At 37.9% G+C, this 241,498-nt stretch overlaps 5 protein-coding genes across 16 annotated transcripts; 2 read left to right on the top strand and 3 right to left on the bottom strand.

Annotated features, from left to right (window-relative positions):
* Window positions 1-5,107: 5,107 nt before the first annotated feature.
* Window positions 5,108-35,384, bottom strand: si:dkey-34e4.1 (carboxyl-terminal PDZ ligand of neuronal nitric oxide synthase protein). Of its 5 annotated transcripts, none has more exons than XM_056746296.1 (11): window positions 34,727-35,377; window positions 33,086-33,157; window positions 22,724-22,816; window positions 22,511-22,569; window positions 22,076-22,184; window positions 21,408-21,561; window positions 21,170-21,303; window positions 18,405-18,560; window positions 16,424-16,589; window positions 15,124-15,415; window positions 5,108-9,540 (listed from the first exon to the last, which is right to left on the bottom strand). In XM_056746296.1, exons 1-11 carry the CDS (start codon window positions 34,835-34,837, stop codon window positions 9,024-9,026), a joined length of 1,863 nt encoding a protein of 620 aa, XP_056602274.1. In that variant the 5' UTR covers window positions 34,838-35,377; the 3' UTR covers window positions 5,108-9,023. The 5 variants fall into 5 exon arrangements, with proteins under 5 accessions (XP_056602274.1, XP_056602273.1, XP_056602276.1 ...); XM_056746295.1 differs by having other exon boundaries at window positions 5,108-9,555; XM_056746300.1 differs by having other exon boundaries at window positions 9,415-12,094; window positions 34,727-35,384.
* A 2,558-nt stretch (window positions 35,385-37,942) lies between these two features.
* On the top strand, window positions 37,943-54,730 carry ttll11 (tubulin tyrosine ligase-like family, member 11). Of its 2 annotated transcripts, none has more exons than XM_056746672.1 (9): window positions 37,943-39,507; window positions 43,495-43,594; window positions 44,515-44,651; window positions 46,569-47,144; window positions 47,877-47,972; window positions 48,197-48,312; window positions 49,580-49,816; window positions 51,450-51,556; window positions 53,709-54,730. In XM_056746672.1, exons 1-9 carry the CDS (start codon window positions 38,980-38,982, stop codon window positions 54,002-54,004), a joined length of 2,193 nt encoding a protein of 730 aa, XP_056602650.1. In that variant the 5' UTR covers window positions 37,943-38,979; the 3' UTR covers window positions 54,005-54,730. The 2 variants fall into 2 exon arrangements, with proteins under 2 accessions (XP_056602650.1, XP_056602651.1); XM_056746673.1 differs by having other exon boundaries at window positions 37,945-39,507; window positions 44,518-44,651.
* A 1,674-nt stretch (window positions 54,731-56,404) lies between these two features.
* Window positions 56,405-175,819, bottom strand: LOC130419054 (disabled homolog 2-interacting protein-like). Of its 7 annotated transcripts, XM_056745447.1 has the most exons (19): window positions 175,697-175,819; window positions 174,142-174,347; window positions 155,834-155,955; window positions 154,162-154,288; window positions 112,830-112,945; window positions 109,264-109,382; window positions 88,799-88,952; window positions 86,695-86,793; window positions 84,044-84,598; window positions 71,656-71,800; window positions 67,843-67,987; window positions 67,337-67,573; window positions 66,508-66,709; window positions 64,975-65,153; window positions 62,962-63,823; window positions 61,687-61,809; window positions 60,371-60,573; window positions 59,321-59,408; window positions 56,405-57,501 (listed from the first exon to the last, which is right to left on the bottom strand). In XM_056745447.1, exons 2-19 carry the CDS (start codon window positions 174,221-174,223, stop codon window positions 57,331-57,333), a joined length of 3,729 nt encoding a protein of 1,242 aa, XP_056601425.1. In that variant the 5' UTR covers window positions 174,224-174,347; window positions 175,697-175,819; the 3' UTR covers window positions 56,405-57,330. The 7 variants fall into 7 exon arrangements, with proteins under 7 accessions (XP_056601425.1, XP_056601429.1, XP_056601430.1 ...); XM_056745451.1 differs by lacking the exons at window positions 154,162-154,288; window positions 155,834-155,955; window positions 174,142-174,347; window positions 175,697-175,819 and adding an exon at window positions 152,599-152,667; XM_056745452.1 differs by lacking the exons at window positions 154,162-154,288; window positions 155,834-155,955; window positions 174,142-174,347; window positions 175,697-175,819 and adding an exon at window positions 140,996-141,159.
* A 2,913-nt stretch (window positions 175,820-178,732) lies between these two features.
* Window positions 178,733-188,308, bottom strand: zgc:63972 (protein CutA homolog). The gene is made up of 6 exons (XM_056744890.1): window positions 188,035-188,308; window positions 186,800-186,948; window positions 182,851-182,910; window positions 182,616-182,661; window positions 182,414-182,463; window positions 178,733-181,109 (listed from the first exon to the last, which is right to left on the bottom strand). The coding sequence occupies exons 1-6, from the start codon at window positions 188,104-188,106 to the stop codon at window positions 181,007-181,009; spliced, it is 480 nt and encodes a 159-aa protein (XP_056600868.1). The 5' UTR covers window positions 188,107-188,308; the 3' UTR covers window positions 178,733-181,006.
* Window positions 188,309-190,172: 1,864 nt separating this feature from the next.
* LOC130418746 (uncharacterized) lies at window positions 190,173-195,697 on the top strand. Its single transcript, XM_056744828.1, has 5 exons — window positions 190,173-190,200; window positions 193,722-194,138; window positions 194,660-194,788; window positions 194,935-195,002; window positions 195,404-195,697. Exons 1-5 carry the CDS (start codon window positions 190,173-190,175, stop codon window positions 195,527-195,529), a joined length of 768 nt encoding a protein of 255 aa, XP_056600806.1. The 3' UTR covers window positions 195,530-195,697.
* The last annotated feature ends 45,801 nt before the right edge of the window (window positions 195,698-241,498 follow it).

The raw sequence follows: 241,498 nt of genomic DNA on the forward strand, positions 1-241,498 counted from the left end.
CTTTAATTTGTTCAAAGAAATGCATGAAATCATTAATTTTGTTAATGTATTTACACGTTCTTCAATGAGTGTATTCATTCTTAGATTGCCATGACATCTGCCATTCATCTTTGCAGTTCTTAGTAATAAATGCAGTACGAGATACTTTCTCTAAATAATTTTGGCTGCATGCACCCATCATCTCAAAATGCAGTTGTTTACCTCCAGCAAAACGAAAGCAGGCATGAAGTCCTTCGGATGAGACATTAAACCGAGGTTCTGACCATTAAAGATCCCTTGGCACTTCTCGCAAAGAGTAGCGGTGTAACCCTGGTGTCCAGGCCAGATTCCCTCCAATGGCCCTTGTCAATTCATGTCCTTCTAATATGCCCCACCCTCTGAATTGACTCTTTCTATCTCTCTCTCTCTCTCTCTCTCTCTCCTCTCCACTGATAGGTGGTGTGTGTTGAGCGCACCGGCGGCGTTGTAGTGTGGCTGCCGTTGCATCATCCAAGTGGATGCTTCACACTGGTGGTGGGTGAGGAGAGACCCCCCTCACATGATTGTTAAGCACTTTGGGTGTACAGCAATACACAATAAAGCACTATTTAAATGCCTCATTCATTTATTCATTCATTATGATGATATTTTCTTTTTTAATTTAAATAACTCTGGATGTGGCATCAGATAAACATGCAGTAATGCACATAAAGTATATGACAGTGCATGTGTCAGAATAAATGGCAGGGAAAATATCAAGTTGTTTCCTTCTACTTAATAATGACCCGATAGTGGAGAATAATATACTTTATATGGAAATAATCTCCGTACCGAAAAAAAAGCACATTGTGTTAATGATTAAATGCATCTCTTTAAACAATAAACTATAAGAACATTATGTCACATTCAAGTGCTTTGAAAATTAGCCAATATGCACAAAAATAAAATACAGATACTAACAGTAAATCATGGCTCCATGTCCCCTTGCAACATGTGTGATGGCATCTAATTGTGTTCTCAGTGAGCTCAGTACTGTTTATTCAGATAGTTTTTTACTTTTTCATATTTTGTGTACTTTGTTATAGGTTTGTGTGACATGCCGTTGCATGTTTTTTAAATTTAAAAATATTTTAAAAAATTGTGTAGGATCTCATGTGATGCATAATATTTCTGATGAACAAGTACATATCTCAGTAGACAATACAATGTCTGCTAGTATATTGAGACAATTATGAGTTATTAACTATTAACTATAACTAACTCCTCCTTAACCTGTTATTCCTGTATTTTTTACCTGCTATTTAGAAAAGTACACATCTTTTTAACACTCTTGATAGTTTATATTCCCTCACTGGCAATATTTTTTTGGTATGCAAAGCATTTACATTGCATGAAAGGAAGAACTTTAATAGACACTTCCTGTAAAATCGTTTTCACGCTCACACATGCAGAGATAAACCATAACAGCTGACCGGCAAAATCAACAAATCTTATTTTAGGTAAAAAAACATTATTTTATGCATAAAAGATATTCAGAAATGTATTTTTAAGTTAAACCTCAATGTGTTCATTTTTAAGATTTATTTTTTCTTGATTATTAAAATTAATCACACCAACAAATGCTTTTCAAACTCAGGACTAATTAACCCTGAGTGAGATGGTGTGTATCGCAGAATCTTTAATGTTTATATAGATTTTTGGGTTTGATATAATTATATAATATAATACGTTTTCATCATTTTAGAACAAGCACATGTATATAATTCTCTACTCTATCTGTTTCTTGCTCAAGATTACCAGGAACATTTAATGAGATATATTTTCTTAATGACATGCTTCAGGTGAAATCCAAAACCTAGAATGTCCAGCCAGGTCATCTCAACTGACAATGCTACAGTTTTTATTCAGATAAATCCACAGGTGGTTGAAGACAGTACTGAAAGAGAAGAAAAGCAAGGACCGTATAACAATGAGGTTCTCAAAGGTTTTCTTAAAGGACAACCAAAGGCATTGGGGGTACTGTATTTTTTTAGCACACTGTACGGTAACATTTTACAGTTTACGGTCACTTGACTGAAATCATGAACGTTTTTATTCAAGGATGTGTAAATATTGTCTGAAAATATTTATTTAAAGATTTCTTTAATTTGCTTGACTTTTGGACCGAATAGTGAAGAAAAAGCAACATAGCCCAAAATATATGCAAGGTCTTTTAATACTGTTTAAAAAGCATCTCAGGATGATACACCTTAGCGGGTGAATAAAATGCAAAGACAACATTTTTACAAATTCTAGACAAAGAGTGACAACATGGCTAATATTTTTTACCAGTAACATTTTCATTGGGTAAAACATAACATTCATATTTACATTTGAGTAATTCCAATTTCTATAAGATTACTATTATTCTAAAATGTTTAAAGACATATTTAAACAGAATGAACAGGTGACCCTAAACTTCGAGAATGATATTGTGTATAAACTATAATAGTTCAATAACTAGTCATATGACCCCGTTCTGGTACCCTGTGATGGATGTTTTAATGTACCCTTGTGATAAAATCCATATGTGTCCTCTAAAGACTGTGCAGATTATTATTGGAGTGGTGATCTTCTTTATTGGCATTATGCTTGGTGACTACCGACGACACCATTTTGATATAGTTGTCGACAGTGGCATAACCTACTGGGGATCCGTCATTGTGAGTTTCATTTCCTTGTTTTGCTGTATTGCTTTTGTCCGTAACACTCGTTATATTTTTCAATTTATAATGTTTATCATTTCCTCTTGTTTTCTTCTCAGTACATCACCGCTGGATCTCTGTCTGTTGCTGCAGAAAATAAGCTACGTTCCTGTGTGGTGTGTAATTTTAAACCAATAATGAACTCCCTTTAGTGTATTCATACCGTATTATTCACCCCCCGTTTATGTTTTGACTTTTAATCATTTTTAAACCGTTTAATACCTGACAAAAAAAGAAGTATGTACTACTTTGAAGTTTAAAATCATAAGTAACCACAATATATTCCATGGTAAAATACTTGACCTCAGTGGTCTGAAACCAGCGCACATGTTGAACATCAGTATTTTCAATCAGTACTTTGCTCTACTTTGAGTGTTTTGCAAAAGCTGCAGTTAGTACCACAATTAAATTTGTTTATTTGTCACATGCATGCACAGGATTACACATGCAGTGAAATTTAGACCAGCAATTAAGATAATAAATAAAACATTATAAATTGTATAAACATAATAGAAAACGAGCATATAGCAGACAAAATAACAATAATACAAGCGTTGATAAAATTAGAATCTAGTACAGTAGCTCCTCACTGCAGAACGCAACATCGAGGGGGCAAGGTTGGATCCAGATCCAGTGTCCTCTCTTTGCATTGTGATTGGTCGACACTGGATCTAGTCTGTTTCACTGTGTTTTGGACAGTTTTGCCACAACCATAGGACCACAACACATACTCGTGGATCTGACGGCACACCCTGGATCTTGTGTTCTGCAGTTAGGACCATCACATCTAGTATGCAGGCCTGCCTGATTCTTTCCCTAAACCAGTTAAGTGCAAACCACGCCCCCGAAGCCATGACTCACATATCTATTTCATCAACTCTGTTAATACTGTGTATTAATGAAAATATAGAAAAGCTTCAAGGGGTTTAAATTTTATCTGCATATTTAAAAAAGTAATCTGAACCATATTTTTTTGTTGTTGTTTTCTTTATTTTCTTTGGATGTTTTTTGAATGTATTATTTCGATTATAAATTCTTGGTACTGGTGGCATTTATGTCCAATTTTATATTTCTTGTATTTTTATGTATGTTCATATGCAATGAATAAATGTAAAAAACTAAAGACCGTTTGGTGGATACACCAGTAAATCACTAACGCTGTCTATCGGTTTCTGATTAGATTATAAAAAATGACATGTGCAAAATGATGTACTCCAGTGGCACAGAGGGTAAAGCTTGTGTTGACTGCTTTGAGATGTCAGACCCGGGTTTGAGACTGCCTCATGCCAAATACTTTTTATTTGAAAAGTGACTAACATGTGTTTAATAATAAAGTTTAGGGTAAGGTTAGAATTTATTATTATTATAAAAACTTGGCTCTTGCGGACTTTCATTGTAGCTGCATTATTTTAGTAAATGTTTTGTGTTTAAATGTTGGATCATCTCAGAAAAAATCTGGACAAACTATACACAAAACATGGACAAACTCTGTCAGAGTTAAGTAGCGCTATAATTACTTTGTACTTTTAAGGTATTATTTCTGCATATATCGTTAATGCAAGGCTAATCAAACCCAGTGCTATAATTTAGCTGACCAATGAAATCGAGTCAGAGACTTTGCAAGGTGGGGTTTTCGTGTAAGAGGCAGGGTTTGCGCTTAACTAGTTTGGGGCCTTATCACTCCAGCCTGTTTGCCTCAGGCAATAAGTCCTGTGGACAAGGAATGGAACAATCCAAAGGGCTGTGAATGGTGATGATAAGTTTCACTAAGTAAAAATGTAACTAAAAGACATTAAAGGTTAATATTTAAAACTTTACCACAGACAAATCAAGACATCTAACTCATTTTATGTACTTTTAAAATTCTGTCAGTGTACATCTTTATTTTCTTGCAAGTCTCTCGAATGCATTTCTCTCTGTAGGTGAAAGCCTTGCTTGTAATGAATGGCATCAGTGCCAGAACTTCATTATCAGCCACTGTGATGTCCCTTGTTCAGGTTCGCATGCTTAACACCTGACAATTTTATTTTTTATTTTCAGGGTATATGCAAAGAAAGTCGAATCCAGCCAAAATAACATGCATTTAATTGTTTTACCATTTAGTTCATAGAATGTTTGAAAGTTTAAAAAAATGTATCAATCATTATCAATACAAGACATCTCATTATAAATACTTTATTAGACGACACCCTTGAATTATCTTTTAAGGTTGGCCGATTTATTTTGATATCACTATTTGATTGCAAGGATTTATTCAAACAAACTATTTTAATTGCAAAAATACTAGACAAAAAGGAGGTAATGAAAGGACTTGCATTCATTGTTTGCATAAAAGATAAATGCTTTGATATCTGATCTAATTTAATGGCAGACAGTTTAAGAACTGATGTTTAGAAACTCATTTAATAGAATCTGATATAATTTATGAAATACTTTCATGTATGACAATGCTGACTCTTTTGTAGCTTTCTTTTTGGAGTGTCCATGGAATCGTCTTGATGTTATCCATCCTTCAGTGCATCATTTCTATCTGGATCTCATTTTTTGCCTACAAAGTCACTTATGACACCAAAGTCGCCAGCTTTCCATTAAATCAGGTAAATAATGTAATAGTAGTCATGTAATGTCAAAAGTACTGTATATCCATAGTGGCAGGCAGTTTAATCCAAACAAGGAAACGATTTTAAAACCTGAACATTTTTTGTTTTTTTAAAGTCAAGGGTTTCAGAAGAAGCAATCTCTCCGCTAAATGAACCCTAAGTGCTATAGAGAAAACAGCAGAATGGAAAAGGAATGCTTAAGGTGATATAAAGTTGTAAAGTGACTTTTATGGACTTAAATGGAAAAGGTATTAAAAGTGCTAATGTTGTTGTTGTAATAAATGTAACCACATGACTGTCACTCCGCAGTGCCCCTGACTCACAGTGATGGAATTCTGGCAAATGCAAGCATTTCATTTAAATTGTCTTGGTGTTGTAGGAGATTCTCTGTGATATAGAGACAATGAAATAAAGTGCAAAACATTTGTGCAAATAGGTTGTTATTAAAAAGCAAAAAACTGACAGGTGTACAGTAAATGTTTAATGGTAAAAGTTATGCTAACATTGTATCTTTGTTCATCCAACTTGAGCCACATTCAATGTTTTGACATGTATTTCCCCTTTTCTCTGTAAGATATGAATCTCTAATGACACAGCTGTAATGGTCAACCTGAAGACAAAAAAAACAATGTTTATTTCCACATTTATTTAAGATGTTTAAGATGTTATGCTTGTTTTCACGTTAGCTGCTTTTGCACATGCATTACCGGTTAATTATCGCTACCAGATCACATGTGGAGGGGACCTATTCAAAAATCCAGAAAATCAGTACTGGTAATTTACTAGTAAAAGTTGTTTTCAGTAAAGGTTACCAGTATGAGGCTATGTTTGAATGTATATGATGAACTTTGCATTGGCCAGTCATTCTGTCATAGATAATGTGTGCATCTGCACTGTGTACAGACTCAATGATTCACCTGAGTAGTGATTACATTGACAGTGACTGAGGTCATGTTGGGTAAAACATGTCAAATTTACTTCAAACGCACTTGATGCGAATTGTGTTGTGCATTTGACATTATTTGCCCTCATTTGAGAAACTGCTTATACCGTTAAAGTGATAGTTCACCCAAACATAAAAATGATGTAATTATTTACTCAAACTCTTGTCATTTAAAACCTTTATTACTTTTTTATCTGCAAAACACAAAAGAAGCTTTTTGAAGAATGTTGGTAAGCGAACAACAACAGTAACCATTGAGTTTATTGTATAAACACAGGTTTTAAATGACAGGAGGGTGTGTAAATGATCATTTGGGACACAATAATTGTTTTAGCAAAGTTAAACAGTGGAAATTTGAGGCTTTGTGGTTAGTGAGGTCACTGGGATATAAAATGAATACAGAAGAGATAAATCGAGGGTAAGATCAGGGTTATGATTTGGTTCTTGTATTCTCGCCCCTATAAGCCACACTTGATGTAGTTACTCTGCAATATCATCTTGCAATTTAACAAAAACCACAATTCTTTATTTTGAGGAAAAAACTGTACCCTGAAATAGTTTTTTTATTGCCATAGTTTTATTTCAACAATACAATTGCAAACAATTTCTTTTTCTCTCTCATTTCTTTTTTCTATCTGCCTCCCTTCTTCAGGTGTCATGACATCCCATCAGCAAAAAGCACCTGCTTACACCCACTTCTTTTATTAGCCAGGAATTCCTCCCTTTTCCTCCTTCTGTCCAATGCTCATTAAATGTGCTTCTTTTTTCTTTGTTCACATCAAGATACATTTCTTTGCTATGTTTCTGTTGCCTCATTGGGAAATAATGAAAAATACTTATATTCAACTGGCACACATTTCATAGTTTAATGCCAAAGAGGTTACTCTGTTTGAAATATTCCAGTATAGAGATTCAAAATAGAGCTGGTCCTCTACATACTCTTAGAAAAAAGCACAAAAGTGTCCTTTTCAAAGTGAACATTTTCCCCAAAATAAAAAATTTAAATTCCGAAAGAATTCGCTTTTTTGGGTGGACTTAGTATGCACGTTTCAGGGTACAGTTAAAATGTAGCACAGTACATTTTTATGAGTGTAAACTTTCTTAGCTAAGGCGGTTTGAAGGTCAGTGAGAGATGACTAAAGAAGACAGTGACACTAGTTTTCTAAAAAAGTCTTTTCACCTGTAAAATAATCTTGTTTCATTTTACCCTGATTGCTGAAGCCATGGAATCAGAGATGTTCTGCTTATCAAGATGTCTACACACAATCATGTCCCTTAAAGAATTTGTTTTTTCCTTCCTTAATCATCTACCCACTCAAGCTGCCTTTATAACTTATCCACTCTCACATGTCACATAATAAAACCAATTGCCTGCCAGTGTGAGAAAAGAATATGATTTTCACCTAAATGTGCACCTGTTCTAATCATATTTCTATTTTTGTCCAGGGCTGAAATGAGGGGAACACCTCAAAATGTAACAGATTTCCATCTTTTATCCAAAACAGGGCCTCCAATCACTAAGCAAGTTTTTATACATAAATATATTAGAATTTTCTGCATCTGTGGTTTAATCGTATAAAATATGTTCCAGCTAGAGTCCCCCCCAGCGAACCTCAGCCATTTCGAGCACTGTGACTATCCTTTCAGTTTTTAAAGGAATAATTCACCCAAAAATGAAAATTCTGTCATCATTTACTCACCTTCAAGTTGTTCAAAATCTGTATAAATGTATTGGTTCTGATGACATAGAGAAAGACATTTGAAAAAATGCTTATAATCAGACAGATTTTGCCCCCATTGACTCCCATAGTAGGAACAATTACTTTATAAATTGTTTGTTCTGTTGAACACAAAAGAAGACATGTTGGAGAATGTAGGACAGCAAACAGTTCTGTGGCACTTTTTACTACCATTGTATTTTTTTCCTACTATGGTAATCAATGGGGGGCAAAATCTGTCTGGATATATTCATTCTTCCAAAAATCTTTCTCTGTGTTTCCTGTAGCTCAATGGTAATATAACTAATGTATAGGATAATGCAATGTAAGTTGCTTTGGATAAAAGCATCTGCCAAATGCATAAATGTAAATGTGTTCATCGGAACAAAGACATTATACAGATATTTTTTGGGTGAAGTATCCTTTTAAGGCCTGTCCTCATGCTAACATTGCCTTTATCCATTCTGCTTTTTCATTGCTACATAACTGTTCAACAACATTCAAGGAACATTACAGAACAATATATAATTCCATCATTACAGCAAACATAAGTAGAAAAACGAGACCTGAAATAATATGGAAACACAACACATCAACATCTTCAAGACAAACACACAGCTATCAGCAGCACTAACTACAGCAGGTAATCTGTCAAGCGTGTCAATTCACTCTATTCATTGCTTATTTGAAAAGTAAAAAATAACAATACAATTTTAATCTACAAAAATACACTATGCATATGTTAATAGTACTCTATTTTGCATTATACTAAATCATCTTTAAACAAATTTTAGAGATAACATCATATAAGGACATTGCAGATAAAGGAAGATGATAAGAACAAAGATCTTATTACAAAAGACCAGTCAGGGGTCATCGGCCTAGGAGTCAATGATTCAATATGCTAAACAACAGTGTTAGGGTATTGAATTATACCTTGCGTTTCTATAACAAAACTTGGAGTTCTCCAACACTGGAATTATTATTTCATAACGTTCTAATAAAACGCTAGGCAGATTTGTCCCACTTGCTTAGAATCCTAACGCCTGCATGGGGTGGCATCCTCCAAAAGCTCATCTTCACTCAGGCTAATATGAAGGCATGTGTCATTCATGGGCGAAGAAAATGGAATTGTTTGCTCATAGCCGACGGGGGTGGCAGAATTTGGTGGAGTCACACCATCTACAGGTGGATGATCCTCGGGCAAGCTGCTGCATGTACTGGATGTAGAGATTAGAACGGAGCTCTGGTCATCAGACGGATCTTCTCTGGACTGAGGGGAAATTAGGGATTTATCACCCGAGCGTACGCCAGAATCTTCGCTAACCGAACAGGATGCACTGTCTCCACCGGTGAGAGAGTAAAAATCTCCAGGTGAAACAGAACGAATTGTTATGTCAGGAAATGAGGCACTACTGCTCATATTAGGAAGTACGTTCCCGTTTACGGTTGGGGACTTTGACTCCGCCTCTACACCCGGAGAGAGAGTCCTGTTCGAGCGTTTGCGGTTGAGTGGCTGCGGTGGGGGATCCAATTTAGGGATGATTTGTTTAAACCTGCAGACACAAAAGCTAAGCACATTTTGGGGGTTAATAGATTTGTCGTGGTGTATTGTGTATAAACACTGAAACTTCAAAAGACAGAAATGGTGAGAAAAGCAGCGTGGATGTGATCAGACGCTAGACGTGTTCGACGAGTGTCTTGTGTAGTGCTGAGTGTTGAATAAACAAAAGAAGCACTTAATGTACAATTATTCTTTGTGCAGTGCACTTATCTCTGTCCCACAGCTCTCCTGCTGGGTGAATTATGTGCAAAAAGGGGGTAATAGAGAGAGAGCGAGAGAAAGAAAATGGAAGACAGAGCAGCAGGTTCTTGTATTGATGGGCCTACTAAAAATAACTGCAATGCAGTCACTCAGCATGGGACGGAGAAAGCCCGGCGTAAGTGTCTCTCTGTCTTTCCCACTCGCACACATTTAACACATGTAAACAAAACACATGAAAAGACCTATATATATATATAAAATCATAAACAAATAAAATAAAGCATTAAAAAATATTGTAAAACAAACAATTATCAGAAGTAGATATTACTGAAATGTTCTGGATCTGGCCAAACCCCAAATCTCTATATATATTCTGGTCTCTAGATTTGACTTGCATTTGAAGACAAGCAATTTCAGATATCATTTTTGTCCATAACACAAATGACGTTCTATGAACATGCAGAATGTGTTTAAATCATATTTAAATATCTTATTCCGATAAAAAGGTAACATATAATAGGGGTAAATTGTCATATAATTCAGCATCACTGTGGCATAACATTCAAGGGCTCCGGACATTTACTCATGGCCTTTTAGCTGTTGCAGGATTCAAATCTTTTTGGTTTCCTTCCACGTTTTCTTTTCCTACCGATTAACATAAGATGACATCAGCAGTCCTCTCTGCCTTCGACCAAATGCTGTCACATCTCCTCCTACACATCTCTCTAAAGATCCCATTGAGAGCTCAAAGGAACTCACATGGTCTCCTTATCCAGTGGGTGTTGTAAGCCTCAGTAATTCAATTCTCTGTGGATTTTTGATAAACAATACCCGTCTCTGAGATTGCATGTACTGTAACAATAAATGATAATAGCAGAAATACTGTAGATTTTGTGAATTCTACAGTTGTTTTGCCTGCGTGGTGAAATAGTGCAGTAACCATTTAATACGTTTAATATTAAAACTTAATCAAGTCATATGTAAAATGCTTTGATTATACTCAAAATGTACTCATCATATTGTAAGATATTTAATATTGCACTGGTTAGGCTGTGTCATGACAGGCTGTGGAGCTGTGGATGGGGATACTAGTGACAATATTGAGTTCCTCCGATGAAAAATAAAAAAATTCCCTGAGGGAGAACATCAGACTCGTTCCATGTTGTTGTAATAAGTGTCTGTGTGTTGTGTGTGTAGATAGATATTTTATTGATCCATGAAGGGAAATTTAGAATGTGTGCTCTCAACATAGCAAAAGGAATCGACACACGCGCGCACACATTTGTTTTCCTATTACTGAGGTCATACAGATTTCTATAGATTTAACATCAGACTGATATTTTCTATGCTCTAAACCTAACCCTCGCAGAAACACTTGCACATCAATTTGAGCCTTTTATCTAGTGAAGACCAATAAAATGATTCAAGTTGGTTGTCATTATATTTCACTTTGTTAGAGAGGACATTTGGCCTGCACACACACATGCACACCAAACTTTATATCATGAATCCACCAATTCATTGCTTTAATAATGAGTGTGTTCATGTTGTACAAGAAACAGTCTACCATATACCCCACAGTGCTCACACAAACCGTTTTGCATATTTCATAAGGACATTATTGAGCATGTTTAGTAAGCCATCTTCCTCATGGGCACCACAAGCTAATGCCACAGTACCAGGTTACGATATCTGGAGGAAAAACTCGACCCACGCATACAGTAAATGAACACTGTTCTCTTCATCTTTGCACACGCACCACTGCACTGAACATTTATGTCTGTATAGCATGCTAATGTAATTAAAGAACAGCACAATTACAGTTATACTCACAGGAGGTTGGTAAAGCGGAGAGGAGACGAAAGGATAAGAGATGGTGAGAGCAGAGGAGATAGGAGAGAAGAAACAGTAATAGAGAACTACAGAGATGAAGCATTTTTGTAGGCCATCCCGAAAGTTAACACAATTATGATATGTCTATCAAGATAATCCAATGGTGCATTATTTGTGAGATTAGACAACATTAAAAATGAAGTTTAAAAAAAATGAGCGGGATATAACTGGTGTGTTTTATGTCAAAGATTAAAACTTGACAATATTTAGAGGTTTTGTTACCACAGACCTTAAGCTCATTCAAAGACCCCATAGACTTTGGAGTGATGGAACCGGACGTGCTGATACAAAAATATGTAAAAAAATCTCTGCGGTACTCTAGAAGGGATTTCAGAGATAGGAAGAAGGGCCGGGAAAAACCATGAGATGGAGAAATTGTATTAGAGAGAGAGAGAGGAGGCTGTTACAGGAGGAAGTGGATAAGCAGAAGGGGATGCTCCTCACACGTGCACCTGAGCAGAGAAAAACAAAATAAATCTCTCTCTCTTTTTCACACTCACAAACACAAAACAAACCTTCTCACCCAAACATTTGAGTACATTTCATCCCACAATGTGTTACATCCCACTGACTTCCACTGCAACATTGTAAATAGTAACGTCGAGTGCGTTTACACGCAGTACAGTACATGGAAGTTTGAGACTTGCCAGGTGTATCGCGTGCATTGATGTCACCATCGATAGTCTGTTTAGTTATTAAAAATGCTGCGGGAAATCTGTCAGAAGCTTTATTGATATACCTCTTCTTCTGTCTGCAGAACCCACATATGCAACAATAGTTTTTTATTTTGTTGATTCTACATCAACCGCATGATTGGAGAGCGGACTTTTATGTTACTTTTACTGTTACTTCCTTTTGGGACTTTTACTATTGCGCTGTCGGACATGGGCAAATAAACAAAACTGAGAGAAAAACTGGTCAAGGAGTTTACATACAGTGCAAAATCGGAGTAATGGGCAAAAATCTACCTCTGCCGAGCGGATTTGCTTACGTCGTTTATGAGCTTTCCCCCCAAAAAATAAAAAAACGTTTTACACGTTTACATAATCCTGTCCAATGTACCGCAACCCCAACCCATATGTCTTTTCACTATGTTAGTGAATCTCATAAACTTCCATTTATTTTGAATTAGAATAATTATATTTTGTACCTTTAATCAAAATTTTAATTTTGTGATGTTCGTATTTGGAAGCTATTGCTTTGAACCCACATCAATATACCTCTGTACACTTGTACTGTAACTTTAGTATGTTTTTATTGTTAAGAATGTCCCAAAATGTCCTTGAAGGGCAGTTTTGTCACCCTTATTAAGAACAATTTAGTGTTCAAAGAAAAGCTAATATAACACGTGCACACACACACACACACGCCTCAACAACAGTAATTAAGGAATGAATGGACACTACAAGAAATCAATAGAACCGTACAGTCTAATCCGTGTCATTAACACCTTCAATGTAATGTATTCACCTCCCTTACATTAACACAAATAAACTCAAGACACACAAACAAGCTCATGATAACTTGGTTTTGCAGTCCATACACACACAGGAAAGTGATGGTCATTGAGCAACAGTTTAATATGAATCCGATACATTAACAGAGACAGCAGAACAGAAGAGCGCAAGATACGAGGAGAGGTATAAAGAAAGCAAAAGGTTTGATGGTGTTGACTGTCACAAGAGAGACAGAGAACAACCACAACCAGCAGAAAAGTTCTCATTGATATTAACGTGGAGTGACAGAATAATGAATAAATGATGGACAGGTGCTTTAAACCACAGTCCAGGTGATGAGACACTGCTGGACACACACGGAGCACTATCACAAATGCTGGACTACAACTGACAAACAATACTCTGACTAAAGTCAAGTGAGTGGTGAGAGGTCTTGCTTTAGCTTTTCTTTCCATTATTCTTTGTTCTTTTACACCATCTACCGGATCTTCAATGTCACAAAAAAACTCATTCGGACTCTGACATACTGTAGATATACAAAGGAATAGACTGCGCTTATATTTTTTACAATACAAAGCAAGTGTGTGAGCGTGAGTGTGTTCCTATGAGTGTGTTTATTAGTGCATATTTTTGAGTAATTTCCCAGATCTGTGGGTTTGTGTCGTTTGTGTATATAAACAAATATGCGAGTGTGTGTGAGAAAGAGAGGTATTCAGCAGAATCTAAATAGCTTTAATAAAGTGCAGAAATGTATGTTTTTTTTGTGTGCAAGCTACCCACAGACACCCTTATATGTAAAAATAAATAGCTTTTGTACACACACAAAGCAAGCAAGCTTATACAAGCACGATGCACAGACACCAAAACATCTTTACACACACTCTCATTTACTTTCTTCCGTCACATCAAAAAAATACAAATAAACCCATCTGAGAAAAACAACAAATCAAGAAAGCTAATCAAAACAATGAGACACCTCCATCTAGAAGGAGAAGTGCAATAAACTGAATACCGTTGGGAGTGTTCAGTGCGTGCTGCAAATCTCAAGAACAGTGTAACGTTTGCTTTTAGCACACACAGACACACAGAAGTGATTGTGCAGTGCCCAATAAAGGTCAAACATTTCCATTACTATACAAGGAAACCTATGAGCCAAAAGTCGAGCAGTGTGGAAAGATTGTTCTCTCCTTTCTAATACACTTTCATTCAATTTGTTTACATTGCCTTGAAGCAATATCCATTCCATCAGTCTGCTGTCTGTGTATGGAGAGAGGCGGCTAAAGGGCGGAGTCAGAGAGGAGGCGGAACTATTTTTAGAAAAATCAAACACCAGCCAAATGTAGTGAAATCCTTCTGCTCAAACGTTTACCTTTCTTTATTAATGTTACAGAAGGTTACAGACCCGTAATCCACACAATTATATTGCTTTCTTTGCTTTTCTATTTGTGGATTTTGTTTTGGTGAAGATCCCCTCTTCTCTGTTCAGCACATTGACACGCTGTGCGATTATTCGGACCAGATGTTTCAGATCACATTTCAGATCTTACCAAAATGCAAGCTATTATTACGAACCCCATCAGGAGGTGGTAAACATTGCGTGCACACACTGTGGAAAGCAAACCTATAAACAGATTTTTAGAGATGTCTATAATGACTGCAAAGATTGCATATCCCTCCACAAAATATGGAAATATATGCAAATGTTTGAGAGCATAATTTACGTTTAATTTTGTCTCAAATCATGCTGCGGGCAGATCGAGGAACAGGAAACATGCGTCTGGATTATTGTACTTCCTGTTCTTTTTAGACTAATTTTCTCAATTCTTGAATCGTGATCTCACCAGCATTTATCACAAAATCACAACCTTTTTTCTATTCTTCTCAGAAAATGATTTCTTGTTATTAACACGTCTTTTTTCGCAGAATCATTGGGTATTAAACTGCAGCTTTATCAAGTGCGGCCTTACACACGTTTCTATACCTTTCTATATAAAATGTGGTGCTATTCATTTGGATGTCGTTACCTCTCATCGAGTGCTGTTGAATTCCGAGTGTCTAGCTTTGCAACTTCATTTCTTGATGCATCCAATCGCTCTTCGCTTCTTGTATTCTCTGGCTTCCCATTGGTTGTGATGGCGGCTACGCCATGCAGGTTAAGCAGATTGAGGTAGGACTCAGCGTAGGTGGATGCAGGACGGTTCACTGACTGCCCGGCTGGAGTGGAGGTGATGGGTTGGTCTGAGCAAGGTGTGTAGAGGTTCTTGAGGTTGAGAGAGAGAGAACGTGTGCCCACGCTCCTCCATGGCGATTCTTCATCTGCAGTAAGACATTTAAGATCAGTGGGTAAGGTTTGATGTTCAGTCGCAGATTTGTCAGTCCCAGATTTGTCTCTTTAGCACCAAGGGTTACACTGTTTACTGGCTTCCTGACAAAATTAGAGAGTACTTTTTAAAATCTAAAAGCTTTAATTTACTGTAACTGGGTGGCTGATACGCAATTTACAGTTGGCAGACTGGTAGTGGTCTACTCCAAAGCTATAGTTCCTTTAAAGCGATAGTCCATCCAAAAATAAAGATTCTGTCATCATTTATTTCAATCCTGTATGAGTTTCTTTTTTTCTGCAGAACACAAAATAAGATTTATTTCAAAGAATGTTGGACACCAAACAATTGGAGTACCCATTGACTTGCATTGGTTTTGCGTCAATAGAAGTGAACGGTTGTTCAGTTTCCAACATTCTTCAAAATATCTTCTATTGTCTTCTGCAGAAGAAAGAAAGTCAAACAGATTTGAATTGACAAGAGCGTGAGTAAATGATGACAGAATTTTCCTTTTGGGTGCACTATCCCTTTAAGCAAGCCTTTGGAAACACAGCACATCAGCATCCCATGCTGGGGACCACCATCCAAAACTCAACATATGCTTGAAGCCAGCTTTTTGCCTTGCTCAAGGTCACAAGAAGCTCACTCTAGCGTGCCAACACAGATCTTTAGTACAGTAACATCCCACCAAGCACAAACTTATGAATAAACCCACACGCATTACAGTCAGAGTGAAACCAGGCACAGAGCCCAGTGCTGATGAATCAAACCCAATAAACTCCTACGCTAAACTTTGAAATAGATTAGTGTACAGCAACTACCTCAATAACATTGCCGCCTGCCAAAAAAATAATGTGTTTGTGTCTACGACTGTTCAGTCGCTCTCTCTCTTGCCATCCCAGTGATGGCCACCTTAATGCAATAAGATCCGCTTCAATGAACAGTGAGCGCAGATTTCACTAAAAGCTTTTAGTTTTCAGGTGGATTATGGGGCGTGTCTTACTCTGTGTTGTTCCGTTGACTCTGACCTCTAGCTGGCTGAGGTGTTTGACCAGCAGGGCCGTGTGTTGCAGTAAGTCACGGTTCTGCAACAGCAGCTGGTGAGTCCTGGCCTGCGCCTCCATGCGGGCGGCTGTTTCTGCTGCCAGCTGATCCTTCAGGAGTTGCACCTAAAGCAATAATACAGTCATTTAATACTAGAGATCAATGTTGAATTTAATTGATCAATGCCAACACTTAATGAGCCTAATATTACAGTCTGACAAATCCTAGATTAGGTAAAAGGTGCAAATGGATCTGTATTGTACACATCTGATTCTTGGAAGAAATAATGAGTGGTGCTTGTTCAAGTCAAACTTGATGCTATGCTATAGGGTGTTTGAAGTGGTCAGGACATTGCTAAGGCCTTTATTAGTTGATGTTGGCACGTTGCTATGGTTGATAGGGGTTTTGAGTGGTTAGGGTATTGTTATGCAGTTACTAAGGTGTTTTGAGTGGATGTCAGTGTGTTGCTATGGTGTTCTGGTTGATTGTAAAAGTAACTCTAGGTGGTTGCTATGATGATCTGGGTGGTTGCAAGGGTATTATAACATTGTTACAGGGTTACTTAGGTGCTCTGGATTGTGTCTAGGGTATTATTGGAGTGTTTTGGATGTTTACTATGGAGTTACTTACTAGCCAATGTAAAACATGTGATTTTCTGGACCCTAGATATGGACCAGATTTATCTTTAAGTGTAAAGGGCGTTTCATGGTCGTGCGTTTGACCTACGCCATAGGCTGTGCACAGCTCTGTGTAGCCTGATGTGCACCTCTGCAATAACGTGTCAACTCAACCCGGACATTATGCTAACCGCAGGCGCTGTGATTGGTCTGTTTGAACCCCTCCCCAAGGTCAAAAACTCTATGATAGCGTTCACTCAAACGCATTTCTGAATGACTTACATAAGTAAATGATTTGTTCTTCTGTGTTTAACATTTCAAAAGTGACTGTTTACTTGCCGCTATCACTGCTAATGCTTCTCAGACAGCCTACACAACAAGCTTCCTTTTCTTCGGCTCTTGTCTTGGATACACAAGCAACAGGCACGTGGACACAGACGCCTAGTGGCCATTGCCTGTCGACGTGGACACTGACGCACAAGTAAAAATAAAAAAACTGTTGCGTCGCCTCACGTGTAGGTCCTACACGTGACCACAACTTACCCTTAAGTGTATTGGACATTTTCACACATTTTGTCGTCCAACAAAAAGGTCTCACCCACATAGATTGTTTTTATCCAGACAGTTTAAACATTAAATAAAGAGACCCCCTAATTTTTGTTTTATATGAAATCTTTGTGTGAATGACGACAGTTGTGTTATTTCTATTTTAAGTTCTGTTGAGAAATTACAAGAGCAACATCCTAAACAAAGTTTATAGTTGATATAAGACATAAATGAAAACTCATGAGTCATGAGGGGGCTTGTCTGCAAGTGTTCATCTCATTTTCTTCATATTGCTATGCAATATCCCAAGCGTGTCAGCTTTTTCTCATTCTTTCATTCAATGTTATACTCAATCTTAATCTATATTCAAAAACAGAACAAATGTCATGTAATGGAGACAGAAATTACAGAGTGAACAAAGATGTCCCGATCGACTTTACGTTCTGTTTCCTTCCCAGTGTTTGTCTTTGCTTTGTCATGGTTGTGGAGATTGATTTAGGGTTTGAGGTATGTAAGTGCTTTTCAACAAAATAACTTTGTTAGTAAATAAAGTACAGGGTTGTGCAGAATGTGTGCTTCTGGAATTGCTGGGGTAGGTGAATACATCTGTACTCCGAAAAGAACCTTGTGTGAAACTGCCTGTATATGTATATATATATATATATATATATATATATACGGTGTTTTTCATGGAGCCTTAGCTCCTCCCAGTGTTAAGAAATGGAATTTTTCAATGTAATTCATGATAAGTATGTGAATGAGTGTACGGCATCTTACCTGTGCTACAACAACATGTGTTTGTTGTTGCTGCTGAAGCAGCTGCTTTTGGAGGAACTGCAGGTGGTGTTGGGTAGCCAAAGGTGTGAGAGAAGGAGAGCAAGGGCTGCTGGGAGCTAACGTGTAGAGAGAGACACCCTCCAGATTTGGTAAAGACTGTAAGATAGAGAGAGATAGAGAGAGAGAGAGAGAGAGAGAGAGAGAGATTTAAGTCGATCATGCTGATGTACTGAAGATTCGCACAGCTGTGAATACTGTTCAGCAGATTTATTATTTTTCTACAGAATATGGCATTTATTTTGAGCTGAAAAATTGAAGTAGCGCCTTAAGAAGCATAATTTTAAAAAGTGGAGTGATACAATGAAACTTGCCAAAACCGTTCTGCAAAATATCAGCAGTCACTTTTGAAACCTCTTTTTCCGTTTACATGAAGGTTACTGGTTTTAAGAGTGTTTTGGTTAGTGTGTTCTTCAGTCACAAAGGGCACATAAAGTGCTTTTATAATTCAAAGGAACATGTACACATACACACACCCGCGCACATGCACACACATTTTCTCTAAGTAGCTTTAGTCAGCCATAAAAGGTATTGAGACAGAGACAAGACTATAGGGATCTAAACACTAAAATGCTGCTCTGCTTTCATAACAACCAATTAACATGTTTTTAGCTATCATACATTCTATTGATTTATGTACAGATTTAATTATGTTTAATGCTAACCTGTTTTCATAAAACATTTTTAATAATAGCCAAAATTGCATCTACTTTTCTTTAATGCCAAAATGTATCAGGATATTAAGTAAAAAGCATCTTCCATGAAAATATTTTGTACGTTTTCTACCTCAAAATATAAAAAAAACTTTATTTTTGTGAATGGATGCAGCAAAATCGCTAACAAAAATTGTGGGAAACATGCCTACAAACTTCGCTTGCTGATGTCTGCTCTTTGAGAATTACCCACTAAAGTTTAGTATCTATGTAAAGTTTAGAATTTCTGCTTTTGAGTTCATCTACTCTCCACAACGTCAATACAGTGGTAAGCCATTAGAGAGTTTCTTCTTAGCAACAGCTAACTGCAACTGCTACAGTATCTCTGATTAATACTTTAAAATTTTCTCAATATTTTGATATTTTTGCACCCTCAGATTCCTCCGTTTTAAATGGTTGTACTTGGCCAGATATTGACAACCATACGTCAATGGAAAGCTTATTTATTCAGCTTTTTTAAATTAAGATATTGTAAAAATCTTCCAAATTCCAATGTTTTTCCAAATGAGTAATGTCTCCAGTTGTCTCAAATGGGAGGTCAGATTAAACCAATATGCTAAGAAAATGTATTCCATAACTAATGTTAAGTAAACCCCACAAACATACAATACTATAATAGTGAGGTTTAAAGTGGCAAGACCACAGTAGCCGAATGTATCTACATAAGTTAAAACAATGTACAATAACGCCATGTGATAATGTACATTATATAATATGTACACAGACTCTTTTAGTTTCTATGTAAAAGCTGAAATGAAACAGTGTTTAGAACAAAGCACATTACTATGCATCTTGGTAAAAATATAACCATTTTAAATAGCTGTGATAAAGGAAACGAAACAATTATTCGTTCAGTGCAATAACCCACTTTTAGCACTAGGTGAAGCTGGAGGTTTAAAATGCAAAGCATACAAACAGGTACAAACAGAGGCTAGAGATAGCAGGACAGTTCTCCAAAAGCAGGTAAAAACTGCATAAATGAAACTGGCTGTAAAAGCTGTCAACATGTTATTCTTTTACTTTTTGCCCATTATCGCGATGTACACAAAGTGCATGGAGTGTCTCTCTGAAGGTGGATGACAAAAGCTAATAGTTAATCTACGTTCTTCTAGAAAAAATTGCAACAGTGGATGTTCTCATTCTGTCTTCATTTCCACTCATCCTCCAGTGAAGGCATTTGTTAGGAATGTCAACTACAAAGCTAATGGAACGCCAATGGATCTTTGATGTTTCCCGGAGAAGGAACACACGAATGCATTATGAATGTGTTGAGGCAAAATGAATACATGTAAATATAACATGAAGGAATGCATTATCATCTCTGTTTCCGAGCAGGAGGCCTTTTGTTTGAGCTTGAGATTACATTTTTCTTATGGCTCAGCATCCTGAGACCCAATGGCCAGATGTTCAGGTTTCTACAGTATCTGTTAAATACGGAATTTGTTTAATTTTAAAGAAAATCGCAAAACAGATGCATTTCCCTCATATCCATTTTTTTGCTTTTGTTATAAGGTTAAAGTGTGGAATGTCTGTGTTTCCAAAAGAAGAAAACCTAAATTAAGATTTCAGATGAGATTTTTCACTTTTAATTTGTATGGTTCTGTGATATACAATGTTTACTTTCTAAGTGGGTTTTCAACTGTTTAAGCAAGAGGATGATGTGTATCATTTCTAAAACTGCCTATTTTCCACCAAAACATCAAATCACTTGTGCTCTGAGAGAGTATTCTCAAATCTGACACACTGACGTGATTAAAGTCAGGGAAGGATTTAAAAAATGCTTTGAGCAGCACTGAACTGTGCAGAGAGTGCAGCCCTGAGGCATTAAAACAGCATCACAGAGGAAGACGAAGAGACAAAGATGTAAAATAGGGAAGATAGAGAAGCTGAAAGATATGACTTTATTAGAACAGCAATATTTTTGGTTGATCAGAGACACTACACGGACGTATGGGAGACAAAATGATGCAAAAAAAAAAAAAAAAACCCACTCACCTGCAGGGTTTGTCCAGTTTTCACCACGTTGAGCTCAGACAGGCTCTGAAGAATGTCATCCATAGCTTGCTCGCTGAGCTTCTTCGACTGCGAATCTGTTTCATCATCATGTTCAACTCCTGTCAGGTGTCGACCTGTGATCAACAATTTTAAACATCACATGTTATGTCAGAGGAATTGTGTTCAACAGTGATGACTTGCTTAGCATTCATGCTATGATGGGATGGCAGAGTGTCACCTTCAGGGCTTGGCTCTTCTCCAGACTGATCGCTCTGGCCGTCTGCAGGGCCGTCTGGCTGCTCAGCTGCATTCTGCTCAGCGTGCTGCAAACTCATCTTATGACACACCTCAAACGCCTGGCCGACTGTCCGCACTATTCGCATGGCCTGACTCTTGACAGACAAATGAGAGATTGAACCATACAAAACAGACACATTTTTAACTGTAGACAAATGACTGTTATTTTATAAACTTGTTTTATATACTTTAGGTTTAATATAATTTCTTATATACAACACTTGTGCAATATAAAACATTCATTACAAATTATTTTATCAGCAGGTCAAATAGAAGTCTTTGTACTTTTTATGACCCAATACAATATATATAAATACTGTATATATGTGGTCATTGTACTGTATCACTGTACGATATGAGATCTTTTCTTCTGCATTATTGTTCATACTGAGGATGTTAAGGATGCTGCAGTTATGTGGGCCATGTTACTAGAAGAATTAACAGCTAAGACAAAGAGGTGAACAGTTTAAAAGTTAATGCCTTGTATAAAGGTTACTTGTTGTAAAAATAGATAATAGACAGAGTCTGGCAAAAAAACATACAGAGACAAGAGAAAGAGAGTGATAAAACCTGGGATCATATTTTTGCACTTCAAGTAATCTGCTATACCTTCTTTTTGGACTTGAACACATTACATCTGAATGAGTTGCTGGATCCATCGCGTACAATATAGCTGAAAATCTTCAGATCCTGAGAATCATGGGATACATAGAAGATCCTGGTAGGAAAGGGAAGAGAAGAAAAGAGGAATAGGAGAAGATTGTTTAAAGTCATTGTAACCATCAAAGATAAATGAAATTATGAAAATAATGAAATTAATGAATAATTAATAATATAATAATAATAAATTATAATATTAATAATAAATTAAATGACGATTATGTAGTTCAACATTGATCTGTAAGATAAATTCTCTGAAATTGTATTATATTACACAATTTAGTTTCTCAGTTCATATTTTAAATATATTTATGCCGAACAAAGCAAAACCAAACTACTGTATTCTTTTTACTGATGTTAAGCAGTGGAACAGCTCTGTATCACCTGTAAATGGGGTCTTGCATAACCAGCATCTTACTTTCGTCCCAAGTCCACTCCTTCCTCTAGAGATCAAAAGAGGACAAGTCAGAGGACTTCAGAAACTCAAATGCAGATTCTGATTGTGCAATTGAAGAGACAATTATACTCTAACATGTTGCAGTATATTAAAAGTAACAGCATAAGTACAGTATAATGAAGTCATGAGGTCACACATGCCTTGGGCTTTTTGCGCAGCATCACTTTGACTCCATCTACTGACACCAACAGGCTTACTTTCTTCTTTTTGACACTCTTGGCCTTAAACTCGTACTGTAAGCAAAAAACAAAGCAATTTAAAACCATTGCAAAACTTTTTCAAAGATCCATCACAAAGCAAAAAACATACTCCCAATGAGATTTCAATGAAAAGATATATTATAGTAAAGTATTGTTTAACAGAAAGGTTTTAAGGAACATGTGACTGGCTTCTTAACTTATCTCAGTTTCATTTAAACTGGACTAGAGGAGCGGAAAGCATTTATAAAACTTGGACATAAGCCAACTGTTCTACCTTGACCTTCACTTCCGCATGACTCACTCTCTCCCTCTAACTCACCTTTTGTTTTTTAATCCCTTTTACTACAGATTTACTTGGAGATATTTGAATTTACTTCCTTTCCAGAAATTTACATTCATTTGTACACATAAAAAATCCATTATGTAAGGAGACTAGAGCCCTGTCAAAAAAAACGTGAGCTGACTACCAAGACTACAGTAGATTTAAAGACATCAAGCTTCTAATTTAAGACATAATGTCTGAAAAGTAATCCAAAAAGTCAAGTAGGAAAATTATGCTGTTTTCTAGGATACCTTCATATTATGAATAAGAGAATTCCATAATGCACTGCAATAAGCAAAGTTAGAAAAATTTCAGGACTAAGACTGAGCACAGAGTTCAGAAAAAGACTAATTATATCTACATTGTGTTTAATCCTGAAATGAACGAACGTCTTGACTACATTTCTCTGTGCCCTGTGCATTTTGGTGGTTTCAACAGGGGTTGTGCAGTTCTACAAAATTCATTCTTACAACTTGTTTCTCAAATATTTTCACTTTAAATGATTCACATAAGGGTTGTACGAATAGAAAATGCCATTGTTGTCCATTGCCGATGGCTGCAAATCGAGTTGTAAACAAATACGTACAAACCTCACCCTACAGATCAGAGTAGCCTTACTTTATAACTGTGGAGCTCCCGTAGTATAAAGAGGATGCGCAGTTTGCGCAGAACCCATCTGACTTTATAAATGTATAAAGAAGACCTGCGTTGACTCAATCTCTACGAGTCTTCAGGTTCTTTAAAAGTTGAGGTAGTTATGAATCATTTCTGTTGAAAAACATTCATAATTAAAGTCAAATCCTTAAAGGAGACAGCGCTACACTCATTCGTCTGCACATTACGCAGATCTGTCCATCTCTTGCAGGCTGGAGGAAAACAAGGGTACAGTGGTGAAAACATAATACTTTATGGTAAGTACAGGGGAAAAAGGACATGCCAGATCTATTCATGTGTACAGATGACAACCCTTATTGTGTTTGCAAACCAAATGTTGCTTTAACTTCAAAATATCTTGACAGTGTTAAATATTAGTATCAAGGCTTTCTATTAAAACTGAACTGAAACACTTTAGGACAAAATGCTCATCAATTTGTTAGGTCTGTTTAAACGTGTAGACATAAATGTGTGGTTTGCACCAGTGCTCACAAAGCACCATACTGAGGTACGTCTATAGAATCTATTTTAATTTTCTAAATAATAGTGTTAGGCCTGCTTTATTTTGGGGGGTTTTGTAAACATTTTGAGTCTTTTTCTTAAAAAAAATAAAGTCAAATAGTGATCGCAATGACATCATCATATTATAATGGCTCCCAATTGGCCTATATAATTATCACTTTTAATTTATGTCAGAATTTTTTGTAGTTTTATTGCTCTCAGCAATGCACGAAATACAAGAATTACACATTTTCCACATACATTTCAAAAGATATTGTCAGATGTTTTTAAACACTAGTAATATATGATAAAAGTCAGACATTAGCTGTTAGGTTATAGGTTGGAAGAAAGTGTGTGATTATGGATTGCATTTCTAATGCACCCATATGCTAATTTCTAGCTAAAAAAAAAAATCTCTCTTACGTAACTTCTCTGGATCGGTTCCACATTTAATGGAATATCTTATTTTTAACACATTATAAGTAAAATTACTGAAATTATTTAAGCACGTCGCATAATAAACTTATTTTGAGCGTTGGAGTTAACTTCTTGATTTTTTTAACTTCAGTTTAACATTTATTAATACTGTTGCATGCAAAGCATGCTATGAACTCTTAAATTCACTGCTCAGCTAGTGAAATTAACAAAAAAATTAAACAAGTCCCACCACAAAATAATTAATAAAAGATTCCTTATACAAGTTTTCGTCGGTTGAACAGGGCTGTAACTTTTGTATCAAAGGCCAAAAAGCTGTCATTAATGCATTTAAGGCTACAGACTCTGTAAACAAAACCAAAACTTTATACCTCGGAAGAGCTTTTTAAAAAGCTAAGAAGTCATTATCAAACAAAAAGGAGCAAAAGGCAATCTGTAACTTTGTTCAAGAATTAAATTTTGATCTATTATTGCTCAAGTGCAAAGTGCATTGAAATATTTAAGATCTACTGGATGACCTTTCTTTACTGTGCATAAACTTTTTGACTTGAAAGACAGGAAAAAACTGGGATGGTGTTTTAGCTTCATTCAGAATTGTGAGCTGAATCCAATAATCTGCAGCATCTGCATTGTGGGTTTAAACTTTACATTTCTCTTTAAACCTCTCTTTATATCTCCCTCAGCTCTAAAAATAAATTAAGTTTTCACTGGGGAAATTACTCTTTTATCATCATTTTAGACATTTTCAAAGACAAAATATGTTTCTTAATAAATCCGGTAAAACATGTATGTGATAGACAAACAACCCTGCCCTGCATTATAAATAGTATGAAATAGCAGTATATAGTAATATAGTAAAGTAGTAAAGTATAATAAATTACCCAGTATTTTAAAGTGAATGAACTGTGTTCTGATCATGTGCAATTCATCTACCTTAAATTATATCACATAAGTGAAGTGTACACAATAACAAAGCAAATTATTATTACATCTATATGAATGCTTGACTACCACTAGATGCCCTCATTACATTACATGTTTACATCCGGTTCTTGGTGAGCGGATGACGTGATGAGTGCATCCACTGGTAGAATAATCTTAATATTCTCTTGTAGTTTGTGAGAGTTTTAAATCTTTTAGTATGAGCATGTTTAAGATTTTAAATATGAGAATCTGTTAAGATTCTCCTTATGTGTGTGCTGCAACCAGATTTCTTAATCAGTCAGGATTTTTTAAATCTTGTAGTCTGCGGCCAGCTTAAGTCGGTCAGTTTCACAAACCGTCAAAGATGTGCAAAAAAGAAGAGTCAAGGAAGGACTCTCCAGCATTTCGTTTTCATAAGACTTCCTGTGGATTTTATTGGTCTCTAAAAAACGACGTTATGATGATGGATAGATTCGGTCTGAAACATTCACTACACTGCTGTGTCAGCTCTCAGTTTCAGTTTCACTTTGAGTTTTAGTAGTGTCTGAAACTGCAGAGTGTGATTTAGTGGAGGAGGAGATCATTTGCATATTCATGTCTTAACATATACTTAATGAAGTTGGGGTGAAGAGTTACATTTCAGCTATTTTAAGGCAAGAAATAAAATTCACAAGAAAAAAACATAAAAATATGTAGTATTGTAGTTTTAAGAGATAGAATTATTGACCACAGGGAGACTTTAAAGTCTCAGTGAAATATTCATATTTACACTGTCTGGATCATCCCATATCACCCAACCAGCGCACTGTGCGTCATTCACCATGTTGGACATAATAAATGTGCGAACAAGTGGGTGATATGAGGTGCCGCCTCCACAGCTCTCATAGTGAAGGGGGCTGGACTCTTCCGACAGATCTGTACTTTTAGGGACCATGGGCATAGAGAACCTGTCTAGGCTTTATCTCTGCGGAATTTCACCCTTGGCACTAGGGATGTGCCAACAACTTCCATTAGATGTTGCCATTGGAAACAACCTTGACATTGCGTGTTATGCTGAGAGCGAGTTCATGTCTCAAGCTTGTCCGCTTGATTGGGATTTACGCTTGACTTCAGACCAACGGAGAGCGTGCCTCATTTTAACAAAGTGTGTAGTTGAGGAACTGAGTGAGTGTGTGAGAGAAAGGAGGGCGAGAGAACATTTCTTTGGAAGCTGAGTCTGCAAAGTGACTACTGCGAGTGGGACATTTGCCAAACAGTTTTCCTCGCACCACCTCATGGGCAGGATATTAAAAACTTGTGGAAAAAAGGGACATGATTGGCCAAACTCTATTTTGCTTCAAATCTTCTGATGCCCACAGGTTTATGTAAGGGTAAGCAATAGTGTTCTCAGTAATGCATGTCTAAGAAGTTTTAAAATTTAAACAACAAGACAGCGAGCAAAGAATATGCAGAGACCCCCTAATACAAGCACACATGCTGCTCTGATGCTGAGGCTGATAAAGGCGTGTGCTTGACTGAGTAGATGACAAGACTTGTGCACTGACAGGAACTCCCAACGGTACCCATGTAACTACAACAACCTTAGCCATTAGTGAAAGAACAGAAACAAGAAAGAAAAGAAAGACTTTCTGACTCTCTCTCATTCAAGGTTTTAAGTGATTAGATTGTGTTTTCGTCTCTGGTCATTCAGAATTATAGAGTTTACAAATCAAGCCAAATGGTTTTTGCAGCGAAATTATGCCAATTCAGGCCACTGTTGCACAGTGGTGCAACGAAATTAAGATAAGAACCCTTGGCCAAATATAAATAAAGGGCTAACCAAACTAACCCCTAACCGAATAGTACACCAGAATGAACTGTAAATATTAGGCTGGGAGCAGATTGCAATTGTATTGTGCTGAATTGTCTTACAACAGTCGATTAAACGAAAAATGACACAAATTTTTAATAATTTAAATGACTTTCATTTAATGCTTCATTAAAATTATTTAAATAACATGCAACGATTTTTTTTATACAAAAGTGTATCAGGAAGGAAATGTTTTAATTTAAGGTCAAATCTAACATCCCTTTCCTTTGTGCCAATTGCAGCACGCACAGAAATGACCACTTAAAAGATGAGTTGTGGAGGCGTTTTAAAGGAGGAAAATTGGTAGGTTTAACGCAAACTGTATCATATCAAAGTGGGGTAATAATAATTTCACTGGAGCCATGTATTGTTCTTAGTGCCGCAATGCGGAAAACACGGCTGAAGCGAGGAATGCAGGCATCACACGAAAAAGTTGATAATGATCTAGAGCTACAAAGCTACTTCTAGATTCATAGAACTTTGAAATGTTTGATTATAATGATTATCACAAAAAAATGCAGAATAAACATGATCGTTTAGCAATGTTGTCTGTGTGCCTGCACAGGGACGGACTGGCCAACTGATGTACCGGGCGTATTCCCGGTGGGCCGCTAACGTATGGGGCCGGAACGGACGCTTTGGCCGCTCAGACAGACGTATTATAAAAGCAAATGCACGCACAGCGAATACAAAAAACACAGTACACAGCACCGGACATCACGTAGCATGCGCAGCCCCCCCGGTCAACATGTATCGTGTGCACCACCCACCCATTATAATTAAATAACTAAAATTTTATTAAACTTTTAGAGTCCGAAAAACAAATTTAAAGGAGGACATGGATTTCATAAGGTCGTATATTACATATTTTAAGCCCAGGCACAGACCAGCCTAAGCAAACAAATGCTCATGGCGTCACCTCTTGCAGCCGCTAAAACGATCCAGTCAGGGTTGGCGCATCAGCAAATACAGAAATATTAATGGTCATAAAGTAAGGAAAGTTGAACACATAGGGTTAGTTAGCCTATTTTAGTTAAATATATATATTAAATATTGGAAATGAACACTTTGATCAATAGCTTACAATCTTTAGTCTTTAACATGTATTACATCGGTCCTCCGCAAAGCTTTTAGACTGCTTTTTGGGCCATTCTTCCTTTTAGACTGGTCGACCACACAGTTGCAAAGCTTTTGTTAAAAATACTGTCAAATCAGCAATACCGCACATCCCTAACTAAAACCTATAGGAAGAAAATGGTGCATTAGAAATCTATGTAAAAACTAAATTCTTAAGAAACGATGCATCTTCTTGAACAATGATCTTCAAAAATCGATATATTTACTCACCAATTTGTGAATTACCAAAAGCATGTGTGTATAAACGGCCCAATAACAGGAGTGCACAGCTCAAAATTGTTCTGTCTGTTTATTTAGTTGGTTATTTGGGTGTGTGTTCTTCAAGGGCATGTGTTCACACAGAAGGCCAACTCAAAAAACAGGGCCAGTAAGAGGGCACCATCTGTCCCATGTGAGGGACAAACAGAAGTGTGTTTGAACAACAATGTCAACGCTTCCACGTCCATGTCATGTCTGAGTTCATGGTTTATTTGAGTTAGAGATTAAAAATAAAGGATTACGGGTTTATGGATTAAGGGCAGATCTTTGTTAAACATAATGGTAAAATGTTAGTAATATTTGTAAATAGCACAACTCACACTATATGGCAAATAATTATTGTCGACACACTAGTATTGTATATATATATTATACATTTTATGCCATTTATGATGTTAATATTTTCTTAAGTAAATGCATCCATTTTTCCACAGGAGCTTTACTTTTCCATCGTTGTAGTTGTATGAATTAAGCATAATATTTAATGAAATATCCCGTCTATAAACTGGAAGTTTTGGATTTATCCCTAATACATTTACATTTAGTCATTTATCAGACGCTTTCATCCAAAGCAATTTACAAGTTGGGTAAACAATGGAAGCAATTGGGTCAAACATTAGGACAACCAAATGCATAAGAACAATAAAAACATGTCTCACAAAGCCTACTACAGTGTACAGAATAGATGTCAGTCTTCCCCTGGTGCCCAGGTTGTTTTCTGCAGCAGTTTCAGAATGAGGGATTGTGACTTGGTGGTTGTAGACATTGTGATGCTTTAGGTCCTGTCATTGTTGTTCATGCTGGCTCTGTGGCAAAGTCTCCAGCAGTGTCTTGTTTTGTCAGTTCATTGTTAAACCAAGCTTTGCCAATCAGGACTCATGGCAGTTTATGGCAACCAAAAAGGAAAGCTATGCTTCCTTTGCCCTTGCTCTACTACCCAATTGTGTATATACCATCCACTAGAGCACCCTAGCACCTCTGGTGGTCGGTAGTAGTAATAGAACTCAATAAGAAAGAGCATGGCAACAGGACTGAGCCGGTTACCTCTGAGGGCGTGCCAGTGAGCTCAGGTGAAACTAGACTGTGTGTGCCACTACCAAGAGGTTGTGTGGGTGGAGTTTGGCCAAATGGTGCAAACATGCTCGGAGGTTGAGGACTCGGGACATGTTTCAGCAGAATGGGGAGGTTGCCATGGCGACATAGGGGTACTGGTCTTTCGTAACTGGTTAACGCAGACAGAAATAGTCCTGAGAAGTGAAAGAGCGTGTGAGAGAAAAGAGCGAATAGGAGAAAGAAAGGGTGCAGAAGAGGGAAGAGCCCTGCTGTGTGACCGACTGAGCACCGAGAGAAAGTCTCACAAGATTTCCTTCCTTTACATACACAAATGGATGGATGCTATTGTATTTGTATAATTAAATAGCAGAAAAGACGTAAAGATAAACATGACTTTTTATGTATATTAATTTGGAAGCTTCAGGGGAATAAAAAGCTAATGTCTGTGCATTTAAATGTGTAAAATGTACACACATCTAAATAATATCAAATGTGATTTAAATATGAATTGTATAAAACCTGTAACGGTACAAGAGATAGAGATAAAAGGTTATGAATACTGGACCATGTAGCCCATTAAGTTGCATCTGTCCTTGGGCCATCACACAACAATGAAACCTTTCATTCTCTCCACAAACCCATATCAACTACTCCCCCCCCCATTCCCACACACCAGCTCCCCCCCACCCCAACCACCTCCTCTCCCTGTCCCCTTTCCGTCTTCTGACTCAATCACATTCTATGTGACTGATTTTGTGAGACTGCGGTTATCATCAGTGTTACACTGATTTAATATGTGATTTAACACAAAGATTTAATATCTTGCAGTGGCACAATATGTGGAGGTAACAGTAAAAACGATGTCTGTGCTAAAATTTTTGTGTGTAATTTTTTAGTGTGTTCACTTAGCACACAAAAACTTTCTTATGGGACTTTGATAAAAATTCATCTTTGTTATGACAAAAAAAAATTTTTATTGCAGGGTGAGTGTAAGTCTGTAGTCATGGTATTAATCTTCATATGTAAATAATGGAAGTCTACAGTTGGTTCATATTAGAAACCCAAGTACATGAGTGTGTGTACATGCAAGGTTTTGAAGCGTGAAGGGGGGGCACCAGGCATTGCTGTTGCTAAGGTCTCATAATGCATGTGACAAATCAATATGCATGACAGAGCAAAATAATAATAGCCTACCAGCCTTTCCTTTACATTACATACTGTGTTTGCTTTTCCCATTCTTTTTACAATCACAGCCGTAAAACACAGACTAATGCTTCACCCAGGAAGTTATATAACTTCCACACAGCAAAATAATGGAGTCCTCATTATATAAACTACAGAATAGATTTTTTTACACAATGGACAGTTTACATAGGTGCCATTGCTATAGGCCAGGCCATAATAGCATTTTCCAATATTCTTTCAAAAAACTCACAGACACACACATACTGCCCAATGGACTATTAATAGCATAGTTCTATGAATAAGTCAAAACAAACAAAACAATTAAAATCTCAATGATGTTTGGCTACAGTATTCCCCTTTTGAACGGTGTTTCCCAAATGAAGGCGTCTGAATCCCAACAGAACAATGGAGTAAAAAGAAAGGGGGTAAACAAAAAGCGACATGTCTAAACTGACTAAAACACACATGCATATGCAATGCAAATATCAGGAGACATTTATGTTGTTTCCTTCATTTGAAGCGGACCGTTTACCATTTAATTTGAGCTCTGATAGCACAAGGCCTAAGGAGCTGTCTATCAAACATCGCCATTACTAGGAGCTAATCTGCGATAGAACTATTCAGCCAGGACTTGATTTAGGTATGATTTGGTCCAATTAGTTTTTAATGTGGGCTAGGCGACAGTGCAGGACACCACAGAAATAAAAACAAGCAACAGACAAAATGTAGAGTCTATCGTGGTCAACAAAACTGAAGCTGTAACAACTGTTCAATCAGACATGCTTATGTGCATCATGGAAAGTTTTTCTATTTGAGAAACTATTTTAATCTAGTATAAAGTATTGCTATTTTAAACTACTACATGGTTTCAGATACACACACACTGTAGCAGGACTCAAATTTCAGGGTTGATTTGTGAAAGATCATTTACTCACAAATACAAAGAGAGAAACAGTAAGAGAGATAGAGGATCATATACTCCTTCAGTTGTCTTGTTTCCTCCAGGAGAATAAGATAAAAGGACATACATTTTAGGCTTGTCTCGGAGGGAACTTAGTAACCAAGAAAATATAAGCAGTAAAAAACAAAACAACTTTTTCACAAATATGATGTTTTGACAGGCAGTTTGCAAAAGTCGCATGAGGTATTGCTGACAACCAGGGCCATAGCTGTCATGTTCATGTACCTCAACCGCTAGCACCTGGTGCCAAGGTTGTAAAATAAATTCCTGTGGGAATGATATATGCATTTATATTCATAATGTAAGTTTAAAAAGTATGCCATATATAGAGGTTGGAAAAGCAGAGATTCAAGGAAAGGCAGAAAAGACACCAATACAGCCACAAAGGGCAGCCAGAAAGGTTTAGGAAAATCTTTCAGCTGAAACGCTTTGATCTTCTGGCAGGCCTGTCAGAAGCTCTAAAGGTAACAAGCCGCACAACAGACCCACAAACCTGCTCCATGTCATCAAGTGACAAATCCAACTTCAGTTGGCTCTGAAATGGCCTGAAGTGCAAGAGGCTGTGCCTGTGCCGAAACACGCCAAATACATATAGAATCCTAACAGACAAGCTGCCCATAACACGCACACAAACAGACCAATCAACCAAAGTAAAGGCAGTCATCTCAGATTTCTGTTTGCTGAAAGTCTCGCAGAGATCACTCATAGGAAATAACAAGGCTTTCTGTGCCCCGTTGTTAACCCACCCAGTCCATGTGTGTGGTTTGAAATTTCAGGTGCAAAAATACCATCAGGGTACACGTCCTAAACAAAGCACACACACGCACACTATCGACTCTGCAGAACGTGTGATAAATATAGAGGCACAGGCTGTGGTTCTTAACCAGTATATCCCAGCTAATGAGTCTCTCTTACACTGCAAAAGGCGTCTGAGGAAACAGCTGCTTTGTGCCAATCAGCAGTGATTACTCAGCAGTACTCAGTGTCTGTCTGTGTGTATGGGAAAGCGTCTGAGGGACTCACCCTGATTCTTCTCATAGCAGCCACAATCTCCATTCGACTATTGGGTCTCGGGACGTCCAGGCTGCCCACATACTGCAGAATGAAACATGAATAAAACGTTTTGGTTTAAAATGGGAGGAATCAACCGGTCTCATTAAATGAGGGATTCATTTGTGCAAAGGCACACAGAAAAGTATTTTCTAGGTCGACAAGTGCAACAGTACATTTGCATTAGCAGGACATTGGTAGCTTAATTTAAAATTGTGCTATTTTAGCTAAAAAGCAGCACATGGCTGGCTCTCATTCAGTAGCTTCTCTTATGAACATAGGCAGTGTTTCTTACTGACATGTTTGAATGTTTCACTTAATAATATTGTAAAACCCAACATCATAGTATAGTTTTTAAATGTAAACCGCGTAGACGGGCACTGCAACAGTCATATTAATTTGCTCTCCAGTGTATAAGCTTGTTGTCACACAATATGCACTTCCATACATGTGACCACCCATTGATAAACTCTGTTAAGATATTGCCTTTACATACATCTCCAGTTTCCACAATCCAAATCCTTCTCTATCATATAGGAGAACAACTGTAAATCTGGCAATAGATCAGCACAAACAATGAGATTTAAAAAAATTATATTATAATATAATAAAAATTAGTTAAATAATATTAATTATAAAATTAAATTATATGGCAAGACTCTAGTTAGAATGTGCGTCTGTATAGTTTTGGGTCCTGGCTTCTCATCTTTAGCCAATAAAAATCCCGAAAAATAATCTTGCATCACAAATCGGGGCTCAATTTTCTCTGCAGAAGGATTCCGAGTGACTTCGAATACAAAGCTTTAGGTTTCCTTAGGCATTTGGCTGTCTTAAAAAGGCACACACATTAGCTTTCTGGGAAACACCAGTATTTTTGACACAACTTGCTGTAATGTGAAGGAAATATGCAAGTGTGGGAACAGGTCTGTCACCAGGAAACTACACTGATAGCAGATTTATTTTTAAATTATGTTCTGGATTTCTTGTATTGGGCACAAATTTAAGATCTGTCATGAGCATGCAGGACAGAAATGTTTTAAGTAGCTTATGCTAAACAGGGCGCTGTAAGCAATGTAAGCAAAGCACATCAGTCATTACATCAGGGTTAAATCTAATTTTCCTGCAAATGTATTTCATATAAAATTAATGAAACTTCATGGTTTTGAAAGTAGTTATGTATGGCAGGTGCTAGACTTCTACAAAGCCTGATCAAATCAAAAGATATATGTAAACAAAGTGGATGCATTTTATTATGTCTATGATGATAAAATGCTCTTTAACAGAAGTGTTTTGACATCTTTTGAATGTGTTTAATAAATGTTAAGGATACAGAGTCAACATAAAAAACAAACAGACGTCTTGAATCTCGTAAACTAGCAAAAGAACAGCCATCCAGACATGGGGAAAGTGTAACTAGACACCTAAAAACGTTAAACTCTTTGCATACATCTATCCGGAGGCATTTGAATATGTTTTCCCGCAGCCTGGTGGGTGATGTCATCGCAGCGATTCAAAGCACAATCATGACAACCTGACGTGTAATAAACTCGGGTATGATTAAATAAAGTAGCCTACGGAGACGTAATACGTGCACAGTAAGGTGGTGTGTTTTACCTTGGCTTGAAAGTGTATGCCGTGTTGATACGCTTCTTCGTTATGAAGCGGGACACGGGAATCTGCCACATCGTCCACCAGGTTGTACCTGTTTCTCCCGTGCATTTTCATTGGGACCCGTTCGGATGCTCGGCGAGATTTTCTCTGCCAAACCCAAGTTTCCAAACTACTGACAACGGAAAAGGATCCCTGCTTTAACCAGCCGAAAACAAGTCACGGGTACAGGAGAGATACGAAGCGAGGGAGCCCATTATAGTATGCGTGTAACAGCCCGGGAAAATCTCAATGAAATCACAAGGCGCTTCACAGCACAAAAGAATTGGGTTGGGCGCCTCTTCCCCCTCTCGGAGATCAGCTTCGTTTGTTATACAAATCTGGCTTCAAGTTGTTCAAGTGCCTCGGCTCGCACTCGCAGTGGATAAGCTTATTGGAGATCACGCTGTGGGTGGATTCTGCACGTCTCTACGGCGACTTTTAAATCCAGCGCTAATGACGTGGTTTGTTTGCGTTGCACTCCTCAACTCTACAATCCATTGAAATGGATCAAAGTTCCGCCTGCTTTAGAAACCACCTTCAAATCTCCAATGCTTTCAGCATAATAAAGAGTGAGAGGACACCCCTATAGTTCATAACTGAATTACAACAGAACAAGTAGGGCATCACATTCTTCAAAACTAAGATTCGATAGTAGGAAACATATAATTAGAGACGAGATTGATCATGCACATGTTTTTATCTTAGATTCTATGGCTTACAAAACACAACAGGTTTCAATAGGTTTAGAATTGGTGTTTGAAATAAAGTCTCAGAAAATTGTTTCGTTAAAGTTTTTGTCGGCAAATTGCATTGTGCACACTCTAATGTAATAACACCATCTGTCGTTGAATACGAGTATATCGTTGACAAAGACAAACCTAGTGATAGTATCAGTGATATATTAATCAGCTAAAAAAAAACACAATTTATAATTGTTACATGGTGTTTCCTTGCGGAGGTACAGCATCAGTTACCAGTGTTGGGTAAGTTACTCTGAAAAAGTAATTAATTACTAGTTACTCATTACATATTCAATTGTGTAATTAGATTACTGTCCAAATTACTCTGTCCAAAAAGTATTTAGTTACTCATTACTAATTACTTTCTATATCCTACATCAACCTTGATTAGTTAAGTGATTCAAGAATATACATAATGGCTTATTGAATTATTTAAAATTATTAACTGACCAAAGTATTACAAATGTGAGAATTATACATTAAAGCACAGATTTTAAAGTAAGACTTTGAATTTTGAAGTCAATTAGGCTATTGCACACACATATATTTAACAAAGTATTAGTTTAATTACATCAAAAGTAACTGTATTTAAATTACAGAAAACATACGAGTAATCCCTTACTTTACTTTTTCCAAGAGAAAAGTAATTAAATTACAGTAACTAATTACTTAGTAACTAGTTACACCCAACACTGTCAGTTACTGATTAAATACATAGCAAAATTTGAAGTAAGTAACGTAATCCTTTGGATTACATTTACATTACATTTACATGTAGGCATTTGGCAGACGCTTTTATCCAAAGCGACTTACATTGCTTTATCCTATACATTTTACATTGGTATTTGCAATCCCCTAGGATCGAACCCACAACCTTGCTCTTACCACTGAGCTACAGGAAAGCTTGTGACGTTCTTGTAACGTAATGTGACTACTTTTTGAGATTACATTTGTTTACAAGTGTCTGTTTTATCTTTACCTGTGTCTGTGTCCACAACACTTTTGTTTATTTGAAAACATGATAATTATATTAGATTAAATTATAAAAGTACATAAATAATTAGAAGTTATTAAAATGCCTGTATACTGAATGATTGCAATTCAACAACACATGTAGTTACAATAAAAACCTTAAATCATAGAAAAAAGGCCTTACAGTGTAGATATCAAGTGTAGATACCAAATCGATGTAAAAGGGTGTAATATTCTTGCAGTGATAGGCAAGACAATCAAAGTATTCAGAAGTCAATCTGACAATAGGTTATAATCTAAACTATAAGATTTTGTCTACATAATTTTTAAATACCTGCATATATTATAGCCACATTAATGACGGTTTGCTAAAAGCAAATTTAAATGTCTCAACAAAAAGACTGGATTACAAATGACAGGTACACACAGTCGCAAACAACAAATTCAGGTTGTGAAAGATTACGTTTATCACCCGCCTTTGCTTGTGATTATTTTATACAAAACCCAATTTAAACAAAAGATAATATATCAATATTTTTCACATGTATAACCTTTGTGAACAAAAAAATAAAATAGATATTGTGAATGCTGTGCACGGACAATTCAGCAGCACAAATCTATTTGGATTTATGACTAATGCAGTTTTGAGATGAATGTTGTGATGTGTCCTAATCTCGTAAATCATAGTATAATTGTTGCTAGATTGTTCTTGAACAACATATCGAACAAAAAATGCTTGTAAACAAAAATACGCCAGACTCGCCATCGTGGGTTGTGAACAAAATGCTTGTAAACAAAAACACGTCAGACTCCCAATCAAGGATTGGCTGGTTGGCTTAACAGTTAAAGTGGTAGGCTTTCAAAAAAATATACGTAATGTAACAATAAAATAGTAATGGTACTTTGATAAGAAGTATTTTAAAATGTAAAATAATTGAACTGCAAATTCTTGATTTTTGGAATCTGATTACGTAATCCGACTACAAGTAATCAGTTACTACCCAGTTCTGCTAGATTGTATTGTGCCCCCGTCTGGATTGGTTGGGATAAATACCCTTCTCAGTATGCATCAGATTTATTATTCTATCCCATTAGGCCATGGGAGCTGAGGAACCGCTAACTAAAAAAGTTAGTTATTTAAAAAGCCCTAATATGAAGGCTTATTATATCTATTATTATTTTACCAGTCATGCTATTCTCTATCATTTACATCTGTTGATTTAGCAGATGCTTTTACCAAAGTGACTTTTGGTGTGAATAAATGAGAGAGAGCAATTTTGTCTAAAGAGTCAGCAATAAGCGTAGTATAAACTATGTTTATTTTATGTATAAGTAAGATCAGCATAAGAGGTTTATAAGAAGGAACGACATAGATTCTGTCTAATTCAACAGATACGTGTGTGTGAGGGTTTAGCTTTAGGATATATTGATTGTAAAAGTCTAGCTTGGTATAAAACAATGAAAGACTAGGGATTCTCTAATGAAACAAACATGTATCATGAGATCAAGTTAGAACATATTTTTCAATAATGACACAAGTGCTCCCTCTGCTGCAATATAGAAGCAAGTTACATTAAGGATGATAAAATAAAAAATGTACTTTTTACCGGGCATGGTAGAATAAAACATGTACTGCAAAGTTACCGTTACGAATTTTACTTAAATTGGCAAGCCAATAATATAATTTGTGATGTTCACTGATTTTTTTGTTTTGCTTCGCGTAATACCGTTTGTCCGAAGCAATATGTTTCTGCCATGTACCTAGACGGCTTCCGTCCGTTGCGTTGTAAACAGCACCAAAACACCAGCAGGGCAGCATCAGCAGCGACAGCATACGGGAGTCACTTTTCTCTGTGCGCTACCAGTTCGTTCACATTTTATCGAATATATCCATGCCGAATGCACGTCATATGCTCATGTTTTCATTTGACTGAACGGAGTAACGTACGTTTGAAAGGAGTGCTTGTGACAGCCCTGTCTCCAGATTGGATGCTTCCTCACCGGCACTATAAAACTGAGCGAAACTGACTGAGGGAATTCGGTGATGAGTCCCGTCATTTGTGCCGTCAGTTGAGTTAACTTATGTATATATAGAGGATGGGATGAGTTTAAGGGTTATTCAGTGTTGTAAACATTTAGTCATGACATCTTTCATAGTTAATGCGCGAGGCAGCATGTTCTAGGAGACTGGGCATCTTTTATTCCAAGAGCCACTCCTGTCCCGTAAGATTAGACAGAATCACTCATCGTAGTGATGTGCTATTCGTCAACCACAAGGCTCTTGAGGATGTTCAGGTTGTGATCATGGAGAAGATACCTGCGTGTCTTCTCACACCAGCATCATGGCTATCCATTTTATAGGCTGGTTTTCTGTTCGGAATGCTTTAGTCTGGACAGCATCACTTGGTCCTTGTTAGCTCCTCATGCTAGTTGGTTACTTTATATAATTTCAATCTAGATGACATATCAAACCTCCCACGCGGTAATGTTAGAGATTATCTCACTATGAGCGATTATTTTGAGAAAGTGAAGATTGAGCTTCAGCAAATGAAGGCGCCCGGAGAGGCTGCGGAGACCGAGGCCGCGGGCGAGGAGCAGCAGCCGTCACCGGCTTCAGACTCTTCGGTTCAAGCTGACGTCTCCCTCACTTCTCGGAGGGACGTTTCCAGGAGTAGCATTAACGAAAGAAGTCGGAGTAAAAGCAGGAGCAAAGCGGATGGTCATGCGAGACAGGTGAATAGCAGGCAGGTTTCGGATCTGACGGCGCTTAGGTCCGTGGCAGGTATATACCGTGTCAGCAACGAGCAAAACCTTCAAGTTAAAGGGACGGGGAAGATTTTCAAGGCTAAATCGGCGGCAAATGGTCATGTTGAGTCATGCCAGAGACAAACGGAGGAGAAATGTGAGCATCGTGTCAAAGAGGATGGTAACAAAGTTGGCAAAAAGAGAAGACCAGTGACAGTGGACTCGTCTAAAGCGAAGACATCGCTCGAAGCGCTTAAACTCAGCATCCGGCAACTCAAGTGGAAAGAGGTATGATCATATTTTACTTATCACACCTGTCCTTTAAATTGGAAGAGTTCACATTTCCCCCAATAATTGGTTACATTGGCTTTTTATAGAAAGTAATTCATTTTTAATAGTTTCATAACGATGGTCATGAATTTTAAAGTTATGTTTCCATGACTGGAAAAGCAAGAAGGTAAATGACAACCCATTAAACACTTTTCAATAATATTTTTTATACTGTATACGCTTTGCTTCAACATCCATCCATCCATCCATCTTCTTCCGCTTATCCGGGGCCGGGTCGCGGGGGCAGCAGTCTAAGCAGGGATGCCCAGACTTCCCTCTCCCTAGACACTTCCTCCAGCTCTTCCGGGGGGACACCGAGGCGTTCCCAGGCCAGCCGGGAGACATAGTCCCTCCAGCGTGTCCTAGGTCTTCCCCGGGGTCTTCTCCCGGTGGGACATGCCCTGAACACCTTCCCGGGAAGGCGTCCAGGGGGCATCCGGAAAAGATGCCCGAGCCACCTCAGCTGGCCCCTCTCGATCTCGACATATTTTTTCCATCACAGGCTTGCAGTATTCGACCAATCACTACGCACTGGTTAACTGGCCAATCATAACTTTTCAGAGCAATGAGCTTTGTTAATAATCCGCGTGTTTCAGAGAAGTGGGGCAAATAGGAAATTTAATAATAAATGAACGGAATATTTGTTGAATATTAACTATAAAGTGTAACTGTACAAGTTCAGCTGACACAATACAAATACCCTTGGAATTTTCAATTACATGTATAATGTCAAAATAACGTTTTTCAATGCACGGCTCGTTGAAATGCTTGATCCTGATTGGCCAGTCGGGACAGTTGCATGTTAATAATGTAATGCTGAGTTCACATTGCCCGATTTTCAAAGTCGTTGCATTACTGTTCTTTTCACACTGCATGACTGGGGTATCATTCATTTGCTGCAGTGTTCAAATTGTACGATGGATTGGCAACGAGAGATTACACACTGCATGAGTTTACAATAGTTCAAAATCGCCGAAAACCCAGAGTTCTCGCGCGACATTGGAAGCATCCTTGCTGATGTTGTGGTCTCCTCCCTGAAACCTAATTTTGTCTTTTATCTTGCCTTCGCATTGGCTGTAGGTCACCGCCAATGTTTTTTTCAGTCAGAACTCATTTCACAAAGCAGGATTTTGAGTCGCTGAAAGGTGCAAAGCCGTTTACTTTCGGTATTAAGATAGGAAACGACGTTCAAATGTCACGATCAGGCTGCATCCGGAGTACCGTGTGTTATTAGTTTTGAGAGGTTGTAATCTGGGATTTATGCATGTTACACATGTGCACATGTCCATATTATTTTAACCATGAGGGATTTTAATTGGAGTCAATTGCAATGTCATTTTATTAATGAGTAATCAATAATCTGGTTACAGCAATAAAAGCAAACGCATACCATGCCTTTAGGTTAAATATTTCAACAGACATTGACAGCCCTTAACCTTGTCCTTCAACACAATTTGAACAACACTCACATATATGGTTACACTTGACCGTCCATCTAATGTGGACGTTAAAACGTAACACTCATAAATACATTGATACACTGTCAAACTATACCATGCACATCTACTGTGTGGTGCATGACATCTGGCAGGCCAGACAAAGTAGACAGCCTGTTGAATGAATGTCTTCACCCCTTTCTTCTCATCGCCACTGAAATATTATGAGCCTATGTAATACAAAGCTGCCTTGTTGAAGGTTGGTTTCAAGTTTAAGTGTATCCATATCACCATTTATCCAGTCGGGCACACCAAAGGCTTTTTAAAAGCGGTAGGCGTTCCCACATATGGGTTTAAAATGTTTTGAAGACGGCCAGTCTTTCAGTTTTATTATTATTTGACATGTCTTCTTCCGAAGCAGTTCCAAGTAACTTCATTTAGGTTACGCTAAATGTGATTGGATTGAAAAGGCATGTCCTCACGTCAGTATCCTCTCATGGCAACTCTTAGTAAAGGGTGGAGATCCCATTCATTTTTAATGGAATGCCACTAAATTGCTAAACTATCAACTCAATGCAAGAAATAAAAACGTTTCACATCAATGCAAAAAAAAAAAAAAAACGTTTAACTGTGGAAAACAATGTAGGAAATAAAAAACAATAATAAACAAGATACAATGCATTTGAAGAAGAACAAGACAAAGCAACATGACTTCCACTTTCCAAGTTTAGTGCAGTGATTTATGAAAGTCACATGAGGGTTAGTTCTGGTCAAAATTATTATACTTCAAATTAAAGTAACAAGAAATTTCTCGCTGCTAGTTCTGATTTTTCAAGTGACGTTCATGTTTCTTTTTAAAAACACACACAGGTAGGAACTCCTAATCTGGCCATATATCGGCTTCTTCTATGTGCCAGGTGCTTAATATAGAAACACTGCCTCACTTTCCATTAGCCTGTTAAAGTGTGACATAATCCAGCTCAGCTATGTAGCCTAACTGTACTCCACATAGTGCTTGCTACATTAGTGCCCTTTATAACCTTCATCACACTCAACCCACTTTGAAGTCTTCATGGACTTTTATCTGCCCCTGAGAAAATCAAAGCAAACGTATATATTTATGTATAGTATACTTACACTGTCCTCTCCCACGGGTTGTGAAGAACCTAAGAACAGATACAGATTTTATACTGGGGGTTTCCCACACACGGTTAATATCTAGTCCAAGATTAATTGTAATGTTAGAGGTGTCTTGATCGAAAATAACTTGCACTTATGTATCTTAAAATATATCAGTGTGACTGTTTTATCTCAAAATTCACACCAGTAATGTTTTTTTCCTAATTTAACCAAGGCCTAGTTCTAGATCAAACATATCCCTGTCCGGGAAACCGCCCCTTTGTGTTGTAAAAGTGCATCAGTGTCACCAAGAATGCAACCCTAAGTCGGGATATACATATAGAAGTGGGAAGCAGAAACATTTTCTCAAAATAGGTTTTATAGAGCGTTCCCAACAAACGCGACTTGCGCAAATAAAGCACGCCATATGTGCGAGGTTGGGCGGTTGAACATTTTGAGTTTACTCGGCTTTACTCGAGGGGCTTCTGCCAGGCGGCTCCAGTCTCCTGTATATATATATATATATATACTGTGTATATATATATATATAGCTCAAATTGAGTAATGAGCGTGTTTTATAACTTACCAGATTGTCCGACCTCCTCACTCACTTTCTTCCAAGAAAGATCCTTTTTATTCCTTTTTCTATTAACGTAAGATGTATCGTACAGCTCCAGGTATCCACATATAGCAACTATGACTTTGTCCTCCATTTTGTTTCTGATTTCTGCCTCCGCTCGCTATGTCATAACCACGTCACTACTAGAGCAAGCTCCTGATTGGTTAACGCGGTGCAAATTTTCGCCAAAGTTCAGATTTTTCAACTCGCTTTGAATGCTTTTTTGCGCTGTAGGATGTCCTATCGCGTCTTTGCATTGACATGTAAACATGTAATCACTTGCGCTTAACGCTTCATTCACGCTTGGTGGGAGCACAACATAAGAGTCACAAGCCCTGCGTCCGAAATCGCCTACTTCTATAGTCAAAAATGAGTACGAGTCACAAGAGTGTCTGAAACCTCAGTATGAAAAAAACAGTGGGCGAGAAATAGTCCAGAATCGATATTGACCGCTTTTTGTTATATGGTCACATGACCATAAAACATGGCGGACACAGTATGTCCGAAATGTTTTCATACTACTCCCATTCATTCTATATAGAACATACTGTTTAACGGTTGACATGTACTTATTCAATTTCAGTACTTACTGTCACAGTATGTGATTTCGGACGCAACCGTGGAGTTGATTTTGTGATTCTGGTACAGTTAGTCATAAATGCGTTGGTTGTTACAACCTTTTCAAAACCCCGACATGTTTATTGTGTTGAGTGATAGCTCTCTTCTGTTTCTTTGACTTAAGTCTCATTCTTATTCCTTCTGATTCGGCAGTTTCCGATAGGTAGGCGGACAGCCTGTGATATCTACTGGCATGGCGTCTCCTTTCATGACAACGAGAACATCGTTTCAGGGCAAGTCAACAAGTTCCCAGGTGAACCTGACAAAAACACTTTCCATAGTAATACAATTCACAAGTTACTCAGAACCCAACATGAACAAAGTTAATAATACTGCAAATAACACAACAGTTTACAGCAAGAATAAAGGATGGCCTTTTTTCATTTAACCATTCTTGTATAATAGAATACAAATGGCAGGGTTATGACAACCTTTAATACTTTTATTAAAATAACTTTTTTATTTTTGTTCCATGGCTAAGAATTGAGACCTAAAAATTCTGTTATCATTTACTCACCCTCGAGTTCTAAATCTGTATAAATGTCTTTGTTCTGATGAACACAGAGACATATATTTGGAAGAATACTTGTAACCAAACAGTTCTTGGACCCCATTGACTACCATAGGAAAAAAATACAATGGTAATAAAAAGTGCCCAGGAACAATTTGCTTTCTTACATTCTTCAAAATATATTCTTTTGTTTCCATCAGAACTAAGACATTTATACAGATTTGGAACAACTTGAGGGTGAGAAATATCTTATTATTAAATTAATTTTTGTAATCCGAGTTCTAGTAATTTTCAGTCTGTTCTATTTTCTTGACCTTTAAAGGGAAGGCTATTAATCATTTAAACTGTATCTTTCTCTGTTCAGTAAAGTCATAAAAGAGTCTAAAGTGCTGACTTATGGGTTGGATGTACATCTGTTTTAATAGCTATATTGACTGTTGCTTTCATACAGACAGCCTGTCCAATCAGTGCATGTGTGTGTGTTGTGCGATATAAAGCTATTGGGTTCCATTAGGCCCTGCATTGATACTTTTTATTGAAATGGCTGTGGATAGACTTCTTAGATCTAATAGATTCAATACGAAGAGAACAATATACAATAAAGGTAAATTGTCTATGCCTGGCGCTTGTGTAATATCTCATTGATTTCTCATGTTGGTCAGCAGGAATGATAGAGATGCTGAGAAAGATCAACTTGAGCCGTGCGGTTCGTACTATGCAGGAACTGTTCCCAGAGGAGTATAACTTCTATCCGCGCTCTTGGATACTGCCCGAGGAATACCAGCTCTTCTCCACACAGGTACCTGTATAAAGGAGTCCTCACTAGAGTATTAAACTCAACTTAGAACAGACTATATGCTTTCCAAACTTAAAGAGATAGTTCATCCAAAAAAGAAAAATCTGTCATCATTTACTTTGATTAATTCAAAACTGTATAAATTTCTTTGTTACAATGAACACAGAGAAAGATATTTGGAAGAATGTTAGCAATTTTCAGTTCTGGGACACTACACTACCATAGTAGGAAAAAAATATAGTTTTTTTGTTCTGTTGAACACATATTGAGATATTGTAAAGAATTTAGGAAAACAAAGAGTTCTAGCGCACCTTTGACTATCATTTAATACTTTCCTACTATGGTAGTCAATGATGTCCCCTGACTGAAAATTACTAACATTATGTTCATCGGGTCAAAGCAGTTTATCCAGTTATGAAATTTCATAAGGGTGAGTAAATGTTGACAGAATTTTCATTTTTGGGTGAACTATCCCTTTAAAGAAATATGGACATTAATTTTGAAAGCACAGTTCACACACAAATAAAAATTCTATCATCATTTATTTACCCTAAATCTGTATCTGACTCTTTCTTCTGCACTACACAAAAGGCGATTTTGACAGATGTCTGTGTGGTTTTATGTCCATACAGTTGAAGTTAATGGTGGCCAATGTTTTTAGGTTTTTACAGAATATTTTCTTTTGTGTTTACAGGGGAACTATACCCTACCCAAATTAGAAAATAGACAAAGTTATCTCCACTAACAAAACATTTGTTAAAAACCATGGTAAAAAATCATGATACTATGGTGTTCTTTATCGTTTCTAAAGTAAAGAACGTTAAATACAAGTTTGGTCATTTAGTGCCACGGTAAAGCATATATCTAAGTGATTTAGACATAAATGACTTCTGTTGCATATGTAAACATTTTCCTGGCACATCAGCGGCTCACTTTTTCCTCAGCCACACTCGTATTCACAGTGGTGTCATGTAGACATTTGATAAGCTTGTCATTCCATTTGATAAGATTGCCGTTCCTGGAGAATGATTAACAGCCCACATACAGAGAGTCTGTAAAGTAACTTAAAATGAAAGCTGGAAAAAAGATGAGGACTCATTCTTGTGGATATCTATTAAACAGAACAGATGCCATATATGCAGCAGCGGGTCATTTTTGTGGATTTACTATTTATAGGAATGTATCAATGTATTTTGTTTTATTCTGTACACTGTTTACAATATTTCTGCCAAATTTCAAATAAAAATATAGTTTATACTTGCATTTATTCGCAAAAAAAGAAAACTGGAGAAATGAGATGCTCTGTATTTTTCAGACCTCAAATACTGTAAAGAAAACAAGTTTATATTCACTTTAATAAACACCTGAGGTTTGACTTTGTAGATATTCAACAGACACTGGAATGGCCACAATACATAAGCAGTTTAGTGGCCAGCGTCAACTGATTGACAAAGACAAGTTTGTTACAAGATCCTATAGTTACAGGATTTGCATATGTAAGCCCCCTCCACATGTCCAAGAAGGAATTCTTACAGAAGATTTAATCTTAAACTGGTGAAGAGATTAAATCACTTGGTTAAATCGACTATTTTCACTATTTTTCCTCTTCATTTACAAAGACTTGTCTGTATTTGTGTTTACTGTACATTTAACCTTTTTGTGTTAGTCGGCAAATACTTTTTAAAAGAAGCCCGCAGAGGGCAGCAGAGACCTGCTGGAGATTCCACACATTTGACTAGATTTAAGCATGTACATTTGTTATGGATTTTCTTCAATTAACCTTTGCATCAGTTGAAAACATGGTTAATATGATCTTATTTTGTTGGTAATGTTTGTATGTTTTGTGTATCATTTAGAGAACTGTATCACAAGTAAGACATAACAAATAAATCTGTTTACTAATAAATCCCTTTTGTTAAGGTTCGTCTCCTGAAAGATAATGATTCCACCCTGAAGCCGACTTTCATTGTGAAACCGGACAACGGTTCCCAGGGCGACGGCATCTACCTCATCCGGGACCCTGCTGACCTTCGGGTTATCTCAGGTTCTCAGGTCAAACAAGCAGTTGTTCAAGAATACATCCAAAAACCCCTCCTGATCGATAAACTGAAGTTTGATATCCGCTTGTATGTTCTGGTCCGTTCGTTGGAGCCTTTAGAAATGTACATCGCTAAAGAGGGTCTGACCAGGTTCTGCACGGAACCCTACCAGGAGCCCAGTCAGAAGAACCTCAGTCATGTTTTTATGCACCTTACCAACTATTCCCTTAATGTGCACAGTGGAAACTTTGTCCATTCGGACAGCTGCAACACAGGCAGTAAACGCACGTTCTCTAGCGTTCTGTATCGTCTGGGATCTAAAGGAGTGGACATCAAGAAGGTTTGGTCGGACATTATTGCGTTGGTTATCAAGACAGTAATTGCACTTGTGCCTGAACTGAAAGTTCATTATCAAGCTGATATACCACCAGGCAAACCAGGACCTACATGTTTTCAGGTATATTTGCATATGAATTCTTATTGTTTTGTGTGTATGTACAGGTGTAGCCTCCATTGTGCATAATATTCAGGTAGATTGTAAGTACCAGCCAGTATTAAAACAAAAGTTAGGCAATAGAAAATACATTTAGGTCAGTTTAAAAACAATTCTCTGGTATGTCCTCACGAGGATAATAAAACAAATAGATATTTGTGGCCCCATTAAATTGTTTGACAAGTTTCTTTCCTGTAGTGATGAATTTCCTATTGAATATGTTTTGGTGGGTTATGTTGAAGCACTTGTTCCCCTGTTAAGTAGCCTTTAGGCTTTTGTCTAGTCACAGCTTTGAATAATGATTTGCTCCTTTCTGTTTGGTTGTGATAGTGATAGTAGGAGGTACATTTCCTCCTTTTTATTTGAATCCTCCTAAGACGTTACATACTCAAATTGATAAAAAACTCAAAGGATTGTTTACACAGCACATGGAGTTTCTGTGACTGTACACAGCTTGTGAAATGAGGTTAGCGCTGTTCATTTTTGATTGGGTGTCCGTTGCTAAGCGTCTGGTTATATCATCCTGCAGAAGCGGTGCTAACCCTGCTTCAAAATTACAAGTGTGAAAAGTTCGTTAACCCGGGATTAAAAGAGGGGTTTAGAATGAAGATAACCTGGGGATAAGCGCAGTGTAAAAAAGCAACTATTAGTTGATTTCAAACATTGCAAATAACAGTAAAATGATCTCTACTGTAGATCCTGGGCTTTGACATCCTGCTGATGAAAAATTTGAAGCCTATTTTACTAGAGGTCAATTCTAATCCCAGCATGAGGATCGAACATGAACAGGAGGTGAGGCTGCTCATCTTTCTTCATACAATGTAGTTTGATTCAAATAAACAGCCACCGACATGAGAACCGTCATGCGCAGGTCAGAGTTCATCATGTTCAGTTTTGAGTTACTTTGTGAAGTCAATTTCTCCCGGCAGCTACTGATGCTCAAATCTTGTCATTATATTTAACAATGACTGCACTTGTGTTTAACAGAGGTATAAGCATCAGTCTGTTTGTTGCAGGTGTCACCTGGTGTGTTTGAATATGTTCCGAGTGTTGTCGATGAAGAGGTGAAAGTGGGAGTGATCAGAGACACACTGCGGCTCATGGACCCCGCTCAGAGGAAACAGTACGGAGTGTGAGTCACTGAGACTGGTGCAATGTGTGTTTTCGTGTGTGTGTCTTAGTGAAACAATGGCGTCATAAACCGGAAAAATGAAACTCCGTTGGAATTTCACTCTTGTGTCAGTCTACCTCTTTCTGTTTCAGTCATGGAGACGTAGATGGCCCCATGACCTGTAAGCGAGTGTGTGTGTCATGCTGTTTATCTTGAACGGTCACTTTTTAGTAGTTTGGTGTACGTACACAGTTTATTTAAGACACATGCTGTGTGCACTTAAACTTTATTAAGTGTATAGGCCTGGGGGGAAATAAAGGTATGGCAACTATTGTTTAATGGAAAGAGTGGAGTCAGCTAAAAGTGTAATGGAGACATACAGTTTGTTAGTTTGAGTCCATAGAGTACAAAAGACTCAGTGTGCACATTCTTCTTAAGGACAGTTATGTGTTTTAGTTATTCTGACACAAAACTGGAAATTGGCAAAAGTGTGAATTTCTCTGAATTCACGCCTGTCAGTTATTTTGTGAGTGCGTGAAGTTGTGAGACTAGTAAATTGCATTCTATGTATAAGTTTACGTATAAATTACATTTTGTTTTTAATTAGTATTGACTTAACTAACTAGCTATTTGACAATGCATATTGACATCCTGTATGGTTGAGGAGACAAACCGATGACATCACATAACCTAAACAAATAGTTTGTGTGAATTTCCGTTCTTTTTTTTGTATGCAGTATTCTAATAAAAATAATTTATACGGATTCTTCTTTTTATTCTTTCAGATTTTTTAAATGGTATATGGTAAACTAGTACAAAAGCAAAAATGAGTTCAAATTAGGATAAAAATCTGAATAAAAGAATGAGTAAATCCAAAGGTAGTCTTTTTATCTCATGTCTTTCTTTGACTCAAACTAAAATACCAAACCTTCTGTTTGACTGAAAACACTGTTTTTCAGTATATTATTCAAAGCAGTGCTGTCCTGAGAGTTACAAATTCAAAGACACATCTCACCTTTATCCATGTATGAAATTGGAGTTTTTGGCTACTCCCATATCCAGACCTTTTAAAGGAATAGCTTTGAATTTCATAGTGTACAGGGACAGTTTAGAAAGCACTGTGAAAGTCTTCGGAAGCCATACAATTGTTGTGTTAGAAACTGACAAACACAGACCATTGTATGGACCTCTTATATGTGCTTTAATGGTGTTCTGTTTGAAGTTTGACAGCAAAACAAGTCTTTATTTGTGTGTGTATCTGTCAATCAATCTGTCTCTATGCCAACAGCACAAATTTGGGTGTCGGTTCTCCTGAGGATGCTATTGTCATGGATGCAGAAAGGGATGAGAAGGAAGGCCTGGCAGATTCTCTTCCATCGCTGTGTTTAAAGCAAGTCTTCCCTAAATACACCAAGCAGTTTAATTATCTGCGGGTTGTTGAACGCATTGCCACCATTTTCCTGCGCTTCCTTGGAGTCAAAGGAACAATGAGATTGGGTCCGACCGGTTTTCGCACCTTCATACGGTAAGTCATCAGCTCAACTTGTAATATGTGGCAGTATGTCATGGGGTTGGTTTCTAGACGAACTGATAAAATGTGTCTTCAATGCAGTGTAAGTTGCTTTGTTGGAAAAGTCAGCAAAAAAAACATATGCACATGAATATCATTTTTACTACATACATGCATAAGTGTATAATAGAATTACAAACAGGATTGTAAATGCACTGTAGAGTATAGCAGTAATGAACACATGGAACTGTGCATTTTCAGTTTGAATCATAAAATGAAACTACAAAAATGTATTTCCCAAACATTATTTGTCTTCAAACGCCTCAAACTCTGCAAAAACTTTTTCTAAAAAAAGTGAATGATAAAATTAATGATTATATTATGTTATTTAAAGCAACACTTTGTAGTTTTTAGACCTTAAAATTATTTAATTGGTAGAACAACTCTAAACGGGATATATTTACTTTATTCACCCTCAAGGCATCCTAAACGAATATGACATTCTTCTGGAAGAACAATTAACTTTGTTAATATAACTTTTACTCCCAAGCGGTAGAATAGGTCGGATGGTAGTTGACTCTTTGAAGATCCAAAAAGTTCCTCCGTCGATCATAGAACTGCTCGACACGGCTCTGTGTTCTTAACAAAGGTCTTATGAAGCGAATCGATGCTCGGGCTGTGCTCGCACTGATGCTTGCTTTTTGGCAAATGATAGTAACAAAAGCTTTCGCCTAAAGGAGCGACATCCTATTGGCTCAAAACGAAAAATGCCGCATTCGTCACCGGAACTTACGAAAGCAAGCATTAGTGCGCGCGCAGCCCGAGGGATAACGGAAGCTAGACACTAACATTAATAGCACTGTCACCACGGATATCTCCTTTAAACAAACGCATCTTTTCGCTTCACAAGACATTTGTTAAGACCACAGAGCCGTGTCGAGCAGTTCTTTGATCGATAGAGGCACTTACGGACCTTCAAAAAGTCAACAACCATCCACTCCCATTCTACCGTTTGGAAGTAAAAAACTTCGGATTATAACAAAGACTTTTATTGTTCTTCCAGAAAAAAATCATATTCATTTAGGATGCCTTGAGGATGAGTAAGACGGGGAAATTATGATTCATGGGGAAAATATCCCTTTAACTGTATGAATTCATAGCAGCTACAACCACACCCTGTAAACTCTGTGTTCGGGTAGGTACACAAAGCTCCGCCCATTCCCTGCCTGTGGAAGAGTGCGACAAGGTTTCCAATCAACTTTTCTGCATTCGCCGGTTTCATACGTTTAGTCAACAAATTCACATGGTGTAAAGTTCCCACGGGGAAGCTTATATGGTGACTGTATTTGTGACACAGGTAAAATACAATTGCGCTTATCAACCACATGGGGGAGCCGTGAGCAAAAGTTCAATAGTGTGGCTTTAATCAGTGACATGTTATCAATGATATCCTGCACTTGGATCCTTATTTATTACAGACTGGAATCACTTTTTGGTTTGAGGCTTAAATTTGATTTGCACATATTGTTATGGCTCATTTCAGTTACAGACTTCCTTCGGATTGCCTCTTAGTTCAGGTGTCTACATTTTCAATATTCAGGTGCTCACTTAATTTGTAACATACTCCACTAAACGCGAGTCTTTTCAGGAACTGCAAGCTGAGCAACAGCAGCTTCTCCATGGCTTCAGCAGACATCCTTTACATCGACATCACTCGTCGCTGCGCTGGAACACTCCCTGACTCCAGAGAAGCAGGCAAGCGCCCACCAATCATGACAGTTTAGAGAACATCTTCACGCCCGGGGGCCAGCGTACCATCGAAACGCTGTTAAACATCCATTGAAACACACATTTGCAACTATTCATCACGCATTTTCCACAACATGTGAAGATAATTGACAAACACATTCAATTCTAGATTCATTTGCACAGTACTTGTAAATTGGAAAATGGATGACCAATCAACTAATGCCAGATAACCACAAATCTAACGCTCCGCTCAGACTTTGAAATGACACTTGTAAGTGAAGACATTTTTCTGTGTGTGGCAAAGCTAATGTGCCCAGAAGAATTTTTTGATTTGAAATGAGCACTGATGGTGCATTAGGTTGAGGTCACGCTAGCATCATTTTCTCGGGAGAACGTAAGAAATGAATAATGTATGCCGTGTCTTGCTTCTGCTAATCAAAAAATGAAAATGAATATATACTCGAGTCTCTATCCTCCTAAATGGCCGCAGCGGAATGATGTGGGTTGAATTCCATAACGTTTTGCAAGGTTGCGTCGAACGTAGTCATTAGTTTTTTGCACACATAGATACGCACACACATAGATGTGAAGGATTATAGCACATGGTGAGAGAAAGGTAATAAGATTTATATTTATAAATTATAGAAGTGGGTGTCTAAAAGGGGATTGAACCGTTTTTGCCTGATAAGGAAAGAGAGTGCTTTGCTGTGATCTGTATTAAAGAGAAAGTTCACCCAAAAAGGAAAATTCTTACATCAATTTCTGTATGCATGCATTTATATATTCTTTCTATTATGGTAGTCAATGGTGCCCCAGAACTGTCAGATGCTAACATTCATTTAAATATCTTTCTTTGTTGTCAACCAAACATAAATTTATACATGTTTGGAGTAAATCATTTCTGGGTGAACTGTCCCTTCAATGCATTAACTAAATGAGAAATGCTGATAACTTTTGAAGCTATTTTATTTATTTGTCTATAGTTGTCCATTATATGTCAGACATTGTATTCAGTCTGCTTCATTGATTTAATATTTCATCAGTCATCTTAAACCTTAAAGAGATCTCCCCAAAATCATAATTAACTCACCCTTAGGTTATTCCAAACCTGTATGACTTTCTTTCTTCTGCAGAACACAAAGAAGATATTTGGAAGAATGTTGGAAACCAAACAAAATTGGACCCCATTGACTTCCATTGTGTGTACATAACACCACTTGTGTGTCCATACATGTCTTCTTCTTCTTTTTGTTTTGCAGGAGAAAGAATCATATACAGGTTTTATACAACATGAGGGTGAATAAAGGATTTTTTTGTCTTGGTTAACGATGCCTGAAACTTGTATTCTGGTCAACATTCCTTATTGCTTATGCCATCCACTCGATCACTATTAAAACTGTACAAACGTGCACCTACGCGGCCATATTTCTGACCAGCGCAGCATGCCACCTCAATTTTAATGTTGTTTTTCTCAGCAAGGGCTCATTAACGGTCGGTGTATGTATTGGGCGAGTGATCTGTGACCACATTCAGGTCTTAACACCCCAGGCCTCTGAAATCCTTTGTATAAGTTCAAGTATCTTCCACTAAAATTTTCTCTTTAGTCTCAACTTTGCTGTATGTGCTTCTCTCCGTCATCACTCAGACGCAGAAATGACCTTGAGAAATCTCTGGTGGCGATCTAAGCTTGTGGATTAAGTTTTTAGCGGGAAAATTAATATGCTGTATACAGTAATAAAGTTTTTATCACCGTTGAGATACGGTTGAAACTGTGTATTAAATAATACATCACTGAAGGTCCATTAATTAAACAAACTGAACTGGTGGAAGTGTACTTCTGATTTATCGCTAAACCCTCCAGTTTACAGCTCTGAAATATCATTAGTTGTGTTTCAAATGTGTCATCCTCTGGTGAGCATAGTGTTTAAATGTCAATATCATATATCTGAACTGAAGTGAGGTTGGGTTTGTTTTTTTAGTTTATTGTTAGTAAAAGTATTTGTTTGCATTAGCTTTGTCCATGCTTTTAAACCCATAACCATAAGTATCAAACTCCATTGTGTAACTAGTCATACACTTCAATTCCCATTCAAACTGACAGGGATTGCAATTTTAAAAAGGTAAAATAACGCTCTCTCTCCGTCTTTCTTCCTTTCAGGGATGGGTCTTCAGGCATTTATTGAGGCCTTTTTTTACCTGGCAGCACGCAGGTTCAAAGCTTTACCCCTTCGAGAGCAGGTTGTTTCATTGCTGGAGGTGTGCGAGTCGTCCATCGATGGGCAGGGCCATGCAGAGAAACCACGCCCTCACAGATCACACACAAACGCTAACCCCGCCTCTGATCACTGTTCAGCTCCACCCACTCTTAACTCTCCTTCTGTGACGTGCCGACATCAATCCCATCGAAGGCATCAGCCATTGCAACCTTCTGCTAAGGGAAACACAGACAACTGACAATCATAACTTGAATCGAGTGTTTGTAAGCTGTTATGAGGAATATGTGGTAAAGTATTGAAGTAAACGAGAAATAAACGGATTATTTTAAATGACAGAATGCCGGATATGGATATCTCATTGACTCTCAGCTTTGTGCAATAGTTAAAGAAGTTTATACATGGGTCAGATCACTACTTTAGATAAAACACTTTAGTGCTAAATGATTGGACAATTTGCATGAGCATGTGACTTGGGTTGCATTGCTCATATACACTCAACCTTACGGTACTGTGAGATGCTTTTGTTGAAATGAATCACTGCAGGGATAACAGAGCATCCCATGAATACATCAGGAATGGCAAGATAAGGTGTTTCTTAAAGGGACAGCATATTGTTCAAATACTACTTAACTTCAGAAAAGCAGCTAATTATCTACTGAAATGGCCACCTGACACTGACTGAGCAAAACAACAGGGAGCCTTTTGATAGGGAATGGTGTTGATACCAGAATATAACGCAAAGTGCACTAAACAGTTACGAAAGTTGCATTTGTACCCATTATTTTGTTTATGAAACATTTTGAGAGATATTTCACTGTATGGAAAAGTAATATAAGGTATAAAATCTAAAAAGAATATCAAGCAGATATTTTAGATGATAATCATGTATTAATTCCTTATTAAACCATTTTAATTTTACATTAATTTTAAACTGCAGGCATCTACATAAAACTTGTACTTGATGGACATGTTAAATAAAGATTTCATTTAAAAATAAATCTTTTGTGTTGTTTTTATACTTTTATGCAATAAATGTCAAACTTGTCACACATACTATACATAAGTATTGCAAAACAACGTTTGCAACGGTAAAAATGATTATTTTTTATTTTGAGTTTTTAGTCCATAAAAGAATTACGGTAGTGATCGTAGAATTGACAGGTGTGTCAATTCGTTAATGAACCAAAGTTGGTGGTTTTATATGACAATGAAACAGTATCAACTCCCAGATATAGTGATATAGTAATAAAGACAAGACAGCAGGCATTTGAAATAACTAAATAAAACTTTAATTATTCTAGTTTCAAATGTACATTAATTGCACAGCCACAATTGTATAGTTTTTAACAGGGACAAGTTTCTCTGTACAGTATTGTTCTGTTCTTATATTGCCCTACAACAACGTTCAGCCAATACTTTAAACATACTTACAAAAATCTTTTCTACAAGGATTATAAAACATACAACATAGTGTGTATTCCTTTATAGCTTTGTATATCTTTTTATCTTTATATTGTTTATTTCACACAGCTACTGTTTCACATTGACTGCTGAAAAACAGATATTTTACTTGGACGTTTTTAAACTGAACAGAAGCCGGATAAAGACACATCAGATGAAAAGAACCGCAACGACAGCTAAATCTTTTTCATTCGATACCGTTCTATTTTTTGGACTTGTGAAGTGTAGACAGATATAATGATTCTGCAAGGCATCAGACCTCATTAAAAACAGACCAAATGGAGTTACAGCCTTATCTGTGGGGAAACATAAAAAATAAATATTGGTTCCTTTTGTGCAACCACACATTATTCCCAAGATACGTTTAATAGTTGATCAAATGAATTTGAAAGGATGTTAGATACTGATTGCTTTTTTAACAGTGTTGAAGAACTGAGTACATGCAAAACTATTAGGACATAAATAAGGGCACTGCATGTGCACATTTGTTTGTACAGTATATAACGTTTGGCTACACGTCATTCTGGCCACAATTATGAATAAAAAAAATTGGGCTAGATTTTACTGGCTTAACTAGCACCTCAAATTTGCTACTGGTTTATGGAGTGAAGTAACCTGAAGTGGACACAAAAGAGGACTTCAGTCGGGGAAAAAGTGCATAGTCCTCAGAATCTATTCAGAAACGGTTTGTGCTTGTACATCCTGCAGACATCTCATGGTATATTGGTGCCGTCTAACACCACATTTCAGATATAAATCAGATACAAATTATTTTTACAATTTCACCAATTATATATTTAAATTATATAGTCTAATACTCTCCCACAGAGGTCTCCTTAAAATATCAGAATAAAAATAAAATTTCTATCTTACACGTCCAAGCTTACATATCTGTATATCTTTTCAAACAAAAATATGACTTTGCATGTATCTGTCTTCCGCAAAGACAAACAAAAATAAAAACTTCTGGGTAAAATTGCAGCTACTCGCTGAACCTTGGTGCTGAGCATAATAAATGCAATGTTCTCATGTTTGGTAAAATTATAAAAATATATTCAAAATCTAAATGCTGAAATGGTAAGTGTGCAGCAAAATGGAGTGATGAGGCAATGCATACACATACCAAAAAATGTACAAATGACTTGAAGAACTCTTTAAAAAAAAATGTGATGCAAAGTGAAATCAACGAGCTTTATGGGGGGAAATCCACCGCAAAACTGTCTCCCAAACATTGTAGGATAGGATAAAAACATGAAAAAAACAACAAGATCTACTCTATTGTTCACTTAAAACATTCAGTCTGCTCGGTAAGAGCATTTTGTGCTAATTCGAGGTCTTGGCATAATTTAAATGGACCCGGATTGACATAGTATATACCTGTACATTACAGAGTGAAATAATTGCCATTAAAAATCTTTGTCTATGTGAAAAAGCAAACAACTGAGGTAAAACGTTCTCAAATGAATAAAAACTTGTAGATGGAGAACCTAAAATATATTCTTTGTAAAATCTATGTACATTATAATCATTCACAGACGTTCATCTTTTTTTAAGGCTTCTCATGATGGAGATACAAAGTGCACTATGTAGGGACAACCTGGAAAAAACAAAAACAGAGAGTGACCTAATAATATGGCATGTAGAAGAGAGTTGCTAGTTCTTTAGTTTCAGCTGTTTCCAAAGGTTTCCAGGAAAGAGATGGTTATAAATAAATATAACACACAAAATCTATGGTTTTCAGCGGTTGTACAGAAAACACCTATATTGTAGCAAGTGAATTAACTTGAAAGGGAAACTGCAGGCTAGACGGTCCTAGTATCAACCTTTATTTTACAGTTAGCTGCTATGATTCCAAAACTTATGTTAAGTGGTGCGTCCTAAATTGAAGTACTTGAACAGTAGTATCATCTGCCGGTGTCTCAAGTGAACTCCATGGTACAAACAGTCAGTTTACCAGATCAAAGATGTTCAGCATCCTTTCAAGAGTAAAGTCTCACCTGCATCGCTTCCCTTTTAGTATTCACGTACAAAATATCGACACACTTGCCCATATCCTCTAACTTCATTGCTTTATCATTATCTGTGGATTACTGTACGCTCCATTCAGCAGTTGGAGCTGTTGCTCCGAAACTCTCCATTCTCGGTGATCTGCAGCTTGGTGGGGTTGGTGGGAGAGATTCCATTGCGCGTCTGCATGCTGTAGCGCTCCTTCAGCTGTGACAGGGCACTCATTAGCCTAGCGTTAGCCGCGTCCAGTGATGCTATCCGTTTTTCCTGAAGAGAGAGATAGAGAAGAGCTTAGAAATGTTGGCCTTAGACAAATTACCATTTCAATATCAGCATTCTAAAAACATTGCAAAGATTATTAAAGGGACACTTCATCCCAAAATATTAAATCTGTCATGATTTACTACCCTCGAGTTATTCCAAATCTGTATAAAGAATGTTAGTAACCAGCTGTTGGACCCCATTGACTACCTTAGGAAAAATTACAATAGTTGTCAAAAGTGCCCCAGAACTGTTCACTTTCCTACATTCTTCAAAATATCTTTGGCAATGTCTCCTACTATGGTATTCAGTGGTGGCCAAGAACTGTTTGGTAACAAAAATTCTTTCAAATATCTTTCTCTGTGTTTCTCAGAAAAAAAAGACATTTATACAGATTTGACAAAACTTGAAGGTAAGTAAATAAAGACATCATTTTAATATTTTTATGTGCCCTTTTTGATTGTTTTTACTTGTTGAAATCATTAATACAAACAGAAGTTGGTGTTTGACTACAAATAAAAACATGATGTCGTCTTGTGCCTGCGACCAAATCACACCAATGATGTTATTCCCAGAAACGCTCATTTTAAATTTAATTGCTTTATTATCTACTTCATGAAAGGTAAAGAAACTGTAGTTACCTTGGAAACCAAGATGTAAACAGCAGTTACTAAGAAACAATGTTAGTCTAAGGGGCGATTTACATTTTGCGTCTTTTGCGTGCGCATATCCGTAATTTTAAATGTAGACGTGTGACAAGCGTGCTCAAATAGGCAGCGACGCGGTGGAGCCTACCGTTTTGAATCAGAATGTCGCGTGTGACATAAACAAAGCAATTGGCAATATAGACAAGTTCACTGAAGATGGAGACACAGATGATCACAGCATAAATAAATCTAGTAACGGAGTTATTGCATGGTATTTTCAGTGCATTTAATCCATATATATTTTGTTTGTACCTCCTCAAAGTCCATTGTGGCCCAAGGTTGTTTAAAGACGACAGACGCTAGGAGAGCGCAAACTCCTTGGCGCGTTGGAAAATAGGAGAAAGCAGTGCGGCTCGCGTTTTTAGACGCGAAATGTGAATCGCCCCCAAGCCACATATGACAGTAAATACAAACAACAGCTCATACGAGTACCCCACAGAGTTGAATTCACTGTCGCACAGCTGTGTCTCAATTACTATGTATGTGAATCCTGAATTCACACTGTGTTGTCAAGCAAAGTATTATAAAGTCTATTTTGTTGCTCAGGGAATAAATATTAGCAAGGATTTGACATAAGAGCTGGATTGGCTGGTGTAAGTTTAATCACAAAAACAGATTTCAACAGTTTTGTTGTGTTGAACACTGAAAATTAAACCAGCAACCCGCATAATCAAATCCCCAAATTGAATGAACGCTATTTTTTTGTGGCTCTATAACACAAGAAAAACCCAAGAATGGATTTTCTTTTGAAGTAAGAAACAGCTTTCACAGTGGAACATTGAATTTTAGCAGTGATAATGAATAATGATCTAGTTTTAAAGCTAATCTCACATTTACTTAATAAAGCATTCGTTTCATAACTAATACAGTAGGAATTTGTAAAAGCTTTATGTGATATTGTTTAAATGCTGTAATGTCCATCAAGTTTATTATTAAAATAAAAAACAACATTACCCACATGATAAACGTATGGCTAATGTATGAATATAATATAAAAAAAGATGTCTAATACCATAACATGCAGCATGCTTTGAACACATGAAGACACATTTATTGAAAGGATAACCACTTGAAATCTGAAGATTTCACCTGTTCATATGATCTAAACACACTCGTACCTGAGCATCGATGATCTTCTGTTTGGAGTCAACCACTGCCTGCATGTCAGAATGATCTTTCTTCAGCTCTTCCTCCACAGACATCAACCTGCATCAACACAAGGTCAACACATACTCAATCCAACCTTTTATATCCTCCTGATCTGCCTTTGATCTAGTGCTCAAGGTCATAAATAAATGCCCCATAACATCAGTTTTGAGGAAACTGTTTTCACTAAATTCTGCCTTGAGGAAAGCCAAGTCTTGAAGAGATCTCTATTGCCACTGATACACTAGTAGCTGAGGGCAGATGTACACTCTTATTTATGAACTGCGTGTGGCATTTCAGTGCAAGAACTGATTCACTATCTAAAATGTACTTTTATAAGGTTTTTAGGCAAGTTTCTATGTAAATGAGGCACTAAATTTCATGCACTGGACTATATATATATATATATTTATATATATATATCATGTAGTTATGTAGTACAGTCAAAAGAAAATCTAATCACAGCAGTTTGCAGAATCCTCCACAACCAGACATTCAGATCCTACATGCAAGATTGCAAACATAAGTCCTTCAATGAACCAGCCGTTAAAACAACATAGAAGACGCATGCAATAAACAGCATTTTCAGCACAAGCTCAGTAATAAATGACATTTATTTACATTTCAATTCTTTCTATCCTGCTTCTTTATTTTATCTTCCAAGTTTATTCAGTTACAGGTCCAGTGCATGAAATGTATTGATAATTATAGTGGTGAGGTTACCAATTGAAAACAACGTCTCACTCCCGTCAAGTTTTCTCTTCTTTGCCAAAGGAGATAACGTATTAACGAAACGTGCTCTGTAGAGCAGTTCGTCCATTTGGGGCTTTTGTAGAAACAAAGGGAACCAGTGGTGTATGTAGATGGGAAAAGCTCATTCTGAGGTAATAAAATCATAACGCTTCATTATGTCAGGTCTTTATACACCTTAATACACAGTTACGTATATTATATTGCATTTCTGTCAATAGATCCTCCAAAAATATCAGAAACCCATTCCTTTACAACCATAACTTTCCCACCTGCTGATGATGCTCTTCATCTGCAGGTCTTTGTCATCCTGTTGCCTCCTCAGTCTCTCCTCAGACTCCTCCAGTCGGGCCTGGTACTCCAGCAGCATCTTCTGAGCCTGGTCCTCCTGATTCCTTAACCGGGCCTCATATTCCTCCAGCCTCTGAACCGACAACCGCAGTCTGTCCTGCAGCACGCTGATCTCTGTCTGATACTGACACAAATACACAAAGACATTTAAAACGATAACAAATTGTTACATTCATATTGCGCTCGAGTAAGAAAATTTGATATCTCTTTAACCATCACCAATGTGCCGCATGCACCTGGCTGCCAGTGTGACACAACACACCCATTATATTCCAATGGAGATGAGACACTGGGAGATTTATGTACAGTAGCCAACAGGAGGACAATTTGAAAGCCATGACTGTTGCCAGTAGGCAAACTATTCTCCTTTTTAAATAACGTACTGGGACACATAATGAGCACAGTGAGTCACTGCATTGGTTTAATATCTGAGCCAAAGTGTGGTCTCTTATATGCTATACAGGGGCAATATGAACCCACACAGACCCCCTGATTCAGTGCAGACATGAGCTGCAGGGTGACAGCAAACTAGAACCATGCTGAATAATTAGCACGTACTGTTTTTATATGCAGTTTGTACAGATTATTAAAAGTGAAGTTTGTTAGAGCGCCATTAGTGGCACCAAATGGAACTGCAAACAAGATACCAGACACTCATACCAACCCCACTCCAAACTAACAACATTGCCCGAAACTAAAGTTGACATGTCGGACCACCCAAACAAACAGTAAAATGTTGAAAATGTCCTACAAATGGAGGAAGTATCTTTGCGTTTAAAACAAATGGACGCCACCGTTGACTACCATAGTAGGACGAATGACAATGGTAGTCAAAAATGCCCCAGAACGGTTTGCTTTCCAAAATTCTTCAAAATATCTTCTTTTGATATTTAGAAAGCCAATATTTCCTACTACTCTAGTCAATGGGGTCCAATAACTGTTTGGTTGTAAGCATTCTTCCAAATATCATTCTCTGTGTTAATCAGAACATAACATTTTTACAGATTTGGAACACATTGGGTAAATGAAGACAGGATTCAGTTTGATTGAACTGTTCCTTTAAATCCGCATGCAGGAACACCAGACTCAGTTTGAGATGAATGTTAGTGCACTGAGAGAATCCTTTCTGTGTTCAATAACAGCATGATTATGATGATTCGCTTCCCATCCAGTCTTGTATGAGCCTGATTTTCGGCTATTGTTTATGTGGAGGTGTGTATGTGGGGGGGTTAGTTACCTTCTCAGCTTGTGTGTGCTCATCTCTGCCCAGCTCTGTCTCAGACTCCTGCTCTATATATGGCACATTCATCAACCAGGCAGCCGTACGGTCCAATGCACTGGGGTTCACGGGGGACGGCGCCTGTGGGACACAAACGCACAAACAAACAGGCACTCGTATGAATAAACTGGAGATAAAACAAGATACACATACACACTGATTGTGTAATATCAGGGGCGCCATACACAAAAATTTGAAAACGGAAACTACGACGTAAGATTATGTAAATATTTATGATACTGTATTTGAGCATAATAACAAAATCAGCTATGATGCGTGAGCAGAGTGAGGTCAAGATTGGCCCTTTCATATGGAATTTAGTGCATAATAATTATATATTATAAAAATGCCACCATAGCACTCTACACCACTAAATAACTACATTTTTTTTGTCCTGTTTCCCAGAAGAATACCAAAGAAAATACATGACTTAACGTATAGTTCACCTAAAAATGAAAATTCTGTTATAAATGACTATATATATATATATTATTATAGCTTCAAAACTTGAGTCTTAATATGAAAGCATTGATTAATAACTGCCCAAATCTGCTGGCTATTATATCTTTTATATTCATTTTATAATTATATTTTATAGGTATTTTGTGGTTGAAATATGTTTGTAGTATTTTCATTACATTGTTTCTTCTACAGATATTGACTTTCAAAAATAATCCCAAACTTAAATATCCTAAATTGAAGTAACAAGTGTGACTGGTCCTGGTCTCCCCTCACTTTTTTTTCAGGAAATATTCCAGTTCAGTGAGCTGTGTTAGTTAAGTCTGTCCGAAGATTTTGTCTATGTAAAAATAACATTACTCCAAAACTTAATATTCACCAAAATCATAAACAAATGATTTTCACTGACAGAGAAACAACTGGAAGGAGAATGTTGATGTAATAAGTGTGTGTGCTGTTGCCACAGCCGATTGGCTGCCTCAGGCTTTTCATCAATCACTTAAAGCAATCAATCAATTCCCAGGAGAGAGAGAGGAATGCATTGCGGATATGGGAAATGCCCTTACTGTCCGCCTCACTGTCAATGACTGCCACAGGCAACAGTCAATAGCTGGGGGTTGATGATTGCTAGCATGTTACGACCACCGATTCTAATACAAGACATATTAGCATATTACCTACCACATTACGTTTTGATAAACACACACTGTATTTATTTCCTTTTTAACTTTAGGATGTATTTTGATGTGCTGGTTAACATGAAAAAGCACACACTTGTTTATGCTGGGCACGATGCTTTGTTTCCGGACTGTCGCCCTTGGAGGACGAACTCTGCTGTCGAAGCCGCGCGCCACTTCCGGGCCAATCAGGCGACGATGTCATCATAGTATTATTAGTAGGACGTGGATAGGGGGTGGAGTTCAACAGAGTGGGCGGAGTTCGGCCTCTCGGAGCAGTCTGTATTGGAGGTGGTGGTTGGTCGATCCGCCGCTGAGGACCAGCGCTGCCCTGTCTTGGTGGCGTGGGCTGGTTACCGTCGTTCAGCGATAGCTGTCTCCTGGAGAAATCTCCAGAACGTCTCACAAACTCGTCCCCCATCCCGCCCGGCTGGGTGAGGAAGGTATGCTTGGTTCCGCCAAACCCCTCCTCGTTGTTGCTATGGGAACTGACGGAGCTGTGACATTCTGACCCAGAATCGCCGCTCGCCGTCCCTCTGGGTGATACGGGCAACCCTGCTGCCATCTGGTACACTGGATTCTGAAAAGACAGAGGGGCCAAAAGCTGAGTGGGCCTGCCGGGGGCCCCTTCTGCTCCTGGGATGGAAGGAGTCTGTCCTGGCCGGTGAAGTGTGGGACCACCCGTAGCGTTTCCTTGAGTGCTCCGTGCATTCCAAGGAACCATGGTACCCTCGCCTAAACGTTCTGAGATGGCGATGGGTTCTAACGCCCTGGCCGTTTCCTGGAGGTCTACCATGGAGAGACTCTTGCCACCGTTGGCCAAGCCCAGTTCGGGTTCATTGGTCTCGGAGTAACTGGAGCTGCGGGCAGGGGAGCCTTGAAGGCCAGAGGAGCGTGTGAGGAAGAAAAGGTCTTTATTTTCAGGGGTGGGTGAAGGGAGACGTGTGAAGTCCCCCGGGCTAGTAAAATAAAGAAACATGGAAGAGATAGCATGAATGCACACTGATATAGTATAGTATAGTTTAAGAAAGCAAGTCAATTTTAAGTTGGATTGTCCCAGTGTCCTTGGTATGCATTGCATTCTGTGATTGTCCCTTATGCAATAATACAATTATACATGTAGATGGTTTAATTCTTATTAAAAAGCCCTTTTAAGAATGAGACACTTTAAATAAACTCATCTTTCTGAAACAAACACAATTCTCAAGCTAGACACTTCCAGACAGGTATAAAGCATCAAATCAACGAAGCTGAACGGATGCAGAACCATCTTCCAGCCAGACTGTGTTTATGTCTGAATAGCAGCGAGAAAAAACCTGCTAATTTATTTCATCATAATCTCAGCCCAGACATCCCTCATCCACCAGTGCAATCTGCTTTCTCCTCTTGGCCTCTCTCACTTGTAAATCCCCTGTATATATATATATCCTCCCTATTCTCTGACTGTGTGTGTGTGTGAGGCAAAATTAAAGGCCTCTCATTCTCTCTGGCTATCATAAATGTCAGGAGGGAATTAGCAGTGAGCCAGACAGATAAAGATGAGTCTTTGTCTTTAGAGAAGCAGTCTGCTGGATAAAATGAGGGCGCACTCTTAAGAGCAAAGACTCTGGCCGAGAAATGCAGTACTAGCTTGATGGCTGAAAGTGACCGATAACATTGAGTACTTTCAGAATATAATCATGTAACTGTACTTTAATATTGCAATGGGTTAGATACGCAGAAGTGTAGAGCTTGGAGCTGATTGGATGATTTGTAAGCCTGCTTACTCATGATTGGCTGATGCTTATAGCACTGTGGGAACAGTGACCTATACCATATAGTTTTTTTATCTGTTTTTAAATCTTAAAGTGATATTTCACCCAAAAGTGAAAAATTCTGTTCTCATTTACTCACCACCTTGTAAAGTTATTTACAAGGGGGTAAATATAAAGAAGATATTTTCAAGAAAGTTGGTAACCCAACAGCCTTGGTTAACAACACTCTTCAAAATCTCTTCTTATGTGTTCTGCGGAAGGAATAAAGTAAATGATGACAGAATTTTTGGGGAACTATCACTTTAAGAAAACAAGACAACAGTTATAAAGAAAGTAATTGGAAAAGAAAGGTTTACCCTGGTAGGTCAGTGTCAATGGCCATCTTTTGTAATCCAGAGGAGATGCTGCATCCTGGTTCTGGAGGGGATGGAACGCGATCAGGAGGAGCACTCGTCTGTACGTTCTGTGGATTTGTTAACGCTGCATGAACGTCCCTCAGTATTCTGGGTAATGGGCCAAGCTTGGAGGCGGCACTCTGGGAATAAATATAGAAGATCCCATTGAACATTAAACCACATTACCCACTAAAATCCCTTTTTATATTTTGGATACCCCAGTTACCCCTGGGCAGATAGTCAACATAATGTGATAAAGTGAAGTGAATGATTACTGAAGGAAATAGATTGTCCATCACAACAACAACAAAAATCTGACCTACAGTAAATGATGCACACGGTGTCATGTAAGTGATGCATATGATGTCATTATGCGACGAAAATTTAGAGATGCCTGTGAGACACAGTGTATACACTCTTTCTGCATAAAAGCTGTTCTTGCATTTAATAATGAAAAAGAGTTGCATAAAAATGAGATTCACATTTTTAATTTAGTGGTACTGATAAAGACAAAGATGAGCACTTTACATGAAATGGAACATGGGTATAGTAGTTTGGTAAAGCACATTTTGCCTTACTTTCCGTGTGGAAAGAGCTTTATTTAGTTGTTGAGAGAAACAGGGTTAGAGGATTGTTTCTTGTGTACATAAAGATATAAATAAACACATGGTGAACTCATCTCACAAGGTTTGAAAAACATTGAAAGCAGCCAACTGGGGGATTATAAAAGACTAAATATTGAAGCCTGGGGGCAATTTCTCATATCCGTCCACCCACTCAAAAATCGTAAGCAGAAAATTGGTGCATTACTTTATTCATACTGTTGCGTTAACTTCCTTGTCACGAGGTTGTCCTAAACTGACTCAAAATATAATCAGGTTCTGTGGAGGTTCCTTATAGAACCAAGATCATTTTAGGACACTATTAAAAGTTTAGGGTCATTGATGCATGCTTTGTTAATATTTCTGAGAACAAAAGTAAACCTATCAAAAAAACATGCAAAATCACAAATGGTACTAAAAAAAACATCACAGAAAAAAAACGAAATAGATCGTAAGCGTACTATATTTTAGCATGTTTAAAACTGCCACCCCTTACCTAGAATTAGCAAAAAACTGCCATTTTGAGCCTTTACTGGTCAGGACAAAGTGTAGCGAGGAAAGGAAATAACAGGGTGGAGTGATGGGTTTAGGACAGGCAAAACACCTTGAGACGCAAATCGAACTCACCACCTGGGAATTGGTTCCAAACCCCCAAAACATGTTATAACTTTTGTTTTATTATTGGAAGAAATTGTATGTTGGAACATATATTTCTTCTCCACATAACTAATTTCATTCAGACATATGCCTTTATTAGTTTCTTATTTTATCATTAGTTTATAAGTGTCGTTTCTCTCAGTATGAAGTGATTAGCACCTAAAATGCAGTCCAGCAGAAAACTGTTTCTGTATCTTACTGTAAATTCAAAGAGCTCAGATGTACTATGACTTACCTGGTCCATTTGGGAAACCACTTCAGCTAGAAGTGAGTGCAGTGTGGAGAGCTCACGGCCCAGGTCGATATACCCCTCAAAGCCTGCCGTGTTAGAGATGGTCTCCGGGTTGGAGATCTCTAGCAAGAAGCGTTGCATGTTAGTCCACTCCTGCTCCAGGAACTGATTCATGAAGGACATGTACTCCTCCTTATTACCAAATCTGACAGAAGGAGAGAACAAGACTGGTTACCGAGTTTTAAAATCACTTAACCACTTTTAACTACACTACCGGTCAAATCTTAGAAAAACGTGAAAAAATCTTTTGTACACAAAGTCACTTTTGTACACAAAAATATAGACCGCAAGAAGCTGGATGATCAAATGCGCAGTGAATGATTCTAGTCAATGGGTGGATACTTTAAAGATGCTCAAATATAACAGAGTTAATTCATTTTTGATTCTTTTAGTCACAACATAGTTTGCCCACATTTGTGTTATTTCATGGTTTTGATGGGTTTAATATTATTCTAATCTGTGGAAAAATATGAATAAAGTGTGATCCTAAACTTTCGACCAGTGGTGTATATCATACAATAACTATATAATTACATTTATAAATAAATAATAAATATTATATTTCATAATAAGTATTTGCATATTTTTCTTAGTTAAAGGAGTTAACAATTTTTTGTTTTTGTAACAATTAGGGTCAGCAAACCGTGTGGTTAAAACTCACACAGTAAGTGTCAGCAATACGCACATGAAATGCAAACATGTGAAGGCAAATTTGCTATAATTCAACTTTATTCACACTTTCTTCAGTAAATTAAGTAAATGAAATCCTCACTTAGTGAAGTTTGCAAGGTTCTGCGTAACCTTGGCGATAAGAGTGAGCGTGCGTGCCGTGCGGTCATCTGGGTACTCCTGTGTCAAGTTGAACAGAGAAGGCGACATGATGGCCGGACAGAGAAAACGCAAAAACAAAGAAGCGCTGATAAGCCGCTCACTGATGTCCGGTCGCCCCCGGTTACCACATTCCTGCCTCCAAGATGCAAATACCTCCTTAAGTTCCCGTGGAAACACACTGTTGGGGCCAACAGAGAGAGTTTAAATGGAGCAAATAAAAGCTGTATAAGACTCTAGCTGAGGTAGTAACATTGGAACAGCTAATATATGAACTTCTCAAAGAACCAGAAATCATAGAGACTTTGTTTAATTCTGCAATCGATGTTTTCAAACATTTCTCATTAAATGTATATTCACCATTATCTCATTTGTTTCGATTTCTACTGCATCATTTTAAAATATCCTCAGATTTATTGTACATTGTAGTTATAGATACATTGGATTTACCGGTATGATTCGATGATCTTGCAGAAGGCCAGCTCACAACACATTCTGAGGTTGCTCTGATGTTCAGATAGATCACTAGATGAACATTTCGATGGGTCCACCTCACAGTTCTCATCAGACTCATATAGAGCCTTTATAAACTCCCCTATAACATACAGAAAACACATTGATATTCTGTGCTAAAAACAATCATTTTTAATTCAATCAATTGATTCATGTCAGCACAATGGTAAGCCCTTAGTTTGTTTGCCCTCCGAAATGTCATTTCTCAGCAAGACAGTGCAGGGACTTACAACCTGCTTACAAACTTTCATACAAATGAACAGAGACACTGTTATTAGCAGTAATGAACATCAGCAAGCCCAAAGGTCCTTCCCTTTCTGAGCCCTTTTAATCCCTTTCCATTATAAAGTGACCGCTGATTGCAAGTTTCCTAGTTATCTATCCAAGAACTAATAAGAGAACTCGAGCTGGGAAAAGAGAACAAACTTTTGGCAGATTCAAACAAACAGCACAGTCAGATCTCCCTCCACAGAGACTACACAGAGAAGGTACCGGTCGATCCCCTCATCCCGTCCTGTTGTGCATGAAAGATTCGGGGGGAAATCAAACAGGGGTAGTGTACACTGTGTGGACATCCTACTTGTATATGAAGTGTACTTCTCTTTCCTTGTAGTACTCTTGGAGAGTTAGACTACCAACTTTAGTGCTGCATGCACGATGAGATAAAAAAAGTAATTATTGTGGCAATAGATTAATTTACACAACAAATAGTTTTGGTCCTTTCAAGGGATATTTCAGCTGAGAAACAAAATTACGCCATGTTTTACTCACCCTCAAGGCATCCTGACTTAATATGAAGTTTTCTTGAAAGATAATGCACCGTTTTTTATACGTTATGCCACGTATCTTTTTACTTACAAGCGTTATAATGGGAGTGAATGGGGGAGATTTTTTAAAGCTCCAAAAAGTGCATCCATTGATCAACGAACGCCTCGACACGGTTTGTTTAAAAGAAATATCCATATTGACAAGTACGCTATTAACGATAATGTCTAACTTGTGTTATCCCTCGGCTACACGCGAACATGAGGATTGTTTTTGCGGCAAATGACGCATTAAGTTTCAGTGACAAACGCGGCATTTCTTGTTTTGTTCCAATAGGATACAATCTACTCGAGAATGCTCAGTCCTGAAAAGGACTTTTTAGAAAAAATCTCCAACACCTCCGGAACCGCCGATACGCCCAGGGGAGTAGGGTACAGCTACAATGAACAAGCACAGGACAATGAACACAAGGGTGTTTTAAAGGGGAGACAAACAAAGGATAATGAACAAGGAACAGGTGCTGTGGATTAAGCACTAATGGGAAGGTTAACAAGGATAGAGATGGCGGGAAACACTGACAAGACACGAGAAAGAGCATGACACGTCAATATATAAACCAAGCCATGACTTTCTCACACAAAACCCTAAGGCTATGCCTTGACTCCGCTCCAAGAACAAGAATAAACATGACATGATAGCGGAATCATGCAGCTTTGTTCAGATATTTTTTTTAAACCTTTGCTTGTGATCAGGCTTGCTCAGGATATCAGCAGTGCTAACGTAAGTCACATCTATTTGATTTGATCTCTTAAATGCTTTGAGTATTTCTGGGACTGCTAATAATTAAATTGATGGTATTAGTAATGATGAAATTCTTATATAGGAAATCCCAAGAGTTCCAGAGAAAGATGAAGGTGGTGTTGATGTACCTTTTGCCAAAGCAGGAAAATAAAAAACTTCAAAAATCAGAAGTACATACTGTAATGAACTTGTAATAATTAAATAGAATTTTTTCACACATAAACACTGAAATGACACTGGTTTTCCGACAAACGCACTTGTTAAAAGTGCAGAGATGAACAAAAATTACATGGGTAGAAATCTGCCTCCTCATTTTTTAAGTCCACCGCAGAACACTGCCTTGGAGCCATGTCGAGCGGTTTGATGGGCGATGGACGCACTTTTTAGAGCTTCCAAAATTTTCGTTCTAACGCTTAGAAGTGGTATTATAACTCCGCCTTCATTGTTCTTCAAGAACAAAGTCATATTGAGTTAGGATGCCTTGAGGGTGAGTAAAAGATGGGGAAACGGTGTTTCTTGGCTGAAGTATTCCTTTAATTTGACAGGACAAGTGGTTTTCCAAACGGGCTAATATTTAACAGAATGCTTTACTCATGGTTTCACTCTGGATCTTGGAGAAGTAACTGGCCATACCGTGTCCATGATACAAGTTACCTGATATTCATTTTCTGTTCATGGGACTCTTGTGACTGTGATATTGCTCACATAATACACACAAATACAAGATCAAGTGGTTTACCTTAAAGAATGTTATTGCGTTTCTGTCATTAAATCTCTCATTAATAATGACTACTAAGTAATCTATTTATGCATAAATTGCACGTTAGTCATACTGTTTAAAGGAATGGAAAATCCAGCACACTTATTTGCTACGATTGCTGATTTACCCTCGGATGTAAAGTAAAAGAATATTAACACGTAAATAAATTACCTAGCTATTTGTTATGAGCAATTTAACAAAGGGTTGTGTTGCTATACTACTAGGGACATTCCTTAGACTTCCATTGATTTTATATCAGGTTTATGATATATTCTATCCCCTGACCCTACCCCAACACCTAAACCTTATAATCACACAAACATGTGCAAGACATAAGATTGTAAGAAAACACTATTTGACCAAATTATGAGCCTTTTTATTTAGTGAGGACCAGTAAAATTTCCTAACAAGTCGGTTGTTAAGATAATTCACTGTATTGATTGTGATGTTAATAAATTGTGACATTTGGTTCTCACAAATATAGCTAAACCTGTACACACACACTCAAGTGCACACATATTTGGTTGTGACAGCACTAATGGCCTCATTTGTGATTTTTGTGTTGGTTTACGGCACTATTTCCAGCCGTACCTTATGGTCTGATTCGTCAGACAGCGTTTGAACTATTTTTAACTTCAAATACAGCACTTGTGTCACGAAATGTTGAAAAAAATACAATGTCACCAAAGACATTCATCTGGGGGTACATAGCCCAAAACCCACTTGAGTATCTGTCAAGTACTTGAGTAGAGAGACTCATATATGCTGTTTATGTAACCAAGTTGATTCATTCTCTCTCTTTTCTCTCTCTTCCTTTCACATATTTTCTCATAAAGATTTTTTAGGAGCGAGCAGATTAATAATTCAACAGTGTTTCAAAAGTCACATTCATCTTAAAAAAAAAACAATTATATATTATTCAGAACCACCGAATGGGTTCTTAATGCAAATCTAAAGAGAGCGATATACACTTCTCTTGTGTATTCACAGGCAGAGTCACACGTACAGTTATTAGGTTCCAATATTTATATGCGGCGTGAAATTTTTATTGGTTCTGTTTTTTTCCTGCAGACAGACCAGAGACACTAACACGTTTCTAAAATGGCAATATATTTTTAAACACAGGCCTTATCTGACTTGCAGAGAGCCAAGAGCAAATGAGTGCGGATGTGTTTGTTTATATGTGTATCCCATGTGTTTTCGCATGGCTGTTTAATCTTATCTTTAGGAATACAGGGAATTAAGCACCACGTAAACATTATTTTTTGACTGTTGTTTCCAAGCATTCATGCATGATGGAAAGTTTCGGCAGATTAAAGTTTGGCGTATCCTCCTCTTGTGGTCTTGTCACTCAGTAAAATAAACAAATCCAGACCAAACAGGTAATACTGATTTTGTCCGCATGCACACATATTGCATCTTACCCAGCGCATCCTGCAGGTACTTCTGCCCGACCAGTTTGAGGTACTCCTCGATGGCTTTAGTGCCCAGCGTGTTCTCTCTGAATATAAGGTGTTCATTCTCACCGCACCGATCCACCTCTGACATCATCAGGTCCGTCAGAAAGTCCTGCACCAAGCGAACAGAAAAGAACATGTTTTTGTTTGAATGCGAAGCCTATAAAAAAGTGTTTAAAAGAGCAGAACGGATGGAGGGACTGCGTGGAGCGTTCTGTCATTGTAATCGAAGCTGTTTTGTTGACGATGTCTGTCAGGACATGAAAGGAAAGAGAAAGAGAAGGAGAAAGAGATGGCAGCGTGCAAGTAAAAAGCTGCTCCGATCAAAGCTGACTGGCAGGAAGCCTATCACGACAACCAAATGGGAGGAAGGCACACAAAATCCAAAGTCTACTGGCTTTTGATGCATGCACGCATACAGACAAACATACACACCACACAGTTTAACGCAGCTTCCCGAATAAGATTCTGTTGGTGTGTTTATGCGTGTTGTGTTTCTCAAACTCTGTTTACAGAGATGATTCAAGTTTGGGTCCATGCAGACAGTGGCTGAAAGTCTATTTATGCTATTTAAAGTCTGTTATGCTTATTATAATTCACAAAAACGGTAAATCCTCAAAAGATTTGTTTAATAAATGACATATTGTCTTTCACACAAACTTTCGCTCCTCAAATATTTTTCAATACTTACAATGTCGATTCAATGCTACCCTATGCTTTCTGTTTCGGTTATTATAGGTAACTTGATGATAAACTCATGGCAAAAAAAACAGACATTTTCAAAGAAATCATTAATTATTTATGCAATTCCTATTTAGAGTGCAACAACAGTTTGGAAAGAGAGATTGTGTTTAGGGATGCACGATAAATTATCGGCCATATCGGTATCGGCTGACATTTGGTCAGTTTAAAAGAAGAAATGAAGAATTAAAGAATCTTTAATTCGTGTTAAGAAGCAATGGCACATGATTTTCAGAAAATGTTATATTATTTTGATATGGTAAATCGGTCAATTCGTCGGTTTTCAACATCCAATGTTCAAGGATTATCGGTTATTATTATCGGCCAAAATTTACATATCGGTATATCCCCAATTGTGTTCAAGTTGTGTTGAAACAGTATATATCCATTTTAAAATAAATGCAAAATATTATTTCCAGCATCTTGCTGGTAAGATTGAGTTTAGGTCAGGTAGCAGACATCCAGACAAGAAACATCTGTTCTTGGTCAATCTGGACAAATGTTTTGGCAACCAATATGTTAGGCATTGTCACCATTTGGTATTTCTTCAAGCGTCACTGAAAAGAGAGCAAGAATTTTTCAGATTGCAAAAAGCCAAAGAAAGTGTTGACTCTAGATAATGTGAGAGTCCAAATTAAATCATGTGTTTGGGATTCAGAGAAAAGGGAGTGTGGGTAGTGTGAATATGCTGTGACCTCAGAGCTCAAACCTCTCATGAGCTCAGATGCAGGGAATGGTTCCCACATTAATTCTAAACAAGTCACGTTCCCATCATGCTTTAATTGTCTACATACACGGAATCCACAAACTCAAACTACAAAAAAATGTATTTTTTGTGTTAAAGATATAGTTCACCCAAAAAATGAAAATTCTGTTTAATTATTTACTCACCTTCTCGTCATTAACAACCTGTGTGACTTTCTTTCTTACTCAGAATACAACAGAAGATATTATGAAGAACATTGATAACTGAACAGTGACTGTCCCAATCACTTCTAACGCATGGATACACAGCCAATGCAAATGAATGGGTGCTGCTGTTGTTTGGTTCTCACAACATTCTATAAAATATCTTCTTTTGTGTTAAGCAGAACAAAGTCATGCAGGTTTGAAATGACAAGAGGTAAATAATGACAGAATTTTCATTTTTGGGTGAAGTATCACTTTAAGAAAACACTTAAAGTTGTATATCTTTTCATGAATAAGTTCAATCTGTTTCAGTGAATTATTTTATTTATTACATTTTTAAATCGATTTTTTAAATAAACATTTGGAATATTTTCTTCATAGTAGCTTTTTGTTAAAAGGATGGTTTCCCCTCTTAAGTTTAAGCTGTTAAAGAGAACATAGACAAATATTGAGAAACATAGCGTTTAAAAAATGTGCTAAAAGGCAGAAAAATATTGAGATAATTTGTTCGGCTCTATTGCATAGCCCACGATCTAGATCAGAACTAAGATGTTTGATAGTAAAAAACCCTCAGGACTACAAAGATACAAGATCACCCACATGGAGGGAAATCTCATAAGCCTTGAGTTACTCCCCTCTCTCTTACACACACAGAGTCTAAGTACTATTAAGAAAAAGCCAAGAAAATTCTCCATTACTGTCGAAGTTGATCAGTGAGACCATTCCTCACCCTTAATCAGAATGAGAGAGAGAGAGAGAGAGAGAGACAGAGAGAGAGAGAGAGAGAGAGAGAGATAACGGAAGTGAGATGACACAGAGACAGAAAGACCAAGGAAGGCTTAAAATATATTAAGCACAGCAAGACATAAATATATAAACCAAAAATAAAAAAGCAGAAAAGTAATAATAAAGCAGGTGAGTAAAAATAGGTGGTGAACTCAAGCAGAAAAAGAAAAAAAGCAGCGCACATGAGAAATAAATGGATGGAGGGATTAAAAAAAGATAAAATCCCCCCGGTCTCTATGCATTCCCTGGAAGCAAAAACTAATAAAGAAGGAACCATCTGACCGAGACAGCACTAGTGTATGCTCTACTGAGACAAACTGTGTGTGTGTACTTAGGATACACTGTAGCGTGGGCCCTTTTAAAGCTCATTCTTTGTGCATGACATCTATGGGCAGTGAAAGCGTGTGTGTGTCGAGACAGCTGAATGCTACCCACTATCAAAGAACCTTAAATAAAACTAAAGGTTACTAAGCAGACCACAGTATGAATAATGCACACGCACACGACCTCATTCATTTAAAGAGTAAGATGATGACTCATTCAGTTCTGTAAAGATATTCTGGGGGTGAGGGACAGTGTAAGAGTAAAAAATATAGATAGAGCAGCAGAAGAGGGAAAAAAGGAGATTATAGATACTTTAGGACTGATCTATATAGCAGCAATCCCACACCTTTATACCAATGAATTCAATGCCTTTTCCAGCTGTCAGTGATTTACATAAAAAAAAAATTGGGGCTCTAAAGAAGCTGGACCCAATTTTCTTGTCCTTCCAAAATTCTTCTAATTATTATTATTATGTAATTGTATGAGAGTTCTTTCACATACTCTTCCTAGATAATAAGAGCATATACTGTGATGTATTATTGATTTGATTGTAATTCAACCCTTTCTAAGGGTGTATTCACAGCAATGTTGATTTTTTTGTTTGGTATGGTTTGTTTTCACACTGCCCTTTTTGCAAGTGAACCAAAATTATAAACAAAACCACATGTGTGCTAAGTTCATCCATTCATTGGACAGAAATGGTGAGGCAGGGAAAAGTACAAAAATAGGCTTATCGTGGAGCTCTTTCGTAGTGCAGTTTTAATTTAATCAGCTAATTATGCAGAAACTTTAATAGCATCCCATGATACAATGCCTCGGTTTCACAGACAATGCTTAAGACTAGACCAAGACTAAAATGTATTTTGAGCTCTCTCAAATGAAAATAACTTGCCCTGACATATCTTAAAATATGCTGCCGCCATCTTGGGAGGCTGCTAGTGCGTTCAATGTAGTGTTTTGTTTTTCAAGTTTATTAGGAAATATAACTATGGTAAGTAATGCAGAATCGTTCAGGAAAAGCCAATGGTTTTTTCACTTACTCCATATATCAAACAAAACAAGTAACGGTACATATCAAAACAATAATAGCAGTGGAGTATCTTCCTCCCAAGATGGCGGCGCCACAGCAAGATTGTGCATGACGTCAGCTTTACATTATCTCTATACAATGCATTCAGTAGGATTTTGAAAAGATTTGCTGCAAAACCAGGGATGGGTATCACAGATTTTAATGGCATTACCGCTTATCGATGGCTTTTCAGTTCTTTTTAATATTTTTATGCAAATAAGGAAACCAAAATAAATGAACTAAAAGTTATATTTACAATGATTTCTTCTTTTAAATGTAAAATAAATTGTATTTAGCTTGGACCTTTAAAAGAAATTTGTTGGTTCAACATAGCTGCTACTTTGACAAAAGTTCTAAATTTTAAATGGGATGGACTGATATATGTATGTTTATTTGATTAGAATACAAATCTGGATTACCTAAATTCTCAATTTACTAAAATATTGTATATTTGGCTGCTTTATTTGTAATAAGTAAGTATTTCGGATTTTATAAGCGGTTAGAAAATGAATGAAATGTTATTTAATTCAAATGAAATGAGCAAACCAGTTAAACAGATTGTTTATTTAAATTAAGTTAATAAAGACCTTTAACGTAAACATTTATTCACAGTTTCACAGTAAGCTTAGAATATTCATAGAAATATTCATAACTCACAAATATTATATCCTATATATGTGGTTTTTTTTAAGTTAAAAAGATTATTAACGTTGAAAAAAGAAAATGAAAAACTAGAAAAATAGGGCCTACATATAAACCCACGATAAGCAAACGCATACAAACAGAACATACAAAAAACAAAGGCTGCAAAACAGAATGTAAATTGACAATCAGTGTTATATGCACTGCTATATGCACTATATGTGCTATTTCCTGTAGCTCAGTGGTAAGAGCATTGCGTTAACAACGCAAGGTTGTGGGTTCGATCCCATGATTGACAATGCCTATGTAAAATGTATAGGATAAAGCAATGTAAGTCGCTTTAAGCCTAAATGCAAATGCAAATGCTATGTGGTTATATTGTTTAGTTAGGTTTTTTTTAGTGAAGTTTTTTGAGCATGTTTTTAATTTTCAAGTAATTAATGCAGATCTTAAATTTGACTAGTCGTGCTCACACCTACAGCACGTCTGAATCAAGTTTAAACAGGTTGTCCTTTAAGGATTTTTAGGAGACACGTAGATCAGTGCGGAGCAAGGCGCATGTAAAAAGCATTAACAGACAAAGGCTGCCCGTGCTGCCTGCTCAGGTGCCAGCTTAATGCCGGGTTCAGTAACCATTCCTATGATAGTTCTGGTGGAAAGAGCATTGTCTTATGTGTGCCTATGGCATGCTGACAGTGGAACTGCACAAAAGACGGATTTCTGCAATCCTGTCAGATCGAGGATGGGCCATGTTCACACCTTAAACGAACAGTACCAGAGTCCGTTTGGAACAGGGTGGATAACACCTCCTCAGCTGGGTCTCGGTACGGTTGTTTGGTTCGCACCTGAGTGTGATTGCTGAATTCACACCTGCCCAAAAGATCTGCACCAAAGACGGAATGAACTTGAGTTTGATTCTATCGAACCAAACAAGACAGGTGTGAATACAACCTAATTGATGCTTTCATGAAAATTACAAGTCTCTATCACAATTGCAACAAAACCCCAACTATGGCTACTAAAGTATCATTGTTTGTGACAATAACAAATAAAAAACACAAATACACAGTCAAAAAATCCAACACTGGTCCTATGAGACAACTGATGGTTAAGGGCAGTGGTTCTAAAAAAAATAGTTGTAAGGCCCCTTTTTGTAGACTAAAATACACAAAATATACAGCCCTGGAGCCATCTTGGGGCCTCCCATCAAGAATCTCCAAGAATTCATTGATAATTTGTGATTCATACTATGTATATATACATATATATATATATATATATATATATATATATTATGTTTAGGAACACTTGAAATTTTTCTCATTATCTGAAAAAGGTTTCCGTCTGAAATTTTTTTTGTAGGCAAAAATATAATTGCGCATATATAAACTTAATTTTCATTAATAATTAAAATTGTATTTGATAAAATTGTCAGGGAAATAAGAGCACAGAGATATGCCAATGTTACTACATTCACAAACACATGCACGCACGTACACTCGAAAACAGAATTCAACACTGTCAGATACACAATAATACATATCATTATTTGTGTTTATACTGTATGTGTGTGTGTGTGTGTGTGTGTGTTTCTCATTTCAAACACATCTCTCCTTTTATCTATAGCCAAGCTGTAAACTGAACCATTTGTTGTTATCTGGCTACTTCTTTCAGAAAAAATAGAGGTTAGAGAAGGTCAGGTGCTAGTCAGCAGACAGACACCAGGAGGGTCAGGAAAGACAGGCAATATATTGTACCGTATGTGTAAGAGAGGATAAGTCTAGTATGACACAAGCGTTGAATTCACTCTTCACCAGCTCTATCTACCCACACTCTATAACCTTGAGTTTTCTTTTCCATTGCACTTATGCAAATACACATGTTCGACTCTGTCAACCGCAGCTGCGTGAATTTATGTGTGCACTCTCTCCACCCAGTGAAATGTAGAAATTCTCAGTTAATGAAATGCTGGGCTGCATGGCGGCTTTATTCAGTATGCATTCGCAGATGAGACTGATTGTTGTGCTGTACGACTAAAGTGGGTCAAACAGACATTGCTCTAAGCATCACTCAACAATATACAATACATCCTCAAAATGTACTTATGCTTGCCCAACAGTCTATATTTTATCAACACACCTGAAGAGCTGGTTTGGGGTTTGACTCCTCTGTATCAGTACTTCTCATGCAGGGGCTGGAGATGTGATCCATTTTGTTCAATACTCGTGATCATTGCAGACACGACATCCCATTTGATCACATCACAGACCAGATTAATATCTTGTCTAACCTCAGAGAGCTCGAGATACAGGAAAAGTGTTCAAGTGTGTACGTGGAGAGATCTGAACTGGATGTCAGATCTAAAGACTTCTGTAATAGCTGTCAGGACAATGTGCTGCTTCAGTCCAGAAATGACATCCTTTCAGAGCTAGCCTGCCTTAAAGCGCAGCCAAGCGAGATAGAGAGGGAGAATGGCAGAGCACAAGTCTAAGACAAGATAAGGATATACAGCCATGATGGAGAGAGGAAGAGATGGAGGATGGGAAAGAGACGAGAAACTAGAAAGTGTGACGGATGAGAAGTGGAACGATACGTGAGCTGAAGGAAAATGGCAGGTAATGACTGTCTCCTCGTGTTCGTAATAGGAAGTTAATGATGGAAGAGAGCGGTTTAGTTTGATCTAAAAAGCTTTTTTGTTGCTTCACAACAAACAAACATGTAAATCAATTTGCAGAGCAATAAGGAACATAGCTCAGGATGCATAATAATGTGTTCTGTCTATCTGTGTGTACTCAAGACAGGGTTTCGCTGTAATACATTTTTGAGTGGTAAAAATGTACAATAATTATTTTATGGCAATTGCTTAGGCACAATTCAATTTGTCTGAATTCCTCGGTTTTAACTCTTTAAATTGATTATCATTTTTGGTAGACATTCATTCATTTTTGTTCATTGAAAAAAATAAAGGTAAAATTTAAATGTTGCCTCAAAAATAAACTGAAATAAGTTTATAGCACAAACATTATAATAAAAATGTTAATTAATTTAATTATAGCAACATAAAAATAAACAAATAGATTATAAAATGACAAAAGCATATACCAAAATTGATTAAACATAAAAAATAAAAAGCTAAAAATAAAAGATAATTAAAATTAATTACAAAAATAAAACTCAAATATATATAAATAAAAAAAAACTTTGTTTTAAGTTTCATGAATATTTTTAATTTTTTTAGTTTTATATTAATTTTAGCTACATTTTTATCCGTTTTGTTAATTGCTTTTACCATTTTATTATTTGTTTGTTTATTTTGTATGTTGCTATATAAGATTAATTTAGTTTAGTTTAGTTGTAACAAGTTTTTAGATAATATTAAAAATATTTGATTTGATTTCAATAAACAGAAATGTTTTCCAAGTCTTTATTTTAGTAAATGATAATAACCTTGTTTCCAAGATACTGCTATGACAAAATTTCCATGATTTCCCAGATTTTCTTTACATTATTCTTCCTGATTTTCTATGGTCGTGGGAAAGGGGAACCTGTAACGTTTCATACAAAACTGCATTGTGTTTCATCTTTCACGAACAAATTTTAGAAGTGAAGAAATGGACAAAATGATATACCGTATACTGTAAAAATCACACTGGCATCAAACTCAAGCAGGTGATAAATGACTGTTATATGTCCTCTCGGGTTTGTGTTCCCCAGTGGGACAACTTTTCTCTTTATTTCACATCAAGAGCATGCTGGACTCCAGATCACAGTGCAATAAAAATAAGCCATGGGAATAGACCAACTAGATCTCGCTACTTCCCTAAAATCCCTGCATGACAAATAAAACAATACCTTAAGAAAGCAAGAAACACCTTGGTGATGAGATTCCTGTGGATAATCCATCTAGTGAACCAGCCACACCAAGCTTTGTTTGGCAGCTGAACTAACCATGTGCAGACTTTTAGAAAGAACACAAACAGACAGGCTTTATTTTACACAAAGACGAGAGTGCGTCATCTTCATTTGAACCTAATTTAGTCCAATTTGATTTTGGTCTGTCAAAGACAGACAACAAACCCACTGAAGCACAACAAAGAACTCCTATTTATCTTATAGAGGCCTCATAACATGACTAAATTGAGTGATTTAATCACAGAGGGTATATACTTAAGGGAAAGAGACGTGCTGTTAGAAAACTGAAGCGTTAAATTGAGTCTTCATTCCTCAGATACAACACTCATTGGAGTCAGAAATATAATCTGCTCAGGAAAACCGACAGCATGAAATATTTCACTAAAAGAATGTGATAATCTGAAAATCTGTGAATGCAGTTATACTCTTTAAATATTCTATGGACTACTTTGGGTCGATAATTATGTTTTTTAGAATTCATTTCACTTATTGAAAGAATGACATTTTGAGAACCAATTGACAAAAGAATTGTAATGCAGTGATTCAATGTTTTCTCTTACCTCTATAATTTAAGGCTTGACAGAAATAAATAATAAACTGATATACATCACACCAATAGGAAGGGCAACATGTGTGAAGACACACTCTCAATACACGGAAGGTGGATATTACACCTTATGTCCTCTTAACAAATAACCTTGAACAGCTTGGATGATTTCATCACTGTTACGGTTTTAATAGCCTATTTCCCTCAGGGCTTCTTTGAAAAGAACAGTAATCAACAGTAGACTGCCAGGTATAGTGGACTAGAGAGAATATGAGAGGTACAGTTGCCCATTTATGATGACCCTGGTTTAGTAATAGAAGATCCCAATAAAAGAGGTGAAGTGTATTGACTAGCAAAGAGACTAATAGTTGTGTCAACTTAAAATAATAAATAATAAAGCTCTATCACAAGCACGTTTTTGAGTGAACTCAACAAACAGTGACTAGAGTCCACCCAACTTAAAAATGATGTTTAAGTTATTGTCACAACATCTTTAAGTGTACCTAATGAACAACAGCAACACACAACTAACAGTAACAATGCTATTAAAGCATAAATTAATCAAGCAATAACTAAAACCCTAATATTTAAAAGATAATCAAATAAGAAACACATAATTGAACATGTTTCAATGCATCTCTGGAACTTTCAAACTCTTGCAATATTGTTTGTTCAGAACACTCTCTTTTGTAAGTTGTGTAAACTTTCTGACGCATTTTGGACAAAAATGTAAGAATCTAAGTCCAGTCAACAAAATAATCTTTTAAAAGTGTTTAGACTCATTTTGTTTGGTATACAGTATGCAAAACAATCATTTGACTCCTTTAACTAAAAATTATATGTTCAAATGATTTATTAATCTTTTTGGGGAGAACATTTTGGATTTTTAACAGTGTGCTATTTATGACACACATAGCAGACCCCCATAGATTCTCAAATGATGCAGATTAGCTAGTCATTTGTGAACTAGTGGTTTTAATAACTCTATAGTTCTTAAGTCTGTTCAAAGCCTGTTTACGGAAGTCATGCCACTCAGCAGCCATGTTTGCAACTCCAGGCAGCTATTTACGTCATAAAATAACTCCAACAAAAATGACCTCCACTAAAGCTGAATACTTATGAAACAATTAATCTCAGATTCACACTGACAACAAAACAGCCATAGGGAAGACCACCCTCATAGTAAAAACCTGTTTCACGCTTCATTTAACGGATTCTTCACAGCCGAGGCAAATGGTAGGAGATCTATTTGATGGGTGACTCCAAACCATTGGATTACATTAAAACCTGCATTTAGTCATTGAAATGACCCTTGCACTAAAAGACACATTTGTAAATTGAACTCGTAAATTCACTCACTGCCAATTTGTTCCATGCTTAGTTTCTCGAATTATTCTACACATATACTGTAGGATGTGATAATGAGAACATTAAGAAAGAAAAGGGATATGCTTTATTTCTATAAAAGTATTCAGCAACCGTGCCTTTAGTCTGTCCTGTTTTTTCTGGAAGAGGAAAATGACCGGGACGTTAGTGCAGTCTAAACACGCTCCTCACCAAATGCCGTTCATGTTCCAGAGGCTTATCCACCTCCATCTAAGGTCATTTTGCTCATGTGTTTATATTATCTTGTGAGTAACTGTAAGCAGACAATTTACAGCACACCAGGATCTGCCAATCAGAGCCAGACAGAAACTAAAGCAGCCAATAGAAATAATGAGAGTGAGTTTAATCCCTCCCTTATAATATAGAGGGAGATTTTGCTCTTTGGAGCATTTGGTAGGCTGTGAGAACCAGAGGAAATAATCCTTCTAAAATCCCTCTCAGCATGAGAATCTGACACGCAAAACAGAGATTCATAGATAGCCAATACAAAATAAAAACAATCTCTCTTTAATGTAGTTTTTAGTAGTTATTATCTGGCCAGCAAAGAAATAACAGCAGGGAAGCAACAAGAGAGATGACTGAAGTTCAAAAGGAAGATCTCTGAAATTCTTTATCCTAAACACTGATTCATTTGAATATTTACTAAATGCAAATGTATACTCAATTGGGGGATGAGCAAGGTTTTAGCTGTTTTATACTATTATATTGATCTCTGGTTGAAAATATGATACACATTTTCATCCACTAAAACGTCCACTGAGGTTTTTCATGTTTATAGTTAATCAATACCGTAATATATTGTGATCTTGTTTCTCTCTTTCAGTTGCACTGGACTTATATTTTTAGCTTAGTCTGAAATTGGATTTTAGTCGAATAGAAATAATAACTGTACACTCCATTGACCTACTCATGTATGTTTGCCTTCTTAAACGTTCACTGTGTGTGGTGGTCAATGCCCTTCATGTACAAAAAATGTTCATGCAAAAAATATTGATTCCTTTCATGAGAACATCAGTACAGTATTTATCATGAAAAAAATATAGATTTTCTTACACTCCTAATAAGCACCCACATAAATGATAAAACTTAATTGATCCAGTATAAATAAAAAATAACTTTTTCTGAACAACAAAAAGCCATTCTTTTTAAGGATAAAACAATAAGATCATTCAAACTCAAAGTAATAGGTCACTCTTTTTACAGGAAGTAGCAAGATCAATGCAGCTGCAATAATAATGAGTCACACCGACACAAAGTCTCGGTAGGCGTTCATGAGTCATGGGAGATCTATTTGTGTGTCAGTGTTTTCCAGACAAATACACACACACTTGTTCAAAATAACATCACAGCGGACAGAAGTATGAACGTGTGCAGTCGATCAGGTCTACCTTGTGGGTGGTAGAAATCTGGATATATAACCTACCGGATGCAGAACTAATCCCGCAAGGTGTGATCCATAAACTTGAACAAGGCAAACACAGAGCCTGTGAGTCTGTGTACATAATTGTTTTGCACTCATAAACTTTTATCGAAACCCCCCTTAAAAATGACTTCTCCTGTCATGAGTTATGGTATGAGGGCGGGGCATCCTTTCAGCAACGATGTAGCTGAAAATATTTAAATCTTCCAAGAGCAGACTTGTGTCTTTAATCATGTTAAAAGTTTATCTCAGTCGGTCTGTTTTGATGCAGCTGCATGCAATGCAAAATCTGTTCCATTGGAGGGAAGGGAGTTGATGCGACTCTCTCAACGGCTCTGAATCCACCTTCATTTTGTTATCGACGGCCAACGATACAATTAATTCCCGATGAACCAAATTAACTTTTTTTTCATTTCAGAAGCCGTCTCATATGAATACACATCACAATATGGAAAAATGGCAATTGCAACTTCCGTTTCATGCCAACTCATTGTTTTCAGTGATTTATTTGAACATCCCTAATATAATGCAAATCATAATTTCCGTTTAAATAATTGGGTTAAATAGTTGTTGTAACTCACTGTAGTAAATAACAAAAACAAGCAGACTTGTAAATTACCTTAGCTTTCCCGGTGCTTTGCAGGATGTGCACGAGGGCACAGGCCATTTCTTCTTTGTTCTTGACGCTGATGGCTGGCTCCAGCACAGAGCACAGCAGCATGTAGTTGTTGGTGGTGTATTCAGCAAATTCTTTATAGAGCTCCATGGGCAGGATGTTCATACTCTGGTACCGGGCTTTGATGCGGATCATGGGGCCCGCCGTTTTCCCTTTACCCGGATTGGGTTGGCTAACCGGGTACCATTTCTCAACCAGCTGTCTACTTGTGACGCTCACGACTGGAATGCTCACCAGTCCCACATAGTTATTTTTGTCCTTTTTCTTTTTTTTGTCCGAATCCCTGTAGAGGTGGACGGTGATGTTTTGTATGGCAGGGAGGTTATTGAACTCAAAGTGTTCGCCCCAGAATACATTATCTGTCTTGAGTTTGCAGGTCGTGCGGGCGTATAGGGCGTCATCCAGGCAGAGTTCGCAGAAGTACTTTTTCTTGGCCGGAAGGTCCTTGGCTTCGATGATCCAAAGCCGAATCGAGTTCTCTACCCGTCTACTGTTGTCCTGGAGATGAAATGCACAGTGAGGTCAGAGCACTCTTGGGATATGATGCCATAGCAGTAAAAGATGATTGTCGGAGAGTCTGACATCTAACAGGGTCAGTAAGCTAGAGATGACCAACTATTCAATTCAGTGATTAAATACCCTCTGTTTCGGATCATCCACCTTCGGTTGGACATTAGCGGGGCCTTTATTTTAGATTGCTGCCTATTAAAATAGCAGGGAGCGCTGTAAATATTATATCATTCATCTGGTAATGTCATCCCCAGTCTTTCCACTGTGAAGCCATGTAGTTTAATATTAGTAGGAGGGACGGCCATAAAACTGACCTGCATCATGCTGTAGTTAAGATTAAGCTTTTGTTAAATTTATAATAGAGGTTAATTTAAAGATATGCCTCTATCCTCTTATAACTTAAAAGGCAATGGAGTATGAGATCAGAATAAAACTAAATGTCATAGTTACTTATGAGGCCACAGAGCATTTGTGAATCACTGAACTGAATAGACTGAGATTTAGCTTATTACTTTCACTTACAGTAGTTGACTGTACAGTATTTTAATGTAATATTTACATTAATTAAGCTAGCCATCAAACCGGCATAGAACATTTTGGTTTATTTTATTATAATTTATTATAAAAAAAATTAATGCGTAAATGAAGAAAGTAATGAGTGTAATCTACTAAGCATGCATTTACATTAATCTCTTACACAAACATAACATGATTCACTAAAAACGTTACAGATGTACTAAAAATAGGTCTGTATTATGCAAATTACAAATTTCAGACATGTAGTCGCTCATTTAAAAAATTAGAATGTTCCTTTTAAATTAAAAATAAGTTAATGGAAACATGGCACAACAAGTGTTGGGCAGGCAGAAAGTTTGTCAAATTAATGCAATTATTAGAGAATGAGACCCAATGCTTACGCAAATAATTTTTCCCTTGTATGTTTCAGTTGAATCATTTAAATTTCTTAAATGTTTTGACATATGGGTCCCCTGTTCGCTTGCTGAGGAAACAATAGTCTATTTACTACCTTTAGTAATGGAAATATAAACATTTATTTATGATTCTCTGAACATCTAATATTAATGAACGTGTTGTGATTGTTATATCAATGTACCTATATGTTTGCCAAGCTATCACTGTGGACAAACAAACTCATCGCAAACATCATGTAAAATAGTTTAAAACATGTTTGGTGCTTCATTTTATTTAGACAATCCACCTAAAATCTCCTCAAATCTAAATAGACAGCTCTTGACAATGCAGCAATAAACTACTACGCATCAGATTTACTGCCGGCAGTCAAAAGACAGCAGACACAGACAGCATCAGCAGTTCATAAGAGCTTCCGATGCGCAAAGAATAATTCCCTGTACGGCGAACAAAATAGCTCTGAATATCGGGCAGTCCATACTAGTGTGGTTTAATCTATGGCACTGGCGCTGTCTGATATTCCCACACTAATAAACATCTACTAAGGCAACTGACTTTACTGAAGCAGATATTGAGGTGCTTCATTGTAAGCCCTCATCACAGATAATGAACTAATTAGGCAAACAGAAATGAGCCTCTGTTGCATCAGCTAATGCTTGAACTACGATCATCTTCACACAGCTACAGAATCAACATCTGTCTGAAAGCGTCATCTGTTTACAGCTAAGCTTTCTAAAGCGTGTATGTGGCGCTCACCTCGCAAACCCATTGAGTAATTAAAATGTATGACCGAGCGCCGGGGCGACATTAAACGCATCCCCAGGCAAGCTGTTACCAAGGCAAATATAACTTGAAGGTTGTGCTTGAGTTTTTTTCTAAGTAATTAATCATTAATTTGCTTAATCATTGATTGGTGAAATGAGTTGTCGGATGAGCTTTGTTTTCTTGGGCGTGCTTGAAGCGTCCATATGTTTGGAAGTTTGAAGTCTCAGCTGAGTTGATATCAAAGAGAGAGTGAGCAAGAGAGGGAGAAACATGCCCTAAATTTCATCAGATCTTGCAGTTCTTTAGCAATTAATCAGAGCCATTTAAAGGTGTGTCAGGACTTTTGCTTTTGCTGATTTACAGGACCTTCTCTTCAAAGACGAGTTTACCTTGTTAGGGTGAATCGCTCGGCGCAGATTTTCCATCCATTTGTCTCTCTCGGCGGACGAACGACAAGAAAAGCACTTACTACCTGTGGAGGTGCTCACCTAGAGAAAAAGCCAATAAATGTCAGCATGACATGACATCAGAAGTGAACCACAGCATGTTTCAGTTGCTATGCATTTTGTACCGTTTTATTTTTAATTGAATGGAGAGAACGTATATCTTATAAGAAATCAGATTTCTTTAATGTCTCAACAGTTTTCTAAGAATGCAACAAGATTCAATTCATTTGATATACTATTACACTTCTCGTCCTATACAAGATGAGAAACGAATAATATATAAAGATATAATATACAAATTGATATCTATAATAATGGCGGGGTATGTATATATGCACACATACTATGAAAATAACCATAACCTCGATTAATAACAGACACTGGACTGAAATGGTCACAAAACATCTAGAAATGTAACTTTTCTATTTTACACTGGATTCAGCTGAATAAGGAAAACAATTATAAACTAAAGTATGAATGAATTTAAATAAATAATCAAATAAATAAACATCAATAACATTAAGATAAATGATCAAATATGGGGTGCACCGCTAAAACATCTATTTAACATTTTGGTAAGCTATCAACTAATCATGCCATTCCAATAGAGTTTTATCTTGATAACATTGTTGGAGGCCAAAATTGAAAATCGTTGACGATTTATAGCATAGCCCTAATATATATACAACACGTTTATTGATAGGCCTTTTTCACGCTTCCAGGTATTTGACTTCCGCATCGTTCGGCACAGCGGAAACGATGTTCCGGTTACAGCAGTATCCAAGTCTAACAAGAGTGTCTGCATTAAATGTCTTCGTATAAACAATGTAAACGAACTTAATACCTTATTACCGCATGTTTAAAGTTAAGATCACCCCGAGGCTAAGAGGGGGATCTAGTAATGCTGCTTTGGTCTTAATCTAAGGTTTGTAGTGGTTACAGGACTGAAACCTGCCGGTACTTGCTGATTTTAACTACTGAACTGCATGTAAGAAATCCAGTGTTCTGTTCTCTGTCTCTTTCTATTCTTTATGTCTGTCTTTTATTACAGTAATGGCAGCGGTTGTGCTGGAAAGACATCACCAAATCCAGAAAGTTTCAGAAAATTTCAAAAATTGTCTGCTGTTGTATGTCCTTTCTAGTGCTTCTGACATATTCAATAATATTTTAATAATGTAAAATATATTATATCAGACATTTTACTCGGGGGTGCATTGGATCACTGCCATGTATTATGTATGCGTGTTTTATTAAGCCTGCTCTGTGGTACTGTTATAGGGGAATGAATAATTATTTATGTATACAGTATATTAAAATAAACGTAAGAACATGATTATTCAGGAACACTAGTATCTTATGTGCAGGATTGTACCTGAATTCTGAGCAGAGGTGTAAAACACCTCAAAATGTTACTCAAGTGAAAGTATAAGTACTGAGTGAAAATTTTACTCAAGTAAAACAAGTATCTGGCAAGAAACATACTTGAGTAAAAGTAAAAAAGTACCACAAGAAAACTGTACTTGAGTAAAAGTAAATGTGACTATAAAACTATAGAGATTCTTTTTCAAGTATTTAATCTATCACAATATGAAGTGAATGAACCACATGCAATGTTTCATACTGCTTTAGACATGCATGTATGTGGAAAATAAAGCGTTTTTGAACCTTAAATCGTGTTTACACATTACATTACATCTTTAACAAATGATAATATTTGTTTTAGCCGTGTCATTTGACCCCTTTAAAATAACACACAAGCTAGGCTGTATAAACTCAAAACACTTATATATTATATATTAGTAGTCTGAGTCCACAAAACAGATAAACGCACAGAAAATTATTTCTATGTTTAATATAGATTAAAGATAAAGTTAAGTAACTTTTAATTGCACAAGCTCCTTCTATTACAATGTGATTTAATATGTAGGGGAAGTTGCTTCACCCTGCGGGGACATAGTTTTGGTGAAAGAGACTTATTGGTTAAAGTTTCTGTCTCTGTCAGCGATATTACCCTGTATGTTTGTTTATGCGTGTGTCCATACAGTACCTCAAAGCAGTAATCCTGCCCGAGAATGGAGCTGTGTACTGGTTTAATGAGGACCTCCTCCTCCATGCTGAGGTCCAGAGCTTCAACTGCACTGCTGGGACTGAGCAAAGATTCGTGTGAGCGCGACTCCTTCAGCCTGGGCATCAGATGAGACCTGAGGGACAGAAAACAACCCGTGAGTCAAAGTCACGCATACAATACTGTATGCACTCAAGATGTTTTATACAAGTACATATACACAGTGAGTAACAGGGCACTGTAAGTAGCTATCACTTTTCAGTGATAGTCTTATGAGTTTCTGAGAACTCCCTGGAAACCGTACAGTGTGTGTTATCACTACTTAAGTTGCTGGTGTAATACGAGGATAGACTTTCTGGTGCTATCTGGAGAGATTCAGTCGGTAGGCACATTAACAAGAAATAAAGGACACAGCAGGAACTCCAGGGTCAGAAAATAATTCACTTTAATATAGACGATAGTATATAATGACAAAAGCAATAACCAGATCTCTTTTTTAACTTGGTAAGTTTTTAAAAAGGTGGATGTAGAGGTCAAGAACCAAGCAACTTTTTTAGAATTTTGATTGAGACAACATTTAATTGCCAGCTTTCCTGTAGCTCAGTGGTAAGAGCGTTGCGTTAACAACACAAGGTTGTGGGTTCGATCCCAGGGAATTGCAAATACCTATGTAAAATGTATAGGATAAAGCAATGTAAGTCGCTTTGGATAAAAATTTAGTAAGTTTATTGTGTGTTTTTTCTGCACAATTAACAAAATAACATAAAATATTTTGCTGATTGATATTTACTAACCAAATTAAAAGAATATTCTCTCTGTAAATTTTCAACCAATTTTGAGATTTTTTATTCTGAAGCATATTTAATATAATCACACCCAACGCTTTCCACATATAACTGGACGAAAATGAGAGGAAACCAAAATCTATTGCAGAAGTTCACACTATTTAATAATAAACAGAAATACTGTAAAACATCCAGAATACTGAATTATTAAACAAGAACTGGTTAATCATATCCTGATATCAAGTCAAAATATGCCATTACGGTTTTTGGTTTAACTTTACAATAATTAAGTTAATATTAAAGAAACTCACAAAAACAGATTAGTCCTTCTGACAAGATAATCATCGCCTTCTTCCAACAGATAATTATCTTCTAATAATCTAAAACAGAGTTTCCATGCATTTCAATATCAGTTAGTTAAAAAGGCAAGAGATAATGTATTAGAACATAAAACTGTGTTGTTTTGTGTTGTGTGTGCTGGCAGGAATGTGTGAGAAATGAGGCTATTTAAAATGCCAATACCACTATCGTCACATCAATTCAACACGTTCCGCATCCGTAATAAACAGTGATGGCGAGACAGCGAGCATATCATTGGAAAATCCAACATGTTTACAGCTGTAATTAGAGCAGGACATCTCGTCCCGGGATGATCTGTGTTGGTTTGTCCTGATGTTAATTACATCTGATCTGGGAACAGCTCCACTACTCATTCCATGATGTCATTGGAGAAAGAGCAGAAAGTTCATCTCTAAATCTTCATACAGATGTAGATATGTGTTTTACGGATCAGATTATATAAATACCTGCACTGTTATTTTCAACCCATCATTGGGTCAAAATGGACAAACCCAACCGTTTGGTTAAGTTAACTCAGAAAATGTTTATTTTTGACCCAACAATGAGTTAAAACAACCCAGTTTAGGTTAATTTGCCCAGCATTTGTGGGGTGTGATGTAAATGGCAAGAACCATTTGAGACACACATCAGGAAGAACATATACGGATGGGACACAGAGATAACGCAATCCATCCTTTAATGACATTTCTTTTCATTTGCATGTTTCTATATTTGCATATTTCTTTGGAATAATACAAAGATTAATATCATTTTACGTTGTAATATGTTTATGAAAAGCGCATAACCAAATTTGACAGCAATTTGATCATTAAAAACAAATGAAGTGAACAAGTATAAATAGCCCCCGAGTACAGTACCTACCGTAGACTGACAAAGATGATGCTGACAGTAAACTCTCTTGACATAAATCCATAGATTTCAAAACACAACTCACACATTCACAATTCACTCTTTATCTCTATCTTTTTGTACGATTACCTTGTACCTTTGCTTTACCTCCCTGCCCCCTCTGTTGTTAAGATTTCCTTATTCCTTCCACTTCTCTCTCTCTCTCTCTCTCTCTCTCTCTTCCACAAAGATCTTCAGTGTATACCCCTGAGACAAGCCTCGTCTCCTAACCACTGAGGCTTCAGAGTGTAAAATGTGAGTGTGTACGAACTAAACTGTTTTCATTCTGATTGGCTGGGGTAAAATGAACAGGAATATTTCTGATTGGCTGAGGTGAAATGAAGCAGAAGACTGCAAGAGTAACTGGAGCAAAGGGGATTGTGGGATTGATCCATGCTTGAAGCGCCATTTGAGACATGCGGTATCAAGCTATTGCTCCAAATGACAGGTTGGGTTTCCAGAACAGGGAAAAGAAACGTCAGTTTTTCTGACTGGCGAAACATTGACAAGATGACACTGTAAGGTAGTATTGGGAATAGTTGTGAGAAACAAGCCTGAGCAAAAAAATGTTAGACGGGAGAAGGAAAATAGAATGAGTGCGTTTGGGAGAGCTTCATCTGAGCATACGTCTATCACTTAAGGTATGAAACTTAAACATTAAACAGACCCTCTCTTCTCGCTTCTGGTTTCTGAACAAAACTGACAGACTCTTTGAGACAAACTTAATATAAGTACTTTAAGTTCCTAAAGAGACTTGTTCTCTTAAAAAGATATTTTTCGGCCAGAAAGTTTCAGAGGAGATCAATTGCCATGGAAACAGATAGAATAAATCGTCCATTGCTTTCCATGAGATTCTCCAAAGCAGCTTTATCTACTTCTAAAGTGAACAAAAAAGTATATCTGAGCATGTCTTTTGAACTTTTTATGTAACCGAGTCAATAATTCAGTCATTATTGAACGATGCATGAAGAGCTGTGCAAATGCATTAAGCAGTAATATAGGATTTATAAAAAAACCTTTTTGATGTCAAATCAATATTCTTCCAAATAACTCCTTGTTGTTTCTGATTACCTCTGACCACAAGAATCAAATGACCTCAGCCAGAGTCACCGTCATGTTTAATTCAATGCAAATGAGGCTGTTAGAGACAAAAAATGTCTTTAAAAATGACTTTGTTTTTTTGAACTCAAAAGAAAATATTTTGAAGAATTTAGGAAAGCAAACAGGTGGGGCACCGTTGACTGCTATTATCATTTTTTCTACTATGGTAGTCAATGGTGGCCAAGAACTGTTTGGTTACAAGCATTCTTCCAAATATTTTCTCTTTGTTCAACCAAACAAAGAAATGTATACAGATTTGGAACAATTTGAGGTCGAGTAAATGCAGAATTTCTATTTTTGGGTGGACTGTCCCTTTTAGACGGTACAACCAATTAAACAAACTGGAGATCTATAAAATCAGATTTTATTACATTTAATTACATAAAGTATGTCTATTGGTATAGTAAGGAAATATTGGTAATATAGGTTTAGTCGAAAATGCTATTTGTTTGTTCTCTTAACACATACAGTGTTCATGCATGGATGCCATATCCCTATTCATGAAACCTATAAAAATTTTGCTAACCCAGATAACTATAAATAATCTCATTAAAAAATCCTTTCTCATTAGTACTAAAATCATGTAGAAACAAATGATGGAACAGTGCCACTGGGCAAATATGAAATGCATTCTGAGAATTACAGGTGAGGCTAAGAGAGGAATAGGACATGTTCAGACAACACAGAGGTGTACCCTCGAAGGAATGCCTGCTTGTTTTCTTGTACTTGTGTGTCCATGTGTCTGAAAAAAAACTAAAAAGCAGATGCATCCGGGCCCATAAACATGGAAACACATTCACCTACCCACTCGATGTGTTTCTCTAGAAGGTTAACTGTCACATCAGTATCGCAGAACGAGTGTTAATGTCAGCATTGGAGGCAATGAACGACGCCGCGTGAATGATAATACTTCCCTCTGTGTGTGTGTGTGTGTGTGTTTGTGTGTGAAAGAAAGAGTGTATTATAGCCAGTTAGTATGACGTTAGTGTGCTCAGTGATGTGTTTTGCATGCTTAATGGCATATGCTACAAGCTCTTTCATGTCAGTGCATTTCCCAGCAAAGATAGTAAGCGTGTTTGTGTATCTGAGCGTGTGTGTTTTTGTGATGGGAAGGTATTTACGTAAATACTGAACTGTGAACAGCACACCCCCGACATATTTATCATCTCAAACAGTGCAACGTGCATATAGGTTCTTCTGGGAAGCAACTGACCTATTTGTCCTTGAGAAAATAAAGTGTCCTGTTTGTTACATTGTGAGACATTTTCTTTCTTTATCTTTCATTTCTTTCTTTCTTTTATACCCAGAATCCTCTTCCACACAAACGGATTTCTCCCCTGCTCCTCTCTTCTTGCCTTCGCAGGGCTCTGTATCTCAGTCGCTGTAAATATTTCAGACATTGCACCAGACACGGATCACACTTCAACCTCCATCCCTCCTTACTGTTCGTCTTTTCCACCCAGACCAATTCTTTTCGCCGCAGGAGCAAAAATAAACAAACCAGAGAAAGAAGCCAAACATGTTCCGGTGAGATGTCTTAAATTAAACACGATGTGATAGTGCCAGGATTGCACAAAGATGTCAATCTGGCTCTGAAATGCAAACGGGTCTTTTTAATTCAGTGACGGCATGAAAGAGCGAGAAAGAAGAGAGATGGTTTTGATGGTTCTCTATAAATAAAGTTTCGGTGCAGGAGACGGATAGATGAGAAGTTAAACCTCCAAGAGCTCCAGAGTGCAAAAATATAATGATGTGCAACAATAGCTCTGCAGCTGCTTTCCAAGACAGAGTTTTAGCTGTCGTGAAGCCACCTAAATGACAGATCCGGTAGGTTCTACATAGGCAGCAAAAAAATGAAGTAATGAGGTATGTTCAAGGGCGGTATGAATAAGTTGCCTCAATTTTGCATCAGCGTTCTCATCAAGAGTGCACATATGCCTGTATATTCTGGTTTTCTAGGCAGCTCAATATGTTTTTGGAATACAGCCATTAATATAAAATATAGTTGCTGACATATGGTGCATTTTTTGCATCTTTATGCAGTTTTGTAGAATTTCATCTGGTGATGAGGTGGGAACAAAATCGGATGTTCATAGCAGTGTTTCTGTTGCGATTTCCTTGTGTTCCACAACAACACACCACGAAAAGAGTCATTTGGCTATAAAATGTTTAATTTTAAGGGCCAGTGGGTCATTTTGTAAATCCATTCACTGAAGCCGCCTGTCCTCTGCAGGTTCACAGGGGGCTGGAGCAAATCTTTGGAGTCTGTCTTCCCAAATACAATCTATGACGTTTCATCTGTGAACCATCACCGGATAATGTTACCGCATTCCTCTGCTTGTCCATGGTACATAGTACAGAAAGTGCCGACCACCCAATTAAAATCTGAATCAAAGTCAGACAGCGAAACTTAGCAACCCATGACAAAACAACAAACATCTGCAATGAGGTCACCCAGCAATAACAGGCTCAAAATCAATGTGTAACGTTTGATGAAAGGGAGAAATGGAGTCTGAGAGACATTGCTAAGCCTTTGCTGTCTGGTTTTCTGACTTTGAAAAATTTATAAACCATGACAAAAGATGGCAATTCAGTGTCATCATCACAGCCTTGTCAGACTATACTGTATAATCATACTCAAGTGTCTGAGTCCTATATCAGAAGATGAGATTAAATAGTAAATTTGCTGAATGAAGCAGAAGCTTATGTGATAATAGCAAAGCAACCATTCTTTTTATTTTAATTATCATTTCAATTAAATACAAATGTACTTATGGTCAGTAGCTTGCCTCTAGAACATGAAATCATATTTTTATATTTATAAAAAGGAGAATTGGAAAAACATGAGAATGTGTAAATTCACTAATTGTGTGTTTGCAATATAAACCGTTTTGCTTGCCATTGAAAAATGCTTTACTATAAGAGCAAACCACATTCCCACCATGGATGCAACGAAAGAACTTTCACCGTTGTACTTTGCTGTTATTCTCATAATCCAGGGCTAGTTTTGTAGACACACAGAACCCAGAAGCTTAGTGAAGTTGATCCTTCTTTGAAGACAGGTTTAGAACAATCTGTGTAAAGAAAATCCACTAAAGATCCATCTCTAATTCAAAGTGTGTTAGTCAACTTCCCTGTAGTCCTGAATTTAAACTATTAAACGATTCAGAATTTGAAATAGTCCCAAAAATATGACAAAAATATCCTGAGCACATGTCCGTCCATCATTAAATGCACTCAGCTTATTGTCACAGTGACCTTTACAAGAGTAGAACCACCTATTACAAAATACCTGTGTCGAAAACTGACCTTGACCACAGACACGAAAGAAACAGGAGGATAAAAAAACAGGAAGATGTAAAGGTACGTGCTCCCAACAACACTGGCCATCACAGCTCTTTCACACACAAGTCAGCCTTTCAGAGAGCACATCACAGACTCGTTTCAAATGCATGGAGTGGTGGTGAATGGAGCTCAAGTAGAAAAGAAAATTCAAGGTCACAGGCACACAAACACATTTACCGTTCTGGCTGGGGACTACACATGCATATCCGCGTGTAAAGAAGCCATGACATATGTGATAGACATGTAAGTTACAGTATGTGTGTCATTAATGACAAATAACAAACTGATAAATTACTACATAATTATGCAATGCTCTGTAGGTCTATATAAAATGATGTTACAACTCTGCATGATGTAATACATCAATAGAAAGTGGTTACAATTTCTTAAAATATGATTACTTATTAATAAGAATTTTAATGCTACATCACAGTAAACATTTATCAAAATTATAAAATTGCTCAGAACTTTAAACTGACTATCTGAAAAAGTGATCCTTGTAGCTATTTTGATATTGTACACCGCAAAGACTGAATCCAGGTAACACAAAGCCTACTTGAATGTACACAATGCACGACATTGTAGCTCATTACGTATCGTAATAAACAACATGAAAAAGATGCATTTTCTATGTTACGATGTCACGTCACGTCTGGTGCAGAAACTATGTAAATCGCTTTGGATAAAAGTTTCAGCCAAATGCATATATGTTATTGTAAAATGTACAAATAGTGTCAAATTCAAGTTAAATAAAAAATTAAAAAAATTCAATATCACTCAATTAAGATACTCATATTCCATAATGTGCAGATCTTGTCGAAAAACAAAATAGTAAAACATGAACATGAAGTAGCATGATGCCAGTGGCTTGTGTCATCGGAGCAGAGAACAGCAAGATTTATCAGAAGTAACCAGTTTGACGCAGCTTTCATAAAACACTGAATACACTGAAAGCATTTGCATACAAAATCTCAATGTCAATTAATGCAGTGTATGATTAATGGAGCGGTCTGAGAGTTCGCTGTCATGGCTGCACTTTCCTTTAGACAAAGAGAGAGATCAATGTACTTTCGTTGCATGGGTCTGGTTCTACCCTTGAATGGACCGCAACTATGAAAAGGTGATTGTTTCCATGGCAACTAGCCGACAGGTACAATTTTAGCCCCAAAAGAGAGCACAGACCATATTGATAAAAGTGAAACACCCGCAATTGTCACATTTAGCAAAGATGAAAAAGAACATTTGATAATCTAAGATATGTTTTTAAAAGGTACATTGATTGTCATCATGATGTATCACATCTGTACTCTCTCTCTCTCTCTCTCTCTCTCTCGCACACACACACAGAGAGAGAGAGAGAGAGAGAGAGAGAGAGAGTAGAAGTGCAGGGTTTCATACAGCAAGGACTAAATCAGTTGACAATTGACAGCTGATTGACCCCTAAACCTGAAAGTACACAGTTGTGCATACAGAAATTGGACAAGAGAAAGTATTTTTCATATTGTTAACATTATTTCAAACCCATTTACAATATTGTATAAAGTGGTGTTGTATAAACTGTTTGTTGAATGTCTTCCAAAACTAATGCGAGATGTGCACAACATGCGTAATCACATCACCAAGAGAACAGCAGAAAAATAACAGAAGAGTAAAGTAGACACAAACCTCCATATTTAACAGATATTTGAACGTGCTTAGAGTTTTAATTACGGTAAATTGCCAATGAAAATCTCTTACAGTTCATACGTAGTGTACACATATTATCTTCATATTATCTTTAAGTGCACGTTAGGGTAACACCAAATATACCATACCATGCATAAAAACATACAATCCGCAGAAAAAAACAGACAAGCGATCGAAGATGATATCAACAAAAGCTAATGTAACCTTCACCTACACGCTTTAGTGTTGAAACTAAAACTACTCGACTCGTAAAATGATGACATTGGATATCACTAGTGAACCCCGTTACGTAGAACTGCCCGTTCAAAACAGAAACAAATGATGGAAAGTCTCACTTACGGAAATAGTGAACATAAGGGAAACCCCAGAGCGGTGCATAGGCAAGAGATCACAAAGAATTCCCTCAGATAATTCTGATTTATATCGGAGTGATGCGTAAAATATAAATCTGAATCCGCGCTTCATGAAGGCGTTTAGGGAATTCTTTGCGATCTCTGGCCACTGCACTGCTCTGTTGGATAGGGAACTTCCCATGAGACAGCCAATAACACACCTCCTCAGTCACACGCCCCATTTAAACAGATAGCATTCCCTTAATCCTTTACACACACTAAACTTAATAACACTTCAATTCTCTATTAACTTCATTTTACTCCTCTGCAAGATCTTATTGGATTTTACATTTAGCTAATGCTAATGATATCTGTTAATAACAAGGAATGACTGTTGTTGTATTCTAACTATTTTACTCACAAATACACATTCCCTTTTATTTATACACACTGTAACAAAAATAATGAACACCTAGAATATTTAAAGTCTCAGCTAGCACTGACACATTATTTTCACCACATTATGAAAAACATCAACATCAGCATCAATTCATTCTAGTGCATAAGTAAGAGAGGGTGGATGTGATTCTGCTTTCAAGCAAACCCTTCCAAATCACTTCCCATCGCCTCTACCATTACCACATGGGCCAAATGGACAATTGCACAGATATATCATGGCAGAGAAGCATGAGTGATGAATCCCAGCCTTTCCATATGCACATAAAAAAGGAAATAAAGAGGCAGTCAGTGCCAAGATAGTAAACAGGGAGTGAAAGACGCTTGGAAATTCAACACAATGACAGACTGAGGGAAGACATGTCATTCTCAAGAGAAATGGGCTAAATGTGCTAAACAGCAAACAAATTAGCCTTGGCCTGAACAAATCCTCGATGAATAAGGCAATGCCACACAAACGCCTTTATCTTATCACAAGCAAACAGTTGAGCCCTGGGTGTTTACTAGGCATTCGGTTAAAGGCTAACCAAAGGTTGTTCTGGACCGGGCACTTCCTTATTTCAAACACACACACATACACACAATCAATGACTTGTAAAGCTAAAATGTTTTAGGGAAAATAAGTCTATCATTTCTGTTCTATTTGCTTCGGCCAAAATACAACAAAGAACACTATGCTGTCTTGTTGCTTTAAATTTTGCCTCTGCACTAATATGTAAATATGAAATATTACATGATGGTGTAGTTTGAAAAGATGTAGTGTTTTATAACACCAGGTGTTATGTAAAATATGTGTACGATTCAAATTTGGTTGTAGCATTCATACGTGTGCACGTGCAAATGTGCAAATTTTTTCTGAAACACTTTTAACTTTAAAACTATTTTTTCATGGACAAAACAAAAGACATGCACAAACATGCAGTCTTGGAGTGGAAACATTCCAGGCAGGTGCTTTCATGCCCGTGAAGAAAACTATCAAATAAAAACACAGAGAAAGAGAGAGAGAGGTTGAAAAAAGGACAGCGCAGGACGTGATGAGGTTGAAGTCCTTGCTGACCTTCAACAACTACCGCTCCTATTGAGAGGACAGACATGACAAATACATTTAAGTTACAGAGGAAAAAGCATCTCCTTACTGTTACATTCTCAATCCTTAAAGGGGTCATATGACACGGCTTAAACAAATATTTTCGTTTGTTTTAGATGTAATGCAACATGTATACACGATTTAAGGTTAAAAATGCTGTATTTTCCACATTTGTATCTCTTCTTTGACCCGCCTCTCTGAAATGCTCAGATTTTTTACCAAGCTCATGCTATGATTGGCCAGTTAACTAACATGTAGTGATTGGTCGAATACTGCAAGCGCGTGACGGAAATGTAACGCCTCTTACTATATTTGGAACATCAGGTTCCAAAGCAATTGTACTGACAGGTACGCCCACCTTACCTGCGTATACATTTGGGTGGTCTTAGTCAAATCATACCATGAACTGAAGTAGATTTGTGGGGGTGTGGTTATATGAGGCTTTTCAGGCAGGTCTGGGTGAGCATTCGCTTTTAGAAAGAATTCATCTTTTGTTTCCGACACTTTTGCAATTTTACGTGTCTAACACATGCATGGGCAACTTATAAAAGACACAGAAAAACACGTATTTGCGCCATATTACCTTTTTTATAAATTAACATGCGTTCTTTGCATGCAGACAATCTTAAATGTTATCTATGGAGCTTGAGCATTATAAAAGATGTACATATTTCTCACAAAAAAATAAAAACACATAAAAACACGAAAAGAAAATGTTGCAACTTGCAGTCTTTGTCTGTTTGCTCCCTCTCACTCCTTCATGTGTGTGATTTAAGAATTAAAAAATCCACAGTAGGCCACCCTGCCCAAGCCATCCCATTAACTATATGCCATCCGACCATCTATTCATCTCTCATCCCTCACTCGCCCTCCCTCTTCCATCCACTACCTCGATCCTACCCGCCTGCAGAACCCGTTTACCCACACTGTAACCCAATAGAGGATAACATGAGAAAGCATACATCCACACACGCCTGTACACATGCCACACTGAAATCTACATATAAAATGTGACAGTCAAATGCATTCATTCCCTGAGGTGGAAGTGATTGGATTATTGATGAATGTGAGGAAATTTTCCATTGAAGCATGACAGGTTGTGCTGGCCAACACATTCTGGCCTTCTGTTACAGTACTGTAGAGGGAAGCTTTCGTCAAGAACTAACACCATACACATATATTAGACACAATGTGATGTCTACATGATAGTGTATATGTACAGGTACATCTAAAAAAATATTAATATTGTGAAAAAGGTCACTCATCTCAGAAAGTTAAACCAATATATTATATAGATTCATTACACATAGAGTGAAATATATTTATAAATTTATATTGGTTATGATCAATAAAAAAATAGTTTTTATAATATTATATATAATGTTATATTTTATATTTATATATAATATATGGGTTTCACTTTCTGAAATGATATGACAAAAAATATTGACCTTCTCATGATATTCTATTTTTTGGAGATGTACCTGTATATCACCCCAAAAAGAAGATATTTTGAGAAATGTCTCAGTGCTTTTATGTGCATAAAAGGCAAGTGAGTTGTGGTACATGTGCTTTGGTTACCAACGTACTTCAAAATATCTTCTTTTGTGTCCAGCAGAAGGAAGAAAAGTCATAGGGGTATGAAATGACATGAGGGTTAGCAAATAATAGAAGAAATTTCTTTATGATGATGCTGATGTTAACTTAAGATTAATGGCTAGAAAAGAAAAAAAGAAATGTTTTATCATTTAAGTGTATTAGGCAAAAAAGTGAAGAAAAGAAAAAATATGTCCACATCCTTGACGCTTTTAAACTAAATCCGTTACTCTCTCTTTATTCCTGGTCTATTCCCGCCATCCTTGATTCCTTGCTTTCTTTTTCTGTCATGGCCGTTTGCTCATGCCTCACACGACAGGAATAACAGTTCTAAAATGTCTTAAGATTCCTCCATGTTTATCCATGTGCATAACACTAACAAATATGGTATCATGTCCTAAATGGAACGTCGATCAGACTGAATAAACAGGCATTCAATGCCAGCATTAAACATAGCCTATCTCCATGGCAGCACTGCACATTGGACCACAGTTAGGACCACAATTTGTGGTCCTATTTACTGACCTGACTGTTTTGGACAGCATCTGTCTCTGTGTGTGTAATGTTTCTCTTACTCTCTCTCATTTTGCTTAACAGTTCACTTTTAAGATGTCTTTATCCTGATGATGCCAAAATTCTGAGGGTGACTCGCTCTCCAGTGAAGTCATCACCTGATCACCCTCCTAATGTTCCAGGAGAACAAAAAAGTAAACACGACTCACTAGTGCACAACAAATCAATAGGGGAGAAAGATTGGTCATGACAGCGCAATTAAGGAGAGACCGAGAGAGCGTGGCACGGAGAGAGAATGAGAGGCAGAGCTTATTTGCAACGTCCAGTGCAAGTTTGGCGAACATTTTGATACATTATAATAATGTTTTTCCCCAAAACCTCTTTTTTTATCTTCCAATCACACATTAAATCTCCTTCATTTGCAATTCCAGTATAGCTGAGGAGATGTGGAACAACAGCTGGTACTCTCATCCTTCATTTTCACACCAGTCTTTTCTCCACTATCTCTGAATTTCCTTGCCTTCATCTTCTTCTCAGTTTAGAAGTGTTGGTAGAAAAAATCATTTTGGGTTTCCTAACATTCACTTTTATTACTAAAGCTAATGATAGCAAACTGAGCTTTTACCGTTGAGATCTGAGCACATGTGTGTGTTGCCTTGGACTAGTGTGTATCTAGCTTATATTGATTGGTTTTATTTCTATGCATTTATCTTGCTATTTAATTGTGTACACTATTGCCATCTTTGTCAGGTAAACTAATACTGATCTTCATGTGGTCACATCTCAATGAATAATTACACTAAAATGTTTTTCAATATCATCTATTATTACAAAGATGTTCTGTTAAATCAATTGTAAACTAAACCAGATTGGCCAATTCATGGGAAATCGAAATTGTTTTAAATCACAATCAAATTTAACACTACACAATTCTGTTTTGTTCTATTGGTGATTCTAGTATGTAACAAATTCATGGTATGCGGGTGTTCCATAGAGAATCTCCGCATTAAATAATCATTAATCAAGTTTCAAATCTATGGATCCAGCAAGCGAGATGAGCCTGTGTGTGTGTGATTCAGTGTTATGAATGAGAGCAGCTGTGCGACTAAAATGTAATTAAAGACGAGAAACACACACACATAAGCTGACAGCCTGCAAAAAGTTCCTAACCTCAAGCCATCAACGGCAGCATGTAAAAGCCAAACAACCAAACACGAGAGCAACCACGAATGACCAGCAGGCTGCCATGAACAGGCAACATCCTTCGCCCAATCATTTTAATTATTACAAGTGACAAGAGAGGAACTAATGATACACCCTTCAGTTAGAATCAAGTTGAAATTGAATTCTTAATGACAGTCAATTGTAAAAACCCACAATCCTAAATTAGATACAATACTGCTGGCCACCGTGAATCTCAATAAAAATGGCATCATAATTTGACCACATGAGTCCAGTGACCCAGAACATCTAATGTGACCAACATCCCCCATCTGCCCATAACACACGCAAACACATAGAATGATCAGAGATAGACATTATAACATGGATGTGCATATAAAAGCATATGTGACATATGTGGTTTGCACAACCACATATATTTGTTAACCCAGACAGTAACAAAAAGACAGTCGAAGCCCAAAAAGATGAGAATTAAAGCAGGCTGTCAACAGCTTATGCTCTCACCAGTCATCATGTGACTTCAGCGCAGCAGTCAAACACTGGAGAGAATATCAGAGGAGATGAGATGTAAGCAGAGGAGAAGCATTCTGCTGGGCGTCTCTCACAGCTCCATTTTTCCCTCTCTCCGCTTCTCTCTCGCTGTCTTGTGCTCTCTCCTTGCACTGAGCAGCCCGACGACTCCTGGTTCTTTTCTGAGGAAGGCGGAGCGGAGGAAAATCTCTCTCTCTCTCTGCCTCCCATTCATACTCTCTCTCTTTCTCCCCCTCCCCCTCCATTCTACAACTCTCTCTACTGCCCTCTGGTGCTCTCAATTTTCCTTTTCTAACACATTGCATTCAATGTCCTAATTGCTGTCTTCCCTGTTCAATGTGCACATCTGTATACTTGCCTGCTACAAAGTGTACGGTATAAAGCATGTAAAATAAAGATGGGAAAATATTCATGATAAAATAGGAAAACAATATCGGTATGGCCGACTACACCCTGCTGAGCTGTGTGCCATCACCGTTGGAGACTTTGCTATCCCACGAGGCCTGAGGAGCCAAGGTGAACTCAGATGGAGAACTGTGACTCAGCGACTCTTTAAGCGTAAGCTCTATTTGTAAAAAATAAGCTCTTAAAGTGATAGTTAACCAAAAACTAATTTACTCTCTCTCTCTCTCTCTCTCTCTCTTTCCATATGTGTATAAATGTCTTTATTCTGATGAACGCACAGAGATAGATATTTGGAAGAATTCTTGTAGCAAACAGTTCTTGGCCACCATTGACTACCATAGTAGGAAGAATGACAATGGAAGTGAAAAGTGCCCCAGTACTGTTTCCTTTCCAACATTCTTCAAAATATCTTATTTTGTGTTCAACATAAGAAATATTTTGTTCCTACTATGGTAATAAATGGTTGTCAAGAACTGTATGGTTACAATAGTTCTTCCAAATATCTTTCTCTGTGTTCATCACAGCAAATACATTTATAAAGATTTGGAACAACTTGAGGGTGCGCAAATGAAGACAGAATTAAAATTTTTGGGTAAACTGTTCCTTTAAGTGAAATAAATTGTGTTTGAAAGCATGACACCAATATATTCACACTAGATAACTTGTGTATACTTATACACCTCATCATTTTTCAAGAAGTTCTGAAATTTAGCACATACGTGTAATGTTAGTCTCTTTCTTATGCTTGCATCTCTATCAGTGTTTGTGTATGTGCTTGTATAAATGGTTTCAATTTCTAGACATGAACTCAACAAAACTAGACATGCACAGAAGTAAGGATGCCATGTCTTTGTTAGTCAGATGGCTGCCTTTCATCTCAAATCAATACAAACAGATGGCTGTGACAGAAAACACATCGTATAATCAACCAAAACAAATTTGCCCTATACTTATTAAAATTGGTATTTTCAGAACAAATCTTTGCTGTGTCAACATCCGTCTCCTAACTTGAGCAGAAAAATCAAAGTGCAAGCAGTGCATAGCAGATCTGACCTGCTCTTACACCAATGCTTATCTTACAATGTGGACAATAAAATACATATAGCATATATTAAATAATACTATAACACACTACAAATCATACTTAATCATAAACCATACTTTAAAATACTACATGGGCCCCTTACGATAAGCACTACACTGCCATTCAGTCAACACACAGTTTATTAAACGCAAGACACAGTTTCAGGCAAGATGTGTGTTCACAATCTTTCACATTTAGAAAGAAAGAAAGATATGAAAGATGACCCTTTCCCAAAATGTGACCTCTAAATTTAACTCATCCAGTGAGTGGTGAACACACCCGGAGCAGTTGCTTTTGCTGCAGCACCCGGGGAGCACATGGGAGTAAGCTACACCTCTGTGGTTACCCACCGGCACTGAGAATCTAGTGCTTCTGCTTTTGTCTCGAGTTTGACTCCTTAACCACTAGGCCACGACTGCCCTGTATATTTACAGTATAGACATAGAAGATGTTTACAAGGCACGTAAACTCTTGACCCAAAGAGTCAGCAGTAAATGAGCGAGCACAGATTTTGTTTTCAAAACCGAGCCAGCAGCCATATTTGAGGGCCTTATTAAATGACTCATGATAAAAATATAAACCGCATTTGACAGTTTTATTAAAAGTTGTTGTAGCACAATCTTTAAACCTCAGGAATTAGTAGCGCTTGCTTTTATCAAATGAAATTTACTGAGCAATAAAGCAATGCTGATATTTTTTCCCGATATGACAGTTTCCTTGACAACATCACCCTTTTTCCTCTCTCCCTGGAGAGAAACGAAATAACTATAAAAGAAAAGAGGTAAAATGTTCAAATGGTTTTTAATTTAGATTTGACTCTGAAAAGTCTGAGCAGCAGAGCATACTAATAAAACACTTTGTCAGTCTACAAACTTCATTAAAGTCTGCTTGCATCTGTGAGAGAAGTGTATAAATACGTGAGTGTGTTTAAAGGAAAATAGTTTTGCTCTTATGTTGTGCACTTTTTGTCTTTTGTGAGCAACTTGTCAGAAGAAAAAAAATTCTTCTAGTTCTCAGTGATAATCTCCTTCACTAGCCTGGTTTTAGCTTGTGGCTGGCATCATGTTTCCGAAGTCTCAATGTGCCATCTGTGCCAAGACAACAGACAAACAGCACACACTAAACTATGCATTAATGGATATCCGTTAACCATTAAGAAAAATATCAAAAGAAAGGGACATAGTGAGCTGAAACAGATTGTGCGTCCAAATGGTAGACTGAAGAAGAATGAGATCGATTGATATAGAAATGAAGCATACCGAAATGGAAAAGCACAGAAAAACCGCAATAAGAAAATACACAAATGTCCACATTCAGCACACCCACAGAAAACAACAACAAATACTGCACAAACACTAGTGAACAGACATAGATACACAAATACAGGTCACATATTTGCCTGAGAAAAACATTGTCTGTCTCAGAAAAAACATTCTCTATTTGGACCTCTTGACTCTCAAATAGAATCTGCAATTAGACTGTCTGGTAACATAACTCAGGGTCATTTTCAAGTGCAAAAAAGATGGAGGAAGAGACATACAAATGCTCAAGTGAACATCATTAGAAGCTCCACTCACATAAGCCTGGGAGTCTGACACAAATTTGCTACAAAAATCCATTTTACCCCACAGAAGCTCAGAGTATTCATGCCCCACCAGTTCAAATACAAGCAGACAAAGTCTGCTCCGGCCAAGCCATCCTGTAGGCACAGACAATTACTACACTTAATCCAATCAAATGAGATGCTTTTAGGATTAGCAACATCCGTACATATAATCTCATTTGGGTAAAGAATGGATGAGCAGCTCAGGCCGTGGGGTCTACGTTAGCAGCTGATGCTAATACTGCTGATATAAGGAGCAGATAGGTAGGACGCAAGGTTCATAGCTAATATGGCTAATGCTAAATTGAGTGACATGCAGCCATCTAATGCGCAGATTACCAAGGAAATACCAAATAAATACAAACTCATAAAATCTTAAACTGTCTGAGGGACAGTTTGTTTGTTTTGAAGAATGGGACTTTACTGAGCTAAATTTAGACTTTCAGATGACAGAAATGGGTTTGTTAACCACCCTCTGTGAAATTTAGTGAAACCTGGGCTGATGTCAACCTGGTAAGGGCAGGTTTTACATGATAAAACAGCTTTAACTTGTTGACCAGTTTAGATCTCAGTCCGGATTTATTTGATCGCACATCAAGCACCTATCAAAACTATAGCTATGAAATTTTCTTTGCCAGGGGTAAAACGTATATTCTGTTGGAAATAGTGGAAATTCTGTCACCATTTACACACCGTCTTGTCATTTCAAACCTCTTTAACTTTCTTCTATAGGAAGGAAAAGAAAGAGACCAGCAGTTCCATTGACTTCTGTTATGTGACTTCTACTCAACTTTATATTTCCTTGAAGCCTCATGAAACACAGCAGTTCTATCGAATAATGGAATGCATAGTCGATATAAAAACTGGATGAGTAACAACTTTATATTACTGAACTCAGACAAAACAGAAGTGTTACTTATTGGTCAGAAAACCGCCGTACGAATCAACCAAGAATGCTGCTTAACTATTGACGGATGCTCCATAAAAACCTTGTCGTCAGCTAAGAATCTTGGTGTTCTATTCGATAGTAATCTGTCATTTGAGAGCAATGTCGCCAACACCTGTAAAATTGTGTTTTTCCATTTTAAGAATATATCTAAAGTACGTCATATGCTGTCACTGTCAGATGCAGAGAATTTAATTCATGCATTCATGACATCAAGACTAGATTACTGTAATGCACTGTAAGGTCGTGGCCCTGGAGGCTTATTACAAAAACTCCAACTGGTCCAAAACGCAGCAGATTAAGTTCTTACACATACAAAAAGTATTAGCATATTAGCCCAGTTCTGTCAACCTTGCACTGGTTGACTATAAAGCATTGCATTAATTTTAAGATCTTGCTTACTACATATAAAGCCCTACATGGTTCCGCAGTTCTATTATATTACTGTCCTTAACGTGCATTACGCTCTCAGGCATCCTGTCAGTTGGTAATACCTGGAATTTCAAAGTCAAGTGCAGATGGTAGATCGTTTTCCTATCTAGTGCCTAAACTTCCCTGCACTGTCTGGGAGCCAGACACACTGTCAGTTTAAATCTGGACAAAAGACGCATCTTTTTAATCTTGGATACGCTACACTTCCATAATATACATCAGTGGTTCTCAACTCTGGCCCGCGAGATCCATTTTCCTGCAGAGTTTAGCCCCAACTCTGATAAAACACCTGTTGAGGCTTATCAGTGACTTCAGGAACAGACACGTTCAACTTAATGTAGGGCTGCACAGATTGTTTGGCATATCGCATTAAAGTACCGCGAGAGCAATTCAAATACGTACTGAACAATCTGCACTTGAATTGCTCTCGCGGTACTTAAATGTCATAAGCTGATGGATTTGCGCAATGCCGCATTAAGTTGAACGCGTCTATTGCTAAAGACGCTGATTAGCTTGTTCAGGTGTTCGGGCTAAACTCTGCAAGAAAATGGATCTCGCGGGATCTCAATTTACCTTATAAGTAAGTTTATTTATTTTTTATTTAGCCTTGTTGTGCAAGCACTGTCGAGCTTGTGCAGAGGCAGCAGCTTTTTTGACTATTTGCATGGCCGGGGGGGGCTGCTTTAGAATTCAAATTTTAAAGTTTTCCATAATAAATATTGCATATAGGAATTTATAGTCCGTTGAATTTTTGACCTGTGTTTCTCTCTCCTTTATCTTAAATGTGTGCTTTCACTGTGCGTGCATGCGTGTCTGTCTGTGTGTGTGCCCGTGCGTGCTTGTCTGTGTGTCTGTCCGTATGTGTGTGTCTATGTCAATGTGTGTAAGTATGTGTGCATATTGTGTGTGGAGCGTTTGTATGTGGGTATGTCTGTCTTTTGTGTTTTCACTATTTTCTTGTTTATACAGGTATATAACTTCAGTTGATATGCTTATAGTCAATATGTCTCATGTACAGCTGCTTTGTAACAATGAAAATTGTAAAAAGCGCTACATAAATAAAGTTGAGTGTGTACACAAAACCAATAGAAGTCAATGTTGCTGTTCGGTCACCAACATTCTTCAAGAATACCTTCTTTTGTGTTCTGCAGAAGAAAGAAAGCCATACAGGTTTGAAATGACAATATAGGGAGTGAATGATGACAGAATTTTCATTTTTGTGTGAACTATCCCTTTCAAAAGTATGGTTTAAAAAGAAGATAACCCAGTGTTAACAGCGGTGTAAAAAGCCCTTGAGTGTATGAAACTTATGGCAAAATAAAGTACAAAACAAGCAGAAATTAGCATAGAAATGAGCAAAAGCTGAAGAGCAGGGCACAGCTGCAGTCTGTTTAAAGTGTGGGATATTTATGGGATAAGGAAAAGAGAAGGATGCATGAAGGAGCATCTCAGAGAAAGAGGCAGATGACAGATTGGACTGCAAAGCTTTGTCGGTTTTCACTGACAAGAGAGGCATGTCAAAAGTGACCTCAATAACCAGTCTGCCAAAGACACACACACCCACACATTCCGACGGCACGCGCATATGCTGCACACTCTTCACACATCATTATTCACTGTGGAGGAAACGATCCAGTTTGGACACAAGGAAATGCAAAACCATACATTTACATATGGAATTATATAAAATAGAGTACATATAATGTAAATGCATGAGGGCACACTAAAATTCAACTGCACTACTCAGTTGGTGATACTTGATATCAGTAAAGTTTTAAAGTAGGCCAGAAACAATTATCAGTGTTTTACAGACTCCAATAACTATTTGGGGCGTGATGCTTAGTGCTGAAGGAATTAATTTGAGTTTGAATACTTTCTCTTCCTGCTTTTTTGGTGATGCTGAGTTAAATTGATCATTCCAACCTGTACAACATAGCAACAATGATTCAACCAATGGGATGAGGTTGGGGCAGAGCTATCTGTTTGTTCAACCAAAGGCAAATTCTGTGTTCATGAAACCTGACCTTTTTTACAATTACTCTTGGTGATGTCAACGATACAGCGGCACTTTAACTAGCTAAAAACATTGGAGAACTAAATAAATCATTTGTTTACCTGTCGTTGTCCACAGGTCTGAAGCCTGGCAGAATGTGTCTGAAACTGCTGTTCCTATCCAGTTTAGGTTGACTCTTCGTCCTCTTTATTGAGCCTTTTAACCTTCGACTCAAAAATCCCTAATGAGAGAATGACAGAGAAAAATAAAGAGATAGTGAGTGAGAGAATAATCACACGCAATAAAAAATCTTCTTGTCTCTTGTGTCATATCGATCTTTCACCATCATTTCGAACATTCACTCAGTAATTCTCTGTAATTTTATACACGCTCTTTCCTTGAGAGCACCTGTCACTTTTTTGCGGCTCAAGGCTCAACTTCCTTTAGGCAGAAGTTACCATGGAGACAGCAGGTTGGCATCAAGGGCGTGGTGAAAGGGAAGCAATAAGTGAGAAAAGAAAGACAGACAGAAGAAAATAGGAGAGTTCAAGGATATGGTATGTTTGATCTTCATTCTTATTGAAAACTACAATAGGACTGTATGGTGCTTGCTTGCCTATGCAAAACTCTTAGGGTGTCATAATGCGACGGAGTAGTTGTTGGTATTTTGCTATGAGGTTGCTAAGGTGTTCTAAGCGGTTTGTAGCGTGCAACTATTTAGCTTTTTGGTGCAGATGACTATTTAAACACAGCTAAGCGATTCTGTAGTTGTTCTGAAGGATTGATATACCTGTAGGTGCTCACTCACTTTCTATAAATCAGATGAGCCTGCAATGATTTTTAATACTTGGCAAACTTAGAGTTATAATGAATCCACTAACAAGAATAGAAAAAAATGCAACAAGAAAGACCGCAAATCGATACAGAGACAGAGGAAGCGATGAAGGATATTAGAAATCAACCAGTGGCACAAGTTTATGACAAGAAAGTGTTAGTAAACAAACAAAAAGTAGACCGTCCCCCCTACCAATTAACACAGCTGCATATTCTACATAATTAAAGCTCCCTGCAGATTACTATTCACAATATATGCAAATGAGCACTTACAGACATCTCTTAATCACAGAGCAATCAGTCAGAATATTTCAGCGCACCATTCGCTCGTACTGACGTAAAGGAAACAGAGGAGGACTGCAGGAGACAATGATAAGACACCTGAATAATGAACAAGAGCACCTTATCTAAACATAACAAACAAAGATATGGAGTTGCGGGGAAAAGCAGGGGACAGAAGGTAAATTGTTCAGTCATGATGTGTGATGTCATGCTACTGTAGGTTAATAAGTGACTATCAGGACTGTCAAAAAAGGTCATGGATGTTGACATCTCATGTCCTTGAATTTGGGCTGGTATCACAAGTGGTCAGATACAAAATGTATTGTACCAAAAATTCGTATCCAAACTTTTTAGAAATAGAGTTCACATTGGTCTTTAAAGCACATTGAAAACATGTATATTATTGTATTATATTGTATATATTATTGTACAGTACATGTATATAATTCTACAAAAATAGGACTATAGACCATTTAGCAAAACATAAACAACACTGTTATTTTATTTTCACATATGTAATTGATTCTTTAAAAAGTTTGCTTAACATTTTAATTCATTTCAAAATGTTCTGTTGATCGTTTTTTGTTATAAAATGTGTGTAATGTAAAAAAACTGGTTCTGCGGGACCAAGGCTGTTTACATGTTACAAAACAGTCTGCATAATCAATGTTGTTTGAGGGTCTGAGGGTGTTCTAAGGCCCTTCAGAAGTTTTGACATGGCCTGACATTTGTGCTTTTTTAAGTAAAAACACAAAAATGTCTAAAGGAAATGTTGTCAGTGTTATCAAGTTGAAAACTGCTAAGTTTTTTTATTATTTAAGATTTAATTTTTTAATAATAAAATATTTAATTTTACTAAAGCAGTGATAATCTAAACAAAGACTAAAACAAACATAAATATTTTTGAGGAAAAAAGATATTTGTTGCACTAACTATTTTGTACAAATGGATAGTAGTAGTAATATTATATTTTTAACCTGATTAATATTCCCCCCCTATAAAGTTTTTATCAAAAGTTGATTAGCAAGGAAACAACAGTGTCAGTGCAACAGTGTCAGAACACCGTTCTTGTGGAGTAAAGAAAAACGCAAAGAATCTATAACAAAACATTTTTAGTCCAGTCAAGCGGCACATTTGTCAAAATAATGTGTCAACAAATGTGAAAAGATTTGAGATGAAGAAGTAGAGATGGTGTTTTAACGCCTATTTATAATTGACGGTCCAGAGACCCAACAAATGGCCATGGACAGACATCATGTGTAGACAAACTAGTGAAAATTTACATAGGCAGTATAAATTATAAACGTCTACAGCGGGGAACACTGAAACAAACATGTAATTATATGAATAATTCCCTCACAGAAAAAGCAAGGTCAATCAATATATCTGTGTGTGACTAATGCATGGTGAATAAGAGCCTGAATATGAGAAGAAACTAATCTCGAAACAGATCATGATATTAATAGAGAAAACAGAGGAATAGAAAATCTTTTGATTTGAGATACAGTACTATTTTTTGCCAGTGGGGGGTGCAGGGGGATTATCATCACTTCACTAATGGCTCATGTGTGGATTAACCTAACAATGTAACTATGTTGTATCTTTCATTGATTTACCAAACACACTCTTGAGAAATCTCAAGGCTTTCGTTCTTTGCCTTAAACCTGTTCAAACATAGGCTACATTCTTTAAACAACTGATTAAATTCCAATGTGCTCTGACTGTGGACATCACTGTTAAAGGTAGGTTTTCCATTTTTTTATACTGTTTGAATATACATATTTATTCTAAGTAAAGTCTCCCGCTAGACGACTAATTGTGTCTGATTCTGAAGCTCAGAGGTCAAGCTGTACTTGAATGGCCAAAGAAATCTAATTTAAATCTAATTACATCTGTATTCAGCCAAATGACAAGCAGCCGGTGCATACGAAAGCCCACGCAGACTGCAGACGCCTCTTGTGTGAAACTGAACGTTATACAGAGGAATTAAAACTACTTAATACCACCTGCTGATGATTGCTAATGATTTACTTCCTGTAAACTACACATAATGCGAGCATCAATTTGAAACGATTGCTAACAGATTGCCTTCGAATCATGATACTTTTTCATCTCCAGCTAATAGATCTCGCTCACATAAACACATAATTACTGTACAACTTCATACCAATTACAGTGAGCATTCACGCGTTGGCAATCCTCCCTTGATGCCCATCAATAAAAATAACCTTTTTACCAAGCTTGGTTTGTGCAATATCCTGGTACAGATTTATATAGTCAGTCTGAAGATCTTTTTAATGTAGGCCTCAATTCATCTTGGGTTAAATGTGTCTTTGTATTTTTATATTTCAATTAACTTTATAGCCTTCAGTAGGAAATTAGTATTTGAGAAGTATTTAAAACCAAGAGGTTATTGGCACTGCTGCATTTTCAACATGCGACATCTTAAGAACTAGGAACGTATTAAGACAAAATACAACACATGTGATTATGCAGTACACATCTGGAATCCAGACTATGTTTAATCCGAACCACACACTTTTACATGTGACAAACACATTTGAATACTCACCGTGACCCTGAAGGGTGTGGCAGCAGCGGCAACAGAAGGCTCCATTGTGGGTGGGGCTTTCTCAGGGGCGGAGCCTGGCATGCTACGTCTCCGCCCTGTTCTCTCAGGTGGAGAATCTGCAAACAACATATCGTTTTTAATTTACTTAAGAACGTCTAAACAACATTGTCCTATATGAAATTTGACTATACTGTATATTTTTAGAGCTCTAACAATATTTTTTTTACTGTATTACACTGGATATCATGTAACATTGTCATTAATATTAAACACACGCAAGGTTAGGTTCACTACTTCATGTAGGTAAATTATAATGCAAATTACAAGTTAACCTGAGAATCTGAAATTAAAAATTCAAAGCATCACTAACATTCAATCGTAGAATATCAATTCATCAGCAAAACCAATCCCAGCACACCCTCCAAGCGTTCACAGAAAGTATTTGGCAAACGTGAGAAATGCAAGACTCGCACAGCATGTAATCAGATTCACAGACACCACGGGAACAATCATCATGCCAACACCCTCCTTTCACTGAGTGATCTTCCACTGTCACCATCTGAGAGCTGTCTGTCAAAAGCATCCTAATAACCCATTCATAAAACCATCAACCTTCTATTCCACAGTGCCATCAGTATGCGGAGCTCCTAAATCCTGTTACCGTTCCTCATTGGCCTTCGGGGGAAAACCTGGTGTTCAGACGCTGGGGAAAATGAAACCAGACTGACTGCTTCATTCAATAAGCGTCTGAGGATAGAAACACAGATCTGGAAACAGATTGCGTTAAGTGGTTAGGTCTGATCTCACGATCACGCGCTGATCCCCACAACAAAACATTGCAAGAACAAAGTCTTCAGTCAGAACTCATTTTCCCCCACACACACAGTGGGAAGAACAGGAGTTTTTAAAGCACAGTTTCACTCAATTTCCCACATGTAAGCCATCTGTTGTTTTGCTTCGACTTCCAGAATGTTGACGGTGAAGTTGTTCAATAAAGTTAAAACAACTTTAAGATTTTAAAGTGTAAGAATAACTAAGCATATGTGTAGTGTGACTGTTATGACTGGCCACCATTTCTTTTGATTAGATTTTTTTGTGGCACAAACTCTAGTCTCTAAAAAGAGGAATGAATTAGTAAACAGATGTTGTTTATCATGTCACGCTGCAGGACATCCAATGTGTTAAGGATATTTGTTTTACTGCTATTGCACAAGAATTCCCCTTTAGGCACCAATAACATATGTATGCAAGTACATGTGTACATTTACATTTATGCATTCGCTAGACACTTTAATCAAACATTAAGGAAAACATTTTTATTAATATCTTAATGTATCTATAAACTACCGGAGTACAGATCAATACCTCTCAGGAAACACATCAACTGAGTAAATAAAGTGAAATGACAAAGCCCTCACTTAAATCCTTTCATCAGCAGATTATTAAACTTCACTCAAGTCAACCGGCTTCCCATCAGGCCATCTGAACATCTGCAAAGTTTTCGTTTGTCTTGTCATGTTATCAGCCTTTCACATTGCTGTTTGATGAGTTTATGTCACTCCTGAGGTTCGATTTGTTAAAATTCAACAGACACTGAACTGGAATAGTCACAATACAACTAGAAATGCTGATTAAATGAAAATTTGGAATTGCCTCTTCCTGCTGTTTGTGCTTATTACAGAATATAAACTCTGTATCTAAAATGTAATATCACTTATTGTATACTATATTCAAACTGTAATTGTTTTGATGCTAAGACATTGATCAAGATCCCTTTCTCTACTGTTTGCTCTTAAACTTTTTGTTGTAAATAAGAAGAAAATAAGAAAGAGCATAATGTAATCTCTGCAGAACGCTGTAAGGTGCCGTATGTTCACAAAGATGCTGAGAACATCCACCCACACAAACACCTGTATATCTGTCTCACTCTCCCTGAGATGTTACTAGTGTTTCCATTAGACCCGGCAGTCCTCTGCGACACCATGATTGACAGATACCCTCCCAGTGGTCATAAAAGACAATCACCCACCTCGACTGTTCCTATAGCAACCACATCTCAATACCTTCTGAGAGTTTGGTGAGTCTTAGAATACTTTTACAGAAACAAGGTCAACCGTCACCACGCACGCACACACCCACCCACACAACCAACAATCCCAGCAAAACCCACCCACCGACCCACACACACCCACCCACGCACCCACACACACAAACACACACACAGAGGGTCAGAAAACACACTTCCTGAGCTGTGGGCTGGGACATTATGCTTCCACGTTTTCCTGTAGAGGACATTCCTGAGTGGGAATGAGATTACAGAATGAGGCTCATGATCGAAAACAAATACGCATTTTACAAATCCAACTCAAAACTTAACAATAAAGTAGGTAAATAACACAATCACAGAGTCTAATGTGCTATCACATGTGCTAAACACTTTGTTTGAGGTATGCATTTTAGCATATGGGTTTCTTAAGTTTTATATCATTTAAGGAATCCATAGCAGATCACAGGTTGGTGAAAACCTTTTTGTTTGCTTCCTTAAATGTCTAATCTTTTTGAAACAACCAAGTCAGGATTGCCAGATCGGCATAAAAACCCACCCCGATGGTCTATCAAAACTAACTCAATGACCTCATCCAAAATACGAAAACCCCAAATACAGTGTATGCCACACTAATACCTAAATTAAATACTTTACAATCATTATTATAAATAATTTATTACACATAATTTCTTCTTGTACACCACTGAATATTAGTAATGAAACACAATTTGTTTTCATAAATAACTTTATGATATCTTAAAAATGACAGCGATGAGAAAAAACTATTAATTTAACCCGCAGAATAAAAAAGTATCAACCCGCAAAAAATGCGGCACAATTTCATAGGAAAACTGCAGACCTGGCAACCCTGAAGAACCAGAGCGTGTTATGGGACTCGATACTGACACCTGTAGGCATGGATGTGGCATCACACAAAATTACCAGATGCTACTTTAGAGACACATTTTTTTTTATGTTTTAGCAGTGTACTTGCAGGTGTGTTCCCATTTATTCTGTCAGCAAGTCTGATAATATTTGGTTTATGAGTAGGCTGCTGGTGATACAGTATGACCGCAAAAGTCCCCATCAGCCTTGTGTAAAATGAAACAACATTTAGACCAGTAAAAGGAGATCATGTCAAAAGCACTATTATTGTTTCTCAGGGATTACAAGGTTTTTTTCAAATCAAAAAAGTTTACAGGTACCTTTAAAGTACAGCATTAAAGTAAAATATATATGAGTCATTATCACCACAGGAACTGTTTGCATATGCAAAATGTGTGCTTTCTTCAATGGTTCCCTTTTCTAATAAAATACCCTGAACTTGATCCACGAGTACACATATACACAAACAAATACAAACACTAACCAGAGAGACTAACCTGTCAATGTATTGAAAAGGCAAATATTTGAGACAGTACGACAGCACAACACAAGCACACAAACAGCTGTCAGGAGGTCTGTTTACCAACCCAGGCTCCTAAAATCTTCTCCTTGCCGGGGCTGCAAATATTTTTGATTGTATTTCGTCTGGCTAGTTTGGCTTTGTATGGCAACAAAAATACCAGTAGGGTGGGACTTTCAATTTATCAGTAGCTGACTGGATTATAAAAAGTAATATGCCAAATTCTATTAAGCAAGTTATTTAGTCACTCTTACATTCACAATTGGTGTGGTAAATGGTAGAATTGCACAACAATTGGCTAAACTGTTGCATGGCCTTGCACACACCAGCACATATGGAAGGTCGCTTTGGTATATACAAATGCATGGTCAAATCCTTCAAGTTAAGACCATGAGCATGCATTAAGAAAGTACACGGAGTGAATTTTGATTTAACTCCGTTGGCATATTGAGTTAACAGTTGTAGTGCATAAAGTAAAAGTAAATGAGTCAGGGATGAAGCAAGATGCTCAGTTATGATTTGTATCTGCTCTCCACTACATTCATTCTGTTTAAAAGAGTTTTGAGGTGGTATTCAGTCTGTAGTCCACTCATGCTGTTTAAACAAAATAAATATTAGTTTTGTGCTCCTTCACAATACCATAGTTTACACTATTGCAGTAAGATTTCAGTTCCCTCACATTAGGGCATACTTATATTCATGTTTGTGCACCTCATCTATTTTGTGTCATTTTGTATTGTTCATTTTAACGCTTCAAGTAATAGGCTACTTAATACACTTCAGCAATATTGTTAACACTTAAAAACCTTCCAATAAATCTTTGCTGACTCTCAGACTGTGTGTGTGTGAAGTGTGTGTGCGTGTGAAGTGTGTCCGGGGAAGCATAACAAAGGAAGTTGGTGTTTCTACACATCGGGGTAGAAGAAAATTCAGACATTCCAGAACACACAACACATAAATCCCTAAAATATCAAGTAATTGCCTCAAAGCAAATGACCAAAAATACTGACCACGGTCTCTTTGAATTTTCTGCTTTAGTTTTTTCCATGTCTGTTAAATCACTGTTATTTCTGCTGTCCTTTCACCTTCCTTGTTCTCCTCTTCCTGTCTTGTACATCTTTCACATCTTCCTCACTCTCTCTTTCCTTTTGTGTCGCTCTCTCTTCCTTTTGTATCCTCTCACATTTTCTGTTTTGAGTTTTCAGGCTAACCTTGGTCTGTTGTTGCTGTGGTTGGATTATGATTGATTATGTTTATAAGTAACATTACCAAACCCCTTTTAAAGTGATTGTTCACCCAAAATGAAAATGTTTCATAATTTACCCTGCTGGTCAAACCCGTATGACTTTCTTTCTTCCGCAGAACACAAAAGAAGATATTTAGAAGAAAGTTGGTAACCAAACAGCACCTACTCCCATTTGCTTCTACTGTATGGACACAAAACCAATCCAAGTGAATGGATGCCAGTTAACAACAAAATATCTTCTTTTGTGATCTGCGGAAGAAAGAATGTCATACAGGTTTGAAATGACAAGAGGTTGAGTAAATGATGACAGATTTTGGGGATGAAGATTTGGGGGATGAAGTATCACTTTACCAGCCAGTACACACGAAAGCAATCTGTGCACCATATGAAAATCATATGGATTAGATCAGATGGACACAAAGACATTTTTATTTCTGACAATTGAGAGTACTTGTGATTGAGTACTTCCCCACCACATACAACTGCATTTAAACTATTCTCAGCAAATGATAAATTGTACAACATTAACACTTTTAGTGGTAGGTCATTTTGGGGTACACGTCCACAAAACATATTCACAATGCTAATCCTGTTGTAAAGACCAGAATTTACAACTTTGTTCCCCAGCAAGCCTCCCTGAGTTAACCAGCTACAACAAAAAACCATTCTGCATGACCATTACTTGGTCGACACCACCATAAACCTTAGCTTGAACCATTAAAAAATTAGTGCTTGTCTAGACTTGCCTTTTCAGCAAAAAAGCAGCATTGCATTGGGATAATTGTTTCGTTTTTTAACGTATAAGCTTGGTAGATAGAGGGTAAATATGAACAAAAAAGTTGTTTAACCAAACAAATGTGAAGAAATGTAAAATGTTGCAAGTAGGATTAGAATTAATGTTGCCCACATGGGCACTCAGGGCTCCAACAAAGCACCACAAAGCAAACCGGTCTAAAAACAGCTTTGCAGCCAACACCTCAGAGCTAATGTATGAAAACTATGATTCTAGTCTCACACCAGCAGTAGAGGACAACCTTCACCATAATCTCCTGACATAGCGTTCCAATGAGATAATGTAAAGTAAACATGTGCGAGCAAAGCTGCGAGCAACTGTCAGTCACATCTAAGCTCACTCAGTAATCATCTTCCCGTATGTTTCCTAACCAGAGATATTAGAAAGCATAGCATAGCAAAGAACATCAGCTGTGGGAGAGTTGGGTTCATACTGTTCACAGAACAGCGGACACCACAACCTCACACAGCTGTGTCAGCGTGTGTGCTACAGGTTGTCCCTATAGCAGCTGATACACTGGTGATGTAATACTGTTTTGTCAGATATGAACAGACGGGGGTGAGGGAGGAAGGAAGGGAGAGCTAGGGACAGAGTGAGAAAGAAAATACGCCACAAACACACAATGCAGCTGGCTGTATGACTCTAAATAAACAGGCTTCAATTTGCTCTGAAGATCCAATATGTGTTTTTGAAAACATGCTGAAACAGGGTTATTGTGTGCATTTGTCCATTGTGTGGGGTTGTGTAACAGGATTGAGCTCAGGTGAGCTCAGGGAGACGTCATTATCTCGCTGAGTATTTGAATATTTAGATTTAAAGGGAAAGTTAATCTCGAAATCAAAATTTTGTTATTTTTTACTCACCCACATGACGTTCAACATGTTTTATTACCTTCCGGCGTCTTCGGAACACAAATAAAGATATTTTAGCGACATACGAAAGATTTCAAGGCCTCCACATAGGTTATAATTGTTGTCAAAGTCCAGAAAAGTTAAATTACTCCATCGTTAAATTACTCCATCCACTATTAGTGGGTGAATTTTTTGTTTTTTAAGAGTCGAGAATACTTTTTGTTCGAAAACAAACCAAAATAACAAGTTTAATCGATATATTCTCCCCTCTCATGCGCCATGCGGAATTCGGCGCACAAACCGAATGCGCCGACGTGCTCTCATGAACGCACAATACTGACGAGAATATATCTATTTATCTCGTTATTTTGGTTTGTTTTTTCGCACATAAAGAATTCTCGTGGGTGAGTAAAAAATAACACAATTTTACATTTATGCATTTGGCCGGCGCATTTATTCAAAGCGACTTACATTGCATTGTGTATTACATTTATTTCTGACTATATGCAATCCCCTGGGATCGAACCCATGACCTTGCCACAGGAAATCTATTTAGATTTTGAGGTGAACTTTTCCTTTCAAGTGTTGTCATCTTCTGTCATGTATAAGCTGATAAGCTATCAGCCAGCTGAACCCAAGCAAGAGTTGCAGATAACATTGATCACAAGTCTGTTTCATTTACGTTTGATTTGCATATGTATCTAACACATGCCATTCCTTCTCTTACTTCTCAAAATTACACTTAACCAGTGTTTAAATTCAGAAGTAATTGGCCAAAATCTCTTTTTATTGACCAAAGTTCAATAAAAAGTCACATGCAGGTTAATACAATAAAAAAAAACTTTTGTGAACACACAATTCTGCTCAACAAAAATTGAAGCTGCAAGAGGCAATACGTAGAAATACAATACTAAATATTATTATGAACAAGAGTAGTAAACCAAAATATAATCCTCTAACACGCAGTTTGACAGTTAAGTAGATCCACATACATGAAATTCTCTATAAAAATCGCTCGGATTAGACACACTTATAGTAGCCTAGTTCTAAGCTTGTACCCTACTGAGTGAACAGACAGCATACAAAGAATACCATTACCAACCAAGCAAAAACACCCTCTGAGTTTAAGACATTCATCATGATCATTACTCTGTCAGTGTTGCCTATAATCACTGCTTCTGTTTGCTTAAACCCGTTTCTACAAATTCTATCACAGCCATGTCACCTTGAAGCTCCACAGCTCCAAAAACAGCTGTGCCTTTGAAGCCTATCGCATACTGCTTCATCTCCTACATGAATCGATTCTCTACATGATTTAATTGAGTTTGAATGATTCAAGGATCCAAATCGACCTTCTGTGTAATGAGCCCAGATAGCTGTAAACTGGACGAGAGTTTGAAAGAGTCATTCACAGCTGAAATTACTCAGCGTGTGTGTGAGAGAGAGAGCTGGAGTGTGTTGGGCCAAAATGAGATCAGATACTTCGGATGATCCTGCTTGACTGGTCTGAAAAGTTGGGTAAGAACGTGTTTAATACCTTTGGTGGTCATCTGTCTTATTGTTTGACTGTTAAGTTACAACTGAGAAAACAAAGCGCACACACAAACGCAAACTCCGCCCTCTCTGAGCGAGGGCTTGTTAACGTCTTGGTTACGTATGTAACCTCAGTTCCCTGATGGAGGGAACGAGACGTTGTGTCGAGAACGACAGATGGGGTTCGCCCTTGAGAACCAATCAACTCTGACTACTATAGAAAAGGCCAATGAAATTTGGCGAATGCAATTTGCATGCCGGGCTCCGCCCCCGGAAATCCGGTATAAAAGGAGGCCGGCGTGCAGCATTCACTTACCTTTGTTCTGAAGAGCCTGAGACCTCTCAAACTGCAGCAGAATACGATACGTGTTCGTGGCATAAGGGACACAACGTCTCGTTCCCTCCATCAGGGAACTGAGGTTACATACGTAACCAAGACGTTCCCTTTCTGTCGGTCTCTCGACGTTGTGTCGAGAACGACAGATGGGGTTGCCTATGGAAAACGCCACAACGCTGTATCGCGTCACAATCTCTAGCGAAGCGACGGTAACAAGCCTGGGCGTGTCATCTCGAATCTTTCGTGAGACTGTAACCTTCCAGTGTGGTGGTCGGGGGGTTCCAGAGCTTTCTTGGAGAAAGATGGGTACAGCCCTGACCGGTAACTTTCACGGACGGGGCCTTAGCTCTCTATAGGCGAGAGGCCGTCCAGATCAGTTTACACCGGGTAAGCGCGACTCTTAATCAGAGAAGCGCTACAGAGGCCACCTCCTACCCGTGGGGAGGAATATGGTGGATATAGGTATGGTCTCGTCCTTGGAGGAGAACGCATGGAACGTGCGGACTGAGTAGTTAACCGCGAGGTGGAGGCCCAACTGGGGAAGCTCATGGGTTACCAGGAGTGGGAACCATTCTCATGAGGATACATCAGACGGAACAGCCCACGGAGGGGGTGTTACAGACGTCCGGTAGCACTAGGTCCGGTTAGAGCTATCTGTGATAGCTCACATGGTATCCCGGCCTAAGGGGGAAGGCTGCTCTGCCCAGCCAGCCCCCAGGGGGTGCTTGTTTGGTGATGGATGGAATGCCTATTCTTAACCAGTGTCTGGGTAAGAAGGGAGGCTGGTGAGGTACCAGTTTCTTAGCGATGTGTTCGGGTAAGAAGAAAAGGTAAATAGCACACTGACCCAACCTGTTAGAGGGTGGAAAGGTGCTTTCGCAGGCATACGCCCCCCCGGATGCCAGTCCTACATGTCGCCACGCAGGACGTGGGCTGACACCGGGTTTACGCGAAGGTTGTTAACCCTTGCGAAGGTGTTTGGGCATAGCCCAACCCGCAGCTCTACAGATGTCTGCTAGAGAGGCGCTTCTGCCAGTGTCCAGGAGGTGGCTAAACTCCGTGTGGAGTGAGCCCTCACTGCCAATGGGCATGGGAGATTCTGAGATCGGGATGCCGTCGTAACGGCGTCCACGACCCAGTGCGCCAGCCTCTGTTTGGAGACAGCCTTCCCCTTCTGCTGTCCTCCAACAGACACGGAGCTGGTCAGAGCTTCAGAGCTCTGCGTGCGGTCCAGTACGTACTGGACACAACACTAATCGGGTTGGGTCTTCCTCCCCCATGGGGAGCGCCTGCAAGTTCACCACTTGGCCCCGGAGGGAGTAATGGGAACTTCTTGGGCACGCATCCGGGCCTGGGTCTCAAGATAACGTGAGAGTTTCCAGGGCCGAGTTTAAGGCAATCCAGGGACACGGAGGATGCTCGGTGGTCCCCTACCCTCTTGAAGGAAGTGAGCGCCGTCAGGAGGGCCGTCTTACTCTATGAGGAAGATCGGAACCTCCGAGGGGCTCTTTGGGGGGCCCTGAGGCTCCCCAGGACCACTTAGGGTCCCAAGAGGGTATGGAGCGGAGATGAGGCGGATTCCGCCCTCTCGCTGCTTAGGAACCTTGTGACCAGGTCGTGTTGCCCTAGAAACTTTCCACCGACTGAGTCGTGATGAGTGGCAATAGCGACTACATACACTTTCAGTGTGGAAGGGAGATGTTAGTCTCCAGTCTCGTGAGGAGGGGAACACAATCCTGATCAAGCACCTCAGTGGGTCTTTCTCGTTGAGAAAGACACCAGGACGAGAAGAGGCACCGTCTAGAGGCGTGTAACCGCCTAGTAGATGGGGCCCTAGCCTGGGTGATGGTCTCAGCCGTATAGGGGGAGTAGCCATCTTAGGATCTTCTCGTCCCGTCTAGAGACCAGACATGGGTGTTCCAGAGGTCTGATCTGGGATGCCAGAACGTGTCCTTCCCCTGAGAGAGCAGGTCCTCTGTCAGGGGAATGGTTCAGGGGGAGTCGCTATCCAGAGCATCGGCTCTGAGGCCAAGTGCGGTTAGACCGGTGTGGTGTAACCAATAACACTTGGTGCTCCTGCTCCCTGACCTTGCACAGAGTCTGTACAAGAAGGCTCCTGGGGGGGGGAAGGTGTGCTTCCGCCCATCCCGCGGCCAGCTGTGCGCAAGGATATCCGTGCCGAGGGCAGGGACTATCAAGCGGGCAAATGGTGGTGTTACGGGAGGTGAACAGGTTTTACCTGGGCCTACCCGAACAGCCTCCAAATGAGCTGGACTGCACGGGGGTGGAGTCGCCACTCTCCACGAGGCATAAACTGGCGAGAAAGCACGTCGGCTGTCTAGATCAGTTTGCCCGGGGTGTGTGGCCTGCAGGGAACGAGTAACCTGTTGACTCCACCGGAGGAGGCGTCGAGCAAGTTGTGTTTAGCTGCTGTGTGCGAACGCCACCCTGACGATCTGTATTCGCTACAGCTATAGTGCTGTCCTCGGAACAGCACGTGCATGTCTCGCACGAGAGGCCGTAGCCTGCTCAGTGCCAGTAGCATAGCCCACAACTCTTGGCAATTGATATGCCAGCGCAGGCGGGGGTTCGTCCAACACCCCACCTGCGTGCCCGTTGCACACTACACCGCACCCCTGCAGGGAGACTTCAGTCGTCACCACGACCTGCCTCATAACCTGCTCAAAGGGACCTGAGTCCGTCGAAAAAGTCATAAAGACTAGGGGTTATGGTGCGTCGGCAGCAGGGCGGCATCACCATGCGCCTGCTGCCGGTGTGCCACGCTCTCCTCGGAACTCGACTCTGAAACCAGTGTTGGAGCGGTGTCATGTGCATCAACTCGAGGGGTATTAACCCGCGAGGACGCCATGTGTCCCAGGAGCCTCTGAATTGTTTCAGGGGGACCGCTGTCTGCCTAAAATGTTCATTTCAGACAGTTCAACACTGGTTGGGCACAACTGCGGACAGGTGTGCTGACATGGTGACAGAGCTGAGTTCCATACCGAGAAAGAGGATGCTCTGCACTGGGGAGAGCTTGCCCCTCTCTTGGTTGACCTGGAGTCCCAATCGACCTAGGTGCCGGAGCACCAGGTCCCTTTGTGTACATAACAGATCTCGCGAGTGTGCCAAGATAGGCCAGTCGCTGAGATAGTTTAGTACCCGCTCGCCTTCCTCCTCTCAGGGAGAAAGGGCGGTCAGGGACAGACCGAAAGGGAGGACTCTGTACTGATATGCCCGCCTCTCGCACGCGAACCGTGGGAACGGCCGGTGTCGAGGAGGATCGAGACATGAAAGTAAGCGTCCTTCAGGTCGATTGCCACGAACCAATCCTGACACCTCATAGATGTCAGGACGCGCCTCTGTGTGAGCACCCTGAATGGCAGCTTGTGAAGGTGCTCTGTTCAGGGTACGCAGCCTTTGGGGGCAACCCGCCGTCTTTCTTGGGAACGATGAAGTGCGGGTGGTGACCCACTGAACATCTTGGTTTTGAGGGACGAACTCGATGCCTGTTTTGCCAGAAGGGTGGTGACCTCTACCCGAAGTACGGAGGCGTCCCTGCCTCTGACAGAGGGAGAGATGATGCCCCGAAACTTGGGTGAGTCTCTGGCGAACTGGATCGAGTAACCAAGACGGACCGCCCTCATTAGCCAGCGAGACAGTGTGGGCAGCTCTCGAGCTCCCAGGGACTGTGACAGGGTGACCAAGGGGACGGTCTGCTTCATCATTCCCACGGGGGGTGGTTCGTCGGCTGGCGGAGCTAAGCATGTCACGGGGAGTCCCCGGAGGGAAGGTTTTTGCTCCGCCTGCTTACCTGCCTGGCGGGACAACGGCACGCACTGTCGGTTTGAGAGTGGTGACAGCTGTCATATGTGTACGACCTCACGCCTCGCCAGGATGTGAGGTCGGTTCGCCGAGCACAGTCCAGTGGAGTGTGCGATCGGCTGCAAGTAAACCCGGGGAGAACAGAAAACTCAGTGAGTAAGTGGGCGCCAAGCCCTAACAAGGGCCCGGCTTTGGTGACGAGGCAGGAGTCGTCCCGTACCGACCGATCAGAGCCGTGGCTGTGAAGGTTCGGGCCCGATGTTGTTCTCCCTGGGGTCTTCCCGTCAGTGTCCCTTCTCGCGAGGAGGTTGCTGACGGGGTGGAGGTTTCCCCCTCGACCTCTGCTTCCGGGGTGCCGCCTGTGGGGGCACAGGAACCGGAGCCGATGTCGAAAGGGTCCTGGGTTGCAGGGAAGCAGACGTCACGTGAGATCTCGGAGGCCTGTAGGCGGCCGAGTCGCGGCGTGAAAAAAATGTGGTTAATTGCCACGGTCTGCTTCGCCGTCAAAAAACTGCTGAGCGCAGTCCTCGACGGTGTTACCAACAACCCACCCTGCGAGATGAGTGCATCAAGAAAGCGGACTTCCTTGCTGTCACTCTTCTGCACAAGGTATAGCCGGGGGTGTCTCTCCTGGACCACTACCGTGGACATCGTCCGACCCAGGGCCCGTGCCGCCGCCTTAGTCGCCCGTAGAGCGCTGTCAGCGGTGGCACGGAGATCCTGCATTATACCCGGGTCGGCCTTACCCTCGTGGAGCCCTCTCAACGCCCTGGCCTGGCGGACCTGCAGGATGGCCAAGGCATAGAGAGAGGAGGCAGCCTGGCCCGCAACATCGCAAGCTTTCGACACCAGTGATGCCGAAGTCTTACGTGCTTTGGACGGTAGGAGTGGTCGATCCCCCCCCAGGTGGTAGCCGTCCGCGGCACAGGTGCACCGCAGGCGGACGTTCCACCCGGGGGATCTCGACGCAGTCCTTGGCTGCCTCACCATCGAGGGAAGTAAGGGAGCCGGAGCTGGTTTCACTGGAACGGTCCGTGAGTGGAGCGTTCCAAGTTTTACACAGCTCCTCATGCACCTCCGGGAAAAACATGGCACCCGGGGTGGGCGCGGTTTGCACCGCGCACCGACCTCGGGAACCACGTATCCCCGGGTTAGCACGGATGACATCACTTCTGCTTCCTCCTGAACTCGACCGCTGGGGGTGGAGTTTGGATTCGGCAGAGTCGGATGCCAGTCTCCCTCCGATGCTGCGAGCGACATCTCATCTACGTCACACATCGTTTCCGAGTGTGTGCGTGAGGATCCGGACGGTATGCCACCGCCGGTTGGGGAACGTTCAGAAGAGCGAATCGGGGTGCGATCGGCCCGTGAGCACTTGGCTGGCGGGTTTACGTTCGCAGAGTTCCCCGTATCACTAACGCTGCTAACGTGGGTGGTCATCGGGGCCGTAGCCACAGATGTCACAGCCCGGGTAGCAGACGAAATGGTGGCTGGTTCCCGTAGGAAGACAGCCACCCGTGACCGCAACTTCTGAATGACAATCTGCCCGCAGTGCAGGCAGATGTGTCAACGAACGCTGCTTCAGTGTGCTGGACGCCCAGACACCTAATGCAGCGATCGTGTCCATCCCCCTCCTCGATGAGGGTGCCGCACCCAAGAGAACAGCGGGACATGCCGCGCTGGAGATTGCTCAGTTAGTCCTGAAAAGGACTTTTAGAAAAAATCTCTAACACCTCCGGAACCGCCGAGACGCCCAGGGGAAGGTCGCTGCAGGAAGGGACGATCCGCTGTAACACGTCGTAGCACCAGCGTGTAGTTGTAGAGGATTGAATCCTGAGTTGTACTCATGAGCGATGGCTCTGAAGAACAAAAGGTAAGTGAATGCTGCACGCCGGCCTCCTTTTATACCGGATTTCCGGGGGCGGAGCCCGGCATGCAAATTGCATTCGCCAAATTTCATTGGCCTTTTCTATAGTAGTCAGAGTTGATTGGTTCTCAAGGGCGAACCCCATCTGTCGTTCTCGACACAACGTCGAGAGACCGACAGAAAGGGAACTCTGCTTTATGACTTAAGTGGTGCCGATCGGGTGATACTTTAGTGTTAAACAAAAAAAAAGTGACACAGTGACTAAGCTTTTTGGAGAACAAATTATTTAAGATTGTAAGAAATGAAGACAAAAATATTTAAGTAATTTCACAGAGGTAAACAGTGAAATGATCCAGTGCTGATGTAAGAAATATGATCACTTGTAACATAGCTTTGTCTTTAAAGGGACAGTGTACACAACATAAAAAATTCATCATTTATTCACCCTCATGTGATTCCAAACCTGTATACGAGACTTTCTTCAGTTCAACACAAGAGAAGATATTTGGAGAAATGTCCCCTATCAGGTGAAACCCACAACCGCAGTTATTAAAAAGACACAGACCTGTCACCGACAGCAGCACTGATTTCATTCCATGCCCGATCCTAGCCGTTTGACATACACACCGTGACCTGAACCGCACCCGCATTAAATGGACGTAGATGTATGCATGTTCTCGAAACCATTTATTTTCTCATCCGACAAGCAATCATATAACAGAAAAAAGAGAACTATTGTTAATATCATATGAACAACTATTTTAATACATTAACACATTTCATAAATCACATATAAAGGAAATACGTGAAATAATTATAAGAATGTCATCAACTGTTAATGGTTTCAGCTGACTTCGTCGGAAATTACAAATCAAACACAGAAGTCTCTCTCGCTTGCGGCGCTTGATACGAGGAATGAGATAGCAAGAATAGAATTAGAAGATTACACTGAGAAAATACACCAGCAGTGTCACACGCGACTTTTTAAAATGTTTTAATCTCAGATTTTAACTATTTTAACAACACTGACGTCTGAAATGGCCTTCATTTTAATATGAACTGAATTCATCTAATTGTTCCTAGAACACATTATCTGATTTATGTTTTATAGGCAATTATTCCACCCGTTACATCAAATTAGCGGTTCACGCGATGAGTACCCGCACGCATGCAGGACTCTGCAATGTGGTGTAATGTTGTTTGGTTACCAAAATATCTTTTGCGTTGTGCTGAAGAAAGAAAGTCATACTGGTTGAAATGATATAAGGTTATTGGGGGGTGACAGTTCTGAGCAACTTCTTTCAGTTCCCCAAAAATGAAAATTCTGTCATGAATTACTCACTCTCTAGTTGTTCCAAACTTGTATAATTTTCTATTTCTTTTGGTTGAACACAGAGAAAGATATTTGGATAAATACTTGTATCCAAACAGGTCTTGAACCCTTTTGACTACCATACGTTGTTTTGTAGACTTCGGAAGAGTTAAGTCAACTTATGTTCCTGTTCAAAGTTTGAGCAACATGAAAAGAAACTTTTCCACAGAAGTGAAGTACTTGTAGAGTGCTGCTATAAATAAAGAAGTTACACGCTGATAGAAAGGCTATAATTATGTTTCTCTTCTGTGGTAGAATAACGTTAATCTCACAGTAGTGTAACATACTGCAGCTATGTGTGACAAATACAATACTTGGAACTATGGTAACTAAATGCACTGTGCCATTTAACAATTAAACAATAGGGAAACTATTCTGAGGGAATATTTCAGGAACAACGTAACAAGGTTAGAACATCATGTTTACCCCTATTGTTTGTGGCTCTGCTTCTACTCCTGGAGCGACTTCGTTGTCTCTGAAGCCTCGTTCGACCCAGGAGTCTGTAGTAGTATCCCGGTCTCCCAGAAACTTTCCGTGTAACACCTGACATAGCTCCAACCGCGCTCCTGTCAGACAAACACACACGCCCCAAACCACGGCTCCACTTATCCAAAAGGACACACACAGACACGCACTTCTGTGTTATTATCTTACAGCCACTGAAACTTTAAAGATCCCTTCTGCGTGTAAAAGCAACAGTTGTGCAGTGACATCCAAAAAAAATCATAGGAAATCCATTCCAGTACTGAAGTCCAGGAGCTGGGAAAAGTCCAACTGTACGAAGCAAGTTTGCCTTCACTATCTCTCACTCTCTCTTCTGTTGCTTGAATTTTTCACTGAGGGGAAGCTCAAAAGCCTCACCAGGGCCACATGCTTTCTCTCTCTCTAACACACACTGCCTGTACGCAGTGGGAAGGCAGAGGTATTCCATTGAACATCGGAAGAGCCGCAAGACAAAGTTTTTATGGAGGGTTTGGGTGAAAACCCGGAATGGATCATGAGAACATGGAGTGTACGTTAAACCTCCCAAAACAAACATGCCCAGGTCATATTTTACTGTCCAAACATACAAAAGAAACATAAGAAATGATATGTTATTTAAAGAGAATGAAAGCTAATTTTGTACGACTATATTTTTTGTGACTTTTTCATTTAGATTATATTCTCATTTATTGTAATGATTTAAACATTTTTTTTATTATTTTTTAAATCCTATTAGTCTTAAAGATTCTGTACTTTCAAACCTTTCAATCTTTGTTTGTTCACACAACAGTACTTTGAATGCTTTACATTACAATACAGTAGGCAAAATATGAGTGTTCTTGTGGGTATATGCACACAGGGCGACGATGTTCTCCCGCTGAAATCTCAGACAGTTGAGCCACTTTCATAGATCTAAGGGAATTTTTCACCAAGTAACAACGATGTGTTAAGTCACAAAAAAATTCACATTTCAGTGAACCGAGAGCATCATTGTCACTGAACATTGTTAAGTGCCTCTGTGATCAAGCCTCGAGTAAGTGCAAAAGTTTACTTAGCTTTTTTTATATAGCTTGAAACGGATAGCCTGAATCGCTTCTACTTTTTGGTTGTTAATGTATGATGTAGTGTATGGATAATTTGAGATTAATCCTATGTGCATCTTGAAGCGACCGAGTGAAAAACGCCATTGTTCCCTATGGACACTACATGCGCTGGATGTAAAAGAGCTGGCTGAGATTTAAGCAGAAGTACGTCATCAACCCCATATAACCCAATGGTCAAGCATTGTGTTAAAAAAAGGTTGTGGGTTTCATTCTCAGGAAATATCATACTGTTCAAATTTAAACCCAAAAAAGTATCGTTTGGTCTTACGCATGATCATTTCTAGGAGAAATGTATTTATAAAGGAGAAGTTCTTCAAACTTCTGCTTCAAAAGATTACTTCATCCCTTTATTTATAGACTAAATAAAATAATTTTTAGTTCCCTACATAAAAATTTGATGCATATAGTATTTGCATTATGACAAATATATTGTATATTTAATACATTCCAAAAGGGTAGCTTGAATCTGATTCATATTAAAGAGGCAGTTCACCAAAAAATAAAAAAGTCTTCATTTACTCACCCTCAAGTTGTTCCAAATCCATATCATTTTTTTCGTTCTGCTGAATACAGAAAAATATATTTGGAAGAATGCTTGTAACCAAACAGTTCTTGGCCACCATTGACTATCATAGTAGGAATCTACAGGCCACCCTAAATGAACATATGGAGGACATTTGTTGCCTTTCTACACTCAAATACTTTCTACACATAACTCTTGTCACGCTCCACACTAAACCAACCAGTTCAATACCAAGACTGAGGAATGTTTAAAAAACAGTCCAGGTGTCAAGCAAAATCAAACTCGTGTGTGAGATAAAAGGCTTGGCCAGAGGCTAGAGGTTTGAAACCTGTCCAGATGACATTCCTGTATTTTGTCTTCAGAATCTATATGTTGGCAGATTTCAAAGGGCTAAATAAATTCTGTTGTTTGCCCTGCTCCTGCTTTAGATAAACTCTAGTCTAGTTTTTAGTGGTGTATCCCTATAAGAGGCCCAGACTAGCTTCACTAAGACATGGTTCTGATTGGCCAATCAGGAGCCAGAGCTGGTGGTGTGGGTCAAGCAGCTGGAATACAGCAGAACATATGGACACACACAAACACACACACACACACACACACACAGATATTCACAAATGACTTACAAACATCACCTTATGTTTGTGATTAAACAGAGTTTAAAGATTCCTTAACATAAAAACAAACAATATCTACATTGGTGTACCCACAATATTTAGTGACAAAACCTGTCAAGTGTACACTGGGGTCAATTCACCCCCTCCCCCCCAAAAAAGTCATCATTTACACGCCAAGTCTGTAGAATACTTGTAACCAAACATTTCTTGGCCAACAATGGTAGTCAAAATTGCCTCAAAACGGTTTGCTTTCTTAAATTCTTCAAAATATCGTAATTTTGTGTTCAATAAAACAACGAAATGTATAAAACAATTTCGTAGTCGACGATGGCCAAGAACTGTTTGGTTACAAGCATTCTTCCATGTGCCTTTAAAATCACTGGGGAGAGAATCAGCATCTCAGTATCTAGGAATACAATGGAATGCAGGCCACTGCATTTGGCGTGTCTGTGAGCATCGACCTCTTTTCAATTAAGCTGGATGCACAGAAATTCATCCCTACTTACAATTTGCCTATTGTCATCCATTCAACCTCCTGTCTTTCAGATCATTCCCTACCCACCCACTTCTGTCAAACTGTTGGAACTCTTCAGGTGATATTCCCTTAACTTCTCATAAACCAACCAAACTGTAAATTTAAACAAAACTCTTAAATTCAGCCCTTGTCTGCATGTATGACGTCAGTGTATCAGGATTACTACCGGATACCCCCCATGCGTCTCTGCAGGCCTACTAAAAATACTGCATGTTAGACATAACCGCAACAACACACATAATTCCACTGTTATTTGCTTAGATTGTGAAAGAAAGCTGTTTTCTTGGGGTCACAGTAGGGGGCAAACTCTGAATCGAGGTCATTTCCTGTTCTCAATATTTTTTGCTCAGAGCTCATGGCAGTTAAGCACAGTTTAACATTGTGCGAGTGAGTTTAAGTGTGAAGGAAAAGTGATGTACAGAGGAGAAGTTTTAAAAGTATCGTATCTCTTGCATGCTCAATCTTGCCCTGCCAGATGCCAGAATGACAACAGCACACAAACAGAGACAAATTAGAACACAAGAGTTTTAAACACACCGTTATCTTTATAGATTCAAGGAAGACAGCTTTCAGAAAGGAACTCAGACAAAGGAGTGGGTCTATTACGACGTGTGTTTTTGTGTGTGTGTGCTTTAGGGCTGAGTAAACCTTTGATCCTGCGTTCTCGTCCTTTAAAATGTTTTGTGCTTTGTGCTTTTTATTATGATTCATTTCAACAAAATTTTGTGTGTATGTGGTACATTGCCTTCTCAACAATTGAAAGCATGAAGTCTTGGTCCGGACTGATTGCTGTCTTATCTATCTGACCTTAACTCTGCTGAATGGGAAGAGTATCAAAAGATCTACTTTACCAAAGGAAAATGAGTAAAACAAAAGTAAAAGATACATGTGAAGAGAAGAGATGATAAATCTGCGCTAAAAAAAGATTTGTCATTTATCTTTCTATTGACAGCCTGATTCAGACGCACACGCTTTCTCTGAATGGCCCTTACAAAAGCTGCAAAGGAACAAAAGGACATAACATCACTTATAAGTTTCAAAAGTAGGACACTTTTAAACACAGATAAAGTAACGAAAAGAAAAGCTTTAAACTTTAGACCAAGCATTTTAAGAACTACAATGACACAAATATATCAGAAACGCATTTAAAGGTCAATATTTAGAAAGAGTCAAATTAATTCAAATGTTAAATTCATTAACAACATTTTATATCTTCCTATAATTTTGATTTTCTACAATTGTCTGAAGTTGAACTATTTCTATTTCTCCCAAGCACTTTTGAGAACGAATATATTTTCACTTCTGTCAAGGTTTTTGCTGTTGAAACAATCTTTTACAAAATGTACTTTTGATTGATACATATGTAACCCAGTCTGTAAAATTATGAATTAATGAACAGCAATGTTTTATTTCAAGCATTAAAGTTCCAGTCTGTGAATTTTAGCGGCATCTAGTGGTCATGTTGTGGTCATGTTGCGCTCCTTTTTGAAGTACTACGGCAGCTGACGCAGAACTAAGATGTTGTCACGTTTTCAATTCTTTGAAGGTAACGTTTTTACGAAATGCGACAGTTTCGGACTCAGTCAGGGTGCAAGGACCTTAAACTTTTGAGGCTTCTGCAGCTTCTCGAGGAGAAATCAAACAAATGAGTGCCATTTTCTAAACTCTATGAGCGCAGCACACACAAATAAACTAATTTGACATACTGCAGTTACATTTCAAAATGTGGCGTTTGTATATTTATAACCTTTGAATACAGTTCAGCAACATGCATCACACGACCTGACGACCAAGAGAGCTGACAATTGACCATCACCTCACGATTGAAAATGTGACACTGATTTCATATGACAGTTCAACAAACAAGTTAATAATATTAAGTCACTTACATTTTAGACTAAATAATGACTGTTTTGGTCTATTTTAGCAGCGAAAATAGATCCGATGAATCCAAACAAAGATCACAGCATAGCGCATCTCACAGCAACACTCAATCGTGTTACTGAAACACACAGTGATACTGTATCTGAGGAACCGAGAGAGACAGACATAGTGTGGGACAGAGATATGAGAACAGAACTTGTGGGAAACGCATATACGACTTGAAAGAAAATGGGAACTTAAAAGAGAGAAACAAGAGGGCATTATGAGGGTGGGAGGTTGAAGAGTAGGGCGTTCTATCAGATCATTCTTATTCTCACCCTACTCTTCAAGAACACTCTTTCACTGAAACATACATTTTACAAATAGCCTAATCTATGGACCCACACACACTTATTTAACAGCCGCAGAGGAAAGCTATGATGAAAGAACAAAGGTTGACAGAGGGTCGGTGAAGAGGTATGGATAACATATAATTCATGTCGCTTCAAAGGGAACCGAGAAAATGAGGTGAGACAAGATAGATAAACAGTCTGATGGTGATTTTCAGGTTCTACTTACATTGACTTCTAATTGCTTTCGGTTTACACACACATACTGTACACACACACATTCTTAACAGTGAAGACCACTTTAAGTCCTAAGAAGTTACAGACTGGCTTCAATGATTTTTAAGGACATTTTTACAAATCATATGTTGTTGGTTTGACACTGGGTTGCTCTTTTCTAGTTTCAAGGCTGTGGGAATGACAGAACTGAACCATTAGATAACAATTTGGCAATATCTCCCCTGTGCCTGCAGTGCCCTCTTCTGGAGACCAAATAGTCTTTGTAGGAGTCAATCTCACAACACACAAAGCAAAAACAGATCTGCACGCATGTAAACACACACACCTGCACACTATCATACGGCCCTAAATGATTATTCAGATTATACATGTCCTTATGTCTGACTTTCTACATTCTGTTATGCATCCAAACTTTCATCAGGAGGGCATTTTAGGATAAAAAGAAATTAGCCGTTCATTACAGGACACAACTATAATGTGAGAAATGACCTGTGTTCCAGGGGATAGAAATGATAGAATTAATAGATTATGAGAGATGAGGTTGTTCCAAATCTGTATATGTTTCTTTGTTTGGTTGAAAGATATTTGGAAGAATGCTTGAAACCAAACAGTTCTTGGCCTCCATTGACTACCATAGTAGAAAAAAATACAGTGATAGTCAACATTGCCCAAGAACTGTTTGCTTTCCTACATTCTTTAAAATATCTTCTTCTGTGTTCAACACTATGGTAGTCAATGGTGTTTGGATACAAGCATTCGTCCAAATATCTTTCTCTGTGATCTTTAGAACAAATACATTTATACAGATTTAGAACAACTAAAGGGTGAGTAAATTATGACAGATTTATAATTTTCTGGGTGAACTGTCCCTTTAAGAGTCTAAATCGCCACCTTGTGGGGCTCAAAGGGGAATTCTGAGTGATCTATATGTGATGCAGAAAGCGAAAGTGAAGATCACAAAACCACAAATTCACATCATTGTAAATACAACAAATTGCATGACACTGATGGTTATTTGAGGGGCAGGAATGTCAGCAAAACATAATTTATTTTTGTAGTCACATAATAATACACAGCATGTGGGCTTTAGACACTTCACAGAAGCATCTCCTTTCCTCCATGTACAAAAAGATCTGCATGCTGTTTCTACTTGCAAATTATAGGCTGGAAAGGCACGATTTCATTGGTCTTTCAGACTTCTGAGGGCAAATGTAGTAAAATTTTAAATATGGTTTTGTACAAGGAAAAAACAGCCTTCTTAGCTTTTAAGACAATACAGTAGATCATTAACAACGTTTGTTAAATGGATATAAAAAGCTAAATGTTAAGGCTTCCATCAAAAAGGATAAGACAAAACATAAATTAAGAGGAGACCAGAGGAAGACCCTGCAAGCAAGCAATATGTTATTTAAACAAATACATTTTACAATATTTTCTAAATATCAAATCTGTAATTTAGTGATATAAATAAACAGCTGCAACAGGACTGGAAAGTCATCCAGAGACAGCAATGGGACACACCGCCTTATGACACAGGTAAGAGAAAGTACTGCTACAAACTGCTATTGTGGTCCAGTTGAAGTACTAAAACTTTGTGTGAGAAAAAACTTTAATCCCCTCGTCATTATGATTACTGAATATTACTAAAAAATGGAAAACGTTAAATTAGGATACTCATGCATCACATGCCACTTGACGTCTTACTGAATTCATTTCCTGAAAAGTCTTCAACGTGTTAAGATGGCAGTTAGTAATCGTAGGAAATTGGTAATATTTTAGTATACTTAAATTCCTTGCTGGCTTATGATTGTAAAAGGTTAAATAAAGTCAGAATAAAAAAGCTTTTGAAAATAAAAAAGTAAACAAACGTCTTTAAATTGTTAACTTATTTCAGCATCCAATATCCTTGGGCATGTTTTTCCATAGAATTTGGAAGTTGTTTGTTTGCCACACGGCTGAAAATATAGAGGTAAGTCACTGTGTAACGTTAAATTTTGACACTAGACCATTTCCTTTTTTTCTGTTTTGAAGTGCTAATGGCCTTGTTTTGGATCCCATTTTGTTTACCAAAGATGATGGAATGTCCGCCATGTTGATTTGAGTGTTGTATGATGGTGTGAGTCAGTTGTCAAAACTATAATAATGAGCTGCGTGACCCAAAAATAAATTATGTTATAGCAAAATTATATAAGAATCATACAATCTGAACATTTTCATGTATGCCAATATGTATAGTTTCAATAATAATATACCTTTTTTTGTACTGTGAATACAACCATTTTTTTGAACCAAAATAGTTAATGTACTTGATAAATTTTACATAAAGTATTGAACTTGTAAATTTATAATTACACTCCATCCAGAGTGTATCCTGCCTTGATGCCCGATGACTCCTGAGATAGGCACAGGCTCCCCGTGACCCGAGGTAGTTCGGATAAAGCGGTAGAAAATGGAATGGAATGGAATTTATAATTATTTGAAATATTTGAAAACACAAAAATTATTGATTGTAATAGCAGCATCAGATATTCTGAGGCCTAAATGACCAATTACATTATGTTAACAATGGGATGTAAATGGGATAAATGTTGTGTTTTTTGTGTGTTAAAGATTCCTGTCCAGTGTCAGGATGATCCTTATTCATCCAATGCCCTTGGAGAGAGGAGAATGTTATGAGGAAGAAAATAATTTGTCTCTGAAGGAGAAAAAGAAAAAACCTGGAAAAAGTTATTGCTTTCTAATACATGTATTAATAGTTTTAGCTCATAAAGCACTTACTGTATATGTTTTGCTTTAAAAGAATGTTACAATAAAAACTAGTTTGCATGTAACATGTTAGTGCATGTGTGTGCCTAAAGAGAAAAAAGAAAAAAAAAAACCAAATCCAATGACACATTCACAGTAGCAGCTGTGTCTTTGATGATCACATATCAATAATGTACTTTTGACAGATTGTTATGCAACACTCTGCAATACAGCAACAACACCTTGCACACGTGTTCACATACACAAGCTCACATGCACCTGTACCTGCAGCACAACACACGCAAATATGCAGTAAAAGATCTAATTCATACTGTATGCACACGCACAGACCCAATTATGGGAATTGAAGAAAAGGAGAGAACAAATAAATGAATACATAACGAATACCTAAGTATTTGCAGAGGTTTTTGTGTCAATTTACAAAAAATTGCTGTATATATTTACAACTATCCTTTACAGAAAGTTTGGGCTTTTTCCATGCTGTTTGTCTGCAGAAATCAAAAGGCAGTTAACGTACAGTATGTACTGTAATGTTTATAAATGTGATTTGGAAATAAAATCTGAAAGAAGCTAAGTTTCAAGTGCACTTAAAACAAGTGTGTTGCAATTTAAATTATATAATTGGAAATTGTGCATAACAATAAAATGAATGAAAAGAAGAACTAGCGATAGCAACCTCATGAGATTATGACCAGCACGTCACATGCCCAATGCTGTAGGCAGATTTGGTCACATTATGAAGAAAGAAACAAGATTAAGGCAACAAGTTGTCTGTAAAATTGCTGCAAGTATTCAGAAACACACACACTCAGAATGAGAGAGAGAGAGAGAGAGAGGTGCGTTCTGACAAAATAAACAAATATGATTCTCTCCTTCTGGAGCACCATACACAGCTCTGACCTCAAACATTGTAGGTGGTCCGCAATGTGTTTCAGACTCTCTTACCAACAGAGGCCTTATGGATAACAAACTTATATTGAATGATAACGACATCAATTGCATCAGAATGCCCTTTACAAGCCACTTAAAACAACACAGTATGAATGAATGAGGGTGTATTCATATAATGTAGACAAAGAGTTTATCTGTAAGATGTTGTTCGTCACAGCCAGTATTTTGAATAAATATTCATATCCAGCTTCCACGTATTAACACTGTACATCACTGGGAATTCAAAGCCTTGCTAGTTATTTTAAAGTAACGTTCATCCACTTATAAATATTTCACCTTGACGTATTAAAAAAAGAGATTTAAGAAGATCCCAAAAGACTTACGAACAGATTGCAAATAACAAAAACTTCACAGCTCTTTACATACCACAGCTCTCTGTGTATGCTTGTATCCCCGTGTGTGTTCAGGGACGAACACGTGGAAATTATTTCTTTACTCTTCCTGTTGTGACCCAACACATTTTGGGCTTCTAGGAATGTAAGCATATATTTGCCAGTGATGCTTTTAGAAATAAATAAATGTGTCTATTAGAAGACCGTAAGTGATACTCCCATTTGTTGAACTTGGAGTAATAGTACAAACACTCCTTGAGGACAGATTAAATTGTCCCGTCTGTGTTCCGATAAGTCACTATTCAGTCAGAAACATGTGTCGAGTGGTAAGTGTATATGTGGAGGAGAATGAAACTAAGTATGAATGTCTCTTCCTGTTTTGTTCAAGGAATCACGCAGGGCATTGTGTGTCTGTATGTGTGGATGCCAGGGCTCAGTGACAAAGTGTCAAACACACGTCACTTACAGCATGACACATGACAGCATCTATCAGAGGTTTCCTCAGCCTCCCTCGCTTCCACACTCATGTGCTGTTACATGACAACGGCAAACAATCTACATCTGAGCTGCTGGGGGAACTTTGTAGAAAGTCTCTAGTTTTTTGGTCAAATAGTTTTTCTTTATAATAAGAAGTCAAAATGCATTTGGAGATCTCAGAGCATGTGATCTGTTTAAAACAAGAAGAAGTCTCTCATCATTCTCTCTGCTGTGTGTGACAGCAGTCGTAATGACGGATCTTTAAAATAACTCTGTGTCAACTGCACTTCATTAATAGATGTGTTAAAGGAAAGGATCAGATGACCAAGTCATTGTCTGTAACGCAAAGAGAACAATTAGCAGGCTCTTTTACTCAAACACACACGACTTGTGTTTTGCAACGTTATTGAGTCAAGTTTTACCGCAATATAGCAAGATAGTCATGAAATGTCAACCCACAGTGACACACTAGGATGAATGGAATGCCCCTTTTTTATTGATAAACCCCTAGGCGAGATAAGGCTTGACCAAAAAGAAAACTACTTTTTAGGAACTTTGTAGTAGGGTAGGGTAGTCTTGTGGTACAGTTTATGTCGATCACAAAATTTTTAAAACAAAATCATACATCAAAGACTTAAATTGAACATCCTGTCATCCCCGCACTTTTCCCTCGATAGAAAAGGCAACTTTGACATTTTGATATTTTCTTTTCTTGTAACACGGGACAAGTCATGGTGGGCAGGTTATGAAGAAATGATCTGCAGAAGGTGTGACTCAACTGAACCAAACTTGATCAGGTTCAGGGGCAGGTCACCATAAATGAATATCCTGTTATTAAGTCTCACTAGCGTTGTTTAAAACCTGACTTTCTTCTGTGGAACACAAAATAAGATATTTTAAGAAATGTCTCAGTGGTTTTGTGTCTATACAACGGAAGTCAATGGAGGCAGGTGTTGTTTTGTTACTTAAAAATATCTTCTTTTGTGTTCTGTAAAATAAAGAGTCGTACATGGAATGACATGAGGGTGAATAAATGATGTAAAAATTTCAATTTTTGGCTGAACTATCCCTTTAATGCATGATTTCTGCCACAGTCTAACATTGTGGATTATATTGTTCCTTACAATATTCCATCCATCCATTTTCTTCCGCTTATCCTGGGCCGGGTCGCGGGGGCAGCTGTCTAAGCAGTATTCCTTACTATACTTCTCAGTAAAAAAAAACTACTGAACATTATCAAAGATACTCTACCATTTTTTTAATGTGCCGATTTATTAACTGGTCCTGTCCTGACAATTGAAATGCTTACAGACACAGTCCAAACTTCAACACTGGGTACGAGTGTCATGTGAAAAAAACTAAGGCTCTATGGATTTATTAGTTGTGGCAAAAATCTGTTCCAACAGGTGCTCATTTAAACTTACAAAACTGAGCCAACTGAAACTTTTAGATGCAGGAAGTCACTAGAAAAGTTTAAATTGGAGAGGTCTGAAATAATTTTCAGTGTGGAATGAGCTATGACTGACTGAAACAAAGCAGGAAAAAAAAACATTCAGAGAGAGGGATGAGAGAGATTCGCAGACGAGAGAAAAGATTGTTTGTGTAGTATGACAAGTATCACTGCTTCTCTGCCTTCCAGTCTGTCGCCTTTGTTTTATTCTGGTAAGGATTAACTGTTTGAAAACTGTTGGTCGTATCAGGATATTAAGTTCACAAGATCTCCAGTACTTGAGGACATGCACCACGCAAAGGAATTCCGCAACAAAAGAGTACCACAACGCCATTCATTTATCGCTCATTGATCACCGCCTACAGTCCAGTACTGTCTGAATTTGAGCATTCCCAAAAAGCACAGTTGCAGGGAAGGGGCAGCGCGGGGCCCCCGGTGCAGTGACCCCTGCTAATCCCTGAGCTCTCCAGGCCCACTTCCTTCCCTCCAGCTGCAGACTCACTCCCTGCTTCAGGCTATTAATAGAGCAACAATGATCCGTGAATACAGTACTGCATGGAGTGCCCTCCAACCGAGGACATGGATTTGGAATACAAGTGTGTTGGATTAAAGACGGATAAGGATTCACACCTTTCACACATGTTGGGTGTTCACACGCATGTACACGTGGTCAAGAGCGGTCTCTATTTTAGATGCACAGAAAGCAGCAGTATATAGAATGCATTCGTGTTCATAACACTCACATTTGGAACAGACTGTTATGGTAACAATGTTAGATTGTAAAAGGAAATTGCTGTTTGATGCAGAGCTGTAGTTGGTTTTATTACATTGTTTTTTTGTTTATAGATTGACAGGTCTAGTTGTAATAGAGCTGGAGTGGAAAAAGTCAAATATAAGTTGACGTGAACTTTCTATACTGACCAAAGAGGAGTTTATCATATAATTTATCCTTTTGGGTAAAGGCATTTGTTTCTGTACTAGAAATACAAGATGAAACACAAGGCATTGGGCATCTCACTGTACCATGATTGCTATGACTACAAAAATATACATTAATCTATAAACAACATTTTCATGGATTTCATGGCTTTCATAGAAAACAGTCAGCATGTTAAGAGTTCTTCAGATAATGAGTGAAGATCTGGTAAGTTTTCACCTGTCCACACACACACACTGTCACCAGCAGAAGAGTGAAAATGAATCCCTTACCTCTAAACACTGAATAAAAGACCTCACACCATCCCGTTTAACAGCAGATGGAGAGCCAACAGTTCACGTGCAGATGAAGTTCTGTTATATCCAAACTCTCTTCCTTTCTTTTCCTCCCGTTTTCTTTAACACACTCTCTTTTCCTCCCTTTGTAGTGGGAGTAGGAGGTATGTGTGTGTGAGAGCGGGAGAGAGTGAGAGCGTGTGTATGTTAGCGCTAGACTCCGACAGGGGCATTGAATGCAGACAGAGTTCAAACCCTCCCCTTCTCAAAAGATCTAAGCCATGCAAGCAAACAGAGCGAGCGAGCGAGGGAGAGCGAAAGAGAGAGCTTTGTAGTTCCTTCATTAAGAAATAAAATACATTTCAAATTTCAAAGAAGACTTTTCCTATAAAACTTCCCCATGTACTTTCAGTCATTATGTAAGACTGTGAACATGTCTGTTTGTAAGAGGAGTAAGACTCGTGTTTCCCATTCCTGCTGTTCTTTTCATTCTATAGAAGATGACACACAAACATACACATGTACGCCTGCGCACGGCTGTGTTAGGGAATGCCGTTGTTCTTTGACGCCCTCAGGGCAGAGAGAGGGCGGGGTCAAGAGCAAGGAAAGCTAAATTCCAGACGGGTATTGAACCAATCAGAAGTCAGGTTGCGGTTGAGAATGCAAAGACATCAGGACTAGATTCTACTACAGCCAAGAAAACAGAAACAGAAGACTACAGCAGAAGTTTAACTGATCTTGCATTAAAATAAATCATTACACTCACTTGTGAGGGAGACATAAAAAGTTCCTTCCATCCTACAATATAAATGTAAAAGGTTCAGGATTTGTCATTGAAAACCCGTAGGGATCAATATTGTGGAAGACGTGCTTGTGCTAACAGCCCTCAACACAAATATTCAGTGTCTCGTATTTCCTCTGACAAATGTTTCTTCCAGTGGATGAAAGACAATGAAAACAACTGAGGCATCTCCATCACTCGCCCTTCCTCCAACCAGAGCTGTCAACACTGAGAAAGAGAGTGACATTTAATATGAATTTTAAAGTATTTGGAATAGAGAGCTATTTTTAAAAGGTGTAAAAATCCCTTTCTTACTCCGCTCTCTAGATTTCTCCCTTAGAATACAATTTATACTACTTCATACTGACAGATGAGTTCAAATCCAAAAATAATAAGGCCCTTATGCAAAGAAAATATATTTTCCTATATACAGTATTAACTGCTAGTATATTAAATATTCAAATATACGCTTGGCTGGAAATGTATTATTTAATATATCACCGTATATGTTTCAGTTTATTTATGTGACTGGACAGTAAAAAATGTGATTTACAGTAAACAAACAGAAAACTATACAGTAAACAAACAGAAAACTAAAGAAAAAAGAAAATGGGCAGACTTTTCATTTTACAGGTGAAAAACTGTTCTTTCAGAGTTATTCAGTTGCATCCTTCATCTTTCCACACTAACAAGCTGTGCACTCATCACTAATAATCAGGCCTTTCCTCTGCATCTGAAGGTTTTCATGTTTTGCTGTCAGGGTGAGAACCACATGCTGGGTAAACACTGTATAAACCTCTAATCACTACTCTAATGACACTGAGGCAATGCATGTGAAGTTAATGAACATCTAATCATTGCCGTCTACCACTGACAAGGGTTCACACTACAGTACTTCATTTAGCGGCAGCGGCAACCTTTTTAATACACTTCCTTATCTATTTATTGAAGCCTGAAACTTGATCAAGCGCCACATTTATGCCAAGCACTAATTAAGCGGCTTACAGCTTTTTTTATACCCAACTAAAACTAGTCAAGATATCGTTGTTTACTGCGATTGAAATAAAAAAATTCAAATCTCACTGTAGTAGAGTAGGCGGGGCGAGACCGTGGTTCGAGTCCGGTGAGTAATTGTGAATTAGCGCCAGCTGTGCGCACACCGGGCTCGAATCACGTAGGAGATGGGAGCATATAAAAGGAACGAGCAACCGGACCGTCGAAGAGAGAGGACCGGGCCCGAACTTATGTTATGTTTGTGTTTATATTATGTTTTGTTCGCCGGCGGTCGTCCGTGAGGGGCCGCCGGCTGTTATATTACTTTATTAAATGTTTAAATATTTGCCGGTTCCCGCCTCCTTCCTTCCTAATATGGAGAATTGTTACACTCACTCACTTAAGTAACAACAAAGTGAATTGACCAAGGCAATAACACATTTATTTTATCAAAGTGATAGTTCACAAAAAAATTAAATCTGTCATCATTATTTCAAACCTTTCTGGCTTTCTTTCTTCTGCAGAAGACAAAATAAGATTTTTTTTTCAATTTTGGTTACCAAACAACAGAGGTACCCATTGACTTGCATTGGTTTCAGAATCAGATTTTTGTGTCCATACAATAGAAGTGAGTAGTGCCTTTGTTAGGTTACCAACGTTATTTAAAATATCTTCTTTAGTGTACTGCGGAAGAAAAATGTCATACAGGTTTGAAATGACAAGAAGGTGAGTAAATGATGACAGATTTTTCACTTTTGGGTAAACTATTCCTTTAAGAAAACCTGAAAAAAACTGTGTAGGTGCATTTGTGTATGCACGATTGTAGATAGTACGGAGTAAGTGTGATGTGAATCATACTGCAATCAGTATGTACTGGTTAAACAGGACATTTTAGAAACCTTAATTTAAATAAAGTTCCTTTAGAAAACATTCCCAATGTCACTTTCTGTTCACAGCACAATCAAGAACAGAAAAATCAGAACAAGAAACGACTAAGATCACTTTTCAACTCGGATGCTCCACAAAAACAAACATCACTGACTGTACTTCTTAAGCCCAGAGTCTTTCACTGGAAACTATCCTCCAATACAATAGCAGGAATGAAGGTTTTTGAGAATCCTTCCGCAGCCTCTGCCCTGAGGAAGAATGTCAACAGCTGTCACCACAGAGACAAATCCTCCCAGTGCGTGACCCACGGTAGGAGTGGGTTGAGCACGGGTGAGAAAGGCCAGGCCTCCTCTCAAGTGCCTGTTCTAGAAGAGTCCACCCACAGGCTGAAAAATGGCAGAGCACCTGCATTCCTGCCTGGAACCACACAAGTGTAACATTCCAATGTCTGAGACACCTCTATTTACCACCTGGGAGACTGAAAGAGCAATCGCCCTCCAAAAGCTGGATGTCTGGCTAAAAGACCCTCTTTGAACAAGTCTAGAATTCTTCTATAAAAGCTTATGATAGATGTTCGACGTAGTTTAAAACATAAAAAAAAAAAAAAATGAGATCACATCCTTACATACGATGAATGTCTCAAACATTGATCACTATACTACCCATGTATGACTTGTTAGCGTTTTCCAGATGAGGTGCTAATCACTTAGAGTCCTTTTTGCTGTTTGCAAAAGTGATTAGCACCTCATCTGGAAAACGCTAACAAGTCATACATGTTCTTCTTCCCAGAATCCAAATCAACACTTGCACCTTTCAGCAGTATTTATACCTCTTAACAAAAGCATACTTGCAGGCCTTTTGTTCTAAATATGTACGAAGGATTGGATTGGAATTTGTAGTCCCTTGCAGCTATGCTATTTTTGAAAGCATGCACACAAAACGTCTTGGTTACGTCTGTAACCTGAGTTCCCTGATGGAGGGAACGAGACGTTGTGTCGAGAACGACAGATGGGGTTCGCCCCTGAGAACCAATCAACTCTGACTTATATAGAAAAGGCCAATGAAATTTGCCGAATGAAATTTGCATGCTGGTCTCCGCCCCCGGATGTCCGGTATCAAACGAAGCCGGCATGCAGCATTCATTTACCTCTTGTTCTGAAGAGCCTGAGAGCCCCTCACGACTGCAGCAGAATACGATATGTGTTTGTGGCACAAGGGACACAACGTCTTGTTCCCTCCATCAGGGAACTGAGGTTACATACGTAACCAAGACATTCCCTTTCTGTCGGTCTCTCGACGTTGTGTCGAGAACGACAGACGGGGTTACCTATGGAAAACGCCACAACGCTGTATCGTGTCACAATCTCTAGCGAAGCGACGGTAACAGGCCTGGGTGTGTCATCTCGAAGCTTTCGCGAAACTGTAACCTTCTGGTGTTCGGGGGTTCCAGAGCTTTCTTGGAGAAAGATTGCTACAGCCCTGACCGGTAACATTTCACGGACGGAGGCCTTAGCTCTCTACTGGCGAGAGGACGTCCGGCTCGGCTTTACACCGGGTAAGCGCAACTTCCTTAAATAGGGATGCGCTGCAGAGGCCACCTCCCACCCGTGGGGAGGAATACGATGGACATAGGTATGGTCTCGTCCATGGAGGAGAACGCATGGAACGTGCGGGCTGAGTAGTTAACCGCCAGGTGGACGTGGGCTGACACCGGGTTTACGCGAAGGTTGTTAACCCTTGTGAAGGTGTTTGGGGGTAGCCCAACCCGCAGCTCTACAGATGTCTGCTAGAGAGGCGGTTCTGGCCAATGCCCAGGAGGTGGCTATACCCCGTGTGGAGTAAGCCCTCACTGCCAATGGGCATGGGAGATTCTGAGATCGGTATGCCGTCATAACGGCATCCACGACCCAGTGCGCCAGCCTCTGCTTGGAGACAACCTTCCCCTTCTGCTGAATTGTTTCAGGGGGACCGCTGTTTGCCTGAAGTGTTCCAGGCAGTTCAACACCAACTGGGCACGTACTGGGGACAGTCGCGCCAACATGGTGACAGAGTTGAGTTACATACTGAGAAAGAGGATGCTCTGAGAGCTTCGTATCCCCGGGTTAGTATGGCTGACATCACTTCTGCTTCCCCCTGAGCTCGCCCCTCCTGGGCGATCCGTCTCCTTCCGATGCTGCGAGCGACATCTCATCTACGTCATGCATCGTTTCCGAGTGCGTACCTGAGGATCCGGTCGGTATGCCACCGCCGGTTGGGGACCGTTTAGAAGAGTGAATCGGGGTGCGATCGGCCCGTGAGCACTTGGCTGGCGGGTTTACGTTCGCAGAGGTCCCTACATCACTAACGCTGCCAACACTGGCGGGCATCGGGGCCTTAGCCACCGACGTTACGGCCCAGGTAGCAAAGAAATGGTGGCTGGTTCCCGTAGGAAGACAGCCACCCGTGCCGCAACTTCTGTATGACCATCTGCCCGCAGTGGGGGCAAGATGTGTAAACGAAAGCTGCGTCAGTGTGCTCGACGCCCAGGCACTCGACGCAGCTATCGTGTCCATCCCCCTCCTCGATGAGGGTGCCGCACCCAAGAGAACAGCGAGACATGCCACGCTGGAGAATGCTCAGTCCTATAAACCTCCAACACCTCCGGAACCGCCGAGACGGCCAGAGGAAGGTCGTTGCAGGTAGGGACGATCAGCTGCTCTACGTTGTAGATCCGGCAATGTAGAAGAAGAATTTGTTGAATTTGTTTAGTTTGTAGTCATGAGCAAAGGCTCTGAAGAACAAAAGGTAAATGAATGCTGCACGCCGGCTTCCTTTTAGGGAACTACCTTAAGGGAACTACCAAGCTTGAAGTGCAGAACAACGAAGTACAGAGACAAAATATAACCATGGATACAAAATCTACCTTATATATGTAAACAGTAAAAGATGTTGCAACATGTCATTTTAATGGGTTACATAAAGTCTTTTATTTAGTTTTGTTACTCACCACTGAGATAAACTAAAGTAAATTGAAGTTATAAGGAAAACAATACTTCTGACTTTTCACATTATTCACATTTGATGTTCTTAATTTTTTCAACAGTAATTCCAATGAACTCTCACGTCATATGCAGAAACTGGCACAGCAGGGTTCCTAATAAACAAACTAAAATCATAACACTCAGATCCAAACCCCTTCACATAAAAGACACTGAGACAATCATATTTTCATCTTTACCATTTTGCAACAAAAATATGTTTAAACTTATATAATTATTTTTGTTGTTCTTTTTTTTAACTCATGCCTGCAAATACTCAGTCCAGTTGAGTTTTAGTGGCATAGCTTATTTATTTGCTATGAAAAATAGACGATCTGACAATATCTTATATCTGAAGTAAGTCAGACAGAACATGGAACTTTGAAGTTGTGTTTAGATTCTAAATCATTATCATCTAATGCTACGTTCACACCAAACGCAAATTAAGCGATTTGTGCGAGTAAATCACATACAGAGTCAATGCAAAGATGGGAATAGATATAAACTCACAACGAGAATGAAGCACAGCGATAGCCATGAACGCACGTCAAACGCATCATCCGTGCAAGTTATACAAATTTCAACTTGAACACTCCCCGTCGCGCAATGTTTTATGTGAAACTTGCACAAAAATAAAAAACTATTCCCGTAATAAAGAGGAACGTGATGCTTTGCGTTTGGTGTGCACACAGGATTACAGACATCAGACAGAAAAGTCTGTTTCTGCAGATGAGCAAACAATAATAAAAAAAGCTATAATATAATAGATGTCTCCGAGATGTGTGTGCTATCAGGCTCTGTGTAGCAAAAGTTATGTGCTTTTAAATTGAAACGCATTAGTATAAAAATGGTTAGTATAAAAATTAATTTAAAACATAAATTGATTATTTTGGCGCATCGAATAATCTTAGCAATCTGGTACATTTTTTTATTCTTTCATGGAGTTCTTATTCTTCAGAAATGAATGCTTCTTTGCATAAATGGAAGGTTGCCCAGACTGAGATTAGATTTGTTTTTGAGAGAAATGTGATAGCACTGTCGCATTCAAGCAGAGACGTGTTGATTAATCTCTTTCTCTTTCTCTCTCTCTCTCTCTCTCTCTCCCTCACTTTATCAGCTTATTACTAAGCAACATCGCAAAAGTTTTTGTCTCACACGGAGACTCTTTTAGGTATATTTTTAAATACAATAGCGTTTGGCAGAGCAGATGAACATGTGTCTCAACACAGTCTTAACACAGTTTATTAAGGCCCTAGCAAGGGCTGAACAATTCAACATCAAACTTTATCTATTCTCTTGGGTTTCCATGACGACGCCTCCTTTGAGACGTTGGAACTCCAGAGTGGAGAAGTCCCATAAAACTCTCATACACACAAACACCCTAAAGATAAAACTACAGACAAAAGACAATATAAAGACATTCTTCACAAGATATTCAATTTGATGAAAGCGCGCGCACACTACTACACACCCAGACACACACACACACACACACACAAACACACTTTAGTCTAATAATTAGAGAGACCTCTGGTGTCAAAGCAGACAGAATGTAGCTCCCACAGGCAAGAGGGGAGTCAAAAAGAAAGAGGAATGGGATTAGAAAGAGAGAGAGAGAGAGAGAGGGAATGACTAAGAATGATTTTCTTGTTTATCACTTTCTGAAAAACTATAGTAATTCCCCCTCTCCTGCCCCACTTTCCTCTCTCTCCTCCTCTTCACTCAAACAGAAAGAAAAAGTGAAGTAGGACGAAAAGCATCCAGACCTATTTCCATCTCAATAAGGGGCCAGGGATCTCTCAAGAAATATATTTTTTTCAACTCCCAAAACACCTTGAAGAGTTTTATGTCTTTTAATCTGTGTCAATAAACTCTGACTGTCTGATTTATATTCTAGCAAACTCCCAAAACCTGAGAAACTTAACCTTTAGAAGAGACATACATGCTGCTTTTACAATTTATTTCTTTTCGGGGAAACATCAGCACCAAAATATTGATGACTCATCATGAAGTGCATAGATTTTTATCCAGTCAAATGCGCTAGGCCAGGGGATTGGAAATTCCCATCCCCAAATAGCTAAATCATGGTTTAAAGGTCCAATGTGTAATATTTTGAAGGATCTACAGGATTTCCAACTGTGTCTTCAGATGTGTATAAACACCTTAAATAATAAAGCGTTAGGTTCTTATTAACTTATGGCAAAGAAGCAAAAACGTGGCAACATCTTTGTGCTGTCTTAACCACCGTAGTACTTCAAAATGACAGGGGAGGAGTGGAGTGAGCCATTGGTTGCAATTCGCAACCTCATAACTAGATGCCGCCAAATTTCTTACACTGGACCTTTAAGGCTAGAATTAAACTAAAGCCTTTAGGCAATTCAAAAATGATATGCTATACCCCTTGATATGTTCCCAAAATACTTTTATAGTTTTAATAGAAAATAAATCAACACAGGAAGGAAAACAGCTTTCGTGTCTGACTAACTACCATGCTGGTGTCAAGACCAAATTCTCCTTGAATCTATTTTTTATGAATTAGATTCAACACAGCATTTCCTTAGCAATGTTCTGACAACCAAAGTGGTGCCAAGTTTTTTTGAGGTTTAAACTGCACAGATGCTATTTTGGCTTTAACCAGAATTTGGCAGAAAATAGTGAACAGCACATTTATAAAAGTGTTTGGAACCAAATTTTCCTGGAACTCACAATGCTGTTTAACAAATGGTAACAAATTATATATTTAAATCAGAAACAAACCTTTAATGAAAATTAGTATTATTATTCAATTATCATTATAATTTTAGATGAAATAAAAACCTTGATAACTGTAACCTGTTTGAAAAGCTTAAAATGAGTTACAGAAAGTAAAGACAGATCTTAAATAAGAGTTTACAGTTGATTGAACTAAGCAGAAGGCTGAACTAAAGCACGTGCAAAGCACTCGTTGTCAAAAAAACACAGACATCAGTTTCACTCACCGCATGCAGTTCATGTCCGGCATCTTTTAGCGCTGGGACGGCTCCATAAATCAGTTTCAAACGATCTCCAAATCCAGCGTTATATCCACCGTTTATATAACATTCTTCACCCAAATGCAGATAACAAACAAACACCTGAACTTCGTGAATGTATGCTCTCTCTCTATCCTGAACACAAAAAAGTGTTGTCTGCGCATGCTCCTTCTCCTGCTCTCCTGTTGCCATGCCGCATGTTTTTCTGGGAGAATTGTACAATAAGGGACAAAGAAAAGTTGTTTTATATGTTTGAAAAAAACGTTCTGAAACCTGTGCGATTGCTGGGGGAGTGTATTGAGCACAGAAATACTACGTAATACGCCCAACTCGTTTTTGACAAGTTGACCATGTTAAGCATGAGAAGACAGCACCTTTAACATTGTAAAGAAGTCAGAATGCATGAAACACTGTTGCATGGCCGCTTTAAAGAGTACATAATATGAGATCATGAAAATTACATTTCATGCAGTTTGTAATGTTGCCGTTTGAAAGCAAGCAGTCTGCCAAGTTGTAAATCCGAAGGTGAATGAATAACAAAGTTATTGGCTTAGAAAAAGTTGAAAAGAGTCGACTCTGAATCACGCAAATGAGTCGTCTCTAGTCCGATTCGCGTACCGCCGAGGATTTAGTTAACTACATATAGTCCCCGCCTACGTTTTGCTAGGACTGATAACGAAACGTTTCCCGGTAATTCTCCCCATCAGTGTTTGATTCCCGACACCTGCCCTATGTCATTTTTCCTTGTTAGTCACTTCATAAACCCCTTGTATTCATTGTCCCATGTCGTTTCGTTGCCTTCCTACTACTACTCATACGAGTACCCACCTTTCGTGTCTTCGTCTCTTGATTACCTTGTTCCTGTTTGCCGTGCCCATTTCCCAGTCCCGTTTTTGGACTTATTATTTATATTATCTTGGACCTTGTTCGTTTTGCCCCCTTGTGGGATATTTTAGTTTTAATTCTTGTTTTGTTTATCGTGTTTCCCCATCGAGGGTTCTTTACTTTATTAATAAAAGCATTTTTGTGTAACCCTTTGTCTGCCTGCGCCTGGATTCTGTCTCACCATTCATGACAAATCAGACTTTAAAAGCATAGATTAGCACCTTGCTAATATGAATATATAGAATTACAGAGACATGATTAGATGTCCTTGGCTGGCAGAGGATTTTAAGTATTTAAATGATGTTTATGTTTTTCATCAGTCTTTCTACTCACTCTCTTATCTGTAATTACATTCTCTTACAATCATATCCTCTATATCAGATGTGGTTCTCCACTTTACCTGCAGTAGATGACAGAAGATATAATCAAGACTCCACAGTATGAAATGCTTCTTACATTAATTTACATAAATGCTTTCGATTGTACACAGATATGAACGGTTTTGGATCTTCATCTAATCCTGAAGCTTTCAATTCCCTCTTTTAAAATAAAAATGAAACGTTCGAATACTATTTGCAATACATACTGTTTATGGCTGCCTCATGAAGTTCAATGAATGTGTCTAGCAATAAAGGTTTAAATGCATTGTTTGGGTTTGATTAACAAAACAGTTTTTGTGTTTATGTAATATTTAGTTTAAAAGTATTTATTTAAGCATTTTAACTTATTCATTTTTTCAACAGCGTGCACATTTGTTGAAATGCGTTTCCATGGCAGAGGATGAAATTATAGGAGGGCATACTCCACCAGGGCAGGACAGTTCTACTGTGTCATTTGAGGCTATATTTTGGGATATTTTAAAGTTTGGCCTGTGTGTATGTTAAGCTCAACTACAGTGAACTCCTTTGGCATGTATGACTTTGTTCCTTCTGTCTGTATTCATTTGCATGCATGTTAATACCACTCTATCTGCAGTCTCCCTTTGTAATCTTTCTATATCTCTCTTTGTCCAGTGTACCAGCCCAGTTGGACCTTGAACGTCCCATTTCTAAAATATTTTAGTGCTTGACTCATTCAGCTAACCACATTCTTCCAGACAAAAGCGCAAATGTTCCTCTCTGTAAACCAGCAGTTCTGCACCACACTCTCTACATACAGACAATGGAAAATACTCAAATCAAATCTCCTTTCAGAGAAGATTGAAATATGGGAGTGAAAATGTGAGAGAGTTTGAGATAAAAAGCATTCACGCACACACACAAATGCTCTTCAAATCAGAAACTATGAGAACAAGCTTTTAGAGATGGACAGACAGCAAAAAATATGCAATTTACATCCTGTCTGAACACTGTCCTATGCATCAACATCTTTCAATAAGGATTTGGCAACATTAAGATCATTATAAAATCTGATAAGTCCCTGCAACTTAGCTAGTCTATTTGTACTCATTTGACTAACTTATTCTGATCAAAAGGTCTAAGTCCACAAACAACTACACAGAACACAAAAAAAGTGTGATAATGTCTCTAGTTTTATGAATAAAATTAAATCACAGACGTAACTCACATAGCAAGCAAAACTCAAAAGAATTCAGCAGGTTGTGATTTCCTTACTTCCTATTTAGTGCCTGAGAAAACCTTTGAAAAATGTAAAAGCACTCCACTTGATGCCTCCAATCTATCACCTTAGCAAAAAAAATTATCAAGTGACCAAACATAAACATGACTTTGATTCATGCGCACTGATTGAAAACTGCTCATATAATATATTTGAAAAAAATAACTATTCTCTTATTTCAAAAAGGTAAAACTCAATCTGATTTCGTCTCGTTTTGTTCTCAATATGCATTCGACAGCCAATAAAAAGACTTTGGGCTGTCTGCAAGCTTGACGTCTGCAACTGGGACTAGTTCACAAAACAATCCCATAAATCCCCCTTACTTAAACACTATATCTCCTGCACTGAGACTCAAAACAAGCACTGCCGGTCCCTCTTCCTGCTGCTCCCCCATCAGTAAAAACTTACCAGACTGACCCTCCGATTCAGGGCTTGTCTCAGACTCCATAACCTCAATGATGCTGAACTACAGTCCAACAACTGAAATAGTGCCGAGAGAGAGCGAGAGCGAGAGCGAGAGAGAGAGAGAGAGAGAGAGAGAGAGAGAGAGAGAGAAAGAGAGAGATCGTAGAGAGGTGTTCCCTCACTCTGAGTGTCGAGGAGCAAACTGTGCCCCAACTGTTGTTCTATGTTTGTCTACTGTTTGAGAAAGAGAAACAGAGAGAAAGAGACAGAGCGGGAGAGAGAGAATGGAGGAATGTGATGTGAATGTTGATCACCTATTCCAATAATTCTCATTCTCTCTTCTGCTCCGCAGTGGCATTTATAATAAATCATGTGTTGACAATGACACTAACAAAGATCTTTACTGAAATTTAAGTGGGATTTGGCACAGAGTAGCTAGAGCTCCATACTACAATTTTAGCCCATATTGTGAACATTTAATGGGCTGCTGTTCATCAGTCTTAATTTAATAAATTTATTTTTACTGCATGCATTTTATTGTTGTAGAGTAGTTAAGAAAGAAATGAAAGTTTTTTTTTCTACTCAACCACTCAGAAAAATGTCCTATTGAATAGAGTGGTACCAAAGTTTTGCTTTCTCGTTCCCCCTCATGTATAACAAGGAAGGATCTAAATGAGATTTGATCAGGAGCTGGGAGAATTAGTTCAGTTACTCTTTTATCTATCTGCATAGTACAGAAAAAAGTGTTAGAAAAATAAAAAAAATGATATAGCCAGCACAACACTATTAAAATGAAGTCTCATGTTTTTAGATCTGAGTCTGAGAAAAAAAACTGTTTACTAAAGTTTTGCATATTTCTTGTCGGTGTTTGTGTTTATTTGGGAGACTTCAAACTTCAGAGAATATCAGGGTGCAACATTTGCATTTATCGTGATGTGATGAAATCAGTAGTCATACTGTCAGTCTTTAAGCATGTATATAAACTAAAGTTTAACCACACAGCTATTTTCAGATTTTCACTTTTTACATATTTAAATATATTAATCATATTTAAAACAGCTTGGGTGTTACATTTCACTGGCATAAGTATATTACAAACTCTATTATGTTTAAGGGGTGATTATGCTTATTGCACAATGCTCTTGAAAACTTCATTTTGATTGGTCAATTGCGTCGTTCAACGATTACAACTGCTACACCTGGTAACACACTACCAACCTGTTTAACCTCTTTTCTAATGCCAACATGAATTTATTGCCGACCAATAAATAACACAGTTTAAAAATGACATTCCGCTTAAAATCATCTGCAGTAAATATCACCCTCTGCTGACCACAATAAAAATGACATGTAAGGACTGAATATGATTCAGCAAGAGGAACTTCATTACACTGTAAATCATTACTGGAGGCCAGCAGATTGCTTATTATATTTGATATATTCAGTACACAGTACAATTAAGTTAGTCAACTATTCATATTAATAGGAATAAATACAACAAGCATAAAGCTTGTAATGAGCTCTTGTCGCTTTATAAAGTACTGCAGGAGTACAGCAGACACTCACTGTTGTCCACTGACAGGTGCCATTGAAACTCAGGAAACTGCGTCTCCACGGGAACACTGATGGTGCGGCGGAGCAGTCTGGATCGGCAGGTGTCACTCCTCTTCTCCTGCAGGAGCAGAGGGTGGATCTGAAGTGGACACATGAAGAAGATAGACAGCATTGATTTGTACTTTTGGCTCCCTTCTCATCTCAAGTTTTATACATTTAGTCTGAATGGAAGTTAGAAAGACAATTAGACGCAGAAATATATGCTATAATTAAATACAAGAACCCAGATGGATAGAATTAATTAGTCTTCCATTTAGTTGAATTACGTATTGAATGTGTTTATATGCGTGTCTGTACGTACTGTATCTATACTTGGGAAACATTAGGAATGTCCTATTTTGTAAATACCATATATACATATCATTTTAAATCTTAAAATTAACAACATTTTCTGTTTTATCATTCCCCCATAATTGTACAGTCATTTAAAGTATTCGCATACAAAAACAACAGAAGTTGTGTCTACCAGTTGGCAATGTTTTTGTGTCTATGAGTCTTAATATTTTTTATATTTATGTATACTGTATGTATTGTCACACCAATAAAGCTTTTTTAATATTATGACATAGCAAAGAAGCAGCTGGGCAGCTTACTGTCTACAACCTTGCTTATCTTTCCAGAATCCTGTTTCCCCAGATTCAGCAACTCATCAAACGTGTGTGATACAGTGCGTCCCTCTTTTCCTGGCCGACACCGAATTTGTCCTTTAGAAAATTTCAGGCATAACAATCTGGATAACTGGCAGTACAGACTAATATAAAGTGAATTTTCAAGTGATATTTATCGTCACAAAAATTCTTCACTTTTTTAAGATTTGCCTGCCAGATGAATTCTCAGAAGAAGCCAACAAGGTACAACCAGGAACTATTTTATATGAAAAAACTTTTTGTTGAGTAAAGTCACTTAAAGAAACAGATATATTGACGTAAGTAGAACTAGCTCAAATTTGTGGATAAAACAGTGTTTTTATTAATTTTAACAAATGTGCATTTGCTGATGTATAAATACTGACATGGTCTTATTCAGTCAATACTAAATATATCAAGATTATATATTTTTACTGAATTTACTTTACATAGTAATGTAGACAACAGTTAATTGCAAATAAATACATTTTTTAGCTGGGTTTACACATGCATATGCACACTTATGTATACTGTATGTGTGTATGCAGTTTAATTTTCACAGAAATCTCAGAGAAACAGTCTTTTCTTTAGCAGAAAGGCTAAAGTGTGCTCAGTAATAGAGGAGAGGAGACTTATTTTAGAGCTGCTCTCTGGTTGATAACACAAGCTTTGACATCCAGCGTGAGCTATAAGGGAGCAGAAAACTCTATATCGACCATACCATACAACATGAATCCTTAGCAAGACGGGGCCCTTTATTGATTGTCCCTATAAGTCACTGCGGGCCTTGGCTGCCACTGCAAAGCGGGAGCACAGGGACTTTAAAGAGCCTGCTGATGTAACACACTACTGCACATGTCACAATGACAAACTACAATACATGTTGCTAACATGCTTTACGCTCCCATGCGCTTGCAAGCACGCATACTTGAACAATAAACCAATAAGTCTTCCTTTCTTGCTTTCATTCTTTCTTTCGTAAACCGTGTGTTTAATACCTCTTCCTTATCCAGCAGCAGCATCTGATAGTCAGTGACCACACAGAACTTGGGGTTCCACACAGCATGTTCAGCACATGGTTGACCACATGACAACCAGTGACCTGGAGGTCCACTCATATCTGATAGAAAGAAGGGACAGAAGAAAGAATTATGGTAATGACAAAGAAATAGCTCCTGGAAAAACAGACGCTGACAGATGTTGTCCGCTTGTTTGGACTCCTTGTATTTACAGAAAAGTCTAGGTTTCCCATTAGCTCGAAGGGTCGAGCAAAACCTCACAAGTTCTGCAAAGACAAACAGCTCCTGAAACTGTAGCAAACACATCTTCCAAATGAAACAAGAGCGGCGGAACACATTTATATGGTAATGAGCCCCCTGCCCGCAAGCTCTTGGAACGAGATTTCCAAATATTTCACAGAGTAAGAAAACTTGTCATTTTAATTTGCGTTTGATATAGAAGCTGTGTTTAAAGTGAATAACAGCATGGTTCCTGTTGTGTTGCTTTAGCTGTGAGACGCATATGAGGTGCAGATGTATTTACAACTTCATTTTACTAAAGAACATTGAAAAAAGCTGCTGGACTCCCTTCTCATTCGCAATCCAGATGAAAATCTCTGGATCTTATGGTGACTTTCACAGCGAAATACTTAAGTTGACGTTTGGCCGTCATGTTGTTAGAAGTGTGTTTAGAGGTAACATATGACAGGATAACAAAGTATGCAGTCAAATTACCTCAAAAATACCTTTATAACTACTGTATATACTCTCAGTCTTGTGTCGTCTATTGTAGGAACAGTTCCCCCCCAAAAAAAAATTCTGTCACCATTTACTCACCCTTGTGTTGTTCCAAATCTGTATAAATGTCTTTGCTCTGATGAACACAGAGAAAGATATTTGGGAGGATGTTTGTAACCAAACAGTTCTTTGTCACCTCTGACCTTACAAAGATAGTCAAAAGTGCCCCAGAACTGTTTGCTTTCCTACATTCTCAAAATATCAAAGTTTTCCTACTATGGTAGTCAATGGTGCCCAATACCTATTTGGTTTAAATCATTCTTCCAAATATCTTTCACTATGTTCATCCGAACAAATACATTTAAACAGATTTGGAACAACTCGAGGGTGAGTAAAGAAAGACAGAATTTCTTTTTTGGATGAACTATCTATCCCTTTAAGGTGTTAAGGAGATGTTCAAAGAATTCAAACAAAACTGGAACCTGCATTGTGTTTCCTGCTCAATAAAGGAATAATATCTGAACAACAAAATGTTCCCTCTGGGTAAATGCCTCGATCTGACCCCTTGAGAGTTTCCTCTAATGAAAGAAACACTTCAAAATCCACATCACTCTCTATGTTCTTCATGTTTGTACATGTCTTAACATTTACATTTAGTCATTTAGCAGACAATTTTATCCAAAGCGACTTTCAAATGAGGTAAACAAAAGAACCAATTGGAACAACATAAGGAGAAAAAAAGCATAAGTGCAGGAAAAACTGGTCTCATATTGCCCACCACAGTAAACAAAGCAAAGGATTTTTTGTAAAGAGTAGAAAAGAAACAGGAGACAGAATTAATCAGTCAGGTGTTGACGGAAAAAGATGTGTTTTCAGTCGATTCTTAAAGATGGCTACATATCTTGTAGCAGCGAGTAAATCATTCCACAAATGTAGAACAGATCCATTTTTCATCAGAATTTGATGTCAGCAACAATAGGGAGCCAATGTAACTTAATGAAGAGAGGAGTGGCATGTGCTCTCTTAAGTTCATTGAAGACCACTCTTGCCACTGCATTCTGATCATCTGTAGAGGTTTGGCTGTGCAAGCTGGAAGTCCAGCTAGTAGAGCATTGCAATAGTCCAGTATGGACAGGACAATATCCTGGACTAGGGCTTGCGTGGCATGCTTGGACAAGAAAGGTCAAATTTTCGTAATGTTGTTTAGGATGAATCTACAGGACCGGGTGGTGCTGGTGACATGATCCGTGAAGTTTGGCTGATCATCGATTACCACTCCCAGGTTTCTGGCCGTTGTGGAAGGTGTGATGTTCGAATAAGCCTTGTTGAATGGAGAGGTTGTGTTGAGTCTTTGGGTCGGCCAGGATTACAAGCAGTTCTGTTTTTGCAAGGTTCAACTGCAGGTGATGGTCCTTCATCCAGAGTGAAATGTCACTCAGGCATGCTGAAATGTGTGCAGCAACAGTCGGATCGTCACGCTGAAATGACAAGTCGAGTTGAATATCATCTGTATAGCAGTTATAGGAAAAGCCATGTTTCTGAATGACATAACCTAGGGATGTCATGTATTTGGAAAAGAGCAACAGTCCAAGCACTGAGCCCTGAGGCACCTCTGGCTTCTTTAAGAAGCAGATGGCCAGAATCACACAGTTGATAGGGTTTGGAGAGTGCATCTGCTAATCATCCACTTCCCAAACACCACAGTGTTTCACATTCATTGATGAGTGGAGGGCCACCCTTTTCTATTCACGCTGCCCTCTCTGTTACCTCAGTGCACACACACGTACTAGAATGCATGCTCGCTTATGCTTCCGCTTTCGAGGTTGAAAGACAGACACACGAACTGGCCAGGATTTGAGAGACAATGCCAAACCATAGAATACAGCATCGCTTGAGGTAAGTAAAATCTAAATAATGTATCAGTATTCACTGCGATTATTCACGAGTACAAACATGATTTTTCTAGAGTACGACAGAGCAAACCGATAGCATTGTACGTTAGGAACATTATGTTCAGCATCTATATTATTTCCAGCCAAAAAAGCAGTCGCCATTAGGGACATTTGACAAACACAATTTCTGTCGTTTAAAATGAGCAGCGTGTCTACACAACGGAGCTATTAGCATCACGCCCACCCTTGACATTTATAATGATGATCTTTCTGCGCTATATCCTCTAATATCCTTATTCAGCACCAAAAGCACTTTGTTTAACCCTTTCCACATCGCTCTAATCGTGCTTCAATCATGAAAAATGTTAATGTCGTGACATAAAATTACTCATATTCGGATACATTTTGCTTCATTTTTTGATGGCTCTATTTGTGAATTCCCATTTCACTGTTTGTTGTGCCATATTATCACCATTTATATCTATGGAGCCAATGATTAAATTACTACTATAGCTATTGTATTCTTTATAGATTGAGTCACATAATTCTGCTCTTAAAACGCACCAGATTGCAGCTTTAAAAAAATCTTTAAAATATGCAAATTTTTCTTACGGGGGAGCATTCCCACATTTGCGTCACTGTACTGTACATGACTGTGCAAAACTGTATCCATCAGTATGCTTTTACATTGTACAAACAATTCCAAGACCCATATCTTCATTTTCTTAGCTGAACCTGTAAGAAATTCTGTGTATGCGAGTATTCATTCAACATCCAGTAATCTTGCAATAGAAAAGATCTTGGGGCGGCTTCCCGGACAAAGATTTGGTTATGCCAAGACTAGGCCTTAGTTAAATTAGGACATTTAAGCAGTTTTTACAATCATGCTGTACAAAAAACATTACTGATGTCTATTTGTATTTGATGTGACAAAACAATGACACTGATGAATTTTAAGATATGTCAGTGCAAGCTGTATTCAGTTTAGACAGCTCTAACATTTATTTTAGTCCTGGACTAGTCTAAACCCTGTACGGGAACCGCCCACTTATATTTTAATTTAACATGATCATCCATCTGCATTAGAATTGCCGTGCTCCTTCAGAATGCTGTATAGTGTGTGTGTGCTCTGACTGTGTGCAGTTGATGCCAGCTGGATAATGAGCATTACATGTAATCGCCTTCTTGAATCCATACACACACATAATGTCATGATTTTTTAATGTTTTGGTTTGTTTTCTCCTTCCCTGTCTGATTTCTTTATTAGTTGATTAGTCCCTCACCTGTTTCTGTTTTCCTTGATTGTGATTCCCTTGTATTTAAGTTCTTTGTTTTCCTCAGTTTGAGGTTGATTATTGTTTTATGTTAACGTGTGTTTTCTCCTGGTTCTTGGTTTTCGTTTGTGGATTTATAATTAAAGTACCTTTTGGTTTATACCCCGTTGTCGCATACATAGGTAGAAGCTGAGATTTGTCAATTTAAAACAACCATCATGCACACAAACACACGCGTACACACATTTGCAAAAGAGCAGCATATGGCCAGGTACAGATTGTTAGAAGCTGTGATTTCTCTTCAAAGACAGAAGTAGTTTTGAAGTGGCCAATCTGTTTTCCTCACAGCGAGTTCACATGAAGACATGGAGAGAGACCTATAGTGTAACAGTAGTAAACTTTAAGTAGACGTTTAAGGATGCTGCAAGTGAACTTGAACAGGTATAGGCTTACTTGTAGCACATTGCTATAGTAAGTGTATGAAAGTACACTTTGAAGTATATGATCAGTAAACTAGTTTTTATAATGCAAGTATACTCAAGTTTTTTTTTCTTTGAGTTACTGTAGATACCACTATAGGGGGGGTAAAATGAGCCATTTTTTACTTATGTGGTCCTCAAGATGAATGAGGCATAAGTTCAATAAAAGTGGTTAATCTAATTTAAGGATGTTTTCTATCAATCGAAATTCTAAGATCAAATAGGTTTTAAAAATATGTCTTATAAAAAAGTGCTCCTGTGGCTCAGTTTTCCCCATGGGGGTAAGCTGAACCATATGGAGATATACAAGGCATCCAACTGAATTTGAATAATCACCATGTTTTTAAAGATTTACCTTCTCAAAAAGTAATTCAATCATTATCTTCCCTTAAAAATACTAAAAAAAGTTAAGCTAACTTAAACAAAAAAATAACCAAATAAAACTTTACGTTACAATCTTATGTTATATTATTATATTATATATTATTATTAGGCTAATATTATTAAAAATGACGTTCAAATTTATGAAAATATCGAGCGAGTCACTTCACAAAACATTAACATGTCGCCAGGTGACGCTTTTTGGAATTATGTGCTTTAGGAACTCTTAGACAGGTTGACCCCATAGACACCCATTATATGAAGCAGAGAGGGCTGTGGATTTACCAAACAATCTTCTTTGTGGTCCCACTCAAGAAAAAATGTCTTGAGGGTGAGTAAAAAAACAGCAAATTTGAATTTTTGGCTGAACTATCCCTTCAATTTGAATCATCGACACTAGCTCAATTTAACCCACAGCATTTGACTTACTTTGCGCCATAGATGCCACATTGGAAGAAACTAGCAGTATTACAAATTCAGGCTACTATTTAGCAAAATTATTTGCATGGAATTATATGTTAGTAAATCACCAACATGCATCATAAATGTTTTTAGACCTGGATACATTTGCTTTGATGTACCAGCCATTACAGCTGTTGAGCAAAAAATGTTTTGAAAGTCAATTTATGCTGTCCAGTTCTCACATCAAATGACAAATGACAACAAAAGTGTTAAGTCACAGAGTTACCCACTGGCTCATCTTACCCCTCTCCCCCATTATATTGTTTTATATTATTTAAGAGTACAGTGCAAAGGGTGAGTATCAGATGACCTGCTGTCTCATTCCATATCTTGATGTGGTCTTATTTCCTGTTACTTTTACGTGCTTTTTAGTATTTTAGGGCTTCGCGCTAATTAGGGGAAATTAGGGTTAGGGTTAGGTTAGAGATAAAGCCAGCGGTACTCTACACTTCAAAATGACCACTGTTGTGATTTATAAAATGATTTATTTCGTTATCATTCCGAGAAATTAATAATTTTAGAATTATAGCCTTTGCTCTTTTAATCTGCCAAATTCGTTCGTGATGTGGTAACATGAAGGAGGAGATTACTTTATTCCAGTGCCAAAATGAAGCCCATATCAGTGCAACAACATGCACACACGGGAGGGGAGAGGAGGAGAGAATATAAACACACGTACAGAGAAAGAAAGAGGGAGATTTATTGGAAGAGTGAAATGAAGGAGATAAAGAGGTGTGTCTCTTGTCCTTACTGACTTCAACCCCGCAGTTACCCTGTGGAATACTGTATAACATGATTACAGCCAGCCATCTCTTTCACATATATATATATATTTCATACTGAAAATATATATTTGATGCCCTCTCTCTGCAGTGCACAGCTGTTGCCCTACTAAATAAACTAAGGAAAAAAGAAAATTAAACATTCAAGAGCTGCATTTTGATAAAAATGAGCACAACATTGATGTTCAGTATTGAATAGACATTAGGCAAGCAAAATTGATTCAGCAATTTTGTCAGAAAAACAAAGAGAAATGATAACACATACAAAAATGTGATGATAAAAACAAGGATGTCAAGGTTTTCATATTTGTTTTCTCATAATTAAACTAAAAATTGATTGTGTCTCGTGTCAACTCTTTCTTAAAGGCACTTTTTAGTATGCATGATCTAAAGGTCAAGCGCAGCTTGGAAATCAGTGCTCATCAAACAGCAGATAAAACAATCAGTTAAAGGTTCTGTGTGTAAGTTTGAGAGGCCACTATTGGCGATGTAGGAAATTGCAACCTACAGCTCCACTACCCCCCTCTTCCTCCCATTAGAGAAGCTACGGTTGCCGTCACAGGACAAAAGGGTTCCGTAAATGATAGCGGCCATTATCGGTGGTGTTGATAATTGCAACCTACGTCTCACAGGCGAACAACAGACCGAAGCTAAGGACACAGGATAGAGATGTCGTCGTCTGAGACAGCAGAGAGTAACCTTTGCAAGTCAAGTGATGAGGTTTATTTACAAAGAAAAATAAATACAATTTACTCTAATCGTTATAGTGAATATTATTGTTACTTTATTAAAATTGTGTCAGTGATTTATTCGCTTATTTTGCATAGCATTGTTTGGCACGGTAACTTGGTTCATTATTTACAGCCTATTGAAACGGCTTGCTAATGCTAAAGGCGTGTAATCTAACCGCGAAAGTCTTAGCAGACGTTTTTCTCATCATCACAGAGTCAATCAGAGGAATTAACACAGGTAGTAAGAGGGAGAGGAAGAGGGCGGAGAGGTAGGGGTGTTGGAGATGCAGGCAGGGCGAGGAGTGGCAGAGGAGCTAACGTTGCCCGTGAGGACCACACAAGAGAGGATGTGGGAGCTAAGCAGTATTATAATATAACTTAAACCCGATTTATGCAAAGTATGATTGTAAACATAATTTCTAACTTGATTTGCACACGGCCATGCAACAATGACTGATGCTACAATTTCAAAGTGCTAAAAATTAGCAAGGAACAACACTACTTCACTTGGTGATCAGCTCATCTATTAGCTTAGGCTATCAAACAAACAGTTCACTTATATTGCGGAAATTAGGCAAACTTACTGGTCCAGCAGAAAGCTGGCAACTTCGGCGTCGCTTAGCAAACCCGTTTTCTGCTTCAGTGCCCTCCTTTTTGAAAAGAACTACGCAGATGTTTATTCGGGTTTTTTATCTCGACTTGGCCTTGCTGCATCGTATTTTCTATTTTTTGACGACACAGATTGACGCTGTGTCGGCTCGTGTGCAGCGTATGTGTGGTCCTTGTCCGCCATTAGTGCAAATTTCACTTCTAACTGCAACAAAGAACCGTTTCTATTTCTAATAAAAAACACGACAAGTAAATTTTGTTAGTGTTCTCGCTCTTCTTCTGCTAATCCTTCTATGTAGTGGCTTTGCAAGCTGCCTCCAAAACACAGCCGAAGAAGAAGAACATGGTGAAACGCGCTCAGTTTGTCCGTGTAGTGTTACTATAGAAACATGACTGTGCAATTCGATAAATTACATGTTAGGGTGTGCCCGCGGTGAATATACATAAAATGGCTCATTGTAAGGTATTTCTTCACCACTCACAACATAGTTTTGTATTATACATTACATTTTGGTAAATAAATACTTCAAAATACTACACACTGTACCTTTAACAGGCTGTACACTATCTAGTAAAGAGATAACATTAAAATACCATGTTTACATGTGTATGATTTACAGTAATCAGAATTCCGTGAAGCAGCGTGTTGTTTATGATTCTGGAAGAACATATTTAGATCTAATACATATAATGGGGATAGACATTGCAATGCTCTGTCAGGTCAGGAATAATAAAAATGAGACCTGCAAATGTTTCCTGATCCAGTAAGAAAAGTAAGTAATATAGTAACAGTGCAGAGGATTGAGCATCACTTAAAGCTCAAAATAATGTATTACTGCTTGAAATTTGGAATTATATACAGTACACATGCTTACAAAAAATGACTATAAGCTATTCATACATTTATTTGCTGATGGACAGACAGATGATGAATATATGTAGACTGATAGACAGAAGCATAGAATGTTAAATCATGTTAAATCATGTGAGAGAACTCGACGCAATATAATTGCTTTAAAGGGTGCTGCGACGATGTGTCATGCATTCTTATCATGCTTAACATGGTCAACTTGTCATAAAACGAGTTAGGCGAATTACTTAGTATTTCAGTTCTCGATATAGTCCCCCAGCAATCATACAAGTTTAGGAATGAATTGTTTGAACACATAAAACTGCTTCGTAACTATTTGTCTTAGTCCCTTATTGGACAATTCTCCTGGAAAAGCACACGGCACGGCCACAGGATGCATCGTATGATTTTGGAAATAATCGTAAAGCTGTATCTATCTTTTATAAATGTGATCAAACTAAATACTCTTCGAAGATACAAAGTATGCATTAGCAATACTCCTCTAGAGGTACTCAAGATAAATATAAGATTGTCAGAAACGGCGCGTGCTAGGGCCTCTTAAAAAAAAAGAAAAAAAAGCTCAATTATATTTTTATTTATTTCAATGAAGCTTAAAAAGAACCTGAATAATTATATCATTGTATGATATGGAAGCCTTATAAAAACCTCAGATGAAATTATATTAAGTAGGTCAGAGAGTAATACGGTGGTTGATCTCTCTCTCTCTCTCTCTCTCTCTCTCGTTCTGCACCCAGCTGCTCAGGTCTGCATGTATTCATGTGCTCTACTGTATTTCAAGCTCTAATGATCCCAACGTGTGGATAGTGAATCCTTAAGTGCACAAACAGTCACAATGTTCCATGTCCATTATGAATAATTATTGATTTCTAATATTCAAAATGTAACCCTAACCCTAACCCTTAATACAATACAAAGACACATAAACAAAGCTGTCACACATAGATAAGGCGAATTTACATTTTCCATGTGAATTAGAAACAAACATCTGCTTATTCTATGTCAATGCTTATTAAATATGAAGCAAAACATGAATCATAGTTGAATACATTTACATCACACACAAACACACCTGTTGAGAATGTGTAGCAAAGCACTGCGTAGAAAATATGTCCATCTTTCAATCTCACAACAGAAATATACACGCGCACCTGCTCTGGCTGGAAAGATTAGGCAGGTCTGCAGAAAAGTCCATAAAAAACCTCCAACTGAGAGGTGAAACAGCAAACCAACAACAAGGACGACTATAAGGAGGAAAATAAGCGCAAGGCAGAGCTTACTGATGTTTACCTGAAAGAAAATCGCTGGGAATGTTCTCCTGTATGTTCATTGTTTCCAGTTACTCCTTCCGAGCGTAAGCAGTGTATGTGTACGTGAGAGAATGTGTGAGGATATACCGCTGCCATGCTTGTGAGAGTGAGTGTTTGTTCTGTACAACTCGCTTTGTTGATAGAAAGAGAAACAAAAGGAGGTGAATTACTAGTGTCATTGGCTATCTCTAATTCTCAGAGACTGGGAGGTGAAAGGAATGATCTATACTGTACAAAGAAAATGTGAAGAAAGAGAAGAAAGAGATGTAGACTAAATGTATTTGGAGCAGACAGAGAGAGGGAGAGAGATGAGATGCTAAAACCCGAACCTAACCAACACAGAAACCTGTTGACTTCAGATGTAAGGCAAAGCATGATTTGAACTCTGTTTTAACATGCTTCTCTATATTTTTAAAGGAATATTATTATAAATTACCACCAAATTACAAATTCAATTCGTGCTTAATATGCACCTTATGCAAATGTGTGCAACTGCCTGATGAATGACAGTGAAAACGGATTGATTTCTCTAGGATTGATTTCCTTGGGGACAATAGTGTCTCAGTCTGGATCATTAGCTAAACGTCTGATGTATAAGGCACACAAAATGGGAAAAACTTCGGAATGAAACCTGCTATTGAGTCCAGAACTTCCAATATCAGTCTGACGGTCTGGCCCTAATCGAGACTAGGCAATATAGCTGGCCAGTTATTTACCATACAGCACAGAAGAGGGAGTTCAACAGTAAGCCTCATCTCTATGTTTTTAGGGCTGTAAAGCATTGTATCTCTAACTCGCATTACCATCATAACAGGGTTTGATGCCTCACAAGAAGCTGTTCATAAAGCAGCTTTCAAAAAATACAAGTGCAAACTCATTAAATGCAGAAAACATATAGGTGTGTTTACATGAAGTAGAAAAATGCAACAAATAAAACGACTAACGGCATTGTGAGGGCTGTTGGAACAGCTCACCATCCTCAGGCAATGAAGGTGCATGACCTGTAATACACATTTTGTCACGATCACCAGTTTGATTGCCCTGCAAATCCACTAGAGGCCACTCCCCTCATCACCCGGAGTGACAATACACTACATTTCCCATAAACCTTTGGACTCATTAGTCAGTATAACACTTACATGTGTCTAGTTATCTTTTACTCCTCTATCTGGTTCATTCATTCAGTCAGTCATTGCAAAGTCTTGTTGTCAGGTCTCGGGTTTGTTCTTCCTTTGCCCTCTCTCATTTTTTCCTTTGTTTCTGTTTCTATGTTTCTCCGGCACGCTCAGCTGATGCTGTTTGGCAATCAGCCGATCGCCTCGATCCTACGCACCGGTTCTTTGTTTCCTTCAACATTTTCTCCTCTTTATATTCCTCTCTTGTTCTTTCTTTCATTGCTGTTGCTTTGGTTTAATTACTTCGCTGTAGCCAATTCTTTATCAGTCTTGTCATCTTTTGATTACCTTAGTTAATCTAGCTGATATTTTTACCCTTTTGGAGCCACCTGGATTGTTCAGCCGCTTGGACTCTCACCACTGGCATGACCCTCACCTGAACGAGTTTGCTTTTCCCCTCGGACTCTGTTTGCGTTTCAACTGACCCTCGCCTGTTGGATTACGAGCTTGCCTTTCCTCTCGGACTCTGTACCCACCTTGATCGACTTCGCACCCCTCTGACAACGACTTCGCACCTCCCAGTGGACTCTGTGAGCCGGCTCTGCCATTTGTTGTGTTTTCTCTTGTTGGTTTCTTTATTGGACCTTTTTGAAACTCATCTGCGTTTGGGTCCGAATCGTCTGTGTGTGACACTTGTATGTGTTACTACTGCAATTCTGAGCGTTCCCTGGTTTGTTCTCCTTGTTTATTAGTTTGCCTTGTTTCTAGTTTTGACCATCCATCTATGTTTTTGATTTTTGCCTGTTTATTGGATTACGTGTTTGGATTGCCCTTTGGTTGTGTTAGCTCTGTAGACTGATTACCTGTGTTTTGGGCTTGATGCCTGTCTGTGGATTACCCTTAATAAACTTGCTGCAATTCGATCCTCAACCTCTAGAGTCCCTGTGCAGATCGTAACACATTTAAAAGTTACTGAGAAGAGGCACAGAAAGAGTTCGTTTTTAAATGTTTTTCCTTGTCACCTCTATATAATGTCTGCTGAATGACTAATTGTAAATGTATATAACATGTTCTAAACTGATAAAGCACATTTTCACATCAAATATGTTTTATTTGCTAGAGCAATTTACATATTAAGTAGCCTATATGATAAAAGCTTTTAAGCCAAGTGAAACCTTAATTGGAGTTTGTATTGTCCTGAAATGTACTTAACCTGGAGTGAGGTCAACAACAGTTCTAGCTGACTAAGGTATGCATTTTCAAACCTATGTGATAAAAACACCATCCCAAGGTAATGGAAGGGGCAACACTCCACTGGATACCTGTTTCCTCACGCATTCATTTTAAAATTCTCCTGTTGACATTTAAGGCTTTGATTGGTTTTGCACCCACTATATAAAAGACCTAATTCACCCATGTATACCAACTCGATCTCTTCGATCATCTGATATGAAGATTCTTAGCATTCCCAAGTTTAGACTGTGTAGTGCAGGTGGAAGGTCATTTTGTTTTAAGTGCCAGGTTATGGAATTATCCATATCGCTCCGTAACTCTTCTCTATCCATCATCAAAACACAATTGAAAACATTGCCTACTCGTTTTAAATGTAAAATCACTAATCTTTTATCTTTTCCTGTATATTTGTTTGAAAATGTATTTTGCATGAAAGTGCCTATTATAAAGCGATCTTGAGTTTGTGGAAACGTACTATATAAAATAAATGTCTTCTTATACACAAGTAAATATTAAGTGGCTTTATGTTATTGCTGAAACTGTGGTCCTTGTGATGAGGAGACATGCACTTCTATCTTATCCATTTCACAGATTTCCGACAACAACACAAGATCGATTTCTCATGACTTTCATGGCATTCAACCGCTCTCTACTTCCTTATTTTCAGCTCTTTATGTTGCTCATCTCTCTCTCTCACTCTCTCACTTTGATTATCCAAGATTTAAATTAAGCCGCTGTCCTTTCGCCGTGACCACGTCATCTAAGATATACACCAGCTCTGACAGTCTGTGCGTATGCAAGCACAGGAATGTGTGCCTCCACTTTATCTTTCCAGCCCGTGTGACAACCGTGACGCTTTTCATTGATCAAGTCTTCTTCTCTGACAACTATGTTGATTCAAAGAGAGAGAGAGCGTGTTGCTTTCCATCACCTGGTTTTATCTTAAGATCAAGGCAGAAGGGATATTACTCTTTCACTGTCAGATGTGATAAATGTCTCAGGGAGACACCTCTTGCTATTCTATAGTAAAATTTATATCTTAAACATTGGGGAAAGCTTTCAAAGATTCTGAAAAGTTTTAAAGATTTGTCGGCTTAAAACTTTAAGTATGAGATTAGTTCTGTTGCCAGGTTACGTAATGAAGCGAATTCACATCAGAACAGCCATGATGGAGATTACTGTTATTAGATTTAGATTAGGATGTGAAGGCCATCGACAAGAACATCAAAACAAGTCAACAATAACATGTGCCAGTGAGAATTCAGTACACATAGCTTTTTAAAAATGAACACTAAAAGCAATATAGCACTATATTTTTATAGCTGTTGATAAATGTCAAAAAGGCCAATTACATCTTCTGCGGTTTAATTTTGAAAACAAGATTTTTGAATAGTCACTAAATGGCCTGTTATATGTTCAGTGGGTTGTTGTTTTTGCTGAAGAACATTGACAGTAATAACCTGCCAATGGCTGCTGAAAATAAATCGTTTTTTGCAGCCATTGGCCTGCACTTTGATGAAGGCCTATTATCATACATTGTGAAGTGCTTACATATCGCTTTATTTCACAAACTGATTATTCAACGAGTGAATATGATGTTGTTTTGACAGCGCTGTGCATGTAAATGTTCACATGCATATTGCTGGGACAGGTATCTGGGCTGGTCATTAATCACGTGCACCCGCTTTGTCTCGACAACAGCTTTGATCAACAGCTACGAATTGTGGATCAATAATATTTCTGGTACATGCACACTTTTGCATCCAAACGCACACATTTATGCCCTTGAATGACAAAGCTCATTCTCAATACTAGTAAACAACATAAGTATAAATCATTTATGTCTCATGACTCTACTATAAATTGTTTATGTTATCTCCTGAATGACATACAGTAAGTGAAAATCTGATTATATGTCATCCTGAAACTACACATCCAATATACATATTTGAAACAGACTAATTCAATTAACATGACTCGACAGGGACTTTTCATGTTTTGAGAGACCTTGAATTCACTTATTAACTTTGACAGGTGTCACAGTTAGAGATCCGAATGAGAATCTGTGTTGAAGATAATCCCAGATTTAATTTAAGATATTGTGTCCAGAAAATGAACCCTCTTGGATGCATTTACCGTACACAGTGAAGTTTGGAGAAAAACCCTTGAAGGTCTGGTGTGTAATTTTTTTCAGGATCTATTAACAAAAATGCAATATAATACACATAACTATGTCTTTAGAGGTGTATAAAAACCTTACATAATAAGGCATTATGTTATACCTTAGATTAAGATTGTTCTATCTACATACACCTATTGTCCCCTTTCATGGAATTCATCATGTTATTTCTACAGTAGCCCTAAACGGACAAACTGCTCTACAGAGTGCATTTCTTAAATACGTTATCTCCTTCGGCAAAGAAGCGAAAACGTGACAACATCTTATTCCTGTGTCAGCCTCTGTAGTGCTTTGAAACCGCGGGATGGAGTGTGCCGTTTGTTGCAATTCGCAACCTCATGACTAGATGCCGCTAAAATACTGGACCTTCATTATACATTTTCATACAAAGATATTTATACTATTATTGTCAGCAGGAAATATAAATACAGATGTCCAACCACAGACATTATGTCCTACCAACCCAGTATATACATATTTATAACCTGATATCAAGGGAATTTGCACATATTTTACGAGGTGGACACCCCTATACTCCACCGTCCACCCCAAACCCCAACATCACAGGCACAAAAGCAAATTGTGTAAAAACGCACACATTTTACGAGGTGGCTATCAGCTACGACAACGGCCCAGAAAAAAAAGGGGGAAATTTGCGTCAATGAACAACAAATCAATAGATAACATTTTGTAAATCCTACCAACACATTGTTTAAAGATCTACCTGGAAACTACAGTGCTGTGAATCATTTCAGTAAAAATGCAGTAAATTGAACATGATTTATGAAGCCTAAACAATTTGTTATCAATTAAGGGCTCTTAAATAAATATTTGGTGTACCTCTGTGTTTCTGAAAAACAGCTTTTGTCCTTTTGGTACACTTGCACTTTTTTAAGGCAGCTTTGCAGGTACAGTAGGTTGTTCCAAGCATCTTATAGATTTTACCACAGTTTTTATGGCTTTAGGCTATCAATTTTTTTTGTTTATTCATGTAATCCCAGACCGACTCGAGGATGGAAAGATTGTATCTCTGTGTGTGCTACACTGTATAACAGAACTCAAATACAGTACACATCTTTAAAACGTCTTATTTTGGTAAGGAATCAAATCTTTGTACATTACTGTTACAATATGGCAAATTTGCATCGCACAAATCAAATTCATCAAAAGGAGGATTTGTTCAGAAGTGACAATTACCCCATATACATCAGGAAAGGGGTTTTCTGCTTTGAAATTATAGCCACTCTCTTTAATCTTTGGTGGCAGTTACATTTAACCAAAAGAAAGAAGAAATTCATAGGCATGTTCACCTGAGTGAAGAAGAATGGAATATTGGGATATTCATGATGGGTCATTTAGTTTAAAGAGAAAGGGAAAGGCTGCTATGGGGAAGTACCTGTAAGGGCCCGGGGGGCATAAGGGCTCCATTCACACCCAATGACATTTTCCAGAGGACAAAACAATAAGCAGGGTATTAAAGAGAGGCCGTGAGTGACTGAGTCCCCAGGCACTAAACATTAACCAAGAAATTACAGGAGAATGCATGCACGGTCAGGCACAAACACATCACTACACTCAAGATCTCAGACAAATAAAACACATCCTAACCTGGCACACACATACACGCACTTACACACAGTACTGTTTAGAAAATCAAATGAGATCTATTGTAGAGGACTGAGCATGGGTAATGATGGATTACTAATGTTTAAAGCCTGAACAGTTGTGGTGGATTGAACACAGAGTAAAATAAGAAAAGGACGAAAAATTCATCCAATTCTACTGAAACAAGGCTTGCAACTGGCCATATTCTCAACAACTAGATTCCCTTATGCCCAGTTGTTTGAATAAGTCAAAGGAAGGAGATAATGAACCCCAGAACATGATGTTATTCAGTGCCTCAGACTCTTTCATTTTGTTCTGAAAGTCACATATTCACACATATAAAAGCAAGATTGCTTCTGGTCCATCTAAAGTATAAAGGACACAATAACAGTTAAACAGGTATGGCTACTTTACTGCACAATATTGTCTACCAAATGAATTCACTACCATCAAATTCTGCAAAAAAAATCAACAAATATGTGGATTACACAATTTAATATTTGCATATTTGCAAATTCAGTACTGCTGTATAGTTGTAATGGTGAGCATAAAAAAATATTATTCAACAATCACAGCAGCCCTGACCTCTCTCATGAAAAACAGAACTTTTGGCACACTTTTTTTAACATGAGTAAACCATGTACCAATATTAATTGTGCATACAATTGCTTTGGAACCTGATGTTCCAAATATGGTAAGAGGTGTTAAATTTTCCGTCACATGCTTGCAGTATTCGACCAATCACTACGCACTGGTTAACTGGCCAATCACAGCACATCTCGCTTTTCAGAGTCTCAGAGAGGTGGGGCAAAGCGGAGATACAAACATGCACAGTATGTAAAAAATACAGCGTTTTTTAACCTTTATCGTGTATAGACACTGCATTACATCTTAAACAAACTATAATATTTGTTTTAGCCGTGTCATATGACCCCTTTAAAATAAACGGAAGACCATGATTATTCAGGAACATTAGAATCTTATGTGCAGATTAAAAGCGAGCCATTAAAAGATTGGAGAAGGACAATACAGCTGTTTATGGTATTTAATATTAAGGTCTAATTTATTAATAATAGTTAGTGTGTGTATAATATATAATATATATATATAATACTTATTCTTAACCTTGGTTAATTTTAAAGATCTACATTTATTACGTTTTCACAATTTAAGTTTTAACATTTTACATTCGGTATTATGAATGAACAAAGAATTGTGTTTTAATTACACTAAAAAAGAAACGTTACCATAGCAGTTTATGGTATCTTTTTTACTTACAAATATTAATGATTTACACTCTATGTTAACAGTGTACAAGTATTTGAAAGTAATTTCTTATAATACAGTTACGCGATCTCGTTTGAATAACATGCAAGCTAGGGTGTATAAACTCAAAACACTTGAACAAGAATATTAGCAGTCTGAGTGCACAAAACACATAAATGCCATGACGTAGTTTCCGACTCTTGTAAAAAAAAAGAGGCCTATTGGGAACACTTAACTACTTCAACACATTTTGGACTAGTATCATTGACAAAAACACAAATATGTATAACTCACTTATAATGACCACATTATTTCCTCCATTCCAAATGAAGACTGATTCTTAAATAGGGAACATTTTGACATCAGGATCAAGTAGATACAGTATCATGGTACATTCATATACTAAATACAAAACTAGTAAAACAAAAACGTCTCACAGGGGAGAAAAAACAGGTCAGGTAGATGAATCAAACTAAATATCAAACAATAAACATGATCTTGACAAGGAACATGGCAGGGTAATCCAATAAGGAATCCGCAGGGTAAGGGGAACACGAGTCTAACACGGACAGCATACAAAACGAATGAGCACAGAACAGAGAACACAAGCACATAATATAGGGAGACTAACAAAGGATTATTAACAAGGCACAGGTGTAGGTAATGAAACAATGAAGGGAAGCTAACGAGGAAACGAGAGGGGCGGGGCCAAAGAGGAGACCGAAGAGAGCATATGGTGCTCCCAAAGGGTCAAAATGCCTCTCTCCACATTAAACAAGGGATCCTGCCATGATTCTGGCACAAGATCAAAAAAGACATGACATGATGAGGCAGAATCATGATAGGTCTATATGAATACTGTATTACACATAAGTAAATGGAAAGAATCTCAGACTTGGTAGACAGCTGTTTTCTGTGGCTTATATCCCAAAATTTTGTTGGAGAGAATTTTGGTTTAAAATCGGCAGAACATCAGCTCAAATAGCATCAACAAGCCTCATGTAAAGCCATGTCTCAATTAACACGTCTGTTCAAAAAACAATAACAAATCACTGTTTGTTGCTATGGCAGTGAGTATCATCCAGAGACCCACCATCTCTCCAAAACAGAACACAAAAGTACTGAAAATATAAGCTGTGGTACATATTTTAATTACCTGCCTTTCTTTTATTACATAAACATAAAATGTGTTCCATCAGCCATAAGAAACTGACACTTATTCATGAAATATGACATTCATTATTGCTCTAAAAGCTTTTTAAAGACAACAATAATAAATAAATGATAATAAAATGTTTTGTCTTAAGTAAAACATGCTCTTCCCACCCAGCTGTCTATTAATAAGCGTTGTAAGTGAACTTTGGCTTTAACGGGACGGTCCTACCTGAGACTTTAATCCATCCGTGAGGTTGGCTTTGAGATGAATAGTGTAAGGGGTTCTCCATTGTGTTCCTTCTCCTCTGCATGACTGGTGTTAACTTGAAGCCTAAAGCAATAGGCTTTGCGCGTCACGATAGGGTACTGAGTACTGAGAAGGGTGCACGTATCCCTCCGTCCTCCAGTGTCCGACGCAAGTCTAGCTGCAGTAGCCTATGTGTTCACAGTACCAGAGCGAGAGCGATAGCGAGAGAGAGAGAGAGAGAGAGAGAGAGAGAGAGAGAGAGCGAGAGAGACCGAGAGATATTATGATGTGGGTGAGCCTAGATTTACCAAAATATAAGACTAAATTTTTTGCAGTGCATTTTTTCAGTGTCATTTCGAGGCATACAGTAACACATGCTTTAAAAGTCTTAAACTAATTCACATAATTAGAAGTAGCCTAGGTTTACATGTGCGAATGATTCCGTTTCCTACATTCATTCTGTGTGAAAACGACCAATTCACAACACTTCTCACTCAGAGAGAAATGTCTTTTTTATGTCTAGTATAAAAGCTGACATCAAGAAGCTAAAATTTCAACAACAACGTTCTCTCTATTTTAGGAAAAATGGCTGCCAAATCCCAATTTTGTATACTGTGGAATGGTGGTAAAGGGAGGAGCATAACAGTTTTTGACCGTGATGTCCGAACTTGAAGTAGACAGTTTGGATTTTTAAACTATATGGGGAGTCTGCAGACCTGGAGCAGGCAGTTTTACGCCCCAAGCAGTTTTGCGCCCAGGCAGTTTTACGCCCCTGTTGTTCCTTATTTTTCCAGTAGGGAGAGTTGAACGAATTTCGAATTGTTAATCAAAACATTTAATCATGTATGTATAAGATAAAAAGTTATTAAATTTAGTCAGGATCATAAAGCTATTTTAACAAAAAAATATTTTATATCTACATTTATATTACACAATATGATAATTTATTTTATTCCATATAGGAATAACGTTTTCAATTTGAGTTTGATCATGTTTGTGGTGCTCAATTATTGACTTTGTGTTTTCTTAATACACATTTAAGAAAATTGTTTGCAGGCTTATTATTATGTTGACTGATCTTTTCATCTGTGATTAATTGTTAGGTCTGAATATGGGGCTCTCAATTTTGCAGGAAGTTGCACTATGACTAACAACTTAAAATAATAAATAACTTAAGCACGTGGGCAGATAATGAGAATTGAAATGTTTTTTTTACATATAAGCCTACAGCAGTAACGTTATGTATCAATGCAAGTAAACAGGGTCAGAAGAGTATCTTACCAGAAAAGGCCACCGGATAGAGAAAATAATAATAATAAAAAAATGAAAATGAATAATAGATATCGAGTAAGCACGTGGTTAGCTAAGGTTAATCCTGATAGAACATCGACCTGGTCAATAACTATATTGTATTGTCTTTGTGTATAAATTACACATACATATCTTTTTAGATGTTGAAATGAATTCATATCGATATCAATGAATCGTTTCTATACATGTTGAACGATTGCCTAAAAACAAAAACGTTTATATTTACCATAACTCGTGATGGAGGATGAAGTTATCTGTTCTAAGATCTGTCTGGTGGTTTTTAAGGTACATTGCCCCCACTGGCAGGGTTGCCAGGTCCAAGAAATATTTCCAGCCCAATAACCCCTCAAAACCCGCCGAAAAGGAATAAAAACTAGCCCAATTTTTTCCCTCTGTCAAATCAAAGTTTACAACATCCTAAAGACGTTTCTATTGCCATATTTTTCATCTGAATGGTTTCATATGTATTGTATATATTGTTTAGTTCTGTTGAACACAAAATAAGTTTGGGGATATTTAGGAAAGCAAACAATTCTGGGTCACGTTTGACTACCATTTTTTTTTGCTAGTGTAGCCAGGTTCTATAATGAGAAACCCGATTTAGCTGTCTAACTCAGTCACAAAAGGGTTAACTTTAATTTTGGATCTTTGATGGACTTGTAAGTGAGCAAATGGGTGAATTGTATGAGGCACTGATCTTACCAATCAGCTGCCAGCTAAGCCCCCTTTACAGTTACGCCTCTAGTTTCGCGTCACTACACGTTCTTTTGGCGCTTGCATTTGAGCATAGGAGCCTGCGTTATCTGCTTGAGTGTAAACCAAAGCTGTGCCTGAATCCACTGTTGTCACGGAGCTAAAGGCAGTGAATTCCGTTAAAATGGTCAGGTTTTGGTAAAGAGTTGGAAACATCGTGCAGAGATCCTTTCTACGGAGTGATATAGATCCACATGTTCCAGACGTTCTCCCAGAGAGTCATAGATTCCCAGTCCGGGTGGCTGGGTGGCGAGCCAACCGCGTTTGTAACTCTGACTTTAGACGGATTGCCAGGATCATCTTCTTCATCTTCTTGGTGGTAGGACAAACACTATCACAAGTTAAAAAAAAGGGCCCCAACGGTGAAACTGAACTCTTGTCAACTAAGGCAGGTCGAACCGAGGATAAACTGAGCTCAAAGATACTGAAAAGAGAGAGTTTTGTTTACGTGCGCACTTTATTATTTTAGTTTGTTATTTTTCATAAATGTGTTTTTTCCTTGTATGTATGTTCCACCCTGTGAAGTTAATACAGGTTGCCTAACTGTCATTCTGGTGTGGTATGTGTTTTATTGATATTCAATTCTCAGGCTCTTTAGCGTCTTCTGATTCTGTTCCAAATTGTATTTATGATAACTTCTATGACTACTTTAGACTATTAAACCTATGTACATTATTACTACCTCGTAATAAGGGTTACACTATGGTAGTCAATGATGCCAGCAGCTAACATTCTAGCAAATATGGTTGTGTTCAACCGATCAAATGCATTTATACAGGTTTAGAAACAATTAGTTTCATAACAGAATTTTCATTTTTGGGTGGAGTGTCCCTTTAAAAATATCCCACGTGCACGTTAATGGAAGAGAAACATGTTTTCTCTTCGTAAGACATTCAGAAACTTGCTTAAGAAATAATCATGGATACATTTATTGCATAATGTAAAATCTGTTAAAGCACGTCAATGATTTAGTTGTTCTAGGATACGTATAGCGCTGATCAAACGTGATATTGGCAGCACCGGTCCTTGAGTTGGCAGGTATTCATTCGGAGTGTGAATATACATTAAGAAACTCATCAATTAAAATTTATCTTTAGAATATAAATAAACATTTTGGCTCCATAATTTTTCCTGCAATTGCATTTTCAAAATTGCCCAATTGTGCGGGAAAACCGCGTACCTGGCAACACTGGACAAATAAGCAAAAAAAGGGGCGTAAAACTGCTTGGGGCGTAAAACTGCATGCTCCAGGTCTGCAGACTCCCCCTTCTCTTTTTAAATCAATGACTTTGACTCAGTAAAAAATGCTGCCTCCTACTGGCCGTTTTGACATTTAAAGTAGCATTATGCTAGGTGTTCAAAAACTTTTCAGTCCGCGACAACCAAAATAACAGTGCCAGAGACTCGACACCCCCACCATCCACGGAGATGGTAAAAGCAAACATACGTTGCGCGCAAATGTGCCTACCCAAACGCGCATAATGACAACACAAAAGAGCATAGTCTAACATAATATTATTTTATAGTTATTTACTCATTTCTTAACTTGTTGTTATACATAAACGATGAACTATTTCTATAGATTTCATGAAACTGATTCGAGGGCTGACGAATGTGCCTCTTTTCGTGACTGAGGACGATGGCCTTTCTGACTGCGGCACTTCTCCGCCCCCCTCCCTGCTTTGTTTATGGCCGATATTAATAAACGTTTCATTTCGTCAAATAAGATTATCCTAAATATAAAGCCAGAAAAATAATCTGCTTTCACATGGGACTGTTTACCTCGGTGGTGCTGTAAATGGACTTGCTGCACCGAACCCAATGCAGTTGCTAATGTTGTTAAAGTGACGTAATCTCCTCAAGGGTCATGATCGAGGGGGAGGAAATTCCTAAGCCTGATGGCGTTTTATTTGCATGGTTTTATTTTAACTTAATATTTGTATATTTCACCACACTTATTGATTACATACACTATTTCTAATAAAAACAATATTTCTGGAAATCATCCTGCCATGATTAACCGGAAGTGCTTCTGGACTACAGCTTGCTAAGTGGTCTATATTGTTTTTAACAGTGTACATTTTAACCTTAATTTCAATTTATATGGTGTATAAATTTGTATAGTAAGAACAGTCAGACAATCTGTAAGGTTACCTGAGTAAAATGTGTGTTTTTGTAATCATTGCACATTTAATAAGACTAATTGATTTTTAATAAAATGTTTAATATTTCCAATGTTACTCTTACATGGAAATATGTGATTACAGGTAAACAGCAGAGTTTCTCAAAACAGGAGAGGCACAATTTGCTGGTTGGATGGGTGGTCAGATTACTGACTTTATTGTGAGAGTATTAGATCAAATCCCTAGGCACACAAAAGCACATCATCACGTCTGCACTTCTATTGTGTTTCCACAGTTCCGGATACACCACTGCAAAACCCAGACCAGTTCAGACCATAACCATTTCAACAAAACACAATTGCCCTTTCAGATATACACAGTGAAAATTAGTTTCTGATAAAGCAGAAAGGGTGTCATATTCTCAATCAAAAAGAAAATGTTCAAAGTTGTCAATTCGGGGGGGGGGAGCTATGAAGTGAGATAATTAAATAAAAAGGTCACCTACAGGTTTATTTGTTGGTACACTATACTGTATGGTGAGGTGCAGATGCATTTACACTCCCTGGAGTCTATGCAATCCAGTGTGAGGACACATAAATATTGAGGCCTATCTGCGTGCCCTGCTAAAGTCCTGTTCTCAACAGGCAACCAAATCACTAAAAACTTCACCAAATCTCAGCCTTTATTCATTCAGCTCATTTATAACTTATATATCACGATTATGTGACACAAATGACAAAAACTCTGTTTTTCTACTGTTTAATACACTGTACTGTTTTTGCAGTTCTGCCAAATAAATTAATGAAGAAAATTACAAAGTTTTGCCATTAAAGATGACATTATTTCATCATTCATTCTTAAAATGAATAGGAGTACAGTACTAAAACATGTAAATTCCACATCAACATTTTAAACAAGACCAATAGGTTTGGGTATCGACTTTTTCAGTTACTCGCGAACGGCGGTGATCGTTTAACAGTTGTATCGGTGTTCCAGAAGGACATGCGACAAGGACCGTATGTTAATCTGCACATGCGCAGTTCAAATTTACAATCGGCACTATGAATGACCGCAGCAAACGTACAGAAGTTTGGTTAAACTTTGTGAAATAAGATGATAGCAAATTACACATGCAATACATGTGGTAAAGATATTTCGTGCATGGGAGGAAGTACCTCTCATATGATGAAACATTTGCTTCAACACGGCATTAATCTGAAGAATGCACCATGTTTTAAGTCCGCAGCATCGAGTCATCCTGCTACAACGCAACAGAAACTAATATTAGCAACAATAGCCGCACCTACAAAATACAGATAAGAGATGAAAAGACAATCAGTTTTCAGGGTTTATCCTGCAATGAAAAATTAGAGGCGGGCGGGTCGCTTCAGTCAAATTTCGAGCCAAAATCATGTCAGCTAACTGCAGTTACGCCAATACGCCACAGAGAAGCGCTGTTTCGCTATAAGGACAGTGAGGCGCTGAGGAGTTGCACTACCAGGGCTGAGCTGTATTAACTTTGTTAAGCGGCTGTTTAGGTGAATTTTGTTTGTTTTGAATTCTAGTACGTTCATTTTCTAACAGGTTTCTTAAATTAACGTGATTTTAATCCTTGTAATGTTTTTAGTTGTGCAGATAGTTCGTTGAATCAACTTTTCACTGTACACAGCGAGCGTGTCGGTATGAACGAACGCACATTGCGATCAGAATGAGTCATTGGAACCGTCACAGTCACAAGCGAATATAAAAGATCAGTTAATCATTTAAAGCTAAGTGGACCACAAGAGATACAAGACAACATGTTCTAGTTGATTTAAATTATATTTATTTGAATTATTCATCCAATTAATTAATTAAAATGAATTAATTCAGTGTTTTATTCACATATAATTGATCAGATAATGGACGATCTATCATTTTGAACGACTACTGAATGAACGATTCAATTAACAATTAATTTAAACACTTGTATTTTGGTGTTATAGTGTTATACTTTGTAATTCCCTCTGATTATTCCTTAATGGAAGTGTTGTTATTATTTGATGAATTGTAACAGTTTACAGTCGGCCAACTGGTTAGGTTATAGCCTGAATGTGCCAAGAATAATAGGTAAAAACTTTTTTCTTTAAGTACTTGATATTTTTTCTCTCCCCCAAAAAATATTGGAATTGGAACAGAGAATCGATAAGAACCGGATTTGATAAGCAGAATCGGTTAAATTAAAACGATACCCAAATAAATAAATTATAATTTTAACAATTCATTAAATGCATATTATAAATATTACTCTCTTCAGAATTAAGTAAATGTAAAGGTCAATAAATAAATAAAATATTTATGAGGATAGTTTGTTTTCAGTAATACCTCTGGTCACTCCAAAGGATCGTATCAAAAGCGTGAAAGGCATCTTGTAAACATCCTGGATGATTTTTTATATTTCTAAACTAAAAACCATTTCAAGCAAACCACTTTCAAAAAAAGTTTACCCACTATACTCTGATCTTTACGACACATTCACTCTATTGTTCTTCTGAAACTGGTTTCTCAATAAGCATTTTTGCTTACATCTCATATCCAGTGTCCAATTAGGCCTAATCCAATGTAGTTCTGCTCGAAGTGTTTTCAAAAGGGTTGTTTCTCTATTTGAATACAGACATGTTTCAAATATCAATAAGTGCATTTTCCATCCACTTCAAGTAGTTCAAGCTTCCATCACCAATGGGAAAACTGATGATTTCTGGAATGTCGTATGGATGCACAGCTCTGTGGGAACACAAGCACATTCATATTAAATATGTTAATCAGTGATCAGTTATGGGATACCGCTGACCTTACATTGGAATGGTTGATGTTTTAGAAAATATCCTTTTAGTGGGCTGTACTGATTCTTATTTTTATAAAGGAAAGAAATGCATGATTCATCTTTCACAGTGTCATCAGCATCTTTAAAGTATACTCTGTGGTACTGTATAATGAAGCTCAGATAAACAAGCATGTGTCTTGTCAAGTATGTAATTGTGAGGTAATCAGTACAAGTCTGTTTACACCTAAAAAACACATTAGGAGATCTGAAACAAAAATGACCCCCTTAATCTGTTAAACCAAAACATGGAAAAGACAAAAAAAAAAACTTCTGCTGTTGCCAGAAGTCGGGATGTCAGATTCCGGTTTGCTCTCATACCTCGCAAAATGTAAGTGATAACAAGATGTCTTAAAAATCTGCCAAATATAAGCAACGATGTACACGGCATCGTTGATGCCTGGTGCCCTGCTCCAATAAGCAAGCGAGACAAAGGTTTTAAGCTCTATATATCCAGTTATATCCACAATTACGAGGATGAGTAGTTGAATCTAATGTGGTGTGCCAACAACTAACATTAGTTGCTGATCACTTACTAATTTAAGAGTTATATTAAACATGAATAACCTTAGCTAAATCCCCAGTAAAATTTAAACGGCGGGTTATTAAAGTAACACGATTTTTACTGTTGGTTTACAAGTCCTAGCTTCACCATACACTCAAACTGGTTTCTCAGCGTTCCTCATGGATCTGTAGCACAATGACTTCATCTGAGCCCTGATCTTTATTAGAAACAAGGAGGGGGAGAAAGTTTGATAATTCTATTCTGACGTTACACTAAAAATAAACACGTCGCTAACTAGCTTAGCCACTAACGTTAGCTGTCAAATTAGATTAAACTACTTATCCTGTAGTTGTGGATATAACTTCATGTGTATAGCTTAAATCCTTTGTCCTGCTTGATTGTTGGAGCATCAACGACGCGGTGTACATTGTTAATGCTTATATTTGGCAGATATTTAAGACATCTTGTAAACACTGACTTTTTGTGGGGTATGAGAGCAAACCGGAAACTGACATCCCGACTTCTGGCGACAGCGGAAGTTCGTCGCTACGCTTGTGCACAGGGCGTATTGATGTCAGTTGACATTTGTTCCTGGTTTTAAACACAGTGCTGAAATATGTACAGGGGTAATGAAAATAATGTTTATATTTAAACCATTCTCTTGGGTGATAGTGAAGCCTTAATAACAAGTATTGTACTTACCTTAAATAAGCCTCAAGTCTCTGTACGAGAGATGTTCTTGTCCTCACAAGCTATAAGAAAAAACATATATATTTACTGTACACTTCATACCAAGGTAACAGATATTAACAGTTGCTTAACAACAAAAAACATATAACTATATATATATATATATAAGTAAAATTTGTTTAGAATGTATTTGGTGCAAAAAAGATCAACACACCAGCAGTATTTCTGATGCATTCCGAATCTCTCCTTTCCAGTAGTACCTGAAATTAAAAAATGTATTATATTTTAGATAGTTAACACTAAAGCATTTTACTAAAAACTGTACCCTCTGTGTTTGTGCTGGAAGAGTTGACACAACACTCATTATGTGGGTTACAGCTAACATGACCTCAGGCAATTCTTTGAGTTAGAGATTAAAATGAGTGAAAGATTAAATTTGTTGGTCTTACATAGTGGCAGTGCGGGGAAATATATTCACACATGCTGCCAGTCTTTTCTCCATGATGCCCCTATAACAGAAAGAGAAAAATTGTAAAAAAGGAGTGTCTCTTAGTGCTCTGTATACAGTATATTAGCTGTGCATGTTTAATGCTGAAACAGACTGCAGTAGTCTTTGTGGTTGTGGAATGTTTCAATCTAATGCAAATCAGACTCAGGTTTCAACCTGAAAGGTTGTATTCAACCAGTTGCCATTATTCACAGTGTTTTTAAAGTTTCTGAAAGCCAATCTTACTTTAAAGGGGTCATTTGGCACAAATACGTGTTTTTTTGTGTCTTTGGTTTTTTTATTAGCTAACCATTCATGTATTAGACACGTAAAGTTGCAAAATTTAAAGTGTTGAATAAAAGATACATTCTATCTAAAAGCGAATGCTCACCCAGACCTGCCTGAAACGCCTCATGTAACCACATTCCCACAAATCTACGTCAGTTCGTGGTGTGATTCGCCCAAATCTAAATGCAAGTAAGGTGGGCGTACCTGAAAGGTACACTTGCATTGGAATCTGATGTTTCAGATATGGTAAGAGACGTTACATATCCGCCACACGCTTGCAGTATTCGACCAATCACTACGCACTGGTTAACTGGCCAATCATAGCACACCTCGCTTTTCAGAGCGATGAGCTCTTTTAAAAAATTTGCACGTTTAGAGAGGCTGTCCAAAGAGGAGATACAAACATGAACTGTTTGTGGAGAATAAAGCGTTTTTTAACCTCAAATCGTGTATACACATTGCATTACATCTAAAACAAATAATAATATTTGTTTTAGCCATGTCATATGGCCTCCAAATGCCAATTTTTTAAAACATGCACTGCATAATCCTGAATGCAAATGTAACATACTGAAACTGGTTACTTATTGGTAATTGGGAATTCTGAATCCCCAAATTGTAGAACTAGAGTTATGAGTTATATTTACATCTTTGGAAGACAAATAAAGATGGTGACATCCAAGAGATTTCTAGGCTTCCTCATAGACATCATGGTTCATGCGTGGATGTGCTTTCGTGAACCTGCCCCATAGACTGACAAGAAAGAGGAAAAATATTGATTAAGGTCGTTATTTTGGTTTGTTTTTCGCATATAAAGTATTGTCGTCGCTAAAAAAATCAATTGAGCCACTTTGAGCGGATGGAAAGTCTTTAGTATTTCTGGACCTTGACAACGTCTATAAACATGATGTCAATGATGAGGCCTGGAAATCTCTTGGAATTCACATAAAATATCTTCATTTGTGTTCCGAAGACGCCGGGAGGACTTAAAACATATTGAACGTCATGTGGGTAAGTAAAAATAACACAATTTAGATTTTGAAATGAACATCCTTTAAGCACAACCAAGGACAATGTGGGAAAGAAGTTCTAACTTTACAGTAGATACAGTACAGTACAATAAACTCTTATATCAAAAGATCAAAAGTTAGACTATTCATGGCATGACCCCTTTTAACCATTTTGGAGAGCTTAGTTTATTATGACCGGTTTGCCAGCTCATTGTTTGTCCTGCATTGTTTTGTCTAGATTTAGTTTCCATGCTGAACTCTACCTACCTTTCCTCATACTGTAATCCTTACTGTACATAGTGCTGCATGCACTTTATATTCTACTCCATAAAAAGCCCCATCTCAATGAATCAATAGACATACTATGTGAAGAGTACAACTCTTACATCTTATTCCTATTTGTCCATGTTCCCCATTCATATTTTATGCAAGAAACCAAACTATAAATTATTGCTCACAACATCCTACTATGCCTTGGTCTATTCTTTCTCTTTGGCATATCTTTATCCGGATCAGAAAAAACAGACTACCTAACACTAGCCCTCAGGAACTGCAATTCGAGTCCAATTCAATGAGCTTACTTCGGCTGAAGCAACTCTGAAAATGTAACCGCTGTAAAGTGCTCTTTAACAGGGACGTAATGTGAAATAAATCCTAACGTGAGCAAGATGAGATATGGAAACCCAGGCTGTATATGAATTAATGTACGTATTGGATAAAAGTTTGGAGGTGAACAAGTTCAGGTTGAGCAAGTTCAATTGTTAGGAATGCAAACATTACAGCCTGTCGGTACAACAGACAAAGTATAATTTTTAATAAAAGTCAAGATATATTCTAAAATCTACAGTTGATTTTGCATAGAATACAATGTTTGGCATATGAATTTTCTGTTGACATGAACCAGTATGGCATTTAACCCCCAAAACATTGAACAAGGGGTTCAGAGGATGCAGCATTTTTGGAAGGTGTTGAAATATTCTTTCAACACATCCCCTCAAATGGCTGTTGTTTCAATGTAATGGGATTCCTTTTATATTTTATACTCTTGACAAATCATGTAAAGATGTTATTCTTATTATGTAAACACTTTTCGTTTCTATAGCTTCTATAACAGAAATTGATTTTGAAAGTGAAGTGTGTCATTTCTGTACCACTTTCTAACATAATTAATGTTTGTTTCCACAGAAATAATACTCTTCCTATAATCTTAATTCGTAATTCCATTGTTTCATTCATTTTATAGTTAATTTTATAAATGAATCATAATTGTATTTGGAGTACAGGTTTCAGTTAATCATTAAACAATGAAAGGATGTCCCTTTCGCCTTATGTGTGACAAAGTAACTGTAAACTGTGAGGTATGAGCTATTGTTTGTTCATGTCAGTACAATATAACATTTACAGGTCATTTATAATTTGTTATTCAGGGACTGCCAACCGTTTGTATATCCGGTAGTTAAAAGGGTAGCTCAGCCAAAATAAACACTCTGTCGTCATTTGCTCTTAATCCCCCTTCTTTTGTTTGAAACCTTTCTGCAAAAACAAATGTTGAAATATTGATTTTTCGGCATACAAAGAAAGTAAATGATAACCTAACATTCTGCCCCTAACACTTACGCTTGAAGACGCCTACCTGCAAAGCTACAGTAATGGAAAAGGTTGTAGTCACTTCCGTAAAATGGGTTTGAACTCATTGAACTTCTACTAACTTCACTAAATTAAATGCAAATCATACCAACTGCTGTCACACTCCTTGTGTGCACAAAGGCTCTTCTGTTTTTGCCAAGTGGTTCATGTCCTTAGGGCAACATCATGTTGATATTGGGACAACATTTAAATGAACCAATCAGCTTTCAGAAATATGTTTACAGTTTAATCTTAAAACCAGGAATAGCACTTATCATTTCCAATCTGATTTTAGGGGTAAGTTATGGTTAGGGTTGGGGTTTGGTGTGGGTTTAGGTTTTATTTATAAAAATGTTGTTAGGTCGAGTGTATACAAAACTCTCACTGGATTACTACAATTAATGGCAAAGGGAATGTTAGGAAATGTAAACTGATATATCCTACATACATGGAAGAAAGAAAGTCATATGGGTTACAAGTAACATGACAGAATGTTCATAATCGGGTGAACTATTACTTAAAAGATTGGTTTGGTAGGCTACTGTTGTTAATGTTGCATTTTTTTCCCTAAACAAAACAGTTGTTGTGTGACACTATCACATGCAGTCTCACCAAACAATCTTTCTGACCACGTTTGCTAATAGATGCTTTTGTATCCCAAACTTATTACCGGTATACATCCGCAAAGAATATGAGTTTGTGGAAATTATAATTGATAGCAAGCAAAATAAATAATGAGTAAATTACATTAGCTAGCAAGTTAAAACTGTATGTCTATCCAGTATTATTTTGGGTTACCAGTAGAAGAACCGTTACTTGGCTACACTCATATGCAAAACTTACACAACCCATTCAACAAATAAATGAAACTGTATACACTTTGTATAATAAGTAACCTTGGATACAAAACATTTCCTCATAACCTGATGGTACTTCTATGAAGCTAAGCCATAATCATTGTGTTTGTCTATAACTGAGCGTGTGTACCTGCCAATGTCTCTTGCGGTCTGTTCGGTAGGACAGTTGATGAGCAACACAGAATGATATCCCGGCACATAGCTTCCTGTGATAGCAGAATGGATCTGAAAGCCCAGCGTCCTCAGCACAGGGTACAGGGCAAGATTTACAACTAAAGTCTTCACATACAAGCAGAACATTGAGAGAGAAAAGAGTTATACATGATGCTTTATGTAAAGAACATTTAATCTTGTCAGGGTCACTTGCCCATCACACGGGATATGACTACACTTAAATGCACAAATAAATTAAAAATAAATACTATTACAAGTATGATGAACACGTTTTTTTCCAAAGGATATGGGTGTATTCTATTAAAGGCAGAAAAACTGAGTAAATATCCAAATTAGGGAACAATCCTCAAGCTCACGTGGAACACAAGACATAGGACACTGTTCTTGAGAAACGTTTGCTGGGTTGAATGTCAGAATGCATTTTTGACATCTGGAGAGGGAGTAACACATGCATTATTGTGTTGGATGAGAAAAGAACAGTGAGGGGATTATCCTGCTATGACCTGATAACAGATTACATGATGCAATGAATTTAGTGTGCTCGCTCAGGTTTTACAAAAGCAAGGCATGCTATTAATTTGCTCAAAAGTTGGTTTTCAATTTTAAACCGTCCTGGAGATATTTTTACAAACAAGCTTTATTTAATAAAACATGTCTATAGTTATAGGTACTTAAACAACCCTGCTGAGAAAAACAAGGCAAATTCTAATCATTTCCATAATTACGATTTACTATAAAACCATTGCAAATGCCTTTTTATAGTTTGTTTTTGACTTTATCCCTAGTATTGCTCTATTAGTTCCCATCGGCCAGATAATATCTCATCCCACAGAGACCATTAGTTTCCATAAAAGCCAATACAGCTCCCATTATTAAACCCATTAGATTTTCTGTCTTTTTTCAGCAGGGAAGATCTTAAAACCTTTGGACCAACCACATTACGACCAGGCTCTTCAGAATCTCACACTTATTAAAGTGTGTTTACAACTGATTTGTTAACTATTAAAACACATTTGATTATTTTGGCGTAAAAGAGCGGTACAACGAGTTGTTGCAGTTTTGTATACTTGAAATGAACAGCACACGTGAGCATGTCAACAGTCTGCTGAGCTCGACTTGTCAAACGGCAGTTGAGCTGTTGTTTTACCTGTCGTATTAAACAATAAGAAACAAAAACGAGACAGGACTTACCAAACAAATGATCACAAACCCCGTACGAGAGAAGGCTGAAGACATAGTGTCCTTGGGATTCTGGTGATACATGAATCTGTTTTGTTCCCTTGCATTGTTGTCTTTCCACAGCAGTTAAGTTACATCGCTAGTGAACTCCTACACAACAATATACTACACAAGAAAAGACTTGTCGGGTGTGTAGCGTCACTCTGTCGGGCACTCTTTGACAGTTTGTACAGCTTTTCCCAAAGCGGCTGCGTGTTAAGCTTCATGCTCATATCCGGATCCTGGAGCTTCCAAGTTCCAATCAGGAGCGAGTGCGCGAGTCTCATCATAAGAGGATTTCAAACCTAATAAACTCAAGTGCTGCTTCTCACTGACTCTAAAGTGTTGAGGGATGTAGCCATAAGAATGCTTCGACGGCGAATTACAAAAAATAGACATATATTTTATTGTATTCGTCTCTTATTATTTTGTTATCTAGTATCTAAATCGGTTTCAGTAAAACCTTTGGTCGTTAAACAAGCATGTTAATGGTAAGTTGACATTAAATATTGTATTCGTGTTTTAAAATAATACTTAAAGGTGGTTACTATATCATCGTTAAATGTATCGTTGGTGACCCAGATATTATATGTAGGCCTAGGCTAGTATTTCTTCATTCTTTAAGACATCACAAAATGTTGGAAGATTTGCTGTAATTTCATTGCTACAGTTTGGGGGGAGAAAAATATATTTGTTTAATTTTCCCATAAATAGGGAACGTTTGAGCAACAAGTGAAAAACTGTGGAAAGCAGAAAGGTTCATTGAAATAAAAAAAGAGAGGAAGATATAGTACAAGAAGGACAGAGAGACAGAGAGATAATGAAAAAATGGATACATTATAGCTGTTGACATTGTTACAAAGAGGCCATAAATAATAATTCAGTATCAACTGTCTGTGAGCCTCCCGCAGTGACCACTAGAGGTCACAATGTTTGCGTTTTATGCTCCTACAATACTTCTATTTCAAGATTTTATGACACTTAAACTTCTTCATGCTAATCATTTAAAGACCGGATTTCTATTAAAACGAGTTTTATTTAAACGATTTCAAACAACTTTAAGTTATCCTCCAACGTTAGAAAAGTGTGGTGCAGTGTTGTAATAAATGAATGATGCTCTTCATCCTGCTTAAACTAATATCATTACACAATTTTTCACCAAACCAGTTAATAAAAAAAAACTAAACTTGACTTGACAAAGGAGGACTCCACACCCAGCCAATGACACAGTATTGTTGATTTGTTTTTTTATGTTTATGTAATGTCAATCCACCGGTATGTGTATATCACAGTAGATTTTCAGAATTTCTAAAATGTATTTATTTTTAAATATTTTATATAATTCTATATAATTTTTGAATGTACTGTCTTTCAAAAAAGGCTTTATTTAAAGTCCTTTATTTTTTATTCAGATTGGCTACCCAATTACAGCTACTTACTTGTAGCCTATAGTCCTTAATAGAAAAATAAATAAAAATAATGATGGATGATTCTTACAAGCAATTATTTTCCTAATTATTTGATTGTGTGATTGTGATCACATAAAAAAACAAGAATAAAGTATAAAGGCTATTTAGGGGATTTGCCTAATAGGGGGCAATATAATTATTAGTTTTGACCAAGTTTTTGACAGATTCCTAAAATATTTTTTCTTTTACACACAAAAAGGGAAACCTTGGATGACCTTAGAAGGACAACAAAACACAATTTCCAAAATAAAAGACATGATACTAATACACTAATGACACTAAGACCTGTATTCTTTGGCTTTTATGACAGGCTGAGTGGAGACATAGCAATGTTATTATTTGTATTAGTATATGTGTATATATGTGTGTCTGTATGTATATATATATGTATATATGTGTATGTTTTTATATTATTATTATTATTATTACTATTACTCATTGTATTCATGTTACTTGTGTATGTTTGCCTTTGGACATTGTGAAGCATCCATGGTTGTTTTTAAATGTGCTATATAAATAAAATTGAACTAAAATTGATCAAGATAAGACTGAACCCGCACAAAGGTTTTCAAAGGGCGGGAAGCAAGTTGACACTCACACACACACTCTTCACCTACAAGCAAACATTCAGATGTAGCCAACATGAGGGTTTATCTGTCTGCACTTACCAGTAAGTTATTTCTTTCATATTTTTTGTTTGAACATGTTAATATTAACTGCAATATTAATTGCAGATACATACATTGTTTTCTTAAAATTAGATGGGCACTCTATTCATTCAGTATATGTAAAACTTTAATGATAATATAAATGCAACAGTGGTGGACAATGAAACAAGTACTTGAGAAAAATTACATAATAAACCCAAATAAAACTTTTATCCAGTAAAAGTATGTATATACACCTTTTTTTATGTTTTTTGAATAAAACAATGAAGAATACTTGGTACCACACCACATTATTAAAAACTAGGTTTGGTTAAAAAATGAAACTAAATATACTAAAATACAATATATAGGGAATTCCACGAAAATGTCAACCTTACCACGAAAAAAAATACTATGGATTTTTACTATGGTATGGGGATGGATTTTAACATTTGGTGGTTCAAATACCCATGTGAGATCTCTCTTCAAATTTGTAAAGCATTTGTTTTATTTTTAGTGCATGATTTTTCTTAGTCAGATAACTGCAATTTTTTTGATTGTCACATCCCAAACGCTCCATATTCCTAATAAATGGACACATGAAAATTTATTTTAAATAACTATTTCATGTTCTATTAAGGGGGGCACGGTGGCTTAGTGGTTAGCACGTTCGCCTCACACCTCCAGGGTTGGGGGTTCGATTCCCGCTTCCGACTTGTGTGTGTGGAGTTTGCATGTTCTCCCTGTGCCTAGGGAGTTTCCTCCGGGTACTCCGGTTTCCTCTCCTGGTCCAAAGACATGCATGGTAGGTTGATTGGCATCTCTGGAAAAATTGTCCGTAGGGTGTGAATGCGTGAATGAATGAGTGAGTGTGTGTGCCCTGCGATGGGTTGGCACTCCATCCAGGGTGTCTCCTGCCTTGATGCCCGATGACTCCTGAGATAGGCGCAGGCTCCCCGTGACCCGAGGTAGTTTGGATAAGCGGTAGAAAATGGATGGATGGATGTTCTATTAAGAGGCATCCCTTCTCCATTCAGGGGGTATTATTGCTTCAGGATTGTGCATTTTATTTTCATAAATTTATCGTCTCCCAAAAACCACATACTTTTTTGTCCCATCCATAACGCATATTAATTTCCCTTTTTTACATTTATTTTTTTAATGTCTAGACTATCAACAAGGGTTCAGTATCATATGAACAAGTGTTTCAATATAATCGTTACAAATTCATTCTCTGAGCATTTTTATGTAACGTCCATAACGCAAAATGTCCCTTCCATAAGGCTGGAATTGCCCATATACGAAATTTCTCATATTTCAAGTGTGAAACCAGTGAATATTACAAAATAGCACATAGCATTTAATATATACAGAAAAACAAAATGTGAGATATGACCATACACTATGACAGATATTGCAGGATGCGAACTTTGTTAACATTTTAGTTTTAGATCATTTGAAACTGCTACCACAGCAGGGAAGGTATTAATTTGCAGTATTTAAAAAAACATACAGATGTACGTATACAGATGACAGGGCTCTAGACTAACTTTTTTGCACTGGTTGCACTGGTGCGCCTTACTTTTTTTCTTGGGTGCACCAGCACAAAAGTTAGGTGCACCCAAATTTTAGACCGCATCGCATTTAACATTTACTTGCTTTGACCTGTTCACTTTTGTTTAATGTCCATATGGGCAAAATTTACTTGTAAATGTTTATCTTACAAACTGTTCAACATTAAGTTCTTTATTTGAAGCACACATTTACAAGAAAGGTAACTTACTGAAAAAGTGTTTGTACTTAAAGTGCTTCAGTTAAGTGAAATTTAAACTTAAAAGATCTAAAGATAAATGGACCAATGCTTGAAGGCTCTGTGTCGGAGCATTGCTTATGATTTTTGGACGGATCAGGCCTTAAATTAACAGTATTTACGAAAAAGTTCTGAAGTGTTCTTTTCATCTTCTCTCATCATCCCCTGCTACATCCACCCTGTTTAACTAACAGCATTAGTCTCCTCACCTCTCTGTCTGCAGCACACGCATTTTCAAACGTACACACCAGAGGTTGCGCTAGAGTTTTTTTGTCCGTCATTTTGACTGAGAGGCTCGTAAAAAATCCGTCATAATCTGTTATTACCCGTCATTATGGTTCAAGGTGGTGCTAGGTGCTAATTTGTATGTTCGTGACGTCATCACGCTGTACTGGCGTCCCGGAACTTGTTGTATTGTGATACAACCGAATGCCCAATAAAGCCGTTACAGTTTTTGATCCATATTCAAGCCCCTTCCAAATCACTTTTTATTTTGCTCATATCTTGTGGATGTAACAAAAGTTATGTCTGATGTCGACTGAAGCGCTGTGATTTTTAGGAACGAAATTTGTGAAATTTCAGTGATGAAATTAAAAGCACAACAGTCCAGTATCACAAGTAAAAGTCACTTTCCAGTGGTGAGAGACTTACTCTATTAACAATTTATTTAAAAAAATCCTAGTGTTGAAGTCTATAAAATACTGTACAAAACCGTTTGAATAAAACGTAAGTAATGAAAATGGTGCAGCACACACATAAAGAACTAGAGCTCTGCCATTATCAATACACAAGGAAATAAGCAAACATTACGGACAACAAATAATAAGCAGTGAAGCAAGTTTTACGTTGTTTATCGTGTGTTTATCTGGACTTGTGATGATCTCTTGTTTGTTTTGCGATCGCGGTCCGGCTCGCGTGAGGAGCGGAGCGGTGATAACTCCTGGTGCTGCAGACTGTGAGCTCTGTCAACTCACGAAAACATTGTATAAAAAACTTTGCGTGACATAGTTTACACAGTACTGGCGGGAAATGTGCATTGATACTCCTTCATTCTTCATGTTATGTGGTTTACTTTGATAGGTCAACTGTCTTTCCCGCGTCCCAGCGCGACATCCGACGCATTTGTCTAGTCAGTAACAATAACAGGTGAAAACACGCAGGTCGCTTTTCGAGCATATCACGCTGAAGGGAAACGGAGATTAACAAATTGCCCTCATTGTAATCCGCCAAAATGACGGGCGGCCATCAGATTTTTCCGTCACGGGTGAAAAATCCGTCAATGACAGAGACTTTATAGTTAATGCGACCCGTGGTTCACTCACGTGCAGGAATATCTGGACCACAGCAAATCAGAGGGGGGTCCGCCCTTCACTATCATTGATTGGTTTAGACCACGATATGGGTCTAATGTGTGTTTTTTATTGAATCACAGGAAGACTTTCAGGGTTGCGGATACTTTTTTTCCCCTCGCACCGGTGGGACCTCTGATAGTTTTAGGTCGCACCATTGAAAAATAAGGTCGCATGTGCGACCAAATTAGTCGCACTCTAGAGCCCTGGATGATATGCATATACATTTTTGCACAAATAACTGACAGTCATAAAAGTCGGTTGCAGAAATCAATGGCAAATTGTATTCATCTGAACACATCAACCACACGAAATAAATTAGCATAACTCTTTCTCTAAATAAAACAATTGTAATCCTCATGTCATAAACTCTGTTTTCATACAGTTGCACTGGGTTGCATTTACTGGAGGGTCTCTGGGAAGCTAGTGGAGGTGGTGGTCAGACCTGGAGACACTGCAACGCTATTTTGTGACCGTGAGATTGTGGTAGGACAAGACACCCATTGGGTCAAGATCTGCTCTTCACAAATCCTACCACCTCTGATTGTTTCTGCACAAAAGACGCTTTTACTCCCAATTTCTCGATTCTCTGTGATCTGGAACAATATTTCAAAATCTTTTGACTTGATCATAGAGAATATCACTGATGCAGACCTTGGATTGTACTATTGCTCAACGGTAGAGAAACGGTTTATCGTACACAACAGACTACCATTTGAGAAGGAGGTGTATCACACCGGTGACACTCTCACAAAGCTTACCTATGCAGGTTCAGATAATAATGAATGTTCAGGTTCATCTGGTAAGTTTTTGCTTAAAAAATTGAATGAATACATTTTATACGTATTGTTCCAAAAACAGTATGCACAGGTTCATTTTCTGGCAGCTGGGGTACCAGGAATAAATAGTAAAAAAAAAATGCACCCATGTAAAATTACATGTTTTCCCGGGACTTCTTTTTAATTTTTTCTCTTTTTCTGTAGTTTTATGTTTTTTGACTGTATTTTTTAAAAATACATGAAAATCAGTTAATAATACACAGAAATATTCTGTAAAATAACAGTTTTTTTACATTAACTAAAGTAATGTCTGTTTGTAGTCAGTTATAGCATGGTAACTTATTAATATTGTCTTAAAATTCACCTTCAAACGTGTAATCCGTAAACAGATACTAGGTTACTTTCAAAAGTGCGTTGTGTCCTGTTTTTATATGATTGTTTCAAATGCTGTTGTGTAATGCAAAGTAAACAAAACAAGACAATAATAATTTTATGATTAACTGTGATAATTTAATGATTTTATTTACATTTGTTTGTGAATCAGAAACCAGCCTTGACTCTGTCAGTGAGTGTCGGCATTGTTGGTTGATTCTGCTGACAGTGTGCCCAGCTTGTTCTCTTTTCTCAGCATCACTGGCTTTTCTTTGTGGTAAGAGGTGCAACCACAAAAAAGGTAAGTAGAATAGTGACTTTTTAAAGTCATCTCCAAACACTAGATCAGCACTGTTCATGGTTTTTGTAGCTCTATGCTAGAAGAAGTCAGATTTTCCCTATGTAGTTTTGGTTTATGTAAGAGATTGGACTTGACTGTATCCACAGTGTTTAAGAAGTCTAGAGGTCTTTCAAACACTTCTGAGATGCAAAGACAGGAACAGATCCAGGAACAGGTAAACCCAGGCAGCTTTAAGTGATAGTTCACCCAAAAAATGAAAATTCTTTCATCATTTACTCACCCTCTTGTCATTGTAAAACCTTTATGACTTTCTTTCTTCCACAAAACACAAAGGAAGATATTTTGAAGAAATTTGATAACCGAATAGCACTGGCCCCCATTAACTTCTGATGTATGGGCACAAAACCAATGCCAATGACTGGGGGCCCATGACAACATTCTTCAAAATATCTTATTTTGGGAAACAATTGAAACCAACCGATTCTTATCTCTATGTATTCAAATTGAAACTAACTATTTCAATTCCAATCAATCTAACAAAATTGAAAACTATATTTAGGACCTTACTGTAATAGCAACACAAAATTGTTTGACACAATATTTCACTACTTATAGGATGACATTGAAGAAATTTGCTACACATCACTGAACATCCCTAAGCAAAGAAGCAAACTGAAGAGAAACGACCGAATTCCAAATGCTGATAACAGTGTGTACAACGATATTAAAATAGCCCAATAAGAGATGTAGAACAACGTTTTACATAAAAACAGCGATACAAGCCTGATCACCTTCTGAAGTGTATTTTGCAATAATGCATCCAGTTATTACATGTAATGTAAAGTAGAGGAACGAGACAGTAAGGTAATAACAATGACATTGATGTATTTTAAGATATGTCAGTCAAATGTTTTATATAAACTGTTACAGATTCATGTGTTTGTCTCAACATGCATACAATTAATGTTTTTTTGTAAAGAATTTTTGTAAAAGCTATGTAAATATCCTACTTTAACTAAGGCCTAGTCCTGGTTTTATCTAATTCCTGTTCGTAAATCCGCCCCACAGTGAAATTACAGTGGGCATAGTAAGCAAAATGTTTTGCTTGACAGTGTTAAGAAATCTAGAGCATAAGAACTACAGTCATTGTGCAAGCACAACAAAATTGCACATTGCAGCATTTAGTCCCAACCTGAATTGAATATAGGTCATGTAGGTTGATGTAAAAGTTGACAGAGGAAACAAAGTGTTGTTTCAAAGTGGAACGGAAACAAACATATGAATATGAGGAAACTGAAGGTCTTTAATTTTCAAGCCTGTATGACATTCACTTCTTGGTTTTAAAATTGTTATAGTTATTTTTGTATTGAAATAAAGTTATTTCAGTTCACACAGTATTTATTTCTCTGTTGTGTTATCATTTTCAGAGTAATAATCTTCCATCTATACCCAAAAATGGTACATTGGGTATCTTTCTTTGATATGTGTAGCTATTTGATTTTTGTTATTTTTTTTATGTTTAACTATGTTGAGCTATGCAGCACTTCATTCTCCGTGTTAATTTTTAAGTCCATAAAATGCTTACAGTATTTTAAAAATTAACTGAAATGACCTGACTTTAAAATAAATTTTCGTTATAAATAAATGTGTCCATTTTTCTGGAGGTTAGTAACACCCCTCCACCACTAGATGACATCACAAGACCTTAGAAAGAGTAAAATCATTCTTAACATGTCTTTTATAAGAAAAAACAATATTCTGATGCAAATGAATTACCACACAGGTGAGAGCACAAACAAATCTGCTCATAAAGGGTAAAACTATTGAAATGGAAAGGAATTAGAGTCAACCACTTCTCTTGAAAAAAAGAAATGATATGGAGTAAAATTATAGTGGGGGAAAAAAGCAAGAGAAGTGAAGAAGAGGAAGGGGATATCAGAGAGAGTTTTTGATCCATGGTATCTCACTGCAGGAGGCAGAGATGCTAAGAGACTTAACTGAGCTCTGCGGCCACCACACCTGCAGTGCGTTTGAGGCTTGCAGAATGGAGGAAGAGAAACGGTTTTACTTTCAGTTTTAGTCGTTTTTTATATGGTTGCTTAATCAGGCCTTTCAAATGCAACGACAGCCATGTATTGAGATCGAAGGTCTAAAAGAAGACCTAGATAAAGAGAGATAAAATTCACATGTGAATGAGAAAGACATTCTAAAAAACTAAGAAGCTTGAAGAGTTTCAAATTGTAGTCAGGGCATTTTTTATTGGTGAACATAAAATGTGCTAAGCCTATAATGATAACAATATAGTACAATAATATGTGCTTCATGGGTAGTTTTCTGTTAGAAATGTATGACTTTCACAACAATAAAAGTACTTGTCTCATTGGTTCTCAACAGGGGGGCCGTGGCTTACAAGGGGGCCCCAGCTTAATTCTAATGGGGGATCAAGATGACATATATTTTAAAATTAGACAAAATGAGAATTAAAATAGAAAAAAATCTTAAAAAAATATATTTATTGTTTGACCATTTTATTACGAATCAACATTTTTCCGGTGAAGCTTTAAATATATATTTAATCGTTTAGACTAGAAATTGTGAGACCTTTGAATAATAAGGAATACAATTTCACAAAATCACGTGGGTTCTTGATTGCTGCTTTTTCTTCATTATTTGGTCATCCATTTGTATGATGATATATTTTTTAAATATTGCTTCACTTGATCAACTTTCAAGAACATCTCATACATTCCTAAAAATGTGTTATTTGACAAAACATGACACAACATTTAAGTAAACTTTATTTATTATTTGAACAAAACAACTTGATGAGAATACTGAAAGGTTCTTTGGTGAACCAAAAATGCTTCTTGCATCAATGTGAAGAACATTTGTAAGCATCTGTTAATTTTAAACTGCTTTAAAGAGTTATTTTCAGCGACACAATTTCTTCTTAATTTTTATAATCAAAAGGACCTTTCTCTGTTGCAAAAACCTTTTTGAAACAGAAAGGCCCTTCAGAAGTTAAAGGTTCTTTATGAAAACATTTCAAACCAGTATGTCTTGCTTTCATCTTCAGAACACAAAGTAATATTTTGTATATATTTGTAAAGCATGTTGTTAACTGGCCTCATTCACTTGCATGGGTCTTGTATCCATACAATATTAGTGAATAGGTGCCGACACTGTTCGGTAACTAACTTTCTTCAAAATATCTTCTTTTGTGTTCTGCAGAAGAAAGACATGCAGGTTTAAAATCACAATGGCGATAATAAATGATGACATAATTTCCATTTTATGTTGAACTATCACTTTAAGAATTTTTTACTTTTTATTGTGTGAATTTACAATTTATATTTTCCTTAACAGTTACATATATGCTGATTGTTCCTCCCTCCACAGTGCAAAAGAGAGAAACTACTGATAGTGATAACCAACAGCACATGGGAATGTTGTGCTGGATTAGAGGTAGAGAAATACCTGGAGAGAGAGAGAGAGATGAATGAGTAGGTGTATTATGGAGCTTGAAACACATGGAGCCTTCCTTCAGTGGTGTGAGGGGCACATCCATCATCTCCTGCCCCAGTTGAGTGCGCTGTTCCCTGTTCACATACAGTTGCAGACAAGCCTATAGTTCAGTGGGAATCCACCTCTGAAATGCCACAGGATTTCAGTTAATTATCCCACATAGCTTTACCGGTTTACAAGAGAGTTGACTTCAGGAAGAGAGGCCACAGAGAGGGCGGAAGGAAAACATCAGATAGTGTATGTCGGTCAGACAATATCACGTCCTTTATTATCACTTTTGTTGTCCTGGAAACTGATGTATCATTAATGGCAATGTTTATTATAGCAGACAGCACTAGAAAGTAACCACGTTGATCAGTGATTGACTCTGTTGGAAATTTTACATCACAATGATTTCAGATTCCCAGTGTTGCATTTAATGATGCATAACCTCACATGGCAGACACTGTGGGTTGTATCTGCGAAATGCCTGTAAAAAGCAAAAGGAAAAACCATCCATCCTAGCTACTGAAGATCTGCTCATTTCTGTTTTTTTCCAACCAATTTTTCTAAGCAATGAAGCTGTCCCAGCTCACTACTGAGTTTTGAAGTACAACCCATATTCTCTCCACCTGGCAGCATTGTGACCAGCAGATTCAGAGCACGTTTAGAGTTATTTTTTGTTGATTCCACTCAAATGTCTACAAAATTCAACATTTGCTGTCAGCCAATGAGCTGGCTTAAAGGGGGATGAGTATTTAAGTTTAAACTGAATCAAGATTACAGTGTTATTGCAAGAGCATGATGGAAACTGAGGTGTTTTCCAGAATGTGCAATAGTTGTTCATCTAAATATCCATGAATCTCCATAATATATTAAAATATGGAAATTATATCAAACAAAACTGAGAGTACCACATTTTCGGAAGCTAAATGCCAATTATTGTATTGGCTTAGTTAAAAATATAAATTAATTAAGAGACCATATCAAATTTTTATTAAATATGCAGATGTATTGTGATAGTTCAAGTCAAAACAAAATCCACAAAATCCAACCTTTGGAATGTCATAAAGTCATTCAACAACAGCCTGTTTCTCCAGTCTTCATTTTCTGCAAATATATGCAAATAGAAACAATATTTTTATTTGAAATTTGGGAGAAATATTCCTAGTAGTTCACAGAATGAAACACAAATCAATTATTTTTCTTATTTTATTTTATATACTTTTAAATGTTTCCACGGCTCTGTGTTTATGTATGCATTTATATATAAATATATATATATATATATATATATATATACACTGAATAATCTCAACTCATTTATACTTTATTTATATAGAGCTTTTTACAATTTCCGTTGTTATAAATGAAATGAGGGGGCGGGGCTCAATACACGGCAGGAGACCACATGGCCATCATAAGAAAAAATGGCCATGTGCTTCCACACAAAACAAGTGGGACTGTCATAATCTAGCCACAAGACTAGAAAAGAATGACAAGGTGAGGCAGGATCATGTCAAACACGTAAGCAAACACGCACACACATAGACAAAGAAACACACACACACAGCGTGGTTATCACAGAAAAGCAGACATTTAAGATAAAGTAGAGGGAAACACAGGTCAAAAAGTGTGTGGACTATAAATTCCTATATGTAATAATAAATAAATTAAGCAGAATGTTACATTTAAAGTGATATTAATAAATGCAAAAACTTTAAATTCTAAAGCTCATTTCAGTGTATCTCAGGCAAAACCGTATGCAAACGGTGGCGAGGAACCCAAATCTCCAAACTTGTCAGGCCGATGTATCCCTCTCTCAGCTCTACCATCAGGTGTGGGCATGGACTGCATTCTGCTCGCTTTGGTAACCTCAGAACAATGAGAAAAGACAGCTGAGTGTAAAGTAATGTTTTACACTCTTTGATTCAACGAGTACATTAGCTGTTATGGGAAGTGTTCCAGGTTCCGGTTGATCTAAGTTATGCAGCATAAATCCTTAGAGGATTTGTATTATGGAAGTGTAGTGTATGCAAGATTAGAAAGATGCATCCTTAATCAAGATTTAAACTGACAGAGTGTGTCTGCCTCCCGGACAGTACAAGGAAAACTGTTCCAAAGTTTAGGCGTATAGATGAAGAAAAGGATCTATCACCTGCACTTGATTTTGAAATTCTTGGTATAACCAACTGACCGGAGCCCTGAGAGCGTAGTGAAAGTGAAGGACTGTAATACAAGATAAACTCACTCAAGTACTGAGGAGCTAAACCACGCGTTGCTTAATATGCTCATACTTTTTTGTTTGTGTAAGAACTCGAGCCACTGCGTTTTAAACAAGATGTTTTTTTTAAATAAGCCTAGAGGACAACCAATTTATAATGCGTAACTATAATCTAGTCTTGATGTCATGAATACATGAACTAGCTTCTCTGCATCTGATAGTGACAGCATATGACGTAGTTTAGATATATTCTTAAAATGGTTTCAAAGGTTTTGGCGACATGACTTTCAAACGACAGATTACTATCGAATAAAACGACCTGATTCTTTGATGATGACAAGGGTTTTATGGAGAATCTATCAATAGGAAAGCAGTATTCTTGTTTGTTGTATATTGCGGTTTGCAGTCCAATAAGTAACACTTCTGCTTTGTCCGAGTTCAGCAATAAAAAATTGCCACTCATCCAGTTTTTTATATCAACTATTCATTTCATTATTCTATTGAACTGCTTTGTTTCGTGATGCTTCGAGGAAATATAGAGTTGAGTATTATCCACATAGCAATGAAAGTTAATTCAGTGTCTCTTATCTCATAGAGGTAGCATGTATAGTGTGAAGACCAGAAGCCCTAAAACTGAGCCCTTCGGAACACCGTACCGGACTGTATGAATATAGTCAAAAGGCAGACAATGTACAGATTGTGATGGGTAGACATTACAACCAGTAGATTTTTTTGCCACAAAGAGGACAGAACATACAGTTAGGGACAGGTTTAGGAAAACAATAAAATTAGTATTTTAGTAGAAAGTAAAGTAAATATTAGTAGAAAGCACATAAAGAAAAACTACACTAAAAGGATGAAAAACAAAACACAGACACAGAAATATCTGACATGAATTGCAGTTTATACTAACAGATAACCAAAAACTGATGTAATCATCACTGTTAACAGTGTTGCACATCAAATGCACAAACGCTCAAGTAAACACGCTTAAAAGCTGCGTGATTCACATGGATGGGTAAGGTTCAGGGATATGTAGGTGTGTGTGCTTTGAGCAGACTCAGGGCTAGCAAACAAACTAAATCCTCTGCATAAGTGCCAACCTTCTCTTCTTCACCCAGCGCTGGACGTGTCTACCCTCCCTCTTCTTCTTTCTGCATGCTAAACAGCCTCAGGTTTAATTGTCCCTGGAGTGGGTCTTCAGCTGTTCATTTATAATGCAGAGAGGCTTTGCCAGGAACTGATAACCTTTACATCACTACAGAGAGAGGAAGAGAGCGAGAGAGAGAGAGTGAGAGAAAGAGAGAGAGAGAGAGAGAGAGAGAGGGAGAGAGATGAGTGAATGAATACAGAGGGAAAATAAATGTGGAAGGTTAAAATTAACAAAGAGAAATTCTAAAGGGGCACAAGAAGATCAGTATGATCAGCATGTGTAGAAATTCAGCTGTGTGTGGATGTACAGGGGTGGAAATGAGACAGTGATTAAAGGAAGGCACTTGTGTGTGTTTTGCCTATGCTGGACCAGTCAACAATCCCCATGAGGAAAATGACTTAATATACATACTTAATAATATCTTAATGATATCGAAAGCCAAAAAGACCAAAAGTCAATGAACAGAGTAGTGATTTGCATGCATATGAAGGAAGTAAGGTAATTGATGCTAAGGTGTATGTCAAGGCATTAAAACGAGGTATATATTTTCCTGATAGAGAAAGAGAGATAAATGACAAATGATTATGCCTTTGTGGGAAAAAGATGGATGAGCCGTGTTGTGGGCCAGACCTCGCTCCTTCTGTGTTTTGCGAGGGAAATCAATGTTAATGAGGGAGACCAGCAGGGCCGTAGAAGCTGATAAGAGAGCAGCTAAGACTTAACAGAATAATGGCAAAGTGAAGACAAGCCAGAGTAACCAGACTCCTGAGGAAGAGTCTGATAAGACCAGTTGCAAAGGATTGAAGACGTCATCCACTACCATAGTATGAAAAAATATTGCATATTTTTTTGTTCTGTTGAACACAAAATGAAATATTTCAAAGAAATTAGGAAAACAAACAAATCTAGGGCACCTCCGACTATCATTTAATTTTTCCTAATGTGGTAGTCAGTGATGACAGAATTTTCATTTTTTGGTGAACTATCACTTTAAGACAAATCCATGGTCCGAGATGGAGCAATTGAGTGAAGACGGGGGCTAATTTGCATATTCATGAATCTGTGTATGTGGTAAGAGTGTAGTTACATTCAATTCGTTTTGAGGCATGAAGAAAATACAACAGGAAAAAAAACTCAACACTTGTTATTTTGATGCTGAAGATGATTTTTATGTTATAAAATTAGCGACCATGTGGGACTTTAAGTTGTAGAAGAATCTCAACTCTACACCTCGTATTGTTTACTTATAAAAGAAGATAGCATAAAACTTTTAAAGGAAACAGAAATACAAAAATAAAAAAGGCCAATCTAGTGTTTATTTGGTTTATGATGCATATTAAAAAGCTATGGATTCACTTGAGCATCAATAGAGCTTGTTAATCGACATCACGCCACGTTGAATGTTGCGCCATCTTAGGAGGATGGCTGCTATTGTGTTCAAGGCAGTGTTTTGTTTTTCTTGTTTGATTATGAAATATATGGTAGGTCGGGACCTTGCTGTGTTAAAAAACTACAATAGCATAACGCAGAGTCGTTCAGGAATAGCCCATAATAATTTCACTTTCGATTTCGCCATATATCAGACAAAACAAGTAACGGTACATATTAAATAGCAGTGGAGTATTATCCCACCGCAACATGCAACATAGGGCGTCCAGTAAGCTTCACATTATCTGTTATGAAAACGAAATAAGGAAGCATGCTAAGTTAAAATTTCACATTATTCTGTTTTTCTTGCACATTGATTCATGAGCACTTGGTTGTTGAGGATGGAGAGAAATATTGTGATACTGTAAGTCATATTTCTAAAGGTATTTCAACATTGTGCAACCACTAGAATCCATGTATCTCAATCGACCATTAATATACATGTTTTAGGTTTTATGTTTGGCTTCCTCGTTATTTGATGATTTAATAAACTTCTTAATAGTTGTTCTTATGGTTTTCTGTTAACAGTATTATAACCACATGCATGATCTCACAGCACGTCTGAGATTGTTGCTCATACTAATACTGTATTTTTGCGCAGTTCTGTCTACATTGCGTCATATAACCAGACCTTTCCGTTTCTCTTCTCTCAATCTTGCTTTGAGTTTTCTGTCTTACTCATGAAACAAGACAAACAGAATGAAACAAACAGAAGACAGAGAAATAAAAGGAGTGGAGCAGATCAAATGAGTGTGTGTTCACCGCTGCTGCTGCTGTATGGAAGGTTTTTTCACTCCTCTGAGACTATGTAGCCAAACACCTCTCTGTCCTCCTGTTTCATTTCCTACCCACATTCTCATTCCCTTTATCTCCTATCCCCACTGTGTTAAATATTTATACAGAACTACAATCTGGATACACACATGCACAAGCAGCCACACTGGGTTCCCTTTCTGTCGGACTCTCGACGTTGTGTCGAGAACGACAGATGTGGTTCGCCCTTGAGAACCAATGAACTCTGACTACAATAGAAAAGGCCAATAAAATTTGGCGAATTAAATTTGCATGCCGGTCTCCGCCCCCGGATGTCCGGTATAAAAGGAAGCCGGCGTGGAGCATTCATTTACCTTTTTTTATTCAAAGCCTTCGCTCATGACTACGAACAAAACGAATTCAACAAATTCTTCTTCTACATTGCCGGATCTACGATGTGGAGCAGCGATCGTCCCTACCTGCAGTGACCTCCCCCTAGGCATCTCGGCGGTTCCGGAGGTGTTAGAGATTTTTCCTAAAAAGGTCCTTTTCAGGACTGAGCATTCTCCAGTGCAGCATGTCCCGCTGTTCTCTGATCGCACACTCCACTGGACTATGCCTGGGAACCTGACCTCACGCCCTGGCGAGGCGTAGGGTCGTACACACACAACAGCTGCCACCACTCTCAAACCGACAGGCAGGCAAAAAGGCGGAGCCAACCTTCCCTGCGGGGACCCCCCGCGACATATAGTTAGCTCCGCCAGCCGACAAACCACCCCCCGTGGAACACCATATTCCTCCCCAGGGGTAGGAGGTGGCCTCTGCAGTGCATCCCTAATTAAGGAAGTTGCGCTTACCCGGTGTAAAACCGAGCCGGATGGCCTCTCGCCAGTAGAGAGCTAAGGCCTCCGTCCATGAAAGGTTAACGGTCAGGGCTGTAGCTATCTTTCTCCAGGAAAGCTCTGGAACCCTCCGACCACCACACTGGAAGGTTACAGTTTCGCGTAAGCTTCGAGATGACATGCCCAGGCCTGTTACCGTCGCTTCTCTAGAGATTGTGACGCGATACAGCGTTGTGGCGTTTTCCATAGGTAACCCCGTCTGTCGTTTTGGTTACGTATGTAACCTCAGTTCCCTGATGGAGGGAACGAGACGTTGTGTGCCTTATGCCACAAACAGGTATCGTTTTCTGCTGCAGTCGTGAGAGGCTCTCAGGCTCTTCAGAACAAGAGGTAAATGAATGCTGCACGCCGGCTTCCTTTTATACCAGACATCCGGGGGCGGAGACCGGCATGCAAATTTCATTCGCCAAATTTCATTGGCCTTTTCTATAGTAGTCAGAGTTGATTAGTTCTCAATGGCGAACCCCATCTGTTCTTGACACAACGTCTCGTTCCCTCCATCAGGGAACTGAGGTTACATACGTAACCAAGACGTTTCCATGTTTTATGGGAACATTGATTGACTTAGGAATTTTGATTTTACACAAACCTTATATTCTATAACCCGCAACCTACCTATCACACAAGGCTTTCTGCATTTTTACATTTTTAAATAACATCTTTTAGTTTGATGTACAAACTCGCAATTTCTCTTAGGAGGTAGTAGCTGCTCTACTATGGGCCAAATGGGGGCAACGGGCTGCTTTCTTCTCTGTTTTTTCTGATGGACTTTCAGAATGTTTTTTGCCTTAAAATGCCTATGGGACAGTTTCCATTACACTATGGCAGACGTTAGCCTCTGGGCTTTACACCAAAGACAATAAAAACCAACCAACAACAGTGGAGAAGGTTATAAATAATTCTCTTTGAGACATGCTCATGTCCAAACAAAACAGTATAACAGGCAGTATCACAGGCAACTTGTCTATCACTATAGTTCATCTTTAAATGCCATTGATAGAATGAAGATCTAGATTCATAATTATTATAAATATGACCAAACGGTCTGAATCATATTTGATGGATCCAAAACATGTTACAGTTTAACCTTTGTTAAAGCAACAAATCCTCTAGATCACAAATATGAGAATTTAACAGCATGTAATCGACTGCAAAGAAGACAGGAACAGCGGCTTGTTTATTTATATATATATATATGGAGAGAGAAAGAAAGAGAGAGAGTAGGGTGTAAATTCGTACAGGCGTATAGTGTGCACTCAAATCAAACTCAACAAATGATCGCTGTTTGCTTGCTAACCGTCTGCTTTACCTTTTCCACCCAAGTATAACTGACAAAAACAATAACAACCATCTGGTTGCTCCAAATTGCTGGAACCAGCTGCCCTCTCATTGATGCATCATAGGAGTTACCCAGAATGCATCACAGAGGCTCCAGGGGAGGCACTAGTGGTATCTACTGTACATCAAGCTGTATGACCCTAGACACCACCCCTTTAATGTTTTATGTAAAGTATTATTGATTATTGATTTCAGTTTTTGCAAGAACAAACAGACATTGGCAGTCAGTAAATCCAAAACGACAGAATACAGCAAACGTGTAGAAAAAAGGATTTTGTTAAGGTGCATAAGGATAACAGACATGAGGATAATCTATTCTGTGCTGTGTTCCTGAAGGTGTAAAATAAAACAGAATGATTATGTAAGTATGCTTTAAGTTTCCGGACTACCATGGCTTTACATAACACCATGGTCCATGTCTCTACACTGCAAGCGTGAAAACTTGATTACTTTTTCCATAATCAAAACTGTCTACAGTGCAAATGTGCATCACACCACCGACTTGAAAGTTTATACACAGTGTTACGGTCTTTTTATCACATTCACAAAGCTATAGAAAAAATCTAGACAGGTGAGAAATTAAAATCCAAGCAATATCTATGTGTTTGTCATATTTTTGTGTACATATTCAAAATCATGTTTTGAATCACAAGCATATGTTAACGGTAAGATACATTCCATGAATAAACCATTATCATTAAATTGTATACTCGCTGTCTACAGTATAATAAGAATACAATTATTTTATATAGCACCATTAAAAGTTGCTTTCTCAAATGCTTCACAGCAGACCTCACATCAAGTAAAACAACACAATAAAAGAACTTTGTAAAACAACAAATAATCCAATCAAGTAAAAGCAACCCTGTCACTGATGAGATTTTAAAGTCGCTTGAAAATTTTCCACCATGATGTCAGCCGGGAGAGAGATCCAGGCCTTAGGAACATTTGAGTTAAAATGCTCCATCACCCATGGAGCGAAGCCGTGTCATAGGAACAACCAAAAGACCACACTGAGAAGATGGTGTGTATGGCAATGACATGCAAGGAGCCAGGTCATGCAAAGCTTTAAATGTTAACATAAGGATTTAAAATCAATAGGGAGAAAAATAGCAAAAAAGCATGTGTATTTGACAGTTTAATCTTATTTAACATTCCTATGTTTATATTTACAGTCTCTAGCAGCATCTGGAAAAAGTTGTTAAGCTAGCATTTTTCAACTACATCATGAATTTTCACAAAAGTCATAAATCACAAACAAATAACTAAAATAGAATATGAAAGTTTGCTAATATTTGAAAGTTCTTCAATACATAGAATAGTATAGTTCATCCAAATGAAAATTCTTCTATGAATTACTCAACCTCAAGTTGTTCCAAATCTGTAAAGTTTCTTTGTTTGATTTAGAAGAAAGCAAGATATTTGGAAGAATGTCAACAAAAGAGATTTCTGGGGCACCATCGACTACAAAAGTAGGAAAATTATAATATATAAAATATTATTTATATTTTCTATTTTTTGTTCTGTAGAACACAAAAGAAGATATTTTAAAGTATTAAGGAAGACAAACCATTTGGGGCACCGTTGATAACCATGTTAATTTTTCCTACAATGGTAGTCAATGGTGCCACAGAAATATATTTTTTCCTCTATCTTTGTGTTTTACAGAACAAAGAAATGTATACAGGTTTGGAACAACTGTAGGTTGAGTAAGAGATGTGGCAAAAGTTGATTTTGCCATTGAAAAAATCTCTCAGACAAAGAAGGTCCAGGCTTCAAAGAGTTAACTTTCATTGTTCGAATCAAACAAAGTGAGATGTTCCCCAGAGCATCTGAAAATCCAGTGCCTTCCAGCCTCCTGTTATAGCAAAACTTCTGAGAGGAGTACTCTTTAAAAGCCAATCAGGTAAATTCACGTTATCTCTTATTTTCGTTATCCAATGCTTTTGATCTGCCACGTTTATTTCGAAGGCAACGAGGTACATATCTAACGGTGGTTCGCTCGTAATTTTCTTATTTCCAAAACAAATTTAAATTCAGTGGGCAAAATTTAAATACGTATGAAGTCCTCAAAAACTGCTGGATCATGCCCAATAAACAGTGGAAAAGTACCCAAGGTTATGGGAGAACAACATGTTGCGAACTTTCAGGCTTCTGGCTTTTAGGCCTCAGAAACATCACTGGATTTTACATTGTTACAAGTGCTCAATTGTGCTCTAAACATGCTTAAAATGACAAAGAGCATTTATGTGAATAATCATTGAAGATATATACCGTTTTTAACATCAAATCATTAAATCATCATCACAAACAAATTTGTATGCAATTATTTTTAGTTAAATGTGTTCTCAGATGTTTCCAATGATACACATATGTCAACTAACATTCCTACTGTTCCTATGAATACTTCTGAATACTTTTTGGGTATAAATGAATGAATAGAAAGAAATCTTTGTGAATTTTTATATAGCACCTGCTCAGCACAAGGTTATCATGACCTGTTTGTAGATTGTAGTCATAGTAACGGAGCGGAACATTCCCAAATTTGGTTCTCAGGTGTGATTGGGGCCGGAACAAGTCTTCTTGATACTGTTTAGTTATTTCTTGTCCACCACAATTACATAATGGTCATCATGACCTGCTTCCCCATGCAAAACTCAATGTAGATTGTTGTCATAGTAACGAGGCAGAACATGCCCAAATTTGGTCCTCAGGTATGACTGGGGCCAGAACATGTCTTCTTAATACTGTTTAGGTATTTTTCGTAACGCTGTGCTTTTGTGCAGAAGATTTCGTCTGTCCCTCAAAATGATACACTTAAAGGGAGAGTTAAAAAAAATTGTCATCATTTTCTCACAAGTTGTTCTAAATCTGTTTACATAGCTTTGTTCTGATGAACACAGAGAAAAATGCTTGAAAAAATGCTTGAAACCTAACACTTTTTCGTCACCATTTCATACCATAGTAAGAAAAATTACAATGGTAGTCTAAAGTGCCCCAGAACTGTCCGCTTTCATACGTTCTTCAAAATATCTTATTTTGTGTTCAACAGAAAAAGACATTACAAAATCAATTGTTCTAGTATGGAAGTCAGTGGTGGCCAAGAACTTTTTGGGTTCAACCATTTTTTCCAAATATCTTTCTGTCTTCATCAGAACAAAGACATTTATTCGCCATTCAGTAAATTTAAATAACATTCAGCAAAAGGTTACACAGGTCTAACACAGCTGTAGAGCCAAAATGACTAAATACAATTTCCTAAATATTTCATCATGTGAGGATGTATGTTAAGGGAATACAAAAATATTAACTTACAAAGCAATGGAAAGGCACATAGAGCCCAGTGTGTGACTATGACTATTACATGACCAACCAAAGTAATACAGGCCACCACTAGGTGGAGCTGGGACACAAATAAGGACCTGAATGTAACTAGAAATGACTGTATGCATACATTCGTTTTAATTAATAATACTATATAGGCATATAGTGCATAAAAGCAAGATAAAATATATTGTTTCACCTCTCCAGTGTTGTAAATCCACACCCTGACGCAGCATCCATCCATCTTTCCAACTGACAGTAACCTGATGATTTTTTTAAATCGAGCATGTTTACATCTAGAAATAAGTCGGAACAACCACACAATGACCAAAACATCATCCAAAAGATGAGTTAAGTTTTCAGAATGCTGTCATATATGTGCATTGTGGGTCATGTCGAAAGTAGCCTATCTTTGAAAGGACAGTGTCAGTTATTGTTGTGATAGCCATTGCTGAGCTTGTCTTTTTCTGATTGACCCGAGTCGTTTGCCAAAGGGAACAGCTTGGAAAAGAAGATTACTGGTGGGGCGGGTGGTGGGCTTCAGTCCTTTTACACTCTTCCTGCCCTCAGGTTGTTGAGAGAAGGCAGGCAAAACTCATAATGCGCTCTACAGATTTAATAATGTGCCATGGCTTGTCCTTGGTGTGGGCAGACGTGGCCCCAAACCAGACAGTGATTGATTAGGTGTGAACGGACTCAATGATGGCGGTGTAAAATTCAATCAGTCATTTGATCTATCTGTCACATCAAGCCATCTTTGAAAAAAAACTGGGTTTTCGACATACCTCCTGATTAGAAAATGCTTATCATCTAATAAATGTACACTGAGGATTAACTTGACACCGAGAGAAGCCCTGTGTGTTAAAAAAACAGCATCCCTGGAGCGCAGATGTGTGATGGACTAATTTAAACTAATAGGGCTGTATTTGGATTCCGTCTGTAGCTCGCCTATCATGCCATCAAACACTTTCCTCTCATTTTTCTCTCTTGTTCCTGTTTCCACCTTTAGGAGAAGGTGAGAAAAAGTAAGGTAGGCACAATTAACATCCGGGCAGCTTTACCATTTATTTTGGATGGAAAACCCAGTATCACCTAATATGGTGTGTACAGTATGTGTGTAAAAAGCTTACATATCATTTGTAAGGTCTTTACATCTGCAATGAGCAATTATATGATTCATACATACTATCAAACTATTCTTAACATATTCCGCACATATGCTCACATTTCCCGACAACCTAAACCCTTTAACTGTTGGAGCCCTTTTTAAGCCTACACATGAAAACCCATGTTGGAACTAAAATGGCGGTAACTCATGAATTCTTTGGAATCCAGACTTACGGTTGGTCTTGCTTGAAAGAGGAAAAGTAGCTGATTATTGCTGAAAAGAAATCACACACACAATTTTTTTTTAAGGTATATGTGGTTAGGTTTATTGTAAAAAATAAATACAAAAAGTTAATGTTTTTCTTATGACAAAAATCTAAGCACACTCTTTATAAAAAAGAATCAATTACTCTCCCTACAAAATTATTTAAAAACACATCAAGGGAATCTGTATTCTAGAGTCTTAGACATTTCCAATTATGTATAGTTTTCGATGATTCGATTAGAAATTACATGCACAATATTGACGTAAACTTAGGTGTCCCGTATACGGAACGGGTGACAGTTAAAACACCCACTTGCAACATAAAAACCTGAAGATTTGTATTTACGTTTGGCTGATTCACAATCCAGTGACTGACAAAAAATACATACAAATGTCTTCACATTAAAATCGCAATAAATCAGTTTATATAATTGCAGGGGCGGCTCGTCCAAAGGGCGATTAGGGCACCGAACTACCAAAGAGCGAATACGAGAGATTTTTCCATCACATTCAGGTTACCACAGTAATACGAGATTAGCCCGAGTCTTTTTTTCGAATTTTAGTTCCTGCGATGCATTCCCTATGGGTTCCGAAGGGCTAGTCCTAAAGTGCTTGCGTCATCGTATGCAACCTTGACTTGTGCAGCGATTGGATGATTCTCGACCGTCAGTACTGCAAAAGATTATGAAGACAGACCCGCTAGATTTCAGGTATTTTGTGAATATAAAACAACATTTTCTTTCAAGGCGATTTACATATTGACAGCAGCAAGTGACCTATTTGTGGTGCCCCATACCCAAAATTAACCCATCCAGAGAGTAGTGAACACACAGACAGAAAGTCGTGAACAAACATACACCCGGAGTTATCACAGCTATAACTGCAACAACCGAGGAGCAAGTAGGGGTACGGTGCCTTGCTCAAGGGCACCTGTACAACTACCCGCCGGCCTTGAGAATCGAAACGGCTACCTTCTGGTCACGAATCCGACTCTCTAACCATTAGGCCCTAACTACCCCATACTGAACGGCATTACCATTATAATCATGCTAACACGATGCTGATATCCACATTGAATGGTGCCGTGTAAGTGAAACGTTTCATAATTTAATTACAGTATTCTTCTCTTGCTATGGTATAGTACAAAAACACTGTACATCAACACTACATAATAATAATAATACATTTTACTTGTAAGTGCTTTTCTAAATACTCAAAGACATTTTAAATAAAATCATAAAACAGCAAAAAACATTTGCATCTAAGAATACAGTTTACTTTAGTAAGTTATAAAATATAGGCTACCTCAGCATTTTTTTATGTGGGCTGGCAGTTTATTACTGCAATTAATCCAGAAATTCACTTATTAATTCTACTGGTACATGCTTTGATGGTTTCATTTTAAGCTAAGAGGTAATGGTTATATCATCTGTCAAAGGCCTGTTTAACAACTAAATTTAGTCCTACATTATTGATAATGCAATTTTTAGGTTGTTGTTCCTGTTGTCCCCCTAAACTGTTTATTTATTTCGCCACCACTGTATAATTGACTGGGAAATGACTAAAAAGTCTAATTTGACTGTATTGTAATAACTTTTCCCCACATCACACTGAAGAAAATTGCATCATCCTGTTCATTATCCAAAAGATCTCACATAAAAATTTCATCTCAAGGATAATCGGCTTGATTTCGAAAGACTAGATACAAAGTTGTATTTGTCTATAGTTTGCACACTGCTAGGCTTGGCAATTATTGCTCAAATTTGGTTACCTTGTTACAGGAGTTTGGGGAGTTGTGAACAGGCATGTCTTTACATTCCGTGCTTGTGGTTTTCTTAACGATTAAATCCATCCTTTATTGAGGCACAACTGTCCCATGTCATTCTGCAATGAAATTGGGACTTAATGTGAATAGACCCTAATTAAATTCCTTGTTGAGATAACAGAGCTGGCATCAGAATTAGCGATTAAGTGGAAATTGAAAACGGCTAATTGTGTGGCTTTTATGGTTTATTAGGAACCCCGCAGACAGTATTTTATGCCAAAGGTTATATATAATTCATGTCATTCATTACTGCCCGCAAATCTTAATAAAGGTGCACTTTTTATTGCAACAGGATTAGCTTTGAAATCTCAGAATCCCCTCTTGAATTAGTTGGTGACTTAAATGTGACCAAGTTTGGCAGCTAGTGAGTATTTTCTTTAAGTTTCATCAGGACAAGAGCCAGGTTAAAAGACATGAGATACATACTGTACAATAAAACAGCTTTGACATTTGTATAAGAAAAGGGAATATGCAAAGTCTTTTTTATTATTCCCCTCATCACACTGATGAAAATTTCATCATCCTGTTCATTAGCCAAAAGATCTCACATATACATTTTATATCAAGGAAAATCTGCTTAGTTTCGGAAGACTAGAAACAAAGTTGTACGTATCTATATTTTGCACATTGCTAGGGTATGATCCCATAAAAACAAGTAGCCTATAACTCAAAATTAGGAAGACGAGATTGATGTGCGTTCGCGGCATCGCGGCGCCATATTCACATCAATAGCACCACCTGCCTCAAGTTCAAGTCTATACGTGTCTGTGCATTGACTTTGTATGTAATTTACTGACACAAAACGCTTAATTCTCGTTTGGTGTGAATCAAGTGAAATATAACGTAACACACGCATTTTGTTTCATCATGCATTTTGGACCCTTAAGACATTATTGATTACTTTTTACAAGGATACTTGGTAATATTGGCATTTTGGCATAATTTTGTGTCGATGTGTCTGATTAAGAGTAAGAAGTCGTGAAAGAGAACTCAATTTAGTATTTTGTGAGAACAGAATACAGTCCTCTTTTGCATCTTCTTGGGAATATTTAAATAGGCAAGTCTTAAAAATTTGATACTGTCCAAAAAACTGACCAATGATATTTTACCATGGAGATACATTACTGGCCCGATTAGGCAAGTGACAGTTCTCTCAACCATACCGAGGATCTCCCATGCTGGCCCCCGGCCATCGGGCCATCGGGCCATAGGGCTTTGTGTCAAGCCCTGCTGTATGGAATAAAGTTTTGCTCTTTAGTTATTACTTTATACCAACATGCAGAGAAAGAAATAAAGGGCATGTGTCAAATACTTACAAATAATTATAATTTCCATACATTTCCCTATTCTGTCATTTGGTTGTATAAATCAGTGGTTCTGGACTTGGGGCCAACTAATGTTCATGCACTGGCAAATACCATGTATGTCAAATTATTGTTGTTTTTTAAATTTAGTTCATGATCCTGCAGGACCTTTGGCTTGTGGCATTTGTGATGTGCAGAAATAAGAAGAAACTTCTATTAAAGCCATCTGTGATGTGATTAGCCTATGTGTCCTCTTCAAAGCTTTTCTCAAGAGATCCTGTGTTCTCTAAAACACACAGATGTTTCCAAGCTAATGAAGGAAGAAAGCAATTTTTTTTCCCCTAAAGAACCAAACAAAAAGAAGAACAAAATCGAACATATCAAGCAATAGTAGTTATCAAAATATGCATTGCATTAATTAGGCTTTAAAAAACTTTATTCCCTGAGGGAAATGTGCATTTTTAAAACTTTTGTCTAAAATAATCCTCAAAAATGACTACAAATGCTGTGTTATGCATGCCAGGCCTGTAGTTGCCGATTTAACAGTACTTACTGTACATTAGTAGAGAAACACCTATGCGCATGACCCTTTTCTCAAACTCTTGTTTTTGTAGTGTGCATGATAACAGCATTGTCAAAAAATCATGGGAAAAATGTTATATAAAGGTTATAAATTGATTTGCATTTCAGTCAGTGAAAAAGTATTTGATCCCCGAGCAAAACATAACTTTGTACAGTGGAGAAACCCTTTTTGCCAAGCACAGAAGTAAAACATTTCTGATAGTTGGTCACCAGGTTTGCACATGTGTCAGGATACATTTAAGTCCACTCCTCTGTAAATCTTTAAGGTTTCTTGGCTGTCGTTTAGCAATTTGGAGTTTTAGCCTCCTTAACAGATTTTCCACAGGACTAGGGTCGAGAGACTGGCTAGGACATTTAATGTGCTTCTCCTTAAGCCACTTTTTGGATGTCTTGGCAATATGTTTTGGGTCTTTGTCATGTTAAAGGCACATCCACAACCCATCTTCAGTGATCTAGTTAAGGGAAGGAGGTTCTCGTCCAAGATTTTACGGTACACTGGCCCTTCCCATAGCCTCCCCTCAATACGGTGAAGTTATCCTGTGCCCGTAGCAGAGAAAAAGCCCTAAAGCATAATGTTTCCAACACTGTGCTTCTCTGTGGGGATGGTTTGTCTTGGGGTCATAGTCAACATTTCTATCCCTTCAAAAAAGTAAATTTTGGTCTCACATGATGTTCATTGTCAAACTTCAGATGAGCCAGGCGGGCCTTCTTGGGCAGGAGGACCTTGCATGTGCTTTAGGGTTTCAATCTATTGTGGCATAACGTGCTACCAATGGTTTGCTTGCTAACTGTGGTCCCAAATGTCTTAAAAACATTCACAAGCTTCTTCCGTGTAGTTATGTGCTGATCTTTATCCAATCTCATGGTCATATTCACCCCATTTGGGAAATCTTGGAGGGAGCTCGAGGACATGGGCAATTGATGGTTATTTAGTATTTTTTAGTAGAAAAAGTTGACAAAAACGTTGGCCGCGTTTGGTTACAAATGGCAGCTGAACGCCGTGACTCCAGAGGCAGCGTCTGTGCAAAAAAGAAGCCCAGAGAAACAGATAGGCAGTGTAACGGAAGTCTATTTGAATTATTAAGAGAGCATATTTGCAATAACTAATCAAATATTTAAAAACTACAATACTAATTTCTCGATAGAAATGCAATCAAAAGTTAGTTTAAAGTAGAACTTTCACTTTCAATTTGCTCCAACCGGCATTTCTGCCGCCATTTTATTTTTTCGAGCTTGATCCTGCTCGACCAATCACCTCCCTCGCATGTTGTTATGGAAATGACACACTATTCCCTTGACATTGGTTGTGAAAAAAAGAGAAAAAGAGCTTGGCGCAGGGCATTTTTTTCAGAAAAGTTGAACTTTCTTTAACTTAAAAAGACTGCAGAAGAAGATTCCGGCGCTGGTGTTTAAAAAAGCGCTCAAGACGTTTTTTGAAATCACGGTTTACTCTATAGGAATAAAATGTAAATCAGATGCTAGCAGCTTCGAAATAGAAGTCAAGTCTGAACACGGCCTAAAGAGTACTTTCTGAAAGTGACAGGACTGATCTGTGGTCCATATAGCAGCATAACCAATCTTTGGACGCATAATTCTTGCTGGTTGGTAGGGGATCAAATACTTATTTCACTGACTGAAATGCAAATCAATTTATAACCTTTATATATTTTTCGGTTTCTATCAGTTAAAACAAACCTACCATAAAAAATATAGACTATTCATTTCTTTGTAAAATCAGAATAATGATTTCCCTCCCTGTATATGTTTATTTTAAAACAAGTTCATACATTCACTCTGAAAAACTTGCTTTCTAGACTCTCGGATCTTTACTGAATGAAAGCGGTCTGAAAATATAAGCTGTTTTATGACACATAGGAACCGAATCTGATGTATGAGTCATAAACCTGATAGAGTGACACGCACACGTGCGAACATTCACACAGCCGCTGGAGAACAACCCCTCAGGCACAGGTCATAAATCAGTTGACATGCATCCGAAACCTGCTGTTTCCTTAATTACTGCTTCTATTAACTGATGTAATTAATCCATCATTATTTCACTCACGCACTATAACTGCACTCGCACACCTGTGTAGATGAACCCTGCCGTTTTCATTTCACTGTATAAAATAATTACTTTTAAAATAAGACAAAGAGCCATAAATAGATAGACCGGGAAACAATGTGCTTCCAGAATCCATAAATACACTATACACAAGCACTGTCCCTTTCTACATTCAGCCCCAAATCCCCTCACTCGCAGTGCAGACTCGGAAAATGAATTCTTAGAAACAGTTCAGATAATAGAGGGTGGGCTGCTGATAACATTACGGGGGGCTGTGGGCCGGACACTGAGTATCAACGTTGCTCGGGTGAATGTTAATATCGCTAGCGTCTCGACACTCGACTGGGTTAATGGCCCCACTGACTCTCCTCAATGCTTTTGAACAACCAACAGGTTTGGATCGATTGGTGGCGGTCAGGTGGGGCGTGCTTTAAAACCCTGGCAGTCACCGGTGAGTCACTTCTCGCTTCCAATTCACGCTGAAGAACTGACAAAATATTTTTCTTCTGCAGAATCAAAGGCGGTATATTCGAAAACATTGGAGGATTGTTTGGAGTTTGCCTCACCAGTCAACCCTTAAAGTTTGTGTTTATGTACAACTTTTTCTTACTTAACCTGACAAGGTCCCTCATCACACATGAACAGATGCTTTCTAGCACATCACAAAGTATCATAGGTTCTCTTAAATTTGCATTGTTATTCAGTTTATGGGAGTTATTTTTAAGTAATTCTTTAAAAGTTTCTTTAATTTATTGCCAATATTGGGAGCTGCAATACAAGGCAAGGAGATTTTTATTCATTTAAAGTGTTGCTTAAACTGTTACCACAGTTTTTTAGCTGTCCTCTCACACTCACAGAAACCTTTTTTTGCTGGCTGATTCCCACATTGTATACTGTCAAAAACATTTTTACATGTTTTTAAAATGTAATCTACATGTTTTATGTAAAATAACATAAAAACACGTACATTTTATTACACTAGCATGTTATTTTATGTTTTTTATTCAACTGCCAGAATATTACTGTTTTTTAAAGATCTAAAGTATGAAATTTTGGGAAATCTAGTGGTGAGGTTGTGAATTGCAACCAACAGCTCCCTCCACCCTTTCACCCTCAAAGCACTATGGTGGCTGATACAAGACGTTTTCGCTTCTTGCTGAAGGAGATGACCTTTTTACGAAACCCGCTCTGCAGAGCAGTTTGTCTGTTTAGGGCTACTGTAGAAACAACATGGCAAATGAGACCAGGTTGGGCAAATACCATGTAAAACCTGAAATACATTTTTCCGACTTTTATGCCGATATTGTCGTCAGTTGTTGCACATTGTTGCAGAACATAGAGTCGATTTTTTATCTGTAGACTGTGGTCGGAGGATGTCAAAACATGTTTGTTATTTTGGACTGAATTTACAACACATTCCATGTGTGTCTACACAGTATCACATTTAAACATGCATCTATGGATACTCAATGTCAAGTATCATCGTTTTGGTGATATATGTTTAGTTGATCATGCATCTCCTTGCATGTTTGTTGCGATAAAAAAGTCATCAAGTGCATGATTCAGATTTTATAAGTCTTTTTATTGTATTTCAGCCATTAGGGGACCCTCGGTGTACAGTATGTAGATAGTAATAGCTCATACTTATCATTATGTAACCACTTTATACACCTCTGAAGACATAATTATGTATAGAACATGACATTTCTGTCAGTAGATCCTCCTAAATATTACACACAGCACCTTAAGCGTGTCTTTTTCAGTGTATGTGGATCGTTGTGGGGGGACACAATCATGGATATACCACACACACAAATCTAAATAACAAATAAAACCAGATCTAAAAAAAGACAGGAGAGATCCATTATGTCTCCTATATTATAATCTCTTGCACAAAACTATTCCTGTACTTGTAAAACTCTCTATCCTCATGGCTGTTTAGCCAGAGCAAACGAATCGATACCAGATTCAGCCTTAAAACAGCTGTTTGTGTGTAAACGAGGATGAAAACATGCAAACATCAACTGGTAAAGCTCACCGCTCAACAATCTGAACAGATTGGATCATGACCAGAACCATTTCTGGTGAGGAAGGTAATATTGATTTTCTCTCCCTTTGTTTTCTCATTCTTTATTTTGAGTTTAATTTGTTTGAGTGCCTTTCAGTTTCTTCTCTAGACAGTGTTAATTATCTTTTTGCTGCTGAACAATAAATCTTGTAAGACTTATTTATTTGTATTCTCTAATTTCTATTTATTAATTTTACAAAAGTGGACTGGGTTGACTATTTGTTCTATTTCTTTACACTTGCACAGGCAGCATAGACATCACATTGGAGGCTGCACATATGCAATAAGAACATGTTAATGCAGTCTTTTTAATATGTTCCAGAGGAGACATAAATGTATTTATTTAAGAATCACAATCCTGTTTCCTAAATCTCTTGTTACTTGATAATCCTTTCAGTCTTAATAACACTGCATGTCAGTTACCTTTTTAATAGGCTTTTGCACCTGTTTATAAAGCAGTATACATCAACAGAAACTCTGAATAAAAATAGAATCAGAATTAGGACTTAATGCTGACTAGAACCTGCTCACTGTGGACCAAGAGACACTTTAGGCCAGAAATACACTTTCAAAAAACATTTGTTAGTTATTAATACATTGTTTGTGCTAGGCTATTTAACACACTATGTGTCATTTTTAGGATTGGGTATTATTAGAATTTTAGTGATTCCAATTTGCAATTCTGTTTTTTATTCGATTCCACAGTTATATATCAACTTGTATTTACATGTAGACTCCTTATTGACTGGTTCGCAAAAAATAGGGTATATATTTATGAGCACCGTTTTGTATATATAAACACATAGCAAGCATTTTTTGTCAACCATGCAACCATGTTTTGATGTATTACAATTTGTAGCATCATGGTTAAACTGTACTTACTCTAATGAAACTATGGTACATATGTGGTCGTTGTGCTTTACTGCAGATACTATAGTTAAACTATGCTTAGTAAAAATATATTTAATTTTCATAAGGCTTTTATTGAGATATCTGCAGATCACAAGTTAACACATGCACATTTCTGAAAACATGCACACAGGAACTGATAAGAGGAATCAAAAATAAAATTTCAAAGTATCCTATTCTTTTCAATTCCGATCCGATTCCTATCCTTTCGATTCCCAACCCATGTCACTGATATTGTGCTAAATAAATAAAAGGGACAACACAGGTTGAGTTATAAGTAACACAAAATATGTTGTCCCAGAAATAACAGAGATGTGTTCAGTCAACCTGATCTCATGTATTAAGCAATACTGAAGCCCTACCCTCACCTGCCCATAACCCTAACGTTGAGAAAGCAAATCGCACTAAAGGGTACAAATGAGATTTACGAATTAGCCAAAATTAGCCGCACTGTAAAATAGTTAAGTCTTTGCCTTGAGATTGTGTTGTTTACACATTTTCATCAACACATTTTGCTTAAAAATGTTTTTTTATATTTTTTTATGCTTTTTCACATTTTGCAAATGCTTATACCTAATAACACGGATTTTGTTGTTTTAACACATAGAATACAGGTTTCACCCCTCTTCTCTTTTCTAATTTTGTTGTTATTTTAAAACCAGTGACCCACATTTTACCACTTAATTTACTCCTAAAAAAATGCAGGTAGTGATAACATCTAAAAGTATTTGCTTGAAATCTACGCAGTATAGGCAGAACTTTACTGTCCCTCTGCTCAATACACTACCATGTTCAGTCTTTTTCTTTATGCATAATTACTTCAATTAGCCATGTCTACATGCATCTCAGCTGCTGGTGCTCAAATACAGTTCTGAAGCTGAAAAGTAATTATGAGATGTGGGCCTCAATCAACCCTCAGACTGTTGTATTTAATTAAAGTGGTAATGATTGGTAATGACTTTGCTGATGGATTCATTGAGGGATGTAGGAGGTTGAAAACAGCATTCAGGCCAGTCACAAAAACATTTTTTTGCCTGCATCTCTCTTTCCTCGAAAATTCATTTTTACATATTTCAATCTTTGCTGTATCTTTCTTTTGGGTTAGCTGTTTTATCTTGTTCTTTGCAAAGTTCAGTGACATTGCTCATGGTGTAAGTCTACAGTAACAATGTCTACAGTAACAGTTGTGTTGAAGACAGCTCTTTTCTGGTATGTAACCTCTCTGCTCAATCCATTACTGCTCGATTCAAACCTGTGACCAAGCTACCATCCCAGTCAACACCAACACCTCTGGGTTAACCAACTAGAATGCATTGCTTGGAAATATAAAATGTGTATGCGTAAGGTTTTAACATACTCTCACTAGAGGCTAGTTTCATCCTACAAAATGCTTATGGGGACTACAAACAAGTTCTTCCCACTCTAGAATGCTATTTCTCTCTTTCTATGCGTGAGGGCGCATCAGAGAGCGGAAAATCCGAAATCTCATTTATTCAATTCCAGTAGCGCATTTCTGGATGACAAGCTTTATTAAGAACCCACAGCTATGTCACACGATCAACACACATTGCTATTTCTATCCACAGTAGAACTTTGGTTAAGCAGATAAACTTTGTTTTAATGGTAAAATCATATGCTTTAAAGGAATGAACTCCTTTAAATTAATTAAATTAATTAAAATCACAATTTTAACCTGAGCTTTTGTTATATAAGAGGGAATAGTATTCACGCGAACATCATGTAAGTGTTAAAACTGAAAACGCTGTTGTTACTGATATTTCATCTGTTATTGACACCAGGCCCAGCGAACGCCATGTTCTGGAATGCAGACATTGATAGGTTGAAGTGACTACTTCTCTTGCCCCGCCCACTGGTTCTGAAGTTACACAGGTGGCACGGAACCAGATAGATCGAGCAAGCTATAAACATACATGCCGTTAAAGATAGCTAAATATTGTGCCACCCCTGGTTGTTGAAGAATACAGTTGCTGCATAACCTTCCTACTGATTCCGATATAAGAAATGCGGGGTTAAAGTATATTTTTGAAGACGTTCCAGCTCATGTGGGAAAAACATGGAGTGTGTGTGTTTGTTTCATTTCTCCGAGGATTCCTTCGTGAACAAGGCAGAGATCGACACTGGGTTTGTTGATTTACTAAAATTAAAAAGCAGTGCTGTGTCGTGAGTATTGGATCCGATAAGAATCGCGCAGCAATCTTATGTGGGTTAAACATTTTTGTACTATGCACCATTATTGCTTCGTTAGAGATCGCTTGATGTGCCCTGAGCACTATTCGCATGAGATTAGTATTCCCTGGGAACCTCTTGTCATTTGTAATACTTGCAGGGGTTGTCTGTGATCTTAAGCCAGTGCGAATCGGGATATCTGTGATTTGGCGGGCTCAAATATAATTTTTCAAGATTTTATCCACCGTTTGCGAATAATGGAGGCTGTGTTTTGGTATTATTTCAGGTGCTGGGTGATATCCATAAGTTACCGCGTGTCTCCCATTTGTTTATTAACATGGAAACTCTCGTAACATTTGAGACCCGCGATTGCAGTGATCTTTTGTTTTGTTCGGGCACTGGTCTCAAATGCTGACAGGTATGGTTATATATCATTAAACACCATACAACTATAGGCTATACAAACTATAAGCGCAAAGCCTTGCCATCACATCCCAAGTAAATTTGAGTAAAATTATCCCTTGCGAATGCGTCACATTTAATACTGATGTGCGGAGGTCATTTATAAATCACAGGAGGTCTCCAGATAATACTAATGCCGTGCGAAACTTTGAATGGTGCTAGTGTGTAACCTAACTCCAACTACGGAAACTGCTATCCAATCAAAGCAGTTGGCATTTGAGCGTTTGTAGAGCTGACCTCATAAACAGTGTAGAAAATAGATTCTTGATTTTTATGTTTTTGAATGTAAAAATGACGTGAACGTCATATCTAGACCTCATACAACATTAAAAACAATAAAGAAGGCCAGTTCATGAGACCTTTAATTTCCAAGCTCCTGTTTGCTGTGTCTTGCTGGTCACTGGAGGGGTCAGATAAAAAAGGCAGATGATGTTAATGATATTAAGGAAAAACAGTGTGTACGTGTGTGTGAGAGTTGTGTGCATAGCATCTTTATCCAGGCTGTAAGAGCACAAACATCATGGGTAGAATCAATTAGCCATCAGTGTAAGATTAAGTGAAGGTGAGAATCAGTGTGTCCTGTTATCTTTAGTCCCACACAGTGTAACTTTATGAGACCATGCTGAACATTGCACTGTAGGCAATGCCCCTAACATCGGCCATTGTTTAAAAAAATCAGTGATGTTCTAAATGGGACTCATTGCCACAAGGCAAAATTGAAGGGCAAGTCCTTCAACTGGTAATGTCTTATAAAAATGCGCCTTCCCCATTGGGTGCTTTAGAGCGCTTTAATAGTTTTTTATATAAGACATATAGACCATTTTAACGGCAGCAACATAAACAAACGTTTTGTGGCCCAAAAGTAACTTCTGGTAAACCAATAGTAGGCCTATCAATAACTGAATAACTGTTGAGCAGTTTTAATTTAATTGAATACAATTACTAAACAACAAAATATTAATACAAATTAATCTTAATATAAATTTAATTAAATTCATATATTAATAGCCACTAGCCAGACCGATTACAAACACAGACCAGAAGTTAACTTTGGGCTAGGCGCTTGCGTCATTATCTGTAATCATGCAACAATTCTTGTTGTTTTAGAGTTCATTTTTCAATTCATATAAATTTGCCAGAATTTAGAAGCCTAGAGAATGGTCTGAAATTTCAATGACATTTTTTAATATTACATTAAAAAAACTATTAAAATATATTGAAATAACAATACCCAAAGAAAGCAGAACACTTACATATTGTACTTTGATTAAATGATGCTTTGATTAAACCTGGTGTTAATTTGCTGTGTTTGAATACACTACAACCAAAAACAAACATAGCCCTGATGTTTGAACACATCTCAACCAATTAAGTAGTTTATATATATGCAGTTAGATTCCACCATCAGACAGATAAAGCAAAGTAAAATGTTTTGTGACGTTTGTCTTGCTTTTCCATCTGGTGACATTGAGAACCGCTCTATGCGGGGAATACAAAGTGCGTGCTGGGACTTGACAGTCAAGTTGTGAAAACAGTGTCACTTAACAGACCTCTGGCAAGCCCCTAAAAGCACTAGAGAGATAAATCATGATGCTCACAAAAACACATAAACACTCTAGCTCTGTTTGAACCAATTCTTATAAACTTTGCCTGCTATTGCTATAAATATTATAAAAATGGGATTATTAATAATATCAGCCCTATCATTTAAGCCTGTATTTCATATTTTACCCCATATCCTCTTTGACGCTTTAAAGTGGCCTGCTTACATTTAGGTCTTGCTGGCCGTTAAACATGATTAGCAGCGCTACATAAAATCAGTATGTGACAGCCTTAAATTCAATCTAAAATACGCCTTTCTCTCTTCCAGCTTCAATTCACGCGAAATAGTCTATATTTACAGAAAATGTTAGTAAATAATCATTTTATAATTGTATTAAAACATCTGTGGGAAGGATTTTTTGGTTACACTACAGTGTGTTTTAAAATCAGCAAATTTACAAACATATTAAGAAAATAATATGTTCTGTCTTAAACACACAAAGGTACTTATTTAATAAAGAACATCCATCAGCATAATCATTTACACAGATTATACAAACAAATGATTTACAAGTGCTAAAAAGCACATGTAATGGAGCTCAGGCCTAAATTAATAAAGATACCCTTTTTTGTAGAAAACCAAAACAATTTAGGATTACACACAAACATGTGCACTAACATCTTGAAATCATGTCATACAGTAGCCTATTCACTTCTGAACATTTTTTGTGATGTTTTGGCCGAAGAACACTCTGGTTTATAAACTCCCCTATTTTTGTTTCCCCATCATTTTTTTCAAACTCAATTACTTTGAATACACTTCAATGATGCCATTTTACTTTCTGTTAATTTGTGAAGTAGATACGAAGACAGGTGTGTTTACTTTGTCACATAGTTGTTTACCATAGGATTGTGGGTTGGTGCTCTTGGAAGAATCGTATGTTGACATTTCTGAAAATAGCTATTGCGTGTCTATTGGATGTTTAGTGCTTCTGCAAAAGCACTTTTAAAAACTATCACCTCCTATTCAGTAGCAACACTTTCACTATGATTGCCAAAAAGCCTCCTAGAATACTTTACACTATTCTACTCTACAGAATACAATACACTACCTTGTTCCCTCTGTTCTGAAACATGAAATCTCACACCAACTACAACATGTTTTGCTGGTGTCTCTACAAACCCAGACGCAAGTGTTACATCTACAATGTAATCCCATCTATTTTTAACATTCTTGTTATTATTTATTTTTTAAGGACAAGTGTGTGAAATTGAATGGAACCCACTACATTTACAATCTGTTTGGGCGAGCTGAGCCAGACATAATAACAACGGCTCAACCAATGGTGTGGGCTTGGTAACTGTTTGTCCTACCAATTGAAGACGAAGTTCATGTTGGTGTCACTAGTCGTGCAGACATTACACATACATTTAAAATGCATTGATTTGAATACATTTGAATTTATGCAAGGCATATGACCTTCAATAAATGCTTTTAAATGCTTATGCAATGATCTTAGAAATATTTTGAATTCTGATTCAGCACATCACAGAATGACAGAAACAAATAGGTTGCAGGTAAAACACAAACATGCGTCCTCATAAACACAACGCTGCAACATACACTGACCAATGCAACAACGCATTAAAGAACACAAAAGTAACCAAGAGAGCAAGAAAACTTCACTTGTTTCTTTATGTCATCTTTTAAGACAGTTAAAGTGAGGAGAAACCTCTCCAAAAATGAAATAGGAGAAGAAAGACACAAAGAAAGATGAAGACCTTTCTTTACCGTATATACAGAGATGCTTTAGTTGTTGTTCTTCATTAAAATCACCCTGAGGGTTCAAAAGCCCTGCTAGAAATTTAAGTATTACAGTTAAAACATGATGAGAAAAGCCGATGCATGTCTCAATGATATGCTGAGCAGTCATCTTTTAACAGCATATTACGTAAAAAAATATTAAGCATTGGTTTTTCTTTTGTATTTCCTTCAACGCGTTATAATAATGCTGATTTTAGTTTGATTGAGCAATCATTTGGATTCCAGTCACAGGAATCCCTTAATCAGATGTATTATACAGTCCTATACCATTGTTTTAACAAAATCTCTGGTTCAGAACGCAGCAGCACGCCTCGTCTTCCAACTCCACTTCCAACTCCACTGGCTGCCGGTTGAAGCCCGTATCAGATTCAAGTCACTAATTCTTGCCTACAGGACTATCACTGGATCCGCATCGGCATACTTTGACACCCTCATACACACCTACTCCCCATCAAGAACCCTGTATTCAGCAAACCAGTGGCTTCCTGTTTGCCGTCTCATAAGGACAGTAAATCGCTTTCCCACTCATTCTCATTCACAACTCCTTTCTGGTGGAACATTCTTCCTAACTCGGTCCAGTCAACCACATCGCTTGTTGCTCCCTGAACTCCCTGTGGGTCTCTTTGGATAAAAGCATCAGCTAATTGACTTAATGTAAATGTAAATAATTCTCGGATATTAAAGGGATACTCGATCCAAAACAGGAAAACTCTGTCATTCTTTAATCACCCTCAAATTGTTCCAAAGCTGTCTTAATTTCATTGTTCTGCTAAACAAAAAAGGAAGATATCCCATATTACATATTTTCCCATGGCATTCGGGGGACAATCTGCTCGGTTACTGACATTCTTCCAAATGTCTTCCTTTGTGTTTAGCAGGATTTTCTTTTTTTGGCGAACTATCACTTTAAATGTGACCTATTTTGTGTTGTATCTGTGATAAGGATTGGTATTGTTAAGATTTTATGCCGGTACATATCCATACTGTTATCGATACTATGCTCTATAATTTGATGTAAAGACTAGTGAAATGTGAAAAGATGTTAAACATTTTTTGTTTCTTTATTACAGCTGAGCTTTAAAACTGCAGTTTACAAATGCTTGAGAGAAAGCAGAAATTGCCACATAACAAATCATTTGTGTGTGTGTTCCTTAGCATACCAATTACGGCACTTATAATGGGCACAGGAGCACATCATAATGTAATTCAACATATTTATTTTACATCACTATGGTAATTTGGCTGGTAGACCGTATTTCTTCTTTCCTTTCTGGTTTTAGGTCTAAGTAAATTTAAGTACTATTTTCTAGCAAGTAATACTTTTTTAAATATTATGTACTGTTTTTATCTTTTTACTAGCACGTTTTACTTCAATTTATTAAAGTAAGTAAATATACTCTGTGGCCGAATTATTAAAAATAATGTTTTAAATTGTTCTAAAATAAAGGACTTTTATTTTGACGGGTTGCCGCAAAGGGGTGTTTGATGGAAGCTTTCTCGTTGTGAAATGCGGCCGCTGAAAGCTCCACAAGCGAAACCATGCCAGTCTTTCACTCATAAACACGCAAAAGAAGCAGATTACAAATTCATAACGGAAATCATATGGCCCTTGATATCACACATACGTCGATCAAACTTCGGCCTTTCGGACATCATTCAGGGATGGAAAATGACAGGCAGAAGCCTCTAATTCGCCATTTACCACCCAAATACACTGAGATGAAACAACGCAAGTATCGATGACAGTATCGTTGATCATGAAGCTTATAGATACTTTGGTATCGACCCAATTATGTTCCGGTCCAAAAAAGTACCGGTTCTCGGTACCCATACCTACCCGCGATCCTTTAAAAAAATTACTTATTGCTACATTGAGTGCAACTGGCTAATGGTGGCTGGACAATTTGCAAATTATAATAAAGTGGTGTTTAGTTGAGGATTGCAGTCAGAAAGGATGCAATTATGGAAGCCCATTAAGGTCAGAGATTATGTTTTATTTGTCAGCCCTCTGTTATATTTACTAATGTACTAACAGAGAGAGCTGTGAATTATAGCTGTGTTTAGATACACCTGTCTGTTTAGAAATGTTTAATGAGACCAAAAACAACGAGTTGCAAATTATTTGCATTTTTAAATTTACATTCTTAAAAAGGTTTGCTTAAAAATTGTATTCATGTCGTCACTTATTCACCCTCATGTTGTAAGAATTGAAGAACAGAAACTGACTGAAGGTTTAAAACCCAATACTGGAGCTTTTAATGAAAAAAAACAAGTAAACTCCAAAGTACAACGAAAGTAAGACAAAAATGTACCGAATACCAAAAACTAGAGCTAAAGATCAAAACACTAAACTTGGAGTAAGATAGGAGTCTAAAACCAGTTATGTCCTCAAGGGGGTGAAGTATAAACAAGACTTAACAAAGAACAAATCAAACTTAGAGCAATATATACATAAATGGTGAGTACTGATTACGTAAATGGGTACAGGTGTGTGTGATTAGAAGTCTGGAGAGGTGCTTCTGGGAAATGTAGTTTGGGGAGAGACTTGTGAGTTTGTGACACATGTATATCTTGCTCTGTGGAACACAAAAGGAGATATTGTGATAAAAGTCATGGTGTTGTGTCTATTGAAATGGAAGTCAGTAGGCTTCAACATTCTTGAAAATAACTTATTTTGTGTTCTGCAGAAGAAAGTCATACAGGTTTAGAATGACATAAGGGTGAGAAAATTATAAATTTTCTTTGGGGTAATTATCCCTTTAGTATAGTGTCTAGTGGGCTTTGCATGAGAAAGGCCGATTGTGGGTGCATGCACTCATGCGTGAGTGTTGAAGACTAAATGAAGTTGCCTCAGAATTTAACAACTGCCGCCTGCTACTCAATCGATGCTAATATAGGTGCACAGGGAAAGTTTCATTATTGGACGAACACATTTCTATGCCCCATGTACCAAATGTTACGGTCAATGTTCCCAGATAACAAATACTATACTACAGTATATGTTAAATGCCGAAAGGAATTTTGTCAACTGAAGTGTACTCACATATTGGTGGTCTCAGAGCACAGAGAAATAAAAAAAGCTACAAAAAAAAATTTGACTGATTTAAAATTTATTTAAAAATTTATTTAAAATTTTACACATAAAAATTGTTGCTTTTATAACAGAATCCCCATACTATGTATCCGCTGTATATACTAGCATTTTATGTTCCGTATATGTTTAATTCCTGTATTCATTGTATGTTTTGTATGACTCTCACTGGAACACATGCAGTGCCTGCAGTGATGCGGACGTATATTAGACTATTAGATGGGAAGAAGGAGGCCCTAAGTCACCTGCTATTAACATGACTCAGAGAGGCTCCAGCATGCAACAGTCCACTCTGTTTGTTCTGGCTGGGGTTATAAACCTGTCAGCACCTCTCCACAGTATACTTCCCAATAAAACCAATTTATGGTCCTCTCCCCTCTTCTTGCCACAACATCCAATGTTACTCTAATGACTGTAACAATTGTAATTCACATCTGTAGTTTAACACATCTAATGTGTGTGTACATTTGCATTGTGTTAAATATTATGCAAGGCTTATAAAGTCTGGCTGTTGTTTTCTTTTCTGTTCTACCAAAGGCCAGTGTGATCAGACAGTAAACAGAGCTCAGTAACAGCACACAACGGGAATAAAAAGCAAAATGAAAATGCATGGATAATATTCCTATCTATCTCCAGGTGTGCTATTTGGTCCATCGGTATTTTCAATTCTTAGTTTTTCCGTATTTTTATGTTAACAGGAAAGGGCTCTGGATATATCGGTCTGTCAAAGAACAGTAAGCAGATGCACTTTAGAAATGTCCTTATTACAAAAATTATTCTTTCTCTCGTTCACTCACACTTTCCTTGTCTCTCTTTCCCATTGTCTTTTTCTCTTCAAATTGCCCAAAGCCTTTAAACAGCATGCAGTGGTACACTGGTGTGAAGGCATCAGCTCAGGTCAGGTGTGTGTGTGAATAAATAGCTGACTCTGTTCTACTGGAGGTAAAATGAGGTTATGGCCATCCAATAAACTTTGCAACAAGGTTAGAGTCACTGAATTCTCATCCCAGTATCAGTGTGTATAGGACCTACAGATACAGTATATTATATTTTAGCAAATAAAGGTACATATATTTTGGATATGTGAATAGTATCGAACAGTGGCGGAGCCAGAGGGCTAGTTGGGGTGGCAATTGCCACCCCAGACGAAGTCCTTGTCACCCCTGTTGCCACCCCGCTGAAAACATAAGACTGTTAGATTTTTACGAACATTTCCCAAATCTCCCAGCAGACGTGAATGCATCCTTACGCAGCACGCACAAGCGTGCAGCCGCAGCGTGCTTGTTGCTGCTACACTTTTCATTGGTTAAGCTGACACGCAGCACCTTCGTGACGTGCTCAAAACGGCTCCAAAACTACGCCGACAGCACACGGGACAGATGAAGAACATTTTGCTGGTATGTACGGCTTTTATTGGTATTAAATTAAACGAAGTAGTGTTTTATCGGGAAGTAAGGGAGACGTTGCACTTTAGTGCTTAGCATTAATACTTCATGAGCATTACTAGTCGTGAAACTGACTGACTAATACTGTCACGCCTGCGTGAATATGCTTAAAACATGTCGTTAGCAAAAGTTCAGCAACAATCACAGACATTAGGTAGACTTATTCATATTGGCACGTGTAATGCAGCACTAAGCTTAGTATAACAGACCGTTGTCATGAAAAACAGAGCGTTGCCATGGACGCAGGATTCTAACCGTAGAGACCGAACGGACAATTTTCTTTAGCGGAAGCAATATAAATAGTTTTTAAATCAATAAACTCCCTTTTAAATCAATATGTTGTGTCAAATTATTTATTTATTTGGTAGGTAGCCATGTAATCAGAGGGATAATGTATAGCGAGGCGGTTATGACGTTTAATGTTCTTTGTAGAGCTGCACGATTAATGGTTCAAAGATCCTGATCTCGATTCGAACACCCACGCGATCTCATTAATGAAAATCAACGATTCTCGTGTGTCTATTAATTTAGTTAAAAAACCTTCAGTAAAGTTAAAAATGATTGTTATAAGGTATGTAACGACGTCACAAACAGTCTTTTCAAAACACACACTATCATTATTTCTGTGACATGATCACAGAAGTACTGGGATTAAAGCAGTGAGTTGCCGACTCACAAGCATATGACGTGTTTACAAGCTCCTACTCTGCCCAAATTAATTTCACACCAAAAAACAGACCAACGTATAAAGTAAATACAGCCAGACAACAAAACTGTTCTTGAGTGTCAGGATTGTGATACATTGTTCTGATTATGCTTCACATCTTAACTGGAAATGTTAGTAACGAAACTAACGATTGTAGTTTGTAGCGCGGACAAATCGGAGTGAGCGCTTATATCCGTCATTATGGTAAAACATGTTATCAGAGCGCCTATTACTCTATTAAAGCTAATAGAGAAGCTGCGCTATTAGAGCTTTCGTCAAGTTGCCCATCATTTCATGTTTTCAGGTTATTTTAAACTGTTTACAGGGGAGAATTCTGCGTTATGTTTATCAGTAGTGTCTTTCTGTAAAGACCCCTTCAAGCGGTCTGTATATATCAGGCAAATGTATTTCCCGTTTGAATAACTGATGTTTATGTTCCTTAGATTTAGAGAATTAAAACAGCAATAAAACAGCAATTCAATAATTCATAAACGCTTCTCAGCTTGTTTTGTAGCTTGTAATCATGAACAATATAATACTATCTGAAAGTAATAATCTAGATCAAGAAACATCAAGGGGCAATAATCCGCAGCAATGATTTTGTTATAATCTTGCAGTCCCATAGAATGAATATATGTTTTATCAAACATGTAAGATGCTCTGATCCACATCACTTAAAAGACACCTCTGGTGCTGCTTTGCTCCTGTTTAAATTAAGCAAGTTATCATGGTTAAACTATTTTTTCAACATTTTCATTATTTATATTTTATAATGTATTTAATCCAAATACATTCAGAATTAAATTAATGCCATTAAGTTGTGCAGCTGTTTTGTATACTGTACATATGTCACAGGTCAGGGTTAGACACACATTTTCTGCCGTGGTCTGTGGACCCCCTGAAATTGCCTTGGCCACCCCCTTGCCACCCCATAAATTAAACTCTAGCTCCGCCACTGGTATCGAATGAAGGCTTACATTTATCCTGGAGTGGTAGGGGTTTGGCTGTACCACATATATTCTAGTGTTGTTGTACAATATAAAAATACTAATGTACTTCTTAACAATAGCACAATATTTGTTCTTGCACTATTCATGCATTATGTAATGAAATGCAATGTCCAAACGCATATGTGGGAGGATTGTATGGATACTGCATGCCAAATGAGGTTGAGTTATTTTAGATTTGATCACTGTATGTAGATTACTGCTCGTTAATATGGCAAGACAGGGGTTTTGAACACCATCTGAGCAGGAATAAGATCCAGTGGAGAGAGCAGAGAACATGTACTGATATGTGAGGATGGGGAGACTGAATATCGACCTATCAACTGCTTCCTGGATGAGCTGCAGAGGTTCTATTGCTGTTGAGAGTCTGGCCAGGATTGAGTTACTGTAACATAGACTTGATTCTGAACCAGAATTTTGAAAGCTTCTTTCGCGAGAAATGGCCTTACCTGGTGAAAAGTCACCTAATTCACCCAAATCTTTTTTCATGTCTGCAATCTGTGAGTGCTGTATCTTTCAGGGTTCAATAAGGAAACAATAAATGGAAGTCGTAAAATGTTATAAAGGTAGTTTGTATGACTCAAGCACTATGTTCTAAGTGTTCCATTGTAATTGCATGAAAGGTTGCACTCAACAGTTTTATTACGGCATCCTAACTTCAAGATGGTTGATCGCCTGTGGATTTGAGTGTTTTTTTGTTTTGATTATAATTTTTCGATATACTTATATTATGATTGTGCTTTTCATTTTGTTATTTCTGTTTTGAGACTCCCGTGTAATCAGACAGCACCGGGCCGTAAAGGCTTAATTGGTAGTGCGTCCGTATCTCTACGACATTTAACTTGCATTGTCGCCTCATTTTGGGCTTTTGGGCCGGTATGAGGTAGGACGCTGAATACAGCTGAGTATACTGTCAACTGACGTGGTCATTTACTGAATGATTGCTTTTTTTCGTCCTTTTCGTTTAACACATTGAGTAAGTGATTAATATTTGCATTGGATTTATTAACCCCTCCATTCTGTTTTTTCCTAGTTACAATCAAGACTGAGTGTGCTGACAGGGAGGCTAGTTACGTGGGTGATGCACACGATTGTGAGTTTGGAGCACCAGGTTGTTAGCACCTCTTACTGTCATGATCCTGCCTCTACTGGTCATGATTTTCAAGTCTTGTGGCAGGATCATGACATACCCATGTGTTTTATGTGGAAAAATGGCATGGCATTGTTTGATTTTGTAATGCCGTGCTCTCTCTCCGGTGTCACGTCCTCTAGCCCCGCCCCTTGTGATCCGTTAGCACCACATTAGTGTTTCATCCTGTTCATTGTTTGTTAATGCCATTGCTGCATCCCTGTTCGTGTCTTCTAAAAGTTTCTGTGTTCCTGTTTGGACTGCCATCAAGGAAGAAGAAGAAGAATACCAACAGAAACAGAAGTGGCCATTGCCCCAACAGGGCTTGGACATTAACAACATAAGGACAACAAAATCCACAAGTGCAGTAAAAACTGGTCTCAGATAGCCCAGAGTACCCCATAGAAAGATTAGAAAATAAATAGAAGTCAGACTTATTACTTATCGGTCAGGTGTGGACAGAAGAGATTCTTAAAGATGGCTACAGAATCTTCTGATCTTGTAGCAGTGGGAAGATCATTCCACAAATGTGGAACAGATCCAGAGAAGGTATGTGAGAGGGATGTTTTACCTTTTTTGGATTGGCACCACAAGACGCTGTTCGTTTGCAGAGTGCAGGGATATGGCACGTACATGAGTCTGTATTAGCGAGTGAAGATATGGGGGTGCAGAACCAGTGGTGGTCTTGTAGATCAAGAGCACAGATTTGAATTTGATGCAAGCGACTATGGGGAGCCAATTTTACCTAATGAAGAGAGGAGTGACGTATGCTCTACGTGTGAATCTACAGTAACTGTTGGTGCTGGCAACATGATCCATGAAGTTTAGCTGATTATCAATAGCCACTCCCACGTTTCTGGCCATCTGGAAGGTGTTCCCTTTCTGTTGATCTCTAGACATTGTGTCGAGACTGAATGGGGTTTGAAATTGAGAACCTATCATCTCTGATTTTACTGCCATGGCATGGCATGCCAGTCTTCGCTACATACATACGGGTATAAAAGATAGATTGCGTGTCCATTCATTCATATTTTGTTCTGCGGGACCTGCGAGGCATTAAATTCTGAGCTATTATCTCCTCTGATATTTCTACTGGATTTCTACAATGCAGAGCAGCGTACTCGTCCTCTTGTGTGCATCCTCCTGCAAGGCATTTGGGTAGCAGACCTAGGTGTCTATTAGAGCAATTTCCTAAAAGAGATGAAATTTCTTACAGTGTGCAAGTGCCTCCAGGCATGTCTCATCGCTGTTATCTTTGATGCGGCTGCCTCGTCCTCAAACCTGACAGGTACAATGCCCGCAAAACAGTGCCAGACAAGAGCAAGCTCTCATCTCACATCTTGGTATGGATCTAGAGTCTCTCACCATGATTGTGCGCCTTACCAACGAGAGCGTCCAGTTAGAGCTGCGCTGCCTGACACTCTTCAGGCAGCAGCCAGTGTTCCCACTGAAACTTTTCAGAGGCTCCTGGGGAATATAGCATCCTCTGCAGCAGTCGTGCCGCTCGGATTAATGTAGTAGAATGTTAATAGTAGACCCCTTTTAGCATTGGTTCCGAGTCACGTTTCGTGGAGAGCGTGGCACACCAGCACAAGGGTTTTTTCCATCACACCTCACTGCCGTAACACTCTAGCCACTTGGACAGAAGTTTCCTTTTCCTGGGCTGGAGTTTCGTTTGGGCAGGTTTTGAGGAGCATAGTGGTGACGATAGATGCCTCCCTGCTTGGCTGGGGTACTGTGGGCAAAGGTCATGCAGTTTTGGGTCATGTATGCCTAGAAGTTGGGCCTCATCTCGTCCTGGTGTTCTTCCTGCGGGGACGATTCGCAGAGTTGTGCGTTTGGTGTCATCAAATTCCAAGGCTGAATCCCTCTTAGTGTTGTGTACAGTGTACGCCCTGTGCCTCTACTTCGCAGACATTTGCATAGCTGTGAGCTGGGCTACGGCAAACACTTCTGCGAGATTCTACAACCTTCGTGTAGAGCCGCATCTTCACGGTATCAACATGTATAGCCGGCTTGTCTTATACCTGCGAAGCGCCTTCTCCCCTTCATCAGGTAAGTCAGTGCGCTATTTCAGCTTCCCTACTCCTCCCACTGGGCAAAGTCCAAGCATCCCATTCATCACTTAGCACTTCTTTGGTTTACAAACTGGGCAGAACAGCCAGTATACCAAGCCCAGTATAGGTAGAGTTATCCCTCACAAGGTGAACCCCTATACCTGAGCTAGTGCTCCACGCGTTGTGACTCCCCCCTTGGGTCGTCCCTTCTGACATTTCCTCACTCTTGGTTTCCCTGTTGGTGAACCTGTGACATCCCCTCGGTGGACTCCACCGCTTCTGTGCACCCCTGTTTGGGGCCTGCGCTACTACTCCCATGAGATCTCCCCACTGGTGAGACCTTGTAGGTTTCCACGGTTGACCTCCCTACCGCAGAATGTGGTCTCCGTAGTGTTTTCCCTTCAGACGAGGGTGAAGCGCTTCCCAGTGTTCCTTACTGTGCCGCGCGCCTATCTTGTTTCTAGAGTAGGAAGGCCTCCGCCTGTACGATCATTTGGTTACCACTTCTCATCATTGACAAACTCTAACTGATGCCTTACTATACCACCGGAGGGTAGCGATTCGTGCTAGCGCTCACTTGTAACTCACCCAGGCCAGTCAGTGTTGCCTAGCTGGAAGTCGTGACGTGGCTCAGCACCAAGCCGTTTCGTATTGGTTGCAGTTTGCAACTTTACCACTAGATGCTGCTAAATTTCATACTCTGGACTTGTAACATGAAGGTGAGAAATTGTCATTTTTGAGTGTTTAAGTTTTATTTCTATAATACAACAACTCATTATGACAATATGTCTCATAGTAAAGCAGAAACAATCAGAAAAATGATGAAGTATTAGGAAAAGTCTAGATTTCTGTTTCTGCATATATATCATCATTCAGAACATGTACACAGGTGTTAACACTCATACAGAAACGATAAACTTTGTTAAACATGTTGTTGTTATTCATATTTATAATGTTTATTTTCAGGAAAAATGAACCTACAATGGCTAAATGAACCTACAATGGCTTAATAGTAATTTAATGCCATTACGTCTGAACTGTACAACTGTAATGCTTAATAAAGCATTTATTGAGAACTTTCTAACTGTCGACCAAATTTTCTACTTTACAGAGTCAACACATTGCTGTCTTCAAACACACAAACACTCACACATTTGAGGAATTGTGTTGATTTAACACGGCACCTCAATAAACCCAAATCCCATGTGTTTTTGAGAGCCTAAAGCTCTACAAACACCATTAATACTAAGCACACCTATCCAAAAAAAATAATCCTCCGTAACAGACACTTCAGTCAATAGCTCTGGGTCCACAGAGACCCGGAACTCATTTTGCCTCAAAGTGACTCACACATTCGCATCAATAGTCATTTTCTTAATAAATAATGAAATGATTGTTGATCGAAAGACTTTTCTTGTACACTAATAATCGCAATCGGCTATCTCTTTCTCTTGGCCTTTCTCATGCACAAATGCACCAGTGCTGATAAGGTACCTAAAACCTATGCTGTCAGATGCTGTTGGCTTAACCTTTATTGATGGAACTCCATATGTTGCTGAGTTTCTATCCTAACTCAGTTATTCAGACAAAAGCTTTCAACTATCCTTTTACATGTCCTTTCTTGGATAACCAAACTATGTGTGGATATCAAAAATATGCTTCAAAATTGTGTATGTACAACGTGCTTAGCATCAGTTAATATAAGTCAGTGTGTTTCATATTTCGTTCTTTGTGGATGCAGTGTGATGGCCATTTACTAAAAGGAGAAGCAATGTGACTGTTTATGATAGCATCAAAATGACATGATCATAACCTGACAGCACATCAATAAGCATTCATGCACAATGGTGTCACATCCACACCCACTGATGGATGAATAGACATGCTCAACTTTCCCCTTTGATATCATTCACTTTCCATTTGCAGTTCCTGGTGGTGTGTCGATCATGTGACAGACACTCTTCACTCTTTGCCAGCTGTGAAAAGCCTTTACTTTTCCAGAATTACAGCTCACATCCTTCAGGACCCCTGAAACACACACACACACATACTGTATATGCTCAACAGAATGACATTTGTGTTTGATTTGGGACTCAGGACAATTGACCTACAGGATTAAAATTGACTTACGCTGGTGTAACAGCTGATATATACTTATTCGTATCTTGGGAATAGTAGTTAAATACATTTTTTATCATGAGACAAAAACAAATGTTTACATTTATAGTTATTGATTTGCCGCCATATTTGATCTGTATATTGAGTTTATAATTAATGTTTTGAATCGTGCCATGTGTGCATCATCATATTGTTAAAATGTTGCCAATAGAGAGCCATATTCCAGGATCATAAACATGTCCATCAGGGACTGTTTTATTTCTACAGACATCTGACACTTATTAATAGATTTCACAGCACTTTTACAGTGAATGTTCAGCTAATGACTAGAAAAGCCCATCAGATGTTGTGATGAAAAGGATCGAAATAAGTCATGATGGACATATTCCTCTTGTTAAAGGAAAATGAAGTGTGCGCGAGCGAGAGAGAACGGATTGTGACAGGGGATGTGAAGGGGGGATGTCACCCCAGGAACATCAAACCCAGCTACTGTAGAGACAGATACTAACATTGACACAGGCATGCGTGCACACACACACGTCCGCGCACGCACACACACACACACACACACATGTATTTCTCTTTTTCTTAAAGGAACGATGAAGTCCAAGACATATCTTTGCCCGAGTGTAGTGTAGCAGTTGATCACATGACACCATTTGGTACCATAGTACAAATTGAGCTTTAGTAAATTAGTTCAACACATGATGTTTTATTAACAAAGTTCGGGAGGAGCACGAGAAGGCGAATAACCAACCCGGCTGGCTTTCTATAACTAATCTCACTAGTCATCCTACCAGCTTAGGAGAAAACCCTAATAAGATGCCTAACCTGCCTTCTCTCTACATTTTCGCTGCATACCTCCTCCACCCCGACTCCTCACCATCGGCCCATTTTTACTGGAGCTCGGAGCTCCCTCCCTGTGAAAGCATGTCAAATACGCATACAATCCGTCCCACTGCAAGGCGAACTCATGAAAACTGCAACCGTCTGTGCCTGGAAGATAAACATGTAAATATTATTTTTGAAGTGTATTTGTGATTGATTTCAGCTAATACAAAATAAAGATCGGTTAAGTAAAAAAATAAGACCTGTTTAATATCTCAATTATTTCTCCTTCACATCAATGACAGCAAATGGAAACTTTTGCTTAAGTCTGCTGTATTACAGGCATTTCCCCTGAGAAAAAAGATCCAGAAATCTAACAGATGTCTCCCTTTGAGTTCAGAAGAGATCTCAACAATGTCACAGACTGAGCTCAGATTTGTCAAGTCTTCAATCCAAAACCAGTGTTAGTGAAGATCAACTTTACGCAAATCCATTAGACCTCCACACTTATGTATATTTTACCAATCATCTCATTTATTCTTTTTTTATCTCTTCTAAGGAATTTTAGGAGAAACTTTCGGAATACTTAAATGAAACACAACTCCATTAAATCTCGTGTGCTATGAGAGAGCAATGCTCTGTGAACAATACAATTATCTTCTGAGCTGCCATGACACCTTCACTACATTATATTACAAGGTTATTAAAAAGTATTTGAAAACTGGGTTAGAAAAAAATTGTCTTGTCTTATGCAATGTAGATTCTCACGTAAGTCTATCTTGTTAAGACACTTCTGGCAAACAGAACAAATCTATTTAGATTTTCTTTGGACTGAAGAAAATGGCTGCACATTTTTCACACATATTTATATTATCTATTTTATTTATTCCTACTATTATTTAATGAAAACCCTTTCTGCTACATGAATCACTAGCATATGTTTATCAGGCTTCTGATTGTGGTATTTAGCCTATTTAAAAACTATACTCCGAAACTATTAATGTTATAAAATATTTGAGATTATCTGAAAGATGTTGTGGATTTCTTATGACTGTGCAATGTCCTAAATTCATTCATGTATATGCAGCACCTTTTTTGAGCGTTGTTTAGATTTTATATGTGATGGGTGATGTGGGGGTTCTGTAAACAAATCACTATCAACACAACATTCAAATGTGACAGAGCTTTAGATTTACTAATGCACCTCTCAATTGTTTCCTTTTGGAAACAGTCAGCGTGAAGATAAATAATGTATTTGTGTGTGCACGCGTGAGAGAGCTTAATAGATAAAGTGTGTATTCTTTCGGATGAGCCTGCTAAGATTGACTTAATTTATTTATTCTACAGAAACAGCCAGTCGGAACATTCTTAGAAGAAACCGACACTCAATCTAAAATAATAATAATGATAATAAAAAATCTGTCTCTTTCCAGCTCCCTCATGATGGTATTGATTGTTATGCTAATGTAAGTTCTCTCATTCACAGGCATCAGGCCTGCAAGAAATAAAAGGAGCTGGCATGGTAATAAAATCACTTTAATTTTCCTCTGACATTTCCTTTCCTCTCATCTTCCTAACAGCCACATCACAGAAACATGAACTAGGGCGAGGCAGAAATCCGACAGGGCCTTTATACTCACAACCTCTCTAACTGGAGTCACACTGACTGGATTCATTGTGAACACGAAAAGGTTACAAAAGTGAAATAAGCAGGCATAGGATAACAAATTGCTCTCTTTGGTTGACCTAAACCATTTCTAACATACCATTCAGTTAAAACAGTTTATATGGGAATATAAAAGTCCTTGACTTTAAGTGTGCTGCTTTCATTCCTACAAGAATGCAGAATTACCAACTATGTGGTCTGACAGGGACAAATCATGCATATCTTCAAAGAACAAAGAGCATTGTTGTCTTTTCATACATTCCTGATGTGCATCTCGAGCTGTTAACACCCCTCGCTTGTCTATATCACTGCCATCCCATACAAAAGAACTGTCAAATGACTACACGCTACTTTTACTTCAATTCAATCTCTCTCTCCCGTCTTATATTATCTCCTCTCATGTATTTGCTAATTTTTTCATAAATGTGGTGAGAAACATCACACACAATACTGTGATTGCAGTAAATATGAGGTTTATTCAATGCCACATATATTAAAATATAAAATATTAATATGCAAAATTATAATTGATGAAAAATAAATACAATTTTAAACAAAAATAAAGTTTTGCAAAAGAAGATAAAGTACTGAGAAATAAAATAAAGATTTGCAAAGAGAAACTTCATCAGCAAGGATTTTGCAGCACATCTTTCCTTTGCAATACATACTATTTAATTTTCCACACAAGAGACAGGAAACATGATATTACAAAACAATAGCAAAATAGAAAAAAAGTCTGTTTTTGTCACATAGGTGATGGTTGTTATATAATCACAATTAAGTCACATGACCCTATGGGAAATTAACCATGATTTAACTATAGTATTTACTGAAATTTAGGCAAACCACACCAGTATAGTCTGTAAAATAGTGAAAGTGTAGCAAGCAATCACTTTGTTTAGGACAAATTGACAACAAATATACATCGTGTGCCAGTGTACCACTGAATTATTCTGCATTAAAACATTATTGTACACCTTAGAACACAGAATGAAGCAAAACACAACCTGAGATCTGGCATGCAGCTACTCTGCCATGATGATCGACACACGCTGATGACGTAACGAGGAAGGCATGCCTAGGCCTGTTGTATGTCCCTACGTCAAAACAAAGACAAAAAAACATGCAAAAAAAAGTGAAGTGCAAATAAATGAATTGGTATAACAATGGAAAAGATGTGCTGCAAAATCATTGCTGGTGAAGTTTCTCTTTACAACATTTCATTTGATCTCTTAGTACTTCATTTTTTTGCAAAACTTGCTTATTTTTCTGATGAAACCAAATTTTTCTTCAGCGATTCATTATTTTTGTTAAATTTTTCTTTTGCAAATATATGTGACATTGAATTGACTTCCTAAATGTGACAGTCACGGTTCTGCTGTCAACCACGCCCCCTACATCAGTGCCATCATCACGCTACTAATTTATTAAACACCTTATCACCTATCACGTGTGGCATCGTTCGACGTTAGAGAACTGTTACAATAAGTGAACATTAAAACATTTAACTACTGTTGTGCACTTATGTTGGGTTACTTTTAACCCATGCAGTGTTGGGTAAAGAAGAAGACAAACCCAACTGTTTGATTGTCTGTTAGATTGTAAATGAATCTATGATTGTTTTAACCCATTGTTGGTTCAAATAACAAACAATTTCTGGGTTAATTTAACTCAACAGTTTAAATCAACACTCTTGTCACATTAGAGGACAAGAAATAACTGTGTTATAAATATGTTTTTGTACTGTTCTGTAGGGATAGTCATCTCTTTTATTTCTGATCTGATATTTTTGCTGGTATCTTCACAGGGGAGTTTGACTTTATTGCATCAAAACGAGCTCATATATAGAACACATCTACAGTAGGAGTGATCTAACAAACAGTCCAATGTGTGCTT

The sequence above is a fragment of the Triplophysa dalaica genome, chromosome 4 (genome assembly GCF_015846415.1).
Source record: "Triplophysa dalaica isolate WHDGS20190420 chromosome 4, ASM1584641v1, whole genome shotgun sequence".
In the NCBI taxonomy this organism is placed as follows: Eukaryota; Metazoa; Chordata; class Actinopteri; order Cypriniformes; family Nemacheilidae; genus Triplophysa; species Triplophysa dalaica.

What these genes read in the sequence shown, in the direction of transcription:
- si:dkey-34e4.1 (XM_056746295.1), bottom strand. Translation starts at nt 34,837, where the DNA reads ATGAAAATGCACGGGAGAAACAGGTACAACCTGGTGGACGATGTGGCA. An exon ending in GCATACACTTTCAAGCCAAG is followed by an intron (nt 33,158 to 34,726) that starts GTAAAACACACC and finishes TTCATTCTGCAG; the next exon opens with TATGTGGGCAGCCTGGACGT. An exon ending in AGTCAACGGAACAACACAGA is followed by an intron (nt 15,416 to 16,423) that starts GTAAGACACGCC and finishes GTCTTACTGCAG; the next exon opens with ATGAAGAATCGCCATGGAGG.
- zgc:63972 (XM_056744890.1), bottom strand. Translation starts at nt 188,106, where the DNA reads ATGTATCACCAGAATCCCAAGGACACTATGTCTTCAGCCTTCTCTCGT. An exon ending in ACCGCAAGAGACATTGGCAG is followed by an intron (nt 182,911 to 186,799) that starts GTACACACGCTC and finishes TTTCTGTTATAG; the next exon opens with GGGCATCATGGAGAAAAGAC. An exon ending in ATGCATCAGAAATACTGCTG is followed by an intron (nt 182,464 to 182,615) that starts GTGTGTTGATCT and finishes TTTTTCTTATAG; the next exon opens with CTTGTGAGGACAAGAACATC.
- LOC130419054 (XM_056745447.1), bottom strand. Translation starts at nt 174,223, where the DNA reads ATGCAGAGGAGAAGGAACACAATGGAGAACCCCTTACACTATTCATCT. An exon ending in GCACCTGTCAGTGGACAACA is followed by an intron (nt 112,946 to 154,161) that starts GTGAGTGTCTGC and finishes TGTTGTTTGCAG; the next exon opens with ATTCTCCACCTGAGAGAACA. An exon ending in AACCTTGCAAACTTCACTAA is followed by an intron (nt 66,710 to 67,336) that starts GTGAGGATTTCA and finishes TCCTTCTGTCAG; the next exon opens with ATTTGGTAATAAGGAGGAGT.
- ttll11 (XM_056746672.1), top strand. Translation starts at nt 38,980, where the DNA reads ATGAGCGATTATTTTGAGAAAGTGAAGATTGAGCTTCAGCAAATGAAG. An exon ending in GGATCGAACATGAACAGGAG is followed by an intron (nt 47,973 to 48,196) that starts GTGAGGCTGCTC and finishes TGTTTGTTGCAG; the next exon opens with GTGTCACCTGGTGTGTTTGA. An exon ending in CAGAGGAAACAGTACGGAGT is followed by an intron (nt 48,313 to 49,579) that starts GTGAGTCACTGA and finishes CTATGCCAACAG; the next exon opens with CACAAATTTGGGTGTCGGTT.
- LOC130418746 (XM_056744828.1), top strand. Translation starts at nt 190,173, where the DNA reads ATGAGGGTTTATCTGTCTGCACTTACCA. An exon ending in TGAATGTTCAGGTTCATCTG is followed by an intron (nt 194,139 to 194,659) that starts GTAAGTTTTTGC and finishes TTTGTGAATCAG; the next exon opens with AAACCAGCCTTGACTCTGTC. An exon ending in AGGAACAGATCCAGGAACAG is followed by an intron (nt 195,003 to 195,403) that starts GTAAACCCAGGC and finishes CACTACTTATAG; the next exon opens with GATGACATTGAAGAAATTTG.